Source organism: Triplophysa rosa, linkage group LG19, assembly GCF_024868665.1.
Source record: "Triplophysa rosa linkage group LG19, Trosa_1v2, whole genome shotgun sequence".
Taxonomy (NCBI): Eukaryota; Metazoa; Chordata; class Actinopteri; order Cypriniformes; family Nemacheilidae; genus Triplophysa; species Triplophysa rosa.
The window spans coordinates 9,491,993-9,719,801 of record NC_079908.1 but is presented as its reverse complement, the minus strand read 5'-3'; the positions used below and the strand labels follow the sequence as shown (position 1 = coordinate 9,719,801).

At 38.0% G+C, this 227,809-nt stretch overlaps 22 protein-coding genes across 37 annotated transcripts; 10 read left to right on the top strand and 12 right to left on the bottom strand.

Annotated features, from left to right (window-relative positions):
* Window positions 1-7,955: 7,955 nt before the first annotated feature.
* nhp2 (NHP2 ribonucleoprotein homolog (yeast)) lies at window positions 7,956-9,503 on the bottom strand. Its single transcript, XM_057360441.1, has 4 exons — window positions 9,247-9,503; window positions 8,979-9,048; window positions 8,758-8,863; window positions 7,956-8,665 (listed from the first exon to the last, which is right to left on the bottom strand). The coding sequence occupies exons 1-4, from the start codon at window positions 9,398-9,400 to the stop codon at window positions 8,540-8,542; spliced, it is 456 nt and encodes a 151-aa protein (XP_057216424.1). The 5' UTR covers window positions 9,401-9,503; the 3' UTR covers window positions 7,956-8,539.
* Window positions 9,504-9,583: 80 nt separating this feature from the next.
* Window positions 9,584-14,755, bottom strand: grpel2 (GrpE-like 2, mitochondrial). The gene is made up of 4 exons (XM_057360581.1): window positions 14,652-14,755; window positions 11,084-11,234; window positions 10,763-10,844; window positions 9,584-10,656 (listed from the first exon to the last, which is right to left on the bottom strand). Exons 1-4 carry the CDS (start codon window positions 14,726-14,728, stop codon window positions 10,322-10,324), a joined length of 645 nt encoding a protein of 214 aa, XP_057216564.1. The 5' UTR covers window positions 14,729-14,755; the 3' UTR covers window positions 9,584-10,321.
* A 2,482-nt stretch (window positions 14,756-17,237) lies between these two features.
* On the bottom strand, window positions 17,238-34,412 carry afap1l1b (actin filament associated protein 1-like 1b). Of its 4 annotated transcripts, none has more exons than XM_057360217.1 (19): window positions 34,150-34,412; window positions 25,697-25,822; window positions 25,546-25,629; window positions 25,011-25,099; window positions 23,645-23,756; window positions 23,466-23,564; window positions 23,178-23,389; window positions 22,859-23,038; window positions 22,637-22,729; window positions 22,458-22,536; window positions 20,865-21,020; window positions 20,561-20,772; window positions 20,333-20,478; window positions 20,152-20,224; window positions 19,289-19,406; window positions 18,994-19,161; window positions 18,108-18,283; window positions 17,912-18,034; window positions 17,238-17,794 (listed from the first exon to the last, which is right to left on the bottom strand). In XM_057360217.1, the coding sequence occupies exons 1-19, from the start codon at window positions 34,169-34,171 to the stop codon at window positions 17,768-17,770; spliced, it is 2,295 nt and encodes a 764-aa protein (XP_057216200.1). In that variant the 5' UTR covers window positions 34,172-34,412; the 3' UTR covers window positions 17,238-17,767. The 4 variants fall into 4 exon arrangements, with proteins under 4 accessions (XP_057216200.1, XP_057216199.1, XP_057216202.1 ...); XM_057360216.1 differs by having other exon boundaries at window positions 19,289-19,409; window positions 34,150-34,408; XM_057360219.1 differs by having other exon boundaries at window positions 19,307-19,406; window positions 34,150-34,408.
* Window positions 34,413-34,972: 560 nt separating this feature from the next.
* On the top strand, window positions 34,973-39,316 carry snx12 (sorting nexin 12). Of its 2 annotated transcripts, XM_057361021.1 has the most exons (5): window positions 34,973-35,369; window positions 35,841-35,936; window positions 36,004-36,128; window positions 36,362-36,452; window positions 37,981-39,316. In XM_057361021.1, exons 1-5 carry the CDS (start codon window positions 35,205-35,207, stop codon window positions 37,984-37,986), a joined length of 483 nt encoding a protein of 160 aa, XP_057217004.1. In that variant the 5' UTR covers window positions 34,973-35,204; the 3' UTR covers window positions 37,987-39,316. The 2 variants fall into 2 exon arrangements, with proteins under 2 accessions (XP_057217004.1, XP_057217003.1); XM_057361020.1 differs by lacking the exon at window positions 37,981-39,316 and having other exon boundaries at window positions 36,362-37,974.
* Window positions 39,317-43,255: 3,939 nt separating this feature from the next.
* slc7a3a (solute carrier family 7 member 3a) lies at window positions 43,256-58,560 on the top strand. Its single transcript, XM_057360178.1, has 12 exons — window positions 43,256-43,378; window positions 50,599-51,053; window positions 51,145-51,306; window positions 52,107-52,278; window positions 52,795-52,913; window positions 53,013-53,235; window positions 53,332-53,471; window positions 53,559-53,661; window positions 53,970-54,196; window positions 54,487-54,653; window positions 56,174-56,282; window positions 56,377-58,560. Exons 2-12 carry the CDS (start codon window positions 50,687-50,689, stop codon window positions 56,520-56,522), a joined length of 1,935 nt encoding a protein of 644 aa, XP_057216161.1. The 5' UTR covers window positions 43,256-43,378; window positions 50,599-50,686; the 3' UTR covers window positions 56,523-58,560.
* Window positions 58,561-58,622: 62 nt separating this feature from the next.
* rab39ba (RAB39B, member RAS oncogene family a) lies at window positions 58,623-61,676 on the bottom strand. 2 transcript variants are annotated; one of them, XM_057360180.1, is made up of 3 exons: window positions 61,520-61,676; window positions 60,403-60,629; window positions 58,623-60,154 (listed from the first exon to the last, which is right to left on the bottom strand). In XM_057360180.1, exons 2-3 carry the CDS (start codon window positions 60,615-60,617, stop codon window positions 59,728-59,730), a joined length of 642 nt encoding a protein of 213 aa, XP_057216163.1. In that variant the 5' UTR covers window positions 60,618-60,629; window positions 61,520-61,676; the 3' UTR covers window positions 58,623-59,727. The 2 variants fall into 2 exon arrangements, with proteins under 2 accessions (XP_057216163.1, XP_057216162.1); XM_057360179.1 differs by having other exon boundaries at window positions 61,317-61,675.
* Window positions 61,677-63,368: 1,692 nt separating this feature from the next.
* rab38c (RAB38c, member of RAS oncogene family) lies at window positions 63,369-67,008 on the top strand. Its single transcript, XM_057359978.1, has 3 exons — window positions 63,369-64,312; window positions 64,683-64,963; window positions 66,302-67,008. The coding sequence occupies exons 1-3, from the start codon at window positions 64,120-64,122 to the stop codon at window positions 66,467-66,469; spliced, it is 642 nt and encodes a 213-aa protein (XP_057215961.1). The 5' UTR covers window positions 63,369-64,119; the 3' UTR covers window positions 66,470-67,008.
* Window positions 67,009-67,154: 146 nt separating this feature from the next.
* Window positions 67,155-79,160, top strand: LOC130569967 (phosphatidylinositol-binding clathrin assembly protein-like). 2 transcript variants are annotated; one of them, XM_057359975.1, is made up of 19 exons: window positions 67,155-67,955; window positions 69,526-69,668; window positions 69,933-70,008; window positions 70,159-70,261; window positions 70,427-70,520; window positions 70,649-70,760; window positions 71,885-71,991; window positions 73,049-73,090; window positions 75,140-75,225; window positions 75,778-75,811; window positions 75,972-76,114; window positions 76,394-76,491; window positions 77,037-77,153; window positions 77,257-77,287; window positions 77,959-78,091; window positions 78,224-78,247; window positions 78,348-78,404; window positions 78,837-78,953; window positions 79,086-79,160. In XM_057359975.1, exons 1-19 carry the CDS (start codon window positions 67,826-67,828, stop codon window positions 79,098-79,100), a joined length of 1,662 nt encoding a protein of 553 aa, XP_057215958.1. In that variant the 5' UTR covers window positions 67,155-67,825; the 3' UTR covers window positions 79,101-79,160. The 2 variants fall into 2 exon arrangements, with proteins under 2 accessions (XP_057215958.1, XP_057215959.1); XM_057359976.1 differs by lacking the exon at window positions 73,049-73,090.
* A 114-nt stretch (window positions 79,161-79,274) lies between these two features.
* On the bottom strand, window positions 79,275-95,439 carry phka1b (phosphorylase kinase, alpha 1b (muscle)). 2 transcript variants are annotated; one of them, XM_057359973.1, is made up of 32 exons: window positions 95,311-95,439; window positions 94,813-94,971; window positions 93,802-93,849; window positions 93,521-93,689; window positions 93,288-93,370; window positions 92,895-92,975; window positions 92,688-92,786; window positions 92,424-92,570; window positions 92,216-92,269; window positions 92,012-92,134; window positions 91,831-91,926; window positions 91,612-91,719; window positions 90,858-90,936; window positions 90,305-90,439; window positions 90,110-90,219; window positions 89,887-90,031; window positions 89,729-89,807; window positions 89,578-89,648; window positions 87,036-87,197; window positions 86,870-86,946; window positions 86,645-86,790; window positions 85,736-85,889; window positions 85,132-85,211; window positions 84,985-85,063; window positions 84,759-84,888; window positions 84,002-84,103; window positions 83,794-83,909; window positions 83,674-83,718; window positions 83,418-83,579; window positions 83,273-83,326; window positions 82,986-83,186; window positions 79,275-81,040 (listed from the first exon to the last, which is right to left on the bottom strand). In XM_057359973.1, exons 3-32 carry the CDS (start codon window positions 93,811-93,813, stop codon window positions 80,867-80,869), a joined length of 3,273 nt encoding a protein of 1,090 aa, XP_057215956.1. In that variant the 5' UTR covers window positions 93,814-93,849; window positions 94,813-94,971; window positions 95,311-95,439; the 3' UTR covers window positions 79,275-80,866. The 2 variants fall into 2 exon arrangements, with proteins under 2 accessions (XP_057215956.1, XP_057215957.1); XM_057359974.1 differs by lacking the exons at window positions 93,288-93,370; window positions 93,521-93,689; window positions 93,802-93,849; window positions 94,813-94,971; window positions 95,311-95,439 and having other exon boundaries at window positions 92,688-92,782; window positions 92,895-92,972.
* A 1,488-nt stretch (window positions 95,440-96,927) lies between these two features.
* Window positions 96,928-97,945, bottom strand: si:dkey-22f5.9 (liver-expressed antimicrobial peptide 2-like). Its single transcript, XM_057361057.1, has 3 exons — window positions 97,848-97,945; window positions 97,525-97,688; window positions 96,928-97,438 (listed from the first exon to the last, which is right to left on the bottom strand). Exons 1-3 carry the CDS (start codon window positions 97,917-97,919, stop codon window positions 97,393-97,395), a joined length of 282 nt encoding a protein of 93 aa, XP_057217040.1. The 5' UTR covers window positions 97,920-97,945; the 3' UTR covers window positions 96,928-97,392.
* Window positions 97,946-100,107: 2,162 nt separating this feature from the next.
* On the top strand, window positions 100,108-108,357 carry clcn5a (chloride channel, voltage-sensitive 5a). Its single transcript, XM_057360617.1, has 12 exons — window positions 100,108-100,187; window positions 100,977-101,162; window positions 101,982-102,133; window positions 102,229-102,328; window positions 102,408-102,718; window positions 102,849-103,055; window positions 103,585-103,665; window positions 103,744-104,289; window positions 104,424-104,610; window positions 104,832-105,230; window positions 105,767-105,983; window positions 106,518-108,357. The coding sequence occupies exons 2-12, from the start codon at window positions 101,018-101,020 to the stop codon at window positions 106,606-106,608; spliced, it is 2,436 nt and encodes an 811-aa protein (XP_057216600.1). The 5' UTR covers window positions 100,108-100,187; window positions 100,977-101,017; the 3' UTR covers window positions 106,609-108,357.
* A 104-nt stretch (window positions 108,358-108,461) lies between these two features.
* Window positions 108,462-118,226, bottom strand: tnfsf10l3 (tumor necrosis factor (ligand) superfamily, member 10 like 3). The gene is made up of 5 exons (XM_057360618.1): window positions 117,822-118,226; window positions 114,018-114,167; window positions 111,853-111,889; window positions 111,583-111,675; window positions 108,462-111,182 (listed from the first exon to the last, which is right to left on the bottom strand). The coding sequence occupies exons 1-5, from the start codon at window positions 118,074-118,076 to the stop codon at window positions 110,725-110,727; spliced, it is 993 nt and encodes a 330-aa protein (XP_057216601.1). The 5' UTR covers window positions 118,077-118,226; the 3' UTR covers window positions 108,462-110,724.
* Window positions 118,227-119,933: 1,707 nt separating this feature from the next.
* Window positions 119,934-122,824, top strand: xndc1 (xrcc1 N-terminal domain containing 1). The gene is made up of 9 exons (XM_057360848.1): window positions 119,934-120,093; window positions 120,378-120,519; window positions 120,645-120,800; window positions 120,893-121,059; window positions 121,166-121,248; window positions 121,334-121,497; window positions 121,591-121,642; window positions 121,899-122,119; window positions 122,257-122,824. The coding sequence occupies exons 1-9, from the start codon at window positions 120,049-120,051 to the stop codon at window positions 122,505-122,507; spliced, it is 1,281 nt and encodes a 426-aa protein (XP_057216831.1). The 5' UTR covers window positions 119,934-120,048; the 3' UTR covers window positions 122,508-122,824.
* Window positions 122,825-123,036: 212 nt separating this feature from the next.
* Window positions 123,037-131,604, top strand: trpc2b (transient receptor potential cation channel subfamily C member 2b). Its single transcript, XM_057360845.1, has 13 exons — window positions 123,037-123,306; window positions 124,792-125,484; window positions 125,574-125,783; window positions 125,932-126,096; window positions 126,181-126,355; window positions 126,430-126,630; window positions 127,965-128,127; window positions 128,281-128,373; window positions 128,460-128,652; window positions 128,735-128,862; window positions 128,952-129,027; window positions 129,201-129,315; window positions 130,417-131,604. Exons 1-13 carry the CDS (start codon window positions 123,286-123,288, stop codon window positions 131,364-131,366), a joined length of 3,183 nt encoding a protein of 1,060 aa, XP_057216828.1. The 5' UTR covers window positions 123,037-123,285; the 3' UTR covers window positions 131,367-131,604.
* A 1,060-nt stretch (window positions 131,605-132,664) lies between these two features.
* On the bottom strand, window positions 132,665-140,503 carry rrm1 (ribonucleotide reductase M1 polypeptide). Of its 2 annotated transcripts, none has more exons than XM_057360847.1 (19): window positions 140,132-140,503; window positions 137,953-138,041; window positions 137,377-137,554; window positions 137,175-137,275; window positions 137,016-137,075; window positions 136,802-136,841; window positions 136,422-136,584; window positions 136,168-136,309; window positions 135,984-136,067; window positions 135,715-135,876; window positions 135,543-135,622; window positions 135,259-135,460; window positions 135,026-135,175; window positions 134,718-134,939; window positions 134,557-134,633; window positions 134,273-134,408; window positions 134,098-134,193; window positions 133,251-133,439; window positions 132,665-133,155 (listed from the first exon to the last, which is right to left on the bottom strand). In XM_057360847.1, the coding sequence occupies exons 2-19, from the start codon at window positions 138,019-138,021 to the stop codon at window positions 132,964-132,966; spliced, it is 2,343 nt and encodes a 780-aa protein (XP_057216830.1). In that variant the 5' UTR covers window positions 138,022-138,041; window positions 140,132-140,503; the 3' UTR covers window positions 132,665-132,963. The 2 variants fall into 2 exon arrangements, with proteins under 2 accessions (XP_057216830.1, XP_057216829.1); XM_057360846.1 differs by lacking the exon at window positions 140,132-140,503 and adding an exon at window positions 138,631-138,867.
* Window positions 140,504-142,029: 1,526 nt separating this feature from the next.
* On the top strand, window positions 142,030-145,634 carry LOC130570527 (uncharacterized). 2 transcript variants are annotated; one of them, XM_057360863.1, is made up of 6 exons: window positions 142,030-142,478; window positions 143,208-143,719; window positions 143,825-143,878; window positions 144,499-144,611; window positions 144,906-144,960; window positions 145,242-145,634. In XM_057360863.1, exons 1-4 carry the CDS (start codon window positions 142,430-142,432, stop codon window positions 144,505-144,507), a joined length of 624 nt encoding a protein of 207 aa, XP_057216846.1. In that variant the 5' UTR covers window positions 142,030-142,429; the 3' UTR covers window positions 144,508-144,611; window positions 144,906-144,960; window positions 145,242-145,634. The 2 variants fall into 2 exon arrangements, with proteins under 2 accessions (XP_057216846.1, XP_057216847.1); XM_057360864.1 differs by having other exon boundaries at window positions 142,431-142,478; window positions 143,213-143,719.
* A 504-nt stretch (window positions 145,635-146,138) lies between these two features.
* Window positions 146,139-156,443, top strand: slc6a7 (solute carrier family 6 member 7). Its single transcript, XM_057359635.1, is given in 15 exon segments — window positions 146,139-146,531; window positions 147,477-147,675; window positions 150,458-150,589; window positions 150,716-150,864; window positions 150,941-150,984; window positions 151,232-151,370; window positions 151,757-151,891; window positions 152,773-152,876; window positions 152,951-153,075; window positions 153,227-153,339; window positions 154,050-154,187; window positions 154,412-154,511; window positions 155,139-155,257; window positions 155,428-155,601; window positions 155,693-156,443. Coding segments are annotated over 15 exon segments (1,908 nt in total). The 5' UTR covers window positions 146,139-146,462; the 3' UTR covers window positions 155,861-156,443.
* Window positions 156,444-157,394: 951 nt separating this feature from the next.
* On the bottom strand, window positions 157,395-183,974 carry stim1b (stromal interaction molecule 1b). 5 transcript variants are annotated; one of them, XM_057359629.1, is made up of 14 exons: window positions 183,489-183,974; window positions 182,953-183,079; window positions 178,044-178,174; window positions 173,608-173,722; window positions 171,827-171,938; window positions 171,565-171,677; window positions 166,409-166,586; window positions 164,347-164,524; window positions 162,808-162,975; window positions 162,595-162,695; window positions 161,062-161,297; window positions 160,795-160,875; window positions 158,821-158,947; window positions 157,395-158,300 (listed from the first exon to the last, which is right to left on the bottom strand). In XM_057359629.1, the coding sequence occupies exons 2-14, from the start codon at window positions 183,071-183,073 to the stop codon at window positions 157,880-157,882; spliced, it is 2,082 nt and encodes a 693-aa protein (XP_057215612.1). In that variant the 5' UTR covers window positions 183,074-183,079; window positions 183,489-183,974; the 3' UTR covers window positions 157,395-157,879. The 5 variants fall into 5 exon arrangements, with proteins under 5 accessions (XP_057215612.1, XP_057215613.1, XP_057215615.1 ...); XM_057359630.1 differs by having other exon boundaries at window positions 182,953-183,074; XM_057359632.1 differs by having other exon boundaries at window positions 158,884-158,947; window positions 183,489-183,973.
* A 669-nt stretch (window positions 183,975-184,643) lies between these two features.
* Window positions 184,644-189,852, top strand: rhogb (ras homolog family member Gb). Of its 2 annotated transcripts, XM_057359638.1 has the most exons (3): window positions 184,733-184,751; window positions 184,837-184,934; window positions 187,310-189,852. In XM_057359638.1, the coding sequence occupies exon 3, from the start codon at window positions 187,361-187,363 to the stop codon at window positions 187,934-187,936; it is 576 nt and encodes a 191-aa protein (XP_057215621.1). In that variant the 5' UTR covers window positions 184,733-184,751; window positions 184,837-184,934; window positions 187,310-187,360; the 3' UTR covers window positions 187,937-189,852. The 2 variants fall into 2 exon arrangements, with proteins under 2 accessions (XP_057215620.1, XP_057215621.1); XM_057359637.1 differs by having other exon boundaries at window positions 184,644-184,934.
* A 2,037-nt stretch (window positions 189,853-191,889) lies between these two features.
* pgap2 (post-GPI attachment to proteins 2) lies at window positions 191,890-197,952 on the bottom strand. Its single transcript, XM_057361077.1, has 5 exons — window positions 197,423-197,952; window positions 197,036-197,285; window positions 194,288-194,394; window positions 193,673-193,781; window positions 191,890-192,877 (listed from the first exon to the last, which is right to left on the bottom strand). The coding sequence occupies exons 1-5, from the start codon at window positions 197,666-197,668 to the stop codon at window positions 192,747-192,749; spliced, it is 843 nt and encodes a 280-aa protein (XP_057217060.1). The 5' UTR covers window positions 197,669-197,952; the 3' UTR covers window positions 191,890-192,746.
* Window positions 197,953-198,120: 168 nt separating this feature from the next.
* Window positions 198,121-203,261, bottom strand: ncbp3 (nuclear cap binding subunit 3). The gene is made up of 13 exons (XM_057360304.1): window positions 203,011-203,261; window positions 202,453-202,518; window positions 202,258-202,363; window positions 201,849-201,974; window positions 201,585-201,716; window positions 201,293-201,477; window positions 201,087-201,195; window positions 200,827-200,926; window positions 200,614-200,723; window positions 199,896-200,205; window positions 199,538-199,704; window positions 199,265-199,447; window positions 198,121-199,188 (listed from the first exon to the last, which is right to left on the bottom strand). Exons 1-13 carry the CDS (start codon window positions 203,185-203,187, stop codon window positions 198,893-198,895), a joined length of 2,067 nt encoding a protein of 688 aa, XP_057216287.1. The 5' UTR covers window positions 203,188-203,261; the 3' UTR covers window positions 198,121-198,892.
* A 1,300-nt stretch (window positions 203,262-204,561) lies between these two features.
* On the bottom strand, window positions 204,562-221,212 carry rap1gap2b (RAP1 GTPase activating protein 2b). Of its 2 annotated transcripts, XM_057360667.1 has the most exons (24): window positions 220,910-221,212; window positions 218,889-218,973; window positions 218,114-218,149; window positions 217,857-217,904; window positions 217,123-217,155; window positions 216,782-216,994; window positions 214,763-214,866; window positions 214,597-214,675; window positions 213,961-214,014; window positions 213,345-213,428; window positions 212,334-212,434; window positions 211,013-211,142; window positions 210,724-210,879; window positions 210,347-210,418; window positions 209,928-210,014; window positions 209,554-209,694; window positions 209,321-209,467; window positions 209,138-209,250; window positions 208,893-208,985; window positions 208,689-208,806; window positions 205,927-206,029; window positions 205,760-205,830; window positions 205,585-205,622; window positions 204,562-205,436 (listed from the first exon to the last, which is right to left on the bottom strand). In XM_057360667.1, exons 1-23 carry the CDS (start codon window positions 221,038-221,040, stop codon window positions 205,614-205,616), a joined length of 2,208 nt encoding a protein of 735 aa, XP_057216650.1. In that variant the 5' UTR covers window positions 221,041-221,212; the 3' UTR covers window positions 204,562-205,436; window positions 205,585-205,613. The 2 variants fall into 2 exon arrangements, with proteins under 2 accessions (XP_057216650.1, XP_057216649.1); XM_057360666.1 differs by having other exon boundaries at window positions 204,562-205,622; window positions 220,910-221,211.
* Window positions 221,213-227,809: the final 6,597 nt, after the last annotated feature.

The following is a 227,809-nucleotide window of genomic DNA, read 5'->3' as shown; positions in this document are numbered from 1 at the left end:
ACCACAGTCCTTTCAAACTGCCGACGCGAACTGTACATATTCAGAGACCTTAACCAGAAGTGTGTAAATGTGGATTTCTATTACATGCTTTCCCAACTGATATTTTTTGGCTGTTGGTCATTCCTTATTCTGAGCACATTGGTTTGTAGAAAAACCCCAACAGTTCTGGGTAAATGTCATGTTTATTGATGAACACATTTCAAGGCAGTTACAGCTCATGTCTGCACAAAACTGGTACATTGTTTTCACGTGATACAGCAATCTGATGCAGGCATCGCCTAAGGACACAGTGTGTGTTTTTCATTCATCACAGCACTACAGTGCTCGCAGACATAAATCTTGTCTAACTTGGGTTGTATTCTGTATTTTTATTTTAAGTAATTGCAGTAACAGACTTTTGAAGGGAAAATGCTGGAATGAAATTCCATTTGCTTTAATTGCCTTTCTGGCTTTACTGCCAAAAATACACAACATGGGGATTAAGACAAGATCGAAATTCTTTAAAAGCAAAAAGGCTTGTATTTTTAGCACACAGTGGTCCTGATGAAATAAAACAAATTGCTGTTTATATCATTTATTTAGTTCAGATGTAAAATATATATTTAAAACAGATTTAATCTGTATACTGTATAAAAAAATAAAAGAAATAAATATACATAATTTTTGCTTAAAAAAATAATCACAATTTAAACAACATAATTCTCAAATCATTCAAACATGCAGATTTTGGTTTGAATGTCCTTTTCCCTACACCAAATGAATAACACATTAATTTATGATTATAATTCAATCTCAATAGATCACAAAATAACTGTGAGTCCGTTAACTTAAACAATATTATTTGATCACAATAAATGCAGCCTTGATTGTATATTGAGATACCAAAGCAATGCAATCTGACAAAAACATTTTGTGGCATAGTACATTTCTAATTATGGAAAACAATCCATCCATAAATCTGACATATACAGGATAAAACCACATCAGAAAACACATTACTGTGTAAGGCATTGAATAAAACATTAGTCCTCGATGACATTAGATGAACAGGCTTCTGCCCCAGCATGCCTCATTTTCGTTGGCTGCTTGTTGGACCCCTATGTCCCAGCTCTCTACCCCTATAGAACTGCACCAGTCCCACAGGTTTTCCTCAGGACGCTTGTAAAAAAACACAAACTCTCACACCTTCAGACCCATTTGGCGACAGTCGGCGTGAGTCTCAGTCTGCCATGGATTTCACCGTCTGGCCAAAGGATTACATTACTTTGTGTCAACAGAATTTGTTCAGTGCCAATAAATGATTAAACCATTCTCGAAAACAGAGATTCATGCAAACTCACATGGTAGAGGTGCAAAAAAAAGAGTCATAAGGTATCACACCATCAAATACTTTTGTTTTCCTTCAGGGTTATAATCCAGATATACTAACTGTATGAAATGTGACTGAAATATTAGTTTCTTTTATTATACTACTCAGCCATTGCATTTCACATGTATATGATTTAAAATCTCTTTCCATGCTTAAAAAACACAAATGAGACACTTAACAATCTGAATGCTAGTCAGAATGATTTCTTACTGGAGTCTTTACAAGTCTGTGCAAGCGTGTATGCGAACGTTGGTCTCTGTTTGACCCTGAAATGCAGCGTCTCATTTCCATATTTTATATCATGTTGAAAAGGATTTTGTTTGAAAGTCATAAAATGCACAGAGGAAGAGCATTTGGATTTACAACAAATCAGTTGAACAGGATCCCAGACGGATATTTGCCTTCGTTTTTCCCAATAATGAACTGTGGTCTTCTGTTGCAGCCTGTGGCTACGGCATGTGATAAATCAGAGAAGCAAGAGTCACAAGCATCACTTTCTCCAAACGTCTAGTTCACAAGCACCACCAACAACATGGCTGCGAGCCATTTATTTAACATCCAAAACCGTAAAACTCTTTATGGCATTCATGCAGTTTTCAAACAACTTTCAAGCCCTTTTAACATTTTATGTAAGGGACTTTGCATGTCTGCTAATATTTCCATAAAAGCCCTCTTACTAACAAGAAGGCATAGCTTCATTCTTCAGTGTTTGCGACTGTAATTTACATTTAAATCGTATGTAACAGTTTTTAATGTCCTTTTTAACTTTTTGGGGAACATCTTTTGGTTGCTCAACGGGGTGAGCTTTGATCCAAATGCTTGTCAAATTGTTTATCAGTCAAATAGATGCTTGTCACCAGCGGTTTATCATTTATCATTGGTGGCTTTTTCATGTTAGACCCGTTAGATTTCTGCACTGATCTGCACTGAGTGGGCGTGGCCGATGCACTCATGTGTAAACTAGCAGGGCTGACAGGAGTTTATGAACTGCAAATCTGTCAAAGTGGAGAGCATGCCCCCACAAGCCCCCAGTGAAAGGGAGAAGGGATCGCCCCAAGGCCTTCCCGATACGTACTGACACCCCAATAACCTGATACATGCACATATTAATTAAAGGCTTTAGAACACAAGCAAAAATGTCACTGTTATGCAAATAGAGTTTAGGCAGCAGCTTTTTATAAAGATCCTATAAAGAAATTGTGATCTAGAGAAATTTTGACCTGCCATGACAATATGTGAACAACGAGCTCCAAGCCATTCATGCATTATTCATATATGTGACCCTGGACAACAAAACCAGTCTTAAGTAGCACGGGAACATTTTTAGTAATCGGCAAAAATACATGGTATGGGTAAAAATTAACGATTTTTCTTTTTGCCAAAAATAATTAGGATATTAAGTAAAGATCATGTTCCATGAAGATATTTTATAAATTTCCTACTGTATATGTATAAAAACTTTATTTTTGTGAGTGGATGGCCTGCTACAGTGCCTCAGATTAACAACTTCAAAGGCGATTTTCTCAATATTTTGATTTTTTGCACCCTCAGATTCCAGCTTTGTAAATAGTTGTTGTTCCGCCAGATAGTGTCCTATCCTAACAAACCATATATCTATAGAAAATTTATTTCTTCAGCTTTCAGATGATGTAAAAATCTCAATTTTGAAAAATTGACCCTTAAGACTGGTTTTGTCGTCTAGGGTCACATATATGTACCTCTACAATGAGCAGTTCAGCTCGACAGACGAGCCTTTAACAGTTTTATACTCAAATAATGTTAATAATATTATTTTATAGTATTAATGTTTCTATTTATAATATAAAAATAGCATAAGAGAGATTTATTGTAATTTTTAACAACATTTTTGCTCTCACACACCATAGGACACATGAACGTGTTTTTTTGTCAACTACCCAAATATGTTAACTTGTGAATTTTAAGAAAATACATTAAAGAAAATAATAAATGACGTTAACAAGTAATTTATTTATTTTTGTAAATATTTTTAAACATTTATTATTTATATATATAACATTTACTAATAAACATCATAATACAGTTATTTTTTTACAATAAAGCCTTGATTAACCAATCTCATGATACATCTGGTTGGAGAACCCTGTTTTAGAAACATTTACCAATAAAAAGACAAAAATACAAAATTCGGTCATCATTCATACCCTCTTCTTGTTAAAATTATTTTTTTCTGTCAAACACAAACGAACATATTTTGAGAAATGTCTCTGTGGTTTTGTGTCCATAGGAATGGAAGTCAAGGGGGTCCAATGTTGTTTGGTTACCAACATTCTGCAAAATATTTTCTTTTGTGTTCTGCAGAAGAAAGAAAGTCATAAAGGTATGAAAAGAGATGAAGGTGAATAAATGATTAAATATTTTTCTTTTTTTAGCTGAACTATCCGTTGAGGTTTTATGTAAATGTTAAATTCTGTCTTCTCCCTGCTTTCTGTTTTTCTTTCTTTGAGGTGCTGACAGGGGACATTACTCCAGCATGTCACTCCACAGAGTCAGTGGCTGCAGGCAGTCTGATGGTTTACCTGCCTCGCGCCCTAGGCTCAGAATTATTGCTCAACAGAATACTATGAAATCAGTAGATCTCCAGCTACACCTGCTTTATCACCAGCACCTGTCTGAAATAGAAACTATCCCAAACATTTGAAAGACAAGGATGGCCACACAAGAGAACGAGAGCATGCGTAGCACATGGAGTAACGTAGCAGCAAATGCAGTTATATAGCCGGCGGTGAGGTCCAAAGCATAGTGATGATTTGGACGGATTATACAAGACATGAACCGGTTGTAGCTGGCAGGCTGGATCAGGTTAAGTGTGTGAGAGGTGAGCTGAGCCCAGAAGGTGTTGAGGTGGCGCGTGCTTGTGTTACAGAGGGTAAGGCAGGCAGCAGGTGAATTGTTGACACCCTAAACATGGGCAAGGTCAATACCAAGCCAAAAAAAGACATTTCAAGTTAGGATACTGAGAAAAGTAGATGAGCCAAGACCTGAATCCTTCGAAGGATCTGCATATCCAACTCTAACAGCCAACTTAGTACGTTAAACATGTCAACAGAGAAATTATAGAATGGAAAAAAAAGACAATGTGTGAAGATATAGGGGTAGATAGAGGTGAATAATATAAAATGATGAAAACGGTGCAGAAAAAAGTCAACACAGTGTTTTCCTTTAACAAGCCAAAGTTTTCTTTGGTTCTGTGCAATGTATTGGATGTGATGCCTAAACAATTTTTATTTTATTATTATTATGTAAAATAAGAATATCATAGAGCCTTAATTGAAGACTTGGGCCTAAAAAATATAATATATATATATACTGTATATCTTTTTGTTAATAATAATAATAATAATATCAACAACAATAATAGAATATCATTGTCACGGAATAACGCCACAGACTGAAGACAAGATTGTAAATTCCAAAAAGACACCTTTAATAGAAATAGCGGAAGTCCCACAGGTAACCAGAACACAGACGATGGCCGCCACGTTTGATGCTAAAAAGCTGTCTAAGGCTACCATGACCACGGTATGAGTGGCGCGCCTGGTGCCACCCGCTTTCGTGACCTTACGGTGGGGGACAGGAACGTAAACTTTGGCCAGGGGGAGCCCCCCAAAAAACCTTTTTCCAGGGAGAGGTCTCCGGGGAGACCTCAGGAGGCTCAGAAGGCTCTGAAGGCTCGGAAGGCAGAGAAGACTCAGAAGACTCGGAAGGGTCCCCTTTAATGAATAGGGGTCGAACTCCCGCAATACCTGATCCAGGGAAAGCTCAGGTGCGGGAGACCCGCGTCAAGTCGCCGGCTCGGGAGGGCGCTATTGACCGGTGCAGGGCAACGATCACCCGAACCCCCATCAGCCTCCCCGACGCAGAATTCAGACCCATCTACCTGGAGGACTTGGTTTATAAAGTCCTCCAACGAGTAGCATTCTGTGCCGGGGAGCATGATGTGGAGGAGCAGATCGTCATCCAGACCGGTCAGGAACAAGCGGTTAAGCATGGGGTCGCTCCAACTCACCCGATAACACACCCCGACAAACTCCTCCACATAGCTCTCCAGAGGCCTGCCATCCTGACGTAAGTCCAACAGTAAGACCTCCGAAGAGAAGATGTTGTATTCCATTTTGGAAGGTCGGTTATTCTGTCACGGAATGATGCCACAGACTGAAGACAAGGTTGTAAATTCCAAAAAGACACCTTTAATAGAAATAGAGGAAGTCCCACGGGTAACAAGAACACATAACACTTTCAATAACCGACAAAGAACAAAGAAACACAGTGAGTATATATGCAGTCCTAGTGATGAGCGTGATTGATGGCAAGTGCGGTGATTACAAACAAGGGACTGGTGAGGGAACGTGTATTATTATAATATTATTATATTTTCAAGTCTTCCATCAAAGCTCTATATGATACTGTTAATTTATTCTGATAAATCTTTCATGCAGAAAAGTCACTACAATTTACACAAACAAAAAAGTATACTGTCAACTCAAGTGCACATTTGAAAATCTCTTTGAACAATATGTGTAAAAAAGTTCAACTCTTGTTTTACATTCCCTAAGAGCAATAAAACATGATGGTTATTATGCATAAAACACCTTTTTTAACAAACCACACAAACTGAGGCATCATTCGTGGGTGTAGCACAAACGTTCAGCTCCATGCCAAAGTTTACTAAATAAGATTAGGCATTTGTGCAGAGCAATAACAACAGCGATGCTCACTTTACTAAGCACCCCTAACTGGTTCAATGCAGGCAAAATAATATCACACCTCTATAATTAACCCGTTCTTTTCTGTCCTTTCCTTGTGGTTTATTTATGTGGTGCCTGGCCACACATTTGAAGTGTGTACACTTAAACATGGCTGAACTCTAAAGCTTGTTTGGTAAACTCATTGTAAGGTGTCACCACCCCCTGGACACAAGTGACTCATGCCAGATCCTTGATGGATGCCTGCTGTTGGGAGTAAACAGGTGAGAACATAGTTAGGAATGTGGCCCACAGGAAGGACATCTATATGTCCCTGTTATTACCCTTCTTTACGTCCCACGAGTATATACTTTCTGTGCCATTTTGCTCTTAATTTGAACGACTACAGTTCCATTAGCTAATGTCTGAATTTTGTTTTATGATAATGTGCTCATTATTAATAAAAATGAGATGAAAAAAACCCTGAAAACTAAATACAATATAGTTAAATCTCCCACAAATGACTGTGAATGAGAAATTTCTGAATCGCTGAGAATTGTTGTCGGTTTCCTAGTGCTTTGGTTCCATTAATTCCTCCAATCTCAAGTCCTGGTCAAATAACAGATTTATGTTCCAGTCTTTAAGAACAAGCAAAACAATGTAATCCAATTTAATGATAGAGTGTAAACCAAAATAAGCTATTGTCCATACGCGCTGTTGCCGCCTTTATGGAAACAGCGGCTGCAGTCCAGGTACACTCTTCTGTTAGGCTTAGACACACTGAACTAAAAAAAACCCTCTCCTGTGCTTTTATATATGATTTGGGAGTAATATGTGCCAAAATACAACAAACATCATCAGCGTATGATCATTTCACCATTAAATATTTAAGATGTCAACACAGACAAGCAAGCACCAGAAATCTGGGCCCGGTGAAAGGAAAGACACTCACTGTGGGGTCTGTTTCAACACCTAACATACATTGTGTTGCTTCACTAAACAAGACACTCAATGTTACTATGGTCTTATTCTGTAACACGTACAGGTATGTTTGAAGTAATTGTGAAAGTGAGAAGATACAACAGAATTGTTAATGTATTATGTCTTGATTAAATATGCACTGTTTAGCAGTCACTTAAAAATTGGAAGAATATTGGCCTATGTGTTACATGTAATGCAGAACCACTGATGTAATAGATACTAAAAAATGGTTAATAGAGGACAGCAACATTGAATGGCCCAGTTTATAGAAAGACAATACTGCCACCTTGTGGACATTGGTGGTTAAGACAAAATCACATTTCCAGTGTTACTGCAGATAACTGAATGCAAAAGCGCACGTACATCTTATTTATATTCTTCATAACAAATAACTGGTATTTTATTATGAGTTATCTGTCAGTTACTTTTTCGACACATAGTTAATATTTTAATACTTTTAACAGTATTTGCAAATTGCATTATAATTACTGGGCAGCATTTATGACCTACTGTTAACAGACACTACATAATATTTGTCATATTAAAATTTAGTTATCAGATTGCAGGAAAGTGTAAAACGTGTATGACTTTCTGTGAAACATACAAGATATTTTGAGAATCGTCTGTGATTTTGTGTCCATACAATGGAAGTTAATGGGGGCCAGTGTTTTTTGGTGATTTATAGAAGAAAAGAGTTAAACAGGTTTGGAATGACATGATGGAAAATTATAAGACTCATTTTGGCCAATTAAATATTTTAAACTATTCACTACAACACATATGTATGGCATCACATTCTAATGAGTGGTTTCATAGTGATGTCATCACATCTTTAAAGTTCATGAAAACTAACACACCTTTACAGAACCAAAGGAATTAAATTATGAGCAAATATTATCGTTTTATAAATGTAAAAGGTAAGACTGTACATCTGTAAAAGTTTGTTTACATGTATGAATTTATTTTGTATTAAAACAATAACAAAAGAAATGTGACAGTCATCTCATCATCATTTGGAATTGAATAAACCACAAACAATGAAGCATATTCAAAAAAGAAAATATTTTGACATCCCTTTGAGCATTTTGTTAGGTCAATTCCATCAAAACTATGTCATTCAAACAAGCACATGTGGAAAAAATTATTGTAATAAAACAGATGAACTGTTGATCCAGATGAAACGGAGATCTAGAATGCCACATATTGAAAAATACAATAGACTGAACAATGGTTCCATCCAATGCCCTACGAAAGGCACATTCCAGCTAAACCTCAATTTAATGAACATCATAAAAACTATAAATCATATCTGTGCATTTGTTCAGTTTCCTAAAATTGAAAACATCTTAAAGGAGATCAATCCAGAGTTGAGGTCACTGATATGATTTACATAAACCTGAAGCACCCACACTGATGTGATCTACGCAATCATTCTTTTAATACTGAAAATAAAAAACTAGAGTCCTTAAATCGGTTTGGGTAGAGATGAGACATCTTCCAGACATTCATCATAAGCTTGTTTATAATCATCATGGGGTTTGATCATGATGACACATGTGGGTCGCTTGGAGCCAGCAGAGGAACCCAAATCCTTTATAAAGATTAGAAAACACACGAACAATTAAGCATAAATAAAACATTAAGATCTCAAACCTTATAAATAAATAAATTCAGCGAACTTACAACTTTAGATGGAACATAAGCATAGGGCAGATTTCTGTCTTCACACAAGATTGGTAAATGGCAATATACATCAATGGGAAGAGTGTCTCCAGCAAACACCACAATCCTACACAATGACATAAAAACAATGTTACGTTAAACTTTATTAATGAGAGATTCAATTGAGACTGGACTGATGACGTAGTGATCACTAGAACACATGAAGATTAAAACCGTCTCACCCCGTCTCTCCTTTGTTGATAAACTTCTGCACCTCTTTCACTCCTCGTCGGATATTTTTGACTTTCGAAGCTGTGGGACGGTTGTGAAAAATATTAAAAACACCTGCGCTACATGTAATGTAAATGCATATTGTAAAGACATAATCGCCACCACGTGCACGACTATTGAAACAAAATTGCCAACAACCCTATTTAATAGGTTAACGTTAACTATCCAGATCAAACCTGATATAGTTTACGGCTAAATATGTTTGAAACAGATGTTTACCTTTCTTGACGCATTTGTAGAGCTTCTTGCTCAGCTTTCGGGATGCAAGAGGGGTTGCGATAGGGTTTATATTTGCTATTAATTCTTCATATGATTTCTCTGTTCCTGCGGTATCCTCTTCAACGCAGTTTTTCTCTTTCTTTACCTTGGTCATATTTATCTGAAACTTGTATTAAACAAACGTGGCAAAATACCTAAAAGATTTTTTGCGTTTCTCCACAAAACACACGTGTGGCGATCCTCAACAAACTTCCGCTTATTTTACGTACTTCCGTATTTTGGCAGCACTTTGCGCGTTACTTTAGGAAACACTGACCCCTACTGCACAGAACGAGTAAACAATATTTTATTCAGTCCTCACATGCAAAACTAATCGTTTTCAACATTTACAAGCACACATTTGTAAAAAAGTTAGTTTTAGACGACTCGCGTTTTCTCATTTCAAATAATACAAAAATAATTCAATACAACAAAAATCTATCAGGGCAACCTATTTCAAACCAAATAAATAAATATAAATATTTGTAATGTTTATTTATTTTTTATCTCTCAAATAATGTTACATTTTTCACTTTGGATACATATATATCATATGTGCATCTCTCCGTTTATTTTTGGGTAATGCTAAGACATTTACTTGACACACGGTAGAACAGCCAATATAATCTTTTCATTGCTTTTTTCCTTAAAAAACAAATCTGCTCGTCACTTACAGAAGCCACCATGACAAGGGTGTAAAGTGCATTTTCACATCCTTTCAACATTCAAATTCGTGTTACACAACACAACACTGATGTCTTTTTACATCAAGACAATTATGAATCCCTCCAAACACTAAATGCACATTGTAGACATCTGTAAATAGGGATTTAAAAAAAAATAAAAGTGGTCTATCTATTGGAATAGAGTTAGAAAAAAAGAAAAACCAAACAAATTTCATAAATACACATAAATAACCATTACATCAGAACGTAAATCAAATGTGTAGTTGTCTAGAGATGTAAGAACACTGGTTTCATACATACTAACACTATAAAAGAGTTGTTAAACAGGAGAGGACTAAACCAAGGCCCTGTCACTGCTCTTGCGTCTTCACAGCAATACCCACAAGGGCATGGCGAATGGTACGTCCATGCAGCATGTAACCGTCTTGTTTCACCACGGCTACAGTGCCAGGCTCCGCACCCTCGGCAGGTCTGTGACAGACTATCTCATGCTGATATGGGTCGTACTGGCCTCCAATGGGGCTCATCTTCTCCAGTCCATGCTTGGTGAACACTTCCTGCAGCCGTCCCTGTATGTGTGCCAGATATTGTGACAGCTGCTGTGCTCCATCCCTCTCTTCTACTACTGAAGACTTCTCCAACAAGTCTGCCACCTCCACAATGTCACGACAGAAACTCTGAATCCCTGCAGGAGGAAAACAGCATGTTTTTTGTTCAGTTATACTGAATAAAAAGTAATAAAAGACAAGTTAATTTGAAGCCACAAAGGGTAAGAAATCTAAATAAGTTACCAAATAATTTAGCGTCCTCAACAAATTTCTGTGTTCTTCTCCTAACGTTGTCTGAGTCCGCCAGGGCTCGTTTGTATCTCTCCTGTAAAAAGCAAAAGATTCGATTAACAATTACTAAAAGCACAATTGTTATAATAGTTTTTATAATAAATTAATATATTAATTTTATTATTATCCCTTACTATTGATGTTTGTACAAAAATTCACTATATTATATAATTTCACATAAATAAAACCTTGAAGAAATAATTTTTGTGCTTACAAACAGAACTTGCAGAATGTCTGAATATAGTATATATTTTGGACTATAAAGAAACTTACAGTGAGGTCATCAACCTGCTGCTCCAGTTTTTTAGCTCTCGTCTCCAACGTCCTGACACGTGTCATAGAATGACTGTGATCATCATCGCCATGACAATCATCTCCAGCACTACGCTGCTCCGCTGCAGTGCTGAAGAAGCCTAGGAAAGACCTGTAGCAAAAACAAGAGGAATAATTGTAGGATGTAGTTAAAGTAATACAATTCTGTCATCATTTAATCACCCTCTTCTCATTTCAAACCTGTATGGCTTTCTTCCTTCCGCAGAACACAAAAGATGATAATCTGAAGGAAGTTGTTAACTGGCACCCATTCACTTGCATTGGTTTTGTGTTCATACAATAGAAGCGAGTGGGTTCCGACGCTGTTCGATTACCAACTTTTTAAAAATATCTTCTTTTGTGTTCTGTAGAATAAATTAAGTCATACAGGTTTGAAATTACAAAAAGGCTGAGTAAATGATAACAGACTTTTCATTTACTTTTAACCCGAGTTTTCAAATGCACATGGGTAGTTGAGAAATAAACCGTACCATGTGTCCTATCGTGTGAAAGCAAAAATGTAGAAAACAAACTGTTAATAATATATTATGTTAAATTATTCATATTTATAATATAAAATACCATAAGAGAGATTTATCTTAATTGTTAGTTCCTATGTCACACCATAGGACACATGAGCGGTTCCTACCCATATTATAACACTATACCACTTTTTTTAATAAACACAATTGTTTTTTACTACAAGGCCTGAGACGTCTCACGCGTTTCTTAAAGGGATAGTTCACCCAAAAATAAAAATTCTGTCATCATTTACTCACCTTCGAGTTGTTCCAAATCTGTATACATGTATTTGTTCTGATGAACACAGGGAAAGATATTTGGAAGAATAATTAGCCTATAACCAAACAGAGCTACCCCCCATTGACTACCATAGTAGGAAAAATTACTTTATCATTTTTTTGTTCTGTTGAACACAAAAGACATTTTGAAGAATGTAGGACAGCAAACAGTTCTGGGGCACTTTTGACTACCATTGTATTTTTTCCTACTGTGGTAGTCAATGGGGGGCAAGATCTGTTTGGTTACAAGCATTCTTCCAAATATCTTTCTCTACGTTCATCAGAACAAAGAAATGTATACAGATTTGGAACAACTCGAAGGTGAGTAAATGAAGACAGAATTTTCATTTTTGGGTGAAGTATCCCTTTAATAACATACTTTCTACAAAATATCTGAAAGGCAACTAATTAGCTAAGACAAAGCACTCATTTTTCCGGCCATTTAACTTCGGCATGTGGCAGAAATAAAGGAGTCGTCTCCATAGGAATGCCATAAAAAGCAGAACTGTGGAAAATAATCGTTTTCACGATGCATCGCGATGCAGACGTAATACGATTCTGCATCGATGCATATAATGAAATCATCGATTCTTAAAAATGTAAATAAAATATAACAACACATTGTTGTTTGTTAAATATAAAGTACTTTTTAAATATTAATAAAATGGCCTTTGACCGTCAGAAGTAAACGGCACATACGTCAGATGTGCGTATATACACAGTAGGAGACATGGCGGAGGGTGAGCAGCGACTGGTGCTAAAAAAATGCACCAACCGTATTAAAAGCTGGACACATTTCGGATTTTACGAAGACGAGAAAGGGTTACTTGATAAAAGGTATGCAGTGTGCATACTTTAGACATTTAAGAAATGTCTAACCAGGATTAAATACGTTGGAAACACAACAACAGATATGAGGAATCACATCTCTCATTTTCACTCAGAGCTAAAGTTACCATTAGCAACCCAGCAAAACAGAGCTGTGCAGCCAACAATAAAGCAAGCAATAGAGACAGATTTACTTCCGAAAGGACAAAGATCACACTGCTGCTACAGAATTTTATGTTCATTAGGTTGAAACCTTTTGATAATATATTTACTTTGCAATATAAAGGGGTTTTGTGTTTACATACTGTTACAGACAAGTCAGATTTGTACTGCATAGAGAAATTGGAGGCGGCGGCCGCCTCCGTCAAATGTCATGCCGCCTCAGACTCTCGCCAAAATTATCCAAGAAATGCTGCGTGCATTTAACAGACTGTCATTTGTAACTGCAGTTGCGGCATTACGCCACAGTTGAGGCGTTGAGGTTTAGTTATCTGCACACTGAGGCACTAAAAAGAGTCGCAGAACAAGAGCTAGCTGTGTTTCATGGCTGTTTGTTTTGCATGAAAGTACGTTTAATTTCTTAAATTAACATGACGTACATCATTGTAATATCTTTAACTGTGCAGTCGGATCGTTGAATCAGCGTATACTGTACACAGTGAGTTCGCCAGTATGAACGCACATTGCGTTCAGAACGACTCGCACACGAATGACTCATTTGAACCGATTCATTTAAACTATTGAACTGTTCAGTCACTAGCGAATGTAAGAGATCATTTAAAGTGAACCACAGAGAATGCAAGATGTGAATGAGCTTTGCTCATTTAGTAAGACAATTCAGTTGTCTATTGTGGGCTGAAAAGTTAGTTGAAAATGATAAAAAGCTTTATTTGATTAAAAAAACATTTCTGTTTGGTTGAATAAAAGTAATGTTTTATATAACTTAATCATTTTCGTCTAATTTTATTAGAATTGTTAATGTCAAAATCACTTTAGTTAAGCCATTTAAAGGTACGTTACGCCTTCGTGTGTGTGTGTGTGTGTACAAAATCAGGATGGCACCACCTCCGACTCATTTTGAGCCAGGAAAAACCCTACAAGTTGTCATGTAATTTGACATTGTTTTGATTCAAAAGCTGCTAAATAAAATAAATTGTAAGAGAAAGAGGTTCAATTGTTTGTATATTTTTAATAACAAAAATGGCGGACAAGATGCAATGAATCGTGACCCTCTGAATCGTAATCAAATCGTGAGGCAGGTGAAGATTCACAGCTCTAATAAAAAGCCATTCATCAGGCTAAATATTTAGTTAACGTTACTCTCCGTTTAACGTAAACAGTTGTAAAAGTAAATCACCTGGAGGACCGACGATAACAAAACCTTAAGTTACGTAAACACCAAACAATCTCTAAAATAAAACGAACACACGAAGAGGCTGTGATATTTGTCCCACTTTCCACATTTCCACAATACATTACATTTCTACATTAACACATAATCTTTTAAAATCGCGTTTCACAATGGTGTAATAATAAAACGTTATTTAAACAAGAAACAGATATCCACTGGCAAGTTGGTGATATTAAACACGCCAGATGTTTTGTGATGAAGTTCTCTTGCTAAACTCTTTTAAAGTATATTTCACACTTTTAAGATACACAAAAATTAATTGTCGACTAATTCGATGTTTCTGACCAAATATAAAATATTTTTGTTTGTAAATATCGCCCGTTACACCGAGATTTGTGTACCGTACCGTTAACTCACTCGTTAGCCGGTTAGCAGCAGCGACACCTCTGCACAAACACTTCGAACGACAAACTTGCAGATTTTAGAAAAAAAAGTCACATTTTCTAGTGTTTACTAGTTTACCAAGAGATACTTCATAACGTGGTTTTACCTGGTTGATGCACTTGATGTCAACCTGCAGCAATCGATGGTATATCTTCTCGAGACGGACAGATAGCGCACGGCCATTTCCTCAAAACTGTGCGTGTGTGTGGGGGGGGGGGGTTAAGGGGGGATGTGGTCGACAGCGCGTGACTAGCTCAACGAGTCACTGTTCTGAATCAGTGAGTCGAGTCTTTTTTGAAGTGCTTCGAATCTATATAAAAAAAAGGCTATACATTGCCTGTAAAAGTCATATTCGTCTTCGTTTTATGCAGTACCGAAATGATTATTGAGTTTTATTGAACTCAATAATTAGTTTTACCAAATAAGAGACCTTTTATCCAAACACTGTACTATCATTTTCTTTAAAAAACATATATTTTTTAGCATTTTAATATAAAATAATATAAACAATTCCGAGAATCTTCTAAATTTAGTAATCTCTAATCTCACTATTTTAGTTGCTTTTGGCTTTTCCTGGAGTTCACAAATTTAAATAGTCTGATAGCAGGGCTGGAAATGGGAGGTGTAGGGGGCGGAGTCTATTTAAAGAGAGGCGGAGTTCCACCTCAAAATGTGGAGGATTTTCCTCTTTTATCCATAAAATAGTCTCCAAACGCTATTTACATTTCATGCATAAATATAGAGGCATTTTCTGCATCTATGGTTTAAAAGTATAAAAATGTCCCATTTCCGAGTAGACATAATTCCAACAAACCCATTTTTGAAAACACATTTATTATGAACAGTTAAAGTGACATTACAAAGACGAGAAGAAAAACAAATTTTCCATTTAACTGGAATTATGTACAAAGTATAANGGCTGAAAAGTTAGTTGAAAATGATAAAAAGCTTTATTTGATTAAAAAAACATTTCTGTTTGGTTGAATAAAAGTAATGTTTTATATAACTTAATCATTTTCGTCTAATTTTATTAGAATTGTTAATGTCAAAATCACTTTAGTTAAGCCATTTAAAGGTACGTTACGCCTTCGTGTGTGTGTGTGTGTGTACAAAATCAGGATGGCACCACCTCCGACTCATTTTGAGCCAGGAAAAACCCTACAAGTTGTCATGTAATTTGACATTGTTTTGATTCAAAAGCTGCTAAATAAAATAAATTGTAAGAGAAAGAGGTTCAATTGTTTGTATATTTTTAATAACAAAAATGGCGGACAAGATGCAATGAATCGTGACCCTCTGAATCGTAATCAAATCGTGAGGCAGGTGAAGATTCACAGCTCTAATAAAAAGCCATTCATCAGGCTAAATATTTAGTTAACGTTACTCTCCGTTTAACGTAAACAGTTGTAAAAGTAAATCACCTGGAGGACCGACGATAACAAAACCTTAAGTTACGTAAACACCAAACAATCTCTAAAATAAAACGAACACACGAAGAGGCTGTGATATTTGTCCCACTTTCCACATTTCCACAATACATTACATTTCTACATTAACACATAATCTTTTAAAATCGCGTTTCACAATGGTGTAATAATAAAACGTTATTTAAACAAGAAACAGATATCCACTGGCAAGTTGGTGATATTAAACACGCCAGATGTTTTGTGATGAAGTTCTCTTGCTAAACTCTTTTAAAGTATATTTCACACTTTTAAGATACACAAAAATTAATTGTCGACTAATTCGATGTTTCTGACCAAATATAAAATATTTTTGTTTGTAAATATCGCCCGTTACACCGAGATTTGTGTACCGTACCGTTAACTCACTCGTTAGCCGGTTAGCAGCAGCGACACCTCTGCACAAACACTTCGAACGACAAACTTGCAGATTTTAGAAAAAAAAGTCACATTTTCTAGTGTTTACTAGTTTACCAAGAGATACTTCATAACGTGGTTTTACCTGGTTGATGCACTTGATGTCAACCTGCAGCAATCGATGGTATATCTTCTCGAGACGGACAGATAGCGCACGGCCATTTCCTCAAAACTGTGCGTGTGTGTGGGGGGGGGGGGTTAAGGGGGGATGTGGTCGACAGCGCGTGACTAGCTCAACGAGTCACTGTTCTGAATCAGTGAGTCGAGTCTTTTTTGAAGTGCTTCGAATCTATATAAAAAAAAGGCTATACATTGCCTGTAAAAGTCATATTCGTCTTCGTTTTATGCAGTACCGAAATGATTATTGAGTTTTATTGAACTCAATAATTAGTTTTACCAAATAAGAGACCTTTTATCCAAACACTGTACTATCATTTTCTTTAAAAAACATATATTTTTTAGCATTTTAATATAAAATAATATAAACAATTCCGAGAATCTTCTAAATTTAGTAATCTCTAATCTCACTATTTTAGTTGCTTTTGGCTTTTCCTGGAGTTCACAAATTTAAATAGTCTGATAGCAGGGCTGGAAATGGGAGGTGTAGGGGGCGGAGTCTATTTAAAGAGAGGCGGAGTTCCACCTCAAAATGTGGAGGATTTTCCTCTTTTATCCATAAAATAGTCTCCAAACGCTATTTACATTTCATGCATAAATATAGAGGCATTTTCTGCATCTATGGTTTAAAAGTATAAAAATGTCCCATTTCCGAGTAGACATAATTCCAACAAACCCATTTTTGAAAACACATTTATTATGAACAGTTAAAGTGACATTACAAAGACGAGAAGAAAAACAAATTTTCCATTTAACTGGAATTATGTACAAAGTATAAATAAATACATTTGGTAAATGAAGCGCCCTAGTGTAAAAAATCTTCAGTTCAGTTTCACATGTAACACAAAGGGGACATTACCACTTTATCTCAGTACTGCAATAAGAAATCAGCAGGAAGGTCAGGTCAGCGTTTCTGTGACATTATAGAGTTGGAAATAAAAAGATTTAGTGTAGTTCACAGAATATCTAAAGACAGGCATGCATTGTAATTTTTATACTGATGTTTACAAAACACTTCCCTTATCCTTATTACCCACACAATATAAACATTCATAATATGACTTTAACAAACTTGTTAAATCAAGTCTGTTCTCTGCAAATGCAAATGTGTCTGAAAGTTGTGTGCCGAATCACAGTCTTTCCTTTGACTTGCTCTTTGTTATTGCTTTAAGCCTTTGGATGCCATACAGTATATTCTCACATTCTCCTGATAGCCGTGCTGTGCTTAAATCCCCTTCTTTGACTCCCATTCCTAAATAAGTAGAGAAAAATAACATTGATATTATTATTTACATTTATACATATCAGGCCTCCCCATGTGTTGACAATTTTTCATTATATAGTTTATTATAAATTCTCAGTTATATACCTTGGCTTTCTGCATTACATTTCCTTTAGTGGATGCATAGATGGACAGGGGACGTTTCTTCATTTCAGATGCACAGTTGACTGGTCCAGTCCCATCGCTGTAAATAGGTTCCATCTTTTTAACCTAAAAGTATAAACTGAAAAATCTGAATATGCATGAATAAAGTAAAGCATGAAGTATATGAGTGCCCTTGTACCTTAATGGCTGGTTTGCTGTCCACAGGTGCCCCCAGCATCCCTCCAGTCAGAGACTTCTTTAATTTTTCCTTAACCTCTGTCAGTCGTAACTCAAGGTCCACACGCTCAGCTTCCTTCTGACGACAATTTGCTTCCAGTTCAGCCAGGCGCTGCTCCATAGCCTTTTGCTGTTTTTCTGTCCCAATAACAAAGAGGGTGGAATTTACATTTGCGATCACCATTTAACCCCAAAACCAGCTCCTGCTGGTTTTTTAGCTATATGGCTATATGGTTGTTGGAGTGTTATATAGTCCACTTAAAGTCTACCTGTAATATTCTGATTCCTACATAAACCCAATGTAAGTGTATGGTCTCTTAAGAAGTCTGATAAAAAGAGATGAATCAAGGTACCATTTAAGTGCACAAACACTGATAAAAAAGTAACATTCCAGAGATTCAAATGAAAGGGTTAGGGATTAAGTATGAGCAATGTAGCGTGACAAATGAATAATTCATAATATTGCCACCAGATGGCGCTAACCACTGCAAGACTTGAAGCCATAAAAATATTAGCCTTCAAAACTAAAGGGATAGTTCACCCAAAAATGAAAATGCTGTCATTATTTACTCACCCTTTTGTCATTTCAAACCTGTATGACTTTCTTTCTTGCGCAGAACACAAAAGAAGATATTTAAAAAAAATTGTCAACTGGACCACATTCACTTGCATTAGTTTTGTCCCTATACAGTACAATAGAAGTGAATGGGGTCCAGTGCTGTACGGTTACCAACTTTCTTCAAAATATCTTCTTTTGTGTTCTGCGGAAGAAAGAAACTCATTTAACTATCACTTTAAAAAAATGTAAAAGTTGCAGCATTTAAAATTCAGTGTAACTTAGAAATCACCTGTTGCATTTTTTATCTTTTCTTTTAGCTGCCTCTTCTCTGTACGGAGCGACAGCAGGTTTTTCCTGATCGCTTCTTTTTCTTTCTCCAGGTGCTCCTTCTCGCTAACATATCGCCGAGCATCTTCTTCTGCTCTTGTCTTTCCATATTTACCATAATGATTCACAGCTACAGTACAACACAAAAACAAAACAAAACTGGTCATTTTTATGAATAAGAATTAAGGTAATTAATCACATTATTACAGTTATGACCAAATTATTTAGATGATGTAAAGAAAACAGTTAACAGTTAAATTCCAGTGAGAACATACAGGAACCGTGTCGCTTCACTGTGATCTGCGTCTCAGCCTTTGCTGTATCCACACTGGACATAGAGGAATATCGCTTCAGTTTAGACTGCGTCTCATCCATCTGCTGATTGGAGACGAAGCAGGGGTTATGAAAAGGTGAGAAATTATGTTCTGTGAAGACAGCTAAGAAACTTGAAACACTTGTAAACATTATGGTTTTCAGTTCGAGGATATTTACTCATTCACAGAACATCAATTTCACAATGCACTTGAGGATTTACAGAAAGGTTCCTGTTTCTGGAAACAAGAAAATGCTTGCAATGGTGAAAGTTTTGTAGCTGACTAGACATAACAAAGACTTTTACCACACATTTGCAGAGCATTAACTAATGGTCAACAAGGATAGAAATGCTACTATACAAATATTTTAAAAACAGCAATGACATAGTTGTAATAAAGTAAAAGTTCAATTCTGTCATCATTTACACGCTCTCTTGTCATTTCAAACCTGTATGCCATTCTTCTCACGAACACAAAATAAGATATTTTGAAGAATGTTGGTCCCCATGGACTTGCATTGCTTTTGTGTCCATACAATAGAAGTCAATGGGGACCAATGGTTTTTGATTACCAACATATTTCAAAATATCTTCTTTTGTGTTTTGCAGAAGAAAGAAAATCACACAAGTTGAAAATGACATTAGGTTGAGTAAATGATGACAGAATTTTCATTTTGAAGGTGAACTATTCCTTTAATGCTGCATTTTAAGCAAATTTAAATAATTTGCTGAAATAAAATCAAAACAAACTAAATCTTTTCAAAACATAAAACAAAATATTAGTTCAATTTTTAAACTAAACCTTACCATCACACTTTCGTATGGCACGTCATCATAAGTCCGTGGGTCTGTGGATGTGCCGCTGGAGGAGGTCGCCCAGCTATGGCAACAATAATACAGAATCAATATAAAAAAGCACATGTGAGTCTGTGAATCTGTATACGCACCACACATACACAAAGTTGCGGAAATACTCGGTTGTACTTACAGAAAAGAGTGGCGTGCTGCATTCTGGATGCTACTGATCGTGTCCACATCTACGTAGTCATAATGCAACGCCTCTGGAGTGGTCGTGCTGCCTGCTTCAGCCAACAGAACTCCCAGCCAGCGGCCCATCTCTACAGAACAGCTCGCCTGAACATAAATCAACAATATTTGAAAATAACCCATTTGAATGTTACTTTATAAAAATCTCAAAGATGAAAGGAAATCAGACCTCCAAAGCTGCTACTTCAGTGCTTCCTCGCATGATGCGGAAGGCAAAAGGGTGTTTAGGCCCAAGACCGGGTAAGACCTCCACACCCTGAAGGGCTACAGACTTAACATGGGTGTGAATGTCCCCTCTGTCTTTATGGAGATAAAGGGTTCCATTCCTTACACAACACCACTTTTCTTTCCAACACTGGTTCACCAGAACATTCAAGTAACCTAACAAGAGTAAATGGCAGGGAACTCATCAGAGGAAACATTTATTAAACTATAGTCGGCAAAGCACGTGCTGGCCGTTTATGAGGCCTCACCACAACGGGGATTGTCATCTAAATGGGACAGCGTATTTGATTCTCCTGGTTGAGGAGGCTTTTTCTTGGAGAAACTGATGATTCGGTTGATTTTCCTGCCGGCAGCTCGACTCATAGATCCGGTCAGTTCAGAGAACGTTCCTTTTTTGCCTTTTCCTAAAAGATTCAGCACATGAAGCAACATAAGAGGATGCACGAAAACAGGGAGACATGAAACATGTTTGGATTCAATTATGAAGATGTGTTTAACTTCCTTTGTTAGGAATGCGGAGTTAAAAAATATATAAATCTCTCTTAAGTTTACAGCCGTATCTGACAGGACCGCACTTTCGAATGTTTTTAATATGTTTGTCGGGATCTGAACATTTGGTGTAGAAATTTCTTAAAAATGCACTGTAAAAAGTGTTAACTTGCAACTGTTACCATAAACCTTGGATGGATGTTCATGTTTTTTTTACTAAGCCAATATTTACAGGTCTAGTCTAGTGGAATCACAGCATTATAATTTTTTTATCAATAGAGCCATAAAAATGTATGTAAAAATACATTATAGATATTTACTTTATTCCAATTACAAGCAACATTGACAACATGTATAGGTCATTTTGTCATTACCCCAGAAAATGTGCTATTTGTTTTTGTAAATAAATATATTAGTGCTGTCAAATCGATTAATCATAATTAATCGATTCCAAAATAAATGTTTGTGTTTATTTGATATACAGTATGCGTGTGTGTATATGTTTTACAGTATGTATATAAATGCAGGCACATACATGTGTGTATATTACAAATATTTACGCAAACGCACGTGCCTGGCCCGAAGTTAGCTTGAGGTTAAAAAAAATCTAAAAATTTAAAAAATCTAAAAAATGTAAAAAATCTTTTTTGTAGACACTGAAAACCGGTTCCACACACAAAATCACATAAGAGTTAAAGACCTATTTCTACCTGAACTGACTTCTAAAGTTAGTTTGTTGGTGTATCCTAACATCCTATCCTTGCAGTAATTCAGTGATATTAAATAATATTTTGACTTTTTGAGTGTTACTACCCTGTTAAAAAAAAACAGCAAATGCTGGTTAGGTAGGTTTTGAAGCATGGTAGCTGGTTTCTGCTGGTTTAAGCTGGTCATATGCTGGTTTAAGATGGTCATGTGCTGGTTAAAGCTGGTCCTAAACCAGCTCAGGACCAGTTTAGGACCAGCTCATAACCAGCTTAAACCAGCACATGACCATCTTAAACCAGCACATGACCATCTTAAACCAGCACAAACCAGCTACCATGCTTCAAAACCTACCTAACCAGCATGTGCTGTTTTTTTCAACAGGGTATTTCAGTATATGGAACGTGAAAAAATAGGGGGGAAAGGTGGTAAAGGTAAAGGGAACAAACTTTAACCTCGGGACACATCAAAGACTGAGGAAGTACTGCAGAGAACAGCAACATCCTTCCTGAATTACTACTGCCATTGTTTGAGAGTGACATCACACGACTGACACGAGGAAATGTGCTACACCTGGAAAACCGACTCTGACCCTCAGAGCGTTGGACAAAAAACCCACTATCCAAATTCGTCATTTGTGTCCATACCATTCTCACAGCTCTCCCGGGTACTGTCTCCATTAGCCACGCTGTCAGAATCAGAAGTGTGTTTATCTGGTGACATCATCTGCAGTAAACAGGAATTAAACCGACTACATGTTGAAAATGGAAATCAATACATTACAGTCATAGAGTGATACAGTGTACGGCCATTTCATGCTAAGTACCTTGTCCAGCTCTAGTTTTCGTAGTATCATAGGAGAGGATGAACTCTCTTTTGCATTAATGGTGTTTGCCAGATTACTAACTTCCTGAATGACCTGATGATTTAAAAGATAAGAAACAATTGCACCAAAACAGAAAAATCAGACCATTTGCTCTAATCCTCTGATCTGATCTTTATAAAGTCTTAAAAAGCAAGATTATTGGTTATCAAATTGGTTTAGCACCTTCAGCCAGTTCTCGGCCTGTTCTTTACTCTGTACAGCCAACACCACAGCCTCTCCTCCTGGCATGGAGAAACGAAGCTCGTGCTTTTTGCGGCGTCCATCTTTGGGCACATAAATGACATTGCAGAGATTCAAGGGTAGGTCAACATATGGAGTACGATCTTTGGGATTCTTGAAACACTGTGGAAAATATACGTTTAGGTGAAAATACATTTCTTTTTGAATATTTTCTTCTATAACTTTTAAATTTGTTACATAATTTGTCTGAAATGCAATGTATAATATCATTTCTTCTTGCATTATTGTCACAGTGACTTACCTGAAGTCTATTCTCACGGATGATTGTTAGCTGCTTTGCCCACTGACCGAAGCGCTTTTTGCGCAGGAGAAAGGCACATTTGCGGTAGTCTTTCATTTGGCCTGGTGAACTTTCCTCTGAGGGCCACTGGTGTGTCCGCTCTCTGCTTTTGGCTTCCTCATCCTCTTCATCATATGACTCATACGAACTACTGAGTGCATCTGAATCATTATCTGTGAAAGTGAACTACTATTAAAATACTGAAATTTTGAGCTTCAACAAATAAGTGAGGCTTCACGGGTTGCTTACAGGAGTTTTTGATGGCCCCATTCATGCGTGTTGTTGGGTAATTGTTTTCGGCGTCTTCGTAGTAAGCATCCTCAATTGAGTTTGGACGGCTGGGGTTGCCTGGTGAATAGGTTTAGTATGTCAGGATTTATAATGGGACATTGTTGAGCTATATCCGGCTTGTATGTGTGTGTACTCACTGCGTGTGGTTATGTACTGAGGTGCTGTGCCCGGTCCGAGTGGCACGGCCTCCTCGTAGTAATCATCGGGTGGAGGTGTGGTGGGAAGGGGAGGAGGCGTGTCTGTCGGACTCTGAAAAAATAAAACAAATACTTTTTTTTGGAGCATTTTCAGTTTGAAATTCTCTCTCTCTTTAACAATTGGGTTTTCAATCAAATCCATGAGCATAGACTGTATAAAGTAGTATAAAATGTAAGGTTAAATACGGTGGCCAGGAAGTGCAAAACAAAACAACAAATCGCAAAAATCCAGCGTCCTGGATATCTTGATTGACAGGAGTTTCATCCAATCAGCAGTAGCTATCCCATTCCAACAAAATACCTACCTTTTCCGGTTTGACTGATTTGTTGTTGTGTTTTCTGACTTGTCGTTTTGCTTTCTGACTTGTCGATGTGGTTTCTGACTTGTTATTTTATTTCCCGAATTGTTGTTGTGTTTTAAGATTTGCTATTCTGTTTTTAGATTTGATATTGCGTTTTCAGATTTGTCATTTTGATTTTGGATTTTTTATTTTGCTTTTAGATTTGTTTTTAGTTTTGCAACTTGTTGTTTTGTTTTGCACTTCTCGGCCACGGTAGTTAAATATTTAGTTAAGCTGTTTAACTATGTCTTCAGAGGTGTATAAAGACCTTACATAATAAAGTGTTATGTTTTATTACCTTAGAATGAGCTATTTCTATCTACATACACCGTGGGTCCCCTTACATGGAATTCGCCATGATATTTCTGCAGTAGCCCTAAACGGACAAACTGCTCTACAGAATGCGTTTCATAAATATATCTCCTTCGGCAAAGAAGTGAAAATGCGACGACATCTTAAGGCTGAAGTATAGTTCCTTTTTACGCTTACGCGAGGGACAGTGAACAGTGCGGATGACGCAAATTTCATCATCAGAATAGTACGCGCGTACGAACACTGCCGGAATTTTGTTACCTCGCGTACAAAGTACGCACAGGTCGTGCATGCGCATTCCATTTCTTGCAGTAATTAGTTTAACAACCAGGTGGCAACAGTGTCCTGGGAGCATCGATTCAAGGTAGTAGAAGAAACCCTGACCCCTGTAGGCGTGGAGTGGTATTGCACAAGGTCGCAACACGCATGCGTCAATACCAAGCAGTATACTTTGCAAGGCTGTGCGTTTCGCATACACGTAAAAAAAGAAGTATGGCACAGGCTTTAGTTCTGTGGCAGCCACCGTAGTGCTTCGAAAAGGAGGGGGAGGAAGGGAGTGAGCCGTTGGTTGCAAGTCACAACCTCACCGCTAGATCCCACTAAAGTTCATACACTGGACTTTTTTTTGCATTTTTGCAGATTTAGGTTGTTACCGATTTTACAGGCAGGTGTTTGGATGTCTCCTCCTGTTCCAACCCTTTGATCTCCTCAGAAGAGTCCCTGAGATCCTGCAGGTCACAATCTGAGAACAGACATCAAAACACACTCTTATACATGAGTGCATAAATCCTGGAGATTATGATCATATTGACCATACCTTTTTTATATCTTTCCTGTAGCTCAGTTGTTAGAGGATGGCATTAGCAATGCCAAGGTCATGGGTTCAATCCCAGGGATTGCACATACTCAAATACAAAATGAATAGTATCATGCAATGCATGTCGCTTTGGATAAAAGCGTCTGCCAAATGCATGGCTTTATTATTGATTATTATGATCATGTTGATATTCTGTCACTATATGCTATTATTTTAGCACAAACAGTATTGTAAAAATGTTTAGTAGTTATTTTCAAGTAATAACAGTGATAGTCTTCAATAACCTCCCTAAAATAATCTTCAAATGATTCTTCATCTTCTCTAAAAAACGAAATGTTTTTAATAATTATATGTAGTAAATACAGACTCACCAAATTCTTCAAACAATGATTCTACAAAGCTGGTACCATTTCCATAGAGAGATGTGTTCATGTATATAAAGTCAGATCCATTCACTGCAAATCAAACAAAATCAATAAATTAAGTTTCTCCAGCTGTTCTCAATCTGGAGGTCACACTCACCAGACGGCTGCAGCTGTTTGACCAGGTTCCTGACCACGCTCATCTTCTCCGCCGTGGCTGAACTCACGCTCTCATTCTCCAGCAGTTTCAGCAGCAGACTCAACTCCTTCACCAGATGCTCCATACCTGCAGGGACACAAGGGAAGGACGGGTTCAATGGCCTGAAAGGATGAGCCATTGCATGAGAAAAGCACAAGAAAAAGAAAAAGTCTGATGAAACGCTTCCTGATTTGTCTAATCACAGTTTATATACAGTAGGTTTTTAAAGTCGGAGACCAGTTTGAAAATAAGTGACTGATGATCACATTTAATCCTGAACGTAAAGAGAATGAGATCAAGACGGTACACCCCACTGTATGTATTTACATTACATGACATCAATATAAAGCAATTTTTATTGTTTTGTTTTTTTATCTTGTTACTAGGAGTGATTGTGCGTTTGCATTCTGTCCTTCTGGCTTTTATAATCTGTGATGAGATTTCAGCTGTTGAAGATGGTCATCTGAATTTTTTGGCTGTTTGTTGAGGAATCCTTGCCAAAATGCCAAACATGAGATCCTGAAGGTTTAACGCAATAAACAGGCAATGATATGGGTATGACCTAAATAGATTTCTTATGGAAGTCTACTGAACAATAGCTGCACAGTTATGAATGGCTTAACAAACACAGGAAACTAGAAACCCCCCAAAGAGAAAAGGATTTTTTTAGAAAGTCCTGGAATAAGAACTCACTTCTTATAGAACAAACTAGTCAACAATACTCAACATTTATAACAGCCGTCTGTAGGTGGACACTTGTGTTGTGATATATACATTCCTTTAAGGGTCTCATGAATTCTCATGAATCATTTTGGGAAAGGAAACCAGAGAAAAAGTCTTCCATTTCCATTCTTCCATTTTGACAATACACTCTATTTAATGTGTAGCAAAGTGGTTAAAGGGATAGTTCACCCAAAAATGAAAATTCTGTCATCATTTTCTCACCTTCGAGTTGTGTCAAATCTGTATAAACACAGAGAAAGATATTTGGAGGAATGCTTATAACCAGACAGGTTTTACCCCCCATTGACTCCCATAGTAGGAGAACATTATTTTATATATTTTTTTGTTCTGTTGAACACAAAAGAAGACACTTTGCAAAATCTGTCTGATTATGGGCATTCTTCCAAATATCTTTCTATATCTAATTTATACAGATTTCGAACAACTCAAAGGTGAGTAAATGATGACAGAATTTTCATTTTTGGGTGAAGTATCACTTTAATATAAAAATAATTTACATTTACTAATGATTCAAACAGGCCCTGTGCTCATTAAAAAAATCACCCATTATTTCCAACACACCTCTATTTTTGATGTTTAATCGAAGAATAATGATTCACTGCTGGATGACAGATTTTTTTATGAACAGAACCACTCAAACAGGTTGGATCTGTGTGGTCGTTTTCAAAACCACCTTGTTATTTCCCATAGGAGCACATGTAAGCACTCTTCACCACCACCATCAAAGAAAGAAATCTCAAGGCTACCTGACACTGATTTAGCTTTGCTGATCCAAGACTTAATATTCTTGGCCTAATTACTGCAATATGTGACCTTTCTTTTGCTCCTGCCCTGACTGTGTTTTTTCTATATCTCCCGGCCAGATCAAAAAACCTGCTGCTTAGCTCATGATGTTTCTGTCCTAGACCCTCACCGCTCCCAAAACAAACGCGGATTTTAAAACAGTGGTCGCGGACCACTACGCAAACAAGGAAGTCCTTATTAAAGGATCAGTTTCAAGCATGTCTATTTTAGGGATGATCCTGTTTAATATTTTTATTGGCATTCAAAAGTGTGACCTTATAAATACTGTATATAAAAATTTGAAATAATAATGTGAATACATTTTGTTCATATTAAGCATTACTCAGTACTTAAAAAATAAAGCATAGGAATTTCATTGTGGTTTAAAGTAATAACAGTGATGGATGCAGCCAAAAAAGACTGTACCGGAACTGTACCATGTCAGCATTTTTTCTTAGAGGGCTGCAAAGATTTACTCTTCAGTTAGTGATTTGAATGTAAGCGAAATAATGGAATGAAGCACAAATGTTAAAATTACATAAAATTTGCCATTAGTGTGCACAGGGGCGGACTGGGAAGCAAAATCGGCCCTGGAGTTTTCGGCCCACATCGGCCCTCCACCATTTTTGTCGACGGGCGGGAGAGAGATTGATTGCATTAGCCCTTCACCAGTTATGTCGACGGGGGATTGGGGGGGTTAAGGTGGCAGTGGCGATCGGTGCCTCCTCTTCAGGGGAAGCAGGAATTCAAAATACGTGTTCAGCGCTTCACGTGAACCTATGTGCATCACGCATCATGTCAAAATACGTGCCTGCTGCAGACGCATCGAAAAGATTTGTGATAAAAGAGACGCTCGCGTTCAGAAGACACTGCGTTAACACTTAACGCTGATTACACATAAGAATAAGCAAGTATGTAGCAAACGCGAGCGTCTCTTTTATTAAAAACCCTTTCGACGCATCTGCAGCAGGCACGTATTTTGAAATGAAGTGCCACACACATGACGGGCTAAACACATGTTTTGCCGAGCTTCACATTACTGCTTCCCCTGAAGAGGAGTCACGGATCGCCACTGGTAGGTGGTGGTGACGTGTCATTGCGTTACATGTATACGTGTCTGTCTCGCTAATGCCTTCGTGCGTGCATTCGCATTAATAACGTCCGTTTATCCGGACCAAGCATCAATTACGGCCCCATACATTAGCGGCCCATCAGGAAAAGTTGCGATAGTACATATGGCCGGACCGCCCCTGTCCACGGCCGTAAGCCGTCGGTGGGACGGCAGCTCTGGACTTTGACAGAATGTACTACTGGTCAGTGTGCAGATGTCAAAATGCCTGTCCAGCTCTGTCAGCACAATGAGAACTCAACGTTTCCAAAGACAAATATTAAAAAAATATTAAATATATCTATATAATATTCAAGCATTCGGCTTATGCCGAGTGCATGCATACATGCTAGACATTAGAAATCTTGCAACAATTAAACCCAGAGATAAATGACTCACTCATCAATACAATTTAAAAGAGCATCACGTCTACGCACAGTCATTGATAAAATAATGATAACTCCTCCCAAGAGTTTTCCTCTCACCCTCAGAGCAGGAAATATAAATGTGTATGTGTCTGTAAGAGGAAACAAGTGAAAAAGACAGGCGGAAGAAGAGCTGGAGCCGGATGCTCGGAGAGCAGAAAGTAGGATGACTGTTATTGTACCGAGAGCGGTGTAATCACAACTCCAGACCCGCAGCTCTCCAGAGGGTCATTGTCTGCGTGTGCACTCACTGACACGGGTGAGGGAGTGACCCGCCCCGTTTCCGAGCAACTCAGGTTCCCATACAACACCCTAAATCCACCGTCTTCAGTCCCTTCTTTGAAAACTGGGTCATGTTTGTGGAACTACTGTAAGTATAGCTAAGTTACAAGGATTTTGAAGGCTGTCCTGTTTCTGCTGTGTGAAATGAGTGGAAATGTGAAGTCGTTGAAGTTGAAGCTCTCATTAACACTAAAACCGCACGGAAAACGCGAGCCGCACTGCTTTCTCCTTTTTTTGCAAAGCGCCTAGGAGTTTGTTCTCTCCTGTTGTTGCTAAGCAACCATGGCCACGCTAGCCGAGCTGTTGAGATGAGGAGGTATAAACAAAGGATATATGGATTATATGCACTGAAAATACCTTGCATAGTAAAATATTTTCAGCTCGATGCGGCTATAAAAATGGGAACGTCGCACTATATCGCGACCGCGTTGCTCCTTATTTGAGTGTGTTTGTCGTGCGTCTTCATTTAGTAACAGTAAAATTGCGTAATTTACAGTTTTGGACATTATAAGTGAAAAATCTGTAAAAATAACTGTTCTGTACATTTACACTTTTTTACAGTGATAGTTTAGATTAGGACAGAGCCATTTAAAATACAGGGTCAAGCAAAAATAAAGTTTTTCTTTGTATTGCTTGGACCAAGTTTGAAACAACTTTCCACTTGAACTTTCATTGAGTGGCTCGCATTTTACCTAGACAATATGCCATTGTGAGATCCAAAATTTCACAATGACATCACCTCTGAGGAAAAGAGGACAATGCAGCTCGTAGCATTCAGAATTGCAGTGCAAACATTCATTCACCTCAACACAATCAAATATACACTGGCAAAACAAATTCTAGGGAAAGCAGCTGTGCTGTCCCGAGGCAAGGGCATTGTGGGTAAGGGGATATGTCCTGCAGCTGTATTTTCCTGTCTGGGCTGACGACACCAGTTCTATCATCTCTAACCTTCTGCTTCCTATTCCTCTACTCCACGCCCCCCCCAAAAAGGACATGCCATCAGTTCTTCACTAACTAGCATGATCTCTTTCAACCCTGATCCCTCCTTTTTGGACCATGTCCACCTGAACACTTTAAAAAATCATAGCACACAACATATCTACAACATGCACCATCTGTGTCTGTTTAGTGGTTTCATCCACGAACCACGTTGGGGGTTTACCTGAAAGCTGAACGCTTGCCGTACGAATGTTGAGGTATGAGGGTTCGGATCTCGCCCATCCTGCAAGCATCATGTCCAGAATACCATACAGTCCCTAAAAAAAGCTTATCAGCTGTCTGATTCAGGGTGGGTGGACGTCACGTGACATAGACGGCAAAGGACAAACTCATAGAGGGGGCTTTTGTGTGTCACATGGGGGACACACTGATATAGGGGAGATATGAATATATTTTAATGCTGAATACTTCAGTGGTTGACAGCTTTCTGGGTGGTGTCAATTACAGAGGCTACATAAATGAAAGGGAAGGGCTGAAGGCTTTGGGGATGACAACATGAGTATTGATGGTTTAGTGAGCATGGGAAAATCTTCCTGCAGTGGAAGAAACAAGCTGTATTACATTGTGGTTGACTAATTGATTCTCTTATGGACTGCAAGTCAACACTTACTGATAATGCTTTCCATAAACAAGTTCATATTCACTTTTATGCAATGAAACAGTAATATTTCTACATACATTTACTTATGAAAAGAAAAAGTAGGAAATGTTTTTCACAGGATTTTATCACAGTTTTCATGTGTCTTGCCATGCTGTTAGTCTTTCACATTGCAGTTGGGTGACTTTATGTCACTCCTGAGGTTTGATTTTGTTGAAATTTAACAGACACTGGACTGGAATGACCACAATACATCTAGAAATGCTGATTACATGAAAATTTGGAATGGTCTGTATGTAACTACATTATCCTGTTCAAAAGTACTTTTGTTTCTGTTATTATGTGTTACCTTCTTGTAGCCTTTTGTGATATTGTACATTTGTCCAGAGCAGCCCACTGTTCCTAAGAAAAATCCTTAGGAACCGTTTCATTCATCAGACGCACACACCTGGCCTGAAATTAACTTCCGGTCTGTGGTTGGTTATCAGCCTGGCTATATAACAACTTATTTTATGTTTAATTTATATTAATATTTTATTGTATATTAGTTGTATTCAGATTGAAACTACTCAACTTTTATTAATTCTATGGGGAGGCCTATCAGCAGTTATGTTTGGGCCACATAACGTCTGTTTATGTTATTGCCGCTGAAACCATGGTATGTTTGTGCTCAGCACATTAGAAATTAGGTTATTATTTTGCCTTGTGAAACACATGGTCATATATGTTATTGTCACGTTCACCCGTCATCACTGGAGCACTACATTTCCCAGGATCCCCCGCTGCTCGTCACCTGCACCATATCTGTCATCAGCACACCTGACTGTCATCACCTCATCTTCACATGTGTATATAGTCTGCCTTTTCTGTCGTTGTCGGTTATCGTCTATTTGTACGGATGTTGCTGTGTTCCTGGCGTCTCCTATGTATCAATTGGATTATTAAATTTGTGTTTAGTTACTCCTGGCTCCTCGTGTTGGTTTATAGTGCATGTTCTGTTATGCAGCCAGCTAATGCAATTTTCAAATTTAAAACCATTTTATGACTTTAAGATTTTATCTGGCTTACCACATTAAAACACCAAATGTTTTGCAGGTTCTGCAAGCAGCATGCAAACTTATGAGAAGGAAACACTTTCCACATCTTCTCTGCTTGTACTCTGCAATCATAAGACTTCAGGCATGCAGTCATGAGAGCTCCATTTATTATACCAACAAGAACCCTGAATAAAAACCCAAAACAGTCACCTGCTTCGACTGTAATCTAGGTTTTACATTGGTAAACTATAGTGAATGGCTGTACAGTAGCTTAACAATTAAAGATAAGTCTTGGTCTGCATATTCAATTATGATTAAATATTATATAATTATAATTAAATATGATTAACTGCAGGGTCATTATTTGTCACACTTGTTTTCAACTTGCTCATGATTGCTACAAGATAAAATGCCACTTAAATTTACACTAAAGTAGTTGATTTGGACAAAATGCATCGTTTAAATGGCAAGCAATTACAAAATGTGATTAGGCCAAGTAATTGTACTAAATAAGCCAATTCAGGCATATAACATCTAAAAACATCATAATTATCACCAGCCCTTAATTTTACATCAGAGGCTCAATTTTCAGTTTAAATACGAGTATGCTGCATGCAAAAGAGTCACATGAAATGCACCAACTATAAATCCATCCAAACTCGAATACGTTCAGATTTCTTTAAAGTATCTCACCTTCATCTCACTTTACAGACTCGGAATAGTTAAAAAGATGATTCTTTAAATATATACACCGGTCCTACTCATATTTTCATGACTAATGGGATCTGAGAAAGTTGATTAAAAAAAGATCTTCCAGCCTTCCACCAGACAAGCCTCTTAGCATCTGACCTCTTTTTATTTGGAGGTTAATGCACTAGTCATACTCATCAGCCTCCTTGTCTTTGATTTTTAAACTCTTTGAGGACATGCATGTGGACGAGTCTACAGGGTCACACACAAAGACTTTCCCGGCCACTCTGTATCATGATAACACTGTGTGATTTCTCTACAGACAAGAGGACGGCTGCTGTTCCCTTGCACTCAGTCAATGGAATGCTGGAGTGAGAGACAGTGTCAGGCCTGTGTGCACCCATCAGGCTCACAAGCTGCAGAAGAGAGAAGCCTTTGTCCGTTTGGCCATAGGTATTTATAGATGGAAGCCATGTGCAGAAGGAACTAGAGGATAGAGAAATCACCGCGATTCTCTTAGCAGACACCCACACGCACATACACACCCTTCAAAGTGGAGGGGTGTGATAACATCTTAGAAATTTAGCCATAACAACAGTATGGTGTGGTTGAACTTTAGTGTATGATGTGTTTGAAAAGTGTTATATATAGTCAGCATGCATTTATATTTCACATGCCTTTGTTGAATGAAGACACATCAAAGCTGCACATTGCGATTTAAACTTTATCAGAACTGTTACTAACTCGGTAACTATAAATCATTTAAGGTTTTAAACCATTAAATGGGATAGAATGAGAATGGTTTTAACTATCTTCAGAACAGTAAAATGTTCATTGTTAGTAACTGATATTCCATATGACAGCACATAACTGTATACGTGCAATCTAGCTTAGCAAGGTACTACATGGTTGACCAGTTTTCCTTACAAGAAAACACACACACACATTAAGGGCATTTACAAATCAGCCAAGGACTAAAAAAAGGAACCAAGATGGGCTGTTTTCTCCTGGCATCCATGCAAACAAACTCAGAATTGAACACATTCTCAAACGGATTTCCTGCATGAGAGGCGAGGAAGCCTTCTTTCAAATCATGAATGGCCATCATGCTGAACTGGCCTTCAACCAGATCGGAACCACAGGATGAAGGAACTGATAGTTGGCTCAATGGAAAGTTAGGGACATTAGAAGACAGGATGAGAGATATTTTTACATGCAGGGTGCAGCGTGGAAAAGTGTAGCAGTTACACACAAATTTGTCAATATGGCTTCTAGAAAAATGGTAGAATTTAAAAGCAAGTTTTTACCCTCTGACTGATCATAATAAGGTAATGTTGATAGTGATGTTAAATGAGCAGGTCAGGAATACAATAGCAGTGCAAGGTAATTTCTTGGAGGATTTGTGATTTGTTTGTTTCTACAACTCTATTTAGATCTTTAACAAACTGTTCTTTGGGGATGTTTTTTATATATTTTATATTTTTATATTTGGGAAACACTTTGACATTGACATGTAAAATAATGACGTGTTTTTTCATACATTGAGTTCAAGTATCGTTTGCATAACTAGCGGTATTATAACTGATGTCATCTTGATAATAAAAAAAACAATACATTTTAATTCCATCAGGTACATTAAAAAAGTGCGATAGACTTACCTTTGTAGTTTTAAACATGCATTAGAAACGTATTTCTGTTACAACAACTGTAATGCTATTTTCGTATGAATAAAATGTCAAACTTACAAGTCGAATCTGTGATCTCCATTACGAAAAGAGTATTTGTCTTGTGTACTCCGCAACAGTTGAGTAGAATGACACTGTAATGCACACCAGCAGCATCCTGCGCAGCGCGTGTGGCCAACACTACACTTTTGACAGGGGCGCGTGCAGACCACTCGAATCACGAAACATCGGGGTCCTAGTGCTCGTCAAGTAACAACAACAGCACGAGATGTAAAACTATTTACCAGCATATATTAAGAAACTACCATTCAAAAATAACCTTTTAACCTCAAAACAAGAAAATAATAAATTGCATGTTTATTATCTGGCATGTGTACAATCTCCACAGAAGTAGAGAACACAAATAGAAGATGCTATTGAAAAGTTACAAACAACATATTTAAATTTATGAATAATACTGTTTTGTAAAAAAATTACAATTCAAAACATATGCATATAAATAATAATGATGTAGAAAATATATTTTTCCGTGACCATAACACAAAGTGTACCATAAAGTTACATATATAGACACAGCTATAAAATAATTTGAGAGACTTTTGCTCGTTTTCGAATGGTTTCGAATGTTAAACTAGTAAGATAAAATGCAAACGCAATTAAATAAATCTATATTAACGCATATTAGCATGTGAAAAACCTAAATTAATTTCAACTAGATGCAATGTCAAAACAAAGAATGCAAACCAAGTGAAAAACAAGAAAATTATTTCAATTCCAGACATTTCTGATTTTTCTTTACATAGTTCTTAAAATGTATAGGTGCTTTGCCTTGTCAGTCATTGTAAGACAAATCTACTATTGGCTAGATGGGCTAAATAGGCGGGTCAACTGAACTACGTCTCCCAAACTGCTCTAAATTTCATCGCATAGGGGTTGCAAAGAAACGTAGGATTTCCTGTGGCATTGCTGATCTTGAACATATCCAAGTTTTACATTCCCAGAAGTGCTAACCCCATTTTAATCTCCATCGATTTCATGTCTTAACAAAAACCATCGTATTCGTACGCGTCCTAGACTACACATCAACGTAGTTAGTCTAAAAGAAGTCGTCAAAAATGTCCGAACCCACTGTCGCCGACACTCGCCGGTTAAACTCCAAACCGCAGGACCTTACGGACGCTTACGGGCCTCCTAGCAACTTTCTGGAAATCGACGTGTACGACCCGCAGACTATAGGAGTTGGACGCAATCGGTTCACCACTTACGAAGTTCGGATGAGGGTAGGCGGATGAATGGGTGTATCTGTGCGGGTGGTGAGAGGCTGCGGCTCGGTTCGGCCTAGTTAGCTTGCGCGCTAACATGCTAATTATTGCTTCAGTCAACGTAAGAGTCCGGGAAAATCGACACTCCCAACGCCCCATAAATGTGGATTAATTTGATGCTTTTTTCCGATTTAATTGGTTTTCAGTTTCATCAAACTGTTGATTAAAACAGCATGTAACGTTAGACTAACGCAGACTGAGCTGATCTGTTGCTGTTTTTCTGTTAACCATCAACAACCGCCACCGAAATGCAGCAAAGTAATTATTATTGACTGGCATTGTACAGTCGTTTCGTAAAGAGCTTCACTGTTACAAATGCATCATTGCGAAATTGTGCTGAGAGAAATTGAAGGTTTTGATAGCCTTATCTGCAATCGCATGTTTAATATAATAAATATTACTTATTCTGCTTTCCTTGTTGAATTGTAGACGAATCTTCCCATTTTCAAGCTGAAGGATTCATGTGTACGGCGAAGATACAGCGATTTCGAATGGCTGAAAAATGAGCTGGAAAGGGACAGCAAGGTATGACATCTTAAAAACATTGTACATATTTTCCCATTCATATACTCTCCTGTTTTTATATGTGTAGATTGTTGTGCCTCCATTGCCTGGAAAGGCTTTAAAGAGACAGCTCCCCTTTCGTGGAGATGAAGGCATTTTTGAAGATTCCTTCATAGAGGAGAGACGAGCTGGACTTGAACAGTTTATCAACAGGTTAGTTATTGAAATGCCACAAGCTCAAATCTCCTCAATCTACTGCTAAATGATAGATGAAACCTTAAGACGAACATTAACGCACAACCACGTTGCAATAGCAAAACTCAGTAGCTAGCTGAGCACTGATGCAAGTTAATCAATTGGCCTGAAATACTCAAATTGGAACATACACATATTTTGTATACATTTTTTGTTGTACAACTTAGTGTTTTTTGAATGTTCCTGTTCAGAATTGCAGGCCATCCTTTGGCCCAGAACGAACGCTGTCTTCACATGTTCCTGCAGGATGAAAGTATTGACCGGAACTACATTCCTGGAAAAGTACGGCAGTAGGGTTTTCCAAACTGGGACAAGGGAGGGTCTTTCTCCAGTTTTGAGCTTCTATTCATCTGCAAACAGTGCAGAGTAATGTTTATTTTAACACCAAGCAAATCTGTGATGAACCATGCAGGGCTTCATTTCTTTTGACAGATCATGTTTAGTACATGTCTGATCGTTTCTCTTTACACACACATTGTATTTATTTTACATCTAAACAGTGTACTCGTTAGTGTGTGTATACATTTAAAAAAACTATGCGTTAAGCTGTAGCACTGTAAAGCGAAGAGGGTTGGCTCATATCTTTGTCCTCTCTGGCAACTGTTAGGGAATAAGTGCTTCTTTTAAGTCCAAGAGTGGAGGTGCATTGTTTCATTCCAAACTTTGCTTAGTTGTAAGGGGCCTGAAATCTGCTAAAAAAAATCTTCTGATATAAATCTGCATTTGAAAGCTATAGTTTATTTGTAGTCATGTGACCATTAGCAGAATTGTAATGTGCCAGAAAGTATTCAAATTGACCAATGGAACTTAGTGATAGTTCACCCATAAATAAACATTTCGTCATCATTTACTCACCCTCTTGACCTGTATGACTTTCTTTCTACCGCAAAGAAGATATTTTGAAGAATGTTGTTAACTGGCCCCCATTCACTTGCAATGGTTTTGTGTCCTTACAATAGAAGTGAATGGGGGCCAGTGCTGTTCGGTTACCAACTTTCTTCAAAATATCTTTTTGTATTCTGTTGAAGAAAGAAAGTCATACATCATTATGGGTGAACTATCACTTTAAGTATGTTGCTTGTTACTCCCTTAACCAACCAATGCATAATCTGAACATGAAATGAAAAGCACCATCTCGTAAATTGTGAATGTTGACAACATTTCAGTCTGATTAACTCTAGTAATCTAATGTTCTGACACATTGGATAATTAAGAGATTAATTCCAATTTTATGTGAGAAGATTTGGTTCTGAAAATGTGTTATGCTATTGTTCAAGAAAGTCTTGATATTAGGGTACACAAATGATCAAACAATGATTCATACTAAATATAGACTATATCAAGCCTGTATGATGTATGTAAAAGCCCAACAATAGCTGTAGTAGCTATTGTTATTGCATTTACTTATGTTACAACATATATTCTGTATTATGTCCTTTTGTCAGTTTAAATAGAGTTTTCAAAGGTTTTAATAAAATCTACCTATTTTGGTATGAAGTGCTTAACACTTGTATTTTATGTGACGTTTTGTAGCGGTTAAACTCCAAATTCAACCCCCCCCAAAAAAACTACCCAAAAGCAGCTCCCTTAGAGGACAAAATATGTGCCAACTGTGTAAAAGTTGTCCTGCCAAAGTTCAGTCATTTTTTTTCTCAGAATGACTCTATATTTATGTTATCTCCTATGTTCATCTATTTAGTGCCTGTGACGTTTGTCTGTAAATAAAGTCAAACAAAATGTTAGAGCACTGGCTAGAGATTTTATATCAGGAAAACGTCCCTTATTCTGTTTATTCTCTCTTCCATTTTAGGTGTGAATGAAGTAAGTTTTGTTTTTTACTCTCAGTATCATGATGTTGTAAACCGACATGGGGAAACAGTGTTTGCATGATTGCTCATAACTCCAAACCAATTGTACTGTGGGAAGTCACATGATCATACTTACAAAATCCATTTTAACATTGTCTTACATGCTATTGCTTTGCTAATTTCCTTTTGCATCTGCTTGTTACTTCCTTACCAGTCAAAATCTACTTATAATGCTGTTTTGTTTTTGGCTGCATGCCATGATTGCATGCTTTGTGTTGTAAAGACTGGTTTAACAAGTTAGTGGGTTTCATAAAAATTGTATCACATTTGGACAGTTTTATTAAGATTGTCAATCAAGTTATTCCTGGTTATCTATTGTGGAGATGAAAAATAAAAGAGCCAACATAACCGATCAACCAAAGCAACACTGTTCAAATTATGGCATTAATAATTGAAATATTCCTGAGTGTGTCCGTACTGTCAAGATCTCTTAACAGTTTTGTTAATGTCTCTTGGTCTGTAATCCCAAGGTTTCGTAAGGTTCCCTGTCCTGGATCCATCAGCTCTACCAGCTTTTTTCCTGCACATCAATCAGAGCCTTTACAGCTGCTGTCTATATTATCTGTATATATATATATTTCTAATCTCAGACATAGCTTGACTATAACACCTATTTACCCAGAAGACATCTGTATGCTGTATTTATACCTCACAGCCTCCGTTTTTGTGACAAACATGCTTTATTGGTTGACCAAAGCAAATCTAAAACATTCCTTTTTGTTATTTCGATGCTTTCAACAACAAATCACACTTTGTACTTAACTATTAGACAGCCGGTAAGGTTTTCCACATCTTATTCTTAATTTTACACGATGCGAAAAAGCCTGATACTAAAAACATTAAAAGCATTTTATGAATTAAAACTGAACCCCATTTGACCAACCCCAACTTATTGATTATACTAACTCTTAAAATGTAGCGCTTCATACTGAGCTGAAACTGGGAACCTCTGCAATGTCTTCCTTTTTCACATTCCATGTCTCATTATTATTCTAAATGACTAAATATGTGTTAGAAGAACAATTTTGAGTCACTGTATTTCTTTTTGCATAGTGTCTGTGTAATGAGAATGTACATATTCAATCACTGTGAAAAACATTTTTGTTTGGTCAAACTATACTGTTGTCATACAAGTCATCTCCCTTGAAATCTGTTCATGTTCTTTTCTCTCTTTTTTTATTAGTTATTTTCAGGACCTTGAAAAAGATAATGGCACTGGTTGATTTTCAAATGGCTAGCCATCCTTTCTACCCATTAATAAACTATCTCTCTCCTTTACAGTGTACTCTTGTTTCAATACTATAAGCTAGGCCAGGGGGTTTCAAACTGGTGTCTGGAGACCCCCAGCGAACCTCCAGAAGGTTCTAAGGGGACCACAGAAAATTCTTTAAAAAATAAATAAAATGCAAGTCTATTGAGCATTATTACAGTTTCATTTTTAAACCTTCATAGTTATATATGTATTTTTCTCCTTTCTTGCTACATGCATATTTGTTGAATTTTATGTCACTTGGGGTTTTTAGAAGAATTATTTTGAAAGTTTGTATTAAAAATATTTCTCTTCAGGTTTATAACACTAGCCCACTCATTTAACATTACTTTAAGTGTACACTGTAAAAAAATCCGTAAAATAAAAACAGAAATTTTCTGTAAACTGGAAAAACAGAAATACACCCTAAAATATTTTTTTTTGTAAAATTATAGGATAGAAGGATATATATTAAGTAGTTTTCCCCATTTTTCTTGTAAATGTGTTGTCTTGTTCTGTAATTTTATAGTTTTTGACCGTAGGCTATTTCAAAAATAAACTAAAAAAATAGAAATCTAGTAAAAAGAAATGAAATTTTCTGGCAGCTGGGGCGCCAGGAATAAACTTTAAAATAACGGGTTTTCCCTGTGAAATTACACTTTCCCCTGTTTTTCCCCTGTTTTTGTAAATTTGCGGTCTTTTTCTGTAATTTAATCTGTAAAGAAAAATAACAGAAAACTCTTACAGTAGCCAATTATTTGAGTTTCTTTATAACACCACACTTACTATTTATCTAGTTAAATGTTTTTTATTCTTAAATATACAGCCGCGGGGAAAAATAAAAATAAGAGACTGCTTCAAAGGCAATTTTCATTTTTTTCTGAATTTACTATTTATAGGTATTTTTGTTTCATTCTGTGAACTACTAATTTCTCCCAAATTTCAAATAAAAACAATGTTTCTATTTGCATTTATTTGCAGAAAACAGAAACTGAAGAAACAGGTGAAAATAACAGAAACGATAGCCTACTCTATATTTTTTCAGACCTTAAATACTGCATAGAAAACAAGGTCATATTCACTTTTAAGCAATGCAACAGTAAAATTTGTACATGTATTATGGAAAAGTTTTAAAAATATTTTTTATGTGATAACTTGTCATGCTATCAGTACTTCACATTGCCCTTGGATGACATTGTCACCCCTAAGGTTTGAATTTGTTTAAATTCAACAGACACTGGGCTGAAATTAACACAATACATCTAGAAAAGATGATTAAATGACAACTTGGAATGGTCTCTGAGTTTTTTCTGTGGCTAAATAGACAAATATTTAATTTAGGAAGGGGTCCCTCACAAAAGGTTCATCATATATAGGGGTCTTTGGCATCATATAAGTAAAAAAAACTGATTTAGGCAATATGTAATACATTGTGTTTGCCTAATTCATTATATCGTGTGAACGCAGTCCAAATCACACTGAGATACTATTTAGGCTACCTATATAAAAATACGTTTTTCATTTTAACCAGAAGATGGCAGCGCTGAGTAGTTATACAAAATTTCATAGTTCAGTGCCACAAAGATGTTAAAACTTAAAGTCAATTGCACATATTCGCCAAAACACATCCTGTCATACAATAGAAACGATTGATTTTGCGATCGCTCCGTCGCTTTTGTCCTTGTGTAAATCAACATGGATTAATAGTGTGGGAAGGAAAAGGTTGGAAAACAGGTCGTTTAAACTCTTAGCCTGTCATGTAACCTGTAAGAGCTGCTTGGATGTGGATAAACGTACACCTTTAGGTCTTACAACTGCACGAAGAGGCGTGTAAAGAGGATTAGTATGTTCTTAATTTAGATCCTGGATACTCCTGGATATTGTAATAGCTCAGAGGAGTCAACTAGAAAAATGAGCTCGCAGATTGTTGTAAATAACACTGCCAAAGATTTCAATAAATATATGTTTGCTTCTGTTTGAATTATTTCACAAACCCCATATTTGATCAGGTGTCAGGTTGTAAGAACAGGGCTTTCCTCCTCCCATTCTCATCAACATTGCAGAGAAGAATGGTGGATTAATATTCATTAAATTCATAAACACTTTGCATTCAGTTTAATAGATTCACCATATGACTATGTAAAGGTTGCAGAGGTTTGGAAGCGAGTTTGTGCATAACGCGTAATTGGGACATTAGTTCATGAAGATGAATCTCAATGGGATATTTTGATGTCTACACAAACTGACACAACATATCCACCAATGTCACAGACCACAAGGCTTTCTTTGATGCACAGACTTTACCCAGGGCTATATAAACAAGCTTACAAGATCAGTCATATGGACAGAATGGAGATTACAAATGCTTTGTTATCTATGGAACTGCAGTGGAGGAGATCATAGAATGCAAGACTGACCTGGTTTGTGACCTGATTTTCACCGGTAACTATTGTTTTATGATGAGAGACATGATGTTTAGTCAGCTTGATGGAATGGAAAAACATTAAACAAGAACTGAGGATGTACACCACACATTGTGTCTGGACGAGAACCAACAAAGCTAAGTCAGTTTAGACATTTAAACCTGACAACTTTTCAGAAATTATTTTCTATTTAATGAAAGATTCCTAAATCTTTACTCTTTTGAATGATCACATTCTATTACTATTTCTTTATTGCCTCTCTTAAAAATGGAAAAATATCTAATTCCTAGGTATTCATTTCTTAGAAGAATATCAGATTTGTTTCCATGGAATAAAATAAGACCGAACTTTATCAAGGTCAGCGGAAGTATATTTATTTTATAACACTAAAGGTACACTACATATCAGAATGGGCAATTTGATACAGACATCCCACAGTAAAATGTATTTATTTAACAGCAAAATTGAATACATACAAAACCTGCTGAGCCCAGTGTGTTTCAACAGTGCAAAAATGTTGAAACCCATCCGTAAGCCCCTTTTCTCTCCTAATGGATTGCTGCCCAAAACTAATTTACCCACATAAATACAAGAAAGAGTGCCCTCTGTTTCTCTCAAAGAAAGATTATGTAATGAAGCAAATTGAATATTTAATGGATCCCTCTTTCCAAGAACAAATGTACCAGAAACATCCGATGAAGATTATTATATTAGAGTTATATTTATTATATGGAGAATATTCAGGGTAGATCCTTATACATCTTTGGTTGATTTGGTAAAACCAACTTTTTTATTCCTTACAATTTCATTAAAACTTCATTACTTAAAGGGACATTTCACCCAAAAGTGAAAATTCTTTCCTCATTTACTCACCCCCATTTCATTCCAAACCTTTATGACTTTATTTCTTCTGCAGAACACAAAAGAAGATATTTTAAAGAATGTTGGTAACCAAACAACATTGGACCACATTGACTTCGATAGTATTAAGACAAAACCACTGAAACATTTCTCAGAATCTTTGTATTCCACAGAAAAAGAGTTATATACAAGTTTTGAATGACATGAGGATGAATAAATGATGACAGTATTTTTATTTAATTATGCTTCGTTTCATTTTTCGTTATTTTTTTATCATTTTATAAAAACAGAATGATTTTTGTCTCAGTGAGCTTCCTGGCACAAAAATGTTACTGTGAATTATACATTGCCATTGTATGGATAAATTGTAGCCACCACATCACTTTCAATGAACACACGGGTGAATTGGATCACTTACTAACTTTAATATTGATTTTAGTAAAATTTGGACCCAGACATATACAATATCTCTCAAATGTTTATGTTCTTGGTCTGTTTAGTTGTAATGGTTCTAATAGTCTCCATTCATGTGTAGATTAGTAATCTATACTATTGATAATCTATGACCATTAATCATTCACCGAAGAATTAAGCACGTCATTTACGCACGTCGGGTACAGATGAGTAGCCTTACAGATGATTGGTTACACCCGCTTGTGGGCGGGTTACGGTTTGTTTATCTACGTCACGAAATTGTCGCTAGCCTCAAAGCCTAGGCGCAAGCATTGCTCACATTCGGCGGCAGACCACGTTAATACAGTTTGAGGTTTTCGACGCCTCCCCAGCAACACATCTTAAACCAAAAAGGTAACTTTTCATCGTTTTTCAATCAAACACAGACTGTAATTTTGATTATTACGGGTTTTCTTATTGTTCCTCCGTGATGTAGGTCTCCTGTTGTACAATAAGGTAAAATATCTGATGCAATCGAACTCGTGCATGTACTCATCCATCGCCTCAAATTTACTTACGGTCCTGAACTTCACATCATGTAACGTGGTGTTACAGTGTTGGCATAGATCTTATAGACTTAATAGACAAAGCAGTAATTAATACAAATGTAAGTTAGTTAACGTTAAATGACTCCAGTTAAGTTCAATGATGTTCTCCACAGAAAAAGGAACCATGCGTGTAACGTTATCAGTTATCAATATAATCTATGTAATGAATGTGCACACATTTAATCTGAGTAAATAAATTGTTTTCGTAAATAAATAAATTGTACACGAAAATAATGACTCGAACCACTATTCCTATGTAACGTTAACGTTATTACTAACCAACATTCAAATATTGTAGATTTTAAACGACATTTAATTGCATAACGTTACTCTGTCCTGCATATGTTGTCGGTGATAAACCAGATCATGCATTCGTCGTTTTCTTTGCTGTTAGTTTGCCTTATTCTTGTAAAGCCAACCTTGTGTGTGCCATAGCGAGCTGAAGAGAATGAACGGGGCGTTACACTAAAACAAGCAAACCTAAACGTCTGTTAAATGCATGTTCTGTCTGTCCAACAGTTATTATAGATATCCGCAAAAAGTCGTGATTGATATCGTCCTCGTTCTGTTTTCATTCATTCACGCTGAATTCCCGCTCACTCCTTGCGTTTTGAATGAACATAACCGCTCCGGAAGTTGTCGCTGTTGTAACCATTGCGTCAGCCCAGAGAGCTCACTGATGCCAGTTCAGACTGGCCAAATATTACACACAATGGCCGAAAACGTCACATTTGTACCTGAGTGCATCCTTTATTGCTTAACCCTTAGATATATGTACTAAATATTTGTGTTCCCTGAAAAAAAACACAGACTACGTAAAGTAATTGTGTAATGGTTTTAATAGTAAATGGTATCTGTAATGGAAACCACTCACTGCTTCATTCATTATAGTTGTCTGGTTCGGTTTGCGGCATCTCTGGTGATTTACATGGGTTTTGTAGCCCTGTTCCTGGGGCCAGTGTAATGGCCTCTTGCCAGCTAGTTGAGAGGTTGCACGGTTCATTCACGGTTCATATGTGCCGCCCCCTGATGCCGGACTGAATAAACAGTTGAATGAACAGTTGAGTTCTCATGAAGCTCGCATGCTGGCTTGGGCTGTAATGTAGTACTGGTGGAGAATGGAGCCTGTGGATGCCTAAACAATTTCATGAAATCTTCTTCTCAACAGTAGATCTGATCTTCAGTATTGGAAGATATACATGCCATTTTATGTTTATACAAACTGCATGTAGACTATTAAATGACCGTGTACACACAGATATCATGTCATACTTTTGTTTTCAGTGATAGCTGCCCTTGAGCTAAATCAATTACAGGGTTTATTAAATATAAATAGAACGACACAGGGGAAATACTGACCCTAATTTACTAACTGTGCATACACACCGCCAGCGACTCTGTCTAGCGCAACCTCTGGTTCCTACACTTTGTCGCGTCGCTAGACAAGCCCACTTCCTGTAGCCAACGGTCACTGTCGCCGGAAGTCACCAGCTCTCCATTGAAATTAATGACAGTCGCTTTGTCGCTGGCAGTGTGAACGCAAAATAACTGCGCATATCCACCGCCTGCGACTCTGTCTCTGGGTGTTGCTAGTCTCTTGCTACGAGGTCATTAGAAGTAGGGATGCACCGATACCAGTATCGGTATCGCCCCGATACCAAGCTCATGTACTCGTACTCGTAATGACACACCGATACCAAAGACCGATACCTCACGTGACATACATAGAGCCCTATGATTTCCGCAATGCGGAAAACGCGGACGGAATCGAGGAATCCAGGCATTTCCTAACAAGAAATAAGCGCTGAACAGCTAACGTAACAGTTAACGAAAAAACTCTGTCCGTGGCGGTGTGAACGCACAGTAAGAAGTAGAACCTGGGAATGATTTGATTGTTTTGTGTCAGGGTTTTCTTTTATGAGGAATAATTGAAATGAGTCTGAATAAGCCTTTGTTTCTCCACAGCTTCAGAAATTAAGTGTTTTATGGGGGTATTTTCACGATGGCATTTTGCTTTTCCAACCTTATAAAAAGAACAGCATGACGTTCATTCCTGTCAAATACTTTAATCAATCTGTGGTAATAAATTCTCAGCCTGAGTCAAGCCTGATGCTTTGGTTTTTGGGAGTCTTTGTGGGTTTTATTTATTTTTTAGTGTCTTTCCTATATATTCACCACATTCAGAGGTTATTTTTGCGTTATACATAAACCAATTGGAATTTGAATAAAAACAGGTTAATTATAATCCTGAACCAGAAACTGTTTATACTGTTATATTGTTTATAACTGTTTGTTTATCAAAAAAAATACACTAATTGAACATGTAACGTGGTGTTTGTTGTAAAAGTGATATTCCGATTGCATTGTAATAGTACAATAAGCTGTTGTGAGGAAACAGGAATGAAAACAAAACAAGACCTAATGTAAACCGTTAGTAGTCCTCTCTTTCTCCTGTTAAGAAGGTTAACCGGCTGGTGGGTCTTTATGTAATCCTCTTGGAATCCATCAAGGTATTTATTTTGAGCATGCAGTGAGTCACTTTACAACGCTACCGTCTCATACACAGGTTACTTGAATCCTTGATAGACTCGATTAGCCCTGCCCTGTCTCGGCTTTTACGCTCTCTCTCCTGACTTCATCGTAGTTGTTAATTTCTGTGTAAACCTAATGATCTCGTCTCTAAAATCTCACATTTCTACTTCAAACTCAAGAAGGTAGCAAGGCGTAACCAAGTTGAAATCAGTGTTACTACGCGACCGTGCTATAAACCCAGCCCTGTTCCTGTACTTGCACCACATCTTTCTTATCTAACACACCCGTTTCAGATCTTGAATTTCTATGAGATAAATTGTTTCAGGTGTGTTTGAAAGACATCCGCATTGTGTACTGTTGGTGTGCCTTTAGGAACGGGGTTGGGTAGCACTTAAATTTTAGGTGCGTAGTTTTTAAGATCTGTGTTCAAGCATCAATACATGCTCACTAATTTATGTAAGAATTCAGAATATCAGAATACTTGCATGACATCCCAATTTTCTATGTTAATATATTGTCATTAACTACCTCTCACTTGTGATATCTAATGATCATGTCTGTATGTTGTGTTTTACATAACCAAGTGGAACCACACCTAAAAGGTTACCAAGCGACTTGACTTGCCCTACTTTTGCTTTTTTTACAGAGTAGCTAGACTTTGTGCTCTTTCACCATCAATACTATTTGATAGAAAAGAACAGATTGTGGTGTGAAATGCAGCTTGCGTGTAAGGTTACACTCCAGTCTACACTGAAATTGAACAACGTAAAGCTACATCACTCCCACTGTGATCAGGTTTGTGATCATATGTGTATGCTTTTTGAGTGTCATGTCACTTAAGCGCACAATAATTTTGCTCGTAAATTAAAGTGAAATGCCCCTACTCTCCGTCTAGCCGGTGTGTTGGTGTTCTCAGGATAAGGTATAACAGACGTCACGACATTCATGAATTTCTCATGGCCAGATCAAAACACTTACAGATTTAATTTCGCCTACGTGTTTTCCAGGCATACTCGTGGAGACCACAAGAAAGAGATTAGTCCAGCTGACCTCACTTTGGCCTATCATAGATGTGTATACTGTAAAATTAAAACTTTAACTCCTGAGTCCTGAGACAAGAGGCATGCTTGGCGATGAGGGGTCGGGAGGGAACATTCTCAAGGCAACTGATACACATGCACTGTATAACATTTAACCTTCAGACTCCAACTTAGTACAAAGAGAGACATGCTGTAATTCCTCCTTTGTCAACAGCTGGATTGTGCTTTCTTGACAAAGCTGTTTATATTGCATTCACACTGTATATGTGTTTTCAATAGAATAGACAAAGTGGTAAAAGAAAGGATCCTTTGTACAGTATGTGTTTTGTAAGGCCACAACCGTTGAGATCCTGCCCGGACTAAACCCAATATAAGAATCTTACCAGTCGCCGTGCCAAGTGAAATAAACCACCTTACAGATAAAAAGAGTCTATTTCAGCCCCTCTATTGTACAGTGAATTGCAGGGATGTTTGTGTTTCACCCCCTCCTCTGTCCTCTTTGTCAAGCCTCACTTTGATCCGTGGACACGGAACTTCCACAACTTTTATGAAGCCATTTTTAGCAGATGACAGCGATTTTTAATTTGGTCTCTCTCGGTTTTATTTTTGAGTAGTGTGACGGGTTTTTTGTTTTCCGTATGTGTTGCGAAACAGGAAAAGTATGAAAATGTATTCGCTCAAATCATTTTATTGAATCAATAGTTTCGCCTTGTGTGTTTTTTTGGAATGAAAGATGACTCGTTTTGAAGAATGCCATTTTGTGTTTCATTGCCATGCACGTTCAGAACACTATGATCTGATTAACTAATCAAATTCATTTTTAAAGATGAATGGAAGTAAACTTGCACGTAATTAATCGCAATCGACATTTTTTAATTTATCCATGTACAGCATGTAAGATTAATGGCATTTGTCAGTTACCTGCCTATTCATGTGATGAACTGCACTTGCATGTTTTTTAATGATGACAACAGGCGTTTTATACTTGTGCTACAACTGTTTGGCCTCTGTAGCACCAGTGCTATGTGCAAAAAAGATAACATTCAGTCCTGACACTTATAATAATTACTGCTTGCTAGGGATGGGCGATATGGCCCTGAAACTCTATCACGATAATTTCTGGTATTTCTTGCGATAACGATAAAAATGTCGATATATCCATAACGCCATCCACCGCTGTTTTTTGCGTCAAGTGATAGTAGCTGCATGTAGTCTAGACCCTCAGAAAAACAAATATTATCAAAAAGTAAAACTTACCCCAAATCAAACAGCTCCTAAAATATACCTACAGTATTTTTGTAAATATAAAATATAACAGTGAGATTCGACTTCAAAAGGTTGTAGTAAAGAAAAGTTAAATGAACTAAAGTTCAATAAACACATCATGTCATACCTAAAACTGTATATATTCTATTGTTGGGTGGAAACGATCGATCGCATCACGCTGTCAATCACTCTCTCTTGAACTGTGTGAACCTTCTCTTCTCACAGCAACATACACTGAATCTGTCTATGACTCGCGCTACAGAAAGAGAACAGAAAAATGCGGATAAAAGAAATCTAATTAAATAATCTATGCTTTTATACGCTCATAAACGTATTTAAAATAACGTAATGCAAACTCGCATTTGTACTGTATGTAAACAGGCAGCAGTGCTGTGCGCGCTGTGTCGCTATGAAAGCACATGTGGATGCGAGCTGCGCACGGGACGCTCTGTTCATCCTGTATATAGGCAAGAAATCGTATTAAACAATTTGCGCACGCGCGCATAACATCTAACGAATGTTTAAATAAATACTTTTAGCCAAAATAATTGTTGTGGTGTAACGTATTATGACTATCAACGAATACTTAACAAACGAATTAAATAAAACGAAAGTGAAACTAAACATTAACTCGGATGCATATACAGTGCCAACCTAAACGAGATTTAGAGCTCGTCTTTTAGTGCAAACTCTTTCTCAGCTTCACGTCCGCCCTCCGCTATACCCGTCTTCTCTTCACATGAGCTGTGAATGGGTCTCACAAAGAAATACGTCATCAAGTAGAATTTATCGTTTATATCACGGGAAGACTAATTCCTATCGTGTGGGGAATTTCTACCGGTATATCGCAAACGATATAATATCGCCCATCCCTACTGCTTGCCTTTGTTCTATAGAAATCGTGGAGTATGAACAAATTTAGGTGGCTGCAGCAGACTCTAGGTAAAACGCTTATAAGCAAACTTGAAACAATTATATTGACGCTTCAAATAAAATATCAAGTAATATTTGTACTCGGACAAGTGAATGACGAATTAACTTGTCCAAAGGACGACCACATGACAATGCTTAATGTCAAGCCCTGTCAACTCATTTAGAAAAAATAAACCGTGAATGAATCGTATTGTGAAATCAGTATCGCGAATCGCATGGCATCATGAGCTGAGGGAATCGTGCTCTGTAGAGCAGTTGTAGATTGTCCTGTTGTAATTCAAAACGTTTCTAACTGTATGAACTGCTTTTGCGTCAGAGTTTGTTTGGTTCAGATAGCTCGAGGTTCAGTTGTGTCCCTATTCATGCCTAAACAGACATTATTTGGGAACACGCATCACATGAAGGTCACCAATAAGAACGATGACCTAGTTCAAGAACTACATGCCCACCTTTGAATGTCAACATCAGCGTATTACTGCGTACTCATGTATTACTCCGTTGTAATATGACAGATGACAAAACCTGTATGTAATCTTTTATGATAAGCATTTGACTAGCAGTGTCTTCAACAAAATTCTCCTCCACCGTATATTAAATGTTCTGCTTGGTGTGTTGGTTAAAACTATGATGCTTATTTTTCCAACAATTACCAAATTGCATTTTAAGGTTTGTGGGATGTCTACGTCGTCAATGAAGGAGAAGAACCCTTGTTTTTTTATACTGTGGGAATGTTTTTGAAGTTGAAAAAACGAAGTAGACCAGATATTTAATGTTTTGGTTTTATTTATCTGTCAGTGCTTGTGAAATGCTGCGACAATGAAATGGTCTCCGTTAATTCATCTAATCATAGTAGACTGGACGTTCCACAAACATTGGACTCAGAATCGCCTACTTGTCTCTATATGCTGCCTGTAAAGGCATGTTTGTTGCCTGACTTTGCTGGATCGGTGTGTAACCACTTATGAACAGTTTATTCCATTTATGAACCCCATCATAACTGTTTAATTGGAGGGCAGGAACCCAGAGATTTGGGACATTATGCTCTAGGTATCATTTTAATTTTCTCTGAGGTTGGAATTAGAGAATCACGAAATGAAATGATTACTGAAGTTGGGAAGAATGTGGTACTTAAAAAATTGGTGACTCCATGTCCTGACTAGACCAGTGCTAGCAAACCTAGCTTTGCGTACTGCCTTGTGAAACTGACTCACACACCCAAATTAGTCTAAATCTTCCTTCCTCCTCTGTGGTTTAGGTATTTAAGCAACAGAGCACTCCTAAGAACTAACCTCAACCGAGAACATCAGTTACTTTTGCTACCTCCTGACATTCTACGTTTAACCATGGTGGACAAAATGGCCTCGTTTGGACACGCTCTGCTGCGCCGTCGTGTGCTGGATTGCTCTGGGGAGGAAACGCGCTTTGCTCGCTGTCTGTCCACTCTTGATCTCGTGGCATTGGGTGTGGGATCCACGCTGGGAGCTGGAGTCTATGTGCTGGCTGGGGAGGTTGCAAGAGAGAAGGCAGGTCCCGCCATCGTCTTGTGCTTCCTTGTGGCTGCACTTTCTTCAATGCTGGCTGGACTGTGTTATGCAGAGTTCGGTGCACGAGTACCTAAGACGGGGTCGGCGTACTTGTACAGTTACGTAACGGTGGGAGAAATCTGGGCTTTCATCACTGGTTGGAACCTCATTCTGTCTTATGTAATAGGTAAGTGTTTAGTACTATTACTAAGAAGTAATAAGATGAGTTTAGTGAGTTTAATAGAAATATTTGTTAAATTAAATAATCTTGTTTTCAGGTACAGCTAGCGTGGCACGAGCTTGGAGCTCCACGTTTGATAATTTGGTCGAGCAGAAGATCTCCAGCTTTTTCAAGGCATCCATGGCCATGAAGGTTCCTGGAAACGTTCTTGCAGAATATCCAGACCTATTTGCTCTCGTCCTCATTCTGTTACTAACTGGTAAGTCATTTAGTAATGGAAACAGTCAAATTAAAGCTGCAATCTGTAACTTTTGCCTCTATGTTGGAATCTCTGTTTAGAACATACAGTTCTAAACATGTACCCAAAAGCTCAAGTTGTGATTTATTATCAAATTATGATTTATACTGTAGCAAATGTTTTCTCTATACTTTGCTTTACCTTTTATTTTTAAACAAATGTAAATAAATGTACACTTACAAATTTTGTCTTGCTACACTGGATTCCGGCCCTAAATAAAAGGTTTAATATGTGCAGTTATTCTCTAGTCATTTGAGAAATGAAATACAAATTGTGAAAGTGTAAATAATAGGGATGCCCTATAAATTATCGGCCATATCGGTATCTGCTGATAAATGGTCCTTTTAATGTTATCGGTATTATCGCCCGATATCAGTCCGATATATTATAAAAACACATTTCTGGGTTATTTATTAATTTGTTTATTAAATAAAAATTATACCAGAAAAGTTTAAAAGTTAAAGAATGTTTAACTATAGTGTAAAGTAGGCTTGGTACGTGATCTTCAGTAAAAAAAGAGAACTAATAGTTACCTTGTTTTCTGCAGTGAATGTTTTCAAATAATAGCAGTTCTCTACTTTTTGTCTTTCGTTTCAGTCTCGGAACATTTTATATTAATATTTAGATACTGTGTATCTGCTAATATATCAGTTATCAGCTAAGTGTTAATCGGTTATCGGCCAAAATTTTCATAGGCGCATCCCTAGTAAATAAAAAAGTAGACTTTACAGATTTTTTTAAATTTGTAATTTACTCGTCAGGTCTGCTTGCTTTTGGTGTGAGTGAGTCTGCTCTGGTGAACAAGATCTTCACCGGGATCAACCTGGTCGTTCTGGGTTTTGTCATTATCGCTGGCTTTGTCAAGGGAAATACAGCAAACTGGAACCTCACATATCAGGACTTCATTAATGATACTAACATCACAGAACCACAGTAAGTTTTCATATCATAAAAACATGTTTCAGCCCCAAGCTGCTTCTGAGATGATCTTTTAGACATAATTTAATTTATGTGAATTGCACAAAAGGTATCCCTCATGGGCCCTTAAAGGAATAGTTCACCAAAAAATGAACATTCTATCATCATTTACTCACCCTGTTGTCATTTCGAACCTGTATGACTTTCTTCTGCAGAACATAAAAGAAGATATTTTAAAGAATGTTGGTAACTGAACAATGGCGGTACCCATTCACTTCTATTGTATACTATGGACACAAAACCAATGCCACGAGTCAATGGGTACCACTGTTGTTAGGTTACCAACATTCTTCAAAATATCTTCTTTTGTGTTCTGCAGAAGAAAGAAAGTCTCGTACAGGTTTGAAATGACAAAAGGGTGATGACAGAATTTTCCTTTTTTTAAAGTGAACTATCACTTTAACATCAGAGTCATAACAAAAGATGAACATGCATGGTCTCTCATACTGTTCTGTTACTGTGTTCTCACAGAAGGGTGGAAAACATGTTTGGAAGTGGAGGTTTCGCTCCGTTTGGCTTCAGTGGAGTCCTGTCTGGTGCTGCCACCTGTTTCTACGCCTTCGTGGGCTTCGATTGCATTGCTACAACGAGTATGTCTCCTAAATGTCACACTTTAAGAGCATTTTCACTGTTAGATGAACATCAGAGTAAATATACGTTGCTTATTTTCATCTTATTTGTTCTTATAGGTGAGGAAGCCAAAAACCCAATGCGTTCCATCCCAGTGGGCATTGTGGCCTCTCTGCTCATTTGCTTTTTTGCTTATTTTGGAGTATCAGCCGCTCTTACGTTGATGATGCCCTACTACAAGCTCAACACCCAGAGTCCCCTGCCCGAGGCGTTCAGTTATGTGGGCTGGGCGCCGGCACGATATATTGTTGCTGTGGGTTCACTCTGTGCGCTTTCGACAAGGTAAGAGATTTTAGAATACTTACACAAAATTCTGGTTTCTCTTCATGTTTCCTTTCATCATTAATCTCATTTATCTCCATCTTCCTTGTTGTTTAGTTTGTTGGGCTCCATGTTCCCCATGCCTCGTGTGATCTACGCTATGGCAGAGGATGGGCTGCTCTTCCGTTCCCTCTCCAGGATGAATAAGAAGACCAAAACTCCATTGATGGCGACTGTTGTGTCTGGAATAGTAGCAGGTGAGAGACTTTTCACTGTTGATTTTACTTGAAAGCTTTAAAGTTGTTTATGTTATGACTGACCAAGGTTATTTTGTTGCTCTTTAGCTCTCATGGCCTTTCTCTTTGATTTGGCTGCTTTGGTTGACCTCATGTCCATCGGGACATTGCTGGCTTACTCTCTGGTGGCTGTGTGTGTTCTCATCCTCAGGTAGGAGGAGCCAAATTCTACTCTTTTGTAGGATTTATTCTCTTTAGACGTCCAATTAGACTCAAGATTCATTGAAACAAAATTGTACAGTTTTTCACTCTCTTTCTGACCCTTAATTTTTTTTTGCTTTTTATTTGATAAAGAATGAGTCACACTGACCCATCGGCGGATTTATAATTCTCTCTATGTAAAGAAGTTCAATTGTGATTGGCTGACTTTTTGCATATGGAATAAGGAACTTTCGCTTCCATGTTGGTCTACTGTAGTTTGCACTGCATTGGTTTGACTTGACCAATTTTTATTTTTAGATATCAGCCGGGCATTCTGAACTCTTCCAGTCAGACTGAGAAACTGGTAGAACTGGTTGGTGGGGAGAAGGTGGCTGTTTGTGGAGACAGCGGGGATGAATATGGCGTTGAGCTGGATGACAATCCCCGCAAAGAGAAGTTCTACTTGAAACTCCTGCTGGTTCCAACCCAGGACTCACCGACCGAAATCTCTGGGTCAATTGTCTATGCCACAACTGCAGTTATATGTAAGCTTTTTATATTCTGTAGTTTGAATAAAGACTGAAAAGTAGTAGCCTTTGAGCCTACAGCTCATGTTTTGAGCTCTTCCAAAATTCCTTTTGTATAAAAATGTATGTCCTTTAATGTCTGTCTTGTTGTTTATTCGTATTGTGAGTCAAACAGTGACGCACTGTAGTTGGCAATGCAGGTCGCTTTGAAAAAACATCTACCAAATGTGATTGCATCGGGAGCCGATCCCGATTCCTTTAAAACTAATTAATTATAAACTAATTTAATTTTCTTCTTTCCTGCATAGCCGTGCTGATCACACTGTTGTGCGTGGTGTTGGCTGTGCAACTGGAGGCCATCATGAACGGCGAGATCGTGTGGGTGATGGTGTGTGTCATTCTGGCTGTACTGTGCTTCCCGTGCGTCATCGTGATCTGGAGACAGCCCGAGAGCAAAGAAGCTCTCACCTTCAAGGTAGCAGATGTTCAGAGTATTATTGATTCTGGCTTTATATTATGTTGTAAATCTTTGGGATCTGCTGTGGGGCTGATAAGCACTGAAGTGATATAGAAATAAATGTACTCAGAACCATCAGGTGTTGATATGACACAATTACTAGCGTTAGTCAGTTTGCTCCAAACGTCAGGAAAGTTGGGGGGTATATGCACAAATAATTTAAAGTTATTTCACTGTCTGTTTTTTTTACATAAATAACTTTTTCATTACATAATGATTCATTATTTTTAAACAATTGAAGTGAATTTGCTTATCTTGATTTAGATTTTTGTAGGACATTGTATAAATGCATGGATCAGGTTTTAATCCACTTGAATTCAAATTAAAGGTCCAGTGTATGAAATTTAGCAGCATCTAGCATTGAGGTTGCAAATTGCAACCAACGGCTCACTCCACCCCTTCCTTTTGAAGCACTATGGCAGCTGACACGGGACTAAGGCCACGTTTACACCATGAAAAACGGAAAAAAAATTCCTTTGCGTTTTTAAAAGGTTTCACGTACACATGACGGCGTTATCAAAACTATCTGCATTTACATGGATCCAGGAAAACGGATAAAAATGCTGTAGTATGAACGCCAGGCCAGTGGATGGCGATGTTGTTGTGTAAAGAAACAGGACGTGCCTTGGCACATGCACAGTTATAAGGCAAAAGTGCTTTTTAATACTGTTGGTCGACGTATGTGTGCGTTTAAAGTCTGGCGAATGTGAATAGTGTGTCTCCGCTGGTCTTATTGGTGCAGCAAATCCACATTTTGCTGAGGAAACGTTAATACATAGTCGAGCAGCGAGAGCTCACAGTACCGGAAGCCGCCATATTGTTTTGGCTATACTCGCGCGACCAAGTGCGTAATACGCATGCGCGTGACATCATAGGAAAGTTCCGTCTTGCAGTTTACGTGGAAACGAAAAAGGTTATCGTCTAAGCGAACAAATTTTTTTGTGTTTTCAGTTGAAAATGGTCTCGTGTAAACTGCCCCTAAGATGTCATCGCATTTTCGCTTCTTTGCTGAAGGAGATCGTGTATTTACAAAACGCACTCTGTAGAGCAGTTTGTCCGTTTAGGGCTACTGTAGAAACAACATGGAGAATTCCATGTAAGGGGACCCGCGGTGTATGTAGATAGAAATAGCTCATTCTAAGGTAATAAAAACATAAAGCTTCATTATGTAAGACATATGTCTTTATATATGTCTGAAGAAATAGTTATGCATATTGTATTGCATTTCTGTCAATAGATCCTCCAAAAATGAATGACACACTGGACCTTTAACAAAATGAAAAATCCCTGCTCAGAAGTTGATAGATGATTCCGTTACATAAACATCTCTGTAAATAACACTTGATGATTCTCACTTACACGTACTTGTCAGAAGTTGGCACGCCGTGGGCCACAAATGCTTTCACAGACTTTGAAAGTGAAATAAAAATGAAAAAATACTGACTCGTCTGCCATTAACTGAATCTTTCTGTGTGCAGGTGCCACTGTTGCCTTGGCTCCCTCTGTTCAGTATCTTTGTCAACATCTATCTGATGATGCAGCTGGACTTGGCCACCTGGTGCCGCTTCGCTGTGTGGATGGGCGTTGGTGAGTACATCTGTTCCTTACGCTTCTCGCTGAGATAACATCCTGTTTGTTTCCTACATTCCAAGCCTCCCACTTCTCTTGTGTCCTTTCCCAGGTTTCGCCATCTACTTCGGCTACGGCATCCGGAACAGCATAGAGGCCATGAACAGCCACTCACGAAAATACGAGCCGGCCCTTCAGAACAAGAGCCCTATTTATCTAGGTGGAGACGAGAGCGAGGTGGAAGGGATTTCTCCCTGACCCTGATAGCCACAGATGGAGGTTTTCCACTCAACGTGTTTCATGTGAAAAGTCCTTATTTATTCATGTAGAGACTTTCCCATACATGTTAATTCCAAAAGGAATTCTTATCCTCTCAAACGTTAACCCTTAGAAAGTGTTGCAGAGTTTTCTGTAGCTTACGTTAGAGGTCCGTGTGCAGCCTCCCTACTGGAAAAGGTGTTTTTGTGGCTGCTGCTGTAATCTTTAGTACTGTAATGGCCATTTTGTCTTCTTGACAGTGAGATGACTGTATTGCAGGCCTGCAAAAATGTGATTTTTGTTTTCATGATCCAGTTTGTGTGCTAAAGCCTTTCTAGGCAGCTGCAGTCCAAAATGGTTTCCTGTCGATCGTGTGGTTTCCCAGCACGAGTCTACAGCGACCCCTAGTGTTCGGTTTGCAGAATGCAAAGGCTCAATGACTACCACAAATAAGACAGTATTCGTTTAATGGTAGCTGTCAGTTAGTCTGTAATTCCTTTGTCTAACAAAGGTTTTTTTATCTAATATGGCTTAAAGCAAATAACTAAAGAATCCTAAAAATGCTGGTTTTATCCCATGTGTGAGTTTCTTGAAAGTGTACATGGATAGTATAACTTTCCATTTTTTTCCAGTCTGGCATTGACACAATGCTGTCTGCTGTATGTGGAGATACCGGTATTGGGCATTTTGGTTAAAAAAATTATAGTATTTAAAGTGTGTTTGAGTTTTGAATGAGAATGTGTCGTTTCCCTTTGTTTTGCAAAATACTAAATTATTTTAAAGTTTTTATATGGACATGTATAGTTTACTTATTCATACAGCCTCCTTAAACGTGGTGGGAAAGCTTTGGGCTAGCCTGCTATTAAAATAACAGATTCACAGGTCAAACCTAAATCTTCCTGAAGACTATGGGCTGGTTTCCCGGACGGGGTTTTAGCCTAATCCCAGACTACTTTAAAAATGAGTGGCATCTTGATAGAAAACAACTTGCACTTGCATATCTTAAAAAATATCAGTGCGATTGTTTTGTCTCAAGATGCACACTGTAATGTTTGTTTGTAAAGCATGTTTTTAAAAACGCCTTAAATATCCTAATTTAACTAAGGCCTAGTCCTGGTTTAGGCTAAACCCTGTCAGGGAAACCGCCCCTAAATATCTAAAGAAAAGCTGGCTTTGAATGGCCTTTCTTTAATATCTGAAGGTGTAGATACTTGTTAAATAGATTTTTTTTGTTTGTTTCCATTGAAACTTGTTCTTGGCAGCTTGGCTGTTGAGCTCATGTTACTTTTATCTATTTGTTCTTTATTGTAGAGTCATTTATTATAGTGGACTACTGGTTTACTGTAGCTCGGTCGATGTTGAGTATCTTGTCTTGTGCTCCCGTCATAATGGTTTCTATACTTTGAGTTAACTCGTCAGGATGCTGTTTTTCAGCTCATTATTAAACGTTGTGACCGTGCAAATGACAATTTTGATTATTGTAACATTTGTGTTGAGAGAATCGGAGAGCAATAGAGGCTGTTAACGGATTTGTTTTCAGATGGTCACTTTCTGACAGCAAACTAAATTGCTATGTGATAGATTGCAAAGTTGTTAAAAACCACCTTTGTTTTTAACGTATTAACATATTGCTTAATTAGAAGTATGTTTTTGTATAGCTTTAATATTTTGTGTTTTAACAATCAAATGAAATGGTTTTGTTTACATGTACCAGACATGTCAGATTTAGCATAAAGTGTTTAAAGACACATTTTGTGTCTGCTCCTAGGCATTGAATTCGACAATGTTATGATTGGTGTAGAAGTTTTATATCTTCTGTAGAACAGTGCCTGAAGTTTAAAATGCACCTCAAAGATGGATGGTAGATATCAACACATACCAAACCACATGCCTTTGAGATGCACGTTGTAGTGTTACATATGTGTTTGTTTCTCAATGTATAAATACATATTTTGTCTTTTTTAAACTGTAAATATTCATGCCATGTACAAAGAAAATGAGCTGTATTATAAAAATTCTGTTATTCGTTTTTTTTATAAAGTGATTCTCAAAATAATTGAAAAAGAAATCGTTATTAGACACAATTTTTTGTCTCACACCTTTTATTGATAGTTCATCTCATCCCTCTCACAAGATTAATAAATACACAGTTAATAGTCATTTCAGTCAGCTAAATGACATTAGTCCGTAAGTCAAACAAAGTACATTTCAGCAGCTACTAACCTCAAATGACAGGCAACAGTTATTAAAGAGTGCACCAATCAAAAAAGATAAAAGGGGGAGGGATCTATCAGTGCTTTCAAAATAACCTGTGTCGAGTAAGTTCCTAGATGTTGTTTATTTGTTCAAAAAAAAAAGTGTGTAATATACACATGAGGGAAAACATGATCAAATGTCTTGGAGCTGAGAGCATTACACTTTAATTAGCTGAATGTGTAGGCAAAAATAATTTATAAACATGTATGTGAAGAATGTGTAGACCTTGCGTGTGCATTCAAAAAAACAATTTGATGAGAGCATCATTTTCATTTGATTTGATCTTGAACTTTATTCAGTGAATCATTTAAAACTCCAAAAGGGGAAACCAAACGTAGTAGTCCGTGACATCTGCTAAGATTGGTACAACGTCTACATCCATCTACACGCATAATTTATGTTCATGTCTCATTGTCACGCAACAATGCTTCATCATAAGGACCATAATTTATCTTCCCATTGTTTTCAAATCCAAGATCCCTCCAAATAAATCTATATATGCCAGTATGTAGTGGTCAAACGATTATGGACCATTGAGAAAAGGAATGACATTTCGATTGGGCATGCTCTTAAATCATCCGTCATTAATGGCTGAACTTTTGGTGTAAACTTTGGGTCTGTCTTTGCTGCTGTCTGTGTGTGTGTTGGAGAGTTTGGAAGGTTTGAGACATCGAGTTTGGGAGATGCACTTTTCTCACAAGTCAGTTCTCTAGATTCCCCCTTACCAAAGCAATCAATGATTTCTTGGTTGTCGCTTATCCTTAGGTCATCATTTGAACTTGACGTTAAGAGAATAGGAACTTTATTCGAAGTAACTATGAGAGCAGGAAACGTTGATAGAAGAGAGTATTTGTAGAGTTGCGGTAGTGGGAAATGTCAAGCTAAGGGAAAACAACGGCACTGGTTTCGCGGTGAAGGGGCTTGATACGCCGGCAAGAGTCACTTCAGATCAACAGAGGCAGCAGCGGTCGCTCTTGGTCACTTCCTCGGACGAATGCACCACATTGGGCACGAAACCGCTCTTGACACCCTCCCAGCCCTCCTGGATGGTGATGTCACCAGATTTGACCAGCTCAAAGATGTCGCACGTCAGCTCGGTGAAGGCCCTCTCGACGTTGATGGCGTCACGGGCCGAGGTCTCCACGTAGCGCATGCCGTAAGCACCTGCCAATTTTTCAGCCTCCTGCTGGCTCACCTGCCGCTGCTGTTCCAGGTCGCACTTGTGGCCGACCAGTATAAAGACGATGCTGTGCGGCTGCACGTGACTGCGCGCCTCCTCCAGCCACTCGTGCACATTCTGGAAAGAGCGCCGGTTGGTGATGTCAAAAAGCAAAAGGCCACCCACTGAATTACGATAGTAAGCCCTTGTGATAGATCTGGATCACAGTCAGAAGGGAAGATCAGGCCATGTTAGACATATTTCACAACAGAAATTCAGAGAATAAAGATATAAATACGTATTACATCAAAATGACGGAGTTTTAAACTAAAATGTGCTTTTAAACTATGTACGGTTTTGTATTTGCACAAGCGTTTTAAGTACAACATGAACTTTTGTCCAAACCTTAAATGATAAAACCATTACAGCTACAACTAAAATGTCATCAAATATCACCAGCTGTACCTAAATCTCTCCTGGCCCGCTGTGTCCCAGATCTGAAGCTTGATGCGTTTGCCTGGTTCGATCTCTACCAGGCGAGAGAAGAAGTCTACTCCAACAGTAGGATCAGACACCTGTGCAAAACGTCCTTCTGTGAAACGTCTGATCAGACACGATTTCCCCACCGTCGAGTCACCAATGACAATCAGCCGAAACTGGTACAGCCATATAGCTTCCATAACTTTTTTAATCTATAAAGAAATAACAAATTTTAGTAAATTCCAATTAAACAATACATGGTAAAGAATGTTTTGCGAGCTTGAAAACACACTTCCTATGGTGGTGTGGTAGTACAGCAAGCGAACTGGATTTAGCCTAATGATAAATATTATTTATTATAACTAAATAAACCTGAATAGACGTGGTTACATCGATACAAGGTATTTTAAGGATTAGATCAGACTGGTTCTTTAAATGCACGACAATAATTCAAATAGGTGTTAGTATATCTACTAGGAATATAATGCTTGACTATTCATTTGCACCGTAATAGTAGGCTACTGTAAAGCATCAAGTATATTTCTGCACCAGAATGATACTTACATTTTTTGTGTATTTGGCTTTTTTAAATTTCAAGATGACCAAAACGTGACAACATAGGCCTATATGAATTCAGTGGTTGGATCAGACCCGAATCCCACATCAATAACAAGTATCTATTTAAATGTCCATATTATTTGATCAATAATTCACTAGGAGTGCTCAACACAGGCTTATCGAAGGCCATATTAAAATAATTTAATAAGAAGCATCGCGTATATTGTTAAATAAGTCCATCAAGCAAACGCATTTTGCATCATGCAGAGACGACTTGCAGGCCTAGCAATCGCGAAATCGCTCTATGACTATACTGTATTGTATGATAGTATTCATATTACCTCGGTAATGCTTCTCAGTGCCTCAGAATGGCAAACCCCATATTCTTCGCTGTTTTTCAGTCCTAAAATATGTAATACAGTGACGTTCCCAGGCAAGGCATCCAAGCACACCCTAAGGTTTAAGGATAAATGTGCAACTAGTCCCCGCTTCGAACGTGCACTAAACGACCGAACGAATAACCATAACCGTCTGAGGTCTTTACCTTAATGTATTGCTTTCAGAAATTGTTTGTAAATTCATGTCGTCAATCTCATGATTAGGGATGAGGAGATGTTTGTGAAAATGTGCTGATGAAATGGCAGTATCATCAGCATCATATAGCCTGACTCATCCCTCATCAGTACCATTGCCGTAATAACGGCAGGAGCGGCGCACGCGGCACTTCATTCAACAACGCTTTGCGTCGCACATTTCTGATCTCTCACTCGCCGTATTTGAGACTTCCGGGGGGCGTTACATTGGCGCTTTCTGGCCATTGATGCTTATTAGAGGTGGTTCTCATATAACGTAAAACGACAAGTTTAAGGTACTGTCCAGTCAGCTAAATCAAGTAAAAGTTTGCTTCTGTTCAGGATAGAGGCGTTGGATTAGATTATGTACAAAATACATGTGTATGGTAGTAGGCTAACACTTTCTGTTCACCACTTTACACTGCATCAACAAAAATATGTGTTGTTTGTTTGTTGTTTACTGTTTTAATGTTATTGTTTTGGCCTACGAAAACTGTAAAGTTACAACAAATAGTGACTGGTGTTTGAAAATAGCATACAACATAAATGCTTTAGAAAACAAAAAGTTCTGCAAGTGGAATCAGACTCAAATTTAACCAGCTATGATAGCTAGCATTTGTGTTCTTTGTGTTTCCCAACCAATTACAATATATCATAGATTCTGTAAAAATCTGCGCATCATTACATTTTATTGTCGGGGATCCTTAGATATGACAAAATACATGGAGGATCTATTAAATTAAACTTAAAGCGATATTTCAGAGGCAAAACAAAATTTCCCCGTGTTTTAATCACCCTCAAGGCATCCAGACTGAATGTTTTTTTCTTGAAGAATAATGTAGTCGGAGTTATAATACCACGTATCATTTTTCTTCCAAGCGGTAGAACGGGAGTGAATGGGGGGCAATTTTTTGAAGCTCCAAAAAGTACATCCATCGATCAAAGAACTGCAAAAAACTGTTTTTGGATGCACTTTTTGGAGCTTCAAAAAAAATGCCCCCCATTCACTCCCATTTTACCGCTTGGAAGAAAAATGATACGTGGTATTATAACCACGTATCATTTTGCCCCCTTGTGTATAGAACACAAGGGGGCAGACAGGACCGGACACGCAAGAGTAACCAGCTGCAGGCCCACAGCGCAGCCAATCTTGATGGTAAGCGGGTCTTACTATCGCTCGTCGGTTGACGAGTGAGCGGGCTATTTGTTTCACCTTGCCATGGGCGTGCTTTTCCAGGAGAATTGCCCAATAAGGGACTAAGAAAAGTTGTTATGTAACGGTTTTTCATGATTGAAAAAAAACTTTCCGAAAGCAATACGAACACTGTAGTGTATAGAGCACAGAAATATGTCCAACTAGTTGTTTGACAAGTTGACCATGTCAAGCATGAGAAGACAGCACGTTTAACATTGTTAAGAAGTCAGAATGCATGAAACACCATTGCACATCCCCTTAAATGACTTTCGTTTGTGTTTATTAAAGTAGTTAGGCCTATGTGTTCAGGCTAATTAACAGCACGTTTCCCATAGTGACAACTTGCCCCATATGCGTGAGGTCATTTGTTGTCTTTTGCACTACCCTTACGAAAATTAACCATGTTTTTTTGTTGTACAAGTGTAGTAACCATTGTTTTTTTGGTGGATTGATTACTTAGGGCAAAACCATGGTTTTATTACAGTAACCATTGTTTACTATGGTTTTTACAAAAAACATGGTTTTCAAAACCATGGTTATTTTGTGATAACCCTTGTTTTACTACAGTAACCATGTTTTTTTTTTGTTTTAACTGTAGTTAAACCATGGTTTTTCAATTTTAACTGTAGTAAAACCATGGTAAATTTTCTTAAGGGTAGGCTGGCCTGGATGTCTGTATCTTTGTAGCTGGACTTGTTTTCCTATTAAATGACTTAAAACCTAAACAAAACATTGACAAATATGCACCACTATTTTTTGTAGTTTTGAATGATTTTGAGCGCACCTTAATAATTCGTAATAACGGTTTTATTATATTAATTTGCTACCTTTTACTTTCCCGACAGACTGAATATATCATCATTGCTTAAATGATCATGTCTTTTCCACACGCCACGAAGTTTCACACGGGTCTTCAAACAGTTACTGCGTGCGTACCGTGAGGAAATGGGTGTGGCGTTAAATTCCCATCATCTAAGTGCTTAGTGTCTGGGAAGCCCAATAATCCACCCGTGGCTTTAACTAGTTCTGTTTCTTGGCGAGAAAACGATCAACTCAAACAAGCTTTTCTTAAGATATTCGTTTTTTTCTTTGTGTGTTTGATTTGCGTCCTTTCTATTTTATTTTTGGAATTGAAGGGGAAGATAAAGCGCAAACACAACTTATGTTGTGGTAGCTCGAGCCGCGTGTTACACGGGACGTCACATCACTTGTTCTGACAAAATCCTCGTGCCGTATATAAACTTTTATGAGAGTCTGCGTCTCATGAACTATATTCATAAAACACGTGTGATGGAAACTAAGATATTCTGCAAACTCTTTGAAAACTAGGTCACTGCGTTTACGGTCCGTGTGATTTTTATTTTGTCACAGCAAGTCATGCAGAAAGAACATTTGTTCAAAGTTCTCGTGATCGGAGACCTCGGAGTGGGTAAAACGTCAATAATCAAACGGTACGTTCATCAGATATTTTCGCAACATTATCGCGCAACTATTGGGGTAGATTTTGCTCTTAAAGTCCTACACTGGGATAACCAGACTGTGGTCCGGCTACAGTTATGGGACATAGCAGGTAAGTTCTCTGTTTACGTCAAATTATCCGTTTTAAATTGCATTTCTTTTTCTATATGTTGTTCTTTTATTAGCCTTTTAAAATGCTAAATTACCATTTAAAAGTTTTTTCAACTGTTACTTCAGAGAATGTGAAGGAATGTGTGTCTAGTATTAACCTCAACAGTTCTCATACTCGTGTTATAGTCACATGAGTGTTTGAGGTAGGACCAAAGATCCAAATATACCCCCACCCCTTCTCCCTAGAGCACACAGTACAGAAAACAAAAATCTGTCACAGCAGTTTTATTGAATGCAAATACACTCAAAAAGGATTGTTTTATATGTCTGCGTTTTGTTTATGATGTCATTTTACATTCCACATGTAATAGGACAGGAGCGCTATGGGAACATGACACGAGTTTACTATCGGGAGGCCGTGGGAGCGCTCATAGTATTTGACGTGACCAGAGCCTCCACGTTTGATGCGGTGCTGAAATGGAAAGATGACCTCGATGTGAAGGTCACTCTCAGCAATGGCAAACCTGTCCCAGCTGTTCTTATAGCCAACAAGTCCGACCAATCTTCCGAGGGTCTGCGGACCCACATTCCCAAACTTGATACTTTCTGCAAAGAGAATGGATTCGTGGGCTGGTTTGAGACCTCTGCTAAGGTATGAAACTGTGAGTGAATTGCTAGGGAACGCGTTGTTCTCATGCAAGCCGCAGACCCCCAAAAGTTGTTTAATGCTTGAACCATATAAGAGATCATGATGTTTTGTACTGGAAAGCTCCATGAAAAATCCTTTAAAAGTATTATAAAAGAACGCATAGTTTGTTTGTTCATCCCAAGTCTTCTAAAATGATGCAATGACTTTGTGCTTATGGTTACTTTTAACATTTAGCATTTATTTAACATGAGGCAGAGGTTAGACTATTTAACATCAACAAATACAGCAAGAATGCGTTGTGATCATTAGCAAGAAGGCCTATGTTTACCATCTAACCCTGCTTTAATGAGTTACACAGTGGTCTGTGAAAAGGGAATAGTGTACATAAGGCAGATGGTGCTGTAAAGTGGTTCCTGGAAATAATGGCATAACACCCTCCTGTCTGAGACACTTAACTTTGGATTGTCTTTAATCACTTTATGGCTGTTTTCTTTTTAACATTACCTAGACATTTAGCAAAAGCTAACGCAAACGTTCCATTTCAGCGCACCACTAGAGAATTGACCTCTTCTATAGATATTTTATGCAGTTTTTTATGTATTTAACATTGTTGAGTTGGATGGATTAACGGTTAAATAAAAGTATTTGGGTAGTTATCCTATGGTGTCACAGCAAAAATTTTGAAAAAAACTAACAATAAAGCAAAATCTCTCTCGTGCTATTTTATATTATAAATATGAATAATTAGGGCTGTCGCGATTAATCACAACCAGAATAAAAGTTTGTGTTTACGTAATATATGTCTTTGTACTGTGCATATTAAATTTATATTAAATATATATATATATATATATAATATTTAGATATACAAAATAATTGAATTTATATATAAACATATTCATTTTTATACGTTTCTTAAATATATGCATGTATATGTTTATAAATACAAAATTAAAATGCACAGTACACAGACATATTATGTAAACAAACTTTTATTCTGGATGCGATTGAGATTAATCGTTTGACAGGCCTATTAATATTTTTTTTCTAAATTTGTGCTGCCACACCATAGGACACATTTATAGTTTATTTGTCAACTACCCATTTACAACTGTAAAAAATATGTACTGTTTATTTGCCTATATACACAGTATAGCACTTCAACTATACTGTATGTGGACAGAACAAAATATGTCTATTTTTACAGTAATAATGCATGCTTAGTAGGAATACATTTTGACAGCATATTCTGTATATAAATATCTATATCTATTTAATGTGATTAAATTGTCTGCGTAATATCCATATTCTTTTTGTCTCTTTGTTTCATGCCCACTGAAGGAGAACACAAACATCGATGCAGCAGCTAAATGTCTGGTGGGGCAAATTTTAGCCCACGATGAGAACATCACCAGTGACACAGACTCAGATGTGGTGGCCCTCCCTGGGTACAACAACAACACTAAAGAACGGATCCAAGCTGGATGTGCGATGTGTTCTAAATGTTAAATACATGGAGCATTTGAAAGATGAGGAGAAATAAATGTGTAGCAGATGGTTATGTGTTCAAAGACTCAAAAATAGTACAGTGTCTCTGAGGGACAAAAAAAATTCATGCCGCACAGTTAGATTGTGCAGCATAAAATCTCTTAATTTGATTGTTGCACTTTCGCATCTGTGTGTGTTTACAGATGTACACATTCAATATATAAGCACCAACTGACAAAAATACGAGGTGCATTTCTTACTGTTTTGTGTAAAGAGACTGAAAGCAGATGGTTGGTACAGTTTTGCTGCTACTTTTATTAAAAGTAGCCTAAGATTCAGTTACATAAGCTTCACAATATAATATCTAAACACTAAATCGTTTTAGTGTGATTCACAATTGTTATTACATTAAGCAATGCCATCCTACAACCTCTTGCGTTCAAAATAAATGCAGTAGCCTATTTTGTTCTCCACTCAAGCTCTTTAATGTGTTTTTGTGTTTCTGCGCAATATCTGGGTTGTGCATTAAATACAAGCAAGATACACCATTAAAGGCTACGAAATGGCCGTCTGATGCATTCTTGTATATGTACAGAGGGATTTAAAGCAGTGCGGAAATTCCACCTTAAGGTGCCCACCCCAGATATTCAGACACAGGCCAATCGCCCCCCTCTCCAGTCACCTGATTCTGATACTGCCATTTTGCGCGGAGCGTCCGACTGTTAACTATAGAAAATTGGAATTGTTGCTTCATCAAAGATGTCAACGACGAGATGCTGAATTTTCACATCTAACGCCGCGACCACGATATTCACACGATATCGATTGCTCTCTGTAGCTTAATGCAGTTATATTTCGCGAAAGGAGGCTGAAGGAATTTGACAATGATGCTTGCTATCAAATTCCGTTATGCACCGACTACACGCATGCAATGAACCCGGGCGAGATTTTCCGCTGCTAGACCGATAATTTACCATCGACGACACTTCGTTTTAAAGAGCATCGACTGGTTTTGTTCCATTTTCGTTCATAGTGATCATAGTTAGCTCCATTCTTACAGCAATTACATGGTTAACCGGCAACACCGGAGGGTAGCGAGTAACACAGTGTCCTTTTTGCGCGTATTAAAAGGCACAGGCCGTTTAAATATAACGCTTATCCGGACGATAAATAGCTATTTGTAATTGTCATCATCCTATCAGTGCGCACTTATCCGCGAGCGATCGCTGTTATCTGAATGTCAGAGCATCCTCGCCCGTGTCCGGATCGCATCAGGGTAGCGCTCTCTGCAAGACCGACGAATCCCACGGAGCGGGCTCCCCCACACCCCTGCAGTGAATAGATCGCTTTGAAAGAGGATTTATTGAAAATCGTAATATGTCGGGACAGTCCATCACGGACCGGATCGCCGCAGCTCAGCACAGCATGACCGGATCTGCCATCAGCAAAGCCGTGTGCAAGGCCACTACGCACGAAGTCAGCGCGCCCAAGAAGAAGCACCTTGATTGTAGGTTAAAGCTGTAACGCGCCGCGAAATGTCACCCGTTTCATTGCATCATGCTTTGAGAACGGTTGTTTCTTGGTATTCCTGTTGTGTTTTATGCGTTGGTATTTACAACCCATTCGGGGCCATTTAATGATTATGGTAGATGATTTCTGAAAAGCCGTTATAGAGTTCATTTCATCAATTAACTGAAGGTCACCGTAGTCCGTTTACGGTCACGTACGGACGTTAATGCCGCGCGCGTGAATGCAAATTACAATGCGTGATTGACACGCCGAACAATTCGCATATTTACATACGGCAGCGACCTCAGTCTTCATCGTTACACTTGACCGCTGTGTTTTCACCGCATGCGCACGACAACAGAGATGAAATGCCAAGTGGTTTGTTTAAAAAAATTGAGCAGATTTAGAGGAGAACAGCGCTGATGTGAATCCTGTGCTGGGGTATAAATCATTTTATAGCTGATTTCTTTGAAGGAAACATACAATGTCAAGGGCATAGCGTGATGAACCTTACCTTGTATTATATCAAAGGCATGTACAATACTGCCGATTTAATCCTTTATCCAAGCTTTTTCATTGTTCACTTGTTCTCTGAGTCATTGAAGGGGACAACAGCATCAATGCAGTGGAGATGTTTGTATCTGAGGTGTTTTACATCGCACCGCGCTCACCTTAACCTGCTTTTCAGTCCTGTCTGTCATTTATTTGTCAAACGTAGGTGAAGGCAAGAATCATGTTGTAGATATGATTCTATTTAAACTGTTGCGTACAGATGACTCTTCGGATATGAGTCACAATGAAAGATGCATTTTATAGTCATTCAGTTGTGATGTCTTTCTACTTCCATCACCATCTTGGCAAGGAGATCGGTCGACATTTCTATTATTTTGAGGTATGGATGTGAGTTTGATGTAAAGGGCATCCCTACAGCCAATGTCTAAATGTGTTGCTTTTTAAATAACAAACCATTTGATGCTTCAGTTGCGTGCCAACATTGGTTATTCTTCAATTCACGAATAATAACCAAGCATAGTTGATTAATGGAACCGGTTATCAATTAAGCTGTCAGTTAATGAGTCCAGAGCAGATGTACTGTGGAGGACATAAAGAAAGCAGTCTGCAGATCTAATAAACCGCCTGTTTCATTCAAAGTAATAAAAGGTAGCAGGTGTTCTGTGAATATGTGCTAGAATTCACTGATGCACGTTCTGTTATCGGTTAATTCGGGAGAGATCAAGTGGAACTTTTAAGTAACCGCTATTCAAGCGATGTCATGTAAGATGGCAGACCATCATCGCCATATAAAATATGGAAAATTGTCATTTTGTAATAATACAGAGGAGCGTTAACATTGGAACAACCCTGATAGTTTGATTGAATACAATTATGACCAATATTTGCAATTGTACAAAACATGAACATCTATCTAGATTAAGTGAAGCTGTAATTTTGGCCATTAGGTGTATATATTTGTATAGATCCAAATTTGTATTTGTTTCTGTCACACAATATAATCACACTGAATCGTGTAAATTGTTTGTTTCTGCTCTGTTTCCCATCATTTCCAGATTTAATGCACTGCACCAATGAGCTGAAAGTGAATATACCTCACTTGGCCGATACGTTGTTTGAGAGAACAGCAAATCAGAGCTGGGTGGTGGTCTTTAAGGCTCTCGTTACTACACACCACCTTATGATGTACGGCAATGAGGTAAGGTCTGTTGCCCGACATCACAGTTTGACTTGTTGTTGTTGGTATTTCTCGGTGGACTGTAGCGTGTCACAAAATCAATATAAAAGTACTTGCTAGAGCCATTCTGTGAGATGTCTGACACGTAAGATCATAATTGCGTCTTTCGGGTAGCCGTGAACCATAGTATTGCTTGTTTGGAAAAATATTTAGATTTACATTTCACTCGATTTACATTCTGCAAGCCTGCATCAATATCTGTCCTTTACGTTTCCTATCAAACAGAGGTTCATCCAGTACCTTGCATCAAGAAGCACACTCTTTAACTTGAATAATTTCGTAGATAAAGGAGCGTTACAAGGTAAGTAAACCTTCAATTTCATGTTTATTAATAGATAAGTTCTAACCTAGGCAGATTTATGTTATATGGGTGTGTCTGATGGTAATCCTAATACAGTAAGAGGAGGATACAGTCTTCTGTAATTCTTATTCTTTTGACCGTCTGTTCCAGGTTACGACATGTCCATCTACATTAGACGTTACAGCAGGTATCTGAACGAGAGGGCTCTGTCCTACAGACTCGTCGCGCTTGATTTCACCAAGATGAAGAGAGGGTGAGGAATCCGCTCTGGGGAAATATTCCACAATGACTCGAACAAGACAAAAAAGCTCTTACTGCTGACAGACAGCAGTGCTTTAAAGCAGCTTCTGAAAACATAAAGCCGTGATAACACCTTTCTGTCTCAGCTAACCTCTTGCCATCCATATTTTCTGTTTAGGACCGACGGAGTGATGCGAACTATGAGTATAGACAAGCTGATGAAGACTCTCCCTATCATTCAGAATCAGCTTGACGCCCTTTTGGATTTTGAGGTACCTAAGAGCTTAAAAATAAATGCTTGACACTGAATTGTATACTTAGATAAGTGTACGGGCATTTTTAAAGGTTGACCTAGTAGGTTCATGTTTTAAACACATCTGTTGCTCTGTGTGTTTTGTAGGCCAGTTCTAATGAACTGACCAATGGGGTGATCAATTGTGCCTTCACGCTGCTCTTCAAAGACTCCATCCGCATCTTTGCTGCTTACAATGAGGGTGTCATTAATCTGCTAGGTAATACATTTATTTCAGAGCAAAATTGCCTGTATTTCCTTCTACAGTATTTTCTAATTTTGTAATTTGCTATAAAGAGTTGCATACAGTATGTTATATATATTTTTTTTTTAACTTGAATGCTTGGTTTGTGTGAACGTTGTGTAAATACAGCCGCGGAAATAATGAAGAGACCATTCCAAATTTTCATTTCATCAGTATAAATGTATTGTGGCCATTCCAGTCCATTGTCTGTTTGAATTTCAACAAAACCAAACCTCAGGAGTGACATAAGGTCATCCAACAGCAACATGTGAAGGACTGATACAAGAATACTGTGATAAAAATTGAGGTTATCACATAAAAAATATTTTTGTACTTTTCCTAAATACATGTACAAATATTATTGTTGTAGTGCTTCAACGTGAATATAAACTTGTTTTCTTTGCAGTATTTGAGGTCTGAAAAATGCAGACGTTTCTTCTTTTATTTGAAATGTGGGAGAAATATTGTTAGCAGTGCACAAAATGAAACAAAAATCATCATTTTACCTACATTTACACCGACAAATAGTAAATTCAGAAAATAATTTCGAAATGGTCTCTTAATTTTCTCTGCGACTGTATACAGTAGGGTCAAAAGTGCCTCTATTTTGAATTTTTTAACAAATTTGTATTATATAACAATTGTATTATCAGCAAAACAACTTAAGTGAACGTTAACACGTTTCTTAGTATTGGATGGGCATGCATCTGAGTTATCATAGAATTTGTGTAAAGCCTGATGCAAGAAAATATGACCTGTGTTGTTACGAATATGATGCACAAAATCTTAAACATTATTTGAACATCAACTAAAAATAGAGCAGAATCTTAAACATTTCTAATTCTATTTACTATTATTGTACGTTTTTTTTTTCAAAATTTTGCTAACTCATGTAACATCTATCCATTCCTAAATTTGACTTTGAATCTCAGATTTTCAATCTTTGGACCCCACTGCATGTTTGTACTGTACTGTATGTGCATGTGCATGTGTCTGGAATACAAATGTTGTTTGCTGGAAATGAATTAAAACAATATTTTTTGCTTCAGAGAAAAACGTTACGTGCATTTGCTACATTGACCTTTTTCTTCACTTCAAAGAGAAATATTTTAATATGAAGAAGAATCAATGCAAAGAGGCGCTGGAAATATACAAGAGGTTTCTTATCAGGATGACCAAGCTCTCTGAGTTTCTCAAGGTGGCGGAGGTAAAGCGTCTCTAGATCTAATCTATGCATGGGATGGTTGGGCTCATCTTATTCAGGTCCTTTCTGCTGAGTGTCCCTTTTTGCCTTCCGGTCCAAAAACATGTATCAAAGGTCCCCCCTCATGCTGCCTGTTCTGGTGCCTGCACTGCATGCCTTAGCAGAAAGTCTTTCTATCTATCTGTCCCTCTCAACAACAACAACAACAGGAACAGAGCTGTGATACTCACATATAAAATCTGTTTGTCTTTTGACGTTAATGTGCAAACGAGTTGAATCTTTGTTTTGCAGTTTGGATACAGGGCACAGTTGTCAATTTGGCCCCCTCTGAAGGCCCTCAGAAGCTATTAGAGGAAAAATCGTTCAAAGACTCTTGTTGATTCCTTTTCACTTTCTCGATTTAATAAGATATTGGTGAATAATTACCAGGCATTTCCATGTAAAGGTACAATATATTTGACAACTGTGCCGGTGTGATGGTTGGAATTTAGCTGTTTACTTTTGTCTGTTAAGCACATTATTTTGATGTGTATGGAGGCATATGTTGGGGAAAAATGCTAAGCACATCCTTCTTGAGTTTCTCTTTCTTTTCTCTTTCGTTTATTCGCTTTTTTGGCTGAATAATATGACTCTTCTGGAAACGGGTGAAGTGCTATCCAAAAACTGACTAAAGTTGACTTTAAGAGCACATTTCTTTATTTGTATAACAATGTTTGTATGCCATTTGTTTTTTCTTGTCTTTTTTTCCAAAGTCAACATTAGTTGTGTGTTTCTTTTGGATGTTTCTCACCTAGTCATGTAAATATTTCCATCACTGTCCTCATGACCTTCAAGTGACATTTCAATGTCTCACCGCTCACCACGCCACCTACATAATGTTACTGTCTGTCTGTAAACATCCATATTTTCCTATGGGTTATCTCATACACTGCATGGAGTAATTGCTCTTTTTCTTAATTCTTCTTTCTCCCTTCTCCACGTACCTTGGTTCTCTTTTTGCCGTTTGGTTTCACATTTTGTTTTCCGTTCTCCCTTCCCTTCCTTTTCTTTTGTGTCACAGCAAGTTGGAATTGATCAGGTTGACATCCCAGATCTTTCACAGGTTAGTGGTGCATTTCATCTCAGTTACTCACGTGTGGCTTCATCCTGATCTCTCATTCACGCCTCACCCCATTAGACCATGATCCCCAGCCCTTATTCTTTTGACCCCCCCTTCCTCCCCCCCATCTATCCGACTTTTAGGATAGGGGCCTCAAGAAACTTACTCCATACCCGCGCACTCCCACGGAATCAGATGTGCTGTTTTGCATTTTCTGTTGTCATCAGAGGTAAATGGGTACCAAAGCTAGTCTATGTGACTTTTTAGAGACGCTATCTCTGATGTGTTAGTTTAGCATTTGATGAGTAACCAAAAGTCAATTACGGCTATTGCAGTACTGCTTAGTGCTTGCCCCTCAAGCCACTATTTCTTACTGGCATACCCATGAGAAATTGGATTGCTTGTAATTCTTATACTGATTGATATATGGCTAAGTGGTGCTCGTGCCAATGAACTTTGGCCACACCGACCGGTCGTGATGCTGTGGGCGTGGCCTCACTAAACAAAGTCATCTCTTAACCTGTAAGCAGCACTCACCTTTGCCATATATCTCTGTATTGGTAGGGTATTCTGCTTGGATAGCTTCTTGGGAAGATCAGTGAATGTGCACAACTCAAAGAATGCCTCAAAACTGGAGTAGGGGACTGAATTCTGCCTGGCACCTCCTGAAGTTTTCCTGTCAGCGTTAAAGACAAATATAGGTCTCCAGTGTTTGCTGGTTTTGCATGTCTTGGCAATTGGGTGCTGGGCATTAATATCCCCCTTCAGTTTGCCACCATTTGGCATATTTGACATTTTCATTTACATCGGACAGGGACTCCTGAAGGTGTTGGGCTGGCACACTACCGAGTGGTACTTCAACCATGTCAACAATACATTTTATTGGAAGGAGTGCCTTGTTTTCTAAAGCTGCAGCAGTATTCAGAAGGCCTGCATTATATTCTAGTACTATATCATTAGATATGACATCGATTAGGTTTATTATAAGTAGCCTTCGGCTATTCAAGTTGCCTTTCTTCATCATGGCCTTTTGTATACTTCTACTCCTGTAGTACCCTTGTCTAAACTTCTCTTCCTTGTTTATCTCTCCTTTTAATAGTGTGTTGTTTCGTTGCATATGTTTCAGATTTCTCAGTAAAAAATCTCTCTGTATTGCGTCTGGAGCTGAGAAATCTGTACTTTTGTTATTCATGAAATTTTCTCTTTTAAATTGGCATGCACACCAGGCACAGCTAGTGGCTGAAAGGCAAATATTGTATAAGAACAGACATTTGCATACCCAACTCATCATTTCGATTCACTTGACGTTGCTGTTTTTAGACAAAATGCAATACAGGCATAAAATACCAGAAACGTGGTCTCATTCAATGTTTGCCTTTCTTTAGTTAACCTGCTTTGGCTTCCAAATGTCTCAAATTCTATCGAAATGTTGATGCAGACATTCTCGTAGACGCTCACCGAGTCTGCTCGAAAACAATTTTATTTCCAAGAAATCCAAGTGGAATCCAAAGATTAGCAGGTTCTGCTGTGGCATTTGATATCTGTAACAGTATGTGCATTTATATTCTGTGCATGAATAGAAAAGTCCCCTTGTAGGTCAGTCTGCTTTCTGTTTTCCATGGTTTTAATCCTTTAGTGACCCCACAGGCCTCCAAACGGTCTGTTTGAAACATGCATGGGACACAGAAATTTTCTGCATGTGTAGCTTTAAGCTCAAATCCTCTCCACTTGAATTATTTCTGTTGAGTTTCCCCCTTGTTTTCAGAGACTCATAACCACTAATAGGTTCCTAGTTATGCAGACTTTGTGTGTGTGAAGGTATGGGTGTGTGAGTGAAAGATTATAAGACAGATATAGTTTGTATACAGTTGGAAATCCTGTTGCATGGTAAAATACACAGTTTATGCATCTATTGCTAACTTTCCAGGTTAGAAGTACTGTATGTTCATATGTTTGAGTGTGTGTGATTCTTTTGATCATTTTTTGCTGCTACTGCTACCATTTTGTTGCCTAAAATGTGTGTTTCATCCCGTCTTGACCTCACACCACCAGGCTCCCAGCAGTCTTTTAGAAGCTCTGGAGCAACATTTGGCTTCTTTGGATGGCAAGAAAATGAAAGAGACCTCAACTGTCAGCAGGTACTTATCAATAAAGTCAATGAAGGCAGTCGTGGCCTAATGGTTAGAGAGTCGCACTTGTGACCAGAAGGTTGCCGGTTCGATTCCCAGGGCCGGCAGGTATCGACTGAGGTGCCCTTGAGCAAGGCATCCTACCCCTACTTGCTCCCCGGGCGCTGCAGTGATAGCTGCCCACTGCTCCGGGTGTACGTGTGTTCACTACTCTCTGGATGGGTTAAATGCAGAGGTCACATTTTGGGTATGGGTCACCATATCTGACTAATAGGTCACTTTCACTTTAAAACAGGCTTTTTTTAGAGAAACATTTCTAGGGTTTCTGTAGGAATACTTTGTTTATTGAAATAAATAGACAAGGCTTGCTGTATAATGTGCATTTATTATCACCGTTGTCTTAGTGATTCTGTTCTTGCTATAAAAAGGTCCTTATAGAAGCATTCTGAGACAATTCCTCACAATGTACATGCGGAAACTTGCCTAAAAATGTATTTATTAGTCGGTTTTGTGTCTATGTAAACTGATATTGCATTAAATTATTCTAATTTACATTTATAGGGAGGTGGAGGGTGACAGACTACAGCCGGCAAAGGTAACAAATCGAATTCATATGCCAGTGTCAGTGTAAACCTTAGAACGGCATGAAACATCTTTTCACCATCCTGCCCTCACAAACAGTTCGTTTTTCTGAACAATTACACATTCTGTTAGACGTTCAATGTCAAGTTAATGAGGTTAATTCTTTTCCGCAGGCTGTTCAGCTCAAAGACATTGGCATGCAGACCCCAACAGTGTCCCCCAGTGGGCAGTCTGTGGGCAGTGCCAACAGTAGCTGCACCAGCAGTGGTGCCACCGAGCTCCTCTCCAGTCCACCTAATCAACACATCACAAACGGGTACACGTGTCTTGTTTTTCTGCAGCGTTGCTTGTGTAGAAGATAAATATCAACTCAAAATCTGAGTTTAAATGGGGACAAATAATATGTTTGTCTCCTACATTTGCATTTAATTTAGATTTGTTTTGCGTGCACCTTTATACGAAGCAACTTTCAAATAAAAAACAAGCAATTTATCAATAAGGAGTTGACATTAGCTAATATTAAACCAAAAAAGCAGAAAAAAAACACAAAACATGTGTAAGGAGGAACTTAATTCTTACTTACTATCCCTGACAGTGTGCACAACTTCACCAATGATCATTTTGATGTCCAACACAATTCCAGCGCCCCCGCTCAGACAAACACCCTGCCAGCCAGTAACAACAGCTGGGGAGGTAATAAAAACAAATGCCACTGACATCAGCACATCGGTGTCTCTATTCCTGTATTATATTGCTTGTAATTTGCTGTGTACAGATGTGTTTGAATGTTTATAATGCTTTTTCTTCATTTCTTCTTCATTTTATGGCTATCACTTGGGACTCATCCGGGTGAGTCTTTTATAAGCTTTAATGATGAGTGTAATGGCTTTTAAAGGTGAAGTGTGTCATTGCTGGGCTTTTAGCGTCACCAAATGGAATTGCAAAAATAGATTTGAACAGGTTTACTCAACACTTCCTGCATCTGCCGTTGCCCCAAACTCACCCCATTGGTTGAGCTAATGTTGCTAATGAGCTAATGATTTTGAGCTAAGTCACGTTTTGGGTGAATTCGCATACAAATGACATACTTGTAGTATGTAGTATTCTGAAGACTGGGATAGGACAACCTATTTTGAAAAAAAATCTATGTGAGAATATAAGAATATATACTTTTAATAATGAGAAAATATCATTAACATGTTTCTTCTGTTTGCTCTACCAGGTTGGTTCTCCTGTAGGAGCACTTTTGAAGCCCACACTCTCCTCACAGGTCCAGAGTCACGGCACACAGCTCTACAATGGAGGAAAATTACTTACTAATGACCTGGACTCATCCTTGGCCAATCTAGTTGGCAGTGAGATTTTATTTTTGTCCATTTTCTTTCTATGGCATTAAAACTAATTCGATTCAATCCATGTGCTACCTTGTCTCATAATGCATATGTTTGTTTGCTTTAGATTTACATTTTGGAGGGCCCCCAGCAAAAAAGTAAGTATTCTGAAAGAGGCTCTCTGGCGGTGTTTAGAAAACATTTGTTTTGTTAAAGCTATAAATTGAATGTTATAGGGTTTCACCCAAAAATGAAAATGATGTCATCATTTACTCTTGTCATTTCAAACCTGTATGACTTTCTTCTGCAGAACAGAAAATAAGATATTTTAAAGAACGAATGTTATAGGTTGAAATATTGAAATCATTTGAAATTAAAATCAGTTCACAGTTTCACAGACTAGGTCACAAATTCATAATAATTTATAAGAATTCCAAACCATATCCAGCATATTGTGAGTTAAAAATGAACATATTTATGGTTTGTCTTGAAAAAGGGATATCTGAACTTACTAATAGGTCTGTTGGGTTTTCTGAAACATTTAAAGACATTTAAAACGACTATGAATAAAACCGTGAGATCAAAAACCTATAGACAGTATTGGACATTTCTTAGAAGACTGGCCAGCACACCATGCATTCTATATTCTATTTATTACTATCCTTTTTATTTCCCTATTTTTATTATTCTTACTATATCGTTATTTGTTGTCTGTTTATTTTACAATGTCTTTTTTGTACAAATTCTTGGCAACAATGCACTATAGAGAAAACGTGAGTTATAGAGAGCGCATTTCTAACAGTTTGACATAAAACTGTATTGTTTCCAGGCCAGAAGTGCAGTGGACTCATTTGGAGAAGAAATCATCTGGAGGTTCTCACTGGCAGTCTAAAGCTGTGAATGGCACAGGACATTGGAGCCACACACACCTGGCTCCTGCACCCATACCGATGCAACAGATGGTATGTGAAACGGACTCATTGTGCTCCTCATTCTGATTCAATATGTTTGTATACAATGCAAATGGATTCAAAACCCAAAAAGCAATTGGATTTGTACCGCTGTCAGTAATGTCTGTGTTTTTCTCTCATCAGAATGGAATGATTTATACTGGCTATGTAAGTCCTGCTTGTACATAAACGCGGTCGAATCATCTAATTTAAAAAGAAAATATTGCTGCCTTATTTGCATTCATTCATGTCAATGTCTGTCTCTCAGGCACCAGCTCCAGTTGCATTTCCGATGACAACCCCTCAAGTGCCTGTGTATGGGATGGTAGGTGTCATGTCAATATTTCTGCATTAAAGCCATATTAAAATATGCCAGCTGTGATCCACCTTAACCCCCCCAGTGTCAGAGATTGAATTTTGATTTAGGTCTGTGGAAATGAAATGCGACATCGGTGCAGTGCCTTCATCTTTCTTATCAAGAATGTGTATATCATATTCATAACTTCATATTTTTCATTCAACATTTCATAATTCTATATGGATAATTTAATATTTTAAATATTAATTTTATAGGTTCACTTCATCATTTTTGTGTACATGTGTTTATGCCAACATTAAATGTATAATATACTGTTTATATGGTGTGTTTCTATGCCACCTTTGCTGTATAAATGAGCAATTAATGTCATTTAAAAATGACTCCAGTTGCAACCAGAATCCTAAGGAACCACATATGCTGTGCTTTCTGAATCTGTAGATTCCTCCTCCAATGGGCCAGATGGGGTCAGTACCCTTGATGGCTCCTCAGCCTGTGATATATAACCAGCCCATCCTCCGCGCCACCAACCCTTTCACCCCCATCCCTGGAGCTCAGGTACTCCATACACTTCCTCCTGTCCTTTACTGATCACAAGATTTATGGCCGTCCTTCCACACGTAACTCTTCTCATGTGTTAACATTGAAAAAATACGGCATGTCACTTTAAGCTAGCTTCTTTCTTTCCAGATGCACTTCATGTAGCGCTGAGGAGCATGACGAGCTGACGCATACGCCCAAGGAAAAACATCAACCAATCCAAAACCAAAAAAACGGCAAGGCAGACATGAGGAATGGTTTTAATGCTTCAAAGAGACTGAAGATTCGTTCATGTGGCATTTCCCCCCTTACCCCCACGTGTTTGTAACATACCCCTCTGTCCAGAATCACACGTCCTATGTCATTTTACATATTCCCTTTCATTTTTAAGTGTCAAAATTTAGTGTTTTTAGGCAGCCCTCTTTGATGATGTCACTGGCTGATGCAAACGGAATGATAGTGTACAGTGAATTGCAGTGGAATGAAACGTTGTCATGATGTCAAGCCCCTCCCCTCCCTCCCCCTTTGGAAAGTGATTGTTGTAATTGTGCACACTTGAATCAATGTTTATAATGTCTGAACCAAGCCACGGTTTTGTATGCACATTGCCTGAATAGTGTTTCGAATTGACCACTGTCAATGTTGATTGTGCCCCAGCGGCCGACGTCCCGAATTCTTGAGTTTTGAAGAAATGTGTATAGGTTACTTTTCGTACATGTGTCTCGTCCCCCAACATTTTGGATTTCACCTTAAAAGTTAAATTTGTTTCTACATGACTTGTAATGCCTCATTCAGGTATGGTAAGGTATGGCTGTTTGGATTAAAGTAAAATACAGCAGTATAGTTCTGTATGGAAATGGTCTTTATTTGTGTTCATCAGAAAAAAGTAATTTATACAGGTAAATGACAGACTATCCCTTTGTGACTACTATGAATTATGAAATGATAATAATCACCAGAAATAAAAAGTTAACATTAGTCTATAAATGAACTCGACATGGCATGCAAGTCGCCATGGTGTGTCAGCCTCCGTAGTGCTCCGAAAGGTAGGGGGGAGGGGTGAAGTGAGCCGTTGGTTGCAATTCGCAGCCTCTCCACTAGATTTTACTGACTGGTCCTTTAAGAAATTACACCTTTGTGTATATTAGTACATCAGATGTTGGTACTAAATATATACAGTACATATCTTTACCTAAATGGTACATATTAGGACTTTTAAAGGGTAATATCCCAGTGACAGCTTGGGTAAAAATTTTCAAACATTGTATGCATGATTACATTTAATGTCTCAAGCATAGTATGTAGTCCCATGTAACAACCTGCTAGCGACCGCCTTTAAATTGAGTAACAAATTATGAGTGAGGTACTACTGTTTTTTATGGCATACAACGAAATGTAAAAAAATATCTTGAGTTTGTTTAAAACAAAGACTTTATTTTAAGCAGTTAAACCAAAAACCTATAATGAGGCGACCAGAAGTGCGAAAAAAATTCTGTGTTTTGTCCTAGAAAAACTACATCATAACTGCAGCACTCTATGGTTAATAGATGCACTGTCAGAGTGTGTCTATGCTGGACGCTATGCGATGTGGTGCGACACGACAAGTGCCTTGTTCTTTATGCATTTGTCGTATCACATCGCGTCGCATCCATTGTGGACAAATAATATGATGGGTTCCAATGTGTTCTGTTGTCTTTTGTCAAGTTGCGTCATGTGTAGACTGGGTGTTAAAGGGCACTGTACACACCTGTTTGTAAATTATTTTTGCAGTTTGGCTTAATAATGCTAGTGGAGCAAAAAATGACACACTTGGCCTTTAACTAGGCTCTTTCAAAACCTTAACACTTCTAAAAAAATCTATAAAAACAATAATTACCTTCTCTCATTAACTAGTAGATTAAAGTCTTCTAATTCGTTTTAAACTCGGAGCTTCACTGAAGAGCACAAGCTCCACTAGGAAGAAAGTCCTCAATATATGTAGCCACTGCTTTAGAAAGATAGGTCATGCTTCCAAAACGACCACTAGGGGCGCTGTCATAGAGTAACCTGCAGATACCAGTGGAATGATCTCTCTCCAGCAGAACCTTTTCAGCTCCTGCTGCTTTCTGAAGAAACAGAGAAAACACAGTTGCTTAAGGAATATTTATCCCTCACATTTTTATAAAAAGACACATTTTTTCATAAAATGAATCTAAAGTATGTCAGCGTCTAAAATGACAGAACTAAAGAAAAGCACTAAAGTAATACCATATACTGTATGTAGTCATGTAGTGCATACAGTATCTCACAGAAATGAGTACACCCCTCACATTTTTGTAAATATTATATCTTTTCATGTGACAACACTGAAGTGAAAATGTCCAAATTGGGCCCAATTAGCCATTTTCCCTCCCCGGTGTCATGTGATTCTTTAGTGTTACAAGGTCTCAGGTGTGTTAAATTTGATGTTATCGCTCTCACTCTCTCATACTGGTCACTGGAAGTTCAACATGGTACCTCATGGCAAAGAACTCTCTGAGGATCCGAAAAAAAGAATTGTTGCTCTACATAAAGATGGCCTAGGCTATAAGGCTATAAGAAGATTGCCAAGAGCCTGAAACTGAGCTGCAGCACGGTGGCCAAGACCATACAGCAGTCTAACAGGACAGGTTCAACTCAGAACAGGCCTTGCCTTGGTCGACCAAAGAAGTTGAGTGCACGTGCTCAGCGTCATATCCAGAGGTTGTCTTTGGGAAATAGACGTATGAGTGCTGCCAGCATTGCTGCAGAGGTTGAAGGGGTGGGGGGTCAGCCTGTCAGTGCTTAGACCATATGCCGCACACTGCATCAAATTGGTCTGCATGGCTGTCGTCCCAGAAGGAAGCCTCTTCTAAAGATGATGCACAAGAAAGACCGCAAACAGTTTGCTGAAGACAAGCAGACTAAGGACATGGATTACTGGACCCATGCCCTGTGGTCTGATGAGACCAAGATAAACTTATTTGGTTCAGATGGTGTCAAGCGTGTGTGGCGGCAACCAGGTGAGGAGTACAAAGACAAGTGTGTCTTGCCTACAGTCAAGCATGGTGGTGGGAGTGTCATGGTCTGGGGCTGCATGCGTGCTGCCGGCACTTGGGAGTAAACCATGAATGCCAACATGTGCTGTGACATACTGAAGCAGAGCATGATGCCCTCCCTTCGGAGACTGGGCAGTATTCCAACATGATAACGACCCCAAAAGAAGCTGAGGGTAAAGGTGATGGACTGGCCAAGCATGTCTCCAGACCTAAACCCTATAGAGCATCTGTGGGGCATCCTCAAACGAAAGGTGGAGGAGAGCAAAGTCTCTAACATACACCAGCACAATGATGACGTCATGGAGGAGTGGAAGAGGACTCCAGTGGCAACCTGTGAAGCTCTGGGGAACTCCATGCCCAAGAGGGTTAAGGCAGTGCTGGAAAATAATGGTGGCCACACAAAATATTGACACTTTGGGCCCAATTTGGACATTTTCACTTAGGGGTGTACTCACTTTTGTTGCCAGTGGTTTAGACATTAATGGCTGTGTGTTGAGTTATTTTGAGGGGACAGCAAATGTACACTGTTATACAAGCTGTACACTCACTACTTTACATTGTAGCAAAGTGTCATTTCTTCAGTGTTGTCACATGAAAAGATATAATAAAATAGTAACAAAAATGTGAGGGGTGTACTCACTTCTGTGAGATACTGTATTTTTTCCACTTTTATTATGAATTTTATTACATGTTACATGACTCACTTTTATTGAAATATGAAACTGAAAACATATGTCATACAGTTTAATTTTAGACAAACTGTTCATTTAATGACTGGATTTAAAGCATTTAAACATCTGCAACATGACAGGAAAAAATATTTTACTCTGATAGGCTAGAACTTAAAACTTCCCCCCGAATTATCATCAAATTTTGTTTTAAAATGAACTGCTCGCAAAATATCTTAGATCTTCATATTCCAGCTATAGATATGCTGCATACGTGGAATATTGGCAAATGAAAAAGGCACACAAGCATTGCATGTGAAGCTGACCTGATCATTGTAGAACATGTCACTGGCCATTTGTACAATCCTCTCCACCTGAATGACACCACCCACACTTTGGATGTCCATCTCAGCCAACATGGTCAATACAAGTATGGCCTCCACCAACAACTGGCGGTATTCCGGCTGGGGAACGAGGTTCAGCACCGTTTCCACTTGCACAGCAAACTTTATTTCACCTGGAGTCATCTGCCATTGGTGAGATTTTATTTATACTACATTAATTCTACTGAAAAAACACTCAGGCATACGTCAATCCATTAACAGGGGTTTACCTCTCTTGTGGTTGAGGAGGGAAGTACACAGCCTTCAATAGACAGCCCATGACACTGATGATGAAAAGTAAAAGAAACACATCACATTAGAAGCACAAGTTTGTGACATCCAGCTTCTGAATTCATTATAATAAGTCCTACCCACCTTCTGCAAAACCTTCCAGACGTTCTGATAGAAACCAACAGGGACTTTGTTGAGAGCTCCATCTAGACGTCTGCGACGAAGCCACTGCCCGTGTCTGCTGTCACGCACTACAGTAGCTCCTAATGAGCCCTGAAATGACTCAATGCATGGAAGTCTGTACCTCTGGAGCACAACCAGATGAGTATGAACCCCCAAATGACTAACAACCGCTCATATTAATAAACTTACTAAAAAAGCCTGCTTCTGGTCCACTTACCCCTGATTCAATATTTTCAATATCCAGGGAATGGACTGATACAGGCTAAAGCACACAGGAAAGCGTTATTGCACTTTAAGCAGAAACATAACAATTCTAAACTGAAGAAGGATTTCTCACCAGTTTGATATAACCCCCCTGTTTACTCGTGACTCTCAGTTCAGTTTTGGTGGATGAAGATTTGCTCTTGTCATAGACGCTGATAGCAGAGCTGATCACATTGCCTGTTGAGCGCACTGAGACAGAAACACAATTCGTGGTCGCAAAAACACAAGTAAACATTGAAAAGTCTGTTATGAGTTATGAGCCTGTGGATGAATATATTTACCACTTTTTTGAACGGCAAACTCTTTGCCGCTCAGAATGTGAAGTAGAAAGTTCTTCAGCTCAGACGGGCTCATGTTTATCAAACTCTCTGTAGCCTCCTCGCCTACATAAAAAATGATATGATCCTGTATTGCTTGTAGGACTGTCAAACACTTGATCACGATTAATCGCATCCAAAATAAAAGTTTGAGTTTACTTAATATATGTCTGTGTAGTGTGCATATGCATTTATAAAAACATACACATTCATGCACTTATTTAAGAACAATATAAAAATGAATAAACATTTTTTAATTAAATTTTGATTGTTGGTTTATATGAATAAATACATCAAAATATTACCTAAATATGTCTGTGTATGTTTTTTGTTTTTATAAATGTAAAACAGATCAATTAATCTTTAAAAGGTCTTATTTTACACATTTAGTACACAAAAAAGTGATGATGAAATATCATTTTGGGTTAACTGTTCCTTTAAATGGATAGAAATTCTTCCATCATTTACTCACCCTCATGACATTCCAAACCTGTATGACTTCCGTTCTTCTGCTGAACACAAAAGAAGATATTTTTAAGAATGGCCCCCATTAACTTCCATTGTATGGACACGAGACATTTCTCAAAATATCTTTTGTGTATCACAGAAGAGTCACATACAAGTTTGGAATGACATGAGGGTGAATAAATAATGACAGAATTTTTATTATTGGTTGACCTATCCCTTTAAGGAGTTCAGGGGAACCGAGGAACGGAGATACCTGTACAGTTAAGGGACTGGGCGAGCTCGGTGACCATGACCTGAAGAATGAGGCCAATCCTGAGGCGGAACATCTCGCTGAAGAGTTTGGGCTGGATACGAATGCTCATGGCTAGAAACACCATTATCTCCTGTCGAGCACAATAACAAGCGTTAATGGAAACTGCAGAAGTAAATTTACAGGATTGAGACATGTACAAAAAAAAAGCTGCCAGTGCATCTCTAACCTGAGAGAGAATAGCAACGGTGAGGTTGTTCTCACTGGCTTCATCAATAAGCCATGCCAGTTTATCTGGAGGCATGGGGCTGTATGGAGACAGTGACTGTAGCATGAACAGGTGAACGTGAGCACATGTGTGTGTATGTAAACTTACGCTGATATAGTTTTCTCTCTTGGATCAGGAGGAAGTCCAACTGTTAGATGTTTCTGATGAATGAGCAAATCTGAACAAGCCTGTTAATATAAAAATACTCTATAATACTGCCTGCTTTATTTATAGTCACATATAAAAAGATGTTTTGATTATTTAGCAAGATGGTTTATTTTACGTATATGTGGTGTCCTTTAATAGGAAAAGTGTAAAAAACCTGTTTGACTTTCTCTCTTCTGCAGAACACAAAAGAAGATATTTTGATATAACGTTGCTGACCAAACTACATTGGCCCCCGTTGACTTCCATCATATGCACACAAAACCACTTTGAGACATTTCTCAAAATATCTTCTTTTGTGTTCCACAGAAGACAGATTCATATACAGGTGTGGAATGACATGAGGGTGAATATTTACTTTTGGGTGAACTGTCCCTTTGAAATCATTTTCTATCAAAACTTCTATTTCATGCTTTAAAAATGCATGGACACTGAATTCCCCGTGTTCCCTTTTACAACAGGATGGATTTGGGTTGAATTTCCACACTCTCTGAGGTACAAATTTGACAGAAATTCAGTTTCAGACAAAAAATAAGCAGTAACTCACAGCATCCAGCTCTTCGACTTTCTTGCGAAGCATCCCACAGATCATTCGTATAAGACCCCAGTGTTTCAGGGTTCCTGCCTTTTCATACAAGTTGCTCAGGAGGCATCGTACCGTCGAACCCTTCCCATGTAGCTTGGTGTCCCAGTCCATTCCCCTTATAATTAAAAAAATATATTTAAAGATATCACCTCCTTATTTGAAGTGTTGGCCATGCCACACATACAGTATATTAAAGATCCCATTCCCCGCGATCGCATTTTTCAAACTTTAGTTAGTGTGTAATATTGCTATTATAGCGTAAATAATACCTGCAAAAGGATAAAGCGCAAAGTTAAATGCAAAGCGAGATATTGTCTTTAACAGAATTCGCTTTTCAAGGACTACAGAGAACGTCTGGAATTGACTACAGCCCTCTACTTCCCGGGTACATGATGTCACTATTCCGAGTTTCAGAAAAACCTCCGCCCAAAGGAATGTGAAGTTGACGCCATTGTTACTGTTTATTGCTAAAAGCCAAAGCTTATGAATTCACGTGCACTGAGAGGGGGACCGACCAATCACAACAGCTTGAGGAGCGGAACTCGCTGATATGGTATGGGTGGGACGTCTTCACACGCACACACACACACACACACACACACACACACACACACACACACTAAGCGGGGAACCAATCATGACAGACCTTGTTAGCTTTACCAATCAGAGCGTTTCGGAACCGGAAGAAATCCAGTCGTTTTGTGAGAAGAGAGACAGCGGTGGACGATAGACTTGAAATATGTGAAATATAAAGGTTTTTTTGAAACTAGAAACATGAACATCCATTGTTAAATACCCAAAAAACACAAACAAAGCTTCGAAAACAGGGAAAAAACGGGACCTTTAAATACAATACAATGTGGGTCTCACTTGTCTTTGAACAATATATAAAGAATGTCAGCTTGATCCTGTAAGTTTTGGCTTTGTTTCAGCATTTGCACAAGGGCTGGATAGTCAATCCCTCCATTCATGTCTCTGGGAAGATTCGTAGGATGTGTGGCCTGTGTCTCAGGAACCTTATCAGTGAAAACATCAGTCATTACAGTTCATTGTGAAAGGCAGCTTCTTGTTATCAAACACTATAAGCATAGTTACGTGGCCTTTGTTTTCCACCAAGTAAAGGTTTGGTGCTGGAGACCTGAAGAGTTTTGTAGGAAGATACATGTGCACATCTGTGGAGACATCAAAACCAATCATGAAGCATTTGTAAGCGCTCACAAAAAAATACTAGGCTCAGAATTCGGCTAAATTTTAAACTCACTGTGTATGTTGAGATCTCTGGTTTTGTGGACCAGTGACACCATCTCACAAGTCTTTCTGGCTGCGGCCCTGAAGCGGTTCAGACCTCCTTTAGTGTCACTAATGAAGCTGTGCTGAGGAACAGCCAGAAGCTGGTCCAGATACACGGCCAGATCATCCACCTCTGCACACACACAGTCAAATAAAAGCCTGGAACGGCTGAGCATGTCTTCTGTCACTCTTAAAAAGTAATTAAGTGTTTCACCACTAGCTTGCGGCACACGTGTCAATACATGAAAGTCTCAGAGCTGCTCTGTCACAAAATTACCTCTCAAGCCTCTATATACACGCATGCAGGGAGATATAGTGCCTGACAACCACATGAACCACATTTGTATTTAAATGTTATGCAAAAAACAGGAATACAGAAAGCACCAGCCCTTTAACATGCTCGGACCGCTAACTTAGACATTCAAACAAAAATGTTTGTCAGTAATTCCCAATTTATAAATGGGAAAATTAAATTAAGTTTTTTGTTTCAATCTCGTTGTCAGTGTTCATTGTAAAAACATCTACATTTTGTAGTGACTGGTTGCATCAAAAATTTCCCTCAAAAATTTTCCCTCAGTTTAGTTAGTTTTGTAAATTTAAGGAACAATCTGTTGCCACAAGTGATCATTTAAAAATGTTGAGTTGTGGCCTGAAATTGTTTTATAGTGTTTTGAGTATATTAAGACAATGTGAGGTATGGGACACAACAACACTACAAAATGTAAGCGAATACAACTTCTATTGATTACTGCAGAGATGACATATTTTTGTATGCAAAACCCTTAAGCGAGTTAGCATTTTAGGACTTCCGGTTCCATTGCTCCAAAATCTATGGGCTGCGTCCGAAATCGCATACTGACACTACATACTGAATTTGAATAAGTACCTAACAATCGGCCGTCAAAACAGTACGTTATATATGGTATGAGTGGGAGTAGTATGAATACATTTTGGACATACTGCGTCCGCCATGTTTTATGGTCATGTGACCTATATGCTCTTTGACCTATGACGTATTACCAACAACCTACACATGAGCATAATTTAGTCACGAGAAATTAATTTATTGGCACTTACATTAAAAACGGACGTCCGCCTTAAAGTTTTCCATTATATTTATTTGATTTACTTTTGAAATTTGACCGTTGCTCAGCTCTCGTGGCATCATGGGATAGAGAAGTGTCCATCCGATCCACACTCACGAATCTCGGTGGAAGTAGTAGACCATCCGAATATTTCTCGCCTACTGTTTTTTGCATACTGAGGTTTCGGCCATACTATTCATGACTCATACTAATTTTCGACTACTATATAGTATGGAAGTAGGCGATTTCGGATGCAGCCTATGTGTTTTTTGAATGGGTTTTGGGGTAAATGACTAAAATGGGTCTGTGGGTAACAAACCTCTAAATATTTTCACGTTTTATTCTATGACATAAAACACGCCAGTAATAACCCATTTGTGATTTTTAAAGCCTTATCGTGTTTCAAAACTAAAACTAGACTACATCCTTTGGCGGGGACATTAAACATCATCATGCATAAAAATCTCACAAATAACCAACATAGACACAAACCTCTAAACACGTCGATGGAATTTCATTCACAGAGTAATTAATTATCAGGGAACGTTTTTAATAAAGTTTGAAAAAGTCTTGGTGGCGGTGATATTGATATCGACTGGGAGTATAGTCTGTTTATAGCATTATGTTATCTTTTTACTTCTGGGGATTGTATTTAAGCTTAAAAAATAACAAATATTGTTGGTAAAGATTATTGTGACGAGGGAGGTGGGACTAGAGCCGTGGGAGGAGCAAGAGAGGCCGGTGGCGCGAGCGATAACGAGGATCAGCTGGGCGTCACACCTCGTATCTCCCACGGAGGAGATCGGAAGCATAAAAGGGCGAGCGACAGGAGGAAACGGCGAGAGAGGACCGGGCCCGGACATACGTTTTGTTTGTTTGTGTGGCCGGCAGTCGACCGTGAGGTGGCTGCCGGCCTTTTTACTGCTGATTTATTGTTTATTTATTTTGATTAAAAATGATTGAATGTTCGCCGGTTCCCGCCTCCTTCCTTCCCTTTTATTGAGGTTATTACAATTATATTGATAGACAAAACGTGTAGGTATCATAAACTTTCGTTATTTACAGATCTTATTTTTGCGATCTTACAAAAGTCTATGGGAAAAATCCATAGGCTTTCAGTCGAGGGAACCAGTGTGGCGCTAAGTGACCTACAAAAATACATTATCTCTGCAGTACTCTCTGGATAAATGATTTAAAGGGACAGTACACCCAAAAAAGAAAATGATGTCATCATTGCTAATCCTCATTTTGCACCAAACTCATTTTGTAAAGTCATACCGAAAAGGGAAATTTGCTAACTTTGAATAAATGATGACAGAATTCTCATTTTTGTCTCAACTATTTTTTTAATTCTATATGCATTAGTCTCTTCAGGTAATGCATTTGACAAAACATGCTGGTTGCTTCTGGGTGGCATATTTTACTCACCACAGTCCATAAATGTAAGATGTGCACAACAGGAGGTGTCAAGAAAAGCAGAAAGTTTCCCAGTCTTAACCCTTTAAATGTAAAACTCATTTATTTTGGGTACGTTCAGGTATGGGACACATACAGAATGTGTAAACCACTACTATGTTACCTGGCTCCAGCAAAGTAACCCTCTTGGAGTTTTTTCAGGGTGGCCAGAACAGCAGGCTCGATGTCTTTGTGATCATTGGCTGCAAAGAAACAAAAGTAAATAAATCTCCAAGCCGGGAGAAAATCTACCGTCTGCAAATCTACATCGTGTTGACTCACTAAGCATGTCGTGTGAAATCGGGAAGGTCACTGTGGGTTGGCCTGTCATCCTCCAGCGTGAACAGAGGTAGAAGAGGTCGATACGGAGCATCTCCACAATCATGTGATTGTCCAGAGCCAGATAAAATTCATGATGATCTACAAACTGAATGTTCAAGTGTATAATATATATTTAAACTGTCATCACCAACAGATTTCAATTAACACGTTTTAACTGACAAACCTGAGGTGTGAAGGTGAAGATGGTGTTGCGAATAATATAGAATTTGGATGTTCCCAGCACGCCGATCCGGCGGTAGGGCCTCCCCGTCAGACCCAGTCTTTGGTTACGCCCTGAAAAAAGACTACAGAGTAAAACCTCTCAGCCTCTGTCTGGCACGTTTTGTGCCAGTTTTGTCACTGTAAACGTTGAACTCACCCAGTCTGGCATAGATGTGACTGAGAACTCTAGAGGGCTGAACTCTGATTGGATGAACGTCTTCCAGGGTTTCTGAATCTATGCCATGGCTCTGCAAAAGCTGTTTAATCTCCTCATTTTCTGCCAGAATAGACACTGAAAACAGCAAGAATGACCAGTGTGAAAGTAATGCGTAAAACCAAATGTACGGTAAACTAATGAATTATGTGATATGCTGATTAATCAAATGAATTGGAATTGATCACATGTATTAACATTTACTAGGAAAAAAATCACAGATTTAAAATATGAAATTGTCACACAAAGTCAATATATTACTTGCTTTATTTATATATTACTTGACATGAGTCTACCGAGCAATGGCTAACAGCCAACAAATACAATTTGCAATTTAGTTGTTAATCTGCCTTAAGGCATTTTTAATATTGTTTTATTTCAATAATTTGTGCAGATTCAACACATTAAATGACAGCCCTAGACGTATTTCTTTTGTAATATTGTATGACACGCATCTAACTTGTTCAACTGTCAAACTGTGAGGACTTTGACACACTTTGAACAACAACATCAGGCTTGGGAACAGTAGAGAGACGTCTGTTGAGAGGATCAACTTCTCCAGGTGCTAGAAGACCCTATAAAACCAAAAACCATCAACATCTACAGGATGCCGGGTAAATTCCCCTTTCAGCAAATAGTAATAATTCTTTTAAATAAAGTTAGACAAAATTGATCTTTTAAATGTTCCTGGGGGTCCCCAAATAGCCAAACAGTTATTTAGCACTTATTACAGAGGTTCTGAGTATGACAAATTTATATTTATTAATTTATAATTATGTTATGAGTGACATTTAAAGTCACCATGAAATTAAAACTATTTTAATCTTATTTTGTATGGAATATACTGCGATATAAAGATTTATCCAGGTCATATTTTTTTAATTCATGTGCCCTCATAATCTTTAATACAAATTAAAAACTTTCCCCTAACAACATCTTTTCTCTGTATGACATATGTCTCAGTGTAAGTATATTGGACTGTATTGACAATATTGACAACAAATCAGGCCCCGTCCTACTTTTTCACATTCCAGAAGCTGTTCCACTCAGATATATGTCACAATTTGGAAGGAAACACCATTGAAATTTCACTGTAGTGCCGACTTTAGGTACATATTATGTAAAGTATATTTCAGTAAATACATTTAATACTGTATAGAAATTCATATCTAAATGTGCAGTATGGGGGCTCCAGGAACAGATTGAGAAATACAGCATTACCATGGAGCAGAAAAAGGAATTTACTGTACCTCTGCCAGCAGGTTGCCCAATATGTACAGAGACTGGCCCCATTTAAGAGGACACTTGCCTATTGGCACTCTCTCAACCGTGTGTGCGTTAACATACTCTTCATCAACCTAGGGCAAAAGTCCATTTTCAATTGGAAAACCAAACTCCCTGACCCATGACTCTTTAGTTATTTTGAAATAGTACAAAATCCAGTGCTTTAAATAGTTAAATATAAGTACCTTATCTGGAGGAACGCTATAAAGCTCAGGGACCAGACGTAATCCATCCTTTCCTTTGATGAGAATGCCATCTAAAGCATCCCTGTATTCTTCAACCTAAATAAGAAAGCACAACTTTTTACTTTCTTTTCTGAAATGTACTTGAGTATTATAATAGTGTATTATAGTGATTTTTCTGTACCTGTTCAGGGCTGTTGATAAAGATGCCATCCAGTATGAGGTACGTCCAGAACAGTGGCCATTCACACTCTATGTTCTCAAAGAGCTTTAGCTCGGATGATTCGTAGTATAATCGATTGGGGTCCTTGGAAAATAATAATTGAGACTCCACACACAGAAACTTTTTGATATTTTGTCACAAAATTATTTTTTTCATTTTTTTTACCTCTCGAGGAGTTTTGTGTCCATCCCTAAGGAAGCGACAGCATCCATATCTGCCCTATGAGACAGTAAATGGGTAATGTGTGTCAAATGACAAATGTCAACTGACATGCTTCTTTAACCCATCTTGAATTCATTTTAAACCTTTACATAATAGATTTATGAATTTGTTTCTTTCATGCTTCATACAATTTGAAAACTCTAGTATTAACCTGAAGTTTTGAAATGATTTCCTCCTTGCTGATATTAACAATGTCAATGTCCTCAACGGCAAAAGCCGGGTAAGAAATGATGGACAGGACCCCAGCGTCCACCTCTTTAGACATGGATGCCCTTGGAAGCATGGAGCTCAGAATAGACTGTTGTAAATGACCCAACAAGAGAAAAACATGTCATATTTTGAAAAAAAAAAAAACTCATAATACGAACTATGGACGCTCTCTTCCCATCTGTGACATTATAAAAGAGGATATTACTTGGCAGTGATGAATGTCATCGGCTAAAGCGTGCACAACAGACTCTGGACCCCCTTTGGCACCGAAAAGATTCAGTCCATCCAAAGCTTCCAAAGCTGCCTGAATAAATATACTAGGAGTCATTGGATCATAATTTGACACTTTGGGACATTTAACACTAATTTCACAGATATGTTGAACATGTCACTAAATGCCTGAATATTTGACCTTTGCCATGCCGATTGAACTGACGTTGATCTCAGGGATGCCCTGATTCGTTTTGTCTCCTCGTTCCCACATTCCAAAATCCTGTGAATCATCACCGGAAAAAAACATGGGAAATTGTGAACCTGTCCACAGGATAAAGTCTCTTGAACTAATTCTGAGATAACAAGCATTAAAGTTTGATCACAACCATTAATTTCATCATGATTTCAGTTTTTGACATGGTTTTACTCAGTCAATATTAAAGATATTAAGATTATATTTCCACAGAATGTTCTTTACATTAGGTAGGCTATTTTATGTAGAAAACAGTAAATCACAAAAAATAACTTTAGCTGGGTTTTCACAGGCAGTCACAATTCCTTCTGTGACAGAACAATAATAAATGGAGCTTACCGCCACTTTGTAGGCAGATTCGATATAAAAAATCAGATTCTGAACAATGTCAACCTCATCACGCGTATATACAATGTGAAGACCTGAAAAAACAAAAACATGAAAATCAAGCCAGCAGTTCCACACAAGACATGGTTTACCGTAATGTATATTATGAATAACGAAAAAATACATTAAAAATGACACTACATTTACAACAGTGAAATATGAAAGTCTGTGAGGGTTTTGCAGACCTGATGCTGTCATTTGGGCTAAGAAGAGCAGAAAGATAGAGGTGGCATCCACCTGTAGATGACCCCATTCCTGATCACCCACTACAGTTGCACCGGTCCCTGTGTGATACTTGGCATGAAGGCAGTCTGAAGCACTTTTGCTGTACTTGAATTTTTCCACCTTGTCAAGCTAAGATGTAAGATTTAAATAATTGTGTTTTTATGTAAATAAATGTGGTTTTAATGTATTAAAAATATTTCACAATAAAAATGTATTGGTTTGTGCATGTTTATGTACACACCTGTCTCGTCATACATTGCAGTAAACCTCACATGAGTTTCACCACACTCTAAGATGAGAAGTGAAAGAAGTGAAACAAGAATGCAAAGAGAGAGCGCGAGAGAGAGCATAAGCAGTCAGCCTGGACTGTGACCTTCTCCTCCCCATCTGCTATTACCATGAAAGAAACATGAGCCAAATTATTTGCCCTCTGGCATTTTATGGTGTCGGAAACACAAAAACTAATGAGCAGAAAAAATTAGATGTCTGGAACACGGTCAGGCCTTGACTTAACAAATGCCTGAAAAGTACGTCTACCAAACCAAACCCCTTTACAAGTAATAGAAGTGGACATTTTTCACACCCCAAAATTTGATTTTGAGGAACAATTTCCACACTCTCTCTGACTGTTGAAAATAAACAGCACATCTATATTCTATGTAAACAGTGTGCTATGCATTTTATTTCAATAGACCCAGATAAATAAGGCCGAATAACAGGAGCAGTTTTTTTTAACGCTACACAGAAGTTAGAACAACACATTTAAAATACATTTTAAATGAACATCTTTAAGACTTAATAAATGTGAAACTATAAATAAATAAAGTGAAACGGGAAGTGATTCAGGACAAGAGTTGTTTAAATCTATACGATATTCAGCCTTCAATTACAGTCAGTGTGAATTCCACAATGTGACCGATTCATTAAATAACCAATGCTTAAATGTTCTAGACAACCTGTTAAACTCAGACTTAAATGATTTAGATGCTAATTTCATGTTAGGACTCTTCAGAAAGAGATATGCAGAGCACCATCTGCTGCACACAGCCAAGAATAGATTTAGTGACATTTAATGAACTTTCCTCACATTAAAACCATATCATTATAGTTCCTCTGGTGTTTAGCATCTTCTCATTACCTAAGTGTCACGAGGGCCAAATGTATACATATACTCATTCCTTATGAACCTGGAAACTAGTCTGTATGACAAGGTACTTGTTTCTCAAAACCTTGATTAGGTGCATGGACCAACCTGCTCCAGTTCATAGGCTTTGGCTTTATCTTCATCTCTGTCTGCGTTCTTCCTATAGGCCAGACTTAAAGCCCACACAGACAGGATGCAGTAGACATTGTCTCTGACCCAGGCATGAGGTAACTTCTCATCACCTGGAAGTAACCCTGTCACCGGATCCTGCAAATGTTATATAAGAAACCCCATGTCATCTTTTTAAAGGTTTAGTATACTTATATAAACTATATTTATATAAAAACTAAAGGAGTATTATACAGTATATGACATAGTTTTATTGTATGGTTTCACATCAGCATAATCCTGCTTTAAACATTTGTTCCAGAAAATATTTATGTACAACTGCACAATTACCCAAAGAAATCCCTTTAAAAAACTCATACACAGAAACCAAAACCCAGCATGTGTAAGCACAGCCAACACTGAGCGTGTTTGTAAACAAAGACTTAAACACATCTCGGGCTGCATTCTTATCAGGGATTGTGAGAGATTTTTGCTTACCTGATGGCAGAGGATTGTCTGTTGTAACATTCTGGCATAGTTATCAAGCTTTACTCCGGAATTGCTACGACTTCTCATTATGATTGTGCTCTTACTGCAGTTCAGTCTGACAGTCTTACCAACAGTCTTGTCTTAGCTGCTAGTGGCCAAATATCATTTACTACAAATGTCAAACTCTTAGGGACAGGTCGTTCAGTGGTGTCTGTTACATATCAAATGGTCATTCTAGTCGTAAGGCGCACCCTAGCTTAGACAAGAGCTATAGCTTTCTGAATCTCAACATGGAGATGCTTGAATTTTAACCAGTTGAAGAGAAAACAGCAGCCACAGTTGCAGGTGCAATGTTTATATTACAATTTAAAAAATCCTAATTGTAATAATGTGTTATTGTGTCATTAATTACAAATCTTTACACCCAATATTTAGATAAAGAACATGTTTAATCTTTCTGTTTGCTCTACCTTTACTGAAAAGAGGAATTTTGCTACTTGTCCAAACAAGTTAAGTCAACACAGTTTTGTCACCACATGATTTTTTCAGGTTTATTTATCCAACTTAAACCATTCAAGTTGGGACTACATGAGTGATTTGTGTTGGAGAAGATAAATGAAGATTTTATGATCCAATAACTAAAAATATTTGAGTTGAGAATTTTAAATCAAAATATGAAACTTTAACATTTAAAAATATGTTTGTTTATCAAACATAAACCGGGCGCCCTGAACATATAGATCATGCCGAGTAAACAAAGATGTAATATGTGCAACTGATGTTTTTTTTATGTTAATCAAACATTTTTTCAGTGCTGCTAACAAGAAAAAAGCAAATATTATATATGGAATTATTCAAAATATAAATAATTAAAGTTTTGTATTGTCTTTGTAGATTTTAAAGATGTTTTTGTCAATAATAAAAGCATCAATGTCTAATGAAATTTAGTTAAAAACATCTGTTCTAAAGTATCTCTTATATACCTTTTCTGCCACTGAATAATGTATGAAAACGTATAAAGAATAATAATGTTAAATATCAAAATATGTTGATATCAATACTTAGAAATTATTCACACGTCACAATAATGTTACAAGTACACAATTATTTTCAAGGAAATGAATATGTCCTCTGTCAACATACATTGAAAGAATGGTATTGTCATAAAAAAGACCTTAAGAGACCATTAAAGTGTTTTTTGTGTTTTATTTGACAAATTTAAACTTTGCCCTCCTTTGTCACACAGGATACATGTAATCTGGCTACATGTTGAGGTCATTGACAGTACAATGAGATCATTTTGTTACAGTACATTCTTGTGCAAATAACCCCACTCAACATGTGGATACCGATGAACTCCAGTGGCCTTTGTCATTGGTTTCTGAGAAGAAGAACACACTGTGTGCAACTCTGCATGTTCTCTACTGGCTCAATGCAGATTTAAAAATGACATCACTGAGGCCTTCTGTACACCCTCATATCCTAACAAATACAGTACTTTATATCAAAGATCACATATATTATTTTAAGCATATTGTTGCTGTCCTTCTGCAACCTTGTATCATATTTTGTGATTTTTATCTTAAAATCACTATTATTAGTCACGCTTTATGTTTGTCACTGGGTTTTGCAATTATCTAACCAGTAAAAAGTATTTAAAAGTGCTTGTCGACTTTAACAACATAGTATTCAATTATTTAAAAACACACTGTTTTATCCCTTTCCTAAAAAACTGTGAATTTGGAACTCCGAGGTTTCGGAAGGACAGCAAATAAGAAATGCATTTTTAAGGAGACATCATACTTAATAATCCTTTCGACAGTTTAGACAGATTAAACAACACTTATTATTATCGACCGCAGATGATCTTATTTTATGTGTTGAATATAAAACATATCCAGTGTAACAGATGTACCTTTTCAAGTCAGACACCACAACATTTTCCATACTGCATGTATGGCACTACACACAGTTTTAAAGTTAAAGTGCTTAAAGCATACAAGCACATATTAACACACAAATGACATATAATCATATGATGGCTTAACTCAAATACTTTTTTTTCTGTGCATAATGCCAGGCTTCGTTTCACTAAGAATATACAGGCCCATTGCCATTGAAAGAGCAATGACCATTCCTGTGGATAGAAAATACAATTAAGGTTCAATTATGAATTCTGATTTTAATAAATAGATGGCAATAAATAGATTGTGATTAACATACCTGCAGAATCCCGTGGAACACTCTATATTGTCCTGACAATAAGCTCCATATGGTTTGAATCCCATTATTCGCCACAGAGGGGACATTCGTGCCATGCGATGCAGTATACGAGATTTTGGAAGATCGGTTTGTATCTCAGTGGTCACCACCGGCACACTAGATACCTAACACAGTTTCAGTTAATAGTAAATATCTAACATGCTGGTTAATAATAAGTTCTATATTCTATACTTTAATACAAAGTGTCAGATTTTCATTAAAAGACATTACACATTCAGTAAATTCTGTGAAAAAATATGTTGTCAAATAAGTTTTAAACCTACCTTAAATATCACCACGAACAAAAGCAACATGCAAAATCCAAACTTTGCCATGTTACAGCGATGCAGATGCATTATGGCAGTTTTTTTCCTAAAAGGAAGGTTTGCCTGTGTGTCCAGAGAAAAGAAATAGCACTCTCCACTGTATTTATAACCCTTCAACAGTGATTTTACCTCCCACCCTCCCTCTCACTTTCATTTACTGTCTCTCCTGCTCTGCACAGGACACATGGCCTGATACAATCACATGTTTAGTAAATGTTTACATAAGTTTACACAGGCATTAATGTTCAGTCATCTTCTGGAATAGGTCAATGGCAGTAAAACATTAGTCTCTCAGAAGTCCAATCCTACATGCTCTATTTAAAGAACAATCTACCATGTTACCAAGTATCACAGATATATTTAGCCATGTATATGAAGTATGTAATTCAACAAAACTGCACACACTATGATATTTCACTATAAAACAAGAAAAGCTATTTATATTTCTTTTTTTTAATGTGATTAATATGCACATGTTATCTCACAGTACACAGAACAAATACTACATAACAAATTATTCAATATGTAACATTTAGTGTTTTAAAGAAAAAATCATCCAATTATTTATATTAAGTATATGTCATGGTTCTGCCCCATCTTGTCTTGCTTTTCTTGACCTAGTGGCAGAAAAATTACAGAACCTTTTGTTTTACGTGGAGAGAGAAGTTTTGGCCCACTTGGCCTTCCACATTCTCTTTCTCTCCGGTGTGGCGTCTCTGTTCCCTCCATTTCGTCTCCTTAATTACTCGTTATTGGTTTCATGCCCCACACCTGTTCCCTCTTGATTTGTCCCCTTATTTAATGCCCCTGTGTCCTCTGTCTTGCGTTGGATCATTGTACTGTTATGTTGTGTTCGTGTCATCGTGCTGAGGTCCTGTGCTGAGGTCCTGTGCTGAGGTCCTGTGCTGAGGTCCTGTGCTGAGGTGCTGTGCTGAGGACCTGTGCTGTAGTCAGTTTAGTTTATTGTGGTTAATGTCAAGTGTGTTATTAGCTTAGTCTAGTTAGTCCTTGTTCATGTTTCCATGTTTTGTTATGTTCCCCATCGTGGGTCTTTGTTTTGTATTATTATTTTATTAAAAGTCTTGTTTAACCCCTTACCTCCAGTCTGCACTTGGGTCCTCTGTCAGTGTCTCACCTCACCCGAGAACCTTGACAGTATATTATATTATTATAAACTTATATTAACACATGATACACAGAAATTTCTTTGAATGAACAGGTCATTAAGTTAATTTTGATACATGTGGCCGGTCCATACTGTAATACAGTATGTGCATCCTCTTTCCCAGGCCCATAAAAAAAATCTAAAGCCATTAAGGGCAGGACAGACATAGTGGTTTGAAACAAAACTGAACAGGCTCTAAAAAAGGCAAATGTACAACCATACAATTTGTACATAGTGCAGAAGAATATGTTTTACTTAGGCGATATGTGTATGCAAAAATGTAAAAAGAACAGATTTTGTGAAAAATTTTAATATCTTCGCATAGTTCACCATGCAAGTTTGTGACTATGTATATTTTCAACTATTTTGTTTTAGACAATTACTTTATAATTTTATACCTGCAGTTTTAGTAATCTAATGTTAATTGAGATTCTGTATGGTTTTGTGCCATTACTCTTTTTTTGCCATAATATAACTTCTGTACTTTTGTGTCTCGTTGTATATTTATATTAAATGTATATTTAAAATCTAAACAAAACCTAAATATAAATCTAGATAGCCTACTTAAATGTTGATATTATAAAGTTCATGGACACGACCACCGATTCAGACGATGAAAGTTCAGAATAAGTGATCAAAGTAATTGAACAGAATGATCCGGTCCTCACCATTTATGTATTTAACCGGTACAAAATGAAAATCCATGTACGCTTTTTTCCAAATTGGGAACAGTTTTGATCTTTGAAGACAACACAAAGTCCATAGCACGTTGTAGTAGTTTACCTTCTTGCGTGTCCAATGTGTTTAATTTCAGTATGACGAAAGGGTACTACTACACAGTCACCAATAGATGGCAATATTAAACTGGTTTCAGTGCCTATTTATAGTGTTTGTCAATCTTTGCTATTGTTATTATTTTCCAGAATATAACAGCCTAACTGTTAATAACATTTATTTACATTGTCTTGTGTATACTTTATTTTTTAAAATCAATAAAAACAGCATTTGCACGTTATTTCCAGTTAGACGGTGTTAATCGAGAGCTAGTGCATCATCTGATCGTCCCTCGGTTATAGATGTCTGTCGGGGATTGGACGTCATACGCATCTGAGTGACATACGATAGCAAACAAGGTAAATGTTCAACTAGTTACGCTTTGCATTGACAGTTAACTTGTGTTTTGTTGACTTTATGAATACATACTTTAGCAATCTAACTTGACGGCACGAAATCACAGTTTATATAATGTAAAGAATATGACCGTTAGTTAGCAATCCGCCTTCTTTAGCAATCCTGCTAATTTGCTAAGAGGTGTGTTTTTTCCAAAGTAATCTTCGCAGTTTTTCACTGTTGACAGCTTTAATCGGGTTTGCATAAATGTTGTTAGTGAAATTTCTACGCCGTGCTGCAGACTTTGTGCATGTTTTACATTTTATTTGGGCAGCTATTTGGCTAAGCTAAAATGACCTATATCTGAAGTTTGCTGATGTCATTTGCTATGGTTTAGTAACAGGAGGTAAACCCATGCTAATATCCTGGACACACAGATAACACCCAATCATTATACAACGTGACAGTACATTACAATGTAATACATACATATACACATAATTTGTTTTGTTAATAATACTTAATAATCATCATTTTCCAGTATTCACATTTCTTATATTCATTGCTTACCATTCAGAGTAATTACATTTACGCATTTGGCAGACGCTTTTATTATCCAAAGCGACTTACATTGCATTATCCTATACATTTGAGCTACAGGAAAGCTATATAATAAATGAAAATCAATGGCGACGATGTGAGTCATAGCTTGCAGCCATGCAAGTTACTGTTCAATCTAGATTGAATGGTAAACATTAATAGTAAGGTGGGTCCTGTCAAGCTTTAACTTTAATGGAGTTTCTTACGCTCAGGTCAAAGGACATTTCTATGTCCGGGACAGTCTGGAGGAAAGATGGAAAACACAGGCTATTGTGGCGAGAGCTTCAACAGCCTGCAGAGTGGGACCAGCGATGAGGATATGGTGGAGATCGCAGGAGCAACTCTGGACTTCTCCAGCACAGATGACGTGCCACCTCTGGACCGGGACTGTTCCTCGGGTAAGTCTCGCATTTCTCCATGTGATCAGCGACACCAGCTGTGTTTATTGTGTTGATCTCTGTGGCATTAGACAAAGAGGGCTGAAAGTGGCTCCGATGTGAAAAAGTAGAAAAAAGAACATGTACAGTGTGAATACAAGTCATATTATTTCTCTAACGTTATTATCTCGTCACTTGATATCGGTTTAGGGGCAAATGCGTAATGTATAGGTCTCCAGCGTTTGTGCGTGTGTGAGAAAATAGTGGTGAGAAAACGCTGAGGTCACCACTTTGGTATTTGCCCACACACACACACACACAGAAAAGCCTGACAAATCCTTTTATCAGCCAGATCAAAGTCTCCCCTCTAGTTATTTCTACTGTATCTAGTTTCGTATGGTGTCACTGGTGTCAGAATTACATCTGTTTCCCTTGAACTTCCTCAGTGTTTGATACCAGTTGCTTTCTAGGGAGCTTTGTTTAGTCTGCTTCTTAGACCACTGTGGTAAGTGGTTAGGGACTTCCACAGTGCATGTGTGTCATAATACTAATATATTTTCTGTGCAGCATTGATATTTTAAGTCATTCTGAGCTTAAGCTTGAGTTCTTGAAATTGGACAATTATTAACTGTTATTGCTGTGTTTTTCTGTCGTGTAAGTTAATTTCCTGGTACTGGTAAAATCATTCTGATAAAAGTCATGTGAAGGGCTGTAAGCAGCCGGATTGTTCACAACCATAAACGTAAACGAACAATGTGATGAATAAGGCATTCCACCTGAGGCATTTAGCCATCGCATTTGGTTATTTGTTTTACCTGCATGTGTCTCTTATCTGTGCAGGTGCTTCATATGGAGGTTTAGATGGACCTAATGGGGTTCCTAAACTGATGGATTTGCTAGATGAGCCGGTGCCTGGGGTGGGCACATATGAAGACTTCAACACCATTGATTGGGTCCGGGAGAAATCCAAAGACAGGGATCGCCATCGAGAGGTTCTCAGTATTTTCACCAAAAATCATTTACTTACCAACACGTGTTATACTCAACTTATTTGTACTCATTTGTGGTCAATTGCTTTGCATGTTAGATTGCCACCAAGAGTAAAGAGTCTACCTGGGCTCTGATGAAAAGTATCAGCGACGCTTTCTCTGGCTGGCTACTCATGCTGCTCGTGGGACTGATGTCAGGTTTGTCCTTCAATTTACTAAAACATCACTTAAGATTGTTTCAGAATGTGTTTTTAGCCTGTATTCTCTTTTATATTAGGTGCCCTGGCTGGTGGCATTGACATCTCTGCCCATTGGATGACGGATCTAAAGGAGGGTGTGTGTCTGAACGGCTTCTGGTTCAACCATGAGCACTGCTGCTGGACTTCTAATGAGACCACTTTCCAGGAGAGGGACAAGTGTCCTAATTGGAAGAGCTGGGCTGAGCTCATTGTGGGTACCAATGACGGGCCTTTCGCCTACATTATGAATTATTTGATGTACGTCTGCTGGGCTCTGCTTTTCTCTTTCCTGGCGGTGTCTTTGGTCAGGGCCTTTGCCCCCTATGCATGTGGCTCTGGGATACCTGAGGTAAGCAAAAGAGTTTCAGTGCTGGTTTCATAATCTGGCTTTTTAACTTGTGGAAAGGGTGAATGTGACATTTAGTTTGACATGGTTAATGAAATGGTACACTTTTCTTGTTCCTGTTTTGATGTGTTAGATCAAGACCATACTGAGCGGGTTTATCATCAGGGGTTATCTGGGTAAATGGACTTTAATGATCAAGACCATCACCCTGGTGCTGGCTGTGTCATCTGGTCTCAGTCTGGGAAAAGAAGGACCTCTGGTCCACGTAGCCTGTTGTTGTGGCAACATTCTGTGTCACCTGTTCACCAAGTACCGCAAGAATGAGGCAAAGAGACGAGAGGTACGATGAATAGAAGAAAATGTGCTGAGGAACGCTCAGGGGTCATCAATATATTTTTAATGACTTTTCTATCTGAAAAATGTTCTATTCTTTTCTGTTTTGAATGACTTTTTCCACACTTTGGTTTCCTGTTACTATAAGAAACTGAGCAACAGCACGTGTTACTGATTAATTATGGATGATATGACCATTTTAAAGCATAAATAGATTTAAAAAAGCTAATGGACTATGATCACTGTTAGGATTTGGGAAGGAATGCAGTAACTTGAAAATGAAAATGATCTTCTGTGTCTTGCTCTAAAAACACATTTGTTGTTACATTTTTGCGGCTTCATACTGAGGACATTCTGGTCGCCTGTTTTTGTGGTTTCATGTTGTAAACTCATTCTGAGAATGTTGACATCAAGAAGCCGAGACCAAACATAAGATCCCGTTTTATTTTGATATTTCAGGGAATTTGTTGATTCAATCCTTTTCTGTGATAAGCCTGGTGTATTGTTGAGCTTTCTTTTGTTTTTGTCTCCACTAGGTTTTGTCTGCTGCTGCGGCTGTTGGTGTGTCCGTAGCTTTTGGTGCCCCTATCGGAGGTGTTCTCTTCAGTCTGGAAGAGGCAAGCATACTTGCGGTCCATCTAGGGTCATGACCATGATTGGACCAATACTAAATCTCAATCCAATTTCTCCTGTAGGTGAGTTATTATTTCCCTCTGAAGACGCTGTGGCGGTCTTTCTTTGCTGCGTTGGTGGCTGCCTTCACCCTTCGCTCCATCAATCCGTTCGGTAACAGCAGGCTGGTGCTGTTCTATGTGGAATTCCACTCCCCGTGGCACTTGCTGGAGCTGATACCCTTCATCCTCCTGGGTATTTTTGGAGGAATCTGGGGCGCCTTTTTCATCCGAGCAAACATCGCTTGGTGCCGTCGGCGTAAGACCACGCGGCTGGGTCATTACCCTGTCCTGGAAGTGCTGGTTGTTACAGCGATCACGGCTTTGCTGGCGTTTCCCAACAGCTACACTCGCATGAGCACCAGCGAGCTGATCTCGGAGTTGTTCAATGATTGCGGCCTGTTGGATTCTTCGCAGCTCTGTAACTATGCCAACATGAGCGTTACCAAGACCAACAGCAATGCTCTGCCCGACAGGCCGGCGGGACATGACGTTTACACGGCCATATGGCAGCTGTCGCTGGCTCTGGTCTTTAAGATGCTCATCACTGTGGTGACCTTTGGCATGAAGGTATGTCACATTAACACCTCAAAGGCTTGATCATTCAGGACCAGTTTAACGCCAAATTGTGATAAACAAGGACAGATGTTATATAAAAATGACTTTTTTGATTTTGTTGACCTTTCCTCTATGTGCCCCAACAGGTGCCGTCTGGTCTCTTCATTCCTAGTATGGCAGTAGGTGCGATTGCGGGTAGGCTGCTTGGTGTGGGCATGGAGCAGTTGGCATATTACCACCATGACTGGATCATATTTAGAGGCTGGTGCTCACCTGGAGCTGACTGCATCACCCCAGGCCTCTACGCTATGGTGGGCGCTGCTGCCTGCTTGGGTAAGTACGTTAAAGGGAGTTCAACCAAAGTTCACCCAAAAATAAAAATTCTGTCACTGTTCAAAAACAAAAGAAGATATTTTGAAAAGTGCCTCAGTGGTTTTGTGTCTATATAATGTAATGACACATGGGTGAGTAAACGAACTTTCATTCAACGCTGAGCCATTAATAATGGTTTGCTCTTTTATGTCCACCGAAACTGATCCGTCTTTCATACGCAGGTGGTGTGACTCGTATGACCGTCTCTTTGGTGGTCATCATGTTTGAGCTCACGGGTGGTCTGGAATACATCGTGCCTCTAATGGCCGCCACCATGACTAGTAAATGGGTGGCAGATGCTTTGGGTAGAGAGGGTATCTACGAGGCCCACATCCGTCTCAACGGCTACCCCTTCCTGGAGTCTAAGGAGGAGTTCAGCCACAAGACTCTGGCCATGGACGTGATGCGTCCTCGACGTTGCGACCCACCGCTCTCAGTAATAGTGCAGGACGGGATGAGCGTGGAGGAAGTCGAGACACTCATTGCTGAAACGTCGTACAGCGGTTTTCCAGTGGTGGTCTCGCACGAGTCACAGAGGCTTGTGGGCTTTGTGTTGCGCAGGGATCTGATTATCTCTATTGGTAAGAGTATACCGCACTGTGGCTTTTATTATGGGCAATTTCATGAAACCGGAAACTACTGATTTTGCAAACTGAATCTTATTTGTTATAGTGCTTGTTATTGTTTCTGTCACAAAAATAACATTTAGCCTAAGAGGACTTGGTATATAAATAGATATGATATGATACTTTATTGTCATACTAGTCTGAAAGTTGTCTTGCATGACAATACAATATTTGCACAAAAATCTACAAAACATCTGACATACACAAAACAAGCTCATACCACCTTACAACAAAATAACATCATGTAACAATACCTTTACACAAACACCAATATTTCCATCGCATATCTTGATGGAATGAAGTATCATAACTTTCATGAAACTTTGTCTTTTGGGGCCAGACAGTCTAAAGCAAATGAATGACAAGGTTTTCATTGTTGGTTTGGTGATCCGTTCCATCTAAACCCTACAATTATAATCTCTTACTGTATTTGTCATGTCAGTGGATTGTGTTTTACAGAGGGTTTATTATTCTCTATTTCCCTCTGGTAGACAATGCTCGCCAGCGTCAGGAGGGTGTGGTTAGCCCTTCCAGAATCTTCTTCACCGAATACACACCTCCACAGCCACCCAATAGCCCTCCCCCACTGAAGCTTCGTGGCATCATGGATCTGAGCCCTTTCACCGTTACCGATCACACTGCCATGGACATCGTGGTGGACATCTTTCGGAAATTGGGACTGCGCCAGTGTCTGGTCACTCACAACGGGTAAACGCTTATTTCAAAACTACAGCCACAGAAAAAATAAAGAGATTTTCATTTAATCAGCATTTCTACATGTATTGTGGCCGGTCCAGTCCAGTGTCTGTTGAATTTCAACAAAATCAAACCTCAGGAGTGACATAAAGTCATCCAACAGCAATGTGAAAGACTGAGATAAAAATCCAGGTTATCGCATAAAAAATAACTTAAAAAATAAGAATAATAATTTTTACTTGACCTAAATACATGTACAAATATTACTGTTGTATTGCTTAAAAGTAAATATGAACTTGTTTTCTTTGCAGTATTAGAGGTCTGAAAAAATACAGAGCATCTTTTCTGTTATTTTGACCTGATTCTCCATTTTTAATTTTCTGCAAATAAATTCAAATAGAAACAATATTTTTATTTAAAACATAATTTATTTAAAAATGTAAAATATTGTTAGTATGAATGAAGCAAAAATGAGAACTTTACCTAAACACATACCTATAAATAGTAAATTCAGAAAAATGTGAAAATGTTTTTTCTTCCCTGCAGACGTTTACTGGGCATCATCACCAAAAAGGACATTCTGAAACATATGGCCCAGATGGCCAACCGAGATCCTGACTCTATTCTCTTCAACTGATGCGCCTAACTGGCCGTTATGAATCAGTAGCCAGTTTGAAACCACCCGTTGGGCAGAAAACACCAGTCTGGCCAAATGATTTGCACTACAGAACTGTCAGTACTGGATTAGAGTCCATACACACTGTGAAAACCATTTTGTTGAGACTCACTGGTGCAAGCGCTACAGCTACAGAATGGAGAACGTACAGAAGCAACACATTTCTATGCACTCCAGCACATTGCTTAAGAGGTGGGACTGAGTCTGCGCAAGTAGCCAACCTATCATAACATATCAAGACTTACAATTGTACCACACAGTCAAAGGAGAACAAATTGCTAAAATTAAATCAGTCCTAACACTTGTAGCGCTGATCACCTCTGTAGCATAACAAGTAAGTTACTATTCCTGCAAAATATGAACATTCACCTACATGGCCTCTGTTAGATCATATATACTGAAGCCCAAAACACATCTACACCAATCATCTTTCATGACTATAATTAAGGGAAGTTTAAGGTACGTCAAAAGGAATCTCAGTGATATGTACATCTTCTAAAAGTTCACTTGGCTTCCATCATGCCATGGGTGTTGAAGTTTTATTATTTGTTGTTTACATGTTCATTTTTCCTTTTTTTTATTGCACGAGCACTTGCAAGTATTCCAGCCTCTGAAAGCTCTTAGGCAGAATGTTATTTCGTTTTTATTTCTAAGGCAGGAGTGTAGGTTTTTTGAGCATGATGATTTACATTTTCCCCACAATTTAAACTTGTTTTTTTTACAATTATTCCAGAGTTGGGCTGTTTTTCGGTGAGCATGTATTGTGTGACAGGCAACACTGTTCTGCCAACTGATGAGTTGCATTTAGGATGTTTTGATCTTCATGTGCTTCTTTTCAAATCTAAACTTTACGTGCTTTTAAAACGTGTTCATGACACCACTGTTAAAACCGGGAAGTCGTATGAGGCATTTCCCTATGCAATGCTTTTGGAACATGGGATTACTGCGGTATTCCATTCCATTCCATTACACCTTTTTTACTCAACTGTCAAGAGCATTGATCGGCCATTGTATTATGAATTGCTTCTATGATCACAAAAGCACCCTGCAGGTGTCCATTGCTGAAATTACTGTAAGGCCCTCAGGTTTCATCCATTACCAAATGCTACCTGCACAAAACTCAGCCTACCATTTTATTCCATTGACATGCATGTTGATATTTAATCTGAGCATGCAAAATGTAGTCATCTGAATTGTGTAATTTCCTCATATTCATAACCAACCCAGATTGTTTAATTGTTTACAGCCTGCAGCGTCTTTGAATAATTCCCCTGCGTACCACACCACTATATGTTTCTAAAATCATTCACAGCGGGACACAGAATGAAGGCGTTATAGATCATTTTAAACAGTGCTGGAACATACACTTTTTTTTGTAGACGCTGTTCGAAAATAACAGTGGCTATCATATATAGTTTATATATTGTGAAGACTCATTAGCTGCATTTCACAGTATTTTCATTTATTTCTGTCTATTATTTTTAATTAAAGGCCACTTCGTGACAAAAGAGCATTGTGGACTGATCATTGTTTGAAATTTGTAATGATTCTCTGCATTCATTTGTTGGGTTATTTGTACTCATTGTTTAAATTGTGTATACTGCTTGTTTTTTAACATTGTCGTTTATGCATTAGTGTTAAATATGAATGTCACATTATCCATGTAATTTATTCATAAGCACAACATGAAATACAGTAACATGTAACTTGCTCCAGTGTTTCTTTTTGATTTGGTTGTGCACACATTACAGTTCTTTGTGTGATCTCATAATGACTCATCTCAGAATAGAGACCACTATATTAGCAGGATATGCCCTTGGCAATAATTAGAATTGAGTCAGCAACAGATTCTTTTAAAAGGGTTTGCTTACTGATGGTAAGTATAGTAGATAAGATTAACTTTTGTTTTGAAATCATTTATGCATCATATTTCCTTATCCTACTCCTACACAATACTTCTTGTTACTGCATTCGCTATTGTTTGAAAGAATGTTTGAGAATTTTACTTCAGACATCATGTCGGAATGACACTTTGACTCATAATGGCTTAGTGCTTCCTGACAAACTGGAGACGTCTGGTTCATGATCCGTCACATTGACCCAGATAATTTATTTCCAACAGTATGAACAATAAAAACAGTTCAACGTGAAAAAGAAACAAGAAAAAATGGCAGACAATTGTTCTTGTATGGTCTGAATGCATTTTTAAATACAAAACATCTGTTAGTGCATTTGTTAGTGCATTTGTTTAATTGTGCTTAGAATTGAATGTATATTTTACCACTTAATATAAAAAGAATAGTTGTGTTTAAGTCTTCATTCTTTCTTTTAAAAGGTCCAGTGTAGGAAATTTAGCGGCATCTAGTGGTGAGATCAGGAATTGCAACCATCGGATCAATCCACACCTCTCCTCTCCCTTTCGAAGCACTGCGGTGGCTGACACAGAACTAAGATGTCGTCACGTTTTCGCTACTTTGCCGAACGAGATAATGTATTTGTGAATCACGCTCTGGAGAGCAGTTTGTCTGTTTAGGGCTACTGTAGAAACAACATGGTGAATTCTATGGAAGGGGACCTGAGGTGTATGTAGATAGAAATAGCTCACTCTAAGGTAATAAAAACTAGTGCTGTCAATCGATTAAAAAAATTAATCGGATTAATCACACATTTTCTGTGATTAATCACGATTAATCACACATAACAATAATATTTTAAAATATACTTTTACATTTGAATAATTTCACATTTAATCTTCAAATTGATGTAGAAACAACATATTTCTTTAACAGCGTCATTTTATGAATGAAAGAAAACATTTTGATATTAGTACTGTCTCTATTAAATTGATTATTTTAACATTAATTATAGCCATTCAACAATATAATTGAGAGCCATCATGAAATATACAGAAATTGAAGGAAGTTCTCAAACACTTTAGTCTTCAATGCTAAATTATAAATTAAATGCAGAAGAATTCTCATTAAAGCTACAAAATCACATTGATGTCTTCTTTTATTTTGTTCTTTGATTAACATTAGTGACAGGAGTCACAGCAGCACGTTTAAGAACGCGGCCCCTTTAAGAGCTGTCTCAGTACGCAGATCTGACCGTCACCGCGCTCCCATTTTCACAACTCTTTGCATGCATTTAAGATTTTATTTTACACTTTGAAGTCTTGCTTAAGAAAACGCTAGACAAAACGGGCTTTCTGACATAATCTTGTATGGTTTTATCCATTCAAGCACGAAAGAGAACTTAACACGGATGCGCTGTCTGACAGAGATTCACCGACGCAGCCTTCAGCCCGTGACTGTTTACACCAGACTGGACCTCGCGTTGCGTTTTGCCGCGTCCCACAGTTTAGAAGCTGTCTATCTTCATTGAACGCGTCAAAGCAACTGTTTAAAATCGCGCTTAAGTGGTTTAAAAGCCTGTACACGAATAAGAGCGTGATTACAAAATGTAACGCTAGACAAAGAATGTCAAAACAAACGGATGCTGCGTTAATTGCGTTAAATATTTTTCACGCGTTAATTTGAAAAAATTAATCGTATGCGTTAACGCGTTAACATTGACAGCCCTAATAAAAACATAAAGCTTCATTATGTAAGGTCTTTATACACCTCTGATATTGCATTTCTGTCAATAGATCCTCCAAAAAATAACACACAGCACCTTTAAAGAAAGTATAGACTGTTAGAATTGTTAGGTCCATCACAAAGCTATCGCAAATATGCTTGCGATCTGTCCGTCCTGAAAAAAGTTCAGATGTTTTATCACTCAACAAAATAAGAAACATCTCACTTCAACACTATCTTGTTGCTCAAGTCCTTTTTGAAGTCTTATGTACAGCTGTATCTTGATTTTTTAAGAATCGTGCCCTGCCATTAGTAAAGAATCCATTTTTAAGACTTAAAGTCGCATACTTGTTGCAGTTCATTACAGAACACTTTGTTAATGCCAGAGGCCAGAACGAAGCCCAAGCTTCTTCCCTTTTTTCATGTTTCCCATGCAAGGCCTCCAGCTGAAACCATTTCCTTTCGCTTGAAATGAGACCACAAGCCACGACCGACTCCTTCAGAGGTCATACAGGAAGGCCCCAAAGTAGCTGGAGGAGTCTTCTGCGTACACTGCTGTGGGAGAAGACACGGAGATGAAGATCTCATCGCCCGCGCGAAGTTCAAACAGACCACCCTGGTAGATGGAGTGAAGGGCGTTCTCGCTGTCTGGAGACCAACATTTGGTGCCCACACCCTTCAGGAGCTGAATGGGTTGGGCATAGGCGGTCTTCTTGTAGACACACTGCACCACCTGGTGGCTGACGGAGCCCGAGTGGAAATCGTCACTGGAGAGCGTGAGATATCGGAAGTAGACCTGGGCGTACAGGTAGTAGCGGCCCGCGCGAGGAATGCGCATACGGCCGTTGGATATGGTCATGTTGTGGAGGTGGGAGCCGAAGCTCTGGTTTCCCCAGGATCGAACTGGATGCCGACAGGACTGGTGAAGGTCCATCTGAGGGATTAAGGATGCGGGACCTGGAACGTGAGGAAGAGGGTTAAAGATCAAGTAGATATATACATATAGATATAGCAGAACTCAATATCTCTAGGGAATATTATCCTTCTGCATAATATTAAAAAAACTGCTTCCAACTATAGATTTCCTATACGAATACAACAAGCATTACACAGTTTTTAGCAAGCATCACAATCATGATCATGTCGACAAAACACAGTCCATTAAATATTTCGCTCTTCAGGAATGCTGGGAACTCTACTGAGGTTTTCATGCAGGTTATCAGTTCATAAAACATTTTGTTATTAAATTTTTTAAACAAGTAGTTTTCGTAGACAATTTTCGGAATTATATGGAAACCGAAGACGCATGTGCTTATAAAAAAGTAAAATCTGTGTGTAATATACACACATGACTCACCCTGAAGTCCACTGTCTCTCAGAGTGAGATGAGCGGATGGCCGTGGGCTCCCTATGGTGAGTAATTTTGTACGTGGAGGGATTGGTACTCTCTCTGTGAAACAAAGTAAACACAATGAGATACAAAAGTATACAATGAACGAACAAACGGACATAACATTTGAAGTCATTTTAATAATGCAGATGTGTTCAATTTTAAAAGAAGCAGAATAAGGGGTGTTTCTTTTAAAATTCATGAGGAAACAAATGGATTCCTGTGGTGTTGTGTTACCTTGAAAGGTGTGTTTTGAGATAATGTTTTCTGTGACCTAAAAGACAGCAGAAATTCTTTATTTAGATCAATTTAGACAAAAGCAACTACATAAAAAGCGAACAGATCTAGACAATTATTCTCAGTTTTGGGATTGTATGACCTGCCCTGAGATCAGCACTACACATATTTTTTTTTTGCCATTCTAAAGAGAAATTTTCCACTTTCTAGACGGTTTCAAAGCAACAACATAAACGTTACTGTGCATGCATGCTTTTGTGGCCCAAACTTAACTTTCGGTACACATCCGCAAAGAACAGAGTCAATGCAGATTATTTCTGATAACAAGCAAGAAATAACAAGTAAATTACATTAACTAGCAAGTTAAAAGTATGTCTAGAACAGTGTTGGGTAAGTTACTCTCAAAAAGTAATCAATTACTAGTTACTAATTACATATTCAATAGTGTAATTAGATTACTGTACAAATTACTCTCTCCAAAAAGTATTTAGTTACTTATACTAATTACTTTCTATATCCTATCAACCTTGATTAGTTAAATGATTCAAGGATAGGCATGAAAGGGCTCTTTTAATTCATTCAAATAAATAATATTAAACTACATAAAGTACTCTATTAACTGACCAAAGTATTACAAATGTGAGAATTATACATTAAAGCACAGATTTTAAAGTTAGACTTTGAATTTTGATGTCAATTCCACTATTACACACACAAATATTACACAAAGTATTTAGTTTAATTACATCAAAAGTAACTAATAAAATTACTGAAAAAATAAGAGTAATCCATTACTTTACTTTTCAAGGGGAAAGTAATTAAATTACAGTAACTAATTACTTAGTAACTAGTTACACCCAACACTGGTCTAGTATTATTTTGGGTAACAAGTAGAAGAACAGTTACTTGGCTAAACTTAAATGCTTACACGACCCATTCAACAAATTGTTTATTTAAAAAAATGCATATAGAACAAAATTCTACAAATTGTTTATTTAATAAAATTATTAATATTAATAGCAATTAAATATAAATAGTAATATAATTAGCCACTAGCCAGACCGATAAACAAACACAGACCAGAAGTTAACTGTTTCCAATGAAACAGTCTATACAGCTCATGTAGGTTGCAGGGAATGCTGGAGAATGACCCAGCATATGTCAGGCTATATTCCAAAGTAAAACGAAAAAATAAAAATATTATAAACTGAGTGAACTTTTCCAAGTTATTTCCATCCATGTCATCATTGAGGGCAGGTCATTCCTCACAGGAACTTCTGATAATAACAGACATCGTGTTTCCTAAAATTCCTGCCAAATATTCTGCGCTACTGAAGTGCAGAGCCCCGATCTGGTAGAAACAATGCTAGATGATAGAAATCTGAAGTATGACAAATTTATCAAAACAAGCCCAATGTCGGAGAGCCAACCTAAGCTTTTTTTAGAAGCCCTGAGTGGAAACAAAAATATCCAAACCACAGCTGAGAGCTAAGAGGTTTCAAGAAATGTGATTTATTCATAGCTCAGTAAAACCGACACAGCGTTTTTGAAGTTAAACAGGCCAAATTTGTTCTATACAATATATTTATCAATCACAAATACCCAGTCATTTCCTTACTGAAAAGAAATTCAAGAGAAAGGATTACCTTTCGTTGTCCTCACACACCCTCACACAGATTTTTCATTAATATAGTTTTTGAAGAGACAGAGTCGAATGTTGCTTGTTTGTTAAATATCCCCAATTGTTTTGTCTCTATAACAGCAGGGCTTTGTGTGTTTTTTAGATAGTTTCCCACTGCTCTAGCCGGCCATGTGCTTATGTCTTAAGGGCTTTAGCTCCACATGCCATAAGAAATGGAATAAACAGACTAATTCCCAATGCTCCAACCTCAGCAAAGACACATGTGATAAGATGCAGAGCAGGCTTGTGTGCATGTGTCTGCAATAACATCTTTACAGGAATGTCATATCAACATTCAAGTCAACCTGATGCTAAAGATTTACATTTCTAAATCTCTAAATAACAATATTACAATTTGTAATATTGGAAAAATACATCGAATAAATACTGGTCTCGTGTGTTTTGACATAATAACTTGTTACATTATCCTGCATTAAATTTGTTGTTGTTGTTTTTCTTTTGCAGAAATGTTGAATCTCACTACCTTAGAGATGTAGGCTTTGAGTCCTTCAGCTAGTTTAATGCAAGGCTCCCCAAAGAGCTGAACCAGGTCATCAGGTACCTCCTGCTCCTTCTCCAAAGCGTTTAGAAGACCAAAACACCTCAGCTCCTCCACAACGCCCTGAGTTTGAGCCTGTCCGGTGGAGAAAAAGGTTTTTAGTAGGGTTGTCAAACGATTAATCGTGATTAATCACATCCAGAATAAAAGTTTGTGTTTACGTAATTTATGTCGGTATACTATGCTAATTCATTTTGTATTTATGAACACATACACATAAATGAATTTATTTTAGAAAAATATAAAATATAACAATAAATAAACGTTTATTTAGAATTTAAATGATTGGTAAATCTAAATTAATACATTTAAATATTTCCTAAACATATAGACAAGTATGTGTATGCTTTGTGTTTATAAATACAAAATTAATATGCACTGTACACAGATATATATTATGTAAACACAAACTTTTATTCTGGATGCGATTAATCGCGATTAGGGCTGAAACGATTCCTCGAGTAACTCGAGTTATTCGAATACAAAAAATCATCGAGGCAATTTTTGTTGCCTCGAAGCATCGTTTAATCCATTTAACTACAGTACACACGGAGCACTGCGTTTCCCCAAGGACCGTTATTACTGACGCACAGCCCGCTAAACTCTATTCATGTTACGGGGTTCTCAAGTCTCCCGCATTCACCGTGAGACACGCGCATTTTAGTCTGTTCACACGCTCACACGTGTTTCTCATGCTGATAAATAAGTGATAGCTTATTGAAATGGTGAACTGCTATTTTACTTGGTTTTAGTCTATTTTGCGAGTTAAACTTGTTTTCCGGCTGCATTGAGTCCATAAAACTAGATGCAGACTTGTGGACGCCGAATCCTGTTATTTACACGTCATCTGACTGTTCTGCGTGTCTGAATGAATGAACTGCACAGTTTAACCTGCTACACGCGTGATGCTCATAAATTTGTCTGCGTCTGCGCTTTATGAGGACATGAACACATGAACTTCATCTCCAGAGTTGCTCTGAGAGTTTATTTCAGAAAATTTTACTGAGTGAAGCTAACGCACTAAAAAATAAGCGTCTTCCGACGACCTGCCAAAATAAAAGTCCGGGTAACTCGGTATTTTTATGTGGACAAATATATTACTATTTAATATTAAAAAAAGAAACTAAAACTAATTTAGATAAACTAAATGCATCATGCATAAGCTGAAGTTAGTTGTTTAGCTTTGAAATTATTCTTTCTATTTTATTAATGTTTCTTATGTATACATTTGTATTAGGCCTATATTGCATTTTGAATGTAATATGGCAATGGAATGTACTAAATGGGTTTAGTTTTCACAGATATGAATGTATGCAATTTCAGCAATAAATATGTTAATTTTTCTAAAAAGGAAACAAATTAGTTGTTCATTTTAAGAGACCTGTCTTATTTTCTCTTGTATATTTAGTATTGCTTTTTAATAAAGAAAACGTACTTATTATCCGAATACCCGATTAATCGATGGGAAAATCAGTAGAATACTCGACCACTAAAATAATCGATAGCTGCAGCCCTAATCGCGATTAATCGTTTGACAGCCCTAGTTTTTAGGTCACTAATCTAACAATAAAAAAATGCTTTGCAAAAAAAATCCACAACCAAGTCATGCAGCTCAATTAAAAATAAATTTGCTGGTGCATCAAAACAAAATTAAGAATTAATATAACATTTTAGACAATGAAATCTTTAGTGTGACTTCATAAACAGAGGCAACCATATTCACATAACTGAGAGCTATTTAGACGAAAATCACAAGGTTATACAACGACAAAAATATGACACGATTTTAAACATTTTTGTTTTGAATGTCTGTAAATCTCTCAGTCAAATCCCTGTGGATGACTAGACTGTGGGTACAGATATATCTGACCTCTCCCTAAATACTGTGGTCAATATTTTGGCAGAGTATTACTGTTTTCAAGCCCCCTTGTGTATTGTGTCTAACTCATCACGTGCAGTCGAAACGGCCAAAACCCTCCTCACTTCAAAACCACTGACCTTCAGCTATGATAAAGCAGAGGATTAGAACGTAATTAATATACTAATTGAATCTGACAGCATTAAAATCATTTGATTTAGTTCAAGTTTATGCCTCAATGAGCCTAAACAAAGGAAAGCGTTTATCTTCAAAGGAAGCTTTGCATACCACCATACAAATTGTACTTGTGATGAACTCTGTTTTGAAAGAACCTTGACAAACAATTTTATTGTAACCAACTGTGTGATGCCGGTGCTACAGAGCGGATGTTGTAATTATGTTTTTTTAATAAAAAAATTAAAAAGGGGTCAATCTAAAGTCTGATAAAGTAGTATTTGAAAGAAATACACACAAGTTAGAGACTAGTGTAACTTGCCTCACAGAACGTGTCAGAGTTTGACAACTTTCCCACACAGTGCATAAAGAACGTGTCAGAATACTAAAGAAACCATACCAAAAGCTTTTTGGGTTTTGGAAAGAATTACAGTTACAATACAAGCTCCGTGATGTGCGTCTTTAACACAATCCCCCCAACACAAAGACAAGAATTTAGTAGCAAAAACCTTTGCACTGGCTCCATAGAAGAACCATTTTGAGTCTGTGGTTTTCAAAATAACTATTTCTATTATCTTTTCATAAACTGTAGAGTTTTTATACTGCAAAAAAGCTTTGTGCAACAGAAAGGTGCTGCAAATGAAAGATTCTTTAAGATCCTTTAAGGAAGCTTTATCTCGATCGACACAAATATTTGCATCAGAACTGAACACAACAAACTCTACCTATGATGACCTAATTCTCACGGCAACAAATTTCATGCAGTAATCACCGGCTAAAGAAATAAAATGACACCATGTAAACCTGACACCAAAATGACAGCATGTCAGGCTGCAGGGCATGGAAAAAGCTGTAAAGCGATTTTCACATGATCTTCATTATATAATATGTAAAACTATTACATACATTCCCTGCTAAACAATAGAACCCATCACAGAAATGATTGTGGATTTTATTGTCATAATGGAAATTGTATTGGTTTCAATGGAGACTTTAATAGTGTGTGTGTGTGTGTGTGTGTGTGTGTGTGTGTGTGTGTGTGTGTGTGTGTGTGTGTTCATGTTTGTATATCCCGGTGGGGACCTAAACCTGAATACACACCAACACATGGGGACTCGTGTCACCGTGGGGACCAAAATTGAGGTCCCCGGGGGCAAAAAAGCTAATAAATTGTACAGAACAATATTTTTTACAAATCTAAAAATGCAAAAAGTGTTCTATGATCTTTAGGTTTAGGGACAGGGTTAGGGATAGGGGATAGAATATACAGTTTGTACAGTATAAAAACATTACGCCTATGGACTGTCCCCACGGGGATAGTCAACCAAAGCCTGTGTGTGTGTGTGTGTGTGTGTGCGTGCGTGCGTGCGTGCGTGCGTGCGTGTGTGTGTGCGCGCGCGTATGTGTGTGCGTGTGTCTGTCTGTGTTTGGATGTTATCTGGCAGATGAGAACCAATAGAACATCATCAAATCTTACTTGGATAACGCTCAGTTACTCTACATAGGGACTTTTGTACTGTTTTTAATGGTAAACAGCTTGGCAAAGTTTTTGTTATGGAAACAGGGTTACAAAAAAAGATGCAGAAAGTTTTAAAGAGAAAATAGAAAGTTTAAAGCCACGTTAAATTACAATTTTACTATGCACAACCCACATATTTCTGATTTAAAATCAATAACATTTGCATATCGTGTCGTACCTGTGCCACTGACATATTTAAGTATATGAAGAGTCCCGTGGTCGAGGCAACTTGAAGAACAATCACGATGACCACAACCGTCGTCACCCACAGCCTTGCCGGGACTTCCAGACGAGTTTTGGGCTCAACCATGATGAATGAGCTCGACTCGCTACCTAGAGATTGTAAATATTCCGAGTTACGCTCGGATGCCGCTGCATTCCGATCCAGTGACTGCAGCACGCGCTGAGGAGGGGCTGAAGGCTCCATGTCCATCACTCTTTAATTGGTCTAATTAAAGAAGTTTGATTTCACCAACACCCAGAATAACCTCGATGTGATATTCGGGTAAATGATAAGATCATAATCTTTGTGAGAAAGAAAGTGGTTCCGGTGAATCCTTCAAGTTTCAGCGCCCATAAGCCGCCGTTAATAACACGCTGCTCCGCTGAGCTCAAAAACAACTGAATGAGTTTGACAATAGATTGACTGGTCCGCTCTTCGTCCTGTTTCAATTACCCGACCTGCCCTTCTCTCGTCTCTCATTTTACACCACACAGTGCCTCCCACCTCACTTGAATAAACTACATATCAACCTAAATCTATTTTTCAAACACAAAGTGTAAAGCAATAATAAAACAGGTCTATACTCAGTCACAATGAATCAAATGTGGCAACAACTTAACTTTCAGCGTCTATATGTTGCACTGTAATACGTTTGTATCGTATTAGGACTATTTATGTTTATGGTGTTTTTTCTGGGTTAGGGTAAAGGGATAGTTCACCTCAAAATAAAAATTCTGTCATTATTTTCTCACTCTCATGACTATTTTTTTCAGGGGAACACAAAAGAAAATATTTTGAAAAAATGTCGTAGTTATTTTATGTCCATATGGAAGTCAATGAGGGCCAATGTTGTTTGATTACCAACATTCTTCAAAATATCTCTCTTTGAGTTCTGCAAAAGAAAGAAAGGCATAGGGTTGGAATGAGGTGAATATATGTTGAATTTTTTTTATTTTGGGGTAAATGATCCCTTTAATGTGACTGCTGTTGCAAAGAAATGGTTACACTAGCTATCTCACACCAAAACTCTGCTTTTCAAATATGTGGTTAACCTGATGTTTCTATCATTTCTGGCTTATCGTTCTCTTCAGATTGTTATTACAAGCACAATTTTTTTGCTTTAAAAAATGTAAACAACGCAATGAGCACATGTTTAGATGTTTAGGGATCGACGTTTATAAAGCAATACAACATATGTACTTTTACAGAGGCATTCACTTATGCATAACCACTTTTTCCACCAAATAAAGAGCCATGATCATACATTTTCTAGATCACACAGCCAATCTATTTTCATATGCTTATGGTCCTAACATCTCTAAACAGCATGGCGATACTTAAAGTTTAGCCATAGTCACACTGCAGTGTTTATATTATTTCCTGTTCATGCAGGATGATGGTACAGTATATGTGTAGTTGAAATGAGGAGGATGGGAGACAGATGTTAAGATAGCTGTAGTGCAGCTGGGTTATAACAGCCCACTGATTCCCCACACCCACACATAACAGCTTCACAATACAGGGGCCAAGAACATCTGGAGAAGCAAAAAAAAGGATTATAACATGTCATGGTTATCTAACCAAACCAAAATATTCTCATGTTTTTACTGTAATGTATTACCTAGGCTAAAAAGTGTCCACACATAGCTTGGCCATATACAAAAAATAAATTTAAGTCACATAGGTCATAGTTTCTGTTGTTTATGAAAGGGTCTGTCTTTCTACAAAACCTCTTTTCTGCAGCTGCTGTGTACAATACTAGGAAACTGAGAGAATCCTGTGCACACAGAACATCTGGGCATCTAAGCCAGAATGAGTTTACATGTAATGAAAATTAAATTAAATTAACTGTAAATAAAACACACTTATTACTGTGTGGTTTAATGTAATCATTTTTACGCCTTCAATTAATTCTTTTTTTAGTGATGAAGGGTATTATATACAGTATTTTTACTAAATTTCTAAACTGATTATGTGAACCACGAGAGGGCATTATGTCTTTCTTTTGATTTCTTCGTTCAAACCGGAAGTACCGAATATGTGGGCGGAGTTATTAAGCACGCTGGCGGAATGAGGTGGCGGGAAAAACAAATACGACAACGTCAGAACTTTTGCGGGGATTGTTGGATGCGATGGGTTATGGTCGGTTCATAGCTGTTATTTTGAATGAAAAGCTTTCACGATGGCTCCGATCAGGATAAAACATATCGTCTCGTTTACATCACAGGTAAATATACATATTTATCCTTCTAGGAGTTAAGGTTTATGAATTAAAACATTGCTAATACTACTCTTTCAGTTCATTGTCTATTAAGCACGATGTAATACAGTGTGAAAATACTGTATGTGTTGCTTTTGAGCAAAACGTTATTCTTCTTATATAATGAATATACAGTGAAAGCTACAGTGGAGAGCATGCTGTGGTTATAAAAGTGTAGGCCTAACGTTAACTGTTATATGTAAAATATCTTTGCTGTTAAATAAGCGTTATTCTTATATAATACATCACAGGACAGTAAGAATCGAGTGGATCATCTGTGTGACAGCAGTGGCAACAGCAGGCCGTGGTTATGTAGTATGCAGGACCGCAGTGGAGTACTCAGGGTGGAGTTACAGATGGAGCGTGCAGCTCCTATAGGCTTTATTGATGTTGGTGGGTTTGTTCATATGGTCGTCTGCCATGCTTTATAGTGTTTTTCTCACCTCTTTCCTCTCATACTTATATTTTAGTTTATGTATTTGACATTGAAGCCAGTCTTTCTGTTTTTGTTTGTAAAGGCAACTTCGGCTCTGCCTTTATTCAGATTGATGTTGGCCGTTCCTCTTGGTCTTTGGATCATCCCTATGTCACGCTGCTGCCCACCGCCACACTCATGATTCCAGCCGAATCAAGGCAGGGCCTTGACCGCCAAAATGTGCGCATGTTTAAAAAAGGTATAAAGTGTGCAAATTATTTTCCTGTGCTGGACTGGACACAGATACACAAGACTAGTTAGTTAATGTCTTAAACTTCTCTCTCTGTCCAGCTGATTTTCTCTCTCCGGCTGCTGAGGAGAGCTGGGACAGACTGCGAGTGACCTGCACACAGCCTTTTAACAAACAGTTACAGTTTGGGCTGTCGTTTTTGCGCGTGCGCTCCACAGAAAACCAGACTGAAGACTCTTCAGGCCAAGCACCTGCTCCTCAAAACTTGGTAAGTGTACGATTTAAGATTTTGATTATGGATGGTTAAAACAAGCTGTCGAGTTTACAGCTCACTGGTTATGAATGAATAGAAACCTTTATAAACTGTTTAACAGCGCACACCAGACAAGATGACATCCGTGACAGAGTGGCTCTCCAGCCCGGCTGTCCAAAACACATTTTTTGGAAGAACCGCAGGGTGTGTAAGAAAGTCTACACAGTTGAATCTTATTTAATGCCGCTTCTTTATTATGATATGTTCCTAATCCTCGTCTCTCTGACAGGGATGCCTCTCCAGATTATGCCAAAAGGAGCCCTGAGACTTTGAGTTGGGCAGGACGCATGGTCATAGCCGCCCGGTCTAATAGACAGTCTGTTTCAACATCCCCATCCAGCTCCACATCAAGCACAACACCTCAGAGAGACAACAGCATGAATCCCTCACCAGGCAAGTTATTTAATCGACAAATAGATGAGAGGAAAGTTTTTTTAGGAGACAATACAGTACAAATGTTGAGTGTGTATCGCTGTCTTTATGCAGAATCTAGTGGGCGAAGACCCACTGAGGAACGCAAGAGGAAAGCAAAGGCAAGGTATGAAACTATTGTCTAGAAAATAAGGGTCTGCATTGTTTTGTTTAAATAAAAATAAAAAAAACATCATCAAAAACATTTCCTATTTTTAAGAATTCAAGGATTTTGTTTCACTAGTTGTTGTATTGATTATAGAATTTAATGGGGGGAAAAAACAATTAAGGGGAAAAAATATATTTCTTAAAATTTTTTATGGTCAGACACCATGTGTAGTATATGTATAGACTCATATACAGTGTTTTATGATGTCATTCAGACAATGCCTTATAAACCGTGGCACTGCATTGAAGAGGACCAGACCTGCAGCCTCTCCTACACTTAAAACCATCGCAACAAGCTCAACCAAAGGTTTGAGAACAGAGAAACGCAGTAGCTCTTGCAGTCAGAGCCCAGCGGACATGTGGGAACGTGCCTCCTCTTCTCCACAGACCTCTACCGACCTCATATCTCCTGAGACCATGTGTCCTCTTTGTGGAGGTAAGGGACTGCGTGTACATTTAGAAACATACAACATTTGTTTTGTTTCGCTCATGAACATGATGAACATTTAACATGGTTTCCAAGCAACCCATTTTTTAGTCAACACTGCTAATCTTCTCTTTTTGTCCATGCAGTGTCTTTCAGTCTGGCTTACCTGCCTCTCCATGCTTCCACCTGCATGGATTCTGATCCAGCGGAGTTTTCAGGAGCCATGGAAACAGCGGTTGTGACCTCACAGAGCTCTTCTCCTGTTTTTGGCTCGGGCACAGATGAGTCAATGGTTCCGTGTCCTCTCTGCTCTGTCAGATTCCCCCCAGACCGCATCCAGCAGCACGCCAGCACCTGTGGCGACACAGCGGAGTCAAGTGTTGTATGGCTGGACTGAATAAAAAGAACAGTGGTTCTGATCTCAGAAGACCTTTAGAAAAAGCTAATTGTTAACAGAAATCAGGTTTTCTCTAGGACAGTTAACTGACTTATGAACCTTGAAGACTAAACATACATTTTAGTGTAAATGTAAATAACTGAAATGTAAAAAAACCCTGTAAATGCTTTTTTATTGTTTTATAGATTTGTTTTATTGTTTAAGGTGACCCTCACGTTTGTTTAAAACTTGAATGTGTCAGATGTTTAAATACAGTATTAAACGTGTGTTGTCGCATCATTCACACTCTTTGTGCTGTTGATAGAAACCACTGCTTGAAGCGAACGTGTTTTCAGAACTGTGAAATACACAAATGATTAAAACACATTTTATTTGGTTCCAAAATAGAAGGTGAGTTTATGCAAAACAATGAGTGTGTACAGAGGTGTTGAACAGAGGAAGTCTGCTGATGGGGGGAGTGGAAAATGAGTTCTTAGTGAGCTCATGGGAAGCAACATAGTGTCACAGTTGCGTTTTTAATTGGCCGGTCGTTTGGGGAACAGCACATGTTATTTGGTTTGTTCAGAATTAAATCGTTCAGGCGTGTTCAGGCAGCTTAGCGGTGGTGAACTACTTTACTCATTCTGCTCATTATATTGACTCTTCGGATCAGCATTAGAGGGGATGACTGAAGTTGCTTGATAATGCATTGGACATGTGAGACAATCATTCATAGATAGAGACCTACTGTAATAATATTGCCATCATATATATATATATATATATATATATACAGTATATGAAGATGGAAAACCTCACGGTAAGAAATATGATTATTTTATTCAAAGTGAATAGTTGTAGTAACAAACTAAATATTTGACTGTTACGTAGATTAGTGGTGTTAAGTATAGGATGGCACAACACTCAAATGGTTATTTTGACTGCTTTTTAAATTGCATGAATTTGATAGGAGAAACTGAAAATACTTCAAATGTTTGTTTAATACATGTAATATTTTTCCAGTGCAATTGTTTATTTGCGTAAGTATATTATTTGTATGACAATTTCAGTACAAAGTTGAATCGAAACACAAAATTTGGCATTAATTTAAAATTTTCGGCATTAATGAGAATATGCACTGGAGTTGGTATAGACTCCACAAGTTTAAGCAACACATTTTGTTCCAGGAAAATTTAAGAATGTTATGTTTTTATAATGGAATTTCAGTGGAAGCAAGAAAATGTGTCTTTTTGTAAAAAGAAAAATGTACCAATTTGCTAATTCGGTTGGTGACCTATAAATAATCTGGAATCGTGCGTACTTCCTATTTATGTGTTTCAAACCTTTGTCTATTGCTGTATAGTATTTTTATGAATATTGGTGTAATTGTAATGTGTTCACAGAACATTACTGCTCAAAAGTTTTTGAACACTTCTGAAATCTTTCTTTTGATTAAAAAAATTGGTTGGACCTAATAATGAAGAAAAACTAGCAAATAAGACCCCATAATTGAAATTTCTGTAGTACTTAGTCACAATAATTCATATAGCTATAATGTTTTGTTGAGTTTACTACTATTAGGAAATATGGGGATATACAGTATAAATATAGAATGAGACAATGTTTCAAAATGTTTAAAGTTTTGGTCATTATATAATTATAGATAATTATATTAATTAATTAAAAAATAATGTATGCTGTATTATATAAATGTACATATAAAATAATCTAATATACAGCCATGGAAAAATGAAAAGCCCATTCCAAAGACCATTTTATTTTTTATTAATTTACTTTATAGGTATGTGTTTAGGTAAAATTATAATTTTTGCTTTATTCTGTACTTAGTTACAAATTCTCCCAAATTTAAAATAAAAAAATGAAAACTGGAGAAAAGGTAAAAATAACAGAAAAGCTCTGTATTTTTTTCAGACCTCAAATACTGCAAAGAAAACAAGATCATATTCACTTTTAAGCAATATAACAATAATATTTCTACACGTATTTAGGAAAAGTTCAAAAATATTTATTTACACGATAATCTCAATTTTTATGACAGTTTTCATGTGTCTTGTCATCCTGTCAGTCTTTCAAATTGCTGTTGGATGACTTTATGTCACTCCTGAGGTTTGATTTTGTTGAAATTCATCAGATACTGGACTGGCCACAATGCAGCTAGAAAGACTGATTAAATGGAAATTTGGAAAGGTCTCTTAATGTTTTTAGCATCTGTAGAAGTCTATCAATACATAAAACAACAAATGAAAACAAAAATAATTTCATGTTATCTTTCATCTTTAAATAGCCAGAACAATGGCGAGAGATCGTGAACAAGAAGTTCCGTTTCCCGCCGGAGCTCCTCGGTGCCATCCGCGAGGGGAACATTCACATGGTGTCGTCTCTGCTGAAGACGGGTGACGGCATCATCCGTCAGCTTGATGACTCCGAAGACAGACTATGGAGAGAAGCGTTGAACCTCTCCATCAGACTGGGCAATGAGGACACCATGGACAGCCTCCTCCAAGGCATCAAGTTTGACTTCCGGCAGATCCACGAAGCTCTTCTGGTGGCCGTGGATACCAACCAGCCTCGTGTGGTCAAGCGTCTTCTCGACCGTCTGGATCTAGAAAAAGGGAATAAGATGGACGTCCGCTCCTTCTCTATGGCTATATTTGACCACTCCATTGATGATTCTCAGTTTGCCCCTGGAGTGACACCGCTGACGTTGGCCTGTCAGAAGGATCTATATGAAATTGTGACGATGCTCAAACAGAAAGGACACGAAATCCCATGGCCCCATAAAATCTCCTGCTCTTGTCTGGAGTGCACGAACGGCAGGCAGTATGACTTGCTTAAGTTCTCACTGTCTCGCATCAATACCTACCGAGGCATTGCCAGCCGCGCTTACCTGTCTATCACCTCAGAAGATGCGATGCTTAGTGCCTTTCGACTCAGCCGGGATCTACGCAAGTTGTCTAAGAAGGAACCTGAATTTAAGGTTGGGTAAAGCAGGGGGCTTTACAAACATCATGATTGTGTGATCTCTGGTTTGAAAACAACAATTATTGTTTTCTTTACCTCATGCAGCCTCAGTACCTCAGCCTTGAGGAGATATGCCAGGAGTTTGCCGTGGAGCTGCTGGGAATGTGCCGGAATCAAAGTGAGGTCACTACCATCCTGAACAGCTGCAGCCATATGGACGAGGACAGTGAGGATGAGTTGAACCACCAGGCCTTTGAGGAGGGCATCCCAAACCTGGCTCGCTTAAGACTTGCTGTCAACTACAATCAAAAACAGGTCTGTAGGATCTCAAGTTTTAACCTGAGTTAGTTCATTTCTATTATGGAAACCATCCATCTATTCTCCAATCCTGCTTGTCCTGCAAAACTTTGTTCATCACTTATATGTATGTGGCTAATTAAATTGTATTTGTTTTGTATTGCAGTTTGTAGCTCATCCGATCTGTCAGCAGGTGCTCTCCTCCATCTGGTGTGGGAGTCTTTCAGGCTGGAAGGGCAGCAGAACAACCTGGAAGCTCCTTGTCTCCTTCGTCATCTTCTTGACCATGCCCTTCCTTTGCCTCATCTACTGGATCGCACCAAAGTCAAAGGTTGCTTATCCAAATTTACATAAATGCACTGACATCTTTAGTATTTCAAACTAACTGGCATTTGGGACCATGTTTTCTTGTCAGTTGGGGAAGATTTTGAAGATTCCAGTGATTAAATTCCTCCTCCATTCTGCCTCATATATGTGGTTTCTGATCACGCTTTTGGGGGAATCCATTGCCATGGAGATTTATCGGGAAAGCTTTGCCTCTCGGCATCAGAACATCCTGCACAACTCCTTCCACATGGTCTGGGTGGTTGGTAGGTCCCATAACCTCAATATACCTCAAATAATAATAAGAGGGCATGAGTAATATATCATGAAATGTCTGCAGGTTTCTTCTGGTTCGAGTGTAAGGAGGTTTGGATTGAAGGCTTGAGGTGTTATTTCCTGGACTGGTGGAACTGTCTGGACATGATGGTTCTTAGCATGTATCTGGCTTCATTCGCATTGAGAGTGGTCATCATGCTGAAGGGCATCTTCCTGTGCGAGTCACCTGAGAGCCACGACGAATGCATCTACTTCACAGACACCTGTGAGAGATAACACACTCAGACACACATATAGTCCACATATCTAATATGATAAATCATTTGGTCATTCATGTATCCCCTTACAAATGTAAGTTTATTCAAGTGTACTATTAGTATACTTCTTTTAAAGTAAAATATAGGATGCATTCAGGACACATAAAATATAGGACACATACAGTATATACAGTACTTTCAGTCTACTTTTTATGCAATTCTCAGAAATAGACTTTTCAGTCAGTATAACTCAAGTATACTTCATTAATAACATCATTAAACGGAAGTAGCGTTTGTCTTCTTTTCCGTATCGTGAGGTATATCTGAGTGAAACGGCTTCTGATATGAGAAAAAAATGTAGGACGGGACTTGATTTTGTCCATCGAGAACTGATTGGATCGTTGTTGATTGTTAATTGCTATCGCTGCGTTCTTTTTCCGGCAGAAATATGTATCCAATAGCCCTGCCCTCAAAAATAAATAAATATATACAATATTCCATAAAAAATGAGAAATGACCATTTCAATGTTGACTTTAAGTGTCATTTTAAGTATTATGGTCTATGCTTGTACTCAGTTATAATTTTTTGTATACCTTGATCAAAACATTAAGTATTATAAGTATGCTTGGCTTGTAGTTGTATTTACTCTTTTGATTAAGTAGTCTATTAGATATATTTTTAACTTACTGAGAGTATACAGTAACGTGTACTTTTGTAGCTGCCCATCTGGTATCAGGTGTGTGTAACCTGTTAGAATTACAGCGCCAAAACCCGGATTCATTAAATTGTGTCTCTCAACTTTATTTTGTAATTAAATAATGACCCTGAACTGTTACACTGCTTCTTACAAAAAAGTAAACAAAAATCAATAAATATTTAAATAAATCATAACCAGGAAGAAATTTAACCCTGGGTTACACTTTCATAAACTAAAAATCGTGCTACAGGTATTGAAGAAGTAAATTGTCTATCAGTATATGTTCACTTGTAGTATAGTTGCACTTCAAATGGAAAACAGTTCTATACTAGTGTGCCAAAAGTTCACTACTGTTATATACTTAAAGTACACTTAAAAGTCAACTTAAAGTGGGCCGGTTTAGTTCCAAGTAGCATTTAAATAATAAACGTGTAAGTATGCTACTAGTTCATTGATATTAGTATACTGCACATACTACATAAAGAATATTTAAATATATACTTGAACTCTACTTAAGTAATAAAATGAACTTGAAGTATGCATATGAAAGGGTTGAAGTAAAACCCGACCTCATCACAATTTAGTATGCAACACATCTCTGAAAGCATGCAGGAACGAATCATCGATTGTCTCTTGCTCTACAGTGCGTGACAGATGGCATCAGGAGGATCCGCAGTTCATCGCTGAGGTGCTGTTTGCAGTGACCAGCATGCTAAGCTTCACTCGCTTGGCCTACATTTTGCCAGCACAAGAGTCTCTTGGTACCCTGCAGATCTCCATTGGAAAGATGATTGATGACATGATGAGGTATTTAGCATGAAGTCCTGAGCTTTTTACTAAGGATTCTAAAGCTCTTCATTCAAGATTTGTTCAAGAAAGGTCTACCCAATTTCCCAAAGACCTGGTTCCATGTTTATTCTTTCCCTTCCACTCATTAGCATGTTGGTCCTTTCTTCCCAGATTTATGTTTATTTTGGTGATCATTGGAACCGCTTTCCTGTGTGGCATCAACAACACCTATGTGCCATATGTGATCTCTCCTAATCTTGGAAGGTATTTTAGATTCTTTGCTCCAAGTGAATGATCTGAATTTGAAATGTTCTTGTGTGGTCGATGTTATGTTCTTTCCCTGTTTATAGATTGAACGAAACCTTTCGTTTCCTCTTCTGGACCATGTTTGGTGTAGCTGAACAGACTTATGTGGATATGCCTGAGTTTGTTTTGGCTGAGTTTGTTGGCAGGATCCTCTATGGCATCTACACGCTGATTATTGTCATTGTACTTCTCAACATGCTCATTGCCATGATCACCAATTCCTTTCAGAAAATTGAGGTGAGTGGCAAACCTTAATATGATATGAAATATGAATATGAAAGTGAGTTTGGTGTTTCATTAACAATGTCCGTCCCTTCAGGATGATGCTGATGTGGAGTGGAAATTTGCCCGTTCGAAGCTCTATCTGAGCTACTTTAGAGAAGGACTGACTATGCCTGTTCCCTTCAACATCATCCCCTCTCCTAAGGCCCTTTTCTACCTCTTACGGTCAGTTGTTAAAACCTGTCTTCAACTTACTTTGATCATTTAAAAGAGAAACAAATGTGTTCTTAACATATTGTTTGTCATATATTTAGAGGAACTTTCAGAAGGATCTGCTGCTGTTGTCTCAACTGTAACTCAGCTCCGGATTATCCTCCCATCTCATCTTTGGTACACATCACAAACCTGCATGGTCACGTTTTTATCCATTACAAAACCAAAGCTCACCTTCACTCTTAGTCTTAACTACATTTCGAGTCTACTTAATCTTCTTTGCTAAATGTACTATACACAAGTGCATCATTTTACACAAAACTCTTCTTTGTTGAAATGTAACACTGCAGGATGACAAGGGCACAGGCGAGGGCCGAATTTCATACAGGCATCAGGTGATACGCGCTCTGGTTCAACGCTACATTGAATCTGCCAGGAGAGAGTTTGAGGAGGCAAAACGCAAAGGTAAGGCAGAAAAAGCCTTCATGCTATCAGTAAATGTTAAGCTATTCAAAATATATGAAAGGAACGTATTGACATTAATTTCCCTTACAAAAATAAATATACTTCAAGGTCAATAACTTAATTAAGTATTTTAAGTGTATTTTACTTATACTTATGTGTACTTATGGGTACTAGTATCAATACTGTAGGCTACTAGTAGTATACTTTTATAAACTCAAAAGTTGACCAATTTAGTCCCAAGTTATATTGAAATAGTACACCATTTCAATATAACTTGAGACTAAATTGGCCAACTTTTGAGTTTATAAAAATATACTTTTAGGCATGCTTTAAGTGTAAAATTTGTGTACCTGGAGTACACAACTAGTTTACAAGTTCAGAAGTTCAATAAATAGTTTACTAGTTCAATACTTATACAACAGCTACAGGCCAAGTATACTTAATTATAACAAATATACTTTATACCTTTTTATCAGTAACCTATTGTCAAGTGTGCATATGTGTAAATTTGTACAGTATATACTGTAAGCATATATAATTTTTCATTTGATTTTATTAAATATACTAAAGTCAAGTTCAAACGTATTTTAAGTGTACTTTAAGAACTATACTAATTTCAGTGTACTAGTAGTATACTTTTAGGTGTACTATTTCAACACTACTCGCACTATATTGTCCCACTTTTTAGTTTATAAAAGTATACTTTAATGGTAGTATTAAACCTTGAGTACACAACTAGTTTACAAGTTCAATAGTTCAGTAGATATTTTACTACTTCAATACTTGTTGCACAACTAAGCCAACAAGCCAAGTATGCTTAATAATTATTAATACTTAATTATTCTTTAAAATATAAGATCATATGCCAATGCCAAATATACTTTATATTTTCTGTCAGTATAATCAAATTTGTAGATAAATTTGTAAATGTAAGTAAATTTTTGAAAAGAACAAAAAACGTTATTTAGTTCATTTAGTTATTTTTTTGTTTAAAATAAATATATTAATAAATGCACACTGGAATGAACTTTTTTGTAAGGATAGCAAACACGATACACTAAAGACATGATATACATATATGTATTCCTGTCTTTCTTATAGATGTTGGAAACAGAATCACAGAGCTGAGCAAAGTGGTTGTCCGACTCCACACGGAAATGAAGCAGATAAATTCCGGCCTGCTGGATTACTCCGGCAACACCTCAGCAGGTCCATCAGAGGGCTCTTCTTTCCTGGGGAAGTACATTGTCGGAGCCAAAAACAACTTCAAGGACTTCAGCACCGAGAGAAAGCCTGCTCCTCTGACCACTCCTGTTTACCACGAAGAGCAAGAAGACGACCCAGAGGAAACCGGTAGAGATGGAGAAACCACGGACACACAGGAGTCTCCAGCCTGTGACACAGAGGAAGATAAAGAGTCAACTGAAGAGCAGACCAGTGAGGGAGGAATAGATAATGTTATAGAGGAACACACAGTAGACATTGATGAGACAGATGGAAATGATGAAGACGTTCAGATTAGTGTTGAAAACAATACAGACAGTGAGCAAACAGAGGATAAAAATGAGACAGTCATAGATATAGAGACCAATACAGACACTGAGAGCGAGAGCGAGAGAGACAGCGGAGGAGCAGATGAGACAGCGATGAGGGAGGAAGCCACAGATAACGCAGAGGGATTAGAAACAGATGAGGGCTCGGAAACAACAGATGCAAATGAATCAGAGGAAAATGAAGCGCACACTGTGTGCGATGCAAGGACAGAGATGCAGGAGAACGAAGACGGTGAGGGAAATGATGGAGGGTTGGAGGATACCAATGACAGATCTCAGTGTGAGGGCAGTGAGGAAAGTGAGGAGATGAGCATTGATCTGAACAAGGGAAGCTTAGTGACTTTTTTGGCAAAGAGGATAGGGGAAAAATTGGAGACGAAAGACATGAAGTTAATTTTTAGTGGAAAACAAGCATCGTCGTCGCCAACCGGCAGTGATGTTTCCCACGACACTGGCTTTGGATCTCAATTTGACCTCTCTGCAAACAGCCCTGAATGACTGGGATTCGTTCTTCCCAGTTAGGATTAGCCCAAAACTAGTTTACACAAATCAATCAAATGGCTGACTTGTTTAGTGTTTTAAGGCATTAAAATACTTTATTATATTAGTCAGCCCACAAATATTTGGGAGTCACACTCTATACATACAGTAGTCTGCTTTGAGAGCAGCATTATGGTCCGGTACGTTTCTCAACATCATAATATTTTGTCACCACATAATCATCATGAAATACTATTAAAGCACTTACAATCATAAATTTTGTGTATGTGCCTATTATTTTGCGTAATAGGAACCATGATTGATTTGTTCCATAACTCGGAAAACAATTATCAAAACTACATTAGACGTAAATGCTGATATGGCTACAGAATCCATGTGACTAGAATAATAGACCCCAGAGAGCATGTGTGCAGGTTACAGCTTGTTCAACACCTGCTGTTTGTGTCACAGCGGCTGCTCCCTGAGGCCTCCGTGACAATTAATAAATCTGTCACTCGCAGCATCATGTCCTCCCGAGTCCTTATACCGTATGTGTATAGCTTCCAAAATGAAAAAATACAATATGTGCTTATATTAAAAGAGCTTTCATTATACACAGGTTTAAACAAGTGTAAGCAAAAACTGCCCTTTACATATACCATTTAAATAATATTTAACATTTTAAAACATTTAAATAATATAAATATGTTACTATTACTATGAATTTACCAATCCTGGCAAAAAAACTATGAAAATACAGGACACATGAAATGCAGGACTTTGAAGGAAGTAATATACAATACATCAAAAGTTTAGAATCACTTGACAAAAATGTTTCCCATTCCCATTTTAATGTGAATGTGTTTCAATGTTTGAAATTACTTTTGTAGACAATAATATAATTGTAGCAACATATTTTTTTTCATTAGAAAAATAATTAAAAAATATTTTTGAAATGGATTACTTGGACCAAATGATGAATAAAATGCAGCCAATAAGAGTCCAGCATCGATAGAAATTACATTAATACCGTTTACAAAGCTTCCCAGGGTGAGATTTCAAGAAGCTGGATGACAAAATGCCACGTGTACAATTTTGCAAATTCTAAGCAAAGGGTGACAACTTTGAGTTCACTTTTTTCAGACGCTTTTAGTCATAACATAATTCCCAGTTACAGTTGTTATTTCATGGTTTTGATGGGTTTACTATTATTCTAAAATGTTGAGAAAGAATAAGTAAGTGATACTAAACTTTTGAGCCATAGTGTAACCTAATGCGTTTACCTGAACACACAATGAAAATATTAATAACATCTAATAAAATAACTCAAAGATGACTTTTTCAGTACTTTATTGTAAACATGTTTACAAAGTCTCCTGTAACCTTCCATAAAGCATTTGCTATTTGTTTACAGCACTATAAATTACAAGTGCATAATCGACAAAACTGTTTTCAAAGATCAAGCAGAATTGTCATGTTATACTGACGTGGAAACTACATTCATATCATTATTGAATATTACTATAATTTTATCCATGTCAGGTAAAAAAGCTCAATACTGTACAATACGTAAATAATAATCCTCCTAATAACCTCACTGACAAATCAGTTTGGTTTAGGAGCCGCACATCAGGCACTCATCGCGGTTCTCCAGAGAGCACACCATAGCAGCTATGTTGCGTTCTTTTGTTTCCTCCTCGTCGTTTGTGTTTTTCGGCGTCTCCTTTAATTTCTCTTTATTCAGAGTGAACTGGATGGGGTTAGCGGCTGGCTTAGTCCTCAAGTAATACATTCCCGTTTTAAGACCCTGCAGAGACGCGTTAGTCACAACAGCAAACATACGGTACTATTCAGCTCTATTAACTCCAACCTTCTAAATTCTGGTTTAAGTATTTAGCTTACCTGTTTCCAGCCATAGAAGTGCATACTGGTCAGCTTGCCATAGTTGGGTTCAGCAATGTGAATATTGAGGGACTGGCTTTGGTCAATAAAGGCACCTCGGTCTGCAGCCATCTTTAAGATGACCTTTTGTGAGATCTCCCACACTGTCTTGTACAGCTCCTTCAGATCATCGGGTATCGTAGGAATAGTCTTCAAAACGGGAGACATTAAAATGATCACAAAACGCAAGGAAAAAACAATAGATAAAAGAATTTAAAGGAGTAGTTCACCTTCAAATTCTGTCATCATTGTCATTTCAAACCTGTATGGCTTTCTTTTTTCTGCAGAACACAAAAGAAGATATTTTGATGTTGGTAACAGAACAGCACAGCCTCCCATTCACTTCTATTGTGACCAATGCAAGTGAACGGGGGACTGTTAACAACATTCTTCAAAATATCTTTAGTGTTCTGCAATAAAAAAAGAAAGTCATACAGGTTTGAAATGACAAGAGGGTGAGTAAATGATGACAGCATTTTCATTTTGAAGGTGAACTACTCCTTTAAACATTGAGTGTCTAATAGTTTTGACTGTATTTTTTTTTTTAAACAATGCTCGGGCAACCTTCAGTCACTGACACTGGCCAATAGCCGAACAAAAAAGGTTTTTCAGGTGGCCAATAAATATAGGGTAGAAGGTTACACATCTATGAAAGCAGGTGTAAAAATAACCATAAGAGATAAAAGCGCCCCTGGTGGATTTTTTCCCCTCCAAATCAACATGTAAATGTTTTTAACAAGATGTCACAGTAAGAAACTATTACCCCTGAACAAGATTTTTGTTTCAACTTACTGGACACTCAACTAACCTGGATGGATCCATTCTGAGCTATAAGCTGGTTTTTCATTTCTTCGTTCCAAAGCCCTCGTTCTGTGAGATCTTTGAGAAGATGTGGGTTTACAATCTAAAAGGCAAACAAAACCTGTTGGTTAGCCATGAACACATATGTGAACATATAAAAGTCATTGTACTCTTAAGCCCACCTGAAACTCTCCAGACAGAACTCTGCGTGTGTAGATGTTGCTAGTGTAGGGCTCGATTGACTCATTGTTGCCCAGGATCTGAGCTGTGGAGGCAGTGGGCATGGGAGCCAGAAGCAGGCTGTTGCGGACTCCGTGTCTGATGGGAAGGTAAAGGTGATTAAAAAAAAATTACAGTTCCAGTCATTCATTTAATAAATATTCCAAAACGTTTTCTGAAAAAAATTCCATGACCTTTAGTCATTTACATATTTTTCATACCTTACTATTTTTATGCGGTTACTCACTTGGCGATTTTCTCTTTGAGGGCCTTCCAGTCCAAAACATCTGTTGGTGTCACATCCCACATATCATGCTGAAGAATCTACAAGATCACAGCAGGAACAGTTAGAGCTGCATATTCTAAACCAACATCCAATTTCCTCACCCAAATCTTAATTTCACTTACGCCCTTGCTAACAGGAGACCCAGGGTACGTCTCATACGGTCCAAACTCTGCAGCCAGCTCACAGCTGGACTCCAGAGCAGCATAATAGATGGTCTCAAAGATTTGTTTGTTTAGTAGCTGAGCCTCTGCGCTCTCGAAGGGGAAACGCATAAGGATGAAGGCATCAGCCAGACCCTGTACGCCAATACCAATGGGCCTGTGACGCTTGTTGGAGTTCTCAGCCTGTTATGTAAGAAAGATCATTAGCCTACGGAGCAATTACAACAATACAGGATGGTTTAAACGGCATAAACAAACAAACAAATCACCTCTTTCACTGGGTAGTAGTTGATTTCAATGATTTTGTTCAGGTTCTTCACGATGACCTTCGTAACTGAGGCCAACTTCTTGAAATCAAATGTTCGCTCAGAGGTGACGTACATATTAAGAGCGATGGATGCCAGGTTACAAACAGCCACCTACAACGAGAGTTTGGTCATTCCTGAATGCTACACTAATACAATTTCTGGCAACAGCATTACACACAATGCTCTCTTCTTACCTCATCTTTACTGGTGTACTCTACGATCTCTGTGCATAGATTACTGCATTTGATGGTGCCCAGATTCTGCTGGTTGCTCTTACGGTTGCAGGCGTCCTTGTAAAGCATATAAGGCGTACCAGTCTCAGTCTGAGACTCAATGATGGCGTGCCACAGCTGCTGGGCTTTTATCACACGCTTTGCTCTGCCCTCCTGTTCATACCTGTAACCCATCATTGTACAAATGTATTTATTTCATGACAAATGTAATTCAGTTTTACAATGACATCACATTACTTTCATACCTTGTGTACAGCTTTTCAAACTCCTCTCCCCAGCACTCATCCAGCCCAGGAGAGTTACTCGGGCACATCAGAGACCAGTCCTACATAGGATGTGATTCACACATGAGATTTTGGGCCTAATATGAAGATACAGAGCTATAATTCATGTGTACTGGATTCACACTATACTCACTGCATTGCTTTCCACTCGCTTCATGAAGAGATCAGGAATCCACAGGGCGTAAAACAGGTCTCTAGCTCTCTGTTCCTCTTTCCCAGTGTTCTTCTTGAGCTCCAGGAAGTCAAAGACATCAAAGTGCCAGGGCTCCAGATACATGGCAAAAGCTCCTGGTCTCTGAATGAAGAAGAAATATGTGTCCATTTTCAAAGCCATTCTGTTATAAATCATCAGATTATAATTATAATACATAATCAGATATATTTACGCGGTAAATACCGTACCTTATTTCCTCCTTGGTCCACATAGCGGGCTGTGTTGTTGTAGACACGAAGCATTGGAACCAGGCCATTTGAGTTGCCATTAGTCTAATAACAAAAGTCAAACATGTTGTAAATACAATTCATATTCCTTATTTTACAAGTAATAATTCAGTTAGTTCATCTAAAATTATTGGAGAAAACTCACCCCTGCAATGTAGCTGCCTGTGGCTCTAATGCAGCTTACTGCCACCCCAATACCTCCAGCAGACTTCGAGATGAGGGCACACTGCTTTAATGTGTCATAGATCCCCTCAATACTGTCATCTTTCATAGCCAGCAGGAAGCAACTAGACATTAGACAAAAAGACGACATGTATCATACCCCATGAACTGAAGGCTGTTTAATTTTCTAATCTGTTTTGAAATACTGCCCCTTGTGTCTGTTCACTGTATGTTCACCTTGAGAGCTGTGGCCGGTTGGTGCCCGCATTGAAGAGTGTAGGAGAGGCATGAGTGAACCACTTCTCAGACAACAGATTGTAGGTTTCGATGGCTGCTGTGATGTCCTCCTTATGTATCCCTACAGAAACTCTCATCAGCATGTGCTGAGGGCGTTCGGCAACTGGGAAAAGATAAGATCCAGATGTCAAAGAACCGTTTCTACTTGACCCCCGATTTACAGTTCTTTCATCATTATTTGGTCTGGTCTTTATGCTGTTTTCTGTTCTCTATTTTTAATTCATTTGTGCATAAATTATAACTGTTTTACCATAGCTGCATTTACATATACATACGACACAAGTGCATTCGCATGCAACGTTTGAGAGTAACTGTCTTACCCTTTCCATTGATCTTAAGCAGATACGAGCGCTCCAATGTCTTAAGGGGAAAAAAACACAAAATCAACACCACAAAATACACGCGAAAGACAGACACTGTTTTTAGGGTAAAATTACATTTTACATAAAAAATAATACAAAATAGTGGCATTTTGACAAGTAGTCTCAAACTATTAAATTCCCCTGTATTTTACATATCAGATTTCATAACTACCTTGAAGCCAAAGAAGTTGTAGGAGAAATCCCGGTCAAAAATGATAGCCGAGTTGAGGCGCTACAAAAAAGCAGGAATTACATAAACAAAAGAAATACTGACCACAAACCTTAACTTAAATTAGTGAAAAATATACTCATATTCTTATCATATACTTACATCCTTGTTGGCCAAGACAATGTCAAGGGTTTCTTTGGAAACCATAGGCGAGTGGAGGTTGTTCAAGGGATTCACATAGTGATACAGATCCTCCATAACCTCTGCAATTAGAATAATAAACAAAGCTCATAAACCTATTATAAATGTTTTTCACCTTAAACTTGAACTCTAGACCACAAACAAGTGGCGCATTACAACTCACCACTGAACACTTTCTTAGTTTCCTTGTGCAGGTTGGATACAGCGATGCGCGCAGCCAGAATGGCATAGTCTGGGTGTTTGGTGGTGAGGGTAGCAGTGATTTCAGCAGCCAGGGTGTCCAGCTCTACTGTGGTGACGCCGCTGTAAAGGCCCTGAATGACCTTCATGGTGATCTGAGTCTGCAAAAAACATGCAGACTAGGGTCAGGTCTTTACATTCTGACAAGATGTTATTCACTGGAAAAGCTCCTAATAACTGTAATTACCATAATGGTACATTCTGCTACTCAGTCTGAAAGTTTTGAGCAGCAGTAATGGAGGTTTATATGCATTATTGTGTTGTGTATAAACACTTTATGTATTAAGTCTTGAGGGACTACTTGAAAATAAATGGGGTGTTGGGATTTGGTTCCACCACCAGGGAAGACTCGGATGGGAAGTTACATGTGAACAAGCATTGAAGTTGCAGTGATCCGGCAGGGATGTCAAGAAATACCTAAGCAACTGTTAATATTACAAAGCATTACAAATTTAAGTTCTTATAGTTTTTATGGTTCATTTTCAATTTCACAACTTACAGGATCAACGAAGTCAGAGTTGAGCCCATAGCAGAGCTTCTGAATGCGTGATGTGATTTTGTCAAACATGACACGTTCCTGGCGTCCATCTGAAAAGAGTATTAAACAACATTTATCATCATGAAAATGAGTCACCAACAATAATAAGTGAATTACAATAAGACAAGAATGCAATTGCTTATAAAGGTTTGAAATGTGAATAAAAATGCTCCACATAAGCACTGTATAAAATACTGGATCCTATTTAATCGTTTACATGAAACCATATAAAGATTAGCTATAAATAATTGTATTTAACCGGATATGACCTAGTTAAGCAGCGCTTGGCGCCAACCATCAGTTAACAAAGACAGCAGCTAGTCAACACGAACTACTAGGAGTACATGCTTTTGGGTTACGTACTTTAATAAATCAGTTAAACAATATACAGTCAACAAGTCTGCTACATTAACCAACATTTGAAATTATAAATGCACATATTTACTGAACTCCTTCACCTGAGATTATACAAAGACGAATACATGTTACTACCAATATAGCCTGCATTTGTAGTGATGATGAGACAGATTTGTTAAACAGCTATTACTTTTATTTGCATCTCAACATTTCAGCTAAAACATTATTTCTGACAAGTTTGCTAATAAACAAGAAACAGTTGAAAAATGAGTACCACATTACCTCGTTTGATTACATGCATGGTTGAAGTCTTCTGCTGGACAGTATAGCACAAATGTACACTATTAAAAATAAACCTGTGTTGTTTTTTGGATAAAGTGCTCCTCTACTACCCAGCAGCTGCCGCCACACACTGTTGTTGTGAACAAATACATAGAGCGCGCGACTCGAACCCGCCATAAAAAGTACCGGAAGAAAAATCTCAACCAATAGGTTCGCGCTCCTTCTTCTTCGTCGGGGCTGCAGAGCGGAAAGGAACAGGTTCATTCTAACTTTTGCTGTTTGTAAAGTAACCCATAAAAAAAACCAAATTATTATCCAGGAGTATTTTACTTAGAAAAATCGTACTTATTTTTCATTTTAATAATGTTAGATAACTAACGAGCTAATGTTGGGAACTACGGGACATTACCACTGGCTGGTTAGCACAAGTAGTTAGCCCCTGCTGGTAAATGGCAGAACTATTTGTATATTCTGAAAAATATATATATACTTATATATTTGATTACATTTAAGATGTCTGTCGTTAATCAAATTTTCAGGGCTTCTTTCATCTAAAATAGACATTTATAAAGTATAACACTTTACGCATCGTTAACATTGGACGAATTCTTTGCCATAACCATCAACAGTTCACATTTCTAAAGCGGAGGTTGCTGAGTCCAGTGTTCTTAACAGGGGAGTCATAATCTAACAGGAAGGTTTTGATACCCACACCGGATATAAATAAACCTGTTCACATCGCGTAGGATCTTTTTTAAACTAACGCAGTATTGGAGACATCTGGATGCTTCATTGTGTATGGTATGTCATGTAGCGATACAGCTGCTGTGTTGTTAAACGTGCCTTTATTTATAGAGCTACAATGCTGACTTGGCCAAATATACACTTAAATACATACACAATACTTTAAAATAGTGTGTATTTCCTGCGTCATCCAATGTGAATACATATGCTATGGTTGAATACAGCCCATCTGTAATATTGAACTTCATGTGATATTATAATAAATTATTGTAATGTCACTTAGCCCTGGATGTATGCTTCATGTGTTAATAGTGATTTACTATGCAATAACAATAAAGTAAATAACAAAATAAACAACATGTTGTGATGTTTTTGAGAGGTGCAGAAGCCAGAGCTAAGACCGAGCTGTCTTTAAATGTTATTTACTTTACGCTCTTGTTGTGTCATGTAGTAACACTAGTTCGTAAGGTTTTCGGAGCTTTATGTGGCTGTTGTGACAGCATTTTACCGCAATTTTTTTCGAGAAACTTCATTTTTAACCATTAACAGAAATGTGCTCTAACATGGCAACAAATACAAAACGGAAGTGCGGAGCATCAAACAGGAAGTCACTCGCTGTAATGGCGCCCTCCATGGAGACGCCAAGAAAAAGGTGGATTAGTTAGCAGATGGATGGATTTAACAGCGTTTGCATATTATTTACAAGAACCGCTTATGGTCACAGAACGGGAAATATTTAAAATAAACTCTATATTACCTGTTTTTATTCAGAGTTGTCTGCAGAACATAACACGTTTTTTGTAAAAGCAAAGAAAGTGTAACAGCTAGTAGACTCTACTGCATCTACTTGTCGATGAACCGATCTGTCGTCTTCAGTGAGCGGACACAGACTGTGAGGAGGGAGTGTTAAATGGAAAACGCGGAGGGGAATATGCGGACCTTTAGCGGTGTAATAAGAGAAAGTCTGGGCTTATAGAAACATCTGTAAAAGAAACAGGAGGACAGAAATGTTTTTGATATGTAAAATCCATTCTAGATATGTAATTGTCCAGGTATTGTGAGCATGTATTGTCACTTGCATATGTGTCACAAGTGTTCTGTTGAAAAGCTTGAAATGTGAGACCAGACTTTAGAAAATAAAGTGTGTTTTTAAGGTCTTTGTATGTGTTTACTTTCTAATCTCATGTCATTTTAGAAATTTAAAAAGTCCTTGCGGACACGATCTTGATCTTTTATAACCTTGATCTTGTGGACCTTGACTTCACATGCACTGGACTTTCCCCTTACGAAAATTTACCATGGTTTTACTACAGTTAAAATGAAAAACCATGGTTTTACTACAGTTAAAACCAAAAAGACATGGCTACTGTAGAAAATGTTGAAGATTTTATTGACCAAAATATAACGGAATCATGAACCCATTGTTTTACTATTATAAGTTTATCTCTACATAGTGAGGTCTGGACTTTGTTAGTTCATCTCTAGTCGTAAGTACCAGAGTCCTTGTTATCATTGCCACCTCACCAGCAAGGACTGATGAGGTCAGATATCTGTTTCAAGTGATAATGGTAACCCCCCCTCACCAGCTAGGAATGCTGAGGTCATGTGTGAGGACCACTACAAAGGTCTTCCCCAACCAGAGTTGGGCAGTTGCATTGCAATCCAACTCGGCTTTGTTTCAACCTTGTGAGAATAAAGTCTAACTACTTTTGGTTTCAAAACCTCGACTCAAGAATCGTTCTTCAGAATCAAAAGAAGAAAAACCACAACAAAAACAATGGTTATCACAAAATAACCATGGTTTTTGTAAAAAAAACATAGTAAACGATGGTTACTGTAATAAAACCATGGTTTTGCCCTAAGTAATCAATGCACCAAAAAACCATGGTTACTACACTTGTACCACACAAAAGAAACATGGTTAATTTTCGTAAGGGTCTCGTGATCCATATTCACTTCCGACTACAACAGTAATCCAGAATAGCCATTTTGTGTTGACATTGCAAGTGACCTCCAAAACCTCTAAAGGTGGTTATAAATCAAACTAAATGATGTTTATTTGTATATGTATAAAATTCAGATTGTTTTGTGTTGGTGTTGGGTTTAGGGGTAGAGTGAGATTAAGAGGCTAGAATATACAGTTTGTACAGAATAAGAGTCATTATAGTCCACATAAAACATGGAAATCCAACGTGTGTGTGTTTATAATTTTAAATGTTAACCATTTTAAATGTCTATTTATCTCATAGCAAGACAAGGAATTCATGCTGCATATTACACAGTAAGCGGAGGATGTCACCTTTAGTAGTGGTTCTATATTTAAATGCACATATATCATAGAACTCTGCATGAGCTTACTGTTATATCACACGTTTTTCTCCAATGTTGTGTGAAAATGTAAAAGATTAAAGGTTCACCTTCCTAACTGCAGTTTATGATGAAATGCTGATATTTACAAGAATCTCCTCAAAACATTTAATTAAGCATTTCTTTTGCTATTTAAGTTATTTGATTACATAAGGATTTATTTTAATTAATTAATTAAAATACTTTCACATTTTTTCACATCTGTTTATTAAACACTTCTGTTCTACCATATATATTCACGACTCACGAGCACAAAATGCATTTCTTACGCCCATCCATGACGAAATTCAAGCGAGTCCTCCAGCAAACGAACTACATATCCCAGATTTCCCTACACCTAAACGTCATTCAGTGTGCGATAAACCGGAAGATATGGTTTGTTTTAAATTTCGCTTTCAAATAACATACAACACAAGACGTACAACATACAGTGGGAAAAAGAACAAAAGAAAAGAAAAAAAAAATCGAACAATATTGTAATACAAATTACCACAAGCTATCCAGTATTTATTTACTACTACAAGATATGTTTTTAAACCTTTCTTGTTTTTAGTGTTTGCGGCAAGTGACTTATGCAGGTGAAATTTCATAGGATCATCTATTACAATTAACTTATGGAATGTATCAAAAATCAGCATAGAAACCTGCTTCCAAAAGTCTTGCGAAAAACTACAACTGCAGAAAAAAAATGTGTAACTTAAGTGTTTCAGGTTCAAGTTTACAAAATGAAAATGATGGTAAGATGTCCTTATTAAACTTAGTAATGAAAGCACTAGATGAATAATGTGAATTTCCTTTACATTACTGGGAAAAACCGGAAGACACGTTATGGCTACTTTCTAGAAGTTAAGAAAGAAGTATTGCTTAGTTTTGATAATAAATGTTCGGTTTGAAGTATAAAATATATATATTACATGTAAATATTATTGGTGCAGCGGAAGGCTTTTATATTACACTTTTGTAGTCTCGAGCTCGTGATATGAAACCAACCTTGTCATTAGTGCTAATACTAATATGTGTTGGCTGATATTTCGGCCTTTTAATAATTGAATAACCATATTTCGTTGTCCAATGTTTTTATTTATTTTTATTTAACACAGACAAACAAATAAACAGTAGCCTACATTTACTGTGTTACTAGCTCAGGGTTTAGCCTAAGTGTGTATGACAGTAGAGTGAGTTAGCAAAACCAGTTGAGACATTAAAGTCTGGCAAAATATTATATATTATATTACATATCTGGTATATGTATAATCACACACATAAAATATTTATAAAATAATTTGCAATGGCTGTATATGGTAAAAACGATCCTGAGTTGCAGTCTGTAATTAAACAAGCATGATATGCCTTCTATCTTATTGAAGCTGAATGTGTAATAATTCTTAAATTTCAGTTTTGCTTTGTTGAGTTTCAAAGAGTTTTGTGGTCACTTCACTCAAATGCTGTCCATGTTGATCTGACAGGACAGCTCCAGATGAAGAGGCAGTCTGACCCTGAGGCGCTCTCAGCCACTATGGCAAACACTTTAAAAGTGTCAGAGACCAGAGAAAGCACTGCGGATCAGGAAGAAGACCGTTTCTATGACTGTGATGACACATTACCTGAGGAAGATACATCACCGGCCGGACAAACTAATATACAGTGCACTGAGACGGCACAGAGCGATAGACTGGAGTCAAATGCTGGAATAGAAAAAGGCAATGACTCAGATAGACTGGGAAATACATATAGCACTAACCAATCATGTTTGAATACCACCTCTGCTGAAAAGACACTTGACTCATTAGATTCAGGGCTTAAGGAGCAAAATAACGAAGATCGGGAAAAATGGGAGAGATTTGCAGACGACGATGGGATGAGAGACGGTGACTCGGATTCAGAATTTAAAGAAGCGGCGAGTACAGACAAAGTGACCGAGTTTGATGAAGAGTACCTGCGGGAACTGGAGAAAGACCTGACGGATGAAGAAAAGGAGGTGAGGATTGCCCTCTTTTTTAGATGTCACATCCACCATTGGTGGACATTGCGCATAGCTTATTATTGTTGATTTCTGTTGTTAATGTATTTGTTTCAATCACAGAGCAGAAGAAAGGAGAGTTTAGAGCTCAAGGAAAAGGAAAACACAAAAGTGGAGGTAAGAAAGTTTCACAATCAAAGACAAACGCCCTTCCTGTTGTCCATTCACACTTGGTTAAGTAAGTGTGGTGTCACTATTTTAGCATTAAAAATTAAACAAACACCTGCTTTTAAAATAATTGAAATGTAAATTCTGTCAATAATTGACCTCCTCGTGTTGTTTTATATTAGTTTGCTACTTTGTTTTCGATATTTAGTCTCTATTGTTCTAAGCATGTGGTGATATCCATTTTTGGTATCATAATAATTGCTGGGACTTTTATCATGGTATACTCTATTAACATAATAATTTTGTTTGCTTTTGAACATTTTAATTCATCCACACTACATTATGATGTATAGACAGATGAAAATGCAAAGTAGATTTGCATTTCTGTGACATATTTAGTGGAAGGTATGCTACTGTGATTTTAGAGAAATGTGAACAATTATGCTCATATGTTATCTAGAACGATTCACTATATTACAAATTAGGAGCATGTGGGTTTGTAATGCCATGAGGATGGAGTAAATAAAGACAATTTTTTTTATTTTTGGGTGAATTTTTAAAAATGACCTTTTTTATAAACTTAAAAAAATAGTTTGTATAGGTAGTTGCTGATATTTCAATGTTTACAGAACATGTAGAAGGAGGAGTCCTATACAGCCGCTCTACGAGTGTGTCCTGTACATTACAGCAAAGAGTTTGCTCCATAGTCTTCTCAAATCGAGCTGCTGCACGCTTGCATCAGGTAATCTCTCACTGACGCTTGTCTAATTTGTCTAATTGTGTAATAACTCATCTCTCTTTACTTTGAGTATAAGGTAAAAGAAAAAGTGTAAAAGTGGCTTGCTGTTTGCTCTTCCTGTGGTAGCTTTATGTGATATTTAAGACATTATTGACGGCAAGTTTTACAAATTTGGACTGATTAAATTACACTAGACTTTTCATTTTTGGGTGAAATATAACTATACCTCGAAGAACTTATACAGAAACCGTAATGTCTCACTCAACATGTATATATTTTTTCTGCTGTCTTGCACAGAGGTTGCCACGGCAAATCGAAGAGCGCAATGAGAAGCTGAAAGAAGAAATTATGAGTAAGATTATATTTTCTTATTGTTTACTTTTATCTCATTCTTTCCAATGTCGGAAGCATCCTCACAAGAATTACTGTGGGCTATACATTATTATTTACAGGATTTTAATAAGTAGAATTTTTAGATGTCTACTCAGAAATTGGATCGCATTTACGCTTATGCATCTTCAGCCACAGGAACATAATAAAATAACAAGATTTAGGTGTAAATTATCATTAAAAACCTGAATCATATAAGTTGATACTGTTGTCCTTCACATTTGTCATCTTATGTTGTCACAGGACCATGCCAGCTGAAGATAATGAGGAAATTACGTCGCTCCCTTTGCCAAGTGCATTCCAAAAGTCTACATAATGGCATGCACATGCGCTGCTCTCTCCAAAGTCTAATCTCCACCTCAAAAGGAGTAGGGCATAGGAATATTCACTTCCATGTGGAATTTGCCTCGTGACGATTCGGTACAAATACACGTACTGTTACACCCCTAGTAAATTATGAAAAAAATGTGAGTGAACTAAACCTTTAACTTAGTTGTTCTCCACAAGGGGGCCCCAACTGTCTTCCAAGGGGGCCTCGGGATGACTCATAATTTAAAATGAGCATTGAAATACATTATAAAACAACTAAAAACCAAGGTATTTCTTATTATTTGTCATTTTTTTATATTGAATAAACTTTCCAGTTAATATCAAGCTCTAAAAGAATTTATTGGTTAGAAATTTTGAGTTTTTGTGAGTGGGAGGGGAGCATTTGAATATTGTTGAATACAGTGGGGGGCCTTGGAGTCAAAATGGTTGACAACCCCTGCTTTAACAAAAGCTACTGAAAACACTGAGCTAGAGTTTGGGCATATCTTCCACAGAGTTGCTGTTGTACCAAAGACACTTGCGCCTCTCCGCGGTTTTCTGCAGCTAAAGTCGTTTCCTGTTACAATAAGCAATGAACTTTTTGTCAACATGATGGTTGAACATCTAATACTAAACTATATTTTCTATGCATTTTGTATTTGTCATATTAAGGATGTTTTATAGACAAAATAATATAAGGCTGTAGGCTAATACAGACAAATAATAAAACTTTCACATTCGTTTAGCATACGACGACACTTCTTCAAAAGGAGCAAGAAACAGACGCAGAACTAAACTGATTCTAAAAAAAAAACCCTAATGGATAAAACATTTTCATCAATCAACAATTCGCCTAGAGGGGCGTTGTTTCCTATTTACAGGAGGTACCTGCAAGAAGGTGAGACCGCCTGCTCCCGCACTGTCTGCGGAACAGACACCGGCGCCCTCCTTCATCTGTTGACTTCCCTCCCCCACCCAAAACATGGATCATCGGAGGCCACCTGCGCTTACTTCACTTTATACTAGCATCGTTTAAGACCGGTTTTCAGGAGATTGGATATTTAAACATTCTAGGAGTTACTCGAAGGTTTCGATGAAACCAGTAAACAATGTAACAAGCATCAGAGAGAAAGCGCCGTTGTGTCCGCTGGGGAGATGCAGCGCGAGGAGGCGAGAGCAGCACCTGGAAACGGTGTTAGTGAGAATACAGCACCTACAGCAGAGGTACAAATACTTACAAATAATACGACATCTATCTTTAATGTGAGATTGAACCTGATTATATTGTACGGGATATTTAAGTCTTGTTAAACTTCCAACTATTTAAAGGACTGTCGTTTGAATGCTATTTGCTTGCTGGTTTGCCGTGGTAGGCTATAGTGTAACACAACCCGTATGTCCTCATTCCTGTCCACTGCTCCGTTTCAGAAGGGTTAACGCTCGTTTTTTATATCCCAAAGAATATGTAGTAGATAAAATATGTAGGCTAAGAGGAAGTAATTTATACTATAGAAAAAAGTATTTCTGCAAAACCCTGCTGAATAAAATAACAACAATAGAAACATTACAGAAACTCTTAAACTCATTTATTAGTTATAATGGGAATTGTATTGGTTTTAATAGAAATTGTAATGGTTTCTGTGGGTCTTTACCAGTAATGTGTTGTCTTTTGGTGGGATGTTATCTGTCAGATGAGACAAATAGAAGACATCTGAGCAACTTTTAGCAAGTAGATCACTTGTTCAAACTCAAAGCATTTAATGCTATTGGAATAAGGCCCAGAAGTAGTTTATAATGGTATTTGTAATGGAGACCAGTAGAATTGATATAGATTTTTGTTGCATGATGGCAGTAATCCACTGCTAAAAGAGTAAATAAATAAAGCAAGGGCCTTTTTAATGGCATGTCATTGTTAGTTTACATCCTTGTTTCTTTCTTAATCAAGTTACTTCCTTTTATCACAATGGGATACACATGCTACACAAACCAACTAACCATTAGTTCCCCATTTCTAATATGAATATATTTGAGAGAAGTACTGTCAATGATTAAACAGCCTTAAAATACTGCTTAAATACACAGTTCAGCCTTATTTGGTGGGTCTGTTATACAGTACGATCAGTTATATGAACTCAATATGTGATCATATGCTTTAAATGACATCATCAGAGTCCAGCACATCCGAACGGGACCGTGTCCCAGTCACAAGCTGAACATCAGCCTTCATCTTCTACCCCAGCTCCAGCTGCTCAGCCCCCCAGAGAACAGTGGGGTGGTAAATATGAGTTTCTGCTCTCCTGTATAGGCTACTGTGTTGGCCTGGGAAATGTGTGGAGGTTCCCTTATCTCTGCTACAGAAATGGAGGAGGTGAGTCAAGTCAACTTTATTTATATAGCGCTTTTTACAATTTTCATTGTTACAAAGCAGCTGTAAATGAGACGTATTGACAATAAGCAAAACATTTAAAGTTATAACTGTAAAAACAAGAAAAAGGTGAAAACACAGAAGACAGACAAAACCACATACAAAACACTCCACACACACAATATGCACATGTACTAACACACATGGACATAGACACACACACGGACGCGCAGACACACGGACACGCATGCACACACATAGACACACACACACGCACTGTGAATAGCACACATTTAAGATAAAGGAAGAAACACAGGTCAAATATTAAACAGACTATAAATTCCTATATGCAATATTAATTAAGTAAAACTTTTAAATTCTAAAACAGCCCCCCGGCCAGGCAAATAGTGCAAAACAGTATGCAAACGGTGGCGAGGAACCCAAAACTCCAATGGAGAAAAAAACCTCAGGAGAACCCAGGCCCAACCAGGGGATTCCAGTTCCCCTCTGGCAAAAGCTGCTGCCTCTGCACAAGCTCGACAGTGCTTGCACAACAAGGCTGAATAAAAATAAATAAACTTAGTAATAAAGTAAATTATAGATTTAAGATTATCATTAATAATCTAATAGTATTTGAAATATTGTAGTGACAATACAAACAAAAATAAATAATTTTGGATGTACAGTGCAGGTGGAACTCGAAAGCCTTATGGCTGGTTACTTGTCAGACAGCAGGCAAGCTTGATAAAAAATGCAATTTTTTGTTATTAAACAGATTTGCCCACCAACTCTTGTCTGAACAAATGATGAGAATAACAAAATTTATAAATGTTTTTTTTTCAAATAAGAAAAATGTCTTAAACAGAAATAGGATTTATATGTTAAACGTTATGTAAAAATGTAAACGTAAAGTTAATTTGTTTATTTTTGCCAATCAACCTAAAATTGCAAAGAAGCAGCTCTCCTTCTCTGTATTGTCATCCTGCATCCACAAACAATACTGGCAGACAGAAATAAACTGATATGGTTTCAATTACCTTGATAGCTAAAACTAGGACATATTTACATTATTTTAGTGAATTACAGTGACAACGGGACAGTCCTCATGGAACCCGGGTTATCCTGGGTGAACCGAGACATTTGAAAAAAGAAATCAATTTTTCCACCCATTAAGCTCTTTATGTATTAGGAAGGGCTTTTTATCTTTAAAACCTCTAAAACAGTCACTTTGCCTAAAGCCAGAACACCTCAACGCAAAGCAAGAAATTTGCAATGTAAAGATGGCTGGTAACCCAAATAAAAGCACCTGTACAGGATTGCTGGAGGGTGATGTTAAAATGCTCTGGGATTTTCCCCCAGCTGAGATTACAGGTACCTTTTATTCTAACTGTTATAGTAGTTCGTTTGTAAATGATAGTTATGAGGAAGAAGCCAACATGTCTCATTTAACTATGACAGTGTTATGTGTTTATCAAATGGTACACAGCTCCAAACTCTGTCTAAACTATGTGAAAGTCCATTTAGCTAAAAAACAGACTTGAAACCAAAGAAACACAATGAGAGGCATTGGCATCTGAAAGCGGACACCGAAATTGCCCCTTTCTACCACATACACAACGGTCTTGCATGTACGCACACCTTGGCTTAGTGTTGTGCTGCTCCTATAATCCTATAAAATGTCTAGAATTAATGGCCTTAAGGTTTAAAAGTAAAATATTTATATATTTAGATTGTTTTAAATGGTTTATAGAATTGTGGGTTAAAAAACATTTTTCGACATGCCAATTTAAAAATACAAATAACTAAATAATATATATTGAAGTTATTCAAACATTAAGAAAGTGGTGTACACACATACTTTCACATATATACCATTAACATTTTGTTATACATTTAATTATTTAAAGTGTTTAGAAACAAAGTTTTTGCATTTCCTTTGGTAAGTAATCAGCTCATATTTTTGTTCTATAATTTTATCTTCTTTAGTTAAAAAAATGACCAAACTTATTTTTCCTGAAAATGTTTTTAAAAACCATTCACTTAAGCATACTGTATCAGAGATTAATATTTCAGACAAAATAAAATCTGAACAGATAAAAAAAAACTAGGCATTACACACTTGCAGACTTCTTGAAAGTTAACAGAGAAAAACATGGCATCACACACTACGCGATCAAATCTGTAGACTAGCGCAGACTTTCTGCAACAAATCCAGATTGAAAATCTGGGCAAAATCTGAGCAAAATCTGAGCAAAAGTCTTGTAGTGTATTCAGCCTTAAGTGGTCGTTAAACGTCATTGCACACCAGTGTCTGAGGAGCATTTTGTTTACTTTCTGAATGTTAATTTATCTTTTAAGATCTATTTAATTTATGTGCTTAACACACCTTTAAACAGAACATACTGTTAAAAAATGCATACCGATAAATACGTCAATTTTAATTGTTGCGAGACGTCCATTTGAAGTGTCCTGTGTATGTCACCCTTAACACAATAAGAAGCCTGTTTTACCTATGTAATGTACATGTATCTACAGAAAAATTAGATGGGCATACAGTGCAAGTGAATTGTGTACTGAACGTAAAATTCTTGAACCGTGGCATGATTTTTAAAGCAGCTGCCTAGCGGTAAGCGCACATGCCTTGACATGTTCAGATGTGGTGCTTGTTTGAATCTAGCTCTCATCATTTCCTGTCATGTCAGTGCTATTATTGTTAATTGGTGAAACACCTAAATATATGAAAAAAACAATGATTGGTGTTCTGATGTTCCGTGTTTGGCTCCAGGTGTGTTCCTCATTCCTTACTTCATCATGCTGTTCTTCACGGGAATGCCGCTCTTCCTCATGGAGCTCAGTCTGGGCCAGTACGGAGCTGCGGGTCCTATCATGGTCTGGAAGTGATGTCCGCTCCTCAAAGGTACCACTACACATATAAATCATCAATTTAGTGCCTTTATATAATCATGATCCATATAATATAACCATAAACAAATGATTGCTTGAGAGATAGAAGTGATGATTTGTTTTCCATTTTTCATTGCAGGGATTGGCATAGGGATGCTGTGTGTGTCCACTCTTGTGTGTCTGTATTATAATGTCATTATTGCTTGGACATTCTATTACCTGGGCAGTTCTTTCCAGAGTCCTTTACCCTGGTCATGTGACGCTCTTCATAATGTTGCTCTTTGCGGAGTGAGTATTATCTGTCTGTCTGTCTATCTATCTTTCTGTTTTGCTGTCTGCATGACTTCCTTCTTTTCTGTTACAGAATGACACAAATTCCACTCAAAGTCCCAGTGAGGTCTTCTGGAAGTAAGAAATCTCAGATATTATGTGGGATATTATAAATATTTGAAGCTGTAATACTCTGTTAGCTCTGTTAGCTGAATCTGATACCAGAGGTAGAGATTAGATAGCGTATGTCAAACATGCATCTGTCAGAGACAAGCATATGTTCTGTGGCTATGTGATGTTCTGTAGCTTTCTATATCTGTTAATATGTAATTAGGACATTCGAAAAATACCGGTGGTTGAAATCCAAACCCTCTGTATGTTTCAGCGTGAAGGTCCTGGGTGTGGTGAACAGTAAGGGTCTGCACGACCCCGGTCCCGTGCGTTGGCCACTGGCTCTCTGCTTGCTGGCTGCCTGGGTTGTTATTTTTCTCTGCATGTTGAAGGGCATTCGCAGCTCAGGCAAGGTAAGACATCACCCAACCACACCTAAAAAGTCATAATGGGATGAGAGCTTCATTCAGAGTGTATCCAGCTGGCTTCATTCCCGACAGGAATGTGGGTGTGGATATATTAATATACAGTATAAGAGAGTGATGATTTACAAGGTCATCTCGGAGTACAAGTTGAGTCCTCTGCTTAAATACTCAATACTAGCATTCATTATACCTTAAGGTTTGTGGTATGTAAGTATATTGTAGGATTTAGTATTAAAAATAAAAGTCTCATGGTATGTATGTTCATGAAGCAAGAATCAAAGAATCAAAAACTGCTAACAAACTTAGCATAACATGACTAAATACTATAACTATGCCAGACTCACCCGCTCTCTCTCTCTCTCCTGTGATGTCAGGTGGTGTATGTAACGGCCACCTTCCCGTATTTTGTGCTTGTGGTCCTCATCATCAGAGGTGCCACACTGGAGGGCTCTTTAAATGGCGTGGCATTCTACCTCACTCCAAACTGGGTCCATTTGGCAAACGCACAGGTACCTTTACCTGAGCAATACTATCATATATACAGCAGCGGAAAAGATTAAGAGACCATTTCAAAATTATTTTCAGTTTTTCTGAATTTACTATTTTTAGGTGTGTGTTTAGGTCAAATGATCATTTTCGTTTCATTCTGTGAACGACTAACAATGTTTCTCCTAAATCTCAAATAAAAATATTGTTTCTATTTGTATTTATTTGCAGAAAATGAAAACTGGAGAAAATAACAGAAAATATGCTCTGTATTTTTTCAGACCTCAAACACGTCAAAGAAATGAAGTTCATATTCATTTTTAAGCAATACAACAGTAATTTTGTACATGCATTTAGGAAAAGTAAAAAAAAAGTGATAACATCACAGTTTTTATGTGTCATGCTGTCATTTACATCAGTGGTTCTCAAACTTTTTCGTTGTAAGGCCCCCTTTGTGTAGAGTGCATCGCTTTGCGGCCCCCCAAATAAAGACTTATAATCTTAAATTTAACATTTTTATTTAAACAAAAACATATTCGGTTATACAATGCTGAAACATCAATTCTTTTGTCTGGTGGTCTTATTTTTCTGATGTTTGATTGCATAAAATCTATGATCAATTTCTATATTTCATAAAATGCCACAAAATCTGTGGCCCCCCTGGATCCATCTCGGGGCCCCCCAGTTTGAGAACTACTGTTTTACATTGCTGTTGGATGACTTTGTCACTCCTGAGGTTTGATTTTGCTGAAATTCAACAGACAGTGGAATGACCACAATACATCTAGAAATGCTGATTAAATGAAAACTTTGAATGGTCTCTTAATTTTTTTCTGCGGCTGTATATAATGCTATTTGTATAATAAAACAAGTTTCCGTTTTTTGTCATTTTCTGTCATTGTAGGTCTGGAACGATGCTGCGTCACAGATATTTTATTCCCTGGGTATCGGGGTTGGTGGGCTCCTCTCAATGGCATCTTACAATAAATTTGACAATAATGTCATTAGGTTAGACTTTTTAATTATATTTGATTATATTTACAAGTGCATGAACGGAAAACCAAGTCTTGTGTCTTTTTTAGGGACACATTGATCATTACTGTAGGGAACTGTGCCACTAGCTTTTTCGCTGGCTTTGCCATCTTCTCTATTCTGGGTCACATGGCTTGGAGGAAAGGTGTGCCTGTTGGTGAGGTAGCAGATACAGGTATGTCCTGTTTACCTTGTAATACTGCTTTTACCCTCTGACGTCACACAAACCTCAATGTATATCAGCCTCACGAAATGATAAACTATCTGTTCCAATAACGATGATCATTTTAAAACCGAGTAACTCTTTATTATTTGTGACATTCCAGGTCCCGGGCTGGCATTTGTTGCTTACCCAGAAGCCCTTGCGCTTCTGCCTGGATCAGTGTTTTGGTCCATTCTGTTTTTTCTCATGCTCTTTATGATGGGAGTGGACACACTGGTAAGACTCTAGTGCTGTATACGTTTATAGATCTCTAATCTAATTTTTTGTTGTTGCCGTAGATTAAATCCAGTTGATCAGCTTGTCTGGTTCTTCAGTTGTATTTTTCATGCTCGGCATACAGACAGATTAGAAGTGTGGTTGTATGAAACATATGTGGTCAGGAAGAAATTGCATGCTACACTCTTACCCCACAACACTTATTTCGGTAAATGTGCATGAACACATCGCGGTTTTCCTTCCTCTGTCCTCACTGCATGTCCAATCTGTCTTGCGCAGTGTTTCAGTTTCACAAACTGTATTGGTATGACAAATAATGTTACATATCTACATGCAAAAACATTGCAGGTTATTTAATACTAAAGCTGAATTATGTTGTGTTTCAAAGTTTATATTATATATGTACAGAAAAGTATATACACTAAGTACATATTAAGTCAATTTAGTCTGGTATGTTCCTGTTGCACAACTGGTAAAAGAGAAATGGTGCTAGTAACACCAAGGCCCTGGGATCCATTCTCTGAATTAATTTCTATAGAAATGTCTGCCATGTGTACAGTAAATATACAAGTATATAAAGTCATGTAAATATCTTTGTGTTGTAAATCTGTTGTAAATGTATGGGTTTGATTTTTGTGAGATAGATGTTAGACACACTTAGATTGGCCTTAATAGAGAAGATTTAATTTATATTATCTCTCATTTTCTAGTTTGGTAACATGGAGGGCATCTGTACAGCAGTGCTGGATGAGTTTCCTCAGCTCAGATCCAATCTCAAACACAAGACCTTGTTCCTGGCTCTGCTTTGCTTCAGCTTCTATCTGATGGGTTTGCTTCTGATCACTGATGTGAGAACAAACAGATGATTCTTCACATAAGAGTCACTGTGTCTGTAAAACCAGATGCTTCTTTAATAAATAATTGTGTTTAGACTAGAGGTCCACTATGTAGAATTATATTTCACGATTCATCATCTTTTTAGTGTCATTACTTATTGCTGTTTTATACGTTTGCTATCGTGCCATAAGCTTTCTTTAAACATTGTGTTTGGATTTGTGTTTTTCCATCACAGGGAGGGATATACTGGTTCACACTCATTGACTCCTTCAGTACCAGCTTTGGCCTCATCATTATAACTCTCTTCATGTGCATTGGCATCTCGTTCTTTTACGGTACATTTTCTTGTAGTTTCTTATGGCGTTTGTAGTGTCATAGTTTTTCATAGTGTAGATTTGTGCCGGTAAACAAATAGGTTCACACCATTTAAGGGTAATCCATGAACCACGGTCACCATAGTGACCCGGTTGCTCCAGGGATAATCCCCGTGTTTCCATGTGATGCATACTGCACACAAGACTTGTGATTTTCCTGGATATAAACGGCATGTAAAATTCACCAAACCTTAGTTGGCTGCTTTACATTTTGGCATAAGGTGGATTTTGGCCCACAATTCAAAAGTTTGGCTACAAAGAAAATGCTGTACGTGATAACTTGCTAAATAATGTGAACTTGCTAAACTCCGCTTCGACCGAAAACTTTGACTATACATATATTTTTGAGGTATTAAAATCGTTCAGGTATTGCAAACCATTACGTTATGAATGTTTGCGATATTTCGATAATGTTATGTCTTACAGCCCTACTCCAAGGATAAAGTGTGTGTAGTTATGTTGTGTAGCCTACTTTACTCACAATCCCTCACATTTCCTCACACCTGTTTGATCGATTATCTAGTACTGTATGTTTGATACACATAGTCACGTAACATCTGTGATTTGCATGTAATTGTTTGATTGCAGGCGTGAACCAGTTCTGTCAGGACATTGTGGACATGATCTGTCAGTGTCCACCCTGGTGCACAAAACTACTGGTGTACTTCAAAGCCTGCTGGGTGGTATTTACTCCTTTCCTGTTAACGGTGGGTGTCCTGGTATTGGTTTGTATGTGTACCGTAACATTTTAATGTATATAATCAGATTATACCTAAGAATTGTCAGCTGATTGAGACTTCTTTTGTGGATGCTATGCGCTTTATGTATTTGTCATTTGGCCGATGCTTTTATATTTAAAATGCTATTCTCTGTGCAGTTCATCTTGACGTACATCTTTATTGAGATGTACCGCACTTCTCTACGCTACGGTTCCTATGTGTTTCCAACCTGGGGCAAAGCTCTGGGCGTGTGCATGGGTGCCTTCTGCTGTCTACAGATTCTCATCTGGGCTATAGTGGCGGTCAGTAAGGAGTCTGGCACTCTGAAAGATGTAAGTCACATTAAACAGGTTATTCATAAACATAAAGTACGCCTGAGCCTTTATGATTGACATGGTCTTTTTCTTATATTTGCACACACAGCGTTTTAAAAAATCCATCCGTCCACTCAACTCTTGGCGCGTAAACAACTTAAACGCGGCCGCTCAGGATCACCCTGTGGAACCTGAGAGGGTAGAAGGGCCCCACACGATTAACCTGGCTGAAGCAGACTTCACAGCAATGAACTGGGAGGCCATAAGTGAGGCGTAACACCGCCCCTAGTGTTGGAAAGCGGAACTGCACTCTCTCAAAAGCACAAACGCTGCTGAGCTGAGGACTTCCTATGGGGAAAACTGCATTTTTGCATAATCACCACTGCAGAGTTTCAGAAGACAATCGTAGTGTCCTGTAGGACACATTACAATGACATTTATTTATGCTGATGTGACCTCATTGTATTCTGGTCCCAAGGCCAAAGACTAAAATGCAAAAGACAGCAGACATTTGGATTCTTTGAATCTGTACCCAATATATCCGTTTTCTGACCTTTATCTAATATTTTTATGGACTTTCTCAGAATAGAGCGTAGGGCTTATTTTAAACTTCATAACAATGTGGACAAGGGCCACATAAGGTGGAGCAGATATGACGCTGTATAGGAAGACTGTGCTTTTTTATTAGTAATCGCTATTTTATTTTGTAAAAATGTATTAGAAAGAGGCACAGAGACCCCTGTTAAATAATTTAAAATGTTATATACGTGAGTATAGAAATGATAACACATTTGGAGAACGCCACACATTAAGCAAATAAAATGAGATGTCTTTGTGGCACAACTTATAATTTGTTCTTCTCAGTTGTTTGATGGTAATCGGCTGTGTTTACCAAGGGCACGGTCAACACAGCGTCTACATATTTTAATGTTCTTCCAAGGCAATTTACAGCATGAATGAAGCATACTTCTCTAGGAAAGGAAATGTTTGCTCTGAGCGCCATGGTGACAGTGGTAAACCTCCCCTTGTTGAGGCTTTGTTGTTAACACAAGTTGATCTTTATTTTAGACTCATTTCTCTCTACCTGGTGGGTTGCCTTTCAGCGTTTCACTGCAAACCTTCAGGATCTATGAAGTATGCAAGATATGAAGAAAAAAATCTAGCTTTTATGGTGTTCGGATTCTTCTGGATAAACAAATGAAGATATGTCCGAGATATATACGATGTTATTTCTGAATACGTGTGCTGTGTAGAGTTTGTTATCAACGATGGCTTTGCTAGTTCCTGTGAAGGTTGTAAAAATGGCACGACTTTAAGTGCTGAGAGCCAGACGCGTTCCTCAGTCATTTTTATTGTCATCTTTTATATCCTTAAATAATTCATCTGAAGTGTTTCATGAAAGACAAAGTCAAATGCTTAGAAATTTCACAAATCACACAATTTTTGTGGCGAAATATTCATTCAAAAGCTAAATTTGAGTTTTAAACAAACGTAGTCTTCGATCTTCTAGTGTCAAAAAAGTACTCAAAACTTAGTGTATGTGAGCATTCAACGTTTTATTTTGTAAAACACCCCCCGCCATTTGTGTAAACGCACGTAGTTACATGCTGACCATTAAAAGACAGATGGGTATGTGAACACGTACACAGAGAACATTGGCAATAATTTCAAAGTAAAAGGCACCAGCTAATGACTTCAAAACATTTTAAAGCCTAAAAATAATGTAATTATGGTACAAAGTAAAAAGATATATTCAGCCCCCACAACTGCCAGGCAATACATGTACAATACACAGATGCTGTGTACTCCTGGTCCATTGACGTCACATGCAAATCAGTGTTTTTTTTTCAGGCGATGTGGAATATTTATGAAGATGAATAATGTTTACAAAGGCTTTTAAAAAGTAAAGATAGTAATAATTGAAGCCAAACGTATCCCCTGGAAGTGCAATGCTATGTTGCATCACAACAGCAGCAGCAAGTCGATAAAGTCCAGGCAAATCCTATGTAAAACAACAGCACATGATATTTGAATGTGCCGAAAGCCTTTGCATGTGCTTGTAAATCAGAGGCTTGAGGTTCATAGTAAAAAAAAGAAACACGCAATCCAAAAACGCACAAACCATCTCGTGCCATTGCAGTATCTAAATAAATACATTTACAGTGATATCGTACCTGTTCCCAACAAATGAAAATGTATCTGTTCCAGCAGGTCGACACAAACTTAAGTACCAATGTGCTACTCTCAGTCCTGTAAATCTGAATATTTTCATGGTTTAATGGATTTCAAACTATTGTTATTTCTTTGGTCTCTTAAAGATCCTGGGAAAGTTGCGCTTCTTGTTGCCAGAGATAGAACCTTCCGTGTCTTCTCCCGTGGAGCCGCTGTCCTCATCCACCAGGTTCTTCCTGTCGGTGATCTGAGGAATACGACCGCCTGGCCTTCCTAAAGTTGGTGAAGAACCGTCCGGTTCAGAGGTGTAGATGAGAGAACGTGTGGAGTCGACTGAGGTGAGGCTAGACGGCTGAGAGTGGATCTCTCCGAGACTGACGCACTTCTCCATCCCAAAGGTCTTTTTCTGCAGTAGCGGGCTGTCTGTGGACGAACCCCCATTGGACCTGGAAAGCTTATTGTGTTGTAAAGCTGAGGAGATGTGCTGGGTGTCCCCGTACTGAGACATAGAGAGAGAGGAATCTGATTCGGACCGGTTCAGATCCCTGGATGGGGGCAGAGGGAAGAAGAGTATTTTAGGATCTTAAAATCATGACTTTGTTTGTTTTATTTATCCATACTTGCATTCTGGTTTCGGATTGTGTCTATAATGATGAAGGTTAATAAAGGGTCACTATTCATGAAAAGTAAATTTGGGAGATGTTTGCAACTAAGAGTAAGTGATATAAGATACAGATTTTTACATTTTATCATTAATCATTAGATCACAACAGGCAAGTTTTCACACTTAACACACACACATGCCCTGTGATGTACCCTATGCTTCCAGTACCCTGTAAAGGGTGTGATACACAGAACCCTGTTGGTGACAGACAAGACACCACCTCCATTGACTTGAAGTAGGAGGAACGATACTGAGGTGCATTGAAATGAGAGCCAGAGGAGGAAGAGAAGGACCGCAGAGCGGAGAGAGGAGATGACATGATGGAGGGATGAGACAGAGAGGAAGAGAGCGAAGACACAGGGAGAAACTCCAGCTGGCCGATAGAGTGGCTGCGAGCTTGCCGTGCGTGAGGGCGGCCGGGGGCCCGCGGGGACCAGGCGTCAGTATCGCCTTCCTCTACCAACCTCTGTGAGCTCAGGTTCAGCATGGGGTCTCCATGTCGAGGCCGGAGGGACATCAGGCTTGGAGCTGAGGAAAAACAACACATGTTTTGTGGAGGTGGTTATTTAAAGCATACAGACTGTGAAATATTGTAGTACACATTCTTATTTGTGCTCAACAATAAGGATCGCTCTACGGCCCAGGGCCAGACATAGAGAGATGTCAGGCCTGTTGACCAAACTGCTGCTTTTACATTCCAATCATTGTACATTAGTTGATCATAAAACATGTTTTTTTTGCGGCTTGCAAGTGAAATTCTAGCTGTTTAAAGAATAAATTGCAATATAACAATCATGAAATGTCACATTTTTGTTGTGGGGCCAAAGAAGAACTGTTTTAAAGCCTGGACCAGCAGAAGATCCTTACGGTTGAGCCCAGTAAACATCACTTAAAGGAACAGTTCACCTAAAAATGAAAATTCTGTCTATATTTACTCGCCCTAAAGTTGCTCCAAATCTGTATAAATTTCTTTTTACTGATGAACACAGTGAAAGACATTTGGAAGAATGCTTGTAACCAAACAGTTCCGGGCAACCTACCATAGTATGAAAAAATCCTTTATAAATGTCTGTTCTGTTGAACACAAAAGAAGATATTTTGAAGAATTTAGGAGAGCAAACCCCAAGAGGGGCACTTTTGACTATCATTGTCATTTTTCCCAAAACTATGGTATGGTGGCCAAGAACTGTTTGGTCACAAGCATTCTTCCAAATATCTTTCTTCGTGTTCATCAGAAAAAATAAATTTATACGGATTTGGAACACCTCAAGGGTGAGTAAATGGTGACAGAACTGACATTTTCGGGTGAACTGTTCCTTTAAGCACTAATAAAGGTACTTCTGAGAGAGTAATGTAAAACAATTCTGGTTAGTGAAGGAAACAGAAAGATGCAAGACACAATGCAGGCTGCTGATGAACAAGAAGAGGAAACAAGGCCGAGGTGTGATACAGGAAGTGAACATCAATGTGTGAAAGCATCTTTATAAGACTGCACAAGACGATGTCCACAGTGGCTATAAAACAAATATGCAAACAGACATGCGATTTGCAGCCAATACAGAAAAATTCTGCGTTTATCTAGTTAGTTGTATGAAACATGTAAACATTCACGTAAGGGATCATACGTTGCATCAACCTAAAAGGTTTAATGAACTGTGCATCACATCATCCTTATTGCTAACTGTGAAATAAGACAAGAATCTTTTTTTTGTGAAGCTGACGTATTTGAGAAAAAGCTTTTTCTGTCAGTTTACAGTTTACAACAAACTATTTACACAAATATATTTGTCTGCTGTCTTTCAAATCCAATAAGAATCCACAGAGACAAATTATATAAAAATGTTAAAGTGTAGTTAAAATATCACTATAAAATATAACAATATAGTATGCACAAACTATGCCCAACCTTAGGTTGTCTTTTTTAACACTTTGGTGTCTGCCAAATGCATAAATATAACTGTAAGCCCAGGTGAAGCCCACCTTCGACCCTGTGTTATGCAACCATTCACCTGTTATTTTGAATGGGGTCAGCCCTAGGGTCTTACACCATTAACGTGAATTTCATCGTAAAAAAATACAGCGTGAAAATAACCCAGGGTGAAGTATAAACACTCTCAGTTATTACAGATTTTAGTTATCAATGCAGATATGGAATCACTAACTTATTCATTATGATTACAATAATGATTACAGAACCGATTGCGCTCTGGTGTCAAACCATATCTTTAAATTTGATGACCTTGTCTACAGCGTTCCACATCTGCACTTTAAAATGACAGCAGAACATCTAGAAAAACATAAATGGCCAGTAAGAGTGACACGGAAGGTTTTTTTGTGTTAGCATTGGCTGAGCAAATAAAGGGGGTGGTGCCAACCAGAATGTTTCCACAGGGATTGGTTCTCGGAGGCCACAGGCCAAAGGTCGCTCACTCGCCGGTCCATCTGCCAGGCGGCATCTGTGGACATTAGCCAATGATATCACAGAATAAAGAGGGAAGGCTTAATTCCCATGTGTCAGGGTTAGCAAAGTGGCCACATCTACTAATTCTAATCTAATTGTAATAATGATTTAGAAGACTGAGAAGCTCAAAGACATGACAGTTAAACACACGGTTCAACAAGCGAGTGCTAAATAGACTCACATTGCAGGGTTCCTGTGGAAAGTATGTCTTCGTCCATATCATCCAGGTCATCTGATAACAGTATGTTTTGAGGTGTAGCAGGGCGGATGCCAATAAACGTCGGGTCCAGGTTAAGAGCAGAAGCGAGAGAGGACATTCCAGGATTGTTCACGATAACAAAACCTGTCAGCTGCTCAATTTGTTGCCAGCGATAGAGTTTTTCCCTGAGGGCAGCGGTCACCTCACCCAGCGCTTGTCTGTAACAGATAAACAGATCAAATTGGGTGTGATGAACTGGGCTTGTTTATTGTTTTATACTGTTGTATGAGGTCTACTTATGACGTTCGCGTGGTTTTTACATTCAAAAACATCAAAATCAATAATAGGCTATTTTCTACCCAGGTTTTGAGGCCGGCTCGACAAACGATCGGTATGAATGGGCGTTCAGCCATGAAGACTTGGATGTAAACACCCACTGCTATGATTGGATAGCAGTTTGCGTAGTAAACTTAGTTGGAGCCTTCTGTGAATTTGGTTAGAGACGTAACGTTAGGTAACACATTAGCACCATTCGCAGTTTTCGCGGTATAAGTATTATCTGGAGACCTCCTGTGATTTATAAATTACCTCCCCACATCTGTATTTCATGTGACGCATTCGCACGGGATAAGTGAAGCCTCTGATTTACTGACTTATGTCCCCCGGATGTGATGGCAAGGCTTTGCGTATAGTTTGTATAGCTTAGGTTACACATTCGCCCTATTCGCACAGGATTAGAATTATCTGGGGACCTCGTGTGATTTATAAATTACCTCCCCGCATCTGTATTTCAGGACTTATCAAGCAATCTCTAACAAAGCAATAGTGACGCATAGTACAAAAATGTTGTACTCACATAAGATTGCTGCGCCATTCCTATCGGATCCAATATTGACGGCACAGCACTGCTTTTTAATTTTAGTCTCTCTGCAAATCCATCGTCGACCTCTGCCTTGTTCACAAAGGAATCCGCGGTAATGTTTTACCCATGTGAGCTGGAACGTCTTTTAAAAATAACCTTCAGCCACGCATTACTAATGTCGGAATCCAAAGGAAGGTTATGCAGCGACTTCCACAACCAGGCACTGACTCCACAATATTTTGCGATCTTTAACGGCATGTTTATTGCTTGCTCGCTCTATCTGGTTCCGCGCAATCTGTGTTACTTCAGTACTGTCATGCGTGAACCAGTGGGCAGGGCTAGAGAAGTAGTCGTTGATATTCTCTTGTGGAGGCGGTGTTCAACCTGTCATAGATAGGTGCATTCCAGGACCTGCCGTTCGCTGGGCATGGTGTCAATAACAGATGTTATTTCAGTAACAAGGGCGTTTTCAGTTCTGACACTTACAGGATGTTCGCATGAATACGATTCCCTCTTATATAACAAAAGCTCGGGTTAAAATTGTGGTTTTAATTCATGGCACCTTCAAGGCCAGAATAAGTTAACTACAATAAACATAAATGTGTGGAAGAAGCGTTTATGAAAAAAATGTGGTAGATTAATGAAGGACTCACTTAGCTGACAGGATTTTGTGATCGACATCGTCCAACGATGAGCTGTGAGCCACGTGAAACGTTCCAAAAAGCGTTCCTCTCTTCTTCTTGATCTTTTCCGCCTGTTCCACGCAAAACCACGCATAGTTAACACAAACCCTTTGAGAACTTAATGGACGTCAAGCTAAGATTAGGCAACATTCAGTGGATGCTATGAATATGTGCACATCTTACTCCTTCTTTAGCCACGATGAGCTGTCTTTCAGCATTCTGTTTCTTGATGTTGTAGTACTGAATCTCCACTTCATGAGTGAGCTGCAGCCACTTTTGAAGATCTTCAGGTGGACTCCAGCTCCTCCTGGACTGCAGCTCCTTCTCAGCCTTCTTCAGAGCCATGCGCACCTAAAACACATACACATTCGGTGGTTTGGGGAGCTAATTGTGTATTATGCCGTTTCCATGGTGATGGGATGGATGTAGGTTTTTGAATATGTGCTTCAGAAGAAGTGTGCTATTCTTTTTACAAATGGTCATAAAATTGATGATTTACACAACATAATCATTATAAGGTAAGAATAAAGGTCAAATGTGAAATTGCTTAGAGAATCTATTGACAGATATGCAATATAATATAACTATGTCTTCAGATGTGTATATTAAAGACCTTACATAATGAAGTGTTATGTTTTTGTTACTTTAGAATGAGCTATTTCTATCTACATACACCGCGGGTCCCCTTACATAGAATTCACCATGTTGTTTCTACAGTAGCCCTAAACGGACAAACTGCTCTAGAGAGCATGTTGCGTAGATGTTATTTCCTTCAGCAAAGAAGTGAAAACATGACAACATCTTAGTCCTATAAGAGCCACCGTAGTGCATCGAAAGGGACAGTGAGCCGTTGGTTGCAATTCGCACCTCACCACTAGATGCCGCTAAGTTTTTATACACTGTATCTTTAACACAAAATTTATAACAATTTACTGAAATCAAACTATTTTATTTTTTGTGCATTAATATACTCCATTTAAAAATTCACACACTGCAAAAGAATTGTAAAACTTTTTGTCTTGTTTACATATATATTTTGCTTTCCTTCCGAAACCTTGGATGTCCGAATTTGCTGTTTTTCAGGAAACAGACACTCAATTACTGTGTTGTCAAAGTTGACAAGCACTTTTAATACTTTTTGTTGGTTAGATATTTGTAAAACTCAGTGACAAGCATAAAGGGTGACTTATAATAATGATTTACAGCAAAAAATAAAATTTCAGATTTTCAGAAGGCAGCGATATATTTTTGACATATGTTCTTAAACAGTGACATAATCTTTTTTGTACAAATAAAAATTCTTGAATCACGATACATTAACATTTGTAAAAGGACTTTATGCTAAGCAAAAATATCTGCCAATGTGCTAAGAAAATTAAAGGTTTTACCTTTTTATTACGTGTTTAATTCAAGTTTGTTTTTTTACCCCGTTGGAAGATTTTTTTGTTCTTTAAATTATCGTGATTTAGGAATTTTTTGATATTTCTACTCAAAAACCGTAAGACTAAAATTATTCATGCAAGACCTAGGACAAAACATATGTACATTTCATGTTTTTTTGTTGTTGTTGTAAAAATAGCAATATCTAAACTTTACATTACAAGTACTACTACAAATGTATTAAATGTTTAAAATGTTGTTTCTTTTCATATAGCCTTTCATTTTGATAAAAGGACAAAACATGTGACTCATTCACCTAGAGTACCTCAGGTGTTACTGTACCTGTTCCAGCTCTTCCTCTGCATATTTCTGTCTGCTCAGTTCGTTCTCAGTGCCCTCGCGCAGTTCTCGCAGTCTCTGCGCTTCTTGTTTGGCCGTGTCTATCTCGTCTTGTAGCTTCTGCTCCAGCCGGACCTTCTCCACCTCCACCGTGTGTTGGTTCTGCTGAGCGATCTGCAGTCTGAACGCAAAGACACCATCAATGATCAATCCGATCTTCCACTGACTGCACAATAATGTTTGTTAGTAGCACTCAAGACGTCATGTGATTCCCTTATTCACCACCAGGAGGCCCAATAGAGAATGTTTAGAAACAATTGGGGAACTGGATCTGCAATAGTCCACCACACCTCTTCCTCCTCTTGAAAAGACAGCTGAACAAGATGTGGCCTGTTCGATGTGGCAATTCTGTGGTACAGTTTCGTTAAAGCCTTACGGGGAAATTCATCCCAATGGCTTTATATAGGGAATATGGAAGACTCAACATAGCCGTGTCAGTGTTGATTGTAAACTATGCATGTGTTGACAAGCGCTTATAAGTTTTTGTTTTGCATTAAAACGTGATCTTTGATCGTATCAGAATCTTCCTTTGGCAGGCAGTTCATGCCTTTTTCTCCTTTATAGGTCAAAGAAAAGAAACGAGAGAGAACACAAAAAGAAAGCGAAAGATAGTGCAGAGCAGCCTTCTAGCATGCTGACGTAGTCGCTGCTGAAACAGGAAGTTAGGTATAAATCAAACTGTCATTGATATGACAGCAGCCAAGGCTAAACGTTACACTCTCATGACAGGGAGGGGGAGCAGAAGAGAAATGGAAATACAAGAGGAACAGCAGAGAGATACAGAACCGACGATTGCATCACGCAGGAAGGACAGACAGGGATCAAAGTGGAAACAAGGTGCCCAGATCTCCGTTCCAAATGGGATTTAGTGTGAAGGACAGACAGACAGACAGACATCCAGATCCAAGTGCCGCTCTGCATCACCGGCCATTCTAACGCAGTGACATAATCACATTACACTCAATAAACATTCCTCCACTACGGCTCTTCCCTGAACACACTAATATAGATTCTGCGTCTTTGTCCGTATACAGTCATTGCTTTAAATGAATGCACCGTACAGAGCCATCTGAATCATGTGATTCTCTAAAGCCTCTCTGTTCTCCTTCACTGGTTAGGACGGCAGCTGAAGGAAGCGTGCAGCGTGATAGCGTGGTTGTCTGAAACACTCAGCACTGCACGTCCTTTTGCCATTTAAGGAGTTTTGAGGGATGCTTGCATCACCCTGCCAGTGTGTCTTTTGACCTGAATGGATTAAGATAGCACGAAATTAAAACACTTACCAATGAGAAAGATTCTTCTTTCTGTTTTTATATAAGAATGTAAGGCAATACATTTGACATTGTTGCAGTTCATGCTATTTAAACTGAATCTGGATTTAGTGAGCTGATACGTCTGGGACTAACATTTACAGTAAAATACATTTAAAGATACTCTAATAATATAAAGATGTAATAAAACTTTGTGGAATTCACTGAGTTCTTTTCAACCTGACGTCTATGTACTGCATGTGTGGCACACTGTGGATTAGCGGGAAGCATCCTTCATACAGTATTCATGCCTCAGTGTGTATACACGAATGGGTAAAGTGTTTACAATAAGCACACTTATTATGAAAGATTAGCAGGCAAATGGTCTGCAGAACATACAAAAGTATATCCATAACTCCTAAACATTACACGTTACTATGATACCGAGGCAGAATCATTTACAAGCTCTGCCTGTTACTCACTATTTACAATGGAAAGAGTTCTCCAAACTCCACCAACAGGTACTCATCACTAGAAGTTATGCTTATTTTAAATAATACTTTGAATAATTTTATAGTAATCATTTTTATTTAAGAACTGATTTGAGGACCTGACGTTTCGTGAGAAATTAGCCTTCCAACCATTTTGCCCCCTAGATGCTATTTACTATAATTGCATTTAGGGTTTAAATGAACCTATTTAACCGGAGAGAGTTATGCAAAAACAACTAGTGACTGTGTAAGTTTAGTCTTTACTTCTGCTGGAGGTCTAGGAGACTCTGCTCAGCTCTCTGCAGTCCATCCAGGTCCGTCATCATCTTGCTAATGTGGTCTCTAGAGTTTCTGCTCTGGATGTAAGCAAACCAGCAGCCCCCAACTCCAATCACGATGGACACCACCAGCATCAAGTCCTTTAAATGACTGTGTCTGTTCACTGGTGAAAAGAGGAAAAGAGTAAGACACAGGTGAGCATGTCCTTTCCAAAGAAAATATATTTTCTTATATATCATATGTGTGACATCATATCCATTCATTCGCGTTCCGGCACACTGGGCATCAGCCTACCGGGAAAATGCCTGGTATGCCTGATTACCAATATAGTTCTCAACGCATAGCACTAACCACTACACCATTGGACCTACTGGATGGGGACTGCTTGAACTTCAAGCCCTTCAAAGCTACATTTTGCTGTTTAGCAGGGGAAACGATATCTGACGGTTGTTATTTTGCTGTCAGATACCGTTCCCACTGTGTTCCATGAGATATAAAGTTCATACTAGTCTCATATTCACAGTGCTGACTTTCAAAACCACAAGAAATAGATTCTCAGAGTTTCAGTCTTATATCACGAAATGTTTCGATTGAAGCAGGAGAAAGTATTTTGACAACCAAGAATGTTGCTGTCAGATAAGGTTTCCTGTGTTGAATGTGAAAAAAGAAAGGGAGGCAGGACTCAAACCAACAACCTGCCCATCATAAAGTTAAGGAACTAATCACTACTTTGAGACCACTGGGCCTACTGGATGGGACATGTTTGAACTTGAAGCCCTTCAAGGCTAAATTCTGCCTTGTGTATAGCAGCAGGTAATAAATATAACATATAAGTTCTAATAAAAAACATCGGCCTCGCGGTGCTGGGGAGTTCGGGCAGCGCAGACGAAGGACGTCCGCCAGCGGCTGCCCGAAGCGGTGGTGCCGGAGAGAGAGAGCTCGACGGGGGACAAAGACCTCGCTGCCGTGCTCCTGGGCCGAGGTGGGGTGGCGGCCGTAAAGGAGGGAGCGGAGGAGTTCGGACCGTTTGCCGTGGGCCGGAGCCTGCTGCTATCCACCGGGAAAAAAGGGGAAGAGCAGGGAACGGACAACTCACTGCCGGCTGCCCTCGGGGGGAAGCCATCGCCGGACGCCAGGAGGCGGAGGAGGATCGGGTCGCCCCGGAGCGTCCCACACCACAGCATAGCACCGCGAGGAAGAGCCTCTCGGCTCGGCTGAGGACCAAACGACAGCATCTCAGGGAACCGGACAATTTTTTTCCTCTCTCCCCTCTCTCGTCCCTGTCGCTCGGGGTGCTCCCGGCTCCGTTCTCTCGTCTCGTCTGTGCGTACCCCCAGGCGCTGGGGCTCTCAAGGGGGGGCCCCCCGGGGGGGGAGTAAGCACAGGCACGGTGGTACCCCCGGCCTGTGAGGGGCGATGGGGGTATGTAGCGAGGAAGGCGGGACGAGAGCCGTGGGGCAGGAAGGCGGGGCCGGTGGCGTGAGTGATAATGAGTATCAGCTGTACGCGCACCGGTCCAGCATGCCTCATGGGGGAGCTAGGGAGCATAAGAGGACGAGCGACGGGACTGCCGACGAGAGAGGACCGGGCCCGGAAATGTTAAGTTTTATTTATGTTTGTGTGGCCGGCAGTCGTCCGTGAGGGGCTGCCGGCCTTTTACTTCCGTGTTATTGTTTGGTTATTTTGATTAAAGTTTATTAAATGTTCGTCGGTTCCCGCCTCCTTCCTTCCCTTCTATTGAACTGCGTTACAAATTGTTATTAGAGTAAGTCTTTTACCACTGTAAAGTGACTTTTACTTGTGATACTGGACTGTTGTGCTTTTATTTTCATTACTTAACTTTAAACCCATTTTCCTCCAAATTCCGTTGCTGAAAATCATAGCGCTTCAGCCGACCTCAGCCATAACTTTTGTTATAGGGTATGAGGTATGAGCAAAATAAAAACTGATTTGGAAAGGGCTTGAATATGGTATCAAAAACTGTAATATATAAATTTGCAACATGTGTTAGGTTTTCCCAGATCGAATCACATATGAACATAAACATTAAATATATAAATGAATATAAAAAACAACGGTTGTATTGGACATTCAGTTGTATTAAAATACAACAAGTTGCGAGACGCAAGTACAGCGTGATGACGTCACGAACATTCTAATTACCACCTAAAGCCACCTTGCACCATAGTGACGGGTAATAATAGATTATGATGGATTTTTACGAGCCTGTCAGTCAAAATGACGGACAATAAAAAAGTCTAGCGCAACCTCTGGTGTGTACGTGTGAAAACAGACAGAGAGGTGAGAAGCCTATAGCCCCGTCAGTTAAACAGAGTGGATGTAGCCGCGGATGATGAGAGAAGATGAAAAGAACGATTGACAACTTTTTCGTGAATAATGTGAGAAGGCCTGATCCGTCCGAAAATCATAAGCAATGCTCTGACACGGAGCCATCAACCTCCCAGGTTATGTCAAGCCCTGGTCCATTTATCTTGAGATGTTTTAAGTTTAAATTTCAGTTCAGTGAAGCACTTTAAGCACCAACACTTTTTCAGTAACTTACCTTTCTTGTAGAATTGTGCTTCAAATGAAGAACTTTATGTTGACCAGATTGTTAGTTAATCATTTACAAGTCAATTTTGCCTATATGGACAGCGATTAAAAAAAAAGTGAACTGGTGTTAAATGCGATGCGGTCGAAAATTTGGGTGCACCTAACTTTAGGCGCACCAGTGCAAAAAGTTAGTCTAGAGCCCTGCTCTTATGTTGTTTGAAATTTTCAAATGACAGATTAAAGGCCCTTTGATCGTGTCGCTCAAAAACGTGACTAAAAAATGTGAGCAATAAATTTACATACATTAAGACATGAGGTTTGAACTCAGCTCTCTGTGGAACAACAAAATAACACACTAAAGAGTTGAGAGGGAACGATCCATTTGAAGGTAAATGGACAAGAGCCATGGATTTTTGGCAGGAGTAATGCATCAAATGACAGTATCCTTATTCTGATAGTCTTCCTGTCTCTATGACGGCAAATTAATATATGTGGATAGCACTACACCGTGATATAAAACACACACGCACAGACACACACATGGACTGTTTTTAGAAAGCAGTAATACAAACAAGCAGTAAACCGCACAGAAACATTGAAAAGACGTGATGAAAAGCTACAACGTAAAATAGCGAAACTTGAAAAATGCATTTGTGATATTGTTGTACATTCAGTGAGTTTGGCTCACCGCTTGATTTACTTTACTACACTGGCCGTCCCAACACAGCAAAATCAAAACTGTTTATCTGAAAAAATAAACAAATATGTTCTTAATAAACAAATGCTAATTTATTTAATACTGTTGTATTAGAGGATGTCACACAACCGCCCATGTTGGCATCTGTCGAATTTCAGAATTAGATAGCTAGTGACAGAAAAATAAATCATTGTTTTTTTCTGTGCCCTATGTAACCCCTCAATAATCATTTGAGAAGCACCGTTCTATCACACATCTGCCTGAATATCTTTAGCATTTCAACGCAGGGATGAGACTGATATAAACGCCCGGCAAGGTGTTCCCTGCAACATTGGTGGCACCAGTTGAGTAACAGCAGGATTTAGATGAATGGATTAGCAAGAGCTATTTCCATCTGCAACTGCACCGCTCACATCCTGCGCAGGAAAACGGCAGGTGACAGCATGTGAAGTGCTGCCAAAATATCTGCGAGCGGATGGCGTCGAATCCATCAACCTTGACGCTCACCCATCTGAACCAGACACTGCTGTGAGGTCAGGAAAAGCTTTTGGGGCTTTACTGGGTCCAGCACATTATACTTTTTTTGTCTGATGAAAGCACAGTGGTTAGGTAACACCAAACATATAGTTTGATGTTGTCTGGAACGATGAGCAGCATTCAACTGCAGACAATAGAAACAGTGACAGGAAAGATGAGGAAAATAGCTGTCATAGATGAGATTATTAAGAGGCTTCAGCTTGTAAATGTCTGGAGCCGTGAGGGCTCAACCAATCAGAAGCTGGAACAGATGTGCAGATGTTGCTTTAAGCAATGAGACGGTGAAGGAAATCTCAGATCATGTAACAAACTCCAAAAAGGAAACTCAAATAATTTTATTTAGACCAGTATCAACCACTTAACAACACCCTAGCAACTACCCAGAAACACCCTAGCAACTGCAAAGCAAAACGCTAAACCACATTCAGTCTGCACAGAGTTCTCTGGCATTGTGCAAAAGTCACATTTTATTTGGTACATAAAAATATTAGAGCTGAGTAAAAATAAATATATTTCAAAGTATTTCATATTTTGCCACACAGTTCTGCAACCCCAGCTGCAGAAAACATAAAGAATGATCATAGTGTCACTCAGATCACAATATAATATTCTAGTGTCTGCTGATTCACACCCTGCATAAACATAAACACATACTTTTTATTCACACGCAGTACCTCAATTTCCTCAAAAGACAAAGCACTAGCATTTAAAAGTACAGACAACTCAAAATAATTCAACTATGTACTTATTTCCTGCTGTGTGGATTATTATACAGCTCCTGTAACTATGTGCCTCATCCAGTTCCAATGACGTTATTTATTCTGTAGTTTTCATTTTATCTGTACTCCGTCGTCATTTTGTATGTGCAAATGTCTTATGTCCTAAAAGATCTCACTATGAATCGAAGCTCAAAATCTTTTATAATGTTTTTTCACATGTGGAAGTGTCACCATGATGAGCCGTGTGTCAACGGTTTGTTTGATTTGCAGACATTATGTGTGCCAAAATTCTTATAAATGTCATGCAGTCTTTGGGATTAAGACTTTCTACTGTCTCTGCTGCTTTGCCAAAAGCACTTTCATTACCAATCTCACCTATTTATTGACACCATTTCTCCCATCATGCCTCTCTTCTCTGTTTGACAGCTGTGCTTGAGTATCATAGCGTACTGACATTAATGGCTCTCGTACTTCAATAAGCTAGACTACATGTATGTAGAAATATATTTTTAAAAAAAGAAAATGAATCAACCATCAATCTAGACAAAACATTACATTTCGGGACTTGATGCTGATTGGTCAATATTAGTAATGTGCAGGAAGCAAGGAATGGCAGAAGATGTCTGGGTACTCACCTGGTGGCCCAAACAGGACCGTGTCCAGAGCTTTCAGCTGCAGCTTCTGTGCATGACTGCGATCTGGTATCTTCAGCACGGCAAGCAGGAGGGTGGCATTTTTTACTGCCAGTCTGTGACGAACAATTAGACAATTGAGTCCAACAGTTGAAATACTGGGGTGTATAATACAAATGAAAGCAATACAGCAGGGGTGTTCAATCCTGCTGCTAAATGGACACTCCTGCAAATAAGACACTACAGAATTTGTAAACATGAATACCTGGGCAGAGCTCTGCCACTCATGCCGTTTTTCTTGAAGGACTCAGCATATTGTGGCAACTCTACACATCTGATGAGCCACTCCTCTACTTCCTCTACTGTCCAGTTATACACTACAAACACAACATAACATAACACACATTTTGTACATGAGATCAAGACTTAAAGGGGCGGTTTTCCAGACAGGGAAAAGCAGGCAGGCCAGGATTAGGCTGTGGTTAAATTAGAATATTTAAGTAGTTTTTACAAACATGCCTTACAAAAAACTTGTTTTGAGACAAAACTATAGCACTGTTATATTTTAAGAAATGCCAGTGCACGTTGATTTCAGTTTAGACGGCTCGAACAATTATTTTTGTCTAGAACAACACTGTAAAACTTTGCTGTAATTTAGCAGCAGGTTTGCCAGTAATTTACTGTAGATTTAATTTACAATTTAGTTTTAAGCATAAACTTACATAGTTTATATATTTTTCTTTCAGGAAACGAGACTTAATATCATGGGTCATTTTTCTTGTTATGTACAGTAAATGTATGGTAATTTAAGAAGTTTTAAATATTTTTACTAGAAAATAAGACAAAATGCTTTGGAAGAATGTCATTTTTTGCAGTGTTGCTATGCTAATGCCAGTCTCTTCTTGCTCGATTTGAAGCTCAGAAGTCAAAGTGTTTTAATTTGGATTGAAGTAATTGAAAACAATACTAATACTAAAAGTATTAAGTAGCAATTAAATCTACAGTAAGTTACTGGCAAACCTGCTGCAAAACTACAGTTAAGTTTTACAGTGACATCTTAAGCCCTATACGGGAAACCACACCAAATTGTGTGGTGAAACCACAGATTACTTTATCCTAAAGCAAAAAAAAACTTTGAAATGATCTTAATGTAATCCTTTAAAAATTAAAAAAATATTATAACCAAGATTTAAAAAAAATTGTTTCTTTTATCTTCTGCTCTTCTTTTCTTTTGTATCTCTGATCATATTTATTCTGATAAACAATATCTTTTACTAATAATATGTATATAGTTCCTTATTTATTTACATTCCATATGTGCTTTGTTTTATATTTGCTGTCAGTTACCGTATGCCTTTCACACTGATATAAGTCAGTGAAAATTCTTACTGTAGTCACTGATAACTTTGTTCATAAGAAAAGCACAATAAAGTATTGGTCAAAAAAAGAAAGAAAGAAAGAATTTAACAAGGTGACAAAATTTTGACAATGTTAAACCAACGCTTAACCAATAGTGTGTTTTTCTTTTATTGGGACTATATTTTATTTTCTGTTTGGTGATGCAAATTGCCTCAGAAATTACTCACTTAAACCTGAGAAGACAATACTGTGTAAATGCAAAACTGTCCGTTTAAAAGTACGCTTTTTCTGCCATTTAGTTACAAAAACAAGGCACTTAATTGAACAGCCTGCATGAGAAACATCACAGGCAGCTTATTCTTGCTTAAGGGTGCCAGAGGAGCACATTTTACATGGACAAATATGATGACAATTTACGCTTTCAGTTCCACAAACATAATACTATCAAGTCACCTCTACCTGTCGTTCTACCAAGTGTGTATTTGGTGGAACAAATTGATTTCTCTACTTCTACTGCTTATGATGCTAACTTGCATACTTTAAAACTATTCACTAGTCTTAAAGGCTGACTGAAAGACTGTCTTAGTCTTTCTGGAAAGATTCTGAGATCATGACAACATGTATTTTTTGGGCTTCTGAAAGAATTGTGATGCTGAGTTTATATACAGTATAAGGATCCTTGCAAACCTTCAGAGGCCTTCCAGGAGTTCCACATGTCCTCCACCGTGATCAGCATATCTGCTCTATGAAAGCTCTTGTGTTTTCCTTTGGTGTCGTGGTACTTCAGGTCCTCCCTTAGAAACTGTTTAAGGAAACAAAGGCCTGAATAAATCTCAACATGGTGCAGTGGTTTCTAACCCCAAAATGGGTTGCATATCAATTCTAATTGGGTCATAGACATGCTATGCAAAACAATAGCCCACAATGCAACCTTGGGCATAGTTAGAATACCAAAATAAACAGGCTTATCAACTTTTATATATAATGACAAAAGGCTTCTCATATCCTTTGTAGGCATCCAATCAAACGTTTTTTTTTTGTTGTTGCCACAAATTCATCTGCCGCATGGATGTGAACCAATATAATATAAATATCTTATATAAATAAGACCTAATTCTCCAAAACCATGACCAAAACCATACAAGCTACAAGCAATTCTGATATTGTGGTACATTGCTACTTGAGATGCAAGGTAAAGTCTGGAACCTGACAAACAAACCAGTTAAAAATACTGGTCGTGTCTCGGTTTAGTGGCTCTTTTAGAGGTTCCTCAATCCAGTGCATAGTGCCTCACTTATATTTGTCATTAACATGTGATCTCTGTGATCCAAACAAGCATATCGGATCTCAAGACAATCAGGACACAGCGCGTTTACAGTTGTCAACATCAAGTGGCTTCCACATCTGGATATCCCATTATTTAAAAAAGCCTGCAGTTTTAAAATAGCCCCGTTGCAGGGAGAGATTTCACAGAACACGTATAACGGGGAGGATGAGCATGTTACAGATGATACCCTGGAAAGTATCCGCGGCAGCCATGTTGAAATCGATGGCAGCAGTGGGAAGTAAACCACGGTCAGAGTCAGATACAGGCTACAATTGTTTGGACTACCAAGCTGGAGTTATTAAAACGATTAATGATCTTATATGTGAGAGTATAAGCAGAGGATGTACTGTATGTCAAATTACACAAGTTTTCTGTGAAATTGTACTGCTAAATGTAGATAAACTGGCTGGATTACGTTTAAATTACACTGAGATCCAGTCACAATGCCTCCTCGACGACCTCTGGATCAGGACACCCTGATCGGATAACATTCCGATCAGAAGCGCGTTTACACCTGTCTTTTCAATGTGTATGTGGACAACATCCAGATTCAGGTCGCATGTTAATGACAAATGTAAACGCAGCCTTAGACTCATCTAGACATGTTGTTTCATGCATGTGTATCATGAAAATCCACCACCGTGAAAACCAAGGCCACACTTTAGATTACAGTACATCTTTACAATTGAGGAATCTGTATTTTGTGGAGGCGTCACATGCTGGTCTGGATTTGATAATTTGTGATTCTGGGATGAAAGTGTTTGTAAAGCATAGTTGCATAATCTAACATTTGGCAGAAGAACAAACTTTCATGCACCAACCAAAGTGAACAGAGACAAAGAACGAATACTAATACAGAGCTAAAATATATCCATCTTTAGATATCCCAATCTATCTGTATATCATAACTGTGAACAAATCAACAACTTTATCTCTCTGTTTTCATTTAATAGCAGTTTATGAGATCTCTGAAGTAAAAGTTTGTTAAGATAGCCACACCCACACTGTGGTTTAGGAGACACATAGCTGCAGGGTTAAAAACACAAATGGGTTGGATAGAATACATACACCTGAATGCATGCAGTCTTGTGTGACCAAACTCTGTGTTGATATGAGACATACAACTTTTAATGTTTGTTTCAGGTTGTTGAGACTCAAAAATCCAACTGTGGGTTCATCAAATCCATTAAGGAATATTGACCCTGGTTACATCTACAGGACTGTCTATGGCTTTGGTCAGGCAGTGTTCAGTAAGCAGTAGTTATTTACTCAGAGCGCTCAGCTGTGGGATTCTCATGTAAAGGAAAAATCCAGTCTACTTCTAAAAGCAAGACTTTTAGAGTGCATAACAACAATATCTTGCAAACCAGAAAAGTATCAAAATTTAAAGGGGTAGTTCACCCCAAAATGAAAATTCTCTCATAATATCCATCAATTTAAAGGGACAGTACAGTAGGGATGGGCGATATGGCCCTAAAACTCTATCACGATAATTCCTGGTATTTCTTGCGATAACGATAAAAATGACGATATATCCATAACGCCATCCAACGCTGTTTTTTGTGTCAAGTGATAGTAGCTATATGTAGTCTAGACCCTCAGAAAAACAAATATTATCAAAAAGTTAAACTCACCCCAAATCAAACAGCTCCTAAAATATACCTACAGTATTTTTGTAAATATAAAATGTAATAGTGAGATTCAACTTCAACAGGTCGTAGTAAAGAAAAGTTAAATAAACTAAAGCTCAATAAACACATCATGTCATACCTAAAACTGTATATATTCTATTGTTGGGTGGAAACGATCGATCGCATCACGCTGTCAATCACTCTCTCTTGAACTGTGTGAACCTTCTCTTCTCACAGCAACATACACTGAATCTGTCTATGACTCACGCTACAGAAAGAGAACAGAAACATGCGGATAAAAGAAATCTAATTAAATAATCCATGCTTTTATACGCTCATAAACGTATTTAAAATAACGTAATACAAACTCGCATTGTACTGTATGTAAACAGGCAGCAGTGCTGTGCGAGTTGTGTCGCTATGAAAGCACATGTGGGCGCGAGCTGCGCACGGGACGCTCCGTTCATCCTGTATATAACAGGCAAGAAATCATATTAAACAAATTGCGCACGCGCGCATAACATCTAACGAATGTTTAAATAAATACTTTTAGCCAAACTAAATGTTGTGGTGTAGCATATTAAGACTATCAACGAATACTTAACAAATGAATTAAATAAAACGAAAGTGAAACTAAACATTAACTCGGATGCATCTACAGTGCCAACCTAAACGAGATTTAGAGCTTTTAGTCCAAACTCTTTCTCAGCTTCACGTCCGCCCTCCGCTATACCCGTTTTCGCTTCACATATGAGCTGTGAATGGGTCTCATAAAAAAATACGTCATCAACTAGAATTTATCGTTTATATCGCGGGAAGACTAATTCCTATCGTGTGGGGAATTACTACCGGTATATCGCAAACGATATAATATCGCCCATCCCTACAGTTCAGCCAAAAATGAAAAAATTCTGTCTTCATTTACTAACCTTCGAGTCTGTATAATAGACACGAAGAAAGATATTTGGAAGAATGCTTATAACCAAACAGTTCTTGGACCCCATTGACTCCCATAGTACGGGAGTCAATGGGTTCCAAGAACTGTTCTCCAAGAAATGTATATCTTTTTTTGTTCTGTTGAACACAAAATTAGATATTCTTAAGAATGTAGGAAAGCAAACAGTTCTGGGATACTTTTGACTACCATTGTAATTTTTCTTACTATGGTAGTCAATGGGGTCCAAGAACTGTTTGGTTACAAGCATTCTTCCAAATATCTTTGCGTTCAATCAAACAAAGAAATTTATACAGGTTTGGAACAACTAGAGAGTGAGTAATTCATGACAGAATTGACATTTTTGGGTGAACTTTCCCTTTAAACGACTCCAGTGGGTTAAGCTTAAGTTATACTCGTGCGTAGGACCTACGCCGTAACCTACGGCGTAGCCTACACAGAGCCGCGTACCCTGTACGTACCCTACGCCGTAGCCTTACGCGCACCTCTCCACAAATGTAACAACGCGTCAACTCAAAGCGGACCCTACGCTGACCGCAAGCGCTGTGATTGGTCTGTTTGAACCCCTCCCTCAGGTCAAAAAAAACTCTGCGATAGCATCATGTTTACTCAAACGCCTTTCCGAATGAATTATCTAAGTAAATTATTTGTGCTTCTGTATTTAACATCTCAAGCTGCAACAAAAGTGACCGTTTACTTGCCACTATCACAGCTAATGCTTCTCAAACCAGCTCATTCTTCTTCGGCTCTTGTCTTGGTTACACAAGTAACACGCACGTGGACACTGACGCCTAGTGGTCATTGCCTGTCAACGCAGACAACGACAGAAGTGTAAATGAAAACCGACACGTAACCTAAGGCGTAGAGGCTACGGCGTAGGTCCTACGCACGACTATAACTTAAGCTTTAGTGTCTTCTGAAGAGAAATGATGGGGTTTTATAAGAAAAATATGCACATATCAAACTAGTAAAAACATTGAATTTTTGTAATGTTTTTTTCTTGCATTTACAAGAGAATTGAGTTCTGACAAAAGCATCACTCTCCAATATTAAATACCCATTTATTCTGGCTTCCTATTAAAACCTCTTGGCCTTATTTGCAAGTTTCCTTAGAAGGAAGTTTAAATAGGGCACCATGCACTGTGCTGCACTATCAGTCTTTTAACATAACAGACCACAAAACCACTCATGTCATGACTGCAGGTCTCACCCCATCTGTTTCTGTCACATCCACGCTGCCGTCTGCATCGTCGTCCATGTCTTTGTGAATGCTGAGGATGGCCTCGAAACTCAGCAGGGCGTTTTCATCCTGACAAAGCAGCTCATCAATAGCACACAGTTCTGAGGAGAGAAAACATAATGAGAAACAAGACACTTAAACAAGACACCACATAAAGTCAAACCTAATGTTCCTGAAGGGAACCCATCTGTATTTGGATTACAAATATACTTATGCAGTGACAGAACAGCAACTATGGCATTATGATTTTACAGCAAAACATTGACCATTTTTGATCATGAGGTTCAGAAATCAGAATTGGGCGAGATGCAATAGCATTAGCAATGATGCACAGCACAGGTGACTCTGTACTGAACCAAGTGTTCAGCACTTCCTGTACTACACAGTGTCTTTGTAGAGCAAAATGATACAGCCCAAGAGTTTAATGTAAGGATGGAAAGCTTGTACAGTCTGAAACATAGTACATGAGAGCCATAGAGTGACTTTTAAAACTATTTATAGATGGAGACAGCACAGCTGCTGAGGTTCTGTGGATATTGTTGTTATAAGGCAGCAGGTGGAGGGGATGGATGTCCTGGACGTAACCTTTGTCTCACAGAGGTAACAATGTGATTATTGGGCAGATAGCTTAAGGCTGGATTACACTACAAAACTTCAGACCTAAACAGCCCTCAGACTATGTAGTACGATTGATATTTTAGCCGACTTAAAGGGATACTCCTCCCAAAAATGAAAATTCTGTAATACCCCCCCAGGATTCCAAACCTGTATAACCTATATTGTGACAAACACACAGGAAGATATTTGGAAGAATGTTAGCAACTGACAGTTCTGGGCAGGACTGTACAGTGCGACATGTGCTACGAAAAAATCGGTCTATGCTAAGAAGAAATTTAATAGTGTAGCACACGTGCGATACACGTTGACAGGTGCATTAGACAGAGCTACGTGTTTGTGTGAAGTGCGTTTGTCATTGTGCTTTTATTTGAAAACATTGACTGCAGTAAACAAGGTAACCATTAGTTCTCTTTTTCTCCCCTGAAAATCACGTACCAAGACTACTTTACACTAGTTAAAGATTCTTTAACTTTTAAACTTTTCTGGTATGTTAATTTAAAGGGGTCATATGATGGATATTATCGTTTGTAGATGTAATGCAATGTGTAAACACGATTTAAGGTTCAAAAACGCTGTATTTTCCACATACCGTGCATGTTTGTATCTCCTCCTTGCACAGCCTCTCTGAAACATGCAGATTTTTTTTACAAAGCTCATAGCTCTGAAAAGCGAGGTGTTCCTATAATTTACACATTCATAAATATCTACATACTGTACCTACATTAACAATGTTTTGCTAATAACAGTAAGAGAACGATCATGACAGAAAGATTTTAACTGTGAGTAGCATGCAGCTGAAGTGGTTTACCAGAAAAAAAGATTCATAATTTATCAGCCTAAATTTTATTAGCGACAGATACCGATAACATTAAAAATGACCATTTATCAGCCGATACCGATATGGCCGATAATTTATAGTGCATCCCTAAAAATAAATAAACTAACAATTAAGGGTGATGATCGTCATTTTTGCACCTGACTGGGCCAAATTTTACAAAGTTAGCTCAACCAATAAGCATGACTAATGGCTGACAAAGTGCTTAAAACTCAGAACAATCTTCTTTTGCAATTATGCTTCGATATCACACATATTTTGTGTGTTATTTAATATTGATATATTGAAATAGAACACTTCACTGTGAGTGAGAGAGTAAAGTGTAGCTTACACTATGAACTTGTTTAATTAAGTGCATAGGCATGTGAGTTGCTTAGTCAATATTAGCCCAGGTCTGTTATCAGCTACAGCAACAGCACTAGTGTTGCTTTCGTCAACGAAAATTATGACTAAACATAGTCGTCAACGAACCTTTATCACGTGACGAAAACGAGACGAGAGGCAACGTAAATACTGGTCATGTGACGATGACTATAATTAAATGTATAAGTAATATTGTTGACGAATAAAAACGAGACTAAATGTGGTTTACAAAATAAAAACTATGCTAAAATGTCTCTTCATTTTCGTTGACCAAAACGAGACGAGACGAAAAGTTATAACGTTATTTCGTCTGATGCTTTAACCTAGATCCTGTTATTTAAATGTCATCTGGCTGGTCTGCGTGTCTGAGTGAATTATGTGCAGTTTAACATACAACACGAGTGATGGTCGAGTATTTTATCTGCGTCTGCACTGTATGAGGACATGAACTTCATCTCCAGAGTTGCTCTGAGAGTTTATTTTACCAGCGTTTACTGTTTGAGTGAAGCTATCGGCAAACACTCAAGCGTCTTCCCAAAGACCCGTCAAAATAAAAGTCCCGTTAAATTGAACACTCAGACAAAAATACTTTAGTGAACTATAGTATTTGCTATTGAAAATTGTAGTGCCCTTGTAGTAAATTGATAAACACTGTATACTATAGTAAAGTTCAAAAACACGATAGTATCTAAGAATTTTACCGCAGTTTACTATAGTAAATACTATAGTATACTACAGTAATTTATGTGGACAAATATACCACTATTGTATAATAAACTAGGAAAAACACACAAATTAGAAAAATTAAAACAAATTTAGGTAGTGTAAAAGTTATATGGCCCTAATTTATTCATCTGTATGTAACATGAATGTCTTTTGTCAGTTACCTGCCTTTTCATGATGAACTGCACTTGCATCATTTTTTTTAATGATGACAACCAACGATTTATACTTATGCTTTGGCCTGTGCTACCAAACTTTAAACCTCTTTAGCTCCAGTGCTATGTGCAAAAAACGTCTGCAGTAATTTACTGCATTCTGTATGCTACTACAGCGCACTGAGGGCAGTCACTCTTCTCCTGTTGGTTCTTTGCAATGCTGGCAAATGTAACTTTCCAGTTGACTTGCGAAATCACTTCCATTAGTTTTATTAATAAAGGATATTGGAAGTAAAATCGGTCTGGGTAATGACAAATACTTTGATTTTAATAGTAACACAGCAAGAAAAATTTAATTTGCATAGGAAAAAAGATGCATCGAGAATCGTTTTATCATCACAGCCCTCTGAATCGTAATCGAATCGTGATGTGCCTATAGATTCCCACCCCTACCGATGGCCTTAAATTCAAATCAGAGCATCTTCCGTGTCTGGAATGGATGTATTCTTGAGTCTATAAGGTAACAATAATATAATAAGATAACCTTGTTTGAAATGGGTTTGGCTAAAAGAAAATTTTGGTTTCGTCTATACTACTTTAGGTACTTATGCTATATTGACTGGATTAAATAGAATTGCATTACTAAAAAGAGACTAAAATACTATTTTCATTGACTAAAACTAGACTAAAATGTCATCAGTTTTTGTTGACTAAAACTAGACGAAAATAGTCATGGACAATTCTGACTAAAATAAGACTAAAATGCTCACACTTTTAGTCGACTGAAACTTGACTAGACTAAAAAGAGTATGAACGTGACTAAAACTAATAAAAACTAAAATGACAACTTGACACAAAGACTAAAACTAAAATTAAAACAGGCCGCCAAAAACAACACTAAACAGCACTGCTGGCTTCTGAGGAATCTATATTTACACGTCTTTATGGTGAAGAAATCATATCTTCACAACACAATAACAAGTCACATAGGACAGCTGGCACAATAATGCTGCATACACTAGACTTACAAAAGCTTCATCGCTGTGGAACAAAACCCTGATCTCTGCTTATTGTGTGCATTGGGCAATGCTGAAAATATGAATATATTCATTTTGTTTATTCAAATGGGACATTTCCTCGTGCATTCTGTTAAAAAAAACGCCATAGTGAACCGACTGCAGCGCTAACCTCGAGGGCAGAAAACACTGAAAATCACTTATTCTCACACTTATTCTCACCATTTCCCCCCAAAAAGGAGAAGAGTTATCGAGCATGCATTCCACTCAACACTGAGATGATATGTCCTAAGATACACAGCTCTGGATCAGAGCTTTCTCTAAATGCACACAAAAAGAATCCCCATGAAAATATGAAGAGAAAGCGGTTTCGGATAAACCCCAGATGAAGGGCCTGGGAAAATGGATGAAGGACCTTTGAACCCTTTGAACTTAACCACTCGATAAGATAAAATATTTATCCAAATTATTTACTAGATGTTTACTAATAACTAGAACAACAGAAGTAGTAACGGAAAATCTCTGTAACTCCAGTTTGTGTCATCTCATGTAAACCCTCAACAAGTAGTTAAAATGATTTCAGTTTTCATGAAGCAAAAGGATGTTCTGGGTTTCTTCATCCATTCCAGCGTGGGTCGGCAAATGGGGGTCGGTGTGTATTAAACGCCCACTTTAGTGCACATGTGAGATGTTGAACAGAGATTTTTGAGGCAAATTGCCACCAAAGAGCATCGCTCCATATACTTATAGTGGCTTACTTTTTACTAATCCAATAAAGAGGCCTACACTGAACTGCTATGGAGTTTGGAGTGGATTTTAACTTCTCTGCTGGTGAAGCTGCATGACAGGTCAAAGAAAAGCCTCTTAAGTGGAAACATTAGCGCCAAATACGAACAGGGATGTGATTTATACAGACCCAAAAACTGTCCGTCTTGCAAGGCTGACGCAGTCCAGGAGGCTTGACTCATGACCTCAGAAGGGCATTTTTATCTGTGTTCATTTTTCGCTCATATCTGACATATTTTTTGCTCATATAGGAACAGTGCTGGTGTACTTCGTTCTCTTCCTATTGTCAGTTTTAACACAAAATCATCTCTACAACAAACACAGTCTCATATGGAGACATAAAATACACAGACAAAAAACATGCATACTGATTGATTTCTCACCAGACAATCCATTGGCCGGCTGTAGGTGGTCTGACAGGCTGTGATCTGCTGCTGAACTCCTCCATATGGAGCAAAAGCATGCAAAGAACATGCAATGTCTGGCAATTCTCAATGTATCCATGCTGAACTTAAAACAAAGAGAAAAAGTTTAAAACTAAAGCAACTGATAAACTGACAGGGTTGATAAACACCGATTTTGACAATACATGAATTTTGGGAACATAGCTCTATGCAAATGTGAAAGGGTTTCAGGGTAACGTTAACGTTAGTGACGCGCACATGCGACGTTAGTAAAATAGTTGAGCAATTTTAACGATATCTGGTCATTAATAGCCAGATGGTATGTCTTATGTCGTAATATATAACAACAGGGGCAATTCCGCATTTAAATATTTTGCCGCTTCATGTCAGTAGGTGAAATTACTGACAGAAAAACAACGCGAGCGCTATTTTACAGTCGCAGCAACGACGCAAGTGTTGCGTATTTTAGTGTCGTAACTTATTAAATGAAGGATATTTGTTAAGATCTCAATTACCTGTCAAACTCTGAAGGCTGAAATTTGTTGTAGGCTAAACACAGTCAGATACAAACGTTTCTTGTGATCTGACTCTGAAGGAGTTCCATTTGGAAACTAAACTTTGCTGGATGCCATTCCACGCAGTGGATGATGTTTAAACTCAGGTGCGAAAAAGGTTGCGAAACTTCAGAGATGATTTTTCATTACCCGCACCTCCTCTTCGCGTTTGCTGCAACAAAAAAACCCACCGGCGTCGATATGAGCAATGTGTCCATCAGGGCTGGTAACAGTTACGCACTTCGAAAACTTATCCAGGATGAGAAAACGCGTCTTCCAGATGTTCGGCAAAAAATATAAAACCAGTGAATAAATGTATGAAATGTTGAGGTTGCGTGGTTTTAAAGTTCCATTTTCACGTATTATCCAACCTTCGCGCGTAAAGAACCCGCTTGGTGTTTGGTTTTGGAGGTTGACGAATGATAATGCAATCGTTTTTGAGCTATAAATCGCCGGGTTTCAAGGTTTGGTCTCCAAATGCAGAAAGACACCGCCATCTGCTGGTGAGTTCACCGTGCACAGCTGGAAAAGAAAAAACCCTCCCAGTAATTTTCAAACACGTTGATTTACTAATATTATAAAACAACGCCAACATGCCATAGACTAAGACTTGATATTTAAAAAGCTTGGCTTAATATCCCAGATCAAAGGTTAGAAAAACTACATCACGGACAAAATTTTTATAATTTGTTGTTTTATGTTGGTTCAATTTGAATAAAAAAGCCTAGGCAATAAGTTATGCAATTTTGAGTTAATTCAATGAATTTGATGCAAACTATTTGTGTTGACTAATATTTTTTTAGTTGAATAAACTCAAAATTTTAAGGCAACCAGGTAACTTAACTTATTTTTTGAGTTGAAACAACATGGTTTATTTTACAGTTTGGAGTATGCTTAGTTTAGATGTAGCCTGAATTCGCATTTGATGGACATATAGCCATATCGATTTGTGAATGGTTTATAAAAACAACAACCATTTTAGTGGAAACTATGATTACTATGGTATTTCCTACTAGGGGTGCGCAAACAACACCCACGGCCTCAATACGGGAAGAGATGCGCGTGCACGAGTCGGTGTTTTCACGACTCCTCCTCAACCTCGAGCCAGGTAGTTTCAACGTTTTTGAACACGAGTTGTGATGTTTCAGGATTTCCCTGTGATGCGTGTGATGCACACCCATCTACACTGCGCGCGAGCCAATGCGTTCACTAAAGTTTACTAAAGTAACGCCCTCTTGTTCATAGCAAAGTTATTTACTTCGGTAAACTTCCTCAAATATGCCGTTAAGCCATTAACTTCCTCTCTTAGGGGTGAACTCTCTTACAGGGTCTGCACTTCCTACAAACTTCAAGAAGCAACATCCACAGCTGCGGGATTACGCGCAATAGGATCATCTGCTATGTTTGGTAAGACTCGTTATAACGTATTGATCTGCACATTGTGTTGTTTAATAGCCGTGTTAAATACATCGTTAACCATTTAAATTAAAGAGAAAGACACTTGTTTTAATTTAAAAACATATATGCACTTACCGAAGAGCAACTGCGCATTGACATGTTTGTAAATCGTATCGTACGTGGTTGCGTTATAATTCACGCAATGTTCTCGCTTTCGACCATAGCTCGATACTTAACCAATGATGAGGGAAGTTTAATGTGTTTCGAGACATCAAAAATACGGGCCACTCCCATACAATAACGCAGGAGATAATGATGTACTGTAAGCAAGATTGACAATAACTTTTGCATAAATATGTATCTAACCATCCAGTTATTATTGTTATTAAATGATTACATATACGTATTATTGGTGTTCTGTGAAATATGTTTTTCCGAAACTGCGGCTGTACAGATATAGAAACCTATGATATGCAATATAGCCCCTATATCAAATGATTGGGAAATTATGCAAATGCTGAGAAAAAAAGAAGACTGGGTTTTCCACAGGGAATGAGGAACTGAAAGACATCCTCATTTTAAGAAATCCAAGAGGGGGAAATGTCAGCATTTAAGAACCGTAGCAGGTCCACTTGAATCCGTTTTTCCTTTATTGCATGTCAGAAACCACATCTGCTTTAGCTTTTGAAAAAGCTGGCAAGACGTATCATGTTTTAACCAACTGCGGCCATTCACGTTAGTGTAGATAAAGGCCCATTTGTGAGCGATTCTTCCACCCTGATGCATCAAAGTGGATGGCGGGGCAATTCAGCTAAAACCCTGGGAACATTTTTGTGTGAATTTCCTAATATGTAGATACCATTACAAAACAGCTAGAATTTCTGAATGAAAGGCTCATAGTGAGGCATCTTCCATCGTTTGAGTGAGTCATTGGAAAGATGAGACTTGCTGTGTCATAGGTTGTGGTGACAGTTCCCGTGATCATCTTCTTCTCATTTCTACATGCACAGGTGTGCAAATACAGACGGATAGAAATGTAAATGCGGTCCGTGTGTAGTCAAGATCAGACTTTAAATCAGACTGTAGTGTCAGTTTTGAATGTGTAAATGTGTAAAAGAGAGAAAACCACTTCTAGTTTTGTTTTCTTTCTGCAAGCTTTGCAGTCTTGTATAGGTTCTGCTTTTGCTACGAAACCTCAGGCATCTAGAATTGTCACTACTCTGATTGCTTATATCAATAAATGTTTTCTAATGAAGATGCTATACTGCTCCACCGGTCTTTTTTCATTGTTTGATATCACTAAAGATGATTTTTGCGGTGGTGTTATAAGATATTAATGACAGGAATGCAGACTCCACCCAGACTAGTCTGTCAGTGTTGTTTCTCTGAGCTCTTGGTTGAATGACCACATTGGCTAGTAACGCCTTGTAGAAGAGGGCAGGGCTTGGAGGATTTTTCTCTGTGAATGTCTCAGGAGATTGGGCCGAGTCTGTCTTACTCCTTTCTCCTGGGGTCAAACATGTGCCAGACCTTTGGAATAAGTGAGAAGTGAGAAAGAAAGAAAGAACTTTGCATTCAGCTCCTCAGCTCTGTTTCTTGTTGATGTGCAAGATTCCATTTTGCTCTCACATTTACTAAAGAGAAGTTGGCCTGGATGCCATGGTCACTATTGAGGGAATAGCCGTAACGTGGCAAATATGGAAATAATCACACAGCAACATTAAGTCGAAACGGCACATTTAAAGGGATAGTTCACCCCAAAATGAAAATTCTGTCATCATTTACTCACCCTCTTGTAATTTCAAACCTGTACGAGTTTCTTTCTTCTGCAGAACACAAAAGAAGATATTTGGAAGAATGTGTACATAATTTGAACAGAATGATTTGTGCCAAAACTACCTTTAAAAGTGCTGGTAAATACGCCTCAAATGAAAGCGAATAGGAAAAATGCCTTTTGTGTTTACGTATTGTATGCAATTTGAGGAAGTAAACTGTGTGATATTTGTTACATGTGAATTATTTGTATATATTTGTAATAAAATAGGCACAGCTTATTACTAGAGCAAAATAGAAGGAACTGTCTGATACTGTATATTCAAAACATTGTTTCACAAAGGCCCAAACGACATCAACGCTACATATTTGCATGAATATAAACGCTTAGGTTTTCTCTTTGGTCTCGTTCCTTCGTCACTCTTTTTGCATGTGTAAATCTCTCTTTCCACTAATCCATTCCCACACACAACCTAACAAAGCACCATCCACTTTTTTGCATTGATATGTTTGTCCATGAAAAAAAATCATGCCATAATTTACCAAGTCCCATCCATTTACTGTAAGCATCCTGTACTAATAAACACTGATGTGTGTGTCTTTCTCTACAGACTGCTAAAGTTAAGTGTTCATCCTTTGGGTCAGGTTGAGTGGTTTCTATCATGCAAAGCATCAAGTGTGTGGTGGTGGGCGACGGAGCGGTAGGAAAAACCTGCCTGCTCATCTCTTACACCACCGGAGCGTTTCCCAAAGAATACATCCCCACCGTGTTTGACAACTACAGCTCCCAAGTCAGCGTGGACGGGCGCACCGTCAGCCTCAATCTGTGGGACACGGCGGGTCAGGAGGAGTACGATCGCCTCCGTACGCTCTCCTACCCGCAGACCAACGTCTTCATCATCTGCTTCTCCATCTCCAGCCCCCCGTCCTATGAGAACATCAAGCACAAATGGCACCCAGAGGTGACGCACCACTGTCCCACTGTGCCTATCCTGCTGGTGGGGACCAAAAGTGACCTGCGCAATGATGCGGATGTGCTGAAGAAGCTGAAGGAGCAGAACCAGACACCCATTACGTCGCAGCAGGGTCAGGCGCTCGCTCGCCAAATCCATGCCATCAAATACCTGGAGTGCTCAGCACTCAACCAGGACGGCATCAAGGACGTGTTTGCAGAGGGAGTGCGAGCTTTTCTCAGTCCTCAGCCTGTGGTTAACAAGAGGCCGTGTGTACTCCTCTGAGAACACAGATAGTGGTATTTTAATTGAATTACACAGTGGAATGCATAGGAATGTTGGGAATGTTAGGAATTCTGTGAATGGTGAACAAGAAACACAGCCTTAACCTGTGAAATTAGAAATATGCATAATGAAGTTATGAAACTAAAAAAAAAAATTTTTGTTTTGTTATTTTTGTGTTAAGATCCCCACCAAAGTTAGAGAAAACGATAAGCGTGTTCTTTGTTTACTTTGGCAAATAATTTGGTTATGGGGGAGAACAAATCTTGATCCTCTTTGGGGATTTTACTAGAGATGCACCGATACTAAATTCCTCCACCCATACCGATAGCGTCATATCTGCCGATACCGATATTTCTTAACTTTCTGAATGTTATTCATTCATATTGACTATTAATATTGAACATCAAACTGGTGATGTTTCTTAACATTTTCTATACACAGCACAAATTCATTGCATTTCCCTGTCATCTTTTGATTGACAGGATATATCGGCCCTGATCATCGGCTGTTTTGAAAAATTGCTTTCATCGATACCGGTTATTGGCCGATATATCGATGCATCTCTAGATTTGACTAAACTACCTAACAGTTTGATAGCATCTTTGGGTATCAGAATACATCCATAAAAACAACTAAGAAAAATAATACAGTTCCTTTTTAGTGTTTGTAGCTTTAGTAATATATCATTTTAGTTCTAATTTTTTCACAAGAACGGAATCTGAGAATATAGTATATAAATAGGTACTAATATAATAAAACTTGTTATACCCACAGTGCTTGTTCTGTGAATGGGGTACATGTCCTTGAGAACAGGCCAACAAGTAGTGACCTTATAGCTGTAATGTGGATATTTTATGCTGGATTCTCCGCTTTACTTCCATGTGGTGTGGATCTGGCAGTTCATTCAGGAAACAAAGGCCTCAGCATCTATTCTTCATTCTTTTCATCTGCACCACAACAGGGTGGGGCTTTGAAATCTTATTAGCAAACTTTCATCATGACTGATTCAGGAACAACTCATGATATTGACTTTTGTCATCATTTATTCACCCTCATGTGGTTCAAAACCTGTATATGACTCTTTATTCTCTGGAACACAAAAGAAGACGTTTTGAGAAATATTTCTCAGTGGGCAATGGAAGTCAATGGGGTTCAATGTTGTTTGATTACCAACATTCTTCAAATTATCATATTTTGTGTTCTGCACAAGAAAGTCAAACAGGTTTGGAAGGACATGAGGGTGAATAAATGATGAAAGAATTTTCATTTTTAGGTGAACTATCCTTTTAAGTAGCAGTCAACACAATCACAAATGAGCTTTACGAAGCTTGAAGTGAATGTATATTTTTACATTGTCTTCAGCGTTGCTGTGTATGTCAGATTTTTAAGCATTGTACTTTCGTGTTCTTAAATGATTTGCCTCTTTTGTTTTGTCCATTAGCAAAGGCGTGTGCCTTGCTACTGGTAATAAAACAGCTTTGATCTCTTTTCTCTTTGATGCTCTAATGTACATCGTGGCTTATGTAACTGCATTAACCACACTGCATTAATGACTGTGTGAACATATGCTTTATTCTCCATAGTAAAAAAACGTAAACAAAAAAAATACCCGAGTGAATTGTGATCAAACCAAAACATGTGTTCCACAATCTGTAGGTGTGCTCTTGGCCAGAATGACCGACCATTAATGTCTCATCATCATGTGAAAGCAATCATTTCCAAGCATTGAATTTCTGGTCAGTGAGTTAGACATTTAGAAGTGAAGACAGGACTTGGACAGGCTGATGTATGTTATGATATTTCTCATGAGAACAGAGCAGTGCAAGGAATAACTGTTTTAGTGACTCCATGTATCATTAAATGACAATTTTTGTGCATTTTTGTTTGTCTAAATAAAACCTTTGGCTTCTTTGAAACCTTCGAATGTCTGTTATTTCAACTTCCTCCACATTTAACATGGTTTTGAAATGAATGATGAAAATCAGCTTATGAAATTCACACATGAACTTTCACGTCTGAGTACTCTCTTTTAGAAATTGTAATGAAAGAAATGTAATCATGTCACTTGTTAGCAAGGTTATTTTAGTTGACTAAAATTAAAACTTTGAAAACGTTCCTGTTCATTGAAATAAAATAAAATATTGACCTTAAAATTATTGGAAAAACGTAACTCAAGGAAAAATTGAAATGTTGCCTCAAAAATAAACTGAAGTAAGTAAACTTTAATGAACTATAATAAACTGAAGTAAATTATAAACAAAAACTAAAATAAAACTAAAACATAATTAATTTTATATAGCAACATTAAAAATAAACCAATAAATAATCAAATGATAAAAGCATATACCAAAATTGCTAAAACTTTAACTAAAATGAACACAAAAAACTAAAAATATAAAAAATAAAAGCTAATTTAAAATATTAATAAATCTAAAATCCAAACTATAAAAAACTCTGCTTGTTAGGAAGTCACAAAGAAATAAAAGGTAAATTAACTTTCCAAAATGTATCCCGCTGCCATATTCATTTATACAGTCTGAAAGAGGAAGTGAGTATATTATATTCAAATACATTAGTCAGCTATATAATTCCTTATCTCACTTTGATAGCAGCACACGAGGGAGATGGGAAAGAAAAACAGAACTTGATATCTGTTTTCCTCTGTTGTCTGGTCTCTTTCTCTCTCTCTCTCACACACACAAATGCCTAGGCTGAGCTGTTCAGGCAAGTTACAGTTCAAACAAATCTCTTAGGGTTCTCATCACTGAAATTTTACAAATACCTATAGTGAGTCTATGCATGTGCTACTTCACCAAAACAGAATTTTATGGCAAAAGATTGCTTAACTAAATGGTCAGTGAATTTGGGAACGCTGGAGAGGGATTTCCTCAAGCTCTTCAGCATGCAAGCTTCCTTAATCTGTGTTCATTTCTGAATAAACAGCGCACTCCCAATTTGGCATCAGTTTGAATTCATGTCTTCCTGCTTATCTCCACCCTCTCACTTTCCATATCTGATTTTTTTTCTCTGCTTTTTTCTCGGAACAGCTGTAATGTTTACCAGTAGTAGCATCACTCACTGGCGCACGCTCGCTCTCATTTGACAGGGAAATGAGCTCCTGGTACCCCTGTTTGTTTTCCGAGTGCTAACAGAGACTCTTTTGTCTTTGTAGCTCCATTCATTTGTTTACCTGCGCTCACGGTTTCAACTCGTGATGACAGTTAGCTGCAATATTACTCAGATTTTTAAACTCAAGATAATCTTTGAAATGGGCAATTCCACGTAAATGTCTTGTAATAGGTCAGATGTATACTAAATGTATACTACTAGGTCAGATGTCAATATTTGGTGGTTTAAAAACTCATGTGAAGCTTTTAAATAGAACGCTGTTTTTAAAGAATAGTTTTCTATAGTCAGGTAGGTGAACTGTCACATCCATAACGGTCCATATTGGGCACATGAAAATTTCGTGGTCTATGAAAAGTCATCCCTTCTCAATTGTTGGGTATTATTGCTTCTGGTTTATATGTTTTAATTCACAGAAATCCCAACTATGTTGTCTTTCAAAAACGTGCCTCCTTTTTTGTCATATCCAAACATATGAATTTTTCTCTTTTTTTAAATAGACAACTCGTAGACTGACATTCTTCTGATGTCTATCATCAGGGGTTTAGTCAAATATAAACAGATGATTCAATATATTGATAAGAAATACCTTCTATGAAAATTAATATTTCAATTTTTAACTGAAAATGTCACATCCATAACGCTGGAAGTGCCCCGATGTTTAAGACAATTCAAACATTATGAAAGTGCTTCCAGATATTTAAACGTTAATTAGGAATAGACTTGAATGATTCTTTTACACAAATTTACCCATTTGATCTGCCCAACTATAAAATAAAGTATAAAAAGTTAACAAATGAAAAAATGATGCATAATGTACAAAATGATCCGTGGTTATTTATATCAAAATATTTATTTGACACAAAAACGAGTTTGGTACATCAAAATGAGCATTGTTATATACAGAAATGTTCACAATATCATGCTTAACATAAAAAAGAATGCCTTTAAAAATCCAATTCAAAATCTGTGAAACACAAGTCACATGTCACGCTGCGTTATAGCAGTCCTTGCGTATAAAACATGGCAACTATCACATTTTACATGTTCTAAGGCCTATAATAAACATCGTTTAACAGTATAAATAAGTACGACCTTACCAATGCTCTTTAGCCAATAAAAAGAACAGGAAGTGCAAATAAACTTTTCACATGATTGACACTAGCAGTCACAAAGGAAGAGAGAACTGTCTGGTGTGAATGAACTCCTACTAGTATTAGTCAGCATGTGTATGATCTGTTGTGTTAAAGGATGTTGATACACAAGCAGTTCTCACTGTTACAGCTACACCGGTGAAACAGCAACTGCATATACACTGACAACACATTACAGTCTCTTCCTTTATACATTTGCAAATAATGAGCAAATATTTAACAGGCGCTCCTGAACAAGAACTAGAAAGAGAAACGCCACTTTACATTTTTATTACACTAAAAGTGATTAAAAGATAATAAATTACTGAACATTTTGAGGACAAAATAAGCAGACCAAATACACCCATGAGTTTCCTCTACGTGGAAACAAATTAAAATAATCATTTGAAATCTTTTTTAACACCTGTAATAAAAATTGAATGTAAACTGTCTCGTACACGTATACCCAAATCATCCTCAGCATGATGGTCGATATGAGAGCCGTAGTGTCTCAAGTTCTAGGAATATGATGTAAGCGTTCACATCCTGTATCAGAAGTGTTTTCCCTCTGGAGGTGTTGCAACAATCACCTCTTTACCTCCAAAGTCCCGGTAGGCAGTCATGTGGAAGGCCATGTTGGAGAGCACGACCAGATACTCACAGAAAGCAAAGAGTGTATAAACTGCCACAGACAGGTAAGAGAACAAAGTTAAACACTAGTTTAGGTTGTCTAAACCTCAACAAATTACTTTTTGCTCTCTGCAATACAAGAGTGATTTTTTGATCTTGGCTGTTTTTCCATATAATGAAAGTAAATGGGGACTGGGACTGTCAAGCTCCAAAAGGAAAATGTTTTATACAATAATCTGGAATGTGTTCTTCTAAAGTCAGGCTGTAGAAATGAATCTGATGTCCCAGAACACAATTTTACTTCCATGATACGGAAACACAAAGATATTCTTTAAAAATGTACCTTTTATGCTCCATGAAAGGGAGAAAATCATATAGGTTTTAAAAGGGATAGTTCACCCGAAAAATTAAAATTCTGTCATCTTTTATTCACCCTCGTGTCATGCCAAACTTGTATGACTTACTTTCTTCTGTGAAACACAAAAGAAGATATTTTGAGAAATGTCTCAGTAGTTTTGTGTACATTCAATGGAAGTCAATGGGGGCCGATAATGGTTGGTTACCAACGTTCTTCAAAATATCTTCTTTTGAGTTCTACCGAAGTCATTCAGATTTGAAATGACACGAGGGAGACCAAAATGAAAGTATTTGAATTTTTGGGTAAACTATTTCTTTAAGGTGAGAAATAATGCATTGTTTAAGTGAATATGATAGACTTTTAAGATTTAAGAACTTAATGTGAAAAAAGTGGCAGATTCATGCTTGTAAAAACGGTAAAACAGGAACAAATGGTTAGTAAAACATGGGTGGGGTGAACGACAGAGAATACCCAAGATGTTGCACTCACTTCCTGCTTCACAGTAAGTGTTGTGGCGTCTGAAGAAGTAGAAAGCCAACAGGCAGAAACAGCCGTTGAAGAGAAAGAGGCGGAACTTATGGCGGTATGACATCATCTCCTGATGTCACAGACGGTTTGAGTGGATGGAGTGAAGAAATAATGGAGGCAAAAATTTAAAGACACAAAATGTCATCAGTTTTCTTTCTGCAACACGATGTGGTGCAAGCAGGTGGCATGATGTTCTGTAAAAGTCTATCTTAACCACTTCCCCTGAAGTACAGAAACTCAGCTGCACTTTCATAGCGCTTGAAATATAATCATAAACTGCGGTCTCTTACACTTTGACTACCATGTTCTCAGCCACCAGCAGAAGCAACACCTTTTAATACAGCTACGCTTGTGGTGTCAAGATTGGAGCAGTGTTATGAATGTACAAAAATGATAAGAATAATTCAATGTGACTGCAAAGTGTAAAATGGTCATTTACGGTAAACTCTATTTATATGACGATTGACCATAATGAGGCAGAAACCATGTAGTTAGATTAGTGTATACTGCCCTCTGCTGATCTGTGCATACTACAGAAAATAGTAATACAGAATAAAATACAGAAAGCTGATTTACCTCTGCACTGAGGGAATACTTCGCGATCACTGACCACAACCTACAGGTGCATAACATGTGGAATAAAGAGCTGCCAATAAATATGATAAAGCCGCTTTTATGGACATCTGTGGAGCGCATACAAACATGTTACACATAAGACAGAAAGGAATGTTGAGGTTAGTAAATATAATATATAGTAAATATATAAAAATATATAGTAAATATAAATCACAGTGAGCTGCGAGGTGAATCTCACAAAGAATTGAAATAGTGTCATCAACATTTTGTATTCTCATAAGAATCGCCTGTAAAATAATTCTATTGCAGGACATATTTTTGGTATATTTTTCATTAATTTTATATTTACATACTTTCATATATTTTAAATTCAAATCAGAAATTAAATATTGGCGTTAATATGCATAGCAGTTTTCTGAGACAGAAGTTTGCAATGACCCAGTGAACCGCAGCAATCAACTTTACGTTGGTACCGTGATGTATTTCTGTGTCAAATGGAATCCTGAATAAAAAAAGGAAGGTGAGCTTTGTGTTTCCACTGCAAATTGACTGGATCTAGAAAAGTCATCTAGAAGTACTTTTTGGATAAAGATTACAAAGGCATTTTTTGTAGATTTACGCAAGTAAACAGGGTCCATTTTGATTTCATGGGACTGAAATGAACATGTTAAAGCTGCAATCTGTACATTTTCTAGTTAAAAACCACCAAAGCACAGTTGTTGAGTGAGTTTATTAAAACGATTCTCAAGGGTAAGCTTATAATAGTAATAATATAGATAATATATTTCTAAGAACCACACAAGGACAAAATGACTTTACCGACAGGGCTCCCAAATCTGAAACTTGTCATATGAGATTAAAGTAGTATGTGATATCAAATACTTTACATGAATGGTAAAGCATTGATTTAAAACAAAGCTGTATGCATATTTTTATTTATTTAATGTTGTTTTAATGACTTATTCATGTTGCCAGGCTTGGAAGTATGCTTAAAATAAGTACATTTAGGTAAGTTGAAAGTATGCATGTACAGGTGCTGGTCATATAATTAGAATATCATCAAAAAGTTGATTTATTTCACTAATTCCATTCAAAAAGTGAAACTTGTATATTATATTCATTCATTACACACAGACTGATATATTTCAAATGTTTATTTCTTTTAATTTGATGATTATAACTGACAACTAATGAAAATCCCAAATTCAGTATCTCAGAAAATTAGAATATTACTTAAGACCAATACAAAGAAAGGATTTTTAGAAATCTTGGCCAACTGAAAAGTATGAACATGAAAAGTATGAGCATGTACAGCACTCAATACTTAGTTGGGGCTCCTTTTGCCTGAATTACTGCAGCAATGCGGCGTGGCATGGAGTCGATCAGTCTGTGGCACTGCTCAGGTGTTATGAGAGCCCAGGTTGCTCTGATAGTGGCCTTCAGCTCTTCTGCATTGTTGGGTCTGGCATATCGCATCTTCCTCTTCACAATACCCCATAGATTTTCTATGGGGTTAAGGTCAGGCGAGTTTGCTGGCCAATTAAGAACAGGGATACCATGGTCCTTAAACCAGGTACTGGTAGCTTTGGCACTGTGTGCAGGTGCCAAGTCCTGTTGGAAAATGAAATCTGCATCTCCATAAAGTTGGTCAGCAGCAGGAAGCATGAAGTGCTCTAAAACTTCCTGGTATACGGCTGCGTTGACCTTGGACCTCAGAAAACACAGTGGACCAACACCAGCAGATGACATGGCACCCCAAACCATCACTGACTGTGGAAACTTTACACTGGACCTCAAGCAACGTGGATTCTGTGCCTCTCCTCTCTTCCTCCAGACTCTGGGACCCTGATTTCCAAAGGAAATGCAAAATTTACTTTCATCAGAGAACATAACTTTGGACCACTCAGCAGCAGTCCAGTCCTTTTTGTCTTTAGCCCAGGCGAGACGCTTCTGATGCTGCCTGCTGCTGACCAACTTTATGGAGATGCAGATTTCATTTTCCAACAGGACTTGGCACCTGCACACAGTGCCAAAGCTACCAGTACCTGGTTTAAGGACCATGGTATCCCTGTTCTTAATTGGCCAGCAAACTCGCCTGACCTTAACCCCATAGAAAATCTATGGGGTATTGTGAAGAGGAAGATGCGATATGCCAGACCCAACAATGCAGAAGAGCTGAAGGCCACTATCAGAGCAACCTGGGCTCTCATAACACCTGAGCAGTGCCACAGACTGATCGACTCCATGCCACGCCGCATTGCTGCAGTAATTCAGGCAAAAGGAGCCCCAACTAAGTATTGAGTGCTGTACATGCTCATACTTTTCATGTTCATACTTTTCAGTTGGCCAAGATTTCTAAAAATCCTTTCTTTGTATTGGTCTTAAGTAATATTCTAATTTTCTGAGATACTGAATTTGGGATTTTCATTAGTTGTCAGTTATAATCATCAAATTAAAAGAAATAAACATTTGAAATATATCAGTCTGTGTGTAATGAATGAATATAATATACAAGTTTCACTTTTTGAATGGAATTAGTGAAATAAATCAACTTTTTGATGATATTCTAATTATATGACCAGCACCTGTAAATGTATGTTTTATTTTGTGATTATTTTTTAATAATCGTTTTTATTATTTTTCTTTCTTTCTATAGATTCTAGATGCAAGTTAGCTTATGCTATACTCTCTGTGTGCAATACGTATTTTTCAACTTTTGATGCATGTACATTTCAAACAGTCACTTACTGTAAGTCTCTGTGGAGGAGACGTAGGTGAGCAGAAGAAGTCCTACGTTTTCGCTGAGAGCTAAGAGGAATGTAAGGACACTGAGAAGCTGCTCTGTGAGTCTTTTTGTAAATCTGCCTCGGTAAAAGCTCAGGTACGCTGCTGCCATCAGGAACCGCGGGGCTGAATGCAGGCCGATGCTGAAGCGCCAGATGTAGCGCTCCGGTGTCAGACTGATGGCCGCGCTGATGGATGGGAGGTAGTTAGCAACCTGTCAAACAGTTTGTGTTAACAGAGAAATAACAGACAGTTATAACTGTGGAGTTCACATTTATTGCTTTGTTAAATGTAACAATGTCAAATCGTAATTGTTAACTTTTCTGTATGAATATGGCAGCGGGTACTCACTTGGCAGTGCGTGTAGGTAGCAGCATTGTAGTGATTGAGCATTGACAACACGATGCAGGTGATGAGGCCGAGCAGAGGCAAACACACCGTGATCACCGCAAAACGGGTGAAAGGCACTCGGATGAGAGGCTTGTCTCGATCCACAGATCCGTACGGAACTTGTTGCATCTTCCCTGATCCGATTACACCCCCAGCCGTATCAACAACAACACGGTATGCAGTCCATTCAGGGAGCAATGATGTCATGCCAGCGTCCTTAACCACATGTCTGACATTTCTAAGCGATATAAAGTTCGTGAATTAAATTGGCCGTGGACCATGAGTTAACGTTACACACTTTGATTGATCGATAACGTGACCCCGGTTTCATGCCATCATTTTGCCCTGTGATTTTAACACAATGTGAGTCCTTAACCAAGCGACATACAATACCGTCACAACCGTAAATGTAATATTGTCAGTTAACGCCAAAAACATTCACCATCTCACTGCAAACGTGTGGCTTGTCACGAATACGACTTCCGGTTTGCGTTGACTATGATTTTCAGAATTAAAGTCTATGTGCGCACGACTCGTTATTGTAATAGCAACATTTGCGAAATAAAATGTTGTATTTTTATACATTCTTGTCACGCAATATAATACAAAATAAACTGTCCTCAAATTTCTAAAGTATGGATTTGTCAGATGAACCAATGCAATGTAAAAAAACAGGGCTTTTATTATGCACACAATGCCTTTTCGTCAAAGTTTCACTTTTTCCACCAGACGTATTTAGAGAATAAAGACCATTCATTGTGGGAAAATGATTTTTTTGATTGGCTACAGTATGTGTCCCTCTTATAGGACTGTGTACATTACAATAAAGCTTGGCTTGCACCAAATTAAAGTCTAAAATTATTTTTTACACATCAAACCCACAGTGATAAAACAGTCATGTGTAACAGGAATGGCAATAATGCATGAACTTATTGACAGTATTAAAAAAAACTGTATTGCTCATGACATCCAATCACACTGCTTGCTCATCCAGCCAGCCACTAAATCAAGTCACAGGACTGTTTTGGTCAACCTGGTGCATCACCCTATATTTAAAACAGGCCTTCATGACATGTTAAATACAACAACAAATCCATTTTCTTTTAAAGAAAAACAAAATGCATGAGGGCACACCACTGTCCTTTCTTTGAAATGGAAAAAAATAATTCTGCGCAATTTTTCATTCATTCTGAAAAATTCTTATTCCAACAGCTCACTGGAAGTTAGTACAGCTCTTGGAAAAATGAGTAATAGAACATCTGCAATGTCTGTTGAAGGGCAAAAAGCGGGAATGTAGGAATGTTTTTCATCACATATGTGAAGGTCTCTCAGCACAGTTTTATAAAGGCGTTATTCAACTCTCCCGCACTGCTTTGTCTTAAATATCATTCCTCCATCACCCACACTTTCTCCACCAACAATAAGAGTCCCTCAGGCATCACTGTCCGAGCCGTCGCTGCTGTCTCGACTGATCTCGATCTGCAGCGAGGGAAGGTTGTCCAGCCTGCTTTTCTTCATCTTGTTGGTCTGCTGTTCCTTCTGCTTAATCATTGCTCCCCATATTTTTTGCAGCTGAGAATCATCCTCTTCATCATTGTCTTCATCAGTTCCATCAGATTCGACATCATCTCGCCGTCGCATTCCTCGTGATGAAGACGCCCGAGAAGAAACCTTGTGATCGTCGTCACTTTCCTTGTGAGATGGGCCGAGGCGGCTCCACAAGCCCCCTGGAAATAGAGACACCGTGAACATCAGACGTTCTCTGCTTTAGAAAAACAACAGGTGTGTAGTTACATGGCGTACCTGTTTTCTTATCTTTTGAAGACTCTGAGTAGATACTACGCCCCTCGTGTTTAGCCACACCCAGCCTGCTGCGCACATCAGTCAACGGCTCTCTACGAGAGACTGCGTTTCTAGAAACGACAGGAGAGACAGAGCGACATCTTTCTGGAGAGTGTGCTCTCTTACCTAATCTCTGTCTCACATCTGTTAAGAGAATGATAAACCGATGCATCAACCACACATGCTGCTGCTGTGTTTTAGGAAAACATTAAAAAGTATAGCTAGGCGTCTCACCGGTCTTTGTGCTAGAAGTTGCTGGTGGGCGTGAACTCGGCTGAGAGAGTCCCTGCCTCTTTTCCTCCAGTAACTGTCTCACATCTGTCACTTTTTCTGATTTAGATTTGCTGCTGCCACCAATGCGATTCTTAACACTGCCACTTGTGTCACTATCTATAGAGTTTCTAGAAAAGGGTAAAAAGATGCACACGTGAAAGATGATCAGAATTCAGAAAGAATGCGCAACGTGTATGTTGGTTATAATAACATGGTTCAAATTGATTTTACAAACTTAAAGTTCAAGTCAATACATACATACCAACATATTATACATCAAAGCATTAACCAATAGAATTCCGGTATAAATATTTCTCACCGTAGACTGCGAAGATTGGTTTCTACCTCATCGGCATACATGGTCATTTTCATGCTCTTCTTAGGCGAAGGTGTTGAGATCATCTTCAGTTCCAGGTCATAATCCATCTCGTCTGAATCTGAAGATGCAGGCGACACTCCTAAACGACTACGCACACCCCCTTCCGTCAACCGCGGACCCAGTTCCCTTTCACCCCGATCTTTGTACTCCACCACTCTATCATCAGCATCCATATCCTCATCTCCATCCTCCTCCTCTTCTTCCTCCTCCTCTTCCTCTATAGGCTCCTCTGGCAGATTCACCAGGTCAGCTAAGACAGGAATAAAATGTCAATGAGCTTGTGCTTCTATGATAGAGGTTACGATCAAGTTCATTTACTCACGCTCAAGTTGTTCCTGTAAACCAACAGTTCTTGGCCACCATTGACTACTATAGTAGGAAAAATTGCTTTATAAATTTCTTTGTTCTGTTGAACACAAAAGAAGATGTTTTGAAGAATGTAGAAAAGCAAACAGTTCTGGGGCACTACCATTGTAATTTTTCCTGTTATGGTAGTCAATGGGGTCCAAGAACTGTTTGGTCACAAGCATTCTTCCAAATATCTTTCTCGGTGTTCATCAGAACCAAGAAATTTATACAGATTTGGAACAACTCGAAGGTGAATACATTTTTATTTATTTTTATTTTATACCCGTCCCTTTAAGGACGTTTTTCATACCCGAGTGTCTGTGTGTGTAGGGTGGCGTGTGGCCCATGCTGTCTCCAATGAGGGACTTTTTGGTCTTTATAACGTCACGCTGGATCCTCCGCGTGTGATATCGCCGTTTCCTGCACACAATATGAATAGGAGCTACAGAACCCTTACACAACTTTATGTATCCAAATACCAAATGAAATCACATCTTTTGCGCAAACAAACTCAAGTTCTTACCAAGAGTTACTCAAGATGCCTTTCATGCCGCCATAGTTTGGATTCCCATATTTCATGTAGTACCGACTTCTCCTGGCCGCACCCAACTCTTTTTTGTCATCTGCCATACAACAACCAACGGTCACAGCCTGTCAAATGCATCTTTAACAAATTTTCTCCAACATTATATTTTTTAACAGCACAAGCATGTAGGCAATTGAAACACAGTGTCAACACTGTAACACTGCAAATGACCAACAGGCTCCACTCTGTTTTCTCACCCTGGGTGGCAAACCGCAAAAACAGTTTGTTGCCTTTTAAAGGAATGATCGTAGGCCTCAGATCATTGCGAAGAAGGGATTCTCTCTCTTCCTGGGACAGCAGGTCAGCCTGAGATCAAACGACAAAACACAAAAAAAATTCAAATCAAAGTAAAAGAAAATGTCTAATTACCATCAATAACAAGGGATGTGATCATTCCACGTACCTCTGAGGTTTCCAAAGTCTTCTTCACTGTCTCTTCCTCAATATCACTAGCTTTACCCTCACTGCCATCACTGCTTTTGTTCTTGTCTTCTTTCACCACCACCTCATCATCATCATCTACCTCCCCCTCCTCCTCCTCTTCCTCATCATCGTCATCATCATCATCAGATCCTCGGTTCCGTCGGTCTGGGAAATCAAATAACCACAATGCTTAACCACAAAAGATACTATAGGCACACAGAACATATCCATAGAAACATTTCAAATAACAGGACACAAATAAGAAGCAAAACCTTTCTGCGGTTGGACTGGAAGTTCAGAGGGTTTGGAGCTGTCTGCGCTCGTGACCTCTTCTTTGTCAGGCATTCGACTCAGGTTAATAAGAGCTCTGGCTGGAGAGATGTCGTCCAGCCACACCACGTTGCCTGGAAACAGAATAATTTGACTAGAAGCACTGCAGATCAGCTCTAAAACAAAACATTTGTATACACTTAAATGTATTATCATGACAGGTTATGACATCACAACGTTGTTTGTTTTCATGATACTCTACTTACAGGACGCGTCATCTATCCATTCGATGTGGGCAGGCGGATACTCTTTAAAGTAGCCGAAAATATCCTGAGTACTCATGTCATCCACCCCGCTCAGGTATAGGGCTTCCAAACGCACATTTGGGATAGCTGAAGAGAAAGTATACAGTCACCGAAAACGCAAGGCATGAGTATGCATCAATTTGAACATTTTATAACAATACTTCATAAAAAAAATTTACTACAGGAACCATAGTTTTATCATGAAATTTGGAGCAAAATATGGTAATAAAAAGATTATAAACAGATTTATTGGGTGGGTTTAAAGCAACAGTTCCCAAAAAACGGACAACTCTGTCAGCAGCCAATGACACAACTACTACAATATTTAGTTTTAATGAACATTCCTCGACAGTAATGAAAGCTTTCTTACATTTCTTTACCAACTCCCTGTCCAGAGCAAAATTCCTCCTCGTCAGATTTTCTTCAGCTTGGAAATGAAATCTTCTGGCTCGTTTCTCTTTCTTCTCTATGGCCTCCTAGACATTGACCGATGTGGTGAACAACAGGTTGCATACTATACTATTCATATATATACACACTATACAGACTGACAGCCTTGACTTACCTTAGATGTGACATCGATTCCAGTGATAAAAGTACCAGCCTTGTTTTCATACCGTCGGCTGGTGTCCTGTGGAAAGACACATCAGTTAACGTTAGTTAATCAGTTAAACCCATGTGAGAAACACAGACAGCTGAAACAAATCACAAGGCAGTCATGAAGTGTATGTTTATCTTTATAACACACATTTCCACTGCCATCTTCATTAGAATAATGCGTAAACGTTTGGTCCAACTCTTAAGAAATAACACCGCGCCAAATAAAGGTCTGTCAGTATCATGAAAAATGGCCCAGAGATGTAAGTTAAGTTACCTGCAAAGCAAGAAGCTCCAGAGCAACAGACCGTTTCTTTTACTTTTCTTTACAGTACGCAAATTAGGCTCAGATGGGTAAACACAGCGTATACCACATCATAGGCAAAGCTCACCCGCTCAAACTGCTCTCAGGTGAGCTACATTTAGCAACCTCTCCCTGAACTCAATAGCGCATCGGGTTCACCAACGGTCGGTCACAGTAACCACGCGAGGCCGCGGTTTGAAACGGGCCTGTAGGCTAACTCACCGGCAACAGTTCTTTTAAACTGCGGCGAACATGAATGGATTCCAGCTCTCCTTCCTCCACCTCCATGGGCTCTGCTCCACGGACGTCTCGATCCGAATCTGACTCGGAGTCGGACTCTGACCTATCAGACGCGCTTTCGGACTTCACGGACACCCGCAGACTGCGCACCTCCGCCATGATCGCTGGCTGCTAACGGCTAATTCTCGCGCCCAATGAAGTGAACGGACGGAGCCTCGCGCTAGCTTTGCTAACTGCAGTGGGCTTGAGCCTCTAGCATTTAGCGCAGAGGGCTGGGATGCAGGAGACGGTAGGTGTGTTCAACTGCATGCGGCGCTGCGCAGACCTACCAACATATGACATAAAAACACCGCGAGAGTGATTTATAAGCATTGCTCACGCAGTACTTAGATGTCATATATTGATCAGTCTGCTTTGAAAGTTGAAACTCGACTGCGAACAGCCCTCTTTTAAATAAAGTTTATTGTAGTATGAGGTCATTTTAATAATATATATATATAAAAAAAAAAGTAAAATAAATGCAGACATTCTACGCTTTCGCAGTCTTCTATAGAAATTATTTTTTGGGCCATTTTACCCTTAGCTGATTTTTTTTTTCAGAAGTCTGTAGGATTTTAATACGTCGGGGAAACGGCAACTTATAGAAATAAGATGAAGATTCTAATATAATTGCTATGAATTCCTTTCATTGTTTCTTTAGATTGATTTCAGATTTTTTATGTTCAGTGTTGGGTAAATTACTCTGAAAAAGTAATTAATTACTAGTTACTAATTACATATTCAATAGTGTAATTAGATTACTGTACAAATTACTCTATCCAAAAAGCATTTAATTACTTATTACTAATTACTTTCTAAATCCTATATCAACCTTGATTAGTTAAGTGATTCAAGGAAAGACACGAAACGGCTCTTAATTTTTTCAAATAAATAATATAAAACTACATAAAGTAGTATTGTTAACTTACCAAAGTATTACAAATGTGAGAATTATACATTAAAGCACGGATTTTAAAGTTAGACTTTGAATTTTGATTTCCAATTTTACACACGCATATTACACACATTATTTAGTTTAATTACATCAGAAGTAACTGTAATTAAATTACAGAAAAAATAAGAGTAATCCCTTACTTTACTTCTCAAGGGAAAAGCAATTAAATTACAGTAACTAATTACTTAGTAACTAGTTACACCCAACACTGTTTATGTTAATAAAACATAAACCGTTATCCAACATGTGGTTTCCATCTTTGTCATGGATTTATGCCGGTTCCAGACACCTCGGATTTAGGATATTTTCCACTTCAATCTCAGAAACAGCATCTAAATTTAGTTTTTTGAATGTATTAATTAAAAGTATTTAGTAACATGAAAAGTTAGTTGAATAGTTAGTTACATTAAAACAAAAAAAGCATTTATTAACATTAAAACAGCGCCGTTCCTGAAATTATTTCCAGGTTGAGATAGGAAATGTCCAAAATCCGAGGTGTCTGGAACGCATCATTAGAGACAAAATCAACAACGTCAATGCAAAATACAATATTTTATTTAACAAAATCAACATTGCCATACAGAAACTTTTACACGTGTAGCAGTACAATCAAAGATAAATAATAAACACAACTCGTTTGCTTAAGCAATTGAGACTAAAATACTTTTACTGAAGAACAGAATGACAGATGTTCACATTTGAGCTGTTTGTGACAATAAAAATTGTTCAAGTTGATCCTTTCAATGTTATTTGTATGAATATACACAATACATATATACAGTTAAGAGTGGTAGATGATGTTCTAATATTTACATACACATTAATTACCCAGTGCAACCAGAGTTCAGAGGTTTTTACTAATTCAAATGATATGAACAACTCTTTGTTTCAGGGGTCACATTAGTGGCTGGAATCCAAGGGCTGTCCAACTTCAGGATAGCACATGTTTGTTGTAAAGAAAGGTAATGTGCTTACGTTTATTATTCAGTGCATTTTAGATTCATTTGTTATTGAACATGTATAACAAATCTCAGCTGTGGTCAATTTTTGCCATAGTATGGCCAGTCTGTGCATTATATGAGTCTAAAAAACATCTGGACAACAGCGAGAGGACAACTGTTAAGCCATGTAAATGGAAAGATACTGTAATATTTGTTTCTTTTTACAGTGCAAGACTTTCACAAAATGTGCAAGATCAATAAATATGTCAAATCAGTACCAGCTGAACATTTACTGAGCTCTAAGCACGGAGGAAAGATGCTAACTGTGTGCTTATACTCATGTGCTTTCTCATGTGATGGTTGGATTGGGAGCACAGGTTTGTGCGATGTGTCCATCTTTAATTCTCTAATCTTTAATTTGCCTTCTCTCAGTGCCAACGATGTCTGACCTTCTGTGCTGATCCATTGGTTTTCTGTTTAATTGGACAGTGTCAGTTGTTAGTATATACCCAAATAATAAATATTTACTACAGGAATATAACGCAAGTCATAATAACTTCTGATCATGACAGATACTAAATAAACGCAACGCCCCTTCCGGAAGTAACATACTGTGCTCACAATGATTCTGGTCTTTGATGTTCACTCTGTTAATGTCCCTGTGAAATGAAAGTTCTAAGTTATTCTTTGGTAACAGTTCTCCAGAAGTCACACTAAAACACACACACAACCAAATGGAAACAATCACAGCAGGTGACAGAGAATAAAAATGTAGGCAGGAAAGTAAAATTCTTACAGCAGCTGATTGACTCAACCTGTCGAAGCGGAACTTCAGATTGGATCTGGGTGACATCTTATTCCTGAAATCTTTGTTTTGGGAGAAATAAGAAAAATCATTAAGCTACGGTATACTGTAAATATTGAATTCAAAATTGACTTGCCATGAGCAATAATTTTACATACCTGTTGGACTGCGGCACATGATCACTGGAGTTCCTGCAGTCTGACCCTCAGTGCTCAGAGAGCCAAATACAGGTGAAAGGCTGGGAGATATCTGGAGGCTGTTCTAAATAAATGAGACACAGACTTATTAATGCACACTGTCAAAAGTGAAAGGACTATGCCATTTAGAGGAACTGCTTCATGAGACACAGTTTTGCTTGTGTGCATGAAAAAAAAAAATGTTTTTGACTATATGCGCATGCACAAATTTGGGAGGGGGGTAGAATACAGGCAGGTGGGAAAAACATATCCTGCCCCAATATTTACCCCTTTGAAATGTTATCCTGTCATGTGTAACATGTGATGTGGCCTTAAAATTTTAGTGGGTCTATGTAAATATGAAGAAATTCTACGTGAGACACAGTGTTGCTTGTGTGCATGCATTAAACTAATTGTTTTTGACTATATGTGCATCAATGCATACGTTTGAAGGGGATAGAATTCTGGCAGTTGGGAGAAACAGATCCTGCCCCAATATTACCCTCCCTTGAAATACAATTTCGTCATGTGTAACATGTAGCGTGTGTAGCCTTGAATTATTAGACCGTCTATGCCATTATGAGTAGAGGTCGACCAATATTGGATTTTGCCGATAACGATAACTAAGGTGGGCAGTACCTGCCAATAACGATTAATTAACTCATTTTGTTTATTGATTCTGAAACAAAACATAACACTAAGTAAAATAGTCAAATGTAAAAGTAAAATGTTGTAATATTTACAACATTACAATACAGATTTTACTTAGACATAGCCTTGGTGAGCATAGTCTTACTATTGGCGTCATCTGCTTCTATGTGCAGCGAAGTCTGGGATTACTGTAATCCAGGGGCAGAGCTACGGGTGGGCCTGGACAGCTGGCCCACCCTGTCAGAGCCAAGAAATTTATTTTTAATATTATTAAATATAAATTTTAAGCTTAATTCTAAATTTGAATTGTATAAATTAAATAAAAACATTTGAATTGTTTTATAATTAATTGTTTACCAAATATTATAAAAATGTGCTCACGTTAAATCAGTTACGTTACGGCCGTTACGTTGCGTGCCAATATGCCCTTTTCACATGACGTCATGCATCTTCCGTTCTGCCGCGAAGCAGTGTATTGTTACTTCCGCTAGCACTCCAGTTCATAAGGTGGCAGTAATGCACCTACTGTATAAGCTGGTTTGCCAACCGCCAGTAAAACTCAAGAAGAAGAAGTTACTTCCGCTAGCACCTTAGAATGGAGTTTACCAAGTCCCTTGCACATCTGCCACAAATTCGGCTAGATGATGTACAACGTCTTGCAGACAAATTTTCGCTAACGACAAGATCAAAGCTAGAGAAAGGATATAAATTATTCGTTGAACAGTACCTGTTTGATTATGAAGGTAAGTGTTTTGTTTTCGTTTTGTGTTAGCGAAGGTGCTAAGATTACTTGAATACGTGTTCTGTCAGTTTTTTTTCACTGTTGTTAAATTCCATCGCGACGGCAATACGGAAGTTCTTCTTCTTCTTTTTGTTTGTTGCAAGACGGATGTTATGATACACTGCTTTGCGAAAAGGCGGAAGTTAAGTGACGTCATTGTGAAAAGGGCCTATTGTACAGTCTTAGTTAGTATACATGAAGAAATTCTCCCTGAGATATACAATATTGCTTGTGTGCATGCATCAGACTAGTTGTTTCTGACTATGTGCATCAATGCTTTAATTTATAGGGGGTAGAATCCTGATAGTTGGGAAAAACAGATGCTGCCCCAAAATTACCCCCTAGAAATATTATCCTGTCGTGTGTAACATGTGATGTGTGTGGCCTTGAAATTTTAGCGTGTCTATGTAAATATAAAGAATTCTACACAAGATGCAGTGTTGCTTGTTTGTATGCATCAAACTAATTGTTTTTGACTATATGTGCATCGATGCATAAGTTTGAAGAGGTAGACTCATGGCAGTTGGACAAACCAGATCCTGCCCCAATATTACCTCCTTAAAATATTATCCTGTCATATGTAACATGACAGGATAATTGAAGTATCAATGTGTCTGTGTAAATATGAAGAAATGCTCCACGAGACATACAGTGTTGCTTGTATGCATGCTTCACTACTAGTTATAGGAGGTAAAATTCTGGCAGTTGGGCAAAACAGATCCTGCCCCAATATTATCCTCTTGAAATATTATCCTGTCATCTGTAATGTGTTTGAAATATTATACTGTCTATGCCAGTGGTTCTTAACCAGGGTAGGGCAGGTATTGCAGGTGGGTTTAAAGCTGTTTAAAATCAATAAAGACGTTATATATAGAGTGCCTTAGTTTTGATACGCCGCTTGCTTATAACACAACATATTTGAGAAGGACAACGAAGAAGAGCAGGAGCAGTAAAATGCGTATAAGTGAAAAGCGACAGAAGTAATTAAATTAGACTTTTACTGCTTCACTGCTGAAAAAAAACAATAGAACCCTGCCCAAAACACAATACAAAATTTGATAGATTTAATGGTTATAATGGGAATTGTGTTGGTTTTACTGGAAATTATAATGATATCTACTAGTATTTGATGGATTCTATTGGTGGGGTGTTATCTGGCAGATCTTTAACTAGGTTTACAGGGGGCCGTGACCACGAAAATGTTGAGGACCACTGGACTAACTTATATAAAACCAACATTACAATTTTACAAATGTTTGTATTTCTACGCATTAAAATGTTGAGCACTCCAACAGAAGCACATTGATCTTACAGGTTCCTTCTCCTCCAGTGGCTCTGGGTCTCCTGCAGCACTGCTGAAGCTGCTGGTGCTGGAGGAGGAACGAGATATATCTGGCCTACCACCGCCCTCCTTCAGTTTAAGAGAAGACCTGACCAGAAAAAGAGAGGAAGAAAAAATCAGTAGCTATTAAGAGTTTGCATTCAGTCAGTGTCAGTTACAAAGCTGGAAATGTACCTCTCATTGCTCACAATCTCTGGAGAGCTTGGATTGGATTGCACTTCCTGTGAGAGATGACCGCTATCCAGACTTCTCTGATCACACAGGACCCTAAAATCACAAATGAAAAAGAATGGTTTCAATTGTTTATTTCTTATTAGTACTAGTGCCACTGTGATTTACCACACCTACTAGGGCCACACCTCAAATGTTAAATACACTGTACAAAAGTAAAGTGTTTGTTTTTAAGATATTTGTCTGACCGTGTGTAGCGCTCTGGCTGTCCATCCATGCTGGTGTGCAGTCGTGGAAACAGCCCTGACCGTCTCTTCACTGGACTCTTAAGAGGAGATTTAGCGCTCGATGTCACTGGAGACTATATAAAATATTTATGTTATAAAATGCATGTTTAATTGAACAAATCGTGAACTTAATAAGATATTCACCGAATTCTTAGCAGCTTCAGTGTTACTGTGGGTTAGGGTGACCCCACTTAGGCTGGTGGGCACGCCACCTCCCGCAGCAGAGTGACGCCCATGTTTCTGAGAGCCCACCATTGTCTCCATAGAGTGACTGCGCACACGCATTGCTCGCTGGGCGAATGATATAAAGACAGAAGGACTCACGAAAACAGCATGAAGAAATGAATCTATGCTTGATGATCGGTGTGTATCTAAACCTTGATGGACTCCAGTATTCCTCCATGTCCTCCGTTCTCCATCCTCTCTTCATCTGCACTGAGAGGTTGTCCCAGCATCGAATGTGTGTGCTTGTGTAGCTCATTATGAAGGTTATCTAGCAGTTCCATCCGTGTTCTCTCCTATCACGCAAACACAATGATATAAACACACATGATCACTCCAACTAAAGTGCCTAAAAATATAACCCACCAACAAAGATTTTGTCTCAGGCCATGTGAATTTCAACAAAATCACCATTTGCAGATATTAAACATGCAGAATTGTGGCGAAGTGGAAGCTTATCATGCATTTTGAACCTTATCTACATCAAGCCTGTAATGCAGTAATATTGGACGGTCCAATGACTTCCTACCTCAAGCTTGGCAAATCGGATTGATCTGTAGCACGCCAGCTCTGCATTGATCAGCTTAGTCAGCAGAAACTCTCTGAATTCTGGACCCTATGATAAAAGACAATGACACGGCAAATAAAACGATGATGCAAGAACGGCCAAAAAAAATGTGACCTTCTGGAAAACTCCAAATCAAGTATATGATGTGACAGCATACCGTTTGCACTGCGAAAAATCTATTTCTTATTCAGCATTTTCATTTTTAGTAAAAATATCAAAACATCCTCTAAACAAAATACATCTACTTGTGAATCTAAAAAACAATATAACACAACATTTTACCCTGTATAATACCTTATATTTTATTTGCGAAAAATATATTTTGTTTTAAAGATGTTTGTATATTTTTAGCTGGAGCCTGTAGTTAAGCATCTGTTTACCTTTTTGAAGACAGGTGGATTGGGGAGAGGAGGGCCGAACTGTGGCACATCTTCACGCGCTGTGACAGATACCTGCACCATATAATCAAATATATTATAATATGTTTAGAACATTTACATTTTTTATTTTTATGTACCTTTATGCATTTGGCAGACGCTTTTATCCAAAGCGTCTTACATTGCATTATACTATACATTTGTTTCTAATTATGTGCAATCCCTAGGATCGAACCCATGACCTTGGCGTTGTTAGCGCCATGCTCTAAACGCTGAGCTACTGTTTAATTACCATATAATTTCCACACTATGAAGAAATCAGAATTTGAACATTTTCCCTCAATCCCTGTGCAAGTGAATAAGCCATGCTGAGGACAGACCTTGTAAGTGGTGTCATCTGTGCCAGGGTTCTCCACCTGCACAAGGATGTAGGCGTGGAGGAAATTGGAGGCAATCATGTCAGCCACGAAAGGTGTGGTGTCCTCTTGAAAAACTGCAGCTACGATGTCATTCCCTATGTGCCTCTTTCTCTGGAGCTTTGTGGAGAGAAACATTCATCATTGCTGGAATTAGTCCTAAGGTAACCATCAATGCCCAAACATGAGGGTCGACTCAACTTTTTTTTGTTACTATGGGAGATAATCACTTTATTATAACCTTAGTAAGTACCTGTTGTGTGTCTCCTTCTGTATAGGGCAGTTTAGTGGAGATGTGAAACATGAGTTCCTGCCCCCTAAACACAGTGTAAACAGACTGAGACCCCGTCTGACCGTGAGACACATCCAAACCACCTCGAAACCTGCAGATGAGACATATAATAATGATAAAACAACACCACTAGCTTACTTCATTACCTGTGTTCCACTGACAACCACGATTTTACTGACTTTATTTTGAACAATTTAATATTTTATCATTATATATACAGCCGCAGAAAACAATTGAGAGACCATTTACAATTTTAATTGAATCATCATTTCTAGATGTATTGTGGCCATTTCAGTCCAGTGTCTGTTGAATAAAAAAAATCAAACCTCAGGATTGACATAAAGTCATCCAACAGCAATGTGAAAGACTGACAGTGTAACAACTCACGAACTACATCCCCCATAATGCCTTGCACCTGCACTCCTCTGGCCATGTTGATTGTTCCCTCTCACCTGAATGCTAATGACTTTCACCTGCACCTCATCAACCGGACACTATATGTTCTCCCTTTAACCAGTGTTTTGTGTTCGGTCTAGTTGTATTTTGTGATACTAGTTCCGTACCGCTTGTTCCGTGGAAGTGTATTGCCTGTTGGATTATTGTATTTTGTTCCCGTGGATCGTTCTGGTTTTCCCTTAGATGTTTCCCTGTTTTTGGATTTCCCTATTTTTGTTCCTGAGTTCACCTTTTTGATTATTAAACTTTTCACTTTACCCTTGTGGCATCGTTTATCATCTGTGAACTGTTACAGACAGCATGACAAGACACATGGAAACTGAGAAAAATCGGGTGCACATAAAAACGTTTTTGAACTTTTCCTAAATACATGAACAAATGTTACTGTTGTATTGCTTAAAAGTGAATATGAACTTGTTTTCTTAGCGGTATTTGAGGTCTGAAATAATACAGAGCATCTTTTCTGTTATTTTGACCTGTTTATCCAGTTTTCATTTTCTGCAAATAAATCCAAATAGAAACAATATTCTTATTTGAGATTTGGGAGAAATATTGTTAGTAGTTCACAGAATTAAACAAACATGATCATTGTACCTAAACACATACCTAGAAATAGTAAATTCTGAAAAACTGAATATAAGTTTGAAATGGTCTCTTCATTTTTCCATGGCTGTATGTCAAATCTAACCCACTTCTTTTAAAAATATTTTAAGTCTATGCCCTACATGTTTATAAGATAAACGCAGTCGTGTTTGATTACACATCCTAACCAATCACATTCAAGTTCTCACATCTACATTTTTCACCACCTCAATATTGTTTTTACCCTTTAAAGTCCTGCAGCTCTACACAGTCTCCCAGCACTCGGAGGAACTCTGTGAAGGCTGGTGTCTCCTCACTGTTCCCAAACAACTCCTCCTCTGAGGTCTGCGTACAATAGAGACAGCAGCATATAACAAGATGGTTAAAACGTTTTTACAAAATACTAAAGGGATAGTTCACCCCCCAAAACCAATTCTGTCATTACTGATTCACACTCATGTCCTTTAAAAACAGTATATGACTCTTTCTTTTGAGAAACACAAAAGAAGATCCAGTATTTTGAGAAACGTCTCATTAGATTTGTGCATACAATGGAAGTCAATGGGGGCAAACGTTGTTTGGTTACCAACATCCTTTAAAATATCTTCTTTTGTGTCCAACAGAAAAAAGAAAGTTAAACAGGTTTAAAATGACACGAAGGTGAATAAAATGATATAATTTTCATTTTTGGGTAAACTGTCCGTTTAGGTCGGGGCTATCTAAACTCTGTATAAATCTATAACCCAATTGTGTCACTACTGAATGTTTTCATTTTCTCATGGTTGCTGAAAATAAATGTGACCGTAAGCTCATGAATATTTTAAGAGGAAAGCACTATACTGTTATTGGATGGTAATGTGTTGCAAAGAGAGCCCCGCTACATCTCTATAACTTTGCCACTGCAATTCAAGGTTAACCTCGCAAAAGCAGTGCTAATCTTGTTTAACCCTGGGTTAAAAGTGGCCTTGAACCAGGGTTTAAAAAGACCCAGGGTTAAGTGCATTATAAAAAGCCCCTTAGATGACACAAGAGAACTGCAGATGATGGAAACAGCAGGGAGTGTGAAAAAAGATAACAGAAAGTAAGAGATAAAATACCTGAGATGAAGCTGCAACCTATTGACTTATTTCTTTTGTGATTAAGATCCAAGCAGTTTGATAAGCATGACTCTGTGAAAGTGTCCTTGGGAGGCTCAGATACCACACCAATATTCACAGTGTTTACATGCAGCCCATATACAAGAACATTTGCTCACCTGCCCGAACTTCTGGTAGATGACGCCAAACTTATAAGTGTTGTTTAACTCATGCTCATCATAGTTCACTATTAACTGAGAACCCTGAAAAAACAGTGTTTAGTCAGTGATATACAATATAAAATCACGTCAATTACAGCATACATTATGCAACATATACAGTATATATTGTTTTTACCAAATGATTTCTGAATGTAGTTATTCTGATGTCTTTATCAGAGATTTGAGTTGTTTCAGATGTACTTTAACTATGACCTCAAAAACAATCCCTCCCATGCAAAGCTGTTTTATTCTCCTAAAGCATCTCAATAGAGACACACAAATACTTCTTTATGAACAGCTAGCACAAATGCGAGAGCGCAAAACATGACAGACGTAATTTTGCATAACTGTCATTTGTCTTTCGTACATCAATATCTCGGCCAGAAGCAATATTGTGTTATTGAAATATGCAAAACTCCTCCTTAATCACAGACTCTTTCTTTTATTGAGACATAGACAACAAATGCGAAGGATCAGCATCATGTGATTACTACAAATATAAATAATCATCAAATAATTTGATATAAATGAATTCATATTGGCAAAAAATAGCTTAATAATAATGTTAACTCACCTTCGGGTAAAGCACAGGACTAAATCTCAGACACATAATGTCTTCGCATAGCAGCTGTAGTACATCACAAAAAACAAAGTCAAGATACAGGAACAAGCTGACCAGTTAAACTATTTTCACTTAATGCTTGTTGCATTTTTGTGCTAAAAACTAACCATTTTGACACATGGCTGTACATATAATGTACCAAGCAATCTCCAAATAACAACCTCTCTCCAATCTCTGCATTACATTGCGACTAGATCGCCAAAATGTTTCACACAAACCGCAAGGGTTAGACTGAAATGTTTAGGGACTTTTAAACAAATTACCGACATTTGGATCCATCTGAAGGATGGTGTGAAGTGAAGGGCATTGGGTGCCCCAATCAAGTTTCTGCTTAATAGGCATCGTTAATATTTAATAGCGCAACCTTAAGAAAAAGCCCCAAATCTCAAAAGATGAAGCAAAATATTATTCTGTAATAATATGACCTACTCTGGCTGACATATTGTACAGGTAGTTATAATAACTTACAATTTAAAAACACTTGTGATTTTTAGTTCTGTAAAGTTGATAAGACATAAGAACATGAAGCATGCTTGAGTTTTAATTGGTTGAATCTCGTGAACGATCTCTGTCAGTCACAGTCATTACCTTGGCTAACTGAGGGACACTGGGGAGCTCAGTTAAGCCCGCTAAAGAGATCCTGTCATAGATTGTCTTCGATGGAGTCCTAAGTGAGACAGAATAATACAATCAAACCTTTCAAAATGTGCCAAACATGTAATTACACATGAGGGATTGAAAGGACTATTATTACCTGAGGATGATGTGCAGGTGCTCCTGCTCCTTCACCTCTTCGTGTCTGAGGGACAGAACCAGGTTGCCATGGTTACTGGCTGTGCAGTAGAAGTTCAGATGTTCCTGAGACCGACAGATAAGAAAAAAACGTTTCAATTTGGAACGAATCCATTGCTAACATAAAGAGCGCTGACTGCTTATTATTACAGCGGTGACAATAAAGACACCCTGCAAGCTTTTCAATTCAAATGATCAAAGAAAGATTTTGCCAAAAGCTTTTGTGTGCATAATACCATTGATGTAGGGACTTGTTAGGATTTGTTAGCAATGCAATGTTTGAAAGCACAAGTGTTTATACAGCGGAACAGACCCTCTGCTATATATAATGTTTAAAAGATTCAACTGACAGCAGTTAATATATATATATATATTCAATATATACTTTTAAAAAGGCACTTCATGATGCCATTCGCCGAATGGTTCCATAAAGAAGCTTCAACATCTGAAGAACCTTTCTGTTTCACAAAACGTTCTTTGTAGTGGAAAAATGTTCTTTGAATTGTAAAAATGTAAAAAATAAACAAACGTTATGTGGCCCAAACTAATATAAATTAAATATAAAATAAATTGTTATATTATAACCAAATACAGACCTGAAGTTAACTTCGGGCCAAGCGCGTTTGCCAAAAATGGTTCTTCTGTAGCAACGCTGTGAAGAACCTTTTGTAGCAACTGTGTATTCTTATATAAATTAATCAATTTATTTGCGTTTATCTTGGTCTACACATGAAATGAACAGGCATGATGATGCTAATGTGTTAATGACAAAAACAGAAAATACACAATATTCTTGAGATTCAGTAATGGATCACTTCAGCAAAAGATTCAGTTAATTCAAAAAGATTCATTATACTGAATACAATTAATTATACTTCTGCTATATTTTTCAAGTATCTGTACTTTTTGCTTATTTTATTGGAGTACACTATAAAGCATACATCATAATTTTAACTCCACTGCATTTCATAAATAAATAGTTTGCCTTTAAAGGTGCAGGTGAAATTACAGGTGGAATTCTTATCTATAGCAGTGAGGTTGCAAAATGCAACCAAGGCTCACTCCCCTCCCTTTCAGGACAAAGATGTCATCACAGTTTTGTTTCTTTGCTGAAGGAGATGACGTATTTATGAAAGCGCTCTGTAGAGCAGTTTGTCCATTTAGGGCTACTGTAGAATCAACATGGTGAATTCCACGTAAGGGGACCCGCGGTATATGTAGATAGAAATAGATCATTCAAAGGTAATAAAAACATAACACTTCATTATGTAAGGTCTTTATACACCTCTGAAGACATAGTTATGTAGATTATATTGCATTTCTGTCAATAGATCCTCCAAAAAAATTACACAGTGCACCTTTAATAATTCAATATATAAAAATCTAGTTTCTTAAAAATACTTGACAAAAAGTAAGAAAGTACTAGATTTTCTATGTACTTAAGTAATAAAGGTAAAAATGTCATGTATTTATGTATTGCAGTGGAGTAAAAATGCATATCGTAGCTGTCCTTCAGAAACCTCGGATGTCCATATTAGCTGTTTTTCAGGAAATGGAAAAAACACTGTACTTTTCAAATGATTGAGTAATGTGTTGTCACAGTTGACAAGCTCTTTTTAATACTTTTTATTGGTTAGATATTTGCAAAACCCAGTGACAAACATAAAGGCTAATAATAATGATTAAAAATCACCAAATATGGAGATACAAGGTTTCAGAAGGACAGCAGTGATGTTATGCTTTATAATGTAGTGAAGTAACAATTTAGCAAAATTAAAACACTACTCGATACTACTTGAGAGTAAAACCTGTTATTTAGTCCTCATTTATTTATTCATTAAGTTGCATTACATTCAATTCAGACTGTAAACATTTTCTCTATTGCTCATTCAGCAGTGGCACAAAACACAGGCTGGCACAAATCTACATTTTGTTTTTACCTATTTTATGTTTTTTTTGTCGATACAAAATGAGTTCTCACCATGCCCAGAAAATGCTTGCGGTACGCACGAATGGCAAAGTTACTCTCCAGTCTGTACCCAAACTCTCCTGAATTCCCTCCCTCTCCATCTTCCTCATCACAGTAACCATTCTCCCAGTGTGGAATGGAGGCAGGGACCTCGGGATCTTCTATCCAGTAACCTCCAAACTGAGGCATAATGACCTGAGGGTACGGTTCACCCCGCTGTAAAACCTTCAACAGAGCAAACAGACCATTAGAAAGAGATATCTACCCCACATAATGTTCATGTATATACAATACAGAAGGATTAACAGATAAAGCTACATTTTACAGAAGTGAAAAGATTCTCTCTGATTTACCTCCTCTATCCGTGGGTATGGAATGTAGTCATCCTGGAGAGGCAAAAATAATGATTCATGAGATAATGATGTAAATGGACATTTTCCTAGCGCTTTCAAATTACCCCGGTGACATGCGGGCAAGCTTTTTACGTGGCATACGTCTATAGCTCATGCATACACATTATATGAGAAATGACGTGCAGTTCAGTTGAAATGAGGAACAATGAAACAAGCACTGAAGGATAGAACTGTTTCTGTTGCCACTTTTGTTATTTGAGTTTCACATTTATGAACATTTAGCATTTTGATTAAATCCAGTTTGATACTGCATGAGCACTTTAAGTCAAAGGTTTGGCCTTTGACTGCTCTACAGAGCGCGTTTTGTAAATACATTATCTCCTTCGGCAAAGAAGCGAAAGCGTGAGGACATCTTTGTCCTGTGTCAGCCACCGTAGTGATTCAAAAGGGAATGGTGAGCGGTTGGTTGCAATTCGCAACCTTACCACTAGATGCCGCTAAAATCTCCACATTGCACCTTAAAGTATAAGCTTTTAAAACAAGTGGCAAATTCAGTCAAACGTATCCAAACTTTTGGCTCATATTGTATATGTTACATACTCTAATCATTACAGTATTTAACACATACAGTGTAATGTATCAAACATCATTCACAAGGACGTGGAATAGCAGCCTCCTGAAACAACCCAACTTTGCTACAACGTAAATCTTGTTGTTTTTCCATGCATTCTGACCTTCACTCTTTGTGGGCTTGACCTCAACTCCTCCACCTCAGAAACCTGCTAAGGGGTCAGGGTCAAAAGGTCAAAGGTTGCAGGTTTAAACCCCGAAAATGGAGGTGTGGTGTAAAAGAGAGGCACAGACACCGCTGCTCTATGAATGTGCTTACGAAAACTAAACTTACCAATTTACCAGTACAGAGCTGCTCTAACTCTTGTTTTAGGTTCATTTATATAATTCTATCTTTTGAAGTTATATATTGAGTTTTTACCTCCATCTTGTCCAGAGCATCAAAGAACTGAGTAGACTGTTGAGAGAGAAACACAATGATCAATATATAAATTATAATGAGGCAATTTACTTCATATTTAGGTCAACAACACAAGCATCTGTTAGGTGTGAATGACACGTCCATGAGTGGCTGTGCGGGTCTTGTAATCCCTCGTGTTTTTACAGCAAGCAGTACTCACAGTTTAGAGTACTTAGTATCAGAATAAACTCCTGGAGTTGCTGAATTGACAGTATTTACTGTAAGAGTCTGTCAGACTTTTATATTCATTTTTATATAAAACCTTCAGGTTTAACTCTGAAGAACATCTTGTGCGTTTTAATGGATGCCACAACCTCTGACAAGGTAGCAAACATTGTCACAAATTTGCTTATTTTTATTACAGACCTAGAAACACTTCAGGTTTTTTACGTCATAACAGATTTTTTTTCACAATTTCTCAAAGACTCAGTTGAGTCTTTGCTTCTCTTTAGGGATTTCCTTCGTCCTATCAGGAGCATGTAAACTATATGGCTTTCAGCTGAAGTCATGGTCTACTGAGTAAGCAGGGCACAATCATGTTACAGATTCTGTTTTTCAGAAAGACAGTTTGAGTCAATAATTGCTGCATTTATTGAAGAATAAACAATTTATGAAATCTTGTCCTGAGGCTTGGCTCCCTGCCTTCCTTTGCTTTCTGCATCTGTAAGCTGTTTGAAGCAAATTTCCTTTCATTGCTGATTCATAACAGACACCGAAAGCCAGACGTGGTGCTTACCTTCATGGTGGGAGGGGCAGTTCTTGGAGGAGAGGGAGGGCAGTCTGCCAGGGGCACATTGGAGATGGTCAGACACTCCTGTTTCCTGTAACATAGTGACATCACCACTTTCATTTCATGTTTTTAAGATACAACTACATTGACTTCCATCGTATAGACACAAAACCTTTTCTCAAAACCTATTTCTCAAAATATCTTCTTGTGTTCCACAGGAAATGGAGAGAAAAGAAATACAGAATGTTTACTTTTGGGGCAGCTATCCCTTTAAATGTATTGAAATGGACTATCGGTAGTCTTATAAAAGCTGTTTTATTTTACGTGGAGCAGGTCGCCACATGGGGGCCACCATGATGAGATCACATGATCTGCTAATTAGTAAACGCCACTGGTGACATCATTTCTTCTTAGCAAAAACGATCACGTCAGTGAATGCAATACAACATTTAATAAGCAAAATAAATACATTTAATTAAAAAATGCCACTTAAACTACGTTGTATCGCAGAAACGATAACCTCACTGAAACCCGGACTATGGCTTCAGACTCATTTCACTCCTCTGAAATGTACCTCTCCCATTTGACGATATCAAGATCATCAATAAAAAATAGGCAAAGGATGGGCAATCTGTTCTTTAAATGAGCTCTCTGGACAGCAGCCTGACAGGTAGAGGATCTAGAGGCTCATGCTTAAAATTAATTTTCCTTCGCTTCCCACCTTTTTCTTCATAAGTGAGACATGGATAAAGAGAATGAAAGAGAGAGAGAGAGAGAGAGAGAGAGAGACAGATGTGGACAAGGATCTAAAAATACCCATCCAATCCTTCATGAGCCCCTGTAAATAGATTCCGTTAATCCATCAATATCCTCATATTAGGGAGTAAAGTGACTGTATCGTTATATACTGTATCGTTCATTACCGTCGATAAAGCAACCAACATCTCTCTCACGTACACAAACACTCACAACACTAGCAGGAAGACCAGATCCAAAGTCTACATGCACATTTATACAAAAGGCCTCAAACTTTTATTCAGCTCGCATCTAAAAACCACAAAGACTGAAAATATAAAGCACTGAATAAACAGCACAAGATAAACACATCACGACCAAGAGAATTATTTTCACACATATATCAGCAAGTCTCCCTCTGTGAGGATGTGAACAGCTTACTGTCAATTTGTTTTTCATTGTAGCCAACACAAAAATCTCTTTTTAGAAGGAGATTGTGGGTCATTTCAGATATGTGATGCACTATATAATCTCGAACAGTCAAATGTTTTGTACTTTTGTTGATATGGACAATGAAAATGACATTCAATGTTTATCTAATAGATACTGTCTTGATCATACAGTTATGTGGGTAACCAAAAACCGTTGGTCCCCATTGACTTCTACTGTATAGACACAAAACCAATGCAAGTCAATGGGGACCAATGGTTTTCTGTTATCAACATTCTTCAAAACATCTTCTTTTGTTCTATTCTATCTATCCATCCATACATCCGATCTATTATATATATTATGATCTGTCTATGTCATTCTTAAAGCAACATCTCTGAACCTCAGCATGAGAGGACATATAGACATTTATCTATATAAAAACATCTTATAAAATCAGGATGGTACAGCGATTAAAATGTCTAAAAGTATGAATCATGTACTAGAAAGCAACGCTTCTAAACAACACTGCACAGTGTACATTTAAGCACCTTTAAATGACTGTAAAGATCACTTTTTCTAACTACTATTATTTCTAATATTTGAAAATATTCAAAAGGCACAGACCTTGAGAGATTTATAGGCATATGGTAACTGCAAGTTCTCTAAAACATTCCCCTGGAGTTACAAATTCCAGTAAAAACTTTGTGTCAGAATCCCCTAAACAGATCTGAGAACTGCAGCTGTGCTCTGTGTATCTGAAGATAAACTCAACAAATGCAGATAAACAGTTCTGACCTACACATACAATACACACATCACATACAGTCAGACATACATGACCCACAACGCCGTTCACCCACCACTGGCCATCGGTCTCCGTCAATCTCCGTCTCTCACAACGCTTGCGTGAGCGGTGCAGGAGTCCGATGAGAGCGGCGGCAGCACGGACGCCGGCTCTCCGACAGCGTACCCTGGACCTGAAGTCAGACATGGCTAAACCTCAGACGTGGACCCGTCATATCACAGCAGCTTGGACTGAATGTGCATCGTCACTATCTCACTCTCCAGAGATGAGGTGCTGTCCTCTCAGCACAGACTGTGTGTGTGCATCTTTCACCAGCTATACCTCTCATTCTCTCTCTCTCCCCCTCTCTCTCTCGCCCACCCCTCCTCACATGGTATTTCACTTTGACACCTTCTTTTCCATTAGGACGCCTTGATTGCTTAACCTTCGCTGTTCTGTGTCTGTGCTGAAAGAAATCTTCATTTTTCTGCTCAGCTGTGCTGCATTTTTCTCATCATCTCTGGTTGTACATCTCTTTATGATGACGATAATAAAGCACTTTCTCCTGCGGTATACAAAGGGACACAGTATGGATCTATTGCTATTCCAACTCTTTGCCTCCTCCTTTTACAGTAATACGTCATAGTGTGTGTGTTTTATTCCTACATTTTTTTTATCTGTTATATCACTGTCAGTCTTTTCATCTTCTACTTCCTTGTAGGGTTATCTTCATCAATATCTCATATCACAATAGAAACCAATTCTGGAGAAAAAATGCCAAATACTATTAGAGTTCTCTTTGGCAATCTTGCTTCTGATTGGTCAGTCACAGCTTTGATTTCGCTAAACTGTATACAGTAGTGGCCAAGAGTGATGTCTAACCTTTTTGCTCTTGATTCAAATATTTAGAATCATGCATTAAAAGTGTGGATGCATATTGCCCGGTTGTGACTGAAGTGAAAACATTAAGCTCCGCTATGGGAAATTTTTAAGGAGGCAATTTTTTGAGTGAAGGGTCATGGGAATAAAAATGCCATTTTATCATTCTGAAAATTTTAAATTTACTATTTCTAGGTGTAGTATAAAATGATCATTTTTGTTTCATTCTGTGAACGAGTGACAACATTTCTCTCAAATTCCAAATGAAACTTGTATTTGATTGAAATGGAACAAACTTGTCAGAATAACAAAAAAGATGCTATGTTTGCAGAACTTGAATGCCGCAAAGAAAACAGATTCATACTTTTAAACACTATACTAATGTTATACATGTAGTTTAGGATCAGTTCAAAAATGAATATATGATATATGACGAACTTCATGTGTCCTAACATTCTCTCAGTCTTTCACATTGATGTTGGGTGATTTAATATCACTCGTGAGGTTTGTTTATGTTAAGATTCAACAGACGCTGGACTGGAATTGCCACAATACACGCAGAAATGTTGATTAAAGGCAAAACTGAAGTGATCTTTATTTTTTTCCACGACTGTATACATACATTTTGCAACAATGACAATCTGACTGCTCATGATTCCTTGCATATTGTGCCAGATATGCACTCTAACTCAAATCTGTCTCATAATTAACAACAGTTGAAGTGTTGTTAAAAATAGAAATGGCATCATCAAATATGTTTTGCATCCATTGTGTTAAATGTGTGTTGTCTTAATCGACTCTTCTGCCAGCCGGTAATAAGTCCTAAGGAGATTTTCAAGGGCTGCATTTATACTCCATGCAATTACAAGGCCAGTTTCATCATTTAATTTCACCTGCTGCACAAATCCGCTTCTATTTGTGAAGACTTTACCTCGAGTAAGAGAGTGTGCATATGAATGTACTGCTTCCAAAACATCAACAGCATTAAGTGCTTCGGGGGATTTTCTAGCTGAAGGCAATTATCACCGTACGCGCGGGACAGCGCCGGTGTGTCCTTCTTTGATGAGGCGTACAGATTCATCAGGATTCATGTGTGTGTCATGACAACAGATTAATGGCAGCCAGACAAACAAGCCAGAACAAAGGTGTAACAATACACATTGAGCTATACAATGCAATGAGCACAAAATGACTAAAAATTGCTTTTCCAATAACAACCTGCTAACACAAAGGATTCTCCATGGTCTGTGTGATTTCCAAATTTGAACGTTGTTTACACCGACTGACAGGACCGAAACAATGGTGTTATTCAGTAAAAACAAGATAATGTTCTCTGAGATACATAAGTTAAAATCATAGCTGGTGTTAAAAGCGGGGTTAACACGCTGTCTTGAGGAAGGTGACAGACGCTGATGTGGGGATGTGTGAGAGCAGGGATAGTGAGTGGGGGTGGAGATGATATTGACACGTGATCAAATCATAAATGTGACAATTTCACAATATAAGAGACATCTGGTCAGCAGTCTGGATGCTGTATCGCTAAAACATAAAGGGTATAAATTAAGCAACTTAAAATAAATAGGGTTGAAAATATTGTTTGAATCTCTTTAAAAAATGTAATTCCTTTTCTGTCTGTGAGAGAAGATGCATTTCCTTCAAAAAAGGTTTATTCTGAAGGTCAAGTTAAATAAACGAGCTGAGACTATTTTCTGAGGTTTGCAATTTACAAAAATATGGGACAAAAAATACAGTTCAACTTGGTTTGTGGGATTTGGTTATTTTGGGATTTTGTAACATTAAATAAATATCAATCCATATGAAATAAAAAAACAGCAGAATAAGTACACTTTTTAATTTAGCCATTTAATGAGAACTTGTTGGGACCAAATGCTAACATTGTGCAAAGTCTTATGATTTTGGTTATTAAAAGGAGTATCTTCACTGCATTAAATATCAAATACATTTGTTATTTTATAACTAGACTTCCGTCAAAGTCACCAAATGGTGGATGTGGGGTAAGCCTGGACAATTTATGGAAATATCACAAATGTGTATATCACAAGGATTTGCAATAATTGAATGATCATGATTCTTAAAAAAGTTTTGTATAGTAAAGGTTTTCGGTCGATGCAGATAGCAGAGAGACTGAGATGTGAATGTTTGCATGTGATGCGTTGTGTGAAATATAACCAGCTATTAGAATGTGAAACATGTATATTGCTTACAGTAGGCTATATCGTTTTCATATCTATTTTGTCATTTTTTTAAATCTTAATATCATTTAAGTTGATTAATAAACTTTATTTAAAGTTTACTTAAAGAGCATTATTATATTGGATAGGGCTGTTCAACGATTAATCGCATCCATAAATGTTTGTGTTTACATAATGTATGTCTGTGCACTATGCATATTCATTTTATATTTATAAAAACATACAAGTACATGCATATATTTACGAAAAATATAAAATTAACAAATGTTTATATATCATTTAAATTATACATCAATATTAATATATATATATATTCAAATATTTACTAAAAATATACATGCATGTGTATGTGTATGTGTATATCCCATTATTTAACAATATTGTACAGCTAGTGTAGTGGCATCACCAGAGCTAGAAGCCTGTTGTTAACCCACAGTGCAACCACAACGAAAAATGCACATGATGTGCATATAAGCTTTTGTAACTCCTTTACAACCATTCATTTTAGAGCAAGAGATGAGGAGCTGTAATAACTTACAGCCGACCGGCAGAAAGATACATGACCAGAGCCGCACACTTAGTATTCAAGACCACTGGCGACTGCCTCACACTCGCTGGCACCCTGCTGCTTTAATACCCAAAACACACATATGGGGGGCACATGCAATCACAGATCAGACCTTGCGGACAGTGCATGAGATACGAGAGCACTTGATGCTAAACGCGCAGACACACACATTACAGTGGGTAGAAATCTACAGTTTCTGTTTGCCCTTCTCTTCTCAGCAGGGAACCTGCTGAGACTGGCATTGCTTTCTAGTTCATACTCGTTCCCCCTCCATTCCTACTACTTCTTTTATAAAAACCCCAGAACATGTTGTTCTAGCTCAGACACCTTGGCTTGCAATATAGAACTGACCCAAACGTCTCTCCCAGTGTTGTCCTTTCTTCAGGTGTGACCTCTATTATGACACCGTGTAGCAAAACACATTCAATTTATCAGCTAGGCAGCCACCTGAGTACCACAGAGGACACATTAACGTTTCATATAACACATCACTTACTTATATGTATGGTTTAAAGGTCCATTGTATGAAATTGAAATTTAGCGGAATCTAGTGGTGAGGTTTCGAATTGCAACCAACGGCTCACTCCCTCCCTTTTGAGGCACTACGGTGGCTGACACAGGACAAAGATGTCGTCACATCTTTGCCAAAGGAGATAACGTATGTATTCTGTAGAAACAACATGGCAAATTCCATGTAAGGGGACCCACAGTGTATGGTAATAAAAACGCTTCAATATGTACTGAAGACAGTTATGTATATTTTATTGCATTTCTGCCAATTTATAACAATAATCACTGTCAAAAACGTATATTTGCATGCAATAAATGTGCTTTTTGACCACAGGTGTAATATTTTTGATAGTTATAATGGCATCTAACTGGGCCATGCCAACCAACCAGACACAATCTGTCCACAAAAGGACCTTTTATTTGCTATGTGACTCACTTCTAGTGTGACTTCTGTGACACTTTTGCCATCGAAAAATGGTGAAAAAGTGTTTCATTTATTGGAGAGCTCCAATTCAGTACATGCTGTTCCTGCACACCTCTTCTCTGTTAACTCTCCTCCTGACCTTTTAGCAGTCTTCACCTCTCTGTTGAACAGAAAACATCTCTCACTGCTCTGTTGCGCACCGCTTGATCTGTATCCGAGAGGTAAGAAATACATCCGTCTGTAAAATGTTACCTTTGAAACAAGTCATATAAATCAGTTCGCATCGCACCTGAAGGCAGATGATCTGACATGTTTGCACTCATTTGTATTTTTGGTTGATGTCAAAGTTAGACACATCAAAAGTACAACGACACCAAGACCCTGAAAAGAGATCAAGAAGTAAAATGAAAAAGACGGAACCCGTGAAGGTGGATGACTGGGAAAGATAATAGACTAAAACGTAACTGAACAGGGAATTATGCGCAACAGTACCCGCTGATATATTACTGCATGTCGCACAATGGCGTCTAATTGAAATGCTGTTCATTTACATCTGCTGTCTGTCTTTGACACGTGTGTGTGTGTGTGTGTGTGTGGTACTGTATGCTCGACTGCACATCCTTCTGTCAGAAATGAACAATGTGTAGTCTGATTACCAGGCCACTTGATTTCAATGCTTCAGTGACATACACAGAAAAACAGTCTGCTCACATGCAGCTGCACCTTTTCATTTGAAGCTCAAGTCAACTTAAGTCAGTGTCTAGACAAGTAAGATTGGAGAAAACCTTCTTGTTTTTTATGGTCATACATCCAAACAGTTCTAGTCATTCCAGGATATCACACAGAATTATGTGAATGTATGGCCCTCTAGTGGTTATACATCAATATAAACAAGGTGCTTTAAAAAAGCTAATTTGGTTGGATGATGCACACAAAACACATTTATTTGCATTTAATTTGCACGGAAAAGTAAAAATTTAGCATGAAGCTCTGTACACCCTTGAAATTCACTCTCTGGACTCCGTCCCTCCAGCCCTGCTTATAGTTAGTATGTGTTTTGGAGACTATCAAAATAAACCGTTGGCAGATATTAAACATACATACTATTACTCTAATGACTGGTAGTTGAGAAGAAGTTACTGCTGGAATGAGAGCTTTTTAATTTTATGTATGACTTGCACGTGTGTCATATTCGAGCAATATGAAAAATGTGAATACTTGACAACGTACAAAATGGGGGGGGGGGTTAGAGATAGTGTAAATTAAGTGTAAATAACTTTCTTACAGTAAAATAAATGTCGAAGTGATGCATATCTGCAGAAAAAAAGATTCTAAGCTGTCAATCAGTACCACAAATGGGTTTTTTTTCAACTACAGACCTTTAAAAATGAAAGTAATATCTTGATGACGTCATTCTGGACCCGGTACCGGACTTAAGTCGTTAAAGTTACTTATTGTTAAAACAAGAATTATATGTTAAAATCATATTTTAGTTATGTTCCATTTGGGGTTTGCCACTAGGATAATCCAAAAATAATAACGATAAATGTGTGTTAATACTTTTGAGAGATCTTCTAAAACAGTTTTAGACCTCAGGCGGAGGTACATTTCTATTTAGCTTATTTATATTTACCGATTGCTCTTGTTTTGAATATGCAGTTCTATTTTTTGTGTTAGGGAAAATTCATTCATGCTTGTTTAAAGGTGATTGGTCAGATAATGTGGTTGGCCAGTGGTTCCCTAAAAGTTACATGTACTTTATTACAAAATAATTATATATGTTATAAAATATTAGATAAAATAAATAAAATATTAAACTGTTATGTAACAAAGAGCATTGCAAAGTGCAGTCCTTTACATTAAACACTGTGAAAACCTTTGCCAATGCCTCTCTTGAAATTACCTTCCAGTGTGTAATTTTTTGGAGGATCTATTAACAGAAATGCAATATAATATACATAACTATGTCTTCAGAGGTGTATAAAGACCTTACGTAATGAGGCGTTATGTTTTTATTACCTTAGAATGAGCTATTTCTATCAACATACACCGCGAGTCCCCTTGTATGGAATTCGCCATGTTGTTTCTACAGTAGCCCTAAACAGTCAAACTGCTCTACACAACGCGTTTCGTAAATGTGTTATCTCCTTCAGCAAAGAAGCAAAAACACAATGACATCTTTGTCTTGTGAGAGCCACTGTAGTGTTTCGAAAGAGAGGGGTGGAGTGAACCGTTGGTTGCAATTTGCAACCTCACCACTAGATGCCACTAAAATCTCCACATTGCTCCTTTAAAACAATAAAGTGACATGCAAGTAATAAAAACTTTACTGCTAGCTTACTACCTACTACTTGTACTAGTTTGAAAAGACCAGGTCAGACC

Excerpts from the sequence above, each read along its gene's own strand:
- tnfsf10l3 (XM_057360618.1), bottom strand. The coding sequence starts at position 118,076 with ATGGACATGGAGCCTTCAGCCCCTCCTCAGCGCGTGCTGCAGTCACTG. Across the intron at positions 111,676-111,852 it reads CTCAAAACACACCTTTCAAG|AGAGAGTACCAATCCCTCCA; the intron begins GTAACACAACAC and ends TTTGTTTCACAG. Across the intron at positions 111,183-111,582 it reads GAGAGACAGTGGACTTCAGG|GTCCCGCATCCTTAATCCCT; the intron begins GTGAGTCATGTG and ends CTCACGTTCCAG.
- LOC130569967 (XM_057359975.1), top strand. The coding sequence starts at position 67,826 with ATGTCGGGACAGTCCATCACGGACCGGATCGCCGCAGCTCAGCACAGC. Across the intron at positions 70,262-70,426 it reads TTCACCAAGATGAAGAGAGG|GACCGACGGAGTGATGCGAA; the intron begins GTGAGGAATCCG and ends TTTTCTGTTTAG. Across the intron at positions 73,091-75,139 it reads ACATCCCAGATCTTTCACAG|GCTCCCAGCAGTCTTTTAGA; the intron begins GTTAGTGGTGCA and ends TCACACCACCAG.
- si:dkey-22f5.9 (XM_057361057.1), bottom strand. The coding sequence starts at position 97,919 with ATGCATCTGCATCGCTGTAACATGGCAAAGTTTGGATTTTGCATGTTG. Across the intron at positions 97,689-97,847 it reads TGTTCGTGGTGATATTTAAG|GTATCTAGTGTGCCGGTGGT; the intron begins GTAGGTTTAAAA and ends AAACTGTGTTAG. Across the intron at positions 97,439-97,524 it reads TGTTCCACGGGATTCTGCAG|GAATGGTCATTGCTCTTTCA; the intron begins GTATGTTAATCA and ends TTCTATCCACAG.
- rab39ba (XM_057360180.1), bottom strand. The coding sequence starts at position 60,617 with ATGGAAGCTATATGGCTGTACCAGTTTCGGCTGATTGTCATTGGTGAC. Across the intron at positions 60,155-60,402 it reads GCGGGCCAGGAGAGATTTAG|ATCTATCACAAGGGCTTACT; the intron begins GTACAGCTGGTG and ends ACTGTGATCCAG.
- clcn5a (XM_057360617.1), top strand. The coding sequence starts at position 101,018 with ATGGAAAACACAGGCTATTGTGGCGAGAGCTTCAACAGCCTGCAGAGT. Across the intron at positions 103,666-103,743 it reads TTCTCTTCAGTCTGGAAGAG|GTGAGTTATTATTTCCCTCT; the intron begins GCAAGCATACTT and ends TTTCTCCTGTAG. Across the intron at positions 104,290-104,423 it reads TGGTGACCTTTGGCATGAAG|GTGCCGTCTGGTCTCTTCAT; the intron begins GTATGTCACATT and ends GTGCCCCAACAG.
- rap1gap2b (XM_057360667.1), bottom strand. The coding sequence starts at position 221,040 with ATGTCTGACTTCAGGTCCAGGGTACGCTGTCGGAGAGCCGGCGTCCGT. Across the intron at positions 211,143-212,333 it reads GAGCTGCAGGACTTTAAAGG|GTTTCGAGGTGGTTTGGATG; the intron begins GTAAAAACAATA and ends TCTCATCTGCAG. Across the intron at positions 208,807-208,892 it reads GAGATTGTGAGCAATGAGAG|GTCTTCTCTTAAACTGAAGG; the intron begins GTACATTTCCAG and ends TTTTCTGGTCAG.
- LOC130570527 (XM_057360863.1), top strand. The coding sequence starts at position 142,430 with ATGTGTAACTTAAGTGTTTCAGGTTCAAGTTTACAAAATGAAAATGAT. Across the intron at positions 142,479-143,207 it reads TTTACAAAATGAAAATGATG|GACAGCTCCAGATGAAGAGG; the intron begins GTAAGATGTCCT and ends TTGATCTGACAG. Across the intron at positions 143,720-143,824 it reads TGACGGATGAAGAAAAGGAG|AGCAGAAGAAAGGAGAGTTT; the intron begins GTGAGGATTGCC and ends TTTCAATCACAG.
- nhp2 (XM_057360441.1), bottom strand. The coding sequence starts at position 9,400 with ATGACCAAGGTAAAGAAAGAGAAAAACTGCGTTGAAGAGGATACCGCA. Across the intron at positions 9,049-9,246 it reads CTACAAATGCGTCAAGAAAG|CTTCGAAAGTCAAAAATATC; the intron begins GTAAACATCTGT and ends ACCGTCCCACAG. Across the intron at positions 8,666-8,757 it reads CTTATGTTCCATCTAAAGTT|GATTTGGGTTCCTCTGCTGG; the intron begins GTAAGTTCGCTG and ends ATCTTTATAAAG.
- pgap2 (XM_057361077.1), bottom strand. The coding sequence starts at position 197,668 with ATGACATCATTGCTCCCTGAATGGACTGCATACCGTGTTGTTGTTGAT. Across the intron at positions 197,286-197,422 it reads CTACCTACACGCACTGCCAA|GTTGCTAACTACCTCCCATC; the intron begins GTGAGTACCCGC and ends ACTGTTTGACAG. Across the intron at positions 193,782-194,287 it reads AGTATTCCCTCAGTGCAGAG|GAGATGATGTCATACCGCCA; the intron begins GTAAATCAGCTT and ends CTGTGACATCAG.
- ncbp3 (XM_057360304.1), bottom strand. The coding sequence starts at position 203,187 with ATGGCGGAGGTGCGCAGTCTGCGGGTGTCCGTGAAGTCCGAAAGCGCG. Across the intron at positions 200,206-200,613 it reads CTACACACACAGACACTCGG|CTGACCTGGTGAATCTGCCA; the intron begins GTATGAAAAACG and ends TTCCTGTCTTAG. Across the intron at positions 199,448-199,537 it reads AACTTCTAGCACAAAGACCG|ATGTGAGACAGAGATTAGGT; the intron begins GTGAGACGCCTA and ends TTCTCTTAACAG.
- rhogb (XM_057359637.1), top strand. The coding sequence starts at position 187,361 with ATGCAAAGCATCAAGTGTGTGGTGGTGGGCGACGGAGCGGTAGGAAAA.
- snx12 (XM_057361020.1), top strand. The coding sequence starts at position 35,205 with ATGTCCGAACCCACTGTCGCCGACACTCGCCGGTTAAACTCCAAACCG. Across the intron at positions 35,370-35,840 it reads CTTACGAAGTTCGGATGAGG|ACGAATCTTCCCATTTTCAA; the intron begins GTAGGCGGATGA and ends GTTGAATTGTAG. Across the intron at positions 36,129-36,361 it reads CTTGAACAGTTTATCAACAG|AATTGCAGGCCATCCTTTGG; the intron begins GTTAGTTATTGA and ends GTTCCTGTTCAG.
- trpc2b (XM_057360845.1), top strand. The coding sequence starts at position 123,286 with ATGAAGATGGAAAACCTCACG. Across the intron at positions 128,653-128,734 it reads ATTCCTTTCAGAAAATTGAG|GATGATGCTGATGTGGAGTG; the intron begins GTGAGTGGCAAA and ends CCGTCCCTTCAG. Across the intron at positions 129,028-129,200 it reads ATCCTCCCATCTCATCTTTG|GATGACAAGGGCACAGGCGA; the intron begins GTACACATCACA and ends GTAACACTGCAG.
- phka1b (XM_057359973.1), bottom strand. Across the intron at positions 91,927-92,011 it reads TTATCAACAGCCCTGAACAG|GTTGAAGAATACAGGGATGC; the intron begins GTACAGAAAAAT and ends TTTCTTATTTAG. Across the intron at positions 85,064-85,131 it reads AGAGAGAAAACTATATCAGC|CCCCATGCCTCCAGATAAAC; the intron begins GTAAGTTTACAT and ends GTCTCCATACAG.
- rab38c (XM_057359978.1), top strand. The coding sequence starts at position 64,120 with ATGCAGAAAGAACATTTGTTCAAAGTTCTCGTGATCGGAGACCTCGGA. Across the intron at positions 64,313-64,682 it reads ACAGTTATGGGACATAGCAG|GACAGGAGCGCTATGGGAAC; the intron begins GTAAGTTCTCTG and ends CACATGTAATAG. Across the intron at positions 64,964-66,301 it reads GGTTTGAGACCTCTGCTAAG|GAGAACACAAACATCGATGC; the intron begins GTATGAAACTGT and ends TGCCCACTGAAG.
- afap1l1b (XM_057360216.1), bottom strand. The coding sequence starts at position 34,171 with ATGGAGATCACAGATTCGACTT. Across the intron at positions 23,565-23,644 it reads TCAGTACATAACCACACGCA|GCAACCCCAGCCGTCCAAAC; the intron begins GTGAGTACACAC and ends CCTATTCACCAG. Across the intron at positions 19,410-20,151 it reads TGCCATACGAAAGTGTGATG|CAGATGGATGAGACGCAGTC; the intron begins GTAAGGTTTAGT and ends GTCTCCAATCAG.
- grpel2 (XM_057360581.1), bottom strand. The coding sequence starts at position 14,728 with ATGGCCGTGCGCTATCTGTCCGTCTCGAGAAGATATACCATCGATTGC. Across the intron at positions 11,235-14,651 it reads ACATCAAGTGCATCAACCAG|GTCTTTCCTAGGCTTCTTCA; the intron begins GTAAAACCACGT and ends TTTTTGCTACAG. Across the intron at positions 10,845-11,083 it reads AGCAGGTTGATGACCTCACT|GAGAGATACAAACGAGCCCT; the intron begins GTAAGTTTCTTT and ends TGCTTTTTACAG.
- xndc1 (XM_057360848.1), top strand. The coding sequence starts at position 120,049 with ATGGCTCCGATCAGGATAAAACATATCGTCTCGTTTACATCACAG. Across the intron at positions 121,249-121,333 it reads TTTTTTGGAAGAACCGCAGG|GGATGCCTCTCCAGATTATG; the intron begins GTGTGTAAGAAA and ends TCTCTCTGACAG. Across the intron at positions 122,120-122,256 it reads CATGTGTCCTCTTTGTGGAG|TGTCTTTCAGTCTGGCTTAC; the intron begins GTAAGGGACTGC and ends TTGTCCATGCAG.
- slc7a3a (XM_057360178.1), top strand. The coding sequence starts at position 50,687 with ATGGTGGACAAAATGGCCTCGTTTGGACACGCTCTGCTGCGCCGTCGT. Across the intron at positions 51,307-52,106 it reads CCTCATTCTGTTACTAACTG|GTCTGCTTGCTTTTGGTGTG; the intron begins GTAAGTCATTTA and ends TTTACTCGTCAG. Across the intron at positions 53,662-53,969 it reads GTGTGTGTTCTCATCCTCAG|ATATCAGCCGGGCATTCTGA; the intron begins GTAGGAGGAGCC and ends TTTTATTTTTAG.
- stim1b (XM_057359629.1), bottom strand. The coding sequence starts at position 183,073 with ATGGATACATTGAGAATTGCCAGACATTGCATGTTCTTTGCATGCTTT. Across the intron at positions 161,298-162,594 it reads CACAAAATCCTGTCAGCTAA|ACAAGCGCTGGGTGAGGTGA; the intron begins GTGAGTCCTTCA and ends TATCTGTTACAG. Across the intron at positions 160,876-161,061 it reads TTCCACAGGAACCCTGCAAT|ATGCCGCCTGGCAGATGGAC; the intron begins GTGAGTCTATTT and ends TAATGTCCACAG.
- rrm1 (XM_057360846.1), bottom strand. Across the intron at positions 136,842-137,015 it reads ACAACTTCTTTGGCTTCAAG|ACATTGGAGCGCTCGTATCT; the intron begins GTAGTTATGAAA and ends TTTCCCCTTAAG. Across the intron at positions 135,623-135,714 it reads AGCGAGTGGAAAGCAATGCA|GACTGGTCTCTGATGTGCCC; the intron begins GTGAGTATAGTG and ends CATCCTATGTAG.